The sequence below is a fragment of the Cupressus sempervirens genome, chromosome 1 (genome assembly GCF_028749045.1).
Source record: "Cupressus sempervirens isolate cs-2001-9-10 chromosome 1, ASM2874904v1, whole genome shotgun sequence".
Taxonomy (NCBI): domain Eukaryota; kingdom Viridiplantae; phylum Streptophyta; class Pinopsida; order Cupressales; family Cupressaceae; genus Cupressus; species Cupressus sempervirens.
The window spans coordinates 83467572-83755929 of record NC_143118.1 but is presented as its reverse complement, the minus strand read 5'-3'; the positions used below and the strand labels follow the sequence as shown (position 1 = coordinate 83755929).

The 288358-nt window shown below is 36.5% G+C and overlaps 1 protein-coding gene and 1 pseudogene across 2 annotated transcripts; one reads left to right on the top strand and one right to left on the bottom strand.

The window, feature by feature from the left end:
- Positions 1-67442: 67442 nt before the first annotated feature.
- Positions 67443-236736, bottom strand: LOC149576343 (S-adenosyl-L-methionine-dependent methyltransferases superfamily protein). 2 transcript variants are annotated; one of them, XM_089816917.1, is made up of 12 exons: positions 236599-236736; positions 235579-235766; positions 235402-235495; positions 228387-228436; positions 185918-185961; positions 136726-136834; positions 136413-136473; positions 136228-136280; positions 133998-134090; positions 129054-129117; positions 68202-68306; positions 67443-67905 (listed from the first exon to the last, which is right to left on the bottom strand). In XM_089816917.1, exons 2-12 carry the CDS (start codon positions 235603-235605, stop codon positions 67682-67684), a joined length of 924 nt encoding a protein of 307 aa, XP_089673043.1. In that variant the 5' UTR covers positions 235606-235766; positions 236599-236736; the 3' UTR covers positions 67443-67681. The 2 variants fall into 2 exon arrangements, with proteins under 2 accessions (XP_089673043.1, XP_089673046.1); XM_089816920.1 differs by having other exon boundaries at positions 236028-236627.
- LOC149576342 (O-fucosyltransferase 23-like) lies at positions 235730-280635 on the top strand (annotated as a pseudogene).
- The last annotated feature ends 7723 nt before the right edge of the window (positions 280636-288358 follow it).

Genomic DNA, 288358 nt, shown 5'->3' with positions numbered 1-288358 from the left:
ATATCATAAATCTGGGGATAAATTCTTCTCCCAGTACCTTCTCTCAAACTCCACTCCGAACTGCCTTTTACAATGCCAAAAATGTTCTTAAATAGACCTCGGAGGGTTAAGGATTAAGAATACATTCTAGAAAGTGTTAGTAGGCATCCACCGACCAAATAGAAGGCTCTAGAAGTCACATTAGAAGTTGGCGCAAAATTAGAAGAATCCAGAAATGGTAACCAAACTTTCGGGAGGCATAACTTTTGAACCGTAGCTTCGATTGACGAACCGTTTACATTTTCAAAAATCTCTTGAAGTGCTCCATAGCCCTATGGACAAGCTGTGCTCATCCCCCATTTTTTGGTCCTATTTGAGGTCATTTAATGCCCCTAACCTAACTTTGAAGAATTCTTAGAATGTCTCCAGAAATTGAAAAACTGCAATAACTTTCAAACCGTGGGGCCTTTTGACCTAATTCTTTTTCTAGAATTCTCTAAATTACAATGACAATCTTCCAACCAATTTACACATTCTAGTTCACCAAAATGATGGCTCAATTAAATACTCCTATTATTCTGACATTTACACGTATCCCAAGGTGTTGAAATACTTTATCCTAGAACACTGATAGTGGAACTGTGAGAGTTGGAACCTTTATTTGACCTAAATGGGTATCCAAAAATGAAAACACATGAAACAAAAACTAAGTCTAAGTACATTTTTTGGTTGACACAGGATCTCCCTTATACCTCTAAATGCTCCTGCATCAGACACCTAGGGTAGATTGAAAAGTGACCTTGTCACTTTATGAATGGTAGAGGAAATCTCAAATGGGAAACCTCAGCTGCTGATATCCAAGTTGAGTCCTCGATCGGCCATCCTTTCCACTTGATGAAATACTCTTCATACTGCCTACGTCTGGTACTCCTAGCCACACAATGATCTAAAATGTCTTCTATCTCCTCCTTTCTAGAAGCAAGAATTAGACATGGCTCTAACATCGACTCCTCATCTACACCATCATCATGATACTCTGTTAAGTCTTCAATGTTGAAAATAGGAGAAATGTGAATACCGTTTGGCAACTCCACCTCATATGCATTTCCTGAGTCATGTTTTTTCAGAATTTTGCAGGGGCCAAATTTCTTCATTTTCAGCTTGTTGTAAGTACCGGCTGGAAATATTTCTTTTCGTAAGTGTACCATGACTAGATCCCCTACTTGGAATTCCTTATGTCTTCTTCTTTGATCAGCCTTAGCTTTATACTCTTGATTCATCTTGGTAATGTGTGCCTGAAACTCCTCATGTAGATGCTTGATATGTTCAACAAATTCTTCAACTTCAGCACTTGTCCTCTCTCCTTGCTCTATCTTCCTCAATTCTAGTGCAGTCCTTGGGCTACTTCCATATACAATTTGGAATGGTGATCTACAATTACTCCTGTTTATAGAGTTATTGTAAGCAAACTCTGCTTGTGGTAGAATCAAATCCCACCCCTTGGGCTTATCCCCAACTAAACATCTCAGCAAATTGCCTAAACTTCTGTTTACCACTTTTGTTTGGCGAGTGATGTGTGGAACTGAATTTTAAGTCTGTTCTCAACTTTTTCCACAATGTTCTCTAGAAATACCCCACAAATTTAGTGTCTCTATCAAAAACTATACTCCTTGGGAGACCGTGTAGTCTTACCACCTCTTTGAAAAACAAGTCTGCAATATGAACAACATCATGAGTGTTGTGGCATGGAATGAAATGTGCCATTTTGGAGAACCTATCAACCACCACAAATACTAAGTCATTACCCATTTGTGTCATCGACAATCCAAGAACAAAATCCATACTTATGTCCTCCCATGGCTTTGATGGAACAGGCAATGGCTGATATAGTCCAGTATTGTGACTAAATCCCTTGGCAACTTGACAAATCTGACAACTCTGTAAAAAATTCTTCACATCCTGTGACATTTGAGGCCAAAAATAATGTTCTTTGAGAATGGAAATGGTCTTATCTCCACCAAAATATCCTACCATCCCTCGACTATGTTTCTCCTTAATCAAATTTTCCCTCATGAAAATCCTTGGAATGCATAATTGACTGCCCTTGAACAACATACCATCCTAAATCAAATAGTCTAGCCACTTGGTTCTATCTACAACAACAAGCTCTTTACAAGCTTTCCACGCTTTAGCAAAATTAGGATCCTCAGGATACAAATTCTTGAGTTCATCAAACCCAACTACTTCAACCTGCATTACTGTAAGCAACAACTATCTCCTACTTAGTGCATCTGCAACCCTATTAGATTTTCCACTTCTATGCTTCAACACAAATGTATAGCTCTCTAAGAACTCTACCCACTTCATATGCCTCTGATTCAATTTACCTTGGCTATTTAGGTACTGTAATGCCTAATGATCAGTATACAAAAAAAATTCCTTTGGCAATAAATAATGCCTCCATTTCTTTAAGGCCTAAACTATTGCATAGAACTCTTGATCATAAACATAATACTTCTTTTTTGCATCATTCAATTTTTCACTAAAATATGCAATAGGCTTACCTTCTTGGCTTAATACAACCCCAATAGCACTATCACTAGCATCACAATCCACCTGGAACACCTTTTTAAAATTTGAAAGTGCCAACATAGGTTGTTCTATCACCATCTTCTTCAACACTTCAAAACTTATCACAGCTGCTAGAGTCCATTTGAACTCTTTTCTATCCCCTCTTATTGTGTCAGTTAGGGGTGCACATATGCCACTGAAATTCTTAATGAACTTCCTGTAAAAACTAACCAGACCATGAAATGATCTTACCTCAATAGAAGACCTTGGACTAGGCCATTCCAAGATGGCTTTTACCTTCTCTGGATCCATTTTGAGACCTTCAGATGATATAATAAACCCCAAGTAGACTAACTCCCTTTTTGCAAAGATACACTTCTTCAGATTAATTAACAGTTTCTCTTTCCTTAACCTTTCAAGGACACTATGAATATGCAATAAATGTTCTTCCAAAGTCTTGCTGAAAATTAAAATATCATCCAAATAGACGATAACAAATTTTCCCAAGAACTTCTTAAGTACCTCATTCATAAGCCGCATGAAGGTGGTTGGGGCGTTCATCAATCCAAAGGGCATAACTAACCACTCATAAAGAACCTCCTTGGTCTTGAAGGTAGTTTTCCACTTATCTCCTTCTTCAATCCGTATTTGATGATAGCCACTCTTGAGATCTATCTTTGTGAAGTACTGAGCTCCACTCAAGCAATCCATAAGATCATCCATTCTTGGCAAAGGAAATCGATACTTGATGGTTATCCTATTTATTGCTCGAGAGTCTATACACATCCTCCACTCTCCATCCTTCTTTGGTGCTAGTACTACAGGTACTGCACATGGACTCAGGCTCTCTGAAATCAAGCCCTTCCTCAATAGCTCCTGAACCTGTCTATTTAGCTCCTCAGTTTTAGTAGGAGTCATCTTGTGAGCAGCCTTGTTAGGCAAACTAGCTCCTGGGATTAAATCGATCTGATGTCTGATTTGCCTTACCAATGGCAATCCTTTTGGAACATTATTAGAGATGAAATCTCCAAACTCACCTAGTAAATCTAAAACTTTAAGTGCTATTTCACTACTAACTTCTTTATCTTTCCTAGGAATCAAAGCATAGCACATACGCTGATGTTTCATGCCATCTAAAAACTTCCTTCCATCAATAATACAAATCCTAGCACTGCTACATACCTTTTTGCCTTCCTTTTTCATGGACTTCAGTTTGTGGCAAACTCCATCCTTTGTTAGAGAGTATGTGTTTGCATGACCATCATGTACTGCATGCCTATCAAACTGCCACGGTCTACCCAATAATAGATGGAAAACATCCATTGGAATAACATCACAGAGAACTTCATCATGGTAACTCTCAATTTTGAATTTCACTAAATTGTTCACTTACCAGGACCTTATGATCATCCTTCACCCAAGCAATCCGATAGGGCTGGGGGTGTTTCTCCCTCTTGAGCTTCAACTTAGAGACCATCTCCTCTAATACCAAGTTATCAGTGATCACATCACAACATTTATCCTCACACTTGCACCTGGTACAGAATAAACTCCTCCTTTGTCTTGGTTCAATCTCACCACTTAGTAGGACCCTTTCATTTACTAAAGTCTCTCCTCTTTCTGCATCCTCTAAATGTGATGATTGTGCATCCTCATCCACATGAGCAACCCTAGCTTGACCCTCAGCTCTCCTATCTGTCCTTCCTTGTCATTGAGGGCATTCAAAGGCACGATGACCTTCTTCATTGCAATGAAAAAAGGTACCATGGAAGCCTCCTCTTCCTTGTCCACATCCTCTACCTCTTCCTCTCTGATTTCTAAAGTCTTGATCACGGGAGCAGTTGAAACCCTCATTCCTCTGGTTCTTGCTAGTACCCACATCTTCATTTTTCTTTTGGGTTTCATTTTGGCGTCCAGATGACCTACCACTACCCCTTCCTCCTTGACCACTCCCTCTTTGTCTCCCTTCAAACCTCTTATTTATCTTCTCTTCAACTCGTAGGGAAAACTAGTATGCCTCTTCAACACTAGTCATTCTTACCAGGCTTAATTCCTCCTAGATGCTAGGTTGCAACCCACTGATATAACGAGAAACCTTCTCCTTATTTGCTTCTGCGTGCCCTGCTCTAATCAGAAGTCGATAAAAATCCTCTGTATATTCTTGGACTGATTTTTCCACTTGCTTTAACCCATGCATCTTCTTAAACAAATCAAGCTCATAATCAATAGGAATGAATTGCTTCTTCAATTTGTCCACCATACGATCCCACCTTGTGATCTTATCCTTTCCTCTTCTATTTCGTTCCAATTGAACCTCTTGCCACCAAATTTTGGCATGTCCTTTTAGTTTGGCCTTTGCAAACTTAACCCTATCTGGGTTCCTGATATCCTCATACTCAAAGTATTCTTCCAATTCATTGATCCAATCGATCAACTCATCTGGTTTCAAATTTCCTAAAAATACACCCACATCAATTGTAGGTCTTTTCCCAAACTTAGTAATGGCCCTAAAAAGCCTTTCCTCTACCTGATTCAGAACTTCCCCATCAAATTCCCCTTCTGGTCCAATTTTTTCTTCGTCCTTATCATCCTAACTTTTATCGCTTGCAGCAACATTTGTTCCTCTACGAAGCTCCTCTTGCAATGCTTGTACCTACCTTTGGAGGGCTCTAACCTCCTCAAGATTAATAGCTCTAGCCCTTCCACCACACTCTCTTCATGGAGGCATCTTCTTAACTCAAACCCACAACCACACAGTCCTGGTGCAAACTGCTTCACAGTCGGTGCTCTGTCTACACACTCAGGAAAACCAACTCTGATACCACTTGATGGGGACATGACCCAAGTACAGAATGGACACAACAAGAAAAGAAAAATTTGATTAACTATAAAAGTATGCTAGTACACTTAGTACAAATAAAATAGACTTCAAAACATGCCCTAAGGGCTTACAATATCATAAATTTGGGGATAAATTCTTCTCCCAGTACCTTCTCTCAAACTCCACTCTGAACTGCCTTTTACAATGCCAAAAATATTCTTAAATAGACCCCGGAGGGTTAAGGATTAGGAATACATTCTAGAAAGTGCTAGTAGGCATCCACTGACCAAATAGAAAGCTCTAGAAGTTGCATTAGAAGCTGACCCAAAATTAGAAGAATCCAAAAATGGTAACCAAACTTTCGGGAGGCATAACTTTTGAACCGTAGCTCCGATTGACGAACTGTTTACATTTTTGAAAAGCTCTCAAAGTGCTCTATAGCCTTATGGACCAGATTTTCTTGTCCCCCATTTTTTGGCCCTACTTGAGTTCATTTAATGCCCCTAACTTGACTTTGGAGCATTTTTAAGATGTCTCCAAAAATCAAAAAATTGCGATAACTTTCAAACCGTGGGGCCTTTTGACTTGATTCTTTTTCTGGAATGCTCTAAATTACAATGAAAATCTTCTGACCAATTCAAACCTTCTAGTTCACCAAAATTATGGCTCAATTACATACTCGTATTTTTCTAGCATTTACACATATCCCAAGCTGTTCAAATACTCTATCCTAGAACACTAATAGTGGAATTGTGAGAGTTGGAACCTTTATTTGACCCAAATGGGTATCCAGAAATGAAAACACATGAAACAAAAACTAAGTCTAAGACATTTTTTGGTTGACACGGGATTGCCTTTATACCTCTAGATGCTCTTACATCAGTGTGTGTGTGTGTGTCTGTAGGTCTTTATCATAGTCATTATCAGACCAAAGCTACATGCTTTAACACTCCCTCTTAGCTAGGGAAGACAACATGCATATATAAGTTCTCCTTATGAGAAAAGTGATGCCACCTAGATAATGATATACTTAAGAAAATTAAGTCTAATGATATTCTTTCTAGTTATGATGTGTACATAGATATCAAGTCTCATGATATCTACCATAAGAGATCATGGTATGTCCATAGATATTATAGTCAGAATAAAGTAACTATTGTACTTAGTACTTGTTAAATCTTAATCAAGCTAAGTAGTTAGGAGGTGAGGGAATGTGTCGATTGGTTTTCTCAACTAACTGACCCTTCTATAAGTACTTGTAATGTTGTTAATGTACTCATGATGTTTTTGGTATGAATAAATAAACCATTTCCTCACTAGTTGGTATTGTGGTATTGAGGCACATTTTATGTTTTTCTCTATGTATATATCAATTACATTATTATGTATCATTTGCATTAATCTGTGAACTTGAGTTGTATTTCCATTCTATATTTTTGGTTCCATTGCCTAAGTTCAAACCCAAAGGTCGATAGGATGGAGTAATGAGAAGGCCCTTTCTACTACTTATACAAGTAACAAATAGTGATGATGAAGAAGAGGAAATAACTAGGGAAGATTAGTTGACACATGATTTGGTGATGGCCTGGGAAGTTGTGGTCAATCGATAAGTACATAGCGAAGCTCATGAGAGAATGGTCCTTGAAGGTACAATATGTGACAAACTTTTGGTGCCACTAGTGGTGTATGATCTCCTAGGACATATTCATTTCTTGTTGGCATGCAATTTGTTACGGGTGGAAGAGGAAACAATCGAGACATAAAGGGAATAGAGGAGACAACAAGTACTCCAACAATTTGTTGAAAGGAGGACTAGGGAATGTGACTTGGAGGAATGTGAAAATTCCAAAAAGGGAAACAAGAACTAAAATGATTCATGCCCCTAATTCCAAACAAATAGATTAGGTGGGTACTAGTGGAAGAAACTAAGAAGGATGTCACCTTGAGGACACTACGTCTCCAAAAATAGGAGGAGAGATGTTGTAACTTAAGGGGAGGACAAGGGGATCCACCAAAATCCAAGAGGCATTGATTGAGCACACAATCGAAGGAATGGCCAATTTGGCCATCTCAAAGATACTAGGAAGGAAGTTAGGGTGAGAAACGTAGAGACACTTGCACAAAGAGAACTGTGGCAGGAGAAAAGTATGGGAGAAGAGGATACCTCTAGTAATCAAGAATCAAGTGTTGATGCAGAGCCACACCTTGGAAAACTCAGGAGGAATCAGTCACTCAACTAAGTTGCTTCAAGGGGCAACTACAACCTTCAGGATCACACACTAAAATCAGATTCAATAAACAAAACTTTGAAAATAAAATCCCCCAAAATAGCTTCTTGCTGCCTTCGGATAGACCCGCACTCAGACATGAATAAATTTTGAACCAAAAAAGATTTACTCAATCCAACCATTTATATTTTGCATAACTAGGTTTCAAACAACATATAAAACTTTGAGAGAAATCCAACGGTTCAAACTCGAGATATTGACCCCGCATCAGATTACATTTTTTTGCAATTGTTATTCCCTAAACTGATTGCCATGAGAAATATATGAAGCATAACAGTAGAACCATAATCTTGAAAAAAAATGCAGGAGACCAAAGGAGACATAAAACTTCCTATTCCTCCCCAAGTTCGAATCATTTTTTACATAAAAGATTGGCTTTTTAATAACCAAACTCTGACTAGCCTTGCTGTCCAGTAGTAATAAAAATGTTTTCTTTTCCATCTAAGAATAGGAATTTGAAAGACGTTTTACCATCAATACCATGCAGCAATCATGGATATTCTTGTAACTGCTAAGAATATGAATCATCAATACCATGCAGCAATCATGGATATTCTTGTAACTGCTAAGAATAGGATTGGCTTTTTAAAGAAAACCAACTTTCCTCCAAATAGAAGGAATATGAAATAGTTTCTTTTATTCCATAGCCATTTTTTCGTCATTATGAACACTCTTAAAATTGCCACCAAATTTATGATGAGATTCTTTTAATTATTGACCACATGGCATTTCTATTACTAATTTTATCCTTTCTAAAACCGACACTAACATCATTAACCCTTTCCTCTAACTCTCTAACATAGCCGACTAAAAACTATAACATTTATTTAATAAAACACCTAATTCTATCCACTAAGACATAATCCTAAATTATTAAAATTGACCATTTAAAATATATGGAGAATCTTGGACCTTTGAAATGATTTAGTAATGAGATGCGCCTGCATCATACTCTCGGGGACAGAAAAATTCAAGTCCCATTGAATTGCTGCAATCTTTTTTTGGAGTTTCCAATTGTATGTAAGCAATAATGTCACCATAAGAATGATGGAATTGATGTCGCTTGCCAAAACATTCTGATTCCAAACTGTAGAATGAATACCTTCCATGGTACCTATGTCGAATCTTGGAACAAATATATTTAACAGCCTCGTATCACCTGCATAAAAATACAAAATTATCATACCAACATTTGCTTCTCATTTGTATATCTCTAGAGCATCATAATGATCAACAAATACTTCATTCTTGTCATCAATGGTCTTCTCTTCAGCATTTGATCTTTGCACTACATCTTTTCCTTTCTGATCATTTGTGTCAACATCTCCATCATCTAGGCAAATATTGTCTGCAACCACACCTGTCCCCAACTCTTCTTCATCTGCAAGAACCTTTTCCTCACAAGATTCAACAACAACCTCCTGTTGTTGACTCTTAGTCTCTACACCAACATTCACCTGTTGTCTATGCCCTTCTAATGGATTGTTTTCCTCTTCTTGATGTAACTCTTCATCCTCTACCTGTGTGCTTTGAATCACTTCTTCCTTCTTATCCTCAGCCTCCAAAATCTTTTTCATAGGAGTACCTTCCAGCATTGTACTCTTCTCTATTTTCAAAGGACATGTTACTGTTCCAACCATAGATTGTTTGCATTCAAATCCAATAGGGCTTGTCTTGTTACTGCTCTCGTCAAGAGATACTTGCTGCACTTCTTGTTGCTGCACTTTGTGTTCTTGCTGCACTTCTTTCAACTTAGCTTTATTCTCTTTCAACTTAGCGTCATTCTCCTCAAGTCTCCTTCTCAAATTGTTTATCTCCTCTTCTAGCTTGCTTAGCTCTTCTCTTTGTTTTCTCCTTTCTTCTTTCTCTCTTTTCTTCTTTTCCTCTATCTCCTTCTGTTTAGAATCCTTTCTCTATCGATACCTTCTAAAAAGATACAATAAAGCTACTTCTTCTTGTCCCATCATTCCTCAGCTAGGTTATTTTCTTCTTATCTAGTCTCCTGGACTTCTTCTCAAACTATTTCTCTCAATCTTTCACAATCACACAAACATATACACAACTACTTTTTTCCAAACCTTTTGCTGGGCTCTGATACCAATTGTAGGGCCCATTTGTCATTGCACCAAAAGCCATGACTGTCAGTGAACATGGAACACCACATAATTAACCACCTGTGGGCAGGGGAGCGCATCGCATCACCCAACAATCTCCCCCTCGACGCGCATACCAGGTGCTTATGCGGGTCGGGAAGGCACCGGGGAGATTTGAACCCATGACCAAGCCAAAACCAAGCTCTGATACCAAAAATGATGCAGAGCCACACCTTGGAAAACTCAGGAGGAATCAGTCACTCAACTAAGTTGCTTGAAGGGGCAACTACAACCTTCAGGATCACACACTAAAATCAGATTCAATAAGCAAAACTTTGAAAATAAAATCCCCCAAAATATCTTCTTGCTATCTTCAGATAGACCCGCACTCAGACATGAATAACTTTCAAACCAGAAAATATTTACTCAATCCAACCATTGATATTTGGCATAACTAGGTTTCAAACAACATATAAAAATTTGAGAGAAATCCAATGGTTCAAACTCGAGATATTGACCCCGCATCAGAGTACATTTTTTTGCAATTGTTATTCCCTAAACTGATTGCCATGAGAAATATATGAAGCATAACAGTAGAACCATAATCTTGAAAAAAAAATGCAGGAGACCAAAGGAGACATAAAACTTCCTATTCCTCCCCAAGTTCAAATTATTTTTTACATAATAGTTTAGCTTTTTAATAACCAAAGTCTGACTGGCCTTGCTGTCTAGTAGTAATAAAAATGTTTTCTTTTCCATCTAAGAATAGGAATTTGAAAGACGTTTTACCATCAATACCATGCAAAAATCATGGATATTCTTGTAACTGCTAAGAATAGGATTGGCTTTTTAAAGAAAACCGACTTTCCTCCAAATAGAAGGAATATGAAATGGTTTCTTTTATTCCATAGCCATTTTTTCGTCATTATGAACACTCTTAAAATTGCCACCAACTTTCTGATGAGATTCTTTTAATTATTGACCACATGGCATTTCTATTACTAATTTTATCCTTTCTAAAACCGACACTAACATCATTAACCCTTTCCTCTAACTCTCTAACATATCCGACTAAAAACTATAACATTTATTTAATAAAACACCTAATTCTATCCACTAAGACATAATCCTAAATTATTAAAATTGACCATTTAAAATATATGGAGAATCTTGGACCTTTGAAATGATTTAGTAATGAGATGCGCCTGCATCAAGTGTTCCATCAAGAGAAAGTTGTCCATCAGGAAGTGTTCCATTGGGAGGCAGTGTTTCATCTAGAGGAAGAGTTCCAACAAGAATTTCAGGAGGAAGTATTCTATTAGGGGGAAAAAAGGCCAACATAATGGCAATAGACAAACAAAAATTGCCTAGGTTCATGGGGAATGGCTTCGAGGACCCCATATGCCATTGTAAAACATGCATAACCATATGGAAAGCCAAAAAAGAAAATGATGTAGCTAAGTGGCTAAAATATTTCTATGCCACACTAAGGGGTATCACCATAAATTGGTATACTAATCTTGAGATAGGAAAGAAAAACACATGGAATAATATCCACACAACCTTTGAGGAAGAATAAAGAGTCCTAAGGGACGATGATGAAATAGTAATGGAGATTTATAACACAAGGCAAGGGAAGACCGAGTCCATCAAAGCCTACAATAGAAGGCTAAAAGAGTTGATAGGAAAACTTTACAACAAGCCCACAAATGGACTAAAGAAAAGATGGTTCATTTAAGGATTAACACTGTCCCTTAGAAAAATGATGAGATAGTCTCACCATCAACCTTTGGGGATGTGTGCACTCATGCGATGGACATAGAAGTAGAGATCAAAAATTCCAAGGCAAGAAGGCATGGAAGTGCAAGTAAAAGTTTAGAAGAATCCAAAACCATCCAAGCCTCATGAAAAGACTTGAGGCAATTGATGAAGGAAGTGGCAGGGATTAAGGAAGAAAAAAAAGAAGGAAGGGAGCTCTGGTGCACTGACTATGAAAAAGAAGGTCATACAAAAGGAGCATGTCCAAAGAAAGCATTTTGTAAGATTTGTCAGGTACTAGGGCACACAATTAAAGATTGTCTCTATAATTTAAAAACATGTAGCACTCAAGTATTCTTCACCCAAGGAAAGAAATCTACACCACCCTCCACCCCTCCTAAGAATACAAATATGAAAGCTTCACCAAGAAGATATAGAAATAAAAGAAGGGAAAGTAATAATAATAGCAACAACAAAAGTAATAACCACACACCTTGCATGAAATCCAATATTATTCTAAGGGGAAGCTTATGATCCAATGTAGGAGGTGCAATGAATGGGGACATTTTGCATGAGATTGCCAAAATAGAGGTGGAAAAAATGGAGGCATGTTGTGTAAATGGTGTGGACCAGGAAATAATGAAGATGTGAATTGCCCAAGACAAAAGGGGGTAAATATATTAGACATCAAATATCCAAAAGGTGAAATTATCATGGTCATAAGGATGCAAGCCAGAAAATTAACCTATTCAGATGCCGCTACGGAGATGGAAAGATTTTGGGAAGAAAAGAAGGACATTCAATATAACATGGGAGAGGAAGGGAAGACAAGGCCATAAAAACTTACTTCTAGTAAGGGTATACCGAATATGGTGAGGCAAATATTGGAAACCACCATTCCAGTGAATTTTTTTGATTTATTAGAAACATTACCCCAATTGCAAGTAGTGCTAACATAGGGGTCAAGCCTAATAGGGACAACATCCAAAAAAGAAAAGGAATGAGAAGCATAGATATAAAACAATACCCTATTCACTATAGGAATGAGGAGAACACCAACAGTAGTAGAATGAAGATATTAGGGTGAAAACTTTCAAATACTATTGTTGATGGAGGTTCCAATGTAAATGTTTTATCCAGATTTGGGATTCCACTCTAGTTGACAAGTGAAAGAGGAGTGCATTTTTTGAATCACATCATTAGGATGATGACAAGTGAGTATACAATTTTTCATTATTTTTCCAGTCCCTACTATCCAAGGGCAAATGGCCAAGGAGAGATCATGAATAAAGTAATAGTGGAAATCCTATATAAAACTTGTGGAGCAGAAGGGAAAGATTGGAAGAAGAAATTCTAGCCATGGTATGGGTATACATAACTACTTATAGGGACACTACTAGACACACTCCCTTTCATCTCATGCACAAATAGGAAATAGTGATGCCAATGGAACATATAGCACCAAGTCTATGGGTAGCAATTCAAAATTGATTAGGCCATGAGGAGAGTCTCAAGGAAAGGCTATATAATTTAATCAAGTTAGAGTTGCCAAGTCAGCCCTAGCTGAGCACTCCTCAATCACTAAACACCACATTTTCTTAGAGAAGGTACAAGTCTTACATAAAGAAGATAATTTCTTCAGGTGGAAAATTAAAGAGGCCATTGAAATTGGCAACCGCCTATGGAACCTTAATCGAGATGAAGGGTTATTTCTTAGCCATTCATGGCAACCCTGATTATCCTCTATCAGAAACTATTTGTGTCACCCTTGAAGATCTCTCTCTCTCTATCTCTCTCTCCCCCAACGTCCCCCATCACTCTCCCTCTCTTTCTTTCTCATATCACCCCTTTCTTCATTTTTAGTTTTATATTTTCACTTGTTTACACACACACACACATACTTGTGTGTGTATGTGTGCACTTCTATTATTTACTTCCTCCTTTTTATTCTATTATATATATATATATATATATATATATTTTTTTTTTTTTTAAATTTTATTTTATTATTTATTATTTACTTTTAATTTTTTTCTTTGGTGTTTACATAGTGTGTCCTTATTAGGTACACACACACACACAAACACACTTAAGCACTTTTATTTAAAATCCATCATTATTGTTTAGTAGACCCATACTGGTGTCTTTATTATTATTACTACTATTATTATATATATAATAATAATAATAATTATTATTTTAATTAATTAATTATTTTATTTTATTTTATTTTAAAGTTTCCAACATTTCTAACTTATATTTACTTTTCAGGATACCTACATTATATATATATCATTCACATTGTTTCTATTAAAAAATTTGTTTCTTATTTCTTGCTTATATCTTCTCATATTTAGATATATCATTTTAACATATATTCTCCCTCTACTTGTTTTCCTTCCCCTTATTTACCTTATTTTTGAACTCTTCTCGACTGTTGTGCACCCGCCCCCCTTTCCTTCCCCCTTTATCCACACTAGGTCTGCAACGTTACCATATTATTCCTTTAGCTCTCTCATCCTGATGATGGATCACAGAGTGTGATCTGAAACTTTGATGCAAAAAATTGTAACACAATCTACCCAAAAAATACAGCAAAGAATTCTAATGGATTGTGGAAAACTACTATCTACTTCAATCAAACTAGACGAAAGGAGGATGATTACTCAATGGAGTACAGAGGTGGCCCAGCAAAGGTGAATATTTTGGCATGACAAACATTTGAAGAAGATAAATTTTAAACAAGGGCAACTAGTGCTCAGGTACAATGGAAAAAATAAAGTAAAGCCAGGAAAATGTAAAGTTCACTAGTTAGAACCATTTAAAATATAAGAAATAAAAGAGAATGGGGCAATAAAGTAATCCACTCTAGATAATAAACCTATTAAAGACCTAGTAAATGGGTCCAAGTTAAAAGTATACGAAGAAATGAATAAATGGGTAACCAACTATTTTATAAGTATGAAAGGAGGAAATGAACATATAAGAAAAGCAAAAAGCAACCTAACATAAAACTTTCACCCTACCTCATATAAAGGGGTTGCCATACAAACCATCAACATTATTGGAATACTTCACATAGCAACCATATGACAACATTCAAAGGGAAAATTGTGTATGGATGTTGTCGTACGAAGAAGAATAATAGTCATACGACCTAGAGACAAGGAGGAAAGGGCGACTATATGAGAACAATCAAGGGAAGTGTGGTGTACAAACATAGCCATACAAGGGGAAATGAGATTGATAGGGATTGCCATACATAAGGAAGTAGTAGTATGGGTGGTCATATAAAGGAAGACACCAAGAAAGTGAGGGTGTGTTTAGTTCATACAGAGACAATACTCCATACTAGGTCCGTATGAGGGAGCCGTACTCACCATCTCAAAAGTAGGTCCGTACAAAGGAAGGTGTAACTCAGGACTATATGGTAGAAGTTTCTCACAAGTCATATGAGCACATCCTATTGTTGTACAAAGACAATATCTAGGTTGTACCACACTATCATACATGGAAGAGGTCTATACGGAGGATTGTAGGAAGTCACATCACATGAATAGTTGGTATAGTTGGCATATATGAACAATGGTATAGTTGGTATAGTTGGAATTGAGGCATCACCACACAATGGTGAAATTAAGCATAGGAAACCCAAGAAGAGGGAAAATTATTAATTCCAAAAAGAAGAAACCAATGACATTGAAAGAAAAGAAGGAGATAAGGAAGATGACAAAGGGAAAGGGTAAAATGACACAAAAGATTACTACTAAGAATATCACATTTGAAAGTGTGATGCGAAGTGAATGCAAGACCTAGTGGAAGAAAGTAGAAGTGGATCATCCTCTAAAAAAGGCATTGAGCACCACAGAGGTAGATAAAATAATTTTCATGCTAATCTTTGAATTAAAGGAGTTTGAACCTATATTACAAAATTTGGTCATAGGTTATGATAGATCATGCCATAAATCTATAGTCCAGTATTTTCAGCAGTAGGTGATAGTTTTTTATTTAGTGGAGGAAATAAATAGGGTTTTCAAAATTCTCAACAGAGGGAAAGAACTAGAAAAAAAACCCTTATGTCCGTAGAGGACAAGAAGAAGTGGTCGAAATTAATGTGTTGAAAAGATCTTACAAATCTGGAATGGGAAGAAATTCAGAAGAATGGTAGGAGTTTCAAGAAAATCTTCATTGTAAATGATGAAAGGTGATGTATTGTAGATTTGGTGAAAAGTGTAAGGCCCCTTTCCTAGTACCCTATTATAAATATTAAATAACATGAATATGGTTAGAACTAGGAAGCGTAAGGAGGTGAGATGTCATATCTTTGTCTCTTGTGTATAGAATGTGAATTATAGACTGTTACCTTACACCTTATGATATTACTTATAGTCATAGATGAAAGTGATTATCAAAATTGGATAAGCGTATACATGGTAGAACTCAATATGATATAATTTAATAAGTTAATTATTGTGCAAGTAGTATTAGGTGGATATGTTGATACTCATGGGGATGGATTTTATGGCCCAATAAAATGTAATGGATTTATTCTATGATTGATTTTGAAACTATGTGACTATGCAAACATCTTGATTTCCTAACATAATTGATACACCTTATAATGTATTATCTCATAATGATAATGGGATAATGTTAGTAATCAAAAAATATTTAATTGAATCAAAGGATATTAGTTGTGATGTTTAAATTTTGGTGATTTTGAGGGAACTAATTTTCATGTTAGTTGATTTAGCAGTATAGATTCAACATTTCATCATTATGATAGGAAATGAATTATGATGTGGTTCATAATGTTAGTTGGATCATTTGATTAGATGTTAATGTTGATATGTAGATTTTGATATTTTAATGTTTTGAATGCTTTATATGAAAATGATTAGAAAAATAAAAATTGGTTATGATATTAAGGTGAACTATTTAATATGAAATTTTCATGCACCTATATACATGCATCTTATATGATTTTTCATTGGGCTAACGTTTGAGTTTAGTGTGCAAGAAATTGAACCATGAAAATTGGTCAAGGAAATAAGGCCCAAACTTATGTGGACACAGTTTAGCCAAGGCAAATCTTTGAAAGATTCAAAAGCCTCATTGTGATGTGTTTATTTTGTCAATGTAAATTTGCATGTGTGCGATAAATTTAACCTAATAAAAACATTAGGGACATGTCATTGGTGATGTGTAATGTATTTTAAATGTGTCACTTGACACTTGTAATTTTTTGTGTGTTAATGACATGTCACCTATGATTTTGGTCATGGCAACACTTAACCTTAAACTAATTGCCCTTCAAAAAATTTAAGCAAATCCATTTGGAGAAAGGATAGGATGGATCACCATCAAGGAGAATTTCGAATTCAAACTTGAAAAGGATTTAAGAGGATCAATATGTGGTCCCAAAGTGCCATTTTTGTGAAAATAAATCACTCATATGTTAGCATAATATGTTAGGAGCCTAAATTTGACCATTTTAGTGTTGAGATAGCCTAGGGGACCCCTTAACCAATGCATTCTTCCACCAATTCGAAATTTGAGTATTTCCATGAGTTTATTCCCATTTTTCCACTCAGTCAAAAGTAGCATGTTTGGTAGGGACAAAGGTGTAAAAGATATTGGCTTGATATTTTTTCCAAAATGAGATCGTGGGAGAGTCTTTTTAGGGGACTTGGACAAACTAGTGGGGTGTTCACCCACTCTCTAAGTTTAGAGACAACTAGGGTTTTGGAAGGAGAAAGACTAAGGAGAAGGAAGATCTTCATAAACTATCATTATCTTTAGCTTGGATCAAGGTTGGTACCCTTGCCATGGCCTTCATTGAATTTGCTTAATGGTGTTGAATTCTTGTTCATATAGTGGTGGAACATGTTATGTGTTTGGTGTTGAGTGGATTTTTATGTGTATTGTTGTGATGGATTTCTCTTGAAATTTTTCTTGTTTTTGTTGTATGAATATAATGGGTATGAAGGCTTCACTCACCCTTGGGAGGGAAGAGATGCCTTGGGTGAAGGGGTTAGTTGGTCTCAACATTGAAGTTGAGAGATTTTCCTCTTCGAGAGGGTTTTGTTGTTCATGGAGTATAGGTTCCTTTGAAGCCATATGCCTTGTTTGTTATTACGGGAGGTATAAGTGTATTGATGTGATGAGGAGGATGTATTTTGATAGCCTTGAAGAGGCATTATGAAATTGCAAATGTATATGTGTATATGGATATAGAATTTTCCTCTTTGGAGAGCCCACCTTCACCCCTTGTTTCATGATTCCAATGGGAATCATTGTGTTAAGCCTTGGAAGGAGTTTATATGTGTTGTAATGATATGTTCTATGCATTATTGGTGCTTGAGTGTAGCCTTTTTGGGCCTTGTTTCCCTAGCTCAGTAGGTGGCTTCTTAGAAGCCTAGGATGGGAGGTAAGCCTCCATGGTTCTTGGTTTGTTCTTTTGCAAGTTTGTGAGGATAGGATTTATGAATAAGTTAGGGTTTTACCCCTTGGAATTGTTGAACAATCAAGTTTTGTGTTGATGTATCATGTAGTTGAAGGAATCAATCCTTCCCATGTCATTTTGTAATTTGTTGAGATGGAAAAAAATCTCCATTATGGTTTTATGTATTATGAGAAGGATTTACATCCAATTGTATATTAATTTAAATGTGTAAACTGAGATTGAATGCTATGCATATAGTTGGCATTGTAAGAGTAATAGTGTATCATCTTCATAGTTGTGTAGGAAGGAAAGACATAGTTTCATGTAAAGGAGAAACCATTGTTATGAAGTCCACGTAGAAGTTATGTAAATGGAATAATTCTTCTCATGTAGTCTTATGAATCAAATAATAGATACATTTCATAGGTTGTGTGGAAGGGATTTGTTGTAATAGTTACCCAATTCAAAAACTAAAGTGATTGCATTGTAAGGTTATATGTTTTGTATTTTGATATAATGGTAAGAAAATTCATTGTATTTTAATAACCATACGATTGTAAGAGAGATATTTCCCTATATCAAAAATAATGAGCAATTCTATATAGAGATTATTCATCATTGGTAAACGTATATTTGATCTTGTGAAATTACATCTTGTGTGCTAAACTTTTGATTTTGTAATTCTAATTGATCCTATAGATTAGATGTATGCAAAAGAATAACATGACGTTTACAATTTAAAAGAATAGAGAAGCTATCATCAAATCCATAATCATGGTCTCTTAAATGAGAAAGGGGAGAAATGCATAAAAACCATAAAGAGAGCACATGTCTGTACATGCACATTTGCTCTCTGGATTTTGTATGGGAGATGAAAATAATCCCCTTCCCTAATATAGTCAAATATAATAATCCTCACCTATAACATGCATTAACTATAACATCATTTTCCTAGTGAATTGACCACCCAAGGAATACACTGTATATATAGATAAACTAATAACTAGTACTAACACTATCTTCTTCCTAATCCACTTACCCTTCTTGCCCAATAACTAACAACCCCATCTCATGTGTGAGAAACCAAGGTTGACATAGGGTCACGAGCCTTTTTCCTAATGTAGACCTTGGTATATGTGAAACTTGGGCATTTCTTTTGACTTGAGAAGGTGGGTGCTTGCATTTTAATAAGGAAAAGAGACCTTTCAAAAATTATTTTCTTCCCTCTCTAAGGAACCTTCCCCTAGGCACTCAAAATGGATGCCTATCCTCTACACACGTGCCAACCTAAGCACTTTACACTTTGGCCATTGATTTTTTGGGATAGGAAGTGTGTGAGGTGTTAGAAAAGGGTTAAGGGAGATAGGGTTGTTGGAAATTGACCATGGGAAGAGTGTGAGGTTAAGTCACATGGGAGACAAAAAAAAAAAGGGAAACCTAGGATAGTGTGAAGTGCTTAGGAATAGAAAGTAAGTGGTATGTGGGGATAGTTAGTAGAAATGCATTATTCCATTGTTTGGTTAGTTAGTATGATTAGTAGGATTTTATTTTCTGCTTTAGTGGTCAGCTATTATATTTGTTTTATAGTAGTAAGTATTAGTAATAGAAGATTTATTTATGTGAGTTTAGTTGAAATGATATTAGTAATCTAAATAGTAAATGTAATAATATAGTGTTTGTGTAAATATTTATTTACTTATTACACTTACTTAAGTTTACTTAGGTTAATGCATTATATTAATATTTATTTATTAGTCACCTAGGAGTATGTGCACTCTTGTGAGTTTTCATGATGACATCACAGGGGTCCACACCTCTTTTAAGCACATGTTGTCTACAACACATGAATCTTTGTCATTCTTATCCATTCATCTAGAATGTTGGATAAGGTGCTTAGTTGTCTTATCTCCTGGTTGTTTCTAGAGACATTCTAGGTGCTTCCTGAGAGGTCTTTATATACAAGCACTCCTAGTGTACTCTAAAGTTGGCATATTAAATGAATATCGTCATTTTGATCATACTCTATCTATTTTGGTCTACTATGTGCTTGTGTTGAGTTCTTTAGATGTTGGGTGAATTCTAGCCTAAGCCAAATTCTTACATGGTATCAGAGCTGGGGGAAATTCTCTACACATAGCCATTCGAGACCATTCATGCTTTAGCACCTCGACATGAATTTGGAGGATCTACAAAAATTGGGAGCATTTAGCTAGATCTGACCTCACTATTACATTCGGAGCATCAATTTGGTGAAGATCGACTATAAATTTGCCTATGTTGGGTGAAAGTTGATCATGAGGCAAAAAAATTTTGCAAATTGAAACTTAGAGGCCCCGATTTGTAGTTTGGGTATTTTCAATTTATTGATCTAATTATTAATTTTTCGGATCTAAATTCTGTGCTTTTTTGGGTATTTTTTGAATTTTATTTTTGACCAGTTACATAGTAAAGAATTTTTTTTTGGTTGAACTGGGTAGTGACACCCCGACTCAGCTCTCCATATTTTTGGTGGATTTTATATTATTTTGTAGGGGGGTTTTTATTAATCTCCACGACTCATATTGCATATTTGGCCTCACAAATCTAGCAATCACAATTTATAACCGACAACTCTCTCTTTCCAAAATCTGGCAAGAGTCTTCCAACCTATAGCCAAATTGCCCACCTCACTATAGTTTATTATTACTTGTAGCCAAGATCTAAACATCCTATGGTTTCTTTATTTCAAATTCCATAGTCTTGTGCATATAAAGTGCGGACTATTCCACATCCTACACAATGTTAGATTTTTTAAAATAATTCAGCGTTGGAAAGTCTGAATCATCGATGTATGCAAATATACCCGCGAACACAATTTTCAATTCGATGAGTGCTTTTAACTGTGCCATGTGGCAGAGCCTACAGTGGCCATACATTTAGATCCATACAGTCATATTATGCCAAACTGTCATCCCAGTTAGCGACATAGTCAGTAGGACAAATCTGAGACATGTCAGCACATGTGGACATGCCACATCATTGCCACGTAGGCCACCAAATCATCTGCTATCAAAGGACATGCATGCAGACACATCAACATTTTTTTTACCATTAGTACAATTTCATACTGCCACATAAGATGCTGATGTCATCTTTTGTACATGCTGACATCATCTTAGGGCTTGGAGTCACTGATGTCATCAATCAACGAGCCTAAAATTGACGGCCATCTGGATGTCAAAACAAGGCAAATTAGAACTATTGTGATGATCATATGATCGTCAAATTTAACCTTGTCTTTTGCTGATGCGACCCCTCTCTAGATTGATTTTCAATTTTGCAGTCTGACTTCGGGAGGCCATAACTCAGACATCCAAACTCCAAATCAGGTGTGATTTTTTTGAAATTGGGTAGAATTTTCTAAATTTTTTCTGGTTTTGGTGCAAGGATTGTTCAGAAATTGTGTTTTTTGGTGACTATACCTAGATAATCATGTATTTTGCAACTTCAAACTCTCTGTACAGGAACATCTTGAGTCGAAAATAGGTTCCATTTTTTTTTTGAAAGTGCATTATTTTTCATCTACTTTCCAGATTTGCTATCAGATTGTAGGGTTGTGTGGACAAAAGTGTCACTTTTAGCAATAGGGTCTTTCTTTGCTTTGTAATGCTTCAGTATTGTAGCACATTGCAAATTTCTAGATTTGTAATCTTTATAAAGGTTGTAACAAGAAAAATCAGAAGTCCATGAAGGCTAAAATTGGCAAGTGGCCCATTGTAATCGCACTACTGATAAAGTGCCCAAAGCATCTATTTTGGGGGGTTTCTTGATTTAGTGAAAGGGGGGGTGTTCTTGGTGTTGTGTTCTCTCTTTTCTGCTCTTTTCTTTCATTTTCTACATTATGGGCAACTTTAAGTTTCCTAAATTAACTCCTCATAACTATGCTACATGGTCAATCAAAATGTGGTATCACTTAATGCATAATGGAGTTTCACAATATGTAGATGGTACTCTTCCTAAACCAATAGGTGATAATGTTTCAGCAAGTGATATTTCAGCTTGGGTAGCAATGGATAAGAAAGCCCTAGGTGATATATGTTTGGGGTAGATGATAAGATCATGTATCAAATCAAGAAGTGTTCTACATCCAAGGAAGCTTGGGATACCCTCGAAAAACTTTATGGTAAAGTGTTTGAAGAGGATGTTTTCAAAATAGAAGATGAGCTTGTCTCCTTAAATCCTAAGTCATATGACTCCATATAGGATTTCATCATCAAGGTGAATGAACTAAGGACAAAGCTTATTGATTGTGGGAGTTCTATCAAAGATGACAGACTGATCTATCTCATTCATAACAAGCTCCATCAGAATATTCCACATTTGTATCTTCTTTTAACACCTCAAAGACTACCTACCCTAGGGTCTGCCTACAAGAAAGTCAATTTTGATGAATATCCTAAACTATTGGATGATGAAGAAAAGAAGTTGAAATCAATGGGGATTCTCAAATCACCTTAGTATAAAGCATTGGTGGCCAACAATGAGGGTTCTCAAAATTCAGCTAAACAGTCTTCAAATAAAGGAAAGGGTAAGAAGAAATGGAAGAACAAATCAAAGGATGTAGAAAAGACAACACCACAATCAAATGAACAAGGCAACTCCTCAAATTCCAACAAGAAAGGGGACAACAATAAGGAGAAGAAGAAGTGCACTTATTGCAAGAAATCAGGTCATGAAGAGCATGAGTGTTATCTCAAGAAGATTGATGAGTCAACCAACATCACGAAGAGACATAATGTTCCATTGCCTAATGCTTATAAGGATAAAGGGTCTTCTTCGGATTCAAATGGTAAAGGGCAAGCACTCATGGCTAATTCCAACTCTTCAAAGGAATGGATATTTGACTCAGGTGCCTCTTATCATATGGGTTCTTCAAAGGAGGATTTTTCTTCAATGAAGCTGTGTAGGGCACCACACATCTTCATGGGGAATGATAGCAAAATGGAAGTTGAAGGGAAAATAAATGTGGAGATGGAAAATGGAGAGTTTCAAGATGTTCTCTATGTTCCAAACCTAAGTTCAAATCTCCTTTCAATCTACCAAATCAATCACCTTGGAGATGGACATAGAGTTGAGTTCCTTCCAGACTCAATAAAGGTGCACAATCTTAAAGATGATTCCTTGGTTGCAATGGGGAAAGTGAATGATAACAAGAGGTTATACTCTTTCTCTCATTTTATGCCCAAGTCTCCTTCAAAGGCCTTGTTATCACAATCCAATTCAAACATGAAATTATGGCATCAACGATATGGTCATCTTGACTTCCACTACCTTCAGCAACTTTGCTCAAACCAAATGGTCAAAGGTCTACCTCAAATCAACTTTTCTAAGGGTAAATATTCAACAGATTCAGTGGATATGCATCCAGAGGGGAAGTTACAGAGAGGGAATTCTTCAAGAGCACTAGGTGTTCTACAAATGGTTCACATGGTATTAGTAGGTCCTTTTGTAGTCAGCTAGGGTCTATATATACTCACCTTTGTTGATGACTTTTCAAGGTTCACTTGGGTCTACTTTCTGCATAGTAAGGATGAAGTGTTGGACAAATTTCTAGCCTTCAAGACTCATGTAGAATGGAAATCTAGGAAAGCCATCAAAGTACTCCGAATGGACAATGGAAGCATGTATGTGAATAGAAGACTTATGGAATTTTGCAAACATGAGGGAATTGATCTTCAGACTCTGCCAGCATTCAGTTCACATAAGACAGATGTTGCAGCTTTGAGGATCTGCACTCTTAAGTCTATGGAAAGTTGCATGATACATGTCAAGTCTCTTAATCCATCATTAGAAGTCAAAGCAATCTCTAGTGCCACTCACATTCTTAATCGTTCTCCTCATCTAGCCTTAGATGAGAAGACTCCTTTTGAGGCATGGTGTGGTAGAAAACCTATTGTGACACACTTCAGAGTCTTTGGTTGTCCTCCATGGAAAAATATATCTTCCAAGGGATACAAGGCACAATCATCTCAACCTTGTACCTTCATTGGTTATGAAGACAATGTGAAGGCATACAAACTTCCAGATCCTGAGACACATCAAATTTTTGTGGAGAAGGATGTATACTTTGAGGAAAGTTCACCAAGCTTTTCCTCTACTCCTCTTCACACATCATACAGTGTGGAAACTGATAGTGACACCAACAATAGTGCTTCAATAGATTCTGACACATGGGGTTCTATTGATAGTCACAATGAGAGGTCACTTCATCAGTTCAGTCCACATGCATATATCACCACAGTGATAGGTCCATAACAGTAGGGTACATCTAGTCTTCTAGGTACAGGTTTAGTAATAGATTTGGGGGACAATATTGATGATCTGCCTCTTCTACTTGATGCAAAATTACCTTCTTCAGTTGTCACGAGGGCTCCATCCGATCCTCTTGTTCATCTCTACATGATCAATTGTCATAGGTTGAAGTGATTGTGGATACTTATGATCAGTAGTTGCAGTAGGGTTCTTCATCAGTTGCAAAGTCAAACAGTTCTTTGGGACAGGTTCTTCAGCCAGTTGAGCAAGTTTCAGGGACATCACTTATCTATGGGATTCTTTCCACACACAGTGAAATCATCTCATTTGTACCCTTGGCATTTTTTCTTCCTAAGGGGAGGAACACCATTATGTATTCTTGGATCAGCTTCTTCATCGAAGCAGTCACTGTTTGACATTCTTCTTTTGGTGGGGGGGGGAGCCTATCCTATCTCTCTTCCTCTTCTTATCATTCTCTTATGTATATACTAGATGTATGTTGTAATGGAGGGGTCTTGATTACTCCATCCATCCATGCATCCCTATTTATCTCTCTTTTTTGGGGGAGGGTTTTTCCCATGAGGTTTTCCCTCTTTCCCTGCTTTATGAGAGATTTCATATCATTATGTGCATGGGTACCTAAAATGGCCTAGTAGCCGGGATCTATCTTGCATTGCATCCTAGATTTCGTAAGCTTAAGGGAATTCCCCTAAATTTCACTTAAGGGGGGGTTTTGGTGTAAATAAGTATTTACTTATTACACTTACTTAAGTTTACTTAGGTTAATGCATTATATTAAGATTTATTTATTAGTCACCTAAGAGTATGTGCACTCTTGTGAGTTGTCATGATGACATCACATGGGTCCACACCTCTTTTAAGCACATGTTGTCTACAACACATGAATCTTTGTCATTCTTATCCATTCATCTAGAATGTTGGATAAGGTGCTTAGTTGTCTTATCTCCTAGTTGTTTCTAGAGACATTCTAGGTGCTTCCTAAGAGGCCTTTATATATAGGCACTCCTAGTGTACTCTCAAGTTGGCATATTTGAATGAATATCGTCATTATGATCATACTCTGTCTATTTTAGTCTATTGTGTGCTTATGTTGAGTTCTTTAGATCTTAGGTGAATTCTGGCCTAAGCCAAATTCTTACATATAGCAATATCGTTAAATTAATTAGTAGATAATATCTTAGATGATTAGTATGTTTAGTGTAGGAAATATTCATAAGTAAATAGAATTAGTTATTAAGATTTCATTTGTAAAGTAAGTAAATAAGTTAAGTTTAGAATGAAGAATAGGTTAGTAATTTTATAAATATCAATTAATGGTTGGCAACAAGTTGATAGATTTTTAGTGAGTGATAAATAGATTTAAGAAAAGAAACATGGTTTGTTATTAATAGATTTTCAATTTGTAATTATCAATAGTTTGAAAATTCTTGATTAGTTTATGGTAGTTTGAGTAATTGGCATAAGTATGGGTTAGTAATTATTTGCATTAACACAATTATAGTTATGAAATACATATTAATTCTATGCAATTTAATCATTCTATAATTAATGGTAAAGCATGGAATATAATAAACATTGTTATAGGGATGAAGTAAAATGTCATTATTAAATGAGTACCCTTAGAACATAATATTATTATATAACCCTAGCGATCTGTTGTTAGTAGTGATATGGCTTGTGATAGTAATGTCATCCATTGGTGATGGTAATTAGATTGAGAAGTTTAGTTAGTATAGTTTCTATTTAGTTTCTATTACATATATATATATATATATATATATATATATATATATATATATATATATATATATATATATATATATATATATATATATATATATATATATATATATATATATATATATATATATATATATATATATATATATATATATATATATATATATATATATATATATATATATATATATATATATATATATATATATATATATATATATATATATATATATATATATATAGTGGTTTTTTTTTGTTAACGAATAAGATAAGACCTTAGTATCATAAGTAGGCACAATATCTTGGAAGTTAGAAATGTTAGTAAGTAGACCAACTACTTCATAAATTGAGGGGAGGTAAGTTAGTCGAGATCATTATATTGATTTGGTGAATTAGCTACGTCACTTATGGTATATAGTATGGCTACATACACACTTATAACAAGGATCTCATATGTAGTAACCATAACCTAGATGCAATATTCTAGTTCATACCTAGTTGAATGCCCTAAAATGATGCTTAGTAGTCCTTAATGAAATCAAACATTCAGGACTTTAATGTTGAGTCCTTCCTATCTAAAACCATGTTGTTGTATCCACTAATCCCAAAGGTTGATTAAGATAGATCCTTCCACCAACCTAGTTAAGACCTTTTTGGTTAAGGTTTAAGGGTATGTTGTAACTATATAAACATAATCATTACCTATCTCAAACTCTTGACCATTAAGTAACCTAGCTAGCAATGTATAGTTCCTTCTTTTGAAAATCCTTAAATTATCTTTAAAAAAAAAAAATTTGTGGTTGTGTTTTTGCCTTGTAGATTTTTGGGCATGACAAAAAGTAAGCTCATAGTTGACAACCGAACTTCAAATATTTCCACTTGGATGTTGCCCATAGTTGATGGATTGTATAAGGGACAGGCATATAACTAAGCTCAATTTCCTTTTGAAAATTTTTGGGAATTCATGGAGTTGAAATACAAGGCCTTTTACATGCCCCAAATGTCATGGCTTTATTTTTAGAAGCATTATAGACTCAAGTGAGCAGCGGGCATTGAGGGACATTGGTACCAGTTGATAGGGTGGAACCCTACAAGCCTCCTATGACATACTAGCTCCATATGGACACCGTGAGTGTAGGATATCACAACTAGGATGAACCAAAGAAAAAGAAACCAAAACATGTAGTTGTGGTGGAGACACTCAAAGAAGATGAGGATGATGAAGAGAGTTCTAAAGAGGTGATCGATATGGATTCATCTTCCTCAGATTCCCAAGAGGCATAGATCTACTTAAGTCATCTGCAAGGAACCCCACGATAAGTTACTTTCTTACCACCTGTAGAGGGGCAACTTCCAATAGGAATATCAAAATCTTTAGAGATTTACCATGATCAGGGCATTGATACAGGAATTTGAATTGCTATAGAAGTAACATCTACAAATGTTCCTAACCCAAACCAAGAGAGAGCCAAAGAAGTAGTAAGGGATAGGAAACAAATTCCAAAATGGGGGGCTTCCAGATTATCACTCCCAAAGATGGCACAACTAATACCCCTAGAACAACACACCCATACCAAAGTAATAAATTTGAGATGTCAGACAAAGTGTGCACATAAGGTGAGGTTGTAAACACCTCTACGACCAAAAGTAGTGCACCTAGTTTCCCTCATGCTACAATTGACAAGGGCAATGGATAACTCGCAGGGAGAGATTCACACTAAGGAGAGTATGATGACTATAGCAGATACAGTCTTGGGAGAGGTTGAAAGATTACTTGAGGAAGAAGGGATGGTGTCTTCCCCTCTACTGGTAGTTTTTGAGGACCAAGTAGAGATACAAAGCGAACATGAAGAGCCTCCTGACATAGTCTCTTTTGCAGCCAAGGAAAAATTATTTCTCATTGAGTTGTACACCATGGAGCATTCTACCAGCGAGCTCATGCAACAAGCTATGTCTCAGACTCTAGAATTTTTCATAACAACAATGGAAGGATTGGTCATATTTACGCACATGGGTTACTATATAGACTAGGGACTATTAAAAAATAGTGGATATTCATAAGAGGACTCAAAGGCTACATGGACAAACATATCTATTATTCCATGTGGCTAGGAACAACCGTAGCCTCTCATGGAGACCCTTATAGCTATGGATGTTTCCTTTCAAAGAACCTTCTTTGAACTCCAACATGGAAAATTCTTGGCTAAAGAATGGGATTTGGAAAGGCAAACTCTTCAAGATCAATAGAAAGAAGAGAAATTTTTCGTGGAGGAGGCCTAAAGGATAGAGAAAACTGACTTGGAAAGCAAGATAACCACAATAGAAAAAAAAAGATGGATGCCCTGGGTACTACAAGGTGTTCGGACAAAATAGAGGATAACTGAATGCAACTTGCAATGGTTACGAGGTGCTTCAAGCATAGGGATTTCTTCCCATCCCTCTTCTTAAAATCAAAATTTTTTTGTTCAATGTTAAGCAATCGTTTGGAAGATTAATTCTCTTTTTTAAGGGGATTGATGTAGTCAGAATAAAGTAATTATTGTATGTAGTACTTCTTAAAGTTTAATTGGATTGAATAGTTAGGAGGTGAGGGAATGTGTCGGTTGGTTTTCCCAACCACCAACCCTTCTATAAGTAGTTGGTATTTTTTTAATGTACTCATGATGTTTTTGGTATGAATAAATAAACCATTTCCTTGCTAGTTGGTATTGAGGTACATTCTATTTTTTTCTCTATCTATATATCAATTAGATTATTTCGTATCATTTGTGTTACTTTGTGAACTTGAGTGGTATTTCCATTCTATAGATATTATGTCACATAATAGTCACCATGATAAAAATGAACATGCTAATCTTCTATAGATATCATGTCACATGATATCTATCAACATGTCCTTTTAACTATCATGGCTTGTCCATGAATATCAAGTCACATGATATTCATCATGATAGTAATCTAATAATTATAAAGTTACCACCTTATAATGTTAGAGTCAACATTTCATATAAAAGATTCTCACCTCTTAATAATGTACATAGATTAGGCCCATAAGTCATAGAGTCACACATGTGACAAAAGAGCTTAGACTTTAAACATCTTTATTAAAATAATACAAATTTAAAAAGTTGAGAATCAATCTCATAAATTTACATTTCAACCATACCAAGTTTCTTTCTGAAATGATCAACCTTCACCTTAGGAAGATCCTTGGTGAGAATGTAGTTCTTTGATCACCTATATTAATATATTCCAACCAAATAGATCTTCTTTCCACCATGTCTCTTATGTAGTGGTAAGGGATTTCTATATGCTTGGATCTACCATGAAGTACCAAATTCAAGGACAACTTGATACAACTTTGGTTATCATAGTGAATAGTGGTAGGTTTCAAAGGCTCACAAAATAAATTAGAAAGTAATTTTTGAAGCCACACTACTTCACTTGCTCCCATTATTGCTACAATATACTCTACCTAGTAGAAATTTGGGCAACTAAAGCTTGTTTTATGAAAATCCATGAGATCATAGCTAATCCTAATATGAAACAACATCTTGGTTTTCTCTTCTAGTATTTTACACTTCTAGCCCAATCAGAATCAATATATCCATGTAATCTAGGCTAGTATTCTCATATTTAAGTTCATACCCAATAGTGCCTTGAAGGTACCTTAATATATGCTTGAAAGAAACAAGATGTATTTCATGAGGTTCATAAATGAACTGACTTAATACATTCACAACACAGTAGATATCAACATGCGTATTCACAAGATACATCAGAGAGCCAATTATCTATTTGTATAAAGTGGGATCAACTAGTTTGGATTCAACACTTGCTTCCTTTAGCTTATGTAAGTTGGTTTCCATAGGAGTTGACATAGGTTGACACTTCCACATTCCAAATCTTTTTAGAATATCGATAGTATACTTTTTTTGATGTAGGAAGATATTCCTAGACTTCTAACAAACTTCCAATCCAAGGAAGTAATGAAGAATCCCTAAGTCCTTCATGTCAAATTCAAAAGTTAATTATTTATTACACTAATTAATGAGATGGTCTTCTCCTATAATTAGAAGGTCATCAACACAAAGAATTATAATCAACATATCACCTTTAGTTACTTTAAAGTAAAAATTTGGATCATCATCATTCTTGGTGAATCCAAGACTTATAAGATATTTATCAATCCTTTTATACCAGGCTTGGGGAGCCTATTTGAGTCCATATGGAGCCCTTTTCAATTTACATACGTAGGAGACAACATCATGACTCACAAATCCTTCTAGTTGTTCCAAGAATACTTCTTCCTCAATTGTTCCATTTCAAAAAGTAGTTTGCACATCCATTTGATGAATTTTCCATCCTTTAGTTGATGTAATGGCTATTATAGTTCTAACTAAGGTATACCTGTAAATTGGTGCAAAAGTTTCTTCAAAGTCGATTCCTTCCTTTTGAGAGAATCCTCTAGTCACAAAATGAGCTTTATGTTTTTCAAAGCTACCATCTGCAGCATACTTAACTTTGAAGAGCCATTTGGATGAAACAAAAGATTTTCCTTAAGGTCTAGGAACTATATCCCAAATGTCATTTTTTAGTATAGATTGATACTCTTCCACCATTGCATCTTTCCAAACTTAATGTTTAAGAGCTTCAGAAGCACTAGAAGGTTCCGAGTTTGGAATCTCACACATGAATGCATTATATGTTAATTTTTGAGGCCTTTTGCTTTCTCTGAATGTCCCTGAAGGTGTTGCAAATACATCTCCTTCCTCTATAATTTTTCTTTCTCAAAGTGGCCTTTTAGAATTATTGTCAAAACTCTCTTCTTGAGTCTTAGGATGAATTTTCTTTAGGGTACTCCCTCTAAATCTCAGGAGTGAGAACCTCTTCTAGGGATCAAGATAAGTCATCGATATCTAGTTCATCCAAAATTTTGGCTCTTTTGAAAGCAATGTCTTCTTCAAAGATGACATCTCTACTGAGTTCTATTTGTTTATGTCTAGGTATGTAGATTTTGCAGCCCTTTATTTTTTCACTAAAACCAATAAGAATTCCTTTCCTTCTAGTAGGCTCTAACTTAGTCCTTTTCTCCTTAGGTACATGAACATACACATGACATCCACATATCCTTAAAAGGCTAATGTCAGGTTTCATACTTGAAAATGCTTCTTCAGGAGTTATGTTGTCTAGATGTGAGTGAGGACATCTATTTTAAATGTAAAATGTTGTATTAGATGCTTTAGCCCAAAATGACATGCTCAAGTTTTGAATAAATATCATAGTCCTAGTAGCTTCTACAATGGTTCTATTTTTTCTGTTAGCAACTCCATTTTGTTGAGGGTTGTAGGGAATTGTAAACTCACTCTTAATCCCAATAATTATGTCTAATTATTTAAATATATTAGAAGTGTATTCTTTCCCCTTACCTATTCTTAGAATTTTAATTTTCTTTTCTGACAAGTTTTTAGTGATAGTTTTGAATTCTTTAAATTTAGAAAGAATTTCTTCAAATTCTTTAGACTTAAGGAAGTATATCCATGTCTTCCTTAAAAAATCATCAAAAAATATCACATAGTACACGAACCCTCGTATGAATGGTGTGGACATGGTTCCACATAGGTCAGAGTGCACCATCTAACACATTTTTAGTTTTGCTCAAACTATTAGGAAATTACTTTTTTGTATTTTTCTGCAAGGCACAACCTTTGCAGGATTCAATATGAATTTAACTTAATTTGGGCATACCAGTTACCGGCTTCCCCATAGATGTTAGAGCATGAAATTTGATATGGACTAATCTTCTATGCTAGATTTCATTTGAATCTTAACTCTCATGAACAAGTGAGAGATTAGTCTTAGTACAAAGCTCATATAATAGTCATTATCTTACTCCTATTGTTTGAGCCTTCTTTATGGTTGAATTATTTGACCATGCTAGCACTTTGCCTTCCATGAAAGCAATTATATAACCATCATCTTCAAGTGGTGATACAGGTATTAAATTCCTTTTAATACTTGGTACACATAGAACTCTAGAAAGATGAATAGATATTTCTAGATTTTAATTTGATAGTATAGGTCCCAATTCCTTTTACAGAATGTGCAGAATCATCCCCAATTACAATTTCTTCATTTGTTAGTATTTTCATGTTTCTAGGTTATCTTGATATCCAATTATGTGTCTTGAAGATCCACTATCAATTATCCAAGTGTTGGACTTGGTTGATATTTGACTAGACAAGGCTGAGTAGAAGGCATATTTCTCAAAATCTTGACCTTCGATTGATTTCTCAGTATTGGCAAATGATTCTTGAATTTTTGATTGATTAGAAAAATTTAGCGCATAATGTCCATATTTATCACATCTAAAACATTGAATTTTAGACAAGTATTTCTTCTATTTTGACTATCCCTTTCCACGAAAGTTTCTTTTCCTCTTTGTTTTCTTCTTCTTACCATTCTTATGAGAGTTGGTGTTAAGAACATGAATGTCTTCATCTAAGGTTTTATGTTTTCATTTAGTCATTAATCTCAACCCTTCCTGAAGACAATTAAACCTTAATCGATCTAGTTTTGGAATTTTAGATCTTGCACTTATACCTTGTACAAATTACTCCCAAGAATTTGGTAGTCCTCCTAATGCTATTAGGGATAACTCTTGGTTGTGAATCTCATAACCGACAGAAGATAATTGATCTCTCAATTATGTGATTCTAATGAAGAAGGAATTTATTGTTTCTCCTTTATTCATGCTAATGTTAGTCATTTATCTTTTAAGATCAAGTTTTCTACTTGTGTTATTTACTATGAATGCATTTTCAAGAGGTTTAAACATGCGATATGTTGTTGCATGTTTTTCCACAATAGGCACTATGTGATCTCAAACAACATCCACTATTATTTTCATGACCTTCTCATTATTCTTGATCCATAGATTTTTCTCTGGATCATCTTTAGGTTCTTCCTTTTCTTCTTTTACAAAGGAATCTAATTTTTTCTCTTTTAATATCATCATTATATGAAGTTTCCAAGATTCAAAATTGTCACCACTTGTAAGGTGGTGTTCAAATCTTAACATGTTTTTCATCTTGAAGAATACCGAGTGAATGCAACTTAATGTAAAATTTGGTCTCTTAAACTTAATGAGATCTCTCCTTAACAAGGTTCTGATACCATGTAAAGTTTCTTACCAGATTTCAATAAGAGGCTGACTAGTGCACAACTTTGATTGCGGGTTTGAACACTGATGTCAATGAATTTGATTTTCTCCAAAATCTTTATATGTTAGTACAAAAATAATAGAGATAACAAATATGTTCTTGAACTTGAGAAGCTAATGATCCTTTGATGTTCTTGCATTAATTGATTTTGATACCTTGCAATATTGGACATATATAATATATATAAAATAAGGCCGTGCGTGAGAGTGAATGGGCATGTCTCCAAATGGAGATATGACCATTCAATGTCACATCTATTTGGTGTTTGTTATCATACCCATTCAGGGTTAGTTAGACTTAACACAAGTCTAATCATATATTACTGATAACAATGAACTCAATTCATATGCAACTCGATAATGATATTTATTTAGATCGATTATGATCTTAAATCAAAGGGATCAAACAATGTTATGATCATGAAAAATCTATGATCTAATAGTACACACACACACACACACACACACACACATACATACATATGTATATATAGATCTTGATCACAGTCATTGTCAAACTGAAGCTACATGCTTTAACAAAAGTAATGAACTCATAACATAAACATTCACACATGTAACACATAACATGTAATTTATATCTTGAACAAAACCATTGGTCAAAGGGAAAAACTATGGTGGGGATGGTACCCAAAACTCATCATTGCAGTAATAAGGCTGCCTAATTAAGAGCTTACAATTTTGTCATCTTCTGTATAACTCACCCTACTAGGAGTGACTAATACCCAGTTAGAATGATCTTACAGATAACTTTGTTAATAGTTTTTATTCCAATTATATAGTGTTCACCTTGTTATAGGATGTACATTAAGTTCAGACTAGAATTTATAAGTCATGTTAAACACTACCAGAAGGGGTTTCACACTCTTCTTGCTAACCTATTAAGAATAAACCAACATGAGTTTGATGTGTGATTACCTTCTCTAAAATCTTGTCAGATCTTTTTAGCTCTTCCTCTACTTTGTAATTTCTCTACTATGTGATCACTCTTTAGTATTGTAACTCTTAGCCTTCTTTTCTATTCTTTGGCACCTTTTTATTCCTCCTCTTAATTTCCTATATATCCTTTGTCTTTCATGCTTTTCAAAACCTAATTAGGGTTCCATGAAACTTCCTCTCAAATCTTCCATAACATGTTTTGACAATAGGTCAACTCCATCAAATTTTTCTCTATCATTCTCGATAAAACATAACTTTTCCATTCACTAAAACTTCCTTGAATTCAACACTTAAATCTTAATGCATTATCTATTAACTATTTCCTCTTATTATTTGACTCATTAGTTGGTAGGCCAATACAATGAAGTTTGACTAGCAAATGTAATGTCTTACTCAGGAAATGATTTCCAATAATTTCTACAGAGATTATTTATGTTGTCTTTTTTGCATGTTTGATGGAGATTTTTTTGTAGATTATCGAATTTGTAGTTCTTTCGCTATCATACCAGATGTTTGTTCTTGATCCTCCTCGCAATTTGGCTCCTCTTGTTTACTATGTGTTATTTGTGCTTTACAATAGTATTCATGGGATTGGTAAATGGGTGTGGCTTCAAGGGTGAGAAAAGATTCTATCTTTTAGGGTTGTGGAGACTTTGATTTTCTTCATTTGTTCAAGATTTCAGGGACCAATGTCCATGGATTGGAGAATGTGTTGAGGGAATTTGAGCTTGTGCTCTTCAACTTCACAAACCATTGATTAAGCAACAATTTTTATACAAGGTCTTGCTTCGGTCTATGAATTGGGTAGATTTTTTTTGTAAGATCATGTTTGGAAACTCTCCACAACATGAATTTAAGAGAAATTTTTATACAAGTAGAAGTTATCCTGCAACATCAAATTTAAATTCCTAGATAAGACTAGGGAATTTTGGATATTTTTGGATCATTGTAAAGTTTTACAATGTATTTAATAAAAAATTGTCCCAAAGTTTGAATAGAAGCATAGAGTAGCTCTATTTTGGGTGATAGGGGCTCAATTTTGTTTAATATCATTTGCAGTCATCTAAATTTGGGAAACTTTAATGTTTAGCATTCAAATTGGTTGAGAATATTTGATGTTGGGTTTTTTCATAAGATAAGATGTATATTTTTATTTCCACGAATCTATGTTCTAGGTTATAATTTAGGGGGAATTGTTGTGAGGAGAATCTTTTAGAAAATACCAAGAGACACATTTTTAGATCAATTCAAGGTCTTTGTGTTCAATATGGGTTCTCTAAAAAGTCTAAATTGTACTTGAGCTATTGTTGTGAGGAAACTCTCCACAACATAAAATTAAATGGCATAAAGAAACAACCTTTTAAATTCAATACCAATTTCTTTCAATCAATAATTTTCAAACAAAAGAAACACAAAATGGGTTGTAAACAAATTATGCATACTAAATTCGCAATGTATTGGATAATTTCACCTCTTTTCTTCAATGTTTTCTCATGGGCTTGAGTGTTAAGTAGAACTCAAGGTGGCTACAGGCAGAACATTCCAAGTCACGAATTTTGGGATTCATTTTGTAAAATTAACTTTAGGTATTTTTAGCTACAAATTACTGGTCTTAGGGTTCTAAGGAAGTTATAAGACATAAATTTGTTGTTTCAAAGAAAATTATAACATATTTTTTATTTTCTACTTGATGGGCATATATTTTGCTTAATAATATTTACATTTCAAAATAAAATAAAATTTAAATAAGAATGATAAAGTTATATTTAATAATTTAATTTAAATGTTTATTAATATTAAAAATCATTAAAATTAAACTATATAATTATCAATTTAATCTTGCAACAAAAAATATAGTAATTATTCTTTTAATTGGTTAAGATATTTAATATAATTAACAAGTAAAATAATAAAATCAAAATAAATTTAATAGAATAAAATATGTTAGCATTCTAAATTATACAAATTCTAATATTACATAGAATCTAAATAAACAATATTAATTAAAAATATACAATTAAACATAAATTGTGCAATTATTTAGTTCTAAATTTAAGAAAAGTTTCTATATAAGTTTAATAATAGACATCTTTTGGATTATACTCATTGATCCATCATTACAAAAAATAAAAGGTATTAAAACTATTAGAATTGTATTTTTATTCATCTTCTTAAAAATCTTTAAAACATCCCACTTAGATCTAATCAAAATATTTAACTAAGGAAAAGACAATAATGATAAGTAATTGCAAAGTTAAGATTGTTTATGAAATATTTGATTCTAAATTTATAAATTTTTATCACTACTCCTATGTGTACCTCAATATATTACTATCGACCTAAGTATTGCATCTTCTTCAGATGCAAATGCCAATGTACTACATTTCATCTTTTCTCTAGATTCAATGAATCTCTCTCCTTGATGATTATGCATCTTATTTACCAAAATATTGTTTCTTTTACCTATTCACCCTGTACATTGCTTGTTGATAGTGCTTTTTCACTAATAGTGTTCCTTTGTATTGATAGTGTTAGGCATTTTGTTCACTGGCAGTGTTCTCCTTATTACATTTACCAATAGTGTCTTTTGTCTTTTGATAAGACTTGTCTTTTTACCCATTTGCTTTACTTGTTACCTATTGACTTAACTTCTCATTCATGATCTTCTACTTCTTCATGAGTTACCAACAACAACAATAATACAAAATTTTCATCAACCTATAAATAATTTTATCAATTAACAAAGGTTGCTTGGCCTAATGATGAGTTTTGGTAATGGTTAATAAAAAAATAACTACATATATTACAAGAAGATAATCAACAATCAAATTGTTTTTATTAGCGAACTTAGTAGGGTAAATATTATTGGCCATAATTTTGGACATGGTTATAATAATGTCTGAATATGATGTAAATATATTTGCCTATGTTAATATGAAAATTAGTATACGTTTTGCATAAAGAATATGAAGGTTGGTTAGCATCTTAAAGTAGAGGGCAAGTGACAATGATAGGGAAATTTGAGCTAAGGAATTGAATTTTCATGTCAATTCAATTACTTGGAAATGTAGAGATTGCATCCTAAATGTTAGAGTTCAATTAAAAAGTTTTAATATTTAGCAGAGGTGTGCTACACTTTTTGTGAAAGCAGTTTCGGTAATCTGACTGAGAAAGAAAATTAGAAAGATATATTGAGCAACTTATTTTAACATGTGAAATATAGAGATGGTATGGATATGGTATGTGAACTATTTGAATCACATTATGATGTTGTATTGATGATGGGGTGTGATATTTCAACATATGGTTAGAATGAGATGCAAGTTATTCAAATGATTCATATATTGGGATATCACTAAAGTCATTTTGGTATGTATATATTAAATATTGTGTTGACTGTAAATCATTATTGAGGAGTGATATCCCATTATAAAATAACTCCTAGCAGGGTTGAGACCTCTAACAAGGTCTAATCCTCTTGCAAGAACTAACATACACAATGTATGTAAATACTCCTAACAGGGTCTAAGCTCCTAAAATAGAACTTTTAGATTAGTACATAGTAGTAGGTACCATCTCCACTATGGTTTTTCCTTGGCCATGGTTTCTTTAAAAAAAAATCATGGTGTTATGAGTTTATCATTGCTATGTGCTTTAATTTTCAATATTCTTCTTTGTGGATGCATATTTCTAACAAAAATATGTATCAACGCTTGTATAGATTGAGATCATATGAACTCTCTAAGTTAGCTTTGAGTATCTCATAAAGGAGAGGTGACTAACGACTATATAGTAGCATATGAGCATATAATTCCAAGAGGTTTAATAAATCAAAAATACCCAAATTAGGTGGGAGTTTCACCTACTTTAAAACTATCAAACATGGGACTATTCCAACTCAGTTGAGAACAAGAAAATGGCAATGGGAAGGTGGCTAATAAATCAAAATTTGGGTGAGACGTTCAACTATATAAAGGGAGATGTGAATGAAAAACATAATTGTAAGATTTTACCATGTGTCCTAATTAATCTAATATAACCTAAGAAAGCTTCCTATATGTCTAGGAAAAATAAATATTCCCTAACATAAGGTTAAAATAATAACTTGCATCAACAGGGGGTGGTTGGGGGGCACTATATTGGGTCCTTCTAATCTCTTTTGTGAGAATATGGACCTCATTGATTTAATTAATCTTCAATTATCTAATGGGGTGTATACTTGGAGTAATAAATGATGTGGAAAATTTAGGTAGAATTAGGTCAAGGTGTGAGGGAGTTGGAGGAGTGGGAACTTAATGAGGAGATTTTTGGAAGCAAAAACATTGCATTAATTAGCTTCAAGAAGGTGATAGGAACACAATTTTTTCCATCAGAGTAAGAGTTATATTTCTTCATTAGTCAACTTGAAAGGAATTCAATTCTGATCTCTGTAGAACTTGTCTAATAAGGCCTCATAGTTCTAATTCACTCTCTTTACCAAATATTCACGTGCTCTTGAAGATGAGGAGAATTTGATTATAGCAATTGTTCACTCTTTGGTCACTTTGAGATGAGTGAATCTTTCACTCATCAAATGTCTTTGCCTAAATTAGAAGAGGTTTTTTTGGGACACATATAGGTAAAGATTGTAGTTTAGATGCATATTTTAGGATGCATCAGACCTTGAATTCTACTTTCCTTGTTTGTATTCCTATAAAGGAAGGAGTTAATTAGTTGTAATTCTTTAGGCCCATTGTTGTTTCTAATGTGTATACACAATCATTATTAAATTGATTGCATAGGGGCTCAAAATTTGGCTATTATATTTGATCTCGGATGATGAGTTTTTATCATAGGGAGATAATTTTTTGATGGGGTGGTGTTACTTTTGAATCCATTCACTCTATCACAGTGTCCAACAAGAAATATATGTTCATGAAACTAGCTTATCATAGCCTTTGGTTTTAGTCATGAGTGAGTAAGTTGGAGAATGAGATATGTTATTTATTCATCTTTCTATTTTATCATCAATGGTGATGAAATATCTATTTCCAAATCTACCATCAAAATATTTATTAGAGGTTGAAGGAATATTATCAAACACTTTGCATACAACCTCTTTGTTCATTGTTTCAATGATTCAGTTTGATAATAAATGCTTAAAATGAAGTCAATTGTGATTTAAATTATCCCAAATGGTTCTAAAGATGTCTAGGAAAAGAACCATAATGTAAACACAATTCTATTTGTCTTTTGAATGCATATAACTGATATACACAATGTAAATATCTACAACAACTAGACATGAACTCAAATATATGGGATGCAAAACAACCATGAGATAGACATCTCTTAACATTCAAACTCCATGTGAGTTGTCATAAATCATAAACAAATTGTAAATCCTTAATGGAAGTATTCACAATGTTTACAAATGCAAATTAGATATCATAAATTATAGTTCTAGAATTTAAAGAAATTTAGAGATGAGATGCAACCATGAATTATTGCCTAAAAATGAATCATAGTATATACTCGGTGCCAAAGACCCTTAGGCGCTAGAGTTTGAAACTTGAATGTTGCTAAATAACCCAACACCTTCTAACCATGAGGCCTTTTGTTACCCCCTAAGACTCACATGAGCTCTCTATAAAAGTGCATCTATCATAATATACTCCAAAAACTCGCCTTAATAGATGAAATTTGGTTCCTAGATGTCCCACTCGCCTTAATAGATGAAATTTGGTTCCTAGATGTCCCTTTGTTTCTCTGCAAGTAATTTCATAATAACCACTGTGAAAAGGCTCCAATTCTCAATTCATTTATTCTATTCATGGCTCCTAGATGAAGCCATGGTTAATTTCAAAATTTAATGGGTTTCACTATCTCTAGTTCATACTCAAGCTTCTAAAGGATTCATTCTTCTAAACATCAAACTTTGAAACCCTTGTCACCAAAATTCTCTTCACCAATTTTAATAATCACAAATGCGTAGAATGATTTAATTTTTGGCTTACATGTGTGTGTGTACATTTACAAATATATATCTATAAATACATATATATATGTATGTACATGTATATATATATATTTGTGTGTGTGACACACTTGCATATATATATATATATATGCATGCGTGTGTGTGTATATTTCCTAAGTAGAAATTGACCATGAGTCTTCAACCATAGACTTCCCCTAACTTAAACATCACTTAGCTTTTGAAACGTTTTCTTTTGTTTTTAATTTATTAAATGCATTTCAATTTTTTTCCATGTGCTCAAATTGACTTAGGAAAACATTTAAATAATTGGAATCTCATAATAAATTTTATTTAAAAGCCACAATTGAACTTCATTTGGCCTCTTTCATTAAAATGATTATAATTTCTCTTATTGTCAGCCACAGGTTTTAATGTGATAAAGGTACAATTTTTTATTATGTATAATGACCCACACTTAAAAGTCACTTTAGTAATAATTTTATAATATAACCATCAATAATTAATGCAATTAATATCATTATAAATGTTAACATATCCTTAATAACTCATTATCTCATTGTCTCATTTGAACCTACATGCCAATGATAGCTCCCACTACACATCTAATTGTCTTACTAAAAATAGTAAGGGTCAAGCTCAAACAAGCACTAACTTACTATAGATAGTAAGTACCTCAAAACATAGCTAAAAACCTCTCAATAACCTAGAATTAGAATATAAGAAATATTTGGAGATGTAAAGGCCAACGAATGTCATCTGAAAGGTGTTAAAATGTGAGTTTTATGGTTGTCATTCATGTCAACATCCTTATCTCAACCTTTGGTATGTCGGTAGCTATGTATTGGCATCTCAAATACCTATTTTTGAACAAGTTAAATGATTGAGGGGTGTGAATCATTTATTCCCACAAACTTATAAAAAACTCAAAATTCGTCGGTTAGCACTTACCAATTATTAACCCCCACTTAAGAACTATTGATTAAAGCACAATAAATCACCATGAGAAAGATAAGCATGAAAGTTCAGGAACAACAACATAATAAACACCAAAATTTGGATTAAAAATCTAAAATGAAGAAAACCATAGAGAAACTAATTCTCATGAAATAAAAATCACTTGTTAGGGTGACACTAGTTAAGGTAATTTTTTATAACAAGGCTAACAATGTGAAATGCTCGCTGCAATAAGGAGTATTATATGCAGGCCTCACTATCATAGTGGCTATGTCTGATAAATACAATAATGCTTAGTTTTGATAGAATTATAATCAATATATGATAAATGAAGTACAAACCATTACATGATACAGTTGTCAAGCTTTTTCAATTACAATTTTCTATTGTTTGCACATCCTCAAATCAACTTACTAAGAAAGTTTGTACTTGTATCACATAGAACTTCCATATAAGAGGACAAGACTACATAAATTTTCATATACATAGAATTGCATACATGCCCCACTAAATTTTATTTTATTTATACCTGATGTCTTTCTGAAAAGAAGATGGGTGTTCTACCCCTTCTTGGTTCTCATTAGTGTGCGTTGGTAAAGTGGTTTTTCACATCTTTATCTTTTTGGATCAATGTTGGTTGGCTTCCTCTGAAGGGGGAGATGAGTGTGTAAGGGGGGATAATATTTATTCTTAGCCCTTTATCATTATTGTCAAAGGGGGAGAGCTTTTGAGAGTTTTTTGGTGATGGTATTTATGTGCTTTGTTATTGACAAATGTTTCTAAATGATAAAGGGGAAGATTGTTATAATGTGAGCTTGATGGTTTTCATTAATATCAACATATTTTTCTCAACCTCTAGTGTATCAGTAGTTGTGTATTGGTAGCTTTGACACCAATTATTGAATAGGTTGAATAACTAAGAGGGGATGAATTAGTTATTCCTGCTCACTTATAAAATAAAATTGATCTATTTGTTAACTCTTAATAACCATCAACCACCACTTAAGATCTTTTGGTTAAATAAAATTAAATCTCCATATATAAGAAAGATAAGAAAGAAAGCACATGAACACTAATATAATCAACACCATAATTTACATAGAAAACCCAAAATGGGAAAAACCATATAAAAACTAATTCTCCTAAAATGAAAACAATTGTTAGGGTGACATTAGTTAAGGTGATTTTGTACAAGGCTAACTACTTGAAATGTTCTTTAAAATAAAAAAGGGTATTGTCGATAAGCCTCACTGTCAGAGTGGCTACACACCAAAATTAATTCATTTATCACATACTAGCTATAACCCTATTGGTAGTGAGCCCTATTTTATTTCTAGGGCATAGCCACTCAGGCAATGAGGCCTACGGATAATACCCCTTCTTATTGTAGCAAGTATTTCACATAGTTAACCTTGCACAAAATCACCTCAATCGGTGTCACTTTAACAAGTGTTTTCATTCCATGAGAATTAGTTTATTTTTGTTTTTCCCACTTTGAGTTTCTCCCATAAATCCTAATGTTGATTATGTAGGTTTTTCTATGCTTTCTTGCTTATCTTTCTTATAGTGATTTATTGAGCTTTAACCAAAATATCTTAAGTAGTGGGTGATGATTGTTAAGTGTTAACCGATAGATCATTTATTTTTTATAGATGTGTGGGAATAGTTGATTATCCCCCTCTTAATTATTCACATTTTCCAAAAAAAATCTTTGTAATGCCCAAATTGGACCCTTTGAACAACTTAATTAGCTTGAAAGTTGATGCTCGTTAAAATGGGGATATTATAGATGATCCTTCTAAGTTGTTTGAATCTTCTAGGGGTCTTCAACAAGGGGACCCTTTGTCTCTCTTTTTATTTCTTATTATTGTTTAGGGTCTGGGAAAACATATGGATTCTCAAATTTCCTAAGCCTTGATTCAAGGATTGAGCTTGGGTATTGGGTTTCCAGAGCATTCACACATACTCTTATCTTGGTCGCTTGTCTCCATGAAGTTGAAGTCTTCTAGATGAACATTGGATATTTATTTAGCTTCTTGGAATTAAAAAGACATTAACCAAAAATCTTCTATTTCCTTGCTCTATCTAGATATCCCTCTAGTTATTGGTAGACAACTTAGGTTGTACTAGCAAATATATTTGGATAACTTTGTTTTAACCACAAACAATCAAATTTCCCTCCCAACCATATACAAATGATTTTTGTCTCCTATGAGAATTACAAATTGACTTATTATTTTCTTAGTTACAATATTTTATACATCTCAATTTCCATGAGTGGGATATTATAATCTTCATTTATACCTATTAGTGGTGCCCCTTCACCAAGGGTTACCACTCTTCACATGTGAACCCATCAATTTAATAAAGGAAGGATTTGAGAAAATATGCAAATCAAATCCACAAAGCCCTCGAATACTTGCATGTAGAAAACTTGTCACAGAGAAACAAAAAAGACAAGAAGAGGTAAGGGTTTGCTATAAAAATGTGAAAATTGTATTCTCAGATAAAGAAAAGATGAATAAACTACAAAGAGATCAATCCTTATAAAATGAGATCAAAACCCGAAAAGGGTGACCTAAAAGTTACAAAGGGTAACCTAAAGGTAAAAGCTATTTAATAATTACTAATTAATTATTAAATAGACAAAGCAAAAAGTGCATAAAGAAAAATCTTAAGAAGGGAGAAAAGGTAATTTAATTAATGAAATTAAATTAATCTTTTTCTCTAACACCCCCCTTAAGATGAGCAACAATGTAGTTACAAACAATGCAGAATGAGCAAGGAAACTACAATGCAATGCTAAAAGCAAACTTGGGTCCCAACAACAAGGTTTGATGAGGTACCCAATCACAACAAAATCTCTATGAAACAAAGAAATAGAGAAAACCTAGTGGGAAAAACTCTACTCCAAAAAGAGATAGCTAAAAGCCTAGTGAAGGACTATAGAAGCCTCCAACTAGAGGAATGTTCCAGAAAAATAGGAACAAAAAGTGATCATGAAGAAAACCCACTAAAGCATGTAGAAGCTGCAAACTCTGTAAAAAAGAAACTGTTGATTTGTAGAACATCCTCTAAAATAGAACTTGACCATGTAGAGAAGACTATAATCTGCATCAAATTAGGAGGCAAACAAAGGAAATCAACTAAACTCAAAAATAAAGATGGCATAAAGCACCAAATCCTGAAGAGCTAATCAATTGAACCAAGGAAGGTTGCGACCCAAGTAGGAACAAAAAGAATAGTGTATATATGGTAAATGATCCATCTCACTAAAATGCATAGGTATCCAGCCACTGCAATCACCTATTACATAGGATCAAATAATAAATACATAGCTCACTCCAACGAAACAAGGAAGCATGAGAAATAGCAGAAGAGCCCCCCTAATGCAAACAAGGGTGAGATGATAGGAAACTGAGAAAGTGGGCCAAAAATATCTTACAAAATAGAAAGAACCAAGAACATCAAGAGTGAGGAAGAGGTATAGACACCTAAAAAGGCATGTGTCATCGATATATCATGGGGCTAATGTCATGGAAGGGACACTCAATTGACAAAGGAAGAGGGCACTAAAAGGAAAACAACTATCCCCCATGGCAATTTATAATGAAGTGTGAGTACAATAAGTCACAATGATGAAAAAGATTTCGAAAAGCAAGGAGTGACACTTTATCTCAATGTGTTTGCATTAATATGCTTACAAATGATATCAATAGTGATCAGAAAGGGAAAAGAGTTGATACAACAGATAATACAACCCAAAAGAAGAGATTTCATGCCACAAAAATGATCTTCGGCCCTGAAGCATCCAAGATATCCACCATAGAGAAATAAAGAAAAAAATATGATAGAAAGAGCATGGAGCAAAATATGGAAGAAAAACTATTATTTCTAAAAAGAGGAATGAACCAGCTTTCCAAACATATCACATTTTCAAAAAATGGTGTTGGGAGGCTCAAGATATGCCCTCCAAAGTAAAAAATAGAACATCCAGCTTTGACTACCCAAACAGGAAACCAAATAACATCAAAACCAAAAAACTCCTACACCATTGTCTCTGTCTTGAAACCACCTTTTCGACACTTCTTTCGAATTAAAAAAAGACCTCAATATGCTCAAGTTACAACCAAAAAATAATAGTAGGTCAAAAAAAGACCTGAAGGGCATGCAGGAGTCCTGATGTAGTGTTGACGCCATGCTAACGTTAGCATTTCACTGCTTTAAATTTGATAGCCTAGGGGCTCTCGAAGCAAAAAAAGACTGCCACGTAGTAGTGGGCCAAGAAAAGTGATGTGGCACCTGACATGTGGCAAGTGTCAACATGGCACCAGTGCCACGTGACAGTTGCCGAAAGACCCACATGGGTAGTGGAGTGCCAAAGATGATTAAGCCACGGGGACGACAGAGTGGTGGCCACAGGCAATAGAGCCATAATGGTAGAGGCTAGTGGAGTGGCAGAGAAGAGCCTAGGCAATGCTTGCGCAGAGTGGAGCGGGGATGAGCTGGCCGAGCAGGGTTGTGGTAGCACGATGGTTGCAGGCAAGCAACAACCTGGAAAACAAAACATCAATGCCAAAAATCGAATGGTGAATGTCGGTGTTGGGGATGGGGTCAGGACAGTGCTAGAAAAAGGTTTTTCAGTGCCAATAAGGGCCTACAGGCTGGAAAACCAAAATTTTCTCCTTTTAAATTTTTTTTTTTTATTTAAAAAAAAATTGCCTTGTAACGCATGCAGGAGGCAGTACGACCTTCCAAGCAAAAAATTTTTGCTTCCTAAATCAACGTTGTCCAAATTGAACAAACTTTATATGGAAACAGGGGTTTTGACACCTTGTGGATCCATCTATGATGTTCATTTAGCCTCAACCTGCTTTGAAAATCAGTGACCCCCTCTTTTCAAAAAAAAAACCCAAAAAACTCTAGATATGTTCTGTCAAACCCCCGTTCTCCTTTTTCTCCAAATAACAAACAAGCTACAACAGACATGGCTTTGATACCATGAATGATTTGAGAAAATATGCAAATTAAATCCACGAAACCCTCGAATACTTGCATGTAGAAAACCTATCATAGAGAAGAAAAAAATACAAGAAGAGGCAAGGGTTTGCTTTGAAAACATGCAATTGTATTCTCAGATAAAGAAAAGATGATTAAATTACAAAGAGATCAATCCTTATAAAAGAAGATCGAAACTTGAAAAGGGTAACCTAAAAGTTACAAGGGTAATCTAAAGGTAAAACCTAAAGAAAAATCTTAAGAAGAGAGAAAAGGTAATTTAATTAATCAAATTAAATTAACCTTTTTCTCTAACAATAAATGCCTCATATAATTAATAATATATTAGTTAATTATATAATTAATATATAGTTATGTTATAAATGTATTTATAATAACAATATTACTAATATAATTTTATTACTTGAATAATTACATTACTAATATAGTAATTATATCATCACAATATTTATGTTATCTATGTTGGCCTGAAGGAACTAGACCATAGCTTCAAAGAAAATAACACTCCCTCTTAGCTAGGAAGGAATCCTTCTCGATATCTATGTTATTTAGAGATATTGACCATGACTACTCCCATAAATGGAAATGTAAATGAACACAAGTGCCCATCACATAACTAATCAATGTGATGTTGTCATCTCATCATGACATTCACCAAGACTACTCTTAGAGGGTGAATGAACACACGTGCAAACTAATGGATTATCACACATGACATTCACCATGGCTACTCCTAGAGGGTGGATCCATCATGGTTACTCCCTTGTATGGAAATGCAAAGGAGCACAAGTCCTCATCATGGAATCACTCAACATGATGTCATCATCTCATCATGGTGGTCACCATGGCTACTCCAAAAGGGTAAATAAACACAAGTGCTAAGTCATGGATCCTCTCACATGAAATCCACCATGACTAGTCCTAGAGTCTGGATCCACTGTGGCTACTCCAAGAAGGTGGAAAATATGCTTTCACCTCAAACTTCTCTCTCGTAGAGAAGAGTGCATTAACAAAGGATTGCACCTCAAACTTCTCTCTAACATAGAAGAATACATTAACAAGGGCTTATACTTCAAAATTCTCCATTATAGTGAATAATGCATTAAAGTAAATCTTAAGAAATCACTGGTGTTAAAACTCCCTTTCACCAAGGGCTTCATTCTCCATGATTTCAAGCTTATCTTGAAAACACACAAACCTTACTCTAGAAATGGGCTTGGTTAGAATATCAATCATCTCATCAAACCAAATAGTACTTATTTGCACCATATCTCTAATATAGTTATATTTGATCTCTATGATCTTTGACCTATTATGAAATCAAGGTTGGAGTATGCATCACACTTGGTGAATCCCAAGTTCACCAAGTATCCATTTATCAAGGAATATTATAACCTAGGTGTCTACATAAAAGCCTTCCAGCCTACATACATGAGACTTTGTCCCATGAATCATAGTTATTTGACTGCTACAACTTCACAAAGAGGAAATTGATCATCATATCTCACTGATGCAACTTCCATTTCATGAAAAAATTGGGGAATTCATGGTCTAAATAGAAATATACATGATCACTAGAGAAACCATTTCAACATGATTCACACTCTCTAAATCAATATGACCAAGATTCCCAAATGTAAATCAATGCAAATCCTCTAGTTGGTCCCTCTAACACAAAAGCATACCCTACTCACATGGTCTCAATAATGGAGGATATCTTGCTCCAAAAGAATCTCATTATCTAGCATGATCCACATATGGCTGAAATTTCTAGATCCAAGACCACCTTAGACCTATTGTCATAAGATCAAGCCCTAAACTACATAAGAATATGATCATCCTAAGATTAATCCCCTTGCAGTTCACTCGCTTCCTCATTGTATGTGTTCTAATTCTCCTTAGTTACACTAAATAACCATGTCTATTAGAACTACTAAATTTGTGCTTGGATTAAATTAGTTACACATGATTCAATTATATCAAATGCTTTCTTCTCTCAGTATTATGATTAATTTTGTTAATGTTTTCTTGTATTTTTTCATAGCCATCCTAAGAAGATAAAACATTGAGCTCAACATGAAGAAAGTAACTAGTATTTGACATCAAATTTTATCGCAAGTCATTCTAATTTGTCAACGATGTCCATATGATGCAAATGAATACGTTAAAGTTTAATAATAATAAGGATACAAAGTGTCTTCTATTTTAATTGGTTCGTAAACTTGGGAGTCTCATAATTTCATTACAACATTTATGACATGAGGTGATGTCTCACATATATTTGGCCATACATTATTTAATGAGTGTAGCAAAGCATTGTCACAACCAAGCCCTATAACAACTAAAGCCATATGTTTAACCATGGAGGCTATTGTTTGCCTATGCACAAGATCTCAATGCATCTTCAAGAAATAATTTTCACAACATATATGTACTCCTCATCCATCTCTTTGATTTATCCAAAAGGAAGTGAAAGTGACATAAGAAATCCAACACCCAATTGGCAGAAGAGTAAATGAAGAACAAGTCTTGCCACTATAGTGATAATGAGGTTTTCTACTTGAGTACCTTGACACTTGGACTCCTACTTAGGCCTTCAATATAGCCTTCCTAGGGTTCTTTCTTGACCCTACCCTGAGGAGAATCCCCTCAAAACTCCCCTCCACCTCAAGACCTCACTACCAAAGAAAGAGTTCGCAATGCTCACTTGAACTCACAAGGGAAGTTCACACCAATTGCAACTTGACCATGACCAATTCATAGAAGAATGGACGGGTCTCTAGACCACCTTTTTTTACCATTATTAACATCAAAACGCTCAAACTTGCATTACCTTTCTTACTGATTTCAAGAATCCCTATATTTTAAGGCTAGTAGCCTTCTAGGCCTAATCAGGGCTTCAAATTAGGTTTTTTCTTAATAACTCAAAAGCTTCACAAAGGAGCCCAAAAAATAATTCTTGATTAGGAGACCGTTTTGGGAGAAATCAGAGATTTTTAGGGTTTGGGTCCCTCAAAGTGTCTATACACCTCTTTTACCAACTATGCCTATTACCTATTGCTTTCAAATTGGCTTCAATGAATTGAAAAAACTATTTTTAGGGGTCCACAACTTCTTAGGACCTCAACCAACTCTTTGAGAATCAACATTCATAATTACCAATCCATCCAAGAAAATTCCATGAATTTTATATGTTTTTGCTCTCAACCACACTATCACAACCTCGCCTAGGGAAAGTCATGAAAAATAGAAAATTTCTTCATACCAACTTCAAAAGAGTATAATACACTATACATAGAGTTCCCTTCCATATCCAAAATGGTCGTGAAGAACTCATAGTGGGAATTTAAGTAAGAGGCATTTTATTGACTCCAACCCTGGTTCTTATTTAGAAATTTATTTCGTGAAGAACTCATAGTGGGAATTTAAGACACATTTTATTGACTCCAACCCTGGTTCTTATTTAGAAATTTATTTCACTATGAAAAATTCTATATTAACTCCTACCAAAACTCACACAACAAGAAAACAGTGTAAACTATGTATAATGAAAAATTCATAGATTCAATCCATTTAATGTTAGTTGTTCAACTTGCAAGCTTGAATGTGGTAAAATTACAATAAAATGCTATTAGCTTGCTATTATTTTGAGAAAAATGCCAACCAACCTCTGTACCAAACCTTGGATGGCGTTATATAACCTCATATGTCATGTTTCAACTATTGGAACTAACCCATAACTGATTTTGGACATTTGCAACATTTTTCTCAAATGTTGTCAATGACAACTGCAACTTTTTGCATTTTGACCTTTCTCAGTGCACTAACACCTCTAAATGATGTAATGACTACTTATTCATTATTAGACCTTCCTAACAACATTCCTACCTTTGCTAAGAAATTTAGGGTCCTCTTACAAGTCATGTCTGATTTTGCCACACTTGGCAATTCCTTGTCATCATTGACAATGGCTTGCCATCCCTTGGTAACTTTTTCCCAAATAACATTAACACACCTATTAGACCCCACCCGCCCCCCCCCCCCCCCCTTGGAGTCCTTATTCTTCAATAATTTAGCTAGGATCATTTAGAAGCCAAAATGACTTGGCTTTTAGCCTAAACCCTAGGTGCTCCTACAACATTTAGCATAGCTATTGTTGTGCAAACATGATTATCATATTCCTAAACCTTAAAATTAACAAACTAGCAAGCACATATTGTGGCCCTATTACCTTGATAGTGCATCCAAATTTATTCCTAGTGCCCTTTGAATACCATCCTTATGTGCTTTCAACATCTTAAGGAGTTCAAAGAAAATTCTCATCCATTCTTGAGCCAGTACAAATTTAGCCCTTGTGTCAACAATTATGCCCATATGATTTATACAATTTTCCTATACTTTCCTACCCCTTTTTGTTACTTCAAATGGAGATCATTCTATGTAATTTGTAGGTACTCCAAACATCTTTTCAAATAACAATTTGGAAATTGTTATTTGTTGTTGTTAGAAATGGAAAAAGAAATACGTAAATAAGCAATACCAGGAAAGAATCTAAGCAAGTTAATGCATGAAAAGATATTACCATAAGATAGGAGAGAGAAAGCTTCAAGATCCAACACCATGAGACAAGATATTTGAAAAGAGGAAAGCAAAGAAAACCCCCTTGTGACATAATGAATGAGGCATGAAAAGCCTAAGAAGAGAGAGAGAGAGAGTGAGAGAGAGCAATCGCTCATACAATAATTGAGAAGAGGAAGAAACCTCATTCAAAATGAGAGAGGAGGGTCATATCTTAAATAGATATGAGAGAGAGGAGTTAGAATGTAACTCCCATGTCTATGAATGCCACCATTCATAAGTGTGTGAGGCCAAGTGTGAGATTCCTCTTAAGGAGGAATAATCTAAATTACAAATTACAATAAATATTTGTCCTCACATATTCCACTAGAGGACAAAATACAATGTAGTGGAAAAAGGACAAAAAAGAAATATATTAGGATACCTTGGCTTATATCCTAATATATTATAACAATAAAGAAAGGAGGTTTAACCTTGGTTTATAAACACACCAAGGAAAGATTACAACTTCTAACACCCCCCTTTAATCTTTACTTGGAGAAATTACATCAAAGGGTATTAAACCCATATTTTTACAATGAAATTCTAAATAGCAGCAACTTGATCTTTGATAATGTCGTCAATTATGCAAAAGGTCTCTGTGAGTGTAGGTAGATCTTCATAGATCCAAGACAGAAGTGGATAGGTCATGAAATGTACACCAAATAATATTGTCTTGTATGTGCCTGGATAGATTACTTGAAAAACATAGAGACAAGAAACGAGACAACTATCTACAAGAAGTATTTCATCTTATATTCAAATTAGAAATCCTTTTGAATAAGGATAATAAAACTCTCATAGAGAAACAATGAGGAAAATAAAACATGTTACCACAAAACAATGGAGATAACCTGATATCAAGATAAAGTATATGCTCAAATATTATCAATAAGTACAAAAAAGTTTGATCAATGATCTTATGAAAAGTATATTATACTAATGTATTAATGACCACAGACAAGGCCAACTAATGATACTTGCATCAACATTGCATCAATCACGTGGATATAGACAATCCACTTAATGAATCATCTCACTGCAAGTTAATGGGCTGCAACACCATAACTTACATGACTCATGATCTAAGCAATAAATTATGCAGAACATTATCACATTGTATATTTAACAAAGAAAAATAAGAGAGACAATAATAAATAAGTAGAACATGTGCCTCAAGCACCAAATAATTCAAGTGACGGTTTTTCCAAGAATGATTGCCGATGAGGACCAAAGGAAGGGTTTATGAGGAGTAACAACATATTGCCTTCAAATAAGAAATCCATCATGGACAAGCAACATCATTGCCACGAGGAAATATATCAACATGAGTCAAACAACTTTCTCAAATAGAGTCTCCAATATTGGAGTGCTCCAAGATATGGTAGCCTCGTCACCTATACACTAAAAAGTTAGCAAGGTGTAGGAAGTCACACCATGAATAAATCAAAACTAGGAGCATACACCAAGGAGACAAAGGGATTGGAATGGGAAATCCCCATAAAAATATCATCCTCACATTGAGGACAAATGGAGGGAAACTCCATTGAAGTAAGTGCACACCAATTATAGGTTGGAGGGATACTCCACGGCCAGATAAGACAACTATGAGTTAGTTAAAAAACTGTCGGGTCCACCATAGTTAACCTTGATAAATTGGCTCCCGATGCAACTTACAATATATATATATATATAATAAAAGAATGGTATTGAACCATGAAATGCTACTCTGAGCATAAAGAGATGCTATAAAAGCATAAAACTGCAACCATGTGCAGATAGATCAATTAGGTCAAATCATTAAATAATGAAGGCAATAGTGTAAGATAACTCATAAACCTGAATAATTTGAGATAAATAAGAAGAATTTGGAAGAGCAATTAGCATAAATTATTAGATATCAGGTAGAAAACTCTATTAAGGGTAAGCATGAGTACTTAAGAGATTTTATGCAGTGGAGTCTTGAGCATATGTATTTTAGAGAAGAAAAAAAAGACATTCTAAATTAATAAAATCACAATAGCTTGTATATTTATCTGGGTATATATGTGGGCCCCCATATATACTTGAATAAATATACTTAAAATATAAAATCCTACAACGAAACAAGGTCATATCTAGCTCACATGGAAGCCAAATTATTGATGGAACATAAATATGTGTTCTAAAAGAAATAGACTTGAGGTACTTACCTTGATGCTTGATCAAAAATTAAAATGAAAAATAATATAAATAATTATATTAAAAAAAAAAATGATAAAATTTCTATCATTTTCTCTCCAAATTCAAATTTATTAAATTGCATTGTAAGATTTTAAGAACATGGACTTGTCAAATAAGATCAAAAACTTTAGTAGGTCCCTATTTGAACACTGAGTCCAAAGTTGAAAAGAAGAGTATAATTCTTGCTGAAAGCATACTTAGCAACGACTGATGGAAAACTGTTGACATATAGGTAAGGTTGTCAATATAATTTGTGAAAATATTACTTTGCACACAAACACATTCGATTCTCCTTTACTAGTTTGCCAACTATTTAGAATTAAACACTTCAGAAAAATACAATATGAATTGACACAATCAAGAGCGCTACAAATTACCATTGCCTAACCTTGCAAAGCATATTTTTTTGAGACTAGAAAATTGTAGCAGTTACTACACAGCTAATGCAATTTTTTCCAACATAAACTAAGAATATGGTTGTTTAGAATATATGAAACAATATGCACTAAAGGTCTTAAAATAGAGAAGTTTATTCTTGCTATGAAGGTTGTTTATAGGTTGTATATGCAAATAAAATTTCACAATCAAATAACTGATTTATTCTAATCAATGTACAGATTGTTTACTATTAGAATAGTAACAAGCAATCCATTGACTATTCATTATTTAGAAAAGGACCTGCATCATATTCACAGAAAAGATTAGTAATGGCGGCTTTAATATCCAAAAAAAAGCTCAAAAATTGTAAAGAACTCCAACAGTAGTAAGTGACAGTCACAGCTAGAATGAAAGTTCAGAGATGTATAACACAGATACCCAGAAGATGTGCAGCCATGGCAGTAAGATTCCTAGCTAAAGTCATGTCATATTACAATATGCAAAACCCAGAACGAGGAATCATGACTCTTAGAAGCAAAAAAGGTAGAGAAATGTCACAGTATCAAGCAAAGGGGGGAAGATTTTATGAATAGCAGGAGTAAAGTTATATGTTTAAAAATTTTTGCAAATGAAAACATTTTTCAGACTACCTCCAGTCCATGAAGCCAACTCCATATCAGAAAAAGCAAGAAGGTCGAGTAAAATCAAACAGAAAATGTGTCCAGAATCATAGCTCACGTCAAAGCCTCCAAATGAAGAATAACATGGAATGTCCAACAAGTATAAAAGAAGCATTTTTCTTACTTATACAATTTGGAATAATTGCAAGTACACTACAGAAATTAGAAGCCTTCCAAATAATGCCAACAGAAAATTGGAAAAATTTTGAAAAATCCACAAGGAGTCATCTACAGTAAAGAGAAAAACATCAATAACAAGCTCCTGTCAAGCATCTTTCCAGAACTTTCAGATTTGTTTTCTTTAAGTGCCGAATCATGAGCTTAAATGGCATATGAGGAACCAGAATGAAGAATCACAACCCTAGCAACAACGACAGTAATGATATAAGAAAAGCAAAAACCCATTTCAAGCCACAAAAGGTTCCAACAGAAAATGGTGTCTTTAACATCATGAAACGAATTCAAAATGTAACAAGAAAACTTCACCTTTGAGTCAAATGGCAGAGGAAAATGTAATTTAATTTATATCACACTATATCATGGGTTATAATTTATATCTTAACACACTTTGTAACTAATCCACCCATTGGTAATTACTGTTGGATCAATTTTTACATGTAACAAACAATGGATTGATAGGTTTGTACAACTGATAAAATGTAATTAGTGCATTTATTAGTTGTCACAATAAATCAGTACTATCTGAGGGGATTGGAGGTTTTGCGTTGGGTCTAGAATTTGTCGCAGAGGTATCAGATTCTATATAGAGGTGTTAGTAACGATTCTGAGAAAAAATGGCAGCTGCTGGATTACAAACCAATTACATGGGAGGCATACTACACAAGTTCAATGTCAAAAATGCAATATCTCCTAAACGACAGTTCACAGAGTGAGCCAACAAAGCTGAGTCTTCAAATAAATCTATAGAAATAATGTGAAAGTTTTCTGAAATATATGCTTGTCGATCAGGCACATATATTTGAGTTGATAAAGGAGTTACGTCTATTAGTAACATCTCTGATTATACTTGGCAGAGCACCAAAAAAAAAAAATTAGATGCACCACTCTGCCCGTGTAGGCATTATGATGACAAAGCAGCGGTTAGTAACGACTCTAAGAACGCTTGATATGTATTACTAAAAAATAAACAGTGCAAACAAAAAAAAATTGAAAGCTCTATATAATCGATAAATTCCCTCTGCATCCAATGACCATAAACTAAACTAAAAACACTCTGATACGTCCAAGAATTAATGATAACATCTGTAGTCATAACTGCTGAGTCAGCTGAAGATGATATTATCATTGAAATGGAAAAAGAAAATTTGGAGCACACACAACTCACCTATACAACTTGAATCTGCCATTCAAAGAAGTAACAAAAGCATTTAGCATTTAACAGACATAAAAATGTATGTAACAACAATTTTTGCGACCTATATATTATGGATTTATAATTTAGTGATTGCTTATTTTAAAATATCCTAGATTTCACCAAGCTGTCTTTGCCTCTAACAAAAAGCATTCGGTATCAACTGAACTTTATTTAGAATAACAAAATAGTGAATTAATGAATAAAGGTTTGAAAATGTCGAAGCACAAACCATTAATACACTGTCAGTATCTCAATGATGTGGGAGAGCTTAAAAGAAGATACAAAACACCACAATTATCACATTAAAAATATTCCCACAATTTACCTGAATTCCTTCAAATAAAATATCACTTCACACTTATTAAATGATTCCAGCATATAGAACTCAACCATACAAATTTAATCATACCATAATCATTGGAGCCATATTAAAAAGGTCTACCCTTTGCAAAAGTCGAGTTAAAAGTAAGATTTATAAGTTGAAACCCTTCCAGTTTCAACAATAAGAATATCCAACTATCTAAAAAATTAAAACAGAGAGATACAAACCCGTAAATCATCACCTTTGAAAGCTATGAAATATTACAAGGATGAGGAGAAATCCACTGATGTATCTGAACCATGGGATGCAGTTGTAGGGCCTTGACTGTACATATAACCATCTGAATTTCCTACTGGTGGAGTTGAAGGAGTGAACGGCATAGAGTTATCTCAAGATGCATGCCAAATAGAATAGAGCGACAAAAATAATAACGTTACTTGGATAAAACAAATTCCAAGTTATAGATTAAGAAATGTGTTACTGAACAGCAAAAAAAAGTAATGGCAAACAAACAACAAATTTTTTTTTTATAGAGCTAGCCTATAATAAAAAAATGGTGCAGGATAGCCAGAGAACTAAACAACATGTATTGGGTGGTTATACTGGAGTGGAATGATGATGAAGATTCCAGATTGTTGTGAACTAGAATAAGAAGCAACCAAAGGCAACATTCAACTCAAGAATTGAAAGGGGTGACAAGACAGCCGTCTAGCTAAAGATAAGAGGTTTGAATAATGCATATAAAGCAATACTTCTCTTTGTTTTGGCGGTAAACCATCCAAAGAAAGAGAAAGCAAAAAACGTTAGATAATAAGAAAAGAGCATAAAGAAACCTACAAAAGGATTTTTAAAAAATTCAATTTCATCCAACTTAAGAAGATTAAAAAAGGAATTAGTGAAATCGCTCTCAAGAGTCTCCTTCGAATCATACCTTCATGCAAACACTCAAAACAAAGATTAAATCGCTCTGATACCATGTTAGAATTGGAAAAAGAAATATGCAAATAAGCAATACCAGGAAAGAATCTAAGCGAGTTAATGCATGAAAAGATATTACCATAAGATAGGAGAGAGAAAGCTTCAACATCCAACACCAAGAGACAAGATATTTGAAAAGGGGAAAGCAAAGAAAACCCCTTGTGACATAATGAATGAGGCATGAAAAGCCTAAGAAGAGAGAGAGAGTGAGAGAGAGAGCAATCGCTCATACAATAATTGAGAAGAGGAAGAAATCTCATTCGAAATGAGAGAGGAGGGTCATCTCTTAAATAGAGATGAGAGAGAGGAGTTAGAATGTAACTCCCATGTCTATGAATGCCACCATTCATAAGTGTGTAAGGCCAAGTGTGAGATTCCTCTTGAGGAATAATCTAAATTACAAATTACAATAAATATTTGTCCTCACATATTCCACTAGAGGACAAAATACAATATTGTGAAAAAAGGACAAAAAAGAAATATATTAGGATACCTTGGCTTATATCCTAATATATTATAACAATAAAGAAAGGAGGTTTAACCTTGGTTTATAAACACACCAAGGAGAGATTACAACTTCTAACAGTTGTGTTTATGGTGTTATGCATTGGAGCAGAGGTCAACAACCGTTCATCTGTGTGAAGGAATGAGATATGGGAGGTTATACACTAGAGTATGACACTACCTATAGAGATGCTATGTTGGAATCTCCAAATGCCATTTTCCAATTGGCCATCTTCAACACTACAACCAATGCATTCACATGTCACATCTGCATGGGGTACTATAGCTATGTTGAAACCATGTGTTTTGTCTAGACCCTAAGCAGTCATCATCTCATCTCTGAAAAAGTCAGTCAAATTCAAACACTCTTCGATGCCAATAGAATTCTAGTTTGGTCTATGAACACTTCCAACAAGGGTTCTGTGAGCATCAAACTCTAGTCCACAAGGAACATGGTGCTCTACAACAAAAAGAACAAAACTATGAGGCAAATCTTCGACTACCTGACATACACTCTCATGGTAGAACACTCATTATACATGTGTCTAAGTCAAAGTTGGTAAGTTGTAGTTCGAAGATATACAACTCAAAGGGGCCCTATAGTTTGGTAATGGAAGCCAATAATTTTGCACTCTACACGAGTTTCCCTAACCCTCTACTGTACTAGTTTAAGCTTCTACAACAATGAAAGAAAGAACTTGTTTTCCATAATGCATACTTGAAATGCCCAATTGCAAGTTTTTTCATAATGACCTATGTTGAGAATGTTAGCCTCATAGTAAATTGAAAAAAACTCTATAAGTAAATATAATATATGATAATATACATGATTGATAATAAATCTAATTAAGAAGGTCTAATTGTAATGCACACACACATATAACTATCATAAGCTTATATTATCAAAATGCCAAAGTGACCAATTATTTGTATTGGTTGTAATTTGATTAACAAACACTATATATCGATTACATTTAATATGCATCAAGTGTGTTTATCACCAATTATATTTGTTATGAAGCATTGCTATTATATCGAGCACTATAGATATGTATTGAGGCATGACCACGTAGGGTCATGCCCCTACATTATCATGTCTCAATGCATATATATGTGCATTGTTTACAAACTGCAGATCAATATCAATAACAAGGCATATAGATCTCAATCTAAAAATTCAGAACGCTATGTACACTTGAATAAAATTAAATTCACATCAATACTATAGAAGGAAGGTCTACACACATTAATTAAGAGTTATTATTGTCATTGTGTGTGTGTGTGTGTGTGTGTGTGTGTGTGTGTGTGGAGTAAATAAACTTGTATTCAAAAAAAAAAATTGAAGATTGCTCAAGATCTTTACATCAAATTGAAAATATAGTTAGTTAGTCTCCACCAATAACGATCAAATAAATCTACATGGTATCAGAGAAAAATTGGTAGAGAGATTGCTAAATTAAATTCTTAAAATAAAAGTGACACCATGACAAACAATGTTAGAGTCGAGGATAGACCTGAAGGAGCAACAAACTTCTTCTCATGGAAAATTTGAATTACAACAATCCTTGAAGAATTATAATTGGAATCATTCATTGAATCAGACATTTCAATACCTGAAGACGAGGCATAAAAGGCCACTTGGAAAAGACGAAATAATAGAGCCAAGAATATCATTATTGATTCAATAAAAGGTCATATTCTCCTTTCCATATCAAACCTCAAGAAAGCATTTGAAATATTTAAAACAATTAAGGATACATTTGAGATCAACAACTCAAATAGATTGCTTGCATTTAAAAATCAACTTATGAATATAAAAATGAATAAAGGAGAGTCAATCTCATCCTAGTTTGGAAGAATTTCTGAAATAATAAATCAACTATCTTCTATTGGAAACAAAGTAGAAGATCATGAATTATCCATAATAGCACTTAGAGGATTACCTATATCTTGGGAAGCAATCATCCAAGTCGTCAGCAGATCATCAATACCAAATTTTGATAAACTTAAAAATGATTGCACCTCTGAAGAATCAAGACAAATTTCTAAAGGGATCATTTCAAATCAAGAAGGTGAGAATATAACTCTTTTCTCAATCTCCAATAATAGAGGTAAGAAGATAAAATGCAAAGGAAAGAAAAATGATAAATGAAAAGGAAACAATAATTACAAAAGAAATGACTTCTCCAAAGTTCAATGTTACAAGTGTGAGAAATTTAGACATACCTTCAAACTTTATCTAGAAAGGGAAAAAATTCTAGCCTCCTTAGTTGAAACAAAAAAATGAAGAAAATATATTAATCTACTTAGCTCTATCAAGTGAGATGAAATTTCATGAAAATGTATGGATAATAGATAGTGGTGTATCTCGTCATATAACAGGATTCAGAGATAAGTTTGAAACTTTTGAAAGTTATACCAATGAAGGAGTCACCATTGGAGATAACTCCACCTATCCAGTAAAAGGAATTGGGACCTATTATATACATCAAAAAATTGGGGTTACTCTAAACTCGAAAGATGTTCTTTTTGTACCTGATATTAAAAGGAATCTAATATCTATCTCTAGACTTGCTGATGAAGGGTATCAAGTCAACTTTAATGGAGACAAAGTTTTGTACTAGCCTAAAAATACTAACCTCAAGAATGCTATCACCATAGGGACTAGAGATGGCACCCTATATAAACTATGTAACATTCAAAATTAAACCCTAAGCCACAAAGTAATAAATCATAATATAATCTGGCATAGAAGGCTCAAACATATTGGATTCATTACACTACCAAATATAGAAAATATCACCACTGGTACACCTAACTTAAATTCAAACCATATAGGCATTTTTAAAGGATGTGCTCTAGGAAATAATGTAAAAAGACCTTTTCCTCCTAGCGAACACAAGTATAAATCAGTTTTGGAACTAGTCCATACTGGTTTCTCTAGGAGGATTCTTATACTACATAATCCTTATTGATGATCTTTCTAGGAAAATCTAGATCTATTTTCTAAAACTCAAAGAATCAAATGAGGTTCTATTAAAGTTTAAAGAGTTCAAAGCAATTGTGGAAAATCAAACATCAAAAAGAATAAAAAATCTAAGATCAAACAAGGGGATGAATATACCTTTGAAAATTTCAAAGACTTATGCATGTCTATTGGGATTAAGAGGGAGTCTAATGTACCTTATAATCCTCAATAGAATGAGGTGGTAGAAAGAAAAAAATTGAACCATTGTTGAAGCAACAAAAGCCATGTTGCATGATCAAAATTTAGATTTCTCATTCTAGATGGAGGCCACTAATACTAATGTATATATTCAAATAACTCCTAAAGAAGCCTTTATAGGAATTAAATTTGACTTAAGTCATCTCAAAATATTTAGTTGCTCCATTTACATTCACATACCTAAAGAAAAAAGAACCAAGTTAGAACCATCCAAGATAAAAGGAATATTTGTTGGGTACAATGAAAACACCAAAAGGTATAGTCTATATACCTGGGCAGAGATCGGTTGAAATTAGAAGAGATATCAAATTTGAAGAAAGCATTGCTTTGAAACTATCCACTAATATGGAAGATAAGCCCATCACAAAATTAGATGAAACTCTACAAACTGAAAAATCAGAGGGAGAACATATCAGAAGAGAATAAACTATTACAAGACACGAAAATAGAGACATCTCTAATATCAAGAAAAGACCATTATGGGAAAGGAAGATGATTGAAGAAAATAATGTTGAACCAGATGAAATCTCTAGAGAGAGAAAGAAAACCATAAATAAATCTTGTTACTTTGCACTAGTAACCGAGCTTGCAAAATCTAAACCATCAACAGTTGAAGAAGCCTTATCTTGTCAAGCATGGAAAGATGCTATGGTTGAAGAATATCAATCCATATTACAAAATGATGTTTGGGATATTGTACCTAGGCCAAAAGACAAATAAGTTGCTTCATCAAATATGCTTCAAATGGTAGTATTGAAAAACATAAAGCAAGATTTTTTGCTTGAGGTTTCTCTCAAAAGGTAGGTATTGATTACGAAGAAACATTTGCTCTAGTTGCTCAATACACTTTAGTGAGGACAATTATTGCAATTACAACATCCAAAGGGTGGAAGATACATCAAATGGATGTCAAGACCGCATTTCTATGGTGTCATTCATGAAGAAGTATATATCGAATAACCCGAAGATTTTGTTATAAAAGATAAGAATCTATATGTATGTAAACTAAAAAAAGCTCTTTATGACCTCAAACAAGCACCATGAGCTTGGTATGAAATGATAAATAGCTACCTCTCCAAACTAGGATACTCTAAAAATGAAGTTGACCCTAACATATATTTCAAAATATCTAATGGTGACATGTTAATACTTGTTTGATATGTTGATGATCTATTGATAATAGGTGAAGATCACTTAATTGAAAGATGCAAACAAGATCTTATAACTGAATTTGAAATAAAGGATCTAGGCCCACTACACTATTTTTTGGGTTTAGAAGTATGTTAGAAGAAAGATCATATTTTTCTAAATCAAGGGAAGTACACCCATGACATCTTGACTAGATATGGAATGATGGACAGTAAATCTCTAGCAACTCTGATGGAAACAAATCCACACAAGCTAAAAGAAGAAGTGAATTTAGAGTCTATTGACCTCACTCTCTACAAACAGATTATTAGATCACTTATGTATCTAGTAATACTAGGCTTGATATCTGTTACGCCACCAATGTTTTATGTCATTTGACGTGTGAACCTAATAAGCTACATTTGATGGTTGCTAAACATATCTTGAGATATCTATGTGGCACTATTGGTCTTGGTTTGAAGTACAAAAATGTTGAGATTAAACTTGAAGGATATATTGATTATGATTGAGCTTGTTGTTCCATAAACCGCAAGAGTACTATAGGGTGTTGCTTCAGTCTTGAATCCACAATGATATCTTGGTTCAATAGAAAACAACCAATAGTTGCCTTGAGTTCCATCAAAGCTGAATATATGGCAGCCTCCATGGGAGCTTGCAAAGCAGTATGGTTGAGATAAGTATTATTTGGACTTTTTCGAAAGCGACTAAGTTCTACAGTGATTTGTTGTGATAACCAAAGCTACATCACAATCCTGCTAATCATATCTTCCATAAGGGCCCGTTTGGTTACAAGCATAGGAATAGGAAATTAGAATAGAAAATAGGAATGGGAATGGAAATGGAGAATGAGAATGGAAAATTGCAATCCCAATTGTGTTTGGTTCACTAAAATTTAATTATGAATTTGTTTCAACTTTCAAAAATTTGTTAAATTTTTCATATTTTATAAAACACTCTGAATCATTTGTTCTACATTATATATCTACCTGCTCATATTTGTTGCAGAGTTAGAGAAGAACCGTGAGCGAAAGTATTGTCCAGACGTGGAAATTTTGATGAAATCGGGACAAAAATGGTGGAAATTCAGTCTGTGGCAGTAAAGATCTTGTTTTTTATTTTGCACGATCAGACCATGGTTCGAATCCTCATGAGCCCCAAGATGCTCAACGCTTTGGCAAGGATTTTTGTTTTTCACATTATACATCTACCCAGCAGAAGAGTAGATTTGTCCTGACGTGGAACGGTACCCATGTTTCCCCCAAATTAATCACAGCTTCTCCATCTGCCAATGGTCATTTTAGGATCTTCTATTGCAAAGGGTAGCATCGTGTTTGTAGGCGATGGTTATTGGCTGCAAGTGGCAAATCTGGATATGGTGCCACGATGATATATCTACAGTTTGGAGCAACCTTGGATGCAAGATGAGAGGCAAAAGATAATGTATTCCTATTCTCCATTCCAATAACAGGTATTTTTGGGAATGGATCTATGCTCATTTGAGGCTAAAATGGGAATACATATTCCTATTCCTGATTCCCATTCCACACACCAAACAAAGAACATGACCACATATTCTAATTTTCAATGACTATTCTGGTTGTATTCCAGCAACCAAACAGGCCCTAATCGATCAAAGCACATCAAGACTCCATACCATTACATAAGAGACATGGTTGACAAAAATGTTATCAAGCTGATTTATATCAGCACTAATGAGCAAAATGTTGACATTTTCACCAAGCCTCTTACAAGCTTGAAAATAGAGTACTTCAAAGGTAACTTGCTATGACAAATTTGTAAATACATTTGTAATTTAATATATTCATCAATAATTGAAAATTAGATTGTTTGCAAACTTGTGTTATGAAAGGTGACGATCTTTTATGTGTGAGATCACTATTGTAGGGTGACGACCTTATCAATAGTTGATCTATCTCCTAACACCAAAATGTGTTGGAGCAAGTGTTATCATGGTTCTTTGGGCTAGATTTTGCCAGACACCATGAAATTAAATTGTTATGGTTTTTCATCTCGGATCTTGCTGGAAACCATAGCATAAATCTATCATAGACCACACTTAAGGTGGTTTTTAATCTTGTATTACATTTGCTTCACTTCCCTCCTTGCTAAAGAGGGAGTGTTGAGAATGTTAGCCTCATAGTAAATTGAAGCAAACTCTATCAGTAAATATAATATATGATAACATACATGATTGATAATAAACCTAATTATGGAGGCCTGATTGTAATACATGCATATATGTGGGTGTGTGTGTGTGTGTGTGTGTGTGTGTGTATAACCTATCACAAACTTATATTATCAAAATGCCAAAGTGACCGATTATTTGTATTGGTTGTAGTCTAATTAACAAGCACTATGTACCAATTACATTTAATATGTATCAAGTGTGTTTATCAGTGATTATATCAAGCACTATAGATATGTATTGAGGCATGGCCATGTAGGGTCATGCCCCTACGTGATCATGTGCATATATATGTGCAATGTTTACAAACTGCAGATCGATATCAATAACAAGGCCTATAGATCTCAGTCTGTAAATTCATAACAATATATATACTTAAAGAAATTAAATCCACATCACTACCATAGAAGGAAGGCCTACACACATCAATTAAGAGTTATTATTATCAGTGCAAAGATACTCATACGCATACTCAAAATTGAAGATTGCTAAAGATCTTTCTATCAAATTGAAAATACAGTTTAAATAAATGTGCGCACACACACACATGAAGTAACTAAACTTATATTCAAAATAAGAATTAAAGATTGCTCACAATCTTTACATCAAATTGAAAATACAGTTTAGTTAGTCTCTGCCAATAATGATCAAATAAATGTACAACATGGAGGCCAATAATGGGTTTTCCAAAGGATGTCAATAAGGCTCACCACTGTGAGTGCTTTTCCTCAATAAAGATAACTCGAGCTTTGTAATCTCACGTCCGATGAAACCTCCATCACTTTACTCATTCATCAACTTGTAGGCATCTAACAATCACCTATCTCTATAATCTTTGGGCTAGAATCAAGAATAAACAAGCTTGAGGTCTTTTGGGGCCTCTCCCAATCAAATTTCTTCTACTCCAACTTTAGGATGTGCTTGGTGTCTTTGATTTCATTCCATGAAACATCCCACTCTATGCTTGCCTTGACAATTTGATTATGAAAGCAACTAGTAAGATACCTAGGGTCGAGCTCCTCTAGTACCATGTTGTTTTCATGCTAGTATAATCATAGACAAAATTATATTACCCTCCCAACCATATACAAAGGACTATCTCCCCCAAGCATTTTAGATTAACTAATTATTTTCTCTATTGTAATATTTTACGTATCTCAATTTTCAAGATAGGGAAACTTAATCTTCCTTTATACCTATTGGCAACGCCCCTTCACCCAGGGTCACCACTCTTCACATATGGTTGTATTCATTTAATAAATGTCTCATATAATTAATTATATGATTATATTATAACAATAATTATTATTATTATTATTACATTATCAATATAGTCATAATAATTTTATTATCGATGTAATTATATTACCAATATAATAATTATATTATCAATAACATAATTACATTGTCAATATAATTATGTTATCAAAACCTTTATGTTATATGTATCAGCCTAAAGGAATCTGACCATAATAACAATGTTGTTAACATGTTGGCAATTCAAAATCAATGTCTTCCTTGGGATAAATTGTAGATGGGGCTTACATGGCCCTATTGTGTGTTGTATCATAATAGTTGAGTTGTTTTCTTTCAGTTCTTTTTCTCCAAAGAGATTTGCCATTTCTAGTGGGTAAATTGGAATTAGGGTTGCTAGCATGTCTCTACCTTGCGAAGTTTTGGGCCCACAGGAGAAAGCCCCAAGTTAAGACTTCTTCAAGTTACTTGGGTTTTTCAACCCATTTTCATTAGCTGGCACATTTTGTTGAAGAGAAATCTTATGATAAGGGTTCTTCAACTCACCATTATATGATTTATAAGGGCACTTTGGTTTTGGATGGGCAAGTTTAGTCCAATGGTTTGGAGCAGGCCAAGGATGGTGTTTTTCCCCAAAACTTGCTATGGGTTCTTCTACGAAGGTCATTCTTGGTTCAACTATTACAAGTGCTGCTGAGGGGAAGGTTGTCCTTGTCCTAGTTGATTCAACTTTTGTTGTTGTTACGTTAGTGCTTACGGTTGAGGTTTCTGCTAATGTTGGTGTCGTGCCAAAGGTGCATATTATCTTTGTTGTTGGGGAAAGTGTTATTTTGCCAAGTGTTGGTGTTTCTACTGCTCTTGTCTTGGTAGGGTATGGTTGTTCAGTGGATCCAAGGTAATTGAGGTTGAAGAAGGATGGCTTACGGTCAAAGGAAAACACTCAAAGAAGTCCTCTCCTTTCGACATGACCCTGAGATCCCATAAGAAGGGATCAAAGGGGAAATCTTAGTCTTTGATGTTTACTTGTTTGGGCAGTGAGTAAATTACTTATTTCATCTTTCTTGGACTGTCAAATCTATTCTAGGAAAGCAAGTATGCTTCTTGGCTCCCTCTTGCTCCGCTTTTCCCTATCTCATATGTGTCTTGTTTCTTTTTGTATCTTTTGTAGCAAGATTTCAGGCCCCTCTATTTAAAACCATATATGCAGAAGCTGAGCTCAATTCTCTCACAAGCAACATGTCGAAACTAAAACAAAGAATTTGAACACACTACCTTTGGTTACTTGATAAATTTTCAGTTTATATGAGTAGGTGAAGGGTTGCTAGTCAAGTTTGACCTCATCTAGAGTATCACACCATAAAATTGGCCCTAAAATTGTAGAACTCAATGCAACTCATGGAAAAGTGTATATAAATATGCCATGGCACCCACAGCCAATGACCTATGGTAATGATAAGGTAAGGCCAAAAAATGTGCAAATGTGCACCAACTTCCTCTCTTAATTTGAACCAAGAATGTAGGAAAATGCAAGATGCCAACTTCTAAAGCATCTCTTCAAATAAGTCAGTTCTTAACAAATGAAAAAAAAATCATGCAACACTTGCTAACTAGATTTAGATTTGATTGGGTGTCTTACAGAAAAGAAACAAAATTGCTAAAACATAATCCTTACTGAAATAAATGGACTTAGTAGAGATGGGATGACCCAAATGCACACATCATACAAAAACTTGAATGTTAAAGTAGATTACGTAAAGGTAGCAATATCTAAGAAGATATGTGAAGCTGTAACAAATTGACAAAAAACTATCACGATATGAAACTCATCTGAAACACATTCACTTTTAAAACCAGATGACCAGTAACGTACACACAAGCCTAAATGTCTACCATATCACTAGCAAGTATGTATCAACAAGCTCTAACCTTCCAAGAAAAACATAATTGAAGAGCATCAAAAGCATATGCTAAAATAAAATACTAGGATCGGATATTGAAAAACTATACAATTATATTCAGCGTAATAATAATAGTCCTTTTAGCCTGTATTTGCACTATGTTCACACTATAATCCACTTGAAGACAAACATTGTGCTAATAGCATATTTGAATATTAGTGCCATCAGGCCTCTACAAGAAAAATATATTCTGAAACAATTATGCCTTAAATTAATTTGCAAATTAGTAATGAAACAAAACTAAATCAGAGACACAGCTTATAAGAAAAATAACCTTTAAATGAAGCAGAAGAAATAGAGTATATCATATTATAAAATGCCAATGTCTTCTCTGATTTATTTTATCTTAACAATATTTAGCTACATGTATATAAACAGTAAATATGCATTTAAAGTATAAGAAACAACCAAAACTGAGCTTGTAAATCCAATGTATCATCAACCATCGATATCAGCCCATTGATTTTCTGAAACAAACAACTATTGTTTTATGACATTAAACATTGCACTTGATATTTATGCCCATAGTATATTGTACTACTTTCTCAGCTTCATTCTGACTGACTGAATAGGTAGTACATCATTTCCTCTAGCTCAAAAGAAGTACATTGGAAAAAAACCAATCAATAAATGGGAAACAACCAAACAAATCAAATAAATAGGATAAAGTCCTTAAACATCCTTCAAGCCATTCGAAGCTTTTTTCATTTCAATTGCAGTTTTATATGGTGGTGCAATAGGCGGTTGAACTGGCTCAAGGCTTTGATATGAAGTTCCACCAGCGTCAACTTTTGGAAGTGGATATGACTGATCGGCATCATATCCGCTTAAATCTCCACAGGCTAAAAATGGAATATAAATTTTATTTGGCCCTTCAAGCCAGGCACTGCAGCAATCTGAAAAAACATTCAAGTACTATTTAAGAAAACAACCTATAATCATATAAACGCTTCAGTGCTGATGAGCACATATCAAGAAAATGAAAAACAGCCATATAAAACATTTTTCTTGTTGGATTTTGCAGTACTATTCTTATAAGCAAAGCAGTCATGTCTAAGAGTTTGAAAGATGATGAAAACCAAAAATAACAGCAACTATAAGTAAAGATGCCATGTCTAAGAGTTTGAAAGATGACGAAACCAGAAAAACAGCAACAAAAGATATAAGCAGGAATTGCATATCTAGATGCTACCTGAATCATCATCATAAGGATTTCCAGCTTTTTCCAACAGCTTATGTAAGTCACTCGGATCAAATCCTTCTGGAGGGTTATAGTTTTCACACACAGCAAAAGCCTCTGCCCATGAACAACAAAAATGTAAATAAACTTGTTAAAATTACATATCAAGTGAGAATTAGATGCAAAACGACTCAAAGATACAGTACATGCATAACTTCAAATATTAAAATGTATCTTTTATTGAACGTGCACTCATTAAATTATAATCATACAAAGCATTTTTCAGCTCCATCCAGCTTCATTCATGTCTTTTAGAAATATCCAGTCTAGACTTGAGTATTTATAGGGCACACTTAACATAATATAGATAGTTGTCCCTTGTCAGTTCTTATTTGTGCCTATGGTGTAAGAGGTAGATGCCCTTCTAGTTCCTATTGCAAGAGACTTTATACCAAAGTATCATGATTCAGGCGATTTCGCAATCTGACTCAAAGCATGCGATTCATGGTGAGTCGGTGAATCAGCTTGCCGATTTTTGAGCCAAAAATCGCATGAATTGCCAAAATCCTGATTCATCCAAAAATTGCCAAAAATTGCTATGAATCGACGCGTGAAATTGGTCGTGGGTAGCATAGAGGGTCAACTCAAAAACATTTTTTAAAAAAGCACTTTTCTAATCTTTTATTTTGCCTTTCCTCTTTCTTATAACCCTAAAGGACCTTCTAATTGTTTAGTATGCGAAGAAGAGAGGAAAAGTGAGAGAAAAGAAGAGAAAAGAGAAACTGTAGGGTTGCAAACAGCAAGAAAGAAGAGCACCAAGGAGATCAAAAATCAGTTTGGTGAGGCCATGAGATTGCATTGGGAGCTTCAAGAAGCCAATAGCAACACTCAACTCATTTGCAAGAGGTAAGTGTTGATTTTTTTTTGTTAGTGTATTTTTCATTCTTTTGTCAATTTTTTTTAGTTTTCATTTATAAATCTTGAATGTGTTTTAGTTTCTACATATTTTTTTACTAAATTGCAAGGTGCAATCTTGCAAACCCTACGATGTTTTTATAACAAATTGCAAACATCTATTTGATTTTAAATTGTCCAATTTAGGGTTTGCTATTCTTTTTTTCAGTTTAAGTTTGTAATGGTTTTTTCTTATTGCAGCAGCCTTAGCTTTCATTTTCCATAATGCCTAAAAAGGATGAGGCTTGGATCTATACTGAAGAATTTGTTGGCAAAACAAAATATCAAACAAAATGTTTCTTTTGTAAAGAAATAAACTCAGGTGGCATCTATAAATTCAAATATCATATTGTAGGCATACCTGGACATGATATTACCCCGTGCACTAAACAAACCACTGAGGCAAAAAGAAGATGTTGTATGGCATTAGAGGCTTTGGAACAAGAAAAGTTAAATAAGAAAAGACAATTTGAACAGTTAGGTGTTATTGGCTCCGATGCTCCCTCATCCACATCCGCATCCATAGGTTGCATTGGAGAGGGTTCTTCTAGGCCTCCCTTTCGTCCTAGTGCTAGTGCTAGTGCTTGTCGTAGTGCTAGTCATTCTTATACCAAGTTGGGGCCTTATATTTCAGCCTAGAGTGTGGAAGTCTAGATTGAATAGTTACTTTGTGCCATGCACTAGTCCTAGCTCACAACCCTCTCTTGACAGCATGGGTAGTTTGAACAAGGAGATTCATGATGCTGCTAGAAAACAAATTTGCAAGTTTTCGTACTTTTGCAACATTCCATTTATTGCAGCAAAGTAATTAACTCTTTTTTATTTGTTCTCTTTTTTAATTATTTAATATTTCTATTTGTGTAATCGTAGATTTCTATTTGATATTACATAATGATTTGTTATTTGAATTTCTAATTATAATCTATTTGTGACAATGGTAAGGCATGATAGATGTCGTAAATATTTGTGGTCCGGTCTTTAAAGCCCCTACTAAGGCTAAGTTGAGTGGCTACCCCTTAGATGAAATGGTAGAGGATATGAAGTTTGAGCTAGCCGACCACCGAAAGGAATGGACCATAAAAGGTTGCACCATCATGACTGATGGTTGGACAGATAGGAGGAAGAACACTCCTCAATTTTCTTGTTTCCTGTGGAGGTGATTGATCATTCTAATTTCCTACATGCTAATTTTAATTTTTGATTTGTTGATGGTCCATGAATCATAATCACGATAATTAAATGTTTCACTTTATTTCAATTTTATAGGATCCACCATGTTCATCAAATCTATTGATGCTTCCTCTCAAGTCAAAAATGCCACATACTTGTGTGAGGTTACTGAGGAAGTCATAGCAGAGGTGGGGAAAGAACATGTGATGCAAATGGTGATAGATAATGCAACAAGTTATGTTGTTGCAGGTAAACTTTTAAGTTTAACTGTTCTAATTCTAAGTTTCTTAACATGTGTGAAATTCTAATTAATTTTAAAATTGCTATAGGCAAACTATTGATGGAGAGGCACCCCACAATATTTTAGACTCTTTGTGCCGCACATTGCCTTGACCTTATGTTGGAGGACATTGGTAAGATTGAGTGGATCAAATCATGTGTAGAGAAGGCCAATAATATATGCAAGTTTATATACAATCATGTACTTGTCCTCGCCACAATGAGGAAATACACGGAAAATAAGGAGTTAGCTCGTCCGAGCATCACAAGGTTTGCCTCGAATTTCATCACACTAAAGTCCTTGATGACATCAATGGAAGAATTGAGGCGCATGATTGTTAGGAAGGAGTTTGTTTCTTCTTCCTATGCTATGACCACCGCGGGGACAAATGTGGGGAATATCCTCTTTGATGATGATAGTTTTTGGGCACCTACTCAAGATATAATCAAGGTAATTTCTTTACAATTTATTAATTTAACATTTAGTATTGTTATTTATTATTTAATGATTTAGCTTTATAATTTAGTTTTGACTCAAATATCTTTTTACGTTATATGCAGATCAGTGAGCCCCTTGTATCTCTCCTACGAATTGTTGATGTGGAGAAGCCCTCTATAGGCTACATATATGAGGGCATGGATAGGGCCAAGGAGGCCATTAGAGCCTAGTATGTAAGAGTGTTGGAGAAGTATGGCCCCATTTGGGACATTATTGATAGGAGATGGCAAAATCAACTCCATAGGCCCATCCATGCAGCTGCCTATTACCTTAATCCAGCATATCGTTTCCTTCCTAACTTCAAGGCAGATGAGGAGGTTCTTATCGGCCTATACATAGTCATGCAAAGGTTGAGTCTGATGGTAGTGTTGCAACTACAACCATTGAGCTGGACAAATTCAATAATACGGGGTTGCTTTTCTCTGGCAGGATGGCCATAGAGGCTCACACATCATTACAACCAAGTAAGAACAATATATTCTTAAAGTTAATTCATAATTGCTAGGATTGATGCATTTTAGTTTTGATTTGATAATTTAGCCTTAAAGTTGTGCTTGTAAATGAGACTAATTGTTTTTCTTTTCCCTCATTTTAGATAGATGGTGGCAAAGGTTTGGGCAATCAACCCAAATCTTCAGAAGATTGCCATCTATATTTTGAGTCAACCTAGCAGCGCTTCTAGATGTGCGCACAGTTGGTCCATGTTCGAACATATCCACTTGAAGAGGCGAAACAGGTTGTCTGTGCAGAGGTTGAATTATCTTGTATATGTTCATTACAACCTCCATCTTAGGACCAGACAAAATTTGGCTACTGACTCTTCTCTGATCATTCTAGAGGAGATTGATCCAGACTCAAGAGTGGCTCACTGAGGCTACAGATGCAGCAGTCTTCACTAAGGAAGACCATGAGAGAGTTGACCAGGCAGATAGAGAGGATGAGGCTGTGGCCGCGGCAAAGGAGGCTAGAGCACTTTGGGGCATTGGTAGACGCACATGTGTACGCACAGAGCACGCCATAGACATAGGCCCTACTGATGTTCATGCACCCATCTCACATGCGGAGGCTATGGCTCATTGGTCCTCTAGGACCTACCTTAAATGCCTTTGTAGAAGGCATTCAGAGCTTGAGTCTGAGGCTATAGCTGAGCTTGAGGATGATAATGAGGCTTGACTATGGAGTTGAGCTAGAGCCTTGTTTTTTCCATTTTGTTTACACTTTGACTTTAAAGATAGACATGTGTTTCATCATCATGGATCTTCATCTTACATACATTATGATTTGGTTTTATCATTATGGATCTTCGTCTTACACACATTTATGATTTGACAACATTTATAATTCTATATCTATATATCTATGTCATGACTCATTATGATCTTACGATTTCTATTTACTTAAGCTACAATTTACATTTTACGTATGTGATGGATTTATCAATTAGGTTTCTTGTTTATGTGTGTTAACTTTTATTTGATGACACTAGTGTTTTTTTGTTATATTCAGTAAAGGGTGAATGAAACAAGTTTTAAATCATAAAAATCTTTAAATTTCAAGGGTTTTCCACTTTGTTGATTCATAGGCAATTCACGATTCAAGTAAGCCCTTGTAAAGTTTCTTATCAGATTTCAAATTCGTGGCTGACAAATGCACAATTTTTATTGCAGGTATGAACACTATTGACAAAGGATAGATTTGCTCCAGAATCTGTATAAGTTAGTACAAAATTAACATAGATAATATAATGTTCTTGAACTTGAAATGTCCTTTGATCCTTTGACATGCTTGCATTAATTGATTTTGATGATTGTTTATTCGAGCGGATCAAGTACACATATCATGCAGAAGGGTGTGAGGGTGAATGGTCATGTCTCTGAATGGAGACATGAACATTCATCATCACACCAGTTCGGTGTTAACTAAGCATGCCCAATTTGTTACAGACTTAAAACAAGTCTAATAATGTATTACCAATCATTATGAACTGCAGCCCGATATAAAGTATAGATTGATAGGTGATCTAAAATCAAAAGAATCAGAATAAGTTTCAATCATGCCTTAAATGATCTTAGAAAATATGAATATGATCATCGATTTCAACTGTGCATTGATTCACATACAACAATAATACATATCATATATATATAACAGAATGTGCATCATACTGTTGTAGATATATGCTAATCACATCTATTGTTAGACCAAAGCTACATGCTTTAACACTCCCTCTTAGCTAGGGAAGACAAAGTGCATATATATAAGTTCTTTTTTTTTTTTGAAAATGATATCTAGATATATTTAAGAAAATCAAGTATCATGGGATTCTTTTCAATTATGGTGTGTACACAGATATCAAGTCTCATGATATCTACCATAAAAGATCATGGTATATCCATAGATATTATGTCACATAATATCCACCATGAGTTTGAACATATTTATCTTCAATAGATATCAAGTCACATGATATCTATCAACATGCTCTTTTAACTATCATGATTTTTCCATGAATATCAAGTCACATGATATTCATCATGATAGTAATCTAATAATTATAAAGTCATCACCTTATATTATTAGAATCAACATTTTATTATAAAAGATTGTCACCTTTTAATAATGTACATAGGGTAGGCCAATAAGTCATAGAGTCACACATATGACAAAAGAGTTTACACTTTAAACATCTTTATTAATATAATACAAATTTACAAAGTTGAGACTCAATCTCATAAACTTACATTTCAACCATACCAAGTTTCTTTTTGAAATGATCAACCTTCACGTTAGGAAGAGCCTTGGTGAGAATGTCAGTTGTTTGATCACCTGTATTAATGTATTCCAACTAAATAGCTCTCCTTTCCACCATGTCTCTTAAGTAGTGGTAAGGAATTTCTATATGCTTGGATCTATCATGAAATATCGGATTCACAGATAACTTGATACAACTTTGGTTATCACAATGAATAGTGGTAGGTTTCATAGGCTCACAAAATAAGCTAGAAAGCAACTTTTGAAGCCACACTACTTCTCTAGCTCCCATTACTGCTGCAGTATACTCTGTCTCAGTAGAACTCTGAGCAACTGAAGCTTTATTTCTGCAGATCCAAGAGATCATGGCTGAACCTAAGCTGAAACAACATCCTAATGTGCTCTTCTAGTCTTTTACACTTTCGGCCCAATCAGAATCAGTATCTCCACGTAACTCCAAGCTAGTATTCTCATATTTAAGTTCATACCCAATAGTGCCTTGGAGATACCTTAATATATGCTTCAAAGCAACAAGGTGAATTTCACAAGGTTCACACATGAACTGACTTAATGCATTCATAGCATAGTAGATATCAGGTTGAGTATTTATACGAAAAATCAGAGACCCAGTTATCTGTCAGTATAAAGTGGGATCAACTAGTCTGGATTCAGTACTTGCTTCCTTTAGCTTGTGTAAGTTGGTTTCCATAGGTGTTGTCATAGGTCAACAGTTCCACCTTCCAAATCTTTTCAAAATATCAACAGTATATTTCTTTTGATGGAAGAAGATATTCCCAGACTTCTAACGAACTTCCAAACCAAGGAAGCAATAAAGAATTCCTAAGTCCTTCATTTCAAATTCAGAAGCCAAATCTTTCTTACTGTAATCAGAAGGTCATCAACATAAAGAATTAGAATCAACATATCACCTTTAGTTACCTTAAAGTAAAGATTTGGATCAAAAACGTTCTTGGTGAATCCAAGACTTAAAAGGTATTTATCAATCCTTTTATACCAGGCTCAAGGAGCCTGTTTGAGTCCATATAGAGCCCTCTTCAATTTACATACATAAGAGGCAACATCATGAGTCACAAATCTTTTAGGTTGTTCCAAGTATACTTCTCAATTGTTCCATTTAGAAAAGCAGTTTATATATCCATTTGGTGGACTTTCCAACCTTTAGCTGCTGCAATGGCTATTACAACTCTAACTGAGGTATGCCTGGCAACTGGTGCAAAAGTTTCTTTAAAGTTGATTCCTTTCTTTTTAGAAAACCCTCTAGCCACAAAACGAGCTTTATGTTTTTCAATGCTCCCATCTATAACATACTTAACTTTGAAGAGTCATTTGGAAGAAACAACAAATTTTCCTTTAGGTCTAGCAACTATATCCCAAACATCATTTTTTAGTATCGACTAATATTCTTCCACCATTGCATCTTTCCAAGCTTGATGTTTAAGTGCTTCTGAAGCATTTGAAGGTTCAGGGTTTGGACTCTCACACATGAATGCATTGTATGTTAATTTTTAAGGTCTTCTAATTTCTTTGAAAGTCCCTAAAGGTGCTGCAAATTCATCTCCTTACTGTATAATTTTCCTTGCCCAAAGTGGCCTTTTAGAATTATTAAGATTCTCTTCTTGCATCTCAAGAACTCCATTTCATTTGAAGTCTCTTCAAGGATTCCCTCTGAATCTCAGGAGCAGAAGCCTCTTCTCGGGAATAGGATAAGTCATCTAAATCTAGTTCATTTGAAGTTTTGGCTCTTTTGAAAGCAATATCTTCTTCAAAGATGACATCTCTGTTAAGTTCTATTTGTTTCTGTCTAGGTATGTAGATTATATACCTTTTTACTATTTCACTAAAATCAATAAGAATTCCTTTTCTTCCAGTAGATTCTAAATTTGTCTTTTTCTCCTTAGGTACATGAACATAAACAGTACATCCAAATATCCTTAAAGGACTAATGTCAGGTTTCATTCCTGAAAATGCTTCTTCAGGACTTTTGTTGTCCAAATATGAGGGAGGACATCTATTCTGAATATAGACTGCTATATTAGATGCTTCAGCCCAAAATGACATGCTCAAGTTTAGCAGCTTCTACAATAGTTTTGTTCTTCCTTTCAATAACTCCATTTTGTTAAAGGATTGTAAGGAATTTTTTACTCCCTATTAATCCCAACAAGTTTGCAGAATTCTTTAAATATTTCAGAAGTGTATTATTTCCCATTATCTATTCTCAGAACTTTAAATTTAATTTTGAATTATTTAAATTTAGAAAGAATCTGAACTTAAGGAAGTATATCCATGTCTTCCTTGAAAAATCAGCAACAAATATCACATAGTACAAGAACCCTCCTATGGATGGTGTAGAAATGGGTCCACATAGGTGAAAGTGCACTAGTTCTAATACATCTTTAGTTTTGCTCAAATTGTGAGGAAATGACTTTTTAGTGTTTTTCCCTAAGGCACAACCTTTGCAAGATTCATTGTGAATATGACTTAATTTGGGCATTCCAGTTACCAACTTCTCCATAGATGTTAGAGCACAAAAGTTGATATGACCTAATCTTCTATGCCATATTTCATTTGAATCTGAAGTCGCATGAACAAGTGCAAGATTTTTCTTAGTGCAAAGCTCATATAGTAGTCCTTGTCGTACTCCTATTGTTAGAGCCTTCTTTATAGTTGAATTGTTAAGCCATGCTAATACCTTACCTTCCATGAATGTAATTCTATAACCATCATCTTCAAGTGCAAATATAGATATTAAATTCCTTTTAATACCTGGTACGTAAAGAACTCCAAAAAGCTTAACAGAATTTCTGGATTTCAATATGATTGTGCAAGTCCCAATTCTTTTTACGAAATATGCAGAATCATCACCAATTGTAACTTCTTCATCCGTTTCTATTTGCATGCTTTCTAAGTTATCCTGATATGCAGTGATGTGTCTTGAAGATCCACTGTCAATTATCCAAGTGTTGGATTTGGTTGATATTTGACTAGACAATGCTGAATAGAAGGCATACTTCTCAGATTCATGATCTTCATTTGATTTATTCGTTTTGGCAAATGACACTTGATGTTTAGATCGATTAGGACAATTTAGTGCATAATGCCCATATTGATCACATCTTAAACATTGAGTTTTAGACAAGTCTTTCTTCTATTTTAACTGTCCTTTTCCATGAAAGTTTCTTTTCTTTTTGTTGTTCTTCTTCTTTCCAATGACACTTGATGTTTAGATCGATCAGGACAATTTAGTGCATAATGCCCATATTGATCACATCTTAAACATTGAATTTTAGACAAGTCTTTCTTCTATTTTAACTATCTTTTTCCATAAAAGTTTATTTTCCTTTTGTTGTTCTTCTTCTTTTCCTTTTTATGAGAGTTGGTGTTAAGAACTTGAATGTCTTCATCTAAGGTTTTATGTTTTCCTTTAATCATTAATCTCGATACTTCTTGAAGCCAATCAAATCTCAATCGATCTAGTTTTGGGATTTTAGATCTTGCACTTAGACCTTGTACAAAAGACTCCCAAGAATTTGGTAATCCTCCTAATGCTAGTAGTGATAACTCTTGATTGTCAATCTCATAACTAACAGAAGATAATTGATCTCTCAATTCTGTGGTTCTCATGAAGAAGGCATTCATTGTTTCTCTTGTATTCATGCTGATATTATTCATTTGTCTTTTAAGAGCAAGTTTTCTGTCAGTGTTATTTACTATGAATGCATTTTCAAGAACTTTAAACATGTGATATGTTGTAGCATGTTTTGCCACAATAGGCACTATGTGATCTCAAACTACATCCACGATTATCTTCATGGCTTTCTCATTATTTTCTATCCACTCAATTTTCTCTGGATCATCTTTAGGTTCTTCTTTTTCTTCTCTTACAAAAGACTCCAATTTGTTTTCTTTTAATAACATTATTATACGAAGTTTCCAAGATTCGAAGTTATCAACACTTGTAAGGTGGTGTTCGAATCTTAACATGTTTTTCATCTTGTAGAGAAATGAGAGACTACAATTTAATGTGAAATCTGATCTCTTAAACTTAATGAGATCTCTCCTTAACCTAGCTCTGATAATATGTAAAGTTTCTTACCAAATTTCAAATTCGTAGCTGACTGATGCACAAATTTTATTGCAGGTATGAACACTGTTGACAAAGGATAGATTTGCTCCAGAATCTGTATAAGTCAATATAGAAATAATAGAGATAATATAATGTTCTTGAACTTGAAATGCCCTTCGATCCTTTGATGTGCTTGCATTTATTGATTTCGATGATTGTTTATTCGGGCGGATCAAGTATACATATCATGCAGAAGGGTGTGAGGGTGAATGGCCATGTCTCCGAATGAAGACATGAACATTCATCATCACACCAATTCGGTGTTAACTAATCGTGCCCGATTTGTTACAAACTTAACACAAGTCTAATAATGTATTACCAATCATTATGAACTGCAGCCCGATATATAAAGTATAGATCGATAGTGATCTAAAATCAAAGAAATTAGAATAAGTTTCAATCATGCCTTAAATGATCTCAGAAAATATATATATGATCATCAGTTTCAACTGGGCATTGATTCACATACAACAATAATACATATGCATATATATAATAGAATGTGCATCATACTGTTGTACATATATACATATGTATATATATGTTGATCGTAGTTATTGTTAGACCGAAGCTACATGCTTTAACAACCTTGTTGATTCCGATTTGATTCCGATTTTTGGTTCTTTGCTTTATACACATTCAAAAACCAAAACAAGAAAATGGAAAAACCAAAAAATTAGATAGATCTTATGGACATTGAAAGAGAAGTGGAAAAAAATAAAACAAAAATCAAATAAAATGGATAAACAACTTACCTCTTTCAGCCAATAAAAGCTCAAAGGAGTAGGAATGAAGCTCAAACACTTAATCAACCTTCAAAAATTGATCTTTCAACTCCCTCTTGCTCAACCACATATGAAAACCAAATATTTGCTCCAACTCGAGAGGAAAAAATGGTTGTTTGCACAAATGTGACTAAAAAACCAACTTAGCTCTTTTAAAAACACCTGTTTAGGGTTGTGGACTTCAAAAAACAAAACAATTTGCAAAAAAAAGCATCGCCATCACTTTTTTGCCCAAGTTCACACTTTTGTCTGGCAAAATTAGTTGGGTTTGATTGGGGTTGAACTTGATGAGGATTGGATCGAATGGCCACACCGAGAACAGACCCTATCAAAACACATAGGTAGACTTGACCCAGATCTGATCAAACAAGGTTGGTAGTAGGGGTTGGGAGCTACGGATCAAGTAATGTAGCTAACAAGATATGGAGAATGCATGAGTTACCACATTAGTTTCTAGACTTTGGAATTCCTAAATCAGTTTGTCCAAAAGTCTAATCCTTGTCATATTCACCCAAAAGTCACCACAAAGCCGAAAATCCACCGGAAAGTCTTGCAGAAGGACCTTGGTGGAATTTTGGGCAGATTTGAGAGACTCTTGTTTTCAACGCGAAAAGATGGAAAGAATTTCAACAGTTTTTGAGAGAATTTGACCAAAAAACACTTTACCATTAACTTTTTTTGCCAAATTAGGTCTATTTGACCCTCCAACCCTAAAAGTGACCACTAAAAAGACCAAAAAGGTTAATATATGTGGTACTGATGCTAGGGGTGCTTTTTGTTCTTCTAATTTGGAATAGCAAAACGATGATGATTTGTTTGATCGTGTATGTGGTACTTGATTAGTGATGGCTGAATATTAATATTGAAATTTTGTTTTTGAATTGAAAAATTGGGTATTTTGGCATATTTTTAGGTCATTTGGACTAAAATATTAGTACACATGGTGGAGTATTTTGCTATGTTGCTTTAATATTAACTCTTGTATGGATGAACCCAGACCAAATCTGAACCCAACTCAAAAATAAATGGGCGAATTTCGAACCCGATTTCAAACCAGCAACTTAGGCAATGTCATTGCAATTCTAGGTCTTGGGTTCAAAGCCCACTCATATAAGACTTTGTGGGCAAACATGTTGATGCATGTACTAAAGGATGTAAGTGATGTCATGCCAAGCATCGCAAGGAGCAGGTAAAAAAAGTGTTGCACTATCATGGTAGTGTTGATGTGAGTTTTGTTCCACTATATCATTCAAAATCAAACACTTAATGTTTCAAGGTGAAACACCAAATATTTAATCCTCTCTTGATATAAGGTCATCTCTCATGCTAAGCATGCAAAATAAGATCATGAAATGACTACAAGGTCCCTTCAACTGTGGATACTCCCTCAGTGAAATTATGTGATTTGTTGCTAATCACTTGGGGACTTACACTTGTTCATTCAATGGATATCAACTATTTGCACTCCTAAAGATTTGTCTTCATAATGTGCAATGAAAATATACTTTTGATTTTCCAACCTCCACTTAAGCATGCTAACTTCAACTACCTTTACTCCTAACTATCAATGCAAGGAATCATGAATGGACTTGGACTCTCCTAGATATAGCTTAATTAGAGACCCCACCCACCTAGTGCAACCCTCTAAGGAATGCTCAAATAGTTTTCAAATCAATATCTCCTCTTCAATCCCATCAAATGGATGCAAACTAAAAATTCAGCAGCAACTGAAGTTAGGTACTTTCATTCATCGACTAACCACACAAGGCACGCTTACAATTAGCAAGAGGCTAGTGGCCCGAATTTGTTTGAGTCAAGCAAGTGAACATCCAGAATTACTGAATTACTTTCATTCAACTAAGCTACTCAACGAAAATTCTATTCTAAAAACTTAAACGAAATCCTAAGCTAAGTGAAGAAAATGTGGATCTCCATGCAATAATTCAAACTTGAACACAATAAATCACCATGCAAGACACAACAATGAAAAGTACAGCAAATTTGGCATTATCTTAGCAACGATTCTCCAACAAGTCTTGTTTCACAAATGAGAGGGGTGGGGTTTATATAAGAGCCCCAATTACATTGAACAACCAAGATTGATTTGAAATCAATGGACTAGATTAATCCATCACAAATCCTAATTAGGACAACCAAAAGTAGCCAATATAAAAGAAGCATCATAAAATTAGCCAATGAGAAAATTCAAAGGCCAGAGGAACAATAGGAAGCTAGGAAGCCACCTAATCATCATACAACTTATCACCATGGACATGCATGCCTCTTTTCTCTTGTAATCTTTATCTTAATATCACTTATCTTTAGAAATTCTTCATTGTTCTTAAACTTTTTTCTCTTAGATGTCTTGACTTAGTAATTTTTGAACCCTTTGTATTTCCACCTTCATTGTTTGGAATTCTTCTTTGTTTTCTTCATCTTCAAACTTGATCCTTGGGGCAATCGTTTGAACACATTAACATCTTCCTTGGATATTAAATCTTGCTCAATCCATTTCCTTGTATGACTCAATCATCATCAAGATCACTCCCTTGGTGGGAATCTTGTCTTTGAATTCTTTCTTGCTCTCAACATCATCAAAATCTATTTCCTTGTCCATGTCCCTATGTTAAAATTGGTGTTGGAATCATCCCCCAATATTACTTGATGTATTTGTTTGATCCTTATGGAAGATTGATACGAATAGGGACAAGTAGTCCTTATTCTTCAAGTATTTATTTAAGTGAAAGTTGACATGCATAAGGACTCATGAATATCCATGAATTGAAACCTTGAACTTGTCCATGGACTCTTCTAAATCCAGACTTGTCCCATATTCTTTCTTAATGAAGGCTTGATCTTAAGATAATTCCTTAAGCTTGATCCTTGAATTTTCTTTCCTTTCTCCCGGCTTTGAAGTGTATTATCCTGAAGTGTTGTCCTTTTGAACTTGATTGCTTTTAGGCTAGTCCTCATTCATTGCTATCCTAGGTTTTGAGCTTGAACATGTCTTCCAGCTTCCTTTATTCATTTGCTTACAACAATTCCTGTTTTTGATCTGGACGTGATTCCTGGTACAAAGCTCAAAGTCAATATCAAATAATAATATTCAGACCTTCAAACCCTTGATTCAATGCAATGAAAAAAAATTCTATCCGAAGAAGGTTGCAAATTGAATAAGCATTTGGAGGAGAATCTTAGGGCAACAAAACGATTAAACTTCGCCATCAGAATGATAAACTCAGACACTAAAGACTTCTGATTTTTTTTTGAGAACAGCTCATAGAAAGTGAGACAGCATTCCATTAAGTTCTTCACAATTCATGATCCATGGGTCTATATGTGAATTATGAACCAAACTGCCAACCAACCATGACCAAAATCCGTCTTTCGCCATAAAGACAAACTTAGAATTTCTGAGGACAAATCTGAAAATCACCCTCTCCAGATGAATTTAGTCCTTAATATCGTTGATCCTTGCACAAAAATACCTCCCAATGACTCAGCAACAGCCCCCATCAAGATAGGGTAAGTTAGTGAATTATGGTAAATTTCCCCAAAATCACCCATTTCAGACATTTTCAGATTTAAGTCTGAGGAAATATGCTGTATCAAACTCATGATGGCATCAAAATGGGCTCAGAACGATGCCCAAAAGTCTGCAATACATATAGGATCAGATTGTAATAAAAAAAGAAAACCCAGACTTAGGCTAAAAAAAAAAGATTTTCAGAAGTGCTCAAACATTTGTTCATAACTTGCTTACCTCATCCTCCCAATGACTGAAACTGGGTGCAAATGGTTGGAATTTAACCAAGGAAGACTTAGCAAACAAGTTTGAGCTTCTTTGACTTCCAAATTATTTTCTATAATATTTTGAAAAAATCACCCAGTCTGAGGAAAGCCTCAGATTTGCGCCTCCAAATGTGAAATTTTCAGACTTCCCATGGCTCAACATGAGTTCCAAGATGCTGCAAAAAGGCCTGCCATAGGAAGACAGCATACAAGTTTGAGCTTCTTTGACTTCCAAATTATTTTCTATAATTATTTTCATGATGAGTTCCAAGACGCTGCACAAAGGCCTGCATACAAAGACTCAGCAAACAAATTTGAGCTTCTTTGATTTCCAAATTATTTTCTATAACTATTTTCAAGATGAGTTCCAAGACGCTGCAAAAAGTCCTGCCATAGATAGACGAAACTCGGAATAAGTGAAAAAAATAGATTTTTCCTTTTGCATGTAACTCACTTACCTAGTCTTCCAATGTCTGAAATTGATTACAAATGATGAGTATTTAACCAAGGAAGACTCACAAAACAAGAGTTGGTGGCTTTCGGCAGCAAATTAATTTATATGATTTTTTCAAAAATTGCCCCTCCTGCTGCAAACCCTTAAAATTTCTTCTGCAAACTGATATTTTCAGCCTCTTCTTGACTTAGAGATGGTCTTGAAAACTCAGAAATTATCCCTCTTTAACCTACAATTACTTGGATCAAATTGGCGAATGATGGTAAATGCCCTCTTCAGCTTAATTTCCAGCTCCCTAGACTTTCCTCTATCTCCTTCAGCCACTTGCTTATTTTCTTTACTTTTTCTAATACCCTTAACTTCTTTTAAAGGGATTTTGGCTATGCTTTTCACCCACACAAGCAATGTGGGATAAAGGTGTTGGCAAGTAATCTGTTATGAAGGCATGAATGTTGTCATTAATGGTAACACAATATAATTGGAAGGTTGGCTGGACCAATGTTCAGTTTTGGTTTTGAATTGCTAAAAAAATTGACTAGGTACAGTTCAAAAAAATTGTCAGTATACATATTGTTTTGATCAGTGAGCTTAGCAGGTTAAGTATTATTGGCCACAATTTTGGATACTGATAAAATGGACTTTACACATGATGTCAGATTGTTCGCTTGAATTAAAATGTCAGATAGCATATGTTTTGGTTGAAGAATGTGAAGGCAGACTTATATCGCAGAGTACAGGATAAGAGACAGAGATTGGGTATTTTGGCCAAGGAATTGAATCGCCTTGTCAACCCAATTGCTTGGCAATGTAGGGCAACACTCCAGATGTTAACCCTTAGTTAGCGAGTTTTGGTTATTAATTTTGGAGAAGTGTAACACATTTCACCATTAAGGTCGACATGATAATATAGTGAAAGGGTATTAAAGATGACAGTTTACTCGTGCAAAGTATGGTAATGATATGCACAAGATATGCAAACTTGATGTATGATGACGTTTTGATGATCAGATGCAAACTACAGTCGTATGGGCAGAATCAGATTCCAGATATACAAAGGACTCAGATATTGCAGATATCAATATATTTAGTTTTGGTATTGTATCTATAACTCATTGTATGGATTTGATGCAAGAACATACTGGGTGTAAGGGCAATCTTGCATCACCCAAAGATATTTATGTTATGTTATTTTCAATAAGGGCTATTTCAGTTACTATTTGTAAAAACTTTCTATTTTTAGTAAGTGGGTTATATGAGCTCGGAATTTTCTGATTTCACAGGTGGAAGTTCATCTTAGTTATTTCAGCCTGTCAATGGTCGTACATTGTCATACCATATGTATTGCAGAAGTCATTGACATTTTTGGGTATGAAATCTGTGAGCTCAATTTTGAAGACCTTAGAGGCTCCAGAACAAGGTCGAACCCCGGCTGATGGAGCTTATGCAGCCAAGACGCTATAGATCACGAACTCATGATTCTGAAAAGTATATATAGGTGCAAATCGGAGCTATGGTTTGAATGTTATGGCTTCCGTGAGTTGGGCTACCTAAAAAATAATTTGTAATTGTTTTAGGCCAACCTTATGTAATAAATATGAAAATAATAACTATTTGGGGGTCGGTCAGCCTCGAGGGCTAGGGCTAAATGTCTACAACCTTCCCGGGTGGTGGAAAAATGCCTATCTAAGGAAAGCCTGTAGTAGTATCTAGGGCAGTTTTTGGGTGGTAATTCGTGGTTCTATCTTGAAGAATATTATAAGGAAAGTGCCCATGTGACTTTGCATATTGTATTTTTGAAAATCTGTATTCCAAACTTTTGGAGATAATTAGAAGCCCATTTTCGGTTCTTGCGAAATTTTGTTGTTTCTCTTTTTTTTGTGTGTTTGTGGTATTAAGGGGAGAACCATTTACCGACATTATGTACATTGCAGAGCAGTGAGCTCCCATTGTAATACTACTCTTGACAGTGTTGAGACCTCTAACAAGGTCCAGTCATCTCACAAGGACTAGTGTACTAAATAGATGTAATGACTCCTAACAGCATCAAATCTCCTAACAAAGAACTTTCAAATTAGTGCATTGTTGTGGGTAGTATCCCCACCAAGGTTTTTAGTTGGCCAAGTTTTGCTCAAAAACAAATCATGTTGTTATGAGTTTCTTATTGTTGTGTACTTTACTTTGAAATATATATTTATGAGTTTCCTTGAAAAAAAATCATGATGTTATGCGTTTCTTTTTATTGTTTTGAAATATATAGTTGGATAAAAGTGCTACAATACTGATTCATCCTCAAACCACGCCCCCCGCAAGGATTGTCTATTTCTAACAAAAGCCTTATTTCTTCTAGAAGCTTCCACCTTCTCTATGGTTATATCCCTCTGTTAATTTGTTTATTAATTCAATAAAACTTTATGGGGAAATCAACCCGTGTATGGACCTAAGAAATTTGGCTAAGTCCCCTTATAATTTACAACAATTTATCCATAGATCGGAAAGGGGTGTCTGTATCATATTTCTCCTCAACCCAAGTAGGGAAAGCAATCATTGCAAGGATATTGTTCATTTCCACACTTGGGATAAATAAAATATTTCTTTGCTTAAAAGGAAAATTTCTACCATGAGCGGATAGATAGATTTCCCATACTTAAAAAAAGTTCACATCTCCAATCAACCTTAAGGAGAAATATGACTTGGGTTTGGATAAATTCACATATCCCAATAGGCAATCCAAACTTAAAACTTCATTCCACACTTGAGAATTATTTTGTCCTTACTTGCTCACTAAGGGGCAAATTCAACCCATGTCCAGATTTTTTGACTTCTATACTTCGCAATAATTTCAATTTCCATAATTATTCTTGAGGGAAAAATGACCCATGTGTGGATGGATGAATTCAACACTTTGAAAAAATTCACTTTACAAATTCCTCCTAAGGGAAAAATAACTTGGCTCTACATATCTCCAACTTTGCCCTCCAAAATGTTGGATACTAATAAAATTGAATCTATACTTGATGTATGTATGTTTACTTGAGTTAATATGTTAGATAGCCTCTGTTTTGGTTGATGAGTGTGAAGGCAAGCTTGTATCGCAGAGTGCAAGTAGCATATGTTAATATGTCAAGCAAGCTTGTATCGCAGAGTGCAAGTAGCATATGTTAATATGTCAAGCAAGCTTGTATCGCTTGTAATAATATGTCAGACAACATATGTTAAGGTTGATGAATGTAAAGGCAAGCTTGTATAGCAGAGTACATGATAAGACACAAAGATCGAGCATTTTGGCCTAGGGAATTGAATTGCCTTGTCATTTCAATTACTTGGCAAAGTAGGGATGACATTCTAGATGTTAACCCTCAGTTAGCGAGTTTTGATTATTAATTTTGGAGAAGTGCTAGACATTTCATCATTAAGGTTGACATGATAGTATGATGGAAGAGTATTAAAGAGGACAACTTACTCGTGTGAAGTATGGTAATGATACGCACAAGATATGTAAACTTTTTGTATGATGTTATGATGTTGTTTTGATGATCAGATGTGAACTAAACTTGTATGGGCAGAATCAGATTCCAAATATACAAAAGACTACTCAAATAGTGCAGATATCAATATAGTTAGTTTTGGTATTGTATCTATAACTCATTGTATAAATTTGATGCAAGAGCATCCTGGGTGTGAGGGCAATCTTGCATCACCCAAAAGTATTTATGTTTTGTCATTTTCAATAAGGGTTATTTCAGTGAAGAGTTACTATTTGCGGAAACTATTTATTTTTAGTAAGTGGGTCAAACGAGCTCAAAATGTTTTGATTTCACAAGTGGAGGTTCATCTAAGTTGTTTCAACTTGCTAGTGGAGCTACATTATCATACCATATGTATTGCAGAAGTTATTAAGGTTTTTGGGTACAAAATCTTTGACCTAAATTTTGAAGGCCTTAGATGCTTTGCAAAAAGGTTGAACCCTAGCTGATGACGCTTACGCGGTCAAGTCAACCTAGATCAGGAGTTGATGACTCCAAGAAGTACTTATAGTTGCAAATCAGAGCTATGGTTTGAAAGCATACTAACGCGGGGACGCATCCCCCTTTTTTGCCCCATCCCTAGTGGCACCACTAGATTCCACCATCTCTGCCGAGAATGGGGGGATGTCTGACGTTAATTATTTATTGATTTGACTATTTATGTTAAATGTTCAATGTTCCAATTCAATGCAATGTTCAAGAATTTACTCTTTTACATCTTTATATCTTATATTGCAATACATTTTTTCATAATTAGCATTTTAAGTACCATATGTATAGTATATACAACACCCACCCCCCACCCCCCTCTCCCCTGGTCCCTCACCACTGTCCCTCCATTATCCCTCTGTCATCCCCAAATTAAGGCCCCTCTGTCCCCCATCCCAAAAACTTGTCCCCCCGCACCCAGGGCAGTGTAACTATGTTTGAAAGTTATGGCTTCCGGAAGTTGGGCTACCTAAAAATATATTGTCTAATTGTTTTAGGCCGACCTTATGTAACAAACATGAAAATAATAACTATTTGGGGGTTGGTCAGCCTTAGGGGTCAGGCTAAATGTCTACAACCTTCCTGGGCAATAGGAAAAATGCCACTATGAGGAAAGCCCATGGTGTTGTCTAGGACAGTTTCTAGGTAGCACTTCATTGTTCTATCTTGAGGAATATTGTAAATTATATGGCATTGCATATTGTATTTCAAAAAATCTATAATTCCATACTTTTGGAGACAATAAGAAGCTCATTTTATGTTCTTGCGAAATTATGTTGTTTCTCTATTTTTGTTGCGTGTTTGCAATATTAAGGGGAGCACCCTTTATTAAGATTATCTATCATTGTAGAGTAGTGAACTTCCATTTTCATACAACTCCTAATAGGGTTGAGACCTCTAACAAGGTATAGTTATCTCACAAGGACTAATGTACTAAATACATGTAATGACTCCTAACGGGGTCAAATCTCCTGAAAGAGAACTTTCAAATTAGTGCACCGTTGTAGGCACCATACCCACCAGGGTTTTCCCTTGGCTAGGATTTCCTCGAAAACAAATCATGATGTTATGAGTTTCTTGTTGTTGTGTACTTTACTTTGAAATATATAGTTATGAGTTTCCTTGAAATCAAATCAGTTATCAGCTAATTATTATTGCTTTTAAATATATAGTTGGAATAAAAGTGTTGCAATACTGATTCATCGCCCCCTCCCCCCAAGAATTGTATATTTCTAACAAAAGGTTTATTGTTTCTAGAAGCTTCCACCTTCTAGAAACTTCTACCTTTAAATTATTATTTCCCTTTGTTAATTTGTTTATTAATTCAAACAAACTTTATGGGGAAATCAACCCATGTATGGACCTAAGAAATTTGGCTAAGTCTCCTTATTTACAACAATTTATCCATAGATCAGAAGAGGTGTATGTACTATATTTCTCCTCATCCCAAGTAGGGAAAGCAATCATTGCAAGGATACTGTTCATTTCCACACTTGGGATAAATAAAATCTTTCTTTGCTTAAAAGGAAAATTTCTACCCATGAGCGGATAGATAGTTTTCCCATACTTAGAAAAAAATTCACATCTCCATCAACCTTAAGGAAAAAAATGACTTCGGTTTGGATAAATTCACATATCCCGATAGGCAATCCAAACTTAAAACCTCATTTCACACTTAGAATTATTTTGTCCTTACTTGCTCACTAAAGGGAAAATTCAACCCATGTCCATATTTTTTTTACTTCTATAGTTCAAAAAAAATATCAATTTCCATAATCATTCTTGAGAGGAAAATGAACCATGTGTGGATGGATAGATAGATAGATAGATAGATGTGTTTTTAACATCCACAAGGCTAAGAAAACCTATGGGACAACCTTCAAACTAAACCAGCTTTAGTAATTCGGTTCTTTTTTTGTGCAATCTGATGATGAGCCCACCTAACTTCTCACTGATCTCCTCACTGAATAAGTTGTGCCAAGAGCTGCCAGATATAATATCCACAAATTTGAACCTGGTGTCCTTGTACGCATCATGTTCTAACATAAAGTGTTGTTCAATTTCCACATTCCTAGAGTTGCAAAACATACAAATCCTCTCTTCCCAAGACTCTTTTGGCCTCTTCCAATGACTGGTATCACATCAGAGTTCATGAGAGTTGGTTTTGGGCTGTGCAATGAGACTTTTAGCTTTCCAAGAAATGTTGGCCGCTATGTATGCCTTTTGGAGTTGATCACATGTGGGGTTGAGCTCGTTGAGATAGTAAGCTTTTTTCCTTCCAAGTCCATTACCCCAAATTTTCTTAAAAGATTTCTCCATAACAAAGAGCTTTATTTCTTTCAAAAAAATTCAACTCTTCAAAAAAAATCACTTTCCAAATTCCTCCTAAGGGAAAAATAACTTGGATCCAGATAGCTTCGACTTTGCCATCCAAAATGTTGGATACTAATAAAAATTAGTCTATACATGATGTAAGTATGTTTTCTTGGGTTAATATGTTAGATAGCATATGTTTTGGTTGATGAATGTGAAGGCAAGCTCATATTGCAAAGTACAAGTAGCATATGTTAATATGTCAGGCAAGCTTGTATCGTAGAGTACAGGATAAGAGACTTATATCGGGCATTTTGGCCTATGGAATTGAACTGCCTTGTCAACTCAATTACTTGGCAATGTAGGGATAATTGTCTAGATGTTAACCCTCAATTAGCGAGTTGTGGTTTTTTTTTTTTTACTGTGTTATAAATTTCATCATTAAGGTTGACATGATAATATAATTAAAGGGTATTAAAGAGGACAATTTATTAATGCGAAGTATGATAATGATATGCAAAAGATATGCGAACATTATGTATGATGTTATGATGTTATTTAGATGATAAAATTTGAACTACGGTTGTACAGAAAATTCAGATTCTAGATATACAAAGGACTAATCAGATATTGTAGATATCAATATAGTAGATTTTGATATTGTATCTATAACTCATTGTATAGATTTGATGCAGGAGCATCCTAGGTGTAAGGGTAATCTTGCATACCCCAAACATGTTTATGTTTAGTCATTTTCAATAAGGGCTATTTTAGTGAAGAGTTACCAATTGTGAAAACTTTCTACTTTTGGTAAGTGCGTCAAATGAGATTAGAATGTTCTAATTTCACAAGTGGAGGTTCATCTTAGTTGTCTAAGCCTGCCAGTGGAGCTACATTATCATACCATATTATTACATAAGTTGTTGAGTTTTTTGGACACAAAATCTTTGAGCTATATTTTGAAGGCCTTAGAGGCTCCAAAACGAGGTTGAACCCCAGCTAGCGGTGCTTACGCGGTCTGTTGTAGATTAGGAGTTGACAATTCCAAGAAGTAGTTATAGTTGCAAATCAGGGCTACGGTCTGAAAGTTATGGCTTCCATAAGTTGGGCTACTTGTATATATAATTTGTAATTGTTTTAGGCTGATGTTAAGTAATAAATGTGAAAATAATAACTATTTGGGGGTCATTCGGCCTTAGGGGTTAGGGCTAAATGTTTACAACCTTTCCAATCAATGGAAAATGTCTATATAAGTAAAGTCGGTAGTCTTGTCTAGGGCAATTTCTTGGTGGGAGTTTGTTGTTCTATCTTGAAGAATATTGTAAAGAAAGTGTCCATGTGGCTTTGCATATTGTATTTCTGAAAATCTGTGCTTCCATACATTTGGAGACAATAAGAAGCTCATATTTGTTCTTGTGAAATTATGTTGTTTCTCTATTTTTGTTGCGTGTTTGTCATATTAAGGGGAGCACCCTTTATCAAGTTATATATCATTGTAAAGCAATGAGCTCCCATTCTAATACAACTCCTAACACTGTTGAGACCTCTAACAAGGTCCACTCATCTCACAAGGGACTAATGTACTAAATGCATGTACTGACTCCTAATAAGTTGAATTTCGTAACAGAGAACTTTCAGATTAGTACATTATTGTGGGTACCATCCCCACCAAGGTTTTCCCTTGGCCAAGATTTCCTCGAAAACAAATCATGATGTTATGAGTTTCTTATTGTTGTGTATTTTACTTTCATTTTATTCATTTGCGGATGCATATGGTTAAGTTTTGAAATATATAGTTAAAGTAAAAGTGTTGTAATAACTATTTGGGGGTCAGTCGGCCTTAGGGGTTAGGGCTAAATGTCTACGACCTTTCCAATCAATGGAAAATGCCTATATAAGTAAAGTCGATAGTCTTGTCTAGGGCAACTTTTGGGTGGGAGTTTGTTGTTCTATCTTGAAGAATATTGTAAAGAAAGTGCCCATGTGGCTTTGCATATTGTATTTCTGAAAATCTGTAATTCCATACATTTGGAGACAATAAGAAGCTCATATTTTGTTCTTGTGAAATTATGTTGTTTCTCTATTTTTGTTGTGTGTTTGTCATATTAAGGGGAGCACCCTTTATCAAGTTATATATCATTGTAGAGCAATGAGCTCCCATTCTAATACAACTCCTAACACTGTTGAGACCTCTAACAAGGTCCACTCATCTCACAAGGGACTAATGTACTAAATGCATGTACTGACTCCTAATAAGTTGAATTTCATAACAAAGAACTTTCAGATTAGTACATTATTGTGGGTACCATCCCCACCAGGGTTTTCCCTTGGCCAAGGTTTCCTCGAAAACAAATCATGATGTTATGAGTTTCTTATTGTTGTGTATTTTACTTTCATTTTATTCATTTGTGGATGCATATGGTTAAGTTTTGAAATATATAGATAAAGTGTTGTAATACGGATTCATCCGCCCCCCGCGCCAGTTTTGGCTATTTCTAACAAAAGGCTTATTTCTTCTAGAAGCTTCCACCTTCCATATGATTATCTCCCTTTGTTAATTTGTCTATTAATTCAAAAAAACTTTATTGGAAAATCAACGTGTATGGACCTAAGAAATTTGGCTAAGTCCCCTTATTATTTGCAACAATTTATCCGTAGATCGAAAAGGGTATTTGTACCATATTTCTCCTCATCTCAAGTAGGGAAAGCAATCATTGCAAGGATACTATTCATTTCCACACTTCAGAAAAATAAGATCTTTCTTTGCTTAAAAGGGGAATTTCGACCCATGAGTGGATAGATAGTTTTCCCATACTTCAAAAAAAATTCACATCTCCAATCAACCTTAAGGAGAAAAATGACTTGGGTGCGGATAAATTCACATATCCCAATAGGCAATCCAAACTTTAAACCTCATTCCACACTTAAATCTATTTTGTCCTTACTTGCTCACTAAAGGGGAAATTCAACCCATGTCCGGATTTTTTGGCTTGTATACTCCAAATAAAATTCAATTTCCACAATCATTCTTGAGAGAAAAATGATCCATGTGTGGATGGATGGATTCAACATTTCGAAAAAAATTCACTTTCCAAATTCCCCTTAAGGGAAAAACAAATTGGCTCCAAATAGCTCCAACTTTGCCCTCCAAAATGTTGGATACTGATAAAATGGAGTCTATACATGATGTAAGTATGTTTGCTTGAGTTAATATGTTAGATAGCATATGTTTTGGTTGATGAATGTGAAGGCAAGCTTGTATCGCACAAGTTAATATGTCAAATAGCATATGTTTTGGTTGATGAATGTGAAGGCAAACTTGTATTGCAGAGTTTAGGATAAGAGACAAACATTGGGCATTTTTACCTAAGGAATTGAATAACCTTGTCAATCCAATTACTTGGCAATGTATGGACGACATCCTAGATGTTAACCCTCAGTTAGTGAGATTTTGTTAATAACTTTAAAGAAGTGTTACACATTTCATCATTAAGGTCAACTTGATAATATAATTGAAAAGGTATATAAAGAGAACAATCTACTCATTCAAAGTATGGTAATGATAAAGAGGATAATTTATCCATAGATCTAAAAGGGGTGTCCATAACATAGGAAAAAATCATTGTAAGGAAAGCAATCATTGCAAGTAGGGAAAGCAATCATTGCAAGGATATTGTTCATTTCCACACATAGGAAAAAAAAAACATCTTTCTTTGCCTAAAAGGGAAATTTCTACCCATGTGTGGATGGATAGTCTCCATCCTAAGAAAAACATTCATATCTCCAATCAACCTTAAGGAGAAAAATGACTTGGGTTCAAATAAAATAACATATCCCAATACGTAATCCACACTTTAAACCTCATTCCACACAATTATTTTGTCCTTACTTGTTCAGTAAAGAAGAAATTGAACCCATGTCTAGATTATTGATTTCTATACTTTGAAACAAATTCAATTTCCATAATTGTTGATGTTTTGTAGCTTTAGTCAGAGAAATACTATAAGTCAAAGCTAGTGAAGATATATATATATATATATATATATATATATATATATATAATGTAAATATTAGAGAAATTAATATAGCAATCACTCAAGAGATATTATGTATTTACATACATATACAAACACATAATTATAATTGTCATTATATTAATCACATAATAATGAACAGACATTTCCCATGAAGGGGCATGTCTTTCTTTGGCTCATTGTCAATATAAATGAAAGAGATTGTTGCCTTTGGAAAACACATACATTATAGGCAATTTTATTACATTTGCAGTTTAACAATAATCACTCGAGTGAAAATAACCCATGTGTGGATGTATGAAATCAACACTTAGAAAACAATTCACTTCCCAAACTCCTCCTAAGGGAAAAACAACTTGGCTCTAGATAGCTCCAACTTTGCCCTCCAAAAATTGGTCGAGTATGAAACGAAAGGAGGAATTTGGCTCATGTCTAGACTCTTCATTTTTATCTTTGAACATTGGATTCCAATTGGGGGGAAATCAACCCATGTCTTGATAATTCCAACACTTCGAAATTTCAAGCAAATAGGGTTGAGGGCAAAGTGGGTTTAACCGTGGATGAAACTCCGTAGTTAAGCACGCTTGATCTAGACTAGTACAAGGATGGGTGACTTCCCAAGAAGTCTTGGTGCTTCACCTCTCTGAGTGTTATCTAGGTGCAATGAGTGCATGTGAACCACTACTCATGAAACATGGGTCAATGAGTTTAATTCAAAACTACATAGTTGAATACTAATATTAACATCATTATTTGACTTTAATTGGAAAACATCTCCTACTTATCAATTGATGAGCTTAAGGGGCTTTCTAATAAATGGTTCATATGGCATAACATTTGAAGGTTTTGCAAATGGGGTTGCAAGCAAAGTGAGTTTAACCATGGAGGAAACTTCGTAGATAAGAGCGCTCGAGCTGGAGTAAGACTAGGATGGCTGACCTCCCGGAAGTCCCAGTGCATCACCTTTGTGAGCATCACCTATATGCAATAATTGCTGAGTGTTACATTCATTCTCATGAGAGATGGGTTTGTGTGAACCACTACTCATGAAACATAGGTCAATGAGTTTGACTCAAAACTACACAGTTGAATCATAATCGCATATCACAATTTCATGATATGCTTGGATTTTCATCAAACTAAGTGTGGAAATTCATTATAGGTCCAGATTTTGATCAAAATAAGTGGCAAAATCACTTTAAGTCCAGATTTTGTGTATTTTTATATAGAAAAAATGTTTTTTCTTAGGATTTTGACTGTTTTAAGTGTGGAAAATCAATTTCTATAAGGTTTTTAAGGTCTTTATGCATGGAATATGCCTTTATATGGGATTTTGGACTAGTTGGCTAGCCAAAATTTAAATAGACTTAGAATATGGCATTCAACCCACTAAAACTTGACCCATAAAGATTTCAATTTTCATGTTCCCACTTGAGATGACAACTTGGCTACTTAATTTCTTTGCCACCACTAAGTCTTTGTAAGCTCTCAATTGCCAACTCTACTACCAAAACCTAACTAACCTAATAGTTATGAGAAAAAGGAGGGGCTCTCCACTTGCAATAGGGTGATGGTGTGAAAACCTCACAACATGTTGATGGCAGGACAACTTGGGGAACTATACAATCAATTTCTTTGTCAGATCCAAACTTTGCATAGTGTTCTTTGAATCCATAGATGTACCGGTTAGGATGAAAGAAAAGAAATCATCTTCATTCATTTTGATGAGGTGATCTTTAAGCTAGGGCCCTAATATATGGTCAAATTTATTACAAACAACATTTTTGGTTGTGCTTCTACAAGAAGACTTTCAATGGAGAATTATCCCACTATCTTTTGGAGCTCATGTGTGGCACATTGCCTTGATTTCATCCTAAAAGGCATTGGAAAACTTCCATATTTAATACTAGCATTGCTGAGGGCTACATCATCACAAATTTATTTACAATGACAAAAAGGTTCTCACCATTTGTGCACCTTCAAAAATCAAAAGTAATTTCTTTGGTTAGGAGCGATGAGATTGCTACCCATTTCCTCACATTGCAAATTGTTTGTCCATTGAATATAAATTTAATACAATTGTTCATTTAAGTGAGAGGATTGTTAGAAATATTGCTGTATGCGAACATATAAAGACTGGACACCTCTAATCTCCATACGAAGTAACTCACGAAAATAATGAAATCAAAAGATCAGAAAACAAACTTCTGAGGCATTAAAAGTGTGTATTAATGGAGAAAGTATTGAAAAAAAACAAATATTGGCCAATTTGCTTTAATGTTTATGAAGACATGATATTACTTGGCAGAAGATCGCCACATGTTTCAAGGACGTCTATATTGATCTATATTGAGTACCCAAGTTTATGTATTGGTTAGGGTGAGGCGTTTAATCTTAATGTGTGTTGAAGAGTAGAAATTAGTAAACAAAGACAATGATTAATAGAAGCAGCAATTATTAATGAAGGCCTATTAAAGTGTATTAAACTCGATTGAAATAAAAGGCTGACTCCTTCAACTTTAAGTGCTTATGTTGAGGAGAATATTAGTATGTAAAAGTCGCCTCCCTGTGTGATGGTTATGACATTTTATGAAGTCAACCCTTTACTAGAAAATCAACTCCCTTCATAAAAGCATATAATGGGGTATAAGAGGAGATAACTCAGCGATTAGAACAGCATAGGATAAGAAAATAAATCATTCGAATAACAACAGATCTTAAGAAGATCAAGTGTGGAAAGCAAGCATCTTGGAGAGAATATTTGAGCTGATTCAACGAGAATAGAGCAGAGTTAAGATTTATGAGCAGACTTATGAAGGATTTGTTATCGGACTTTTGAACGCCTCATTAGCAGGTTCGCCAAGATGTTATGAGTAGATTATGAGTATGAGATTTATTTGAGAGACTTGAAAGGGATTGCATCAGATTTGTGGGAGAGAAGATGTGTATAATCAGATTTTATTAAGGCATTGAAAGACGTTTCCATCCATTGAAGAAGATAGTTTGAAAACAAAAATACTTGTCTCATTTGGAAGTTGGTGCTTCCCAAAAGAAAAGACAAATGTCTCTTGCTAAATTCGTGCTCAATTATGGGGATGGGCATCTCTATTAGAAAGCATGTCATTCATGTCAAAATGATAAAAACAATACTGTTAACACAAAACTTTGCACCCATGTTTGCGCTTTAACCCACAAGCAACCTTGTGAAACATGGAAACAACATTCAAGTGTGGGACTTTCTCTTTGATGCTGAATCTCTAGAGAAGACCAGCTTCCTTACAATCAGGATGCACCTAACTACAACTTTGAGGAAAAGGGAAGAAGGACTACATGCGATTTAAATGCTGAAAGGGAAATGCGGTGATGCACCAAATTGAAACTATGATTCTTCCCTGCATGTTGATGCACATAGCACCATCAAGCACTTAAACTTATACAAATCTCACTTTGATCCCTTCTCTAATGACTCATATGAAGGTCAAAGCCAATGAAATATTACAAGGAAATAGGATTCACAATGCAACATTCATGGACTAGATTGACACAACCTATAAACTTAAAGATTATAAAAGAGACATTTAGCAATAGTTAAGAAATATGCATAAAAAACTAAATGGGAAAAAAGATAAAAAATAAAAATGAAATATTTATGCATGGCAAGACAAAGTTACAATTTGCTAATTAAGATTTCTGCAAAAGAACCAAAAGAAGAACCCATAAAAAATGTACAAGGTTGTCTTTTAAAGAGATTAGGCATAACTCAAATTACAACAGCTAAGTTTGAACTCCAACCACCCTGGAGTTAAGTTACTGAATTGCAAGTCAAGAATTATTAAATAAAATCTGATTCTTTTCAAACACTTGATTATAGAAGTAAATAAGAACAAATAGAAACGAAGGCACCCTCTGCAAAAAAGAAAGCACACACCAAGTAGAACAATCTGAAATTTATGGATATCTAATCCATGAAATGATAGGAAATGAGCAAATAAATGCCCCTGTAGTCAAGAAAATCATGCCCAAATTATTCACAAGTGGCAACAGAGGAAGGAAAAGTGTTTGATTCATATGTAGAGCCCAAAACTGTAGTTCAACAATAAATATTTTGTTCTTAGGTTGTACCTTTTTGGCCCCAAACACTTGCACACTTGACCTTTCCTACTCCTTATATTTAATCGCAGAAGTGTGATAAACTCTGAGACATCGGCATTTAAGTCCTTTGAGAATAAAGTAACTAGGACCTACAATGCAGAGAACACAATGTTTGCACCATGCGCCTGTGCACATATATCAGAGAAACAAGAAAATGTTACCCCTGATAAAAGTTATCAACATAACATTACCCATTGGGATGGGACTAAAACTTCCAATGATCAGCCAAATTACATCAATGGCAAAAACACACAATGTTTTTACCCGCATATGAAAATGAACAAAATGTAGTGCATCTCTCATGCTGAAAACATACAAAAATGTTGGCTATTTTTGCCACCCTTAACTCCACTACAAATACCCGATCTAAGATACCTTTATGGACTAAGTTCTATATGTTTTCGACACAGGAAGTGCACTGTATTTTCTTCATTTTCACAAGAAGGCAAAAACATTGTGTTGTTTTGTCATCGGTGTAACTTGGCTTACCATTGGAGGTTTTAGGCCCATCCTAATGAGTAATGTTACGCCAATAACTCCTATCGAGGTAACATTTTATTGTTTCTCCAATATATGTGCACAGCCACATGGTGGAAACATTGTGTGTTTAAATGTTAAGCATCTTTTTTGAGATCAATGGCTCATATTTTATCCCACTTTCGCGATTAAATATAAGGCCTGGGAAAGGTTGATAATGTAGAGCCAAAAAGGTTGTGTTATCGACCAGTTTGGCAAAACATTTGTGTATTCTCACATCAGGATTAATTTTTACTTGTAACTAAGATATGACCCAATGACAAAATATTTATTATCAAACTACATTTTTGGGGTTCTACACATGATGCAATCACTTTTCCTCCCTGTGTTGCCACTTGTAGAGGGTATGGGTATGATTTTCATGACTATAGGGGCATTTATTGGCCCATTTCCTATCATTTCATGGATCAAATATACACAACTTTCATATTTGCTCTAATTTGTTCTACTTGGTGTGTCCTTTCCTTCTTGTGGAGGGTGCCTTCACTTCTTGTTCTATATTACTTTTATAATCAAGTGTATACACAGAATCAGATTTTATCTTATAGCTCTTGACTTGTAATTTTGTAACTTAACTCAAGTGTTGTCAAAGTTCGAACCTAACTACAACAATCTAAGTTATGTCTGATCTTTTGAAAAGTTAGCGAGTGCAGGGTCACCTTGATAAAATGCATTAATAGGACTCTTTTGAAGTCTTTTCAATCCTTAGGATTGATTAGGATTAATGGCTATTCATATTGACCCATTTGTGAGACCTAGTTCCAAGATTGACATCCTATAAGCCCTTGGTCAACTATGGTCAAAGGCGTCAAATAGCCTAGAATATTAGGATATGTTAGTTTTTCATGTTTTAACATGTTATTACCCATGTTGGATCCCTTAAAACCAACTCTAGTTGTTATAGGCAAAAGTTGCACTGAAATTGCAAAGTTGCTAAAAAGTTGTCAAGCAACTTTTAGCAACTTTTTGCAAAAGTTGTATTATGAACTTCCAACGGCTATATTTGGTTCAAATGGTTGTTATAACTGTTGGGAAGGTCTACATAGCCCTTTCAGGCAGGTGGTAGACACACAATGTGTAATTTTGCCCTCAATCAAAAAAAAATACCAAGTTTTCTGTCAATTCTAATGTTTCAAGTTGTACAGACACCTTCTGACACAAGGGCACAAAATTCTATCATAATTGGATAGCCTGGTGAATGAACTTTCAAATGCACTTGGAATGAGTTCCTAACTCATCATACAACTCCAATTATTCCCATTTTACTGATTGTTATCATAGTATTGTGCAAACACCTAAGGTTTCATCAATTTCCTCTCATATATTGAGATTCCACCATGAGAATTTAACAGCCCTGGGTGGAATCTAAGTTGAGACAATGTATTTTAGGATTCTTTTGGTTTCATGTCAAAAGAGGCAGGTAGGAGAGAGAAACTTGATGCCCTAGGCATGCAAGATTCATGTGCATGCTAGGAATCCGTAGCAGCATCTCCCATAACTCGATGTAGAGAAGGTTTCAAGATTTGGGATTTGGTTTGTGATCATTTCATATGAACCCCTTCGTGCTCCAATTGTTGAATTGATCTTTTCTTCAGGGATTAGAGTACTTCCTTCGTTAATAGAGGCCTAATTGCCTAATCCTACCAAGTGAGATTTCAAGTTTTACTTGTTGCATTCTCATCTTGGGATTCTAGTGCCTTTGCATATTATAAACCCCAAAAAAGTATCTGAATCTATGATTCATTCCTTGGGTTATGTGGAGATTGCTGATTCTAAATCAAGTTTTCAGTTTTGAAGGGCTACAAGCCATTACTTGAGTTTGTGAAGCAACTATTCAATAAATGTTGCATAGTTTGAATCTAATGTTTGATTCATGTTATTTTGGACCTAAATAGACCATGTCTAGGCTTTAGGGTCACCCCTAGTCCTTTATGTGTTTGGGGAGTATTGTGTCAAAATACGCCTTGTGATGCCCTTAAGAGCAACTACTGATTAGTTGTCTTTGTTATATGTTTTCCTTGTGATTGGGGATTCCTAGGAGTGGTTTGGGTTGTGATAACCATTACCATCTTGTTAAACACTTGTGATAGGTGTTTGGGGTAGATTGGCTTTGAAAAGACACTTATTGTTTCATAACCTTCAATGAAGAGGATTCTAGAGACCAGGACCAAAAACATATTTGCAATACCTTGTTAAAAGGAAAGGACTACCTGATATAGATTTTACTTAGATGACTAAGGAACAGATCCTTCAACATGGCACTACAATTGCTTAACTTGACTCAAGTGGGAACTTGAGCTCTAAAGTTCATGGGGACTATGGTGCAGGGGCACCCTGATAAAATGCATTAATAGAACTCTTTTGAAGTCTTTTGAATCCTTAGGATTGATTAGGATTAATGGCTATTCATATTGACCCATTTGTGAGACCTAGTTCCAAGATCGGTGCCCTATAAGCCTTTGGTCAACTATGGTCAGCGGTGTCAAATAGCCTAGAATATTAGGATTTGTTAGTTTTTCATGTTTTAACATATTATTACCCATGTTGGATAGGTTAAAACTAACTTTAGTTGTTATAAGAAAAAGTTGCACTAAAATTGCAAAGTTGCTAAAAAGTTGTCAAAGCAACTTTTTGCAAAAGTTGTATTTTGAACTCCCAACGGCCATATTTTGTTCAAATGGTTGTTATAACCATTGGGAAGGTCTACATAGCTCTTTCAGGCGAGTGGTAGACACATAGTGTGTAATTTTTCTCTCAATCAATAAAATATACCAAGTTTTCTGCCAATTCTGATACTGTTTCAAGTTGTACAGACACCCTCTGACACATAGGTACGAAATTCAGTCATAGTTGGATAGCCTGGTGAATCAACTGTCAAATGCACTTGGAATGAGGTCCTAACTCATCATACAACTCCAGTTATTCCCATTTTACTGATTGCTATCACAGTTTTGTGCAAACACCTAGGGTTTCATCAATTTCCTCTCATATCTTGAGATTCCACCATGGGAATTTAACGGCCTCGAGTGGACTCCAAGTTGAGACAATGTATTCTAGGATTCTTTTGGTTTCATGTCAAAAGAGGCACGTAGGAGAGAGAAACTTGATGCCCTAGGCATGCAAGATCCATGTGCATGCTAGGAATCAATAGCAGCATCTCCCATAACTCGATGTAGAGAAGGTTTCAAGGCCTAGGATTTTGTTTGTGATCATTTCATATTAACCCGCTCATGTTCCAATTATTGAATTGATCTTTTGTTCAGGGATTAGAGTACTTCCTTTGTTAATGGAGGCCTAATTGCCTAATCCTACCAAGCGAGATTTCAAGTTTTACTTGTTGCACTCTCATCTTGGGATTCCAGTGCCTTGGCATATTATGTAAACCTTAAAAGGGTATCTGAATCTATGATTCATTCCTTGGGTTATGTGGAGGGTGCTGATTCTAAATCAAGTTTTCAGTTTTGAAGGGCTACAAGCCATTCCTTGAGTTTGCGAAGCAACTATTCAATAAATGTTGCATAGTTTGAATCATTTGATTCATGTTATTTTGGACCTAAATAGACCATGTCTAGGCTTTAGAGTCACCCCTGGTCCTTATATGTGTTTGGGGAGTATTGTGTCAAAATATGCCTTGCGATACCCTTAGAGCAACTAGTGATTAGTTGTATAGGTTTTCCTTGTGATTGGGGATTCCTAGGAGTGGTTTGGGTTGTGATAACCATTACCATCTTGTTAAACACTTGTGATAGGTGTTTGGGGTAGATTGGCTATGAAAAGACACTTATTGTTTCATACCCTTCAGTGAAGAGGATTCTAGGAACCTTGATCAAACCCACTACTAGTTTCATTGCATTAGTAGCCTTGTACTTTCTCGATTCTTTTGCAGAAATCTTAGTTTTGCAAACTGTAACTTTGTCTTGAAAAAATCTTTGTTTCTATCTCTTCTCCCATTCAGTTTTTTGTGCATATTTTTTGACTATTGCTAAATGTTTCTTTTAAATTCTCTAAGTTTATAGGTTGTATCAATCTGGTCCATGAATGTTGCATTGTGAATCCTATTTCCTTGTATCATCTTATTGGTTTTGACCTACATAAGAGTCCTTAGAGAATATATCAAAGTGAGATTCGTATTTTAAGAGCTTCTTGGTGTTATGTGCATCTACAAGGAGGGAGCAATAGTTTCAATCTGGGGCATCAACGCATTTCCCTTTCAGCATTTAAATTTCACACAATCCTTCTTCCCTTTTCCCTCAAAGTTGCACTAAGGTGCATCCTGATTGTAAGGAAGCCTACCTTCTTTGAAGATTCAACCTCAAAGCAAGTCTCACACTTGGAGGTTGTTCCATGTTTCACAAGGCTGCTTGGGTGTCAAAGCCCAAGCATGGGCACAAACCTTTGTGCTAACACTTTTCGGCATGCCCAACAAGACAAAACTCAAGCTTATTATAAAGCCTACTAGTTTGCTGCTATTCAATAAGGATTTCAACTTCTATGCTGAGATGGTAGTGCTTTCTTTAGCATTTCAACCTTCAAGAGGCTCATATTCAAGCACTTGGCAACTCTGTTTCTACATCTCGGTTTCCAAACCAGATTGCTATAATTGATGCCAAGAATTTAAAGAGGGGCATCTTCTAGAGGGCATATTCAGTTTACCCAACTTTCATTTTCAAGCTCTAGAAGAAGAGATAAAACTTTCTCTATCACCAGTTAGGAGTTTAGGAGCAACACATACACCATCTAGATCTCTTTCTATCCTCTGGTCGATAGATCACAACCTGGGGCACCATCCTCTCAATTAAATAGATCATTTCATATGATTGTCCGTAGAAATCAAGTTTTTGCTACCTTTAATGGTGGCAGTCCTCTTGTTTTGGCTCAAAGGAATGATAAACTTCCATTTCCTCAATAGAACATATTCAAGAAGTCTCAGTAATCTACAATATACATGGTATTACAAAGGATGATTTTCTGTTAGACTTCTAGCTTCATTATTAAAAGGAAATGCCTTGCAATAGTATAGGGAGCTACCCCATAATTCTATCCATAATTGGGATGAGCTAGGTGAAAGGCTTTCCAAGCACTTTGAGGATAAAAGTGATCATTTGTCTCTTTTAGAGCAACTAACTACAATTAAAAGAGCACCCCATGAGTTCATGACAGATTTCAACTATAGATTTCAAACGAGGATAGAATACCTGTTTCAACGAATCCTACTCTTGGTAATGCCTTCTTGCATTATCTTAGAACTTTTAATTGTGATATTTCTACCACATTGCAAACAATGAGTGAGAATACACTGTCAATTGCATATGATATTGCTACAAGAGCAGAGAACACTCTAATTCAAGGAGGAAACCTAGATCCAAAGCTGCCAATGCCCCTTTTCTTTTATACGCCTACACATCTACCTACGGTGGTTCTTGTTCCAACTACAACTACAAGTCAGCCTCTTGTTATTGCTCTATCAACTTCTACAACTTCCAATGGGATAGATATAATTGAAGCCATGATGTAGGTTATGATGCAAAATATATATATGAGGTTTCAGGGTGATAATTCGGTTAACAAGGTGGTTACTCTAGAGAGACAAAAAGCTCAAGGTAATAAGCCTTATCAGCCCCATCCTCAAAATTATTCATTTAATAGGCAGAAAAGTCAAAATCAAACTTCATGGAACCAAAATAGGCTCATGGGTAATGCTGCCCTTGCAAACGCAAACACAACATCCAATAAGGACTCTTGTTACTCAAAACAATTTTACTCAAGAACAAGAATATTGTGCTACTTGCAACTTTTCTTGTGAACAATGTGTACATCATAGAACACAATCTTCTCAGTCTTTAGCCATACAAGAGGAAACTGCAGGGCAACAATACGAGGCCAATTAGTACACTATAGGATTCCAACCACAAAACCAAAGGGATTGCACTCCTATGAATAGTTAGCCAGGGGAATACTGCAATGTCAATCATGAATATAATGATGCAATAGCTCATAACACTAGAAGCAAAAGGAGAGCAGTGGACATTGCCTCATCTTCTCCATCAAATCAGACAACTTTAGAGGCTGTTGCAAATGCTAGATTTGCAAGTGTACAACATGATGTTGCTGCTCCACTACAAAATCAGCTAAGGAGCCTCAGGCTACCCCAATTCATATATCAGACCCTACAGTTTCTAAAATTCCAGTCAAGTCAACATACATCCCCCTCAATATTGTAGATCATATGAAGAAGACTAATGTAAGTGTTCCTTTGTGGGATGTCCTCACAATGTCATCGCAATTGAATTACTGCAGGTTAACTTAAACACCATAAAGGAGAAACAAGGACCAGCTACCACAAATGGAGCAGCAAGCCTTGTACAACCTATAAGGGAAGAAGAACAAACCTCCCCCTTCTTATCTCTCTTTGATTATAGGAGATAAAATAGGTCACAAGTGTATGATAGGCTCTGGAGCTAGTAGCTCACTTATGCCAAAGAAGGTAGCTGATATTCTAGGCACTAAGTATGAGCTTGTGACTAATGGAGATGTCCAATTGGATGGCACTTATGTCCAGACAGTGGGAGTAGTAAAAGATATCACATTGGCCTTACATACATGCCAAACTTGCACTGTCATACAAGACGTATCAGTTATTGACCTTCCTACACATTTTGCCATTTACCTCTCTAGAGACTTTACTGCTCAAATAGGTGGTTACGTTGCATCTAATTGGTTCTACATGTTCTTTAGGACCAGATATGGGACAAAGGCTTCCATAAAGGCAAAGCCATTGGCTCATAATCACATAGAGCCCTATACATCTAGCCCCATAAATATGAATTGCACACTTAATGAGAAAAAGGAAGAATGCATAATCCATGAAGATGATACTCTCTTGATAGAGGTCCCTAATTATCTCTTGGATGAGTGGGATTATGCTTTCCAATTTGATCCAGTAAACGAGGTTGAGGATACAAACCTTGGAACTTATTATATACATGAGGAAGATACTCCTATTCCCAATCTTATGAAAGGACAGGAAAATACTAATGGATTGTAGAATATGTTCTATGATGGCCCAAGGAATAAGAATGGTTCAAGAGCTGGTATAATGCCTGTTTCTCCCAAGTTGGAAAAATATTACTTTTCATATAGACTTCAGTTTAGCTGCACTAATAGTGTGGCTGAGTATGAGGCCTTGGTCTAAGGCATCCAGCTTGCACAAAAAAGAAGTATAGAACTCTTACAAATGTTTGGGGATAGTGAGTTGGTTGTTAATCAAATCAGAAATCAGGACGTTACAAAGAACAACCACAGAGTTTGGGATTTACTTCAGGCCTTCCAAGCTTATAGCATTCTCAGTTTTCCAAGAAATCAGAAACAAGCATGCTGATAGACTTCCAGTGATTGGCGCTCATAAGGATATGCCAACATATGTTGCGGGTATAAAGGAACATGTCAAGCTTGTGGTGAGGCATGCTGTCCGAGATCACCAAACAAATTGGCCAGTGTTCGACTCAGATCTGCAGATTGTTAATTTTTTGCAAAGTGAAGCAGAATTTTTTGCTAAAAATCAGTCCATGCTGCAACGTCAATATGAGGATCAGATTATGCATCTAAATTCTAATAAGCTACCTAAAGGTTTAGTCACCTTAGAGGGCATATTCAACTTGATGATCAAGCAAGAAGCAAAGGTTTGAACCTGGCTGCAAAGAGGGATGACTACAAATCTGTCACCATTGCTGATGGAAAGAATCTTAACCTAGGAAAGGCATGCTCTGAGATTGAACAAGAAGTTTCAATTAATCTTTGTTAGGAATTCAATGATGTTATTGCTTGAGCATATGAGGACTTAAAGGGTTTTGTGTCATGTCCCCTTTTTGGAGGTAATTTGATTTAATTAATTTAATTAATTAAGTTGTCCAAAATAATGAATATTTTATGAAGATGACTAATTAAGTATTTTAATTAAATAAATAAGTGGTATTAAGTTAATTATTTATAAAGTTATCAAATAAATAAATATTAAAAGATAACTTTATATTTAATTAATTTAATAAAGTGACTTGAATTATAAAATATTTTATAGTCACTTAATAGATAAAATAAAATAATGTTCTAGAAGTTTCTAGAGAAAGTGGAGAAAAAGAATATATATAGGCATGGAGGGCTCATTGTCTATCATCCAAGTTTATTTTGTCTATTGTGTCTACTTGAGCATTTGTGGAGCTTGAAGGCCTGCAAGTATTCAGCTTAATCATTGGGAAGGATACTCCCAAGTGATTGCTTAACTGAGGCGGTGAAAAATCCTTTGAAGGGTTGCCCTTTGGAACTGGCACTCAGCCATTTTAAGTTGAGTTTAATTTGTATATTCAGACTTACTTGAGGGTTTGAGTTTTTGGTTGCAAGACAAAAAAAAAAAGCTGTCTGAAAAGGCAGATCTGAAAAAGCAGATCCGTAAAAAACAGATCCGAAAAAGCAAAGCGAAAAAGCAGATCCGAAAAAGCAAAGCGAAAAGGCAGCATTAGTAAAAATTATTACAGCCATCTACAATCAGGTTCCTTTGGATATTTCATGCATTTTTCTTATCATTTAGATGCATAATAGAAAGTAAGGCTATAGGTGAAAGTTTGTATCAGATTTAAGCATTATTTTTGCGGATGTAAGCCAAGAGGCTTGGCTATTTCATATTAGCATTATAGTTGACATTATATGTGCAATAGAGGAGACATAAGTTGCTGGTCTGACATAGTTGTAATTGAATATGTATTTATCATTCATAATCCGCTTATTAGTTTGCATGCCAATTGTTTGACAAAATGTCAATTGACTATAAGCTCTCTTTTTGGCATAAATAATGTTATAATTTTGCATACCAAGTGTTTGTATTAATGCCACTTGGCTATAAGTGCATTAACGCCATCATAGGTTGCATTCAAAGTGTTTGTCATAATTACTATTTGCTGTAACTGCATATTGCAAGTAGTTTTAGTCACATATATGCATTGAATATTGTCAAATTAAGTTGCACATTCATGTTAGGTCATTGTTTAGTCAATTTTGAGTCTTCTTGCAAAAAATTCTCATTGAAGAAAGAGTCATTAAAGCAAACTGAAATACTACATCAGTCATATGACCCTTGTATGTGAAATGTTTGACAAAATTTCTCAGTTCAGCATTAGAGGTTTTTAGTGGCCTATTGGTAGGGGTCATTACATTTTGACCCAAGCTTGTCCCACCATACTATAGAATTAAATCCTTATCCAAAGCCTGTTAGGCAAAAGCAAAGGCCAATCAACCTCAAGATTGAACCCTTAAGTAGAAAAGAGTTGTCCAAACTTATATAGGCTAATAATATTTTTCCTATTAAGCACTCCTCATGCGTAGCTAATCTTGTTTTGTTAGAAAGAAGAATGGATAAATCAAATGATGTGTAGAATTAAGTAGAAAAGAGTTGTCCAAACTTATAGAGGCTAATATTATTTTTCCTATTAAGCACTCCTCAAGGGGAGCTAATCTTGTTTTGTTAGAAAGAAGAATGGATAAATCAGATCATGTGTAGAATTAAGGGACCTTAATAAGGCTTCTCTTAAAGATCACCACCCCTCCCTTATATAGAACACACCTTGTCCAATGCTAGCGGCTCAAAAAGGTTTTTTTTCCGCTTTTCTAAGTGTGACTACTGCCTCTTCACCCTCCACCTCAAGGGACTTCTCCCCCCTTTCCAGTTCTCAGATTCCTCCCAGGCTTCGTCCTTGTTTGATCTCCTGGCTACTGATATTTGGAAATCTGCCCTCCTTTCCATCTCCCACCGCAACTCTCCCTCCCTGCTCACCCCTACTAGCTAGAAATCCTATCCCATCAACCAGTGGTATGATGATCATTGCAAGTCCTTCCATCGCTCCCTGCATGCTTCCTTTGTTGCCTAGTCTCAGTTGCGTTCCTCTTACCGTCGTTTTCTTCGTCACAAGAAACGGTTGTTCGTGGCTTTGCAATGTAGATCCCTTTCTGACATGCTTGCTCTCGATTTGAAAACATTCTGACGTACCTCATTCCCTCATCACCCCCCTCCACCCTCCACCCTCGACAGGCACTCTCTTGTGTCCCATGCCTCCACTCTCTATGATATCCCTGGCCAGCTACCCATTCACCCTACCCCACCCCACCACTACCATCTTTTCACCCCTTTCGACATTTGTGAGGCCATCAAGTTCATGAGATGCAACAAAGCCGTTGATGAGGAAGGTTCCCAGGCTAAGCTTTTCAAGCTCGGTATTCCAATTTTATGCTCCTTTCTTCCGGTGCTCTTTATCAAAGTGGTTTGCATTGGGTTCCCTGATTCATGGTCAAGACATGTGATCCATCTGATCTATAAGTCTAGGTTGGCTTTAGACCCCGGTGTTTACGACATAGGTTAATTAAAAAACGCACACAGATAATGAACACGAACACAAATAGCAGAACTCTTCTTATTATTCGCATATGCCAGAATATTACATTATGCTTCCATGATAAGATGATTACAATGCTTCCCGAAGAGGTTATAAATACTTTCCGAAGAACATTCCCGAAGGAGTCCGTCGGCCACATTGAACATGTCGCTATGTAACAAAAACCTTTCCGAAGGGACCCGTCGGCTACATAACAAGAACCTTTCCGAAGGAACCCGTGGGCTGATACACAATTTCCTTTTCGAAGGGACCCGTCGACTAATACACAATTTCTACCGACGACATCATCCCCCCCAAAAAGAAAAGTCGTCTCCTGACGACTATTACACAATCTCTAAGACAAATCAACAACCAAAATACATTGACTGACTAACTGGTCTTCAACACTGTCACCTTAGCTGATCTGACGTTTGACCTTAATAGTCACCTGTGTCGTTTTCTGCCTTCCAATTCCGAGTACACTGAACCAAGTGTCGCTGCACTGCCTCCAACTGGATGATCAACTCCTCCCGACCTCTCTACGCATCCACCAAGACAGCCTCACGGCCAACACCTACTCTCAGTGCCTCTAGTACACAGACACTCCATGCCTGCAGCAGCTCCAAGTCTTCTCAACTGGTCAGACTCCCACGACTGATATCCGCAACGACTGGGGGTCTAGGGGGCAACGCCCCCACGGGATCCTGGGGCACTCTGAAATCCACACAAAACTGCGCGGAATACACCATTTCTGTCATTTTCTGCCGATTCTACACTCTTTCTGGCAATCGCTGATGCTTCCCCTTCCATTTGGTATCCTCCGTTACTCATTCTAAGCATGCTTGATTTGTCGACGTTTTTTTCTTTTTTCTTTTTTTTATAGAAAACCTGTTGTCACTCTTCTATGCTACCAATGTATAGCTACACCATACATCCTCCACCGTATCGACTCCTTCCTCATGCAATATCCTCAAATGTTACTAAATTTGAATGTCATATCCTGCAGAAGTTGTACGCCCAGACACCAAATTTTGGAAGGCTCTTCCTCACGCCAAGCCCTGAGAATATTAAAACAGAACTGTAATCTTTCAATTCCGTACGCCAAGTCTTTCAATCTTCAACAATCTGTACACATCCCCTTCTGCAAAATCCGTACGCAACTGGAAGCTTTAAATTTGCAAATTCATATTGAAGCACACAGGAAACTTTTCTATTGAAATCCGTACTCTAGCAATATCCTTCCTCATCCTCAACTCTGTGAAAATTCGTACTTTGAATATGCTGAAAAATCCGTACAGTGACTTGGCTCTAAAATCCGTATTACGACTGATGAAAGAATCTGTACATTGCTTGCTAAAACTCGTGCACTGGAACCTCCAAAGTCACGGTAATCAGATTTTATAAAACCTGTGATGAATTCAGAAAATCGTACAATGGCTGGAACCCGAAATCTGTACACTACCCACTCACAAGAAATCCGTACGCTATTAAATCATTAGAAATCCGTACACTGTCTCTACAATCCATACAGCAACTGTGAAAATATCCGTACGGAAACTATCTTCAAAATTCGTACAGTATCTGCCCACTAGAAAACCGTACTGTAGCATTTAAAAACCGTACACTACTTTCTTATTATAAAATCCATACGGTGAACCAATAAATTCCGTACACAACCTCCAAAAACCGTACGATGAGCAGGTTAAGAATCCGTACAGTACCTTTTTTCAATTTTTCAATTTTTTTTCTTTTTTTCTTTTTTTTTTTTGAACTATGGACAATATTTACGTATGTACAGTACTTATAGTCTTTTTCTCTCAGTTCTTCCATGGAGGTGCGTTACTTCTTTCATGGAAGACATTCAACTTCGACCTATTCACTGTGTCAGCAACTTCCTTTCCATCTAGAATAGTTTTATTGCTCCGTTATCACCCACTTCCCGAAGCTGATACGGCCCGACCCATTTCATTTGAAACTTGCCTGGGTTGATCTCGTTCCATCCGTCATACCTCAACGCCAACTATCCTGGTTGAAACCTGCTACGCCTGTTCTGTGTCATCTCCATATCACCCAGTTTGTTTCCGAAGCTCCGTACCATGGACTCCGTCAGCTACCCCTTCTGGCTGTAAATAACTCGTCCACTCTGTACTGCTGCAACTTTTATCAAACCCTTCCGCTTTGTTTCCTGTGTGGACTGTATGATGTGTCTTCCTTGCTGCTAGCACCTTTCTACTATATCTGTGGTTTGACGTAATACTTTCTTCCTGCGCGGTCGTATAGTGGAATCTTTCCTCCTTTTGAGTTCGTACTGTATGTTTTTTCTTTCAGCTTCAGTCATACCCGCATTTCCTTCTTCGGCTTCTCTGTGTTGCTTCAAAAATTCATTTCCTCCTTCGGCTTCTCCATGTTCCTTCGGACATTCATTTCTTCCGTCGGCTTCTCTTTGTTCCTTCGGACATTCATTTCTTTCTTGGGCTTCTCTGTGTTCTTTCGGACATTCATTTCCTTCTTCGGCTTCTCTGTGTTCCTTCGGACATTCATTTCCTTCTTTTTTACCTTCATCAATCCTTAGCATATTACAACTCGGAAAGAGTTCGTAGTCCTCTATCTGCCAATGGTAAAGACCGTTCACTGAATCCAGATCGTCATCTGTCGATCCTCCTTCTAACCCCAGGACTCCCTCCTGATCTGGTTCCATATTCTACCTCCTTTCATCCTCTTCTGCTTCGGAATTTGACGATAGAGCTTCTTCCCCGACCATTTGAGTGTGTAGATCAATGATGTACCTCCGCCCTTTGCTTTCAAGTGATAAAGAATTTTTCTTCCAATCGCGCTTCGCCTTGGCTTGTATCAGCCACCCTCGGCCCAGAATGGCATCGTATCCTCTCCGCTTCAATGGGATCACGACAAAGTCCAACAGGAACGGTTGTGTTCCAATTGTCACTGGTTGCACTATGAGTATTCCCAATGGCTTGATTCCATGTTGATCGACCGTTAGCAGCTGGGATGTAGGTGGCCATAATGTCGGCTGTCCCAACTTTTTCCAGGTGTCTTCAGGCAACACATTAACACTGGACCCTTCGTCCACAATCGTTTCCGTCAATACAGTTCCGAGAATTCCCATTTCGACGACTGTCGGATGGCGTCCGGATGAGAGGGCTAATAGCATCGGATCTTCTGCACTTGCGCCACTTTCCTTCCCCTTTTTGTCCGCTGTACTTGCTCCACTCTCCTGCTCCCTTCCATGTTCTCCTAGTAGTTTAGCAGCGGGAACGATGTTTGTGAGTGCCGATCGGAGCTGAGGCGTAGTGAGCAACAGATCATTTATCCTGATGGGTATCTCGGCTTGCAATATTTGTTGTGCGATGTTCTGTTCTGCGCAGTTCCGTATAGAGGTACCAGGCGTGTCCTTCAGGTGTGCCATTTCTATCTGCGTTGCTCTCTGGATCTCTGCCCGTGCTTCCTCCAATCTCTTCTTTTCCTCCGTCGGATCGGGGTATAGCTTTGCCTGCTTCCGAGTGATTGCCAGAACTTCATCCTCGTTCGTCCCGACAGTAATCAAGTTTACTCCGGACTTCGGGCACTTAGCATCGTCATGATCGCCAGGTCCACACCATCGACATAGCAACTTCAGTGTGTTCGTCGTTGTGCACTCTCGGGCAAAGTGACCCCACAGATTGCATGCGCAGTATTTAACTATTGGCCGGCCATTCGCATCATACTGAATTCAACTCCTTCCGCCATTATTGTTGTTGCTGCTATTGTTGTTGTTTTGACCATGTCGGTTGTTTCTATATCCACCCGATGTGGCACCTTCCGTACTGGTGTTCCCATTCCCTCCTGACGGGGATGCCTCCTGCGCGAGGAACACTTGCTGTGGTGTTCTTGATTCCAAGTTGAAAGGACATTCCTTTACCAAGTGTCCCAGAATCTGGCAGATCTCACAAAATTGCTCTTTCGGGCAGGATCCCTTCGTATGGGCTTCTTTCTTGCACTCTATGCACCATAGGTCATTGCCCTTAGTCTCCTTATTCATGTTCTTGAACTCCTCCATCATCCGAATCATGTCCTTCTAGAGGGCACGGACCTTCTTGTTGCTTCCCTCATCATCACTGCTGTCTTCTCCTAAGGATGCATCGTCATCTGAATCGGACGAGCTGTTCTTCTTCTTCTTCTTTGTCTTCTGGTCACTTTTGAGGTTCATTGCCCAATTGTACACTTCAATGTATTTTGATGGTGGCACGATCTTCATCTTCTTTCGCAACTTCAGGTGAAGGCCTTCCATGAACCATCTTTTCTGAAGCCCATCTGCCGGCTTATTCTCCATTTTACTGATTAAGTCCTTCAACCTCCTGGTGAAGACCCATACTGTTTCATTCTTCTTTTGTTTGGTATTGAATATATCCGCTACAATTTCATTATCGTCGCGCAGGAGTTGAAATTCTGCGATGAACTCCTTAATGTTATCCCAACTGTTTAACTTTTGTGGATCAATATTAGTAAATCAATCAATCGCAACACTCCGTAGGGTAGCGGGAAATTGTCGGATCCATTCGTTTGTATCTGTTATGCCATTTGCCCTCCAGATCGTTTCACATGTTTTACAATGTAGAATGGGATCAGCTGCTTCATCACCATCAAATTTAGGCAACTTTTCTTTTGGACCTGCCATTATCACTGTATCTTGAGGGTTTTGTTGTGTACCTGCGCTGTTTTGCACTCCCACGCTGTTTTGAGCACCCGCGTTGTTCTGAGCACCCGCACTGTTCTGAGCTCCCGCGTTGTTTTGCACACTCGCGTTGTTTCTAACACCTGCGCTGTTCTGCACACCCGCGTTGTTTCCAACACCCGCATTGTTCAGGACACCCGTGCTGTTCTGCACACCCGCGCTATTTCCAACACCCGCACTGTTCTGCACACCCGCACTATTTCCAACACCCGCGTTGTTTTTGACTTACCATGCTGTTTGGTGAAGAAGAGGGTTCGTCAACCGAAGCTGTTCGTTCTGGAAGTGTATCTCGGACGAAGAGGTCACTCCACGCTCGTGCTCCTTCGACACTTCGAGCCGTGCGAGTCGATCTCCTTCCGTCAAGATTCTCTTCTCGTGGCATATGCAGGTTTAGAAACTCCTCCCTTACTTCTTCCACCAAATCGAGCCGCTGTGGAGTCTCTTCCAACAATTTTTCAGTGCTTTTGTGTCTGTCGGTAACTTGCTGAAATCTTCGTTCTGCGTTTAGCCTGTTGTGCCAAAATTAAATTTTTCTGTGCTACACGTAATTCATCCTTTTCCTTCAACTTATTCTTATTCTTGTTCAACTGATTCGGCATTTAATCTTCATTTGCTTGTCACCGTACCAGGTCCATCGGGCAACGGCGCCAAATGTTTACGACATAGGTTAATTAAAAAACGCACACAGATAATGAACACGAACACAAACAGCAGAACTCTTCTTATTATTCGTATATGCCAGAACATTACATTATGCTTCCATGATAAGATGATTACAATGCTTCCCGAAGGGGTTATAAATACTTCCCGAAGAACATTCCCGAAGGAGTCCGTCGGCCACATTGAACATGTCGCTACGTGACAAAAACCTTTCCGAAGGGACCCGTTGGCTACATAACAAGAACCTTTCCAAAAGAACCCGTCAGCTGATACACAATTTCCTTTCCGAAGGGACCCGTCGGTTGAGACACAATTTCTACCGACGACACCCGGCAACTACAAGACCATTATGATTGGGCATACCTTTGCCAAGGTCTACGCCACTGCTGTAAACACTACTCTTTCTAGATAGCTTGACAGGAAACAGTATCAAGCTAGAGGACAGGCTAGGTTCCATGCTAACTTCTAGACCATGGATCACATTCTAAAACTATGGACTATCATTGAGGAGGCTCGCCATCATTCTGAGAAAGTCTACTATTGTTTTGTAGACTTTTGTAGGGCTTTTGACTCTGTCCCAAGGGGGCCCTTTTCCAAAGGCTCAGAGATATTGGTATTTCAGATGTTCTTTTGATGGCGATTATGAGACTTTATGAGACAGTGGTTGACAGATTTAGGACTCTTGAGGGTTTTTTTGATCGATTATGAGCACCATTGGGGTAAAGCAAGGTTGTCCTCTCTCCCCCACCTTATTCGATATCTATATTGATGAGCTCAAGGCCGATGGTTGTTACTTACAACACGTCCTGATCTCCATTCTCCTCTTTGTTGATGATGTGGTTCTTGTTGCCTCCTTTTCAAAGGGGCTCCAGAGGTTATGGTTTTCAAATGTCTGAAGACCTAGCATCTTCACTTCAACTTCCAGGACTAGGCGATAGAAATGGTCTCTTCATACACTTATCTCGAGGTGAATTTCTCTGGTCCCCACTTCAATATGAGACCCACTCACCTACCCAAAGTTGCTAAGGGGCAGGGCTCCCTTGCCCTTCTAGAAAGGCAGTGTTTCCAACATCACTTTCAGGACACTAAGTCCAAGTTATCCCTCTTGGACTCATTGGTCAAACCTACTGCTCTATATGGTTTTGTGGTTTGGGGGTCATCCCTGCTGGATTCAGATTGGGCCTCAATCAAGAGGGTCCAAACCCTTCTCCTCTGTCAAATTATCAAATGTCACTGGTTCACTCACACAATATTATCTTGGCCAAGTTTGGGCCCCATCCTTTCAAATTTAGCACCATCTTTGATTTGATCTGGTTCATTTACTGCCTCAAAGGCTTTGTGGACTCCGTTGATGATCGCCAAACATACTCATACCACGCTTTTTGTTCCTCAGTAGAGATTGCCAGATCTGATTTGAGGGTTAGAGCTCATTGTTGGTATACCCTGGCCACTACTCTGCTAAGTTTGATAGGGGTCAACATCAATCAACTCCCGCCCTACCAGTTCTCATTGGATGCTTCCGCTCATCTCCTCCCCTCACAGTAGGAGTTGAATGGGCACGTCAGACTCGGCATCTACAAACACTACCACGACTTGGACTAACCCTCCTGGAGGCTTGCAACCGCGAATGGCCTTCTACTCCGAGCACTTCTTAGAGATCAGCGACTAGACTATTGTTTGTCCCTTTTACTTGAGTCGACATTGGTGTCATGCCCTTCGCATTTCTCTGGTGTCTTTCAAAGTCGATTCCCACCGGCTTCGCTGACAAACGAATCACCATTTGACTAGGGATGATTAGATCGGTCACTTTTGCACTATGTTTGAGGTTGAGACTGAGATCCATTTCATCTTTAGATGCCCCATTTATTATGAGATCAGAGGTTCCATTGCTTATTTAGAGACTGTAGATCCCTCTCGGCTTTTTTTAGCTATTCCGACCAGCGGTGTTTAGCATTGTACCTCTGTGATACTTCTCAACTTCGTGATCTCACTCTTCAACGCATGTTTCCTCAAAGTCAAGCCTCAAATCAGCTCATCACCACCTTTTTCCTGCTCATGTCCTCTAGGGGCATGAAGCGGTCACTGGACACACCTACCTCCAAGCATAACAGATCTATTAGAGCTCGCTGTGGTTTCACCATACAAGGACACCCTTTATCTAGGGTTACTCAGAGACGAGTCCAAACCTAGGATCGCTCTAGACCTTATCATTCAATGTTGGATTTATGTGTACTAAGAAAGGGTAGTCCTTTTCTTTTTGGTTGTTGTTCCCCTTTGCTTTCTTTTTCGCTCTTCTTTGGACACTATTTGGTACTCCTATTGGGTTAGTTTTATCCCTTGTTGTATCTTCCAGTCCCTCAGACCCTTGCTGGTCTCTTGTCAAATATTAATATCATCATCTTATCTTATCTCAGATGGATTTTCGAGGTATAATCAAGTTTTAGTCCAAGAATCAGACCAATACAAGACAACATTCGCTACTAAATGGGGTACTTATGCCTATTATGAAATGCCAATTGGACTAACTAATGCAGGTGCTACATTTCAAAAGGCAATGGAAATGGCTTTTAAGGGTGTATTAGAAAATTTTATGCTGATATATATCTTGTTAACATAACTGTCTATTCAAAGCATGCAACAGATCATTTTAGTCATTTGAAACAAGTGTTTATCAAATGTAGAGAATATGGTGTATCTTTAAATCCGAGCAAATGTGTATTTGCTACTAATCAAAGAAAACTATTGGGACACATCATGTCAAAAGATGGCCTAGCCATACATCTGGAAAGAGTAGAGGCAATTTTGTCTATTCAACTCCTCAACTGCAAGAAAGGATTGCAAAAGTTTCTTGGTAGGATCAACTTTGTGAGAAGATTCATTGCTAACCTTGTTACTAAGGTTAAACCTCTTACATCCCTGCTAAAGAAAAATATGATTTTTACTTGGATCAAGGAAGAAAAGGCCAACTTTGAAGAAATCAAGAAAGCAATTGCATCAGCTCCCCTTCTTATCAATCCTAACTTTGATAAGGGTTTTATTCTCTATTCTCTTGGAGGAGAGTCAAGCATATCAATTGTCTTGACACAGATAAATAAAGAAAATTTGGAGCAGCCTATTGCTTTCTTTAGTGAAGTCCTTAAAGATCATGAGAGAAGGTATAGTTATGTAGAAAGGCAAATCTTGCTATTGTAAGGGCTCTCGAAAAGTTTAGACATTTATTGTTCAGTAACAAGATCCAACTCTTGGTTCCGCATGCAAGTGTGAAAGAATTCCTTTTAAATAAGGATATCAGTGACTTAGTGGATCACCAAAGTCATGGAGTATGACATTGAAATCAAGATCACCAAGCTTGTGAGAGGGAAAGGACTATGTGAGCAAACGGTCTCATTTTTCAGATATCTAATGAGGCTGCCCTCATATTACAAGATGAAAAATCAGCTGAGAATGAAAATCATAATAATTGGTTGTATGACATGACTACCTTCTTGGTAAAAGGAAGATATCGACAAGGCCTAAACAAGGCTAAAACAAGATAGTTCAGATTACAATCTATTCTGTCTTGGTGGATGGCATACTATCCAGGAGGGTTCAAATGGAGTCCTGCTAAGATGTATCAATACAAATCAGACCAATAGGCTGTTAGAAGAATTTCATGATGGCGGTCATTTCTCAACTAGGGTCACAACTATGAAAGTAATGAGGGCTGGCGATTATTGGCCAACATTATCTAGAGATTCTCATGAATGGGTGGAAAAGTGTAAGAAGTGTGCCTTCTTCTCAAGAAAACAAAGATTGGTCACCCTTCCTCTTCATCCTATTCAATCAAATCAGCCTTTTACCCAATGAGGTTTGGATTCCGTTGGTCCAATAAACCCACACTCTAGTTCTGTCATAAATGGATCTTGACAGCCACAAATTACTTCACAAGATTGAGAAAGGCAGTAGCTTTTAGAGATGCCACAAAGGCTTCAGTGGTTGAATTCCTTGATGGAATTGTAGCCAAATTTGGTGTTCATTCAACTATCATATCAGTTAATGTAAAATCTTTTGTTTGAACTCATATCAGCTCTTGGGCAGTTGCGAAAGGACTATATTTGAAAACTTCTTCAAATTATTATCCTCAAAGTAATGGCCTAGCTAATTCCTCCAACAAGAACCTAATGAGAACAATAAAAAGGACAATTGAAGATAATAAGAGGTGTTGGCAAAGCAAGTTGAGGACAGTCATTTGGGCCGATAGAATTACACCTAAGAAAGTGATTGGTAATTCACCTTTCATATGCCTGACAAAAATTGACTTGCACTTAAAATGCAATTGTATCATGTTTGTTGATGTGAGCTCAAAATGCAACACTTTCCGCAGTCTTCATATACCAAATAAATACCAACACACTAGATACTTACCTAAGTTACCGGTTCGAGTTCAGTTCCAAGTTCAGAGTTCACGAGCCACTTCGCAAATTCATCAAAATTTTGGAAAGGGGTTTGGGTTTGTTTGTACAAATACATGTAAAATATTTGTGTGTGTGAAGCATGAGTTAAAATTAGAATGTAGCATACTAGCATAAACACATTTAAACAACAAAAACACCATAAACTTGTAAACATAGCGATGTAACATCATGTAGTTCAAGAAAAAAGTTCAACATCAAAGATTCAAAACATTAAATATAAATCATAGCATCAAGTTCAAGTATCATTGTTTCATGTTCATTGTTCAACTATTGAATAAAAATCTATTAATATTCTAGGTTCTTCAATCTTCATATTCATCTTCTTCTTCTTCTTCATCATCTTCTTCTCTGGCATTAGTTGACTCAGCAATAGAGCTAAGGCCAATAGGATCACCAACAACAACAATGGTGTTGGCATCAAATTCTTCAAAATCATCTAGTGTAAGCTAAGCAATGGAAGCATCCATGTCTGCAACCTCTGCACCTACATCCCACCTCTTTGTCTCCCCTTCTTTGTATTCTTTACTCTTGTGCAAAAGAAGGCACAAGTTCTAATGCACAAATACCAAGTTCTCTAATTTTTTTATTGCAATCTATTGTGCTTCACCAAGTGGAGAAAGAATATGTGCTCCAATTTCTTTCTGATACAGAAGAACTAGCAACCTATGAAGACAACACACGATAAACAATTAAAAAAGAATTAATTCAATCTTATAAAAAAATTAAAATTACTTTCTAGTCATGATTCTTTGAAGATAAAGTGAGCTTAATTTTTTTAAATAAAACTTACTTGAGATATAACTTTGATTGCAAGGGGCTGTAATGTTTGGAATCTTTGGTGTAATGTTTCCGAATAGAAATAGATGTATTTAATTATTTTTGTGTAACGGGCCGATTGTTTAATCTAACTCGGACCCAAATTTAATTTTTGTCATAGTAGAGTGTCGCTGTTGACTAATTTTGTACACCCTCGGAAAGCATTTTCCGATGGGTATTTAAGCACAACTCGTAGTAGTTGATAGGTATGCTTTTTGGAATTTGATCTCTCTGTACTATGGATTCCTGTTGGAGTTCGGCATTGTTCGCCATTTCGGAAGTGAAAGACCTTCCCTATTTGGCTTGCACAGTTTCGGTGAGAATCAGCCCTCACCCTATTCCATTCGGTTCGCCGCTTCTGTATTTGACAAATTGTGGATTTTAATTGCAAATTTTCTGTTCCTATTAAGTGAATCAGTGGTCTTTGTGTATGCAAATTGTGTTGTCTTTCGGAGTGGTATCTATTATCTTGAATTTCTATTTTGCATTTGGCACTGTTGGCAACTGTACGGCTATTCTAGTTTGCTTCCTCATCACTGTACGAACTCCATTCTCAAATCTTGGACCTATGTGTGATGAGACATATTTTTATCTAGCTTTCCGACACCAATCTCTATGGTTGTTTTCATTCTCAATCTGCCGATACCAATCTCTGTCACTACACGGCATTCTATACGGACTTCTCCATCACCTTACGGCATTTGTAACCCTACAGCCTTTTATCTTTCCCCACCCTCTGTACGGACCCACCATCACTTTATATATCATCGTACGGCTATGAAGTCCTTTCCCCCCTCACCGTATGGACTCTTGTGTATTAATTTCGTCCATGTCAAGTGAGGTCACTGTACGGCCATAACATTGTCGTACGTCCATCCTCTTTCACTGTACGCCATATCACATCCAACTGTACGGACTATCTTCGACCCCCAAGAACATCATACGAATCACCTGTCTCCTGGCAATTTTAGGGGCAGTTGACGTCTTTGGTCTCAGGAAGCACACAGGGGCTATTACAGTGGTATCAGAGCAATCGATCCTGCCAGCCTGTGATCGGTGAATGCGAGTTTATAGCCAGAAGAGGACACATTATGTTGATCGAATGGCTGAAGAACAAGAACGGGAACAGGAACTGACAGGTGCCGAACTCATTGCACTTCTGAGGGATCTTGCGCGGAACCAGGCACAGATCACTGATACTCAGCGGCTTATGAAAGAAACTCTCAAAAAGTTGGCGGAAAACAAAATTTCTGGAGAACCGAATGGACATAGCGTAGATTCGGTGGCAGGCAAATCACAACCTCACACTGCACACTCTCGACCATCCATGCCGACTTTCCCACCACGGAGAGAGACTTCCAACCTTCAAGGAAATACAGGAGGATTGGCAGAATGTAAATCTTGAAGAAGACATCTCCTACAAGGATTACGCAGATCTAAGAATGAGATACGCAGGAGGTGGAAACAAAGGAGGATATTTTAACGATGACCTAAGGAGAAAATTGAGTAAGGTGAACTTGTCTCCATTTGACGGTTTAGGCTCCATTTCAACGCAGGCATGGGTAATGAAAGATGACACCTACTTCCAGCTAAATCCTATGCCCGAAGAAGAAGCGATTAAATTTGCCGCGTTACACTTGGAGGGCGTTGCGCACGAATGGCGGCACCACGGCACTATCACTCTTGGGCATGATCAAATAAAGACTTATGCTGAGTTTACGGAGAGACTAATTGAACAATTTGATGGAAAAGACCCCGAGCTCAATTTCAAAGATCTGGCACAGCTGAGGCAAACGGGATCAGTAGATCAGTTCATCGCAAAGTTTCAGAGACTTTCTGTGTTGGTGACAGACATTTCTAAACGAAGGCGAGTCGTTCTCTTTATGGATGGACTGGCAGAACCACTGAAAGGTTGGGTGAAAGGATTCAACCCATCAACCTTGACAGAAGCAATCAGTAAGGCACGAAGCATGGCCTCGTCGTCAACATCATCCTCATCCTCTCGGATTCATTCACATCTGAAACCGCCGACATTCTCGAGGGTCAAACCTCCGCCCAAGAAGCCATCACTGGATGAAGCATCTCGACAAGAACTTCGAAGAAAGAAGTTATGTTTTAATTGCAAGGGGCCTTGGGAACCTGGCCACCAATGTCTCGGGAAAGGGAAAATTCATTACATCGAAGTGATGTCCGATGAAGAAGATGAGCAAGATCGAGAGGAAACGCCAGTGGAAGACATCCAACCTAGCGGTGACATTGACATGGCCAACTTCAACCATACGGAGAGGATTGCCGCTTTAATAAAACGTAGAGGATCCATTGCCTTGGCTGGCAGTCTGAGGTGCACAGTTTTCCGTGTGCGAGGTACCCTTTAGGGACAAAGGATCACAGTGATGCTAGATAGCAGAGCTACATTGAAGTTGTCGGAGGGACTTTCCTGCCCTGCACGCACCTAGTTCCTCAGCTGAGCATCACGATGGCAAATCACACAGTGACAGAGGACTTTTTCATAGTGGATCTGGCCGACATGGAGGTCATCCTCGACATACAGTGGATGGAGACGCTTGATAAATACACTCAGAGTTTCAAGCGAATGGACTTCACTTTCGTGGCTGATGGAAAGAAGGTGGTCCTCCGAGGGATGGCAAATGAAGGACCGAAGGAAGTGGTTGCGCATCGGATGGAGGCAATCCTACGGCATGATGATGTTGCGTGGGTTGCACAATGTTTCATCTCGACGAAACCTATTAAGGGGCACCGAACACCTCCACAGGATAAAGAGCTTCAGGATGTTTTAAGTAAGCATGAAAGGGTTTTCATAGATATTCCTCCTGGCATATAGCCGCATCAAGGATTTGAACATACAATAGAGTTGGAACCAAGAGCGAAACCTGTTATAACCACACCGTACCGCCACCCGAAGAAGTTCAAAGATGAAATCGAATGGACGATCCAAGAGTTACTTGATAAGGGATGGATCCATCCCAGTTCTAGCCCGTTCGCATCATCAGTGGTGTTGGTCAAGAAGAAGGACAGAACATTGCGTATGTGTGTGGACTATCGTGCACTGAACAAGAGGACAATAAAGAACAGGTACCCCATTCCGAGGATAGATGAGCTGCTGGATGAACTATATGGTGCGGTCTATTTCTCAAAAATAGATCTTCGTTTTGGATACCATCAGATCCAAATGAGGGAAGAGGATGTGGAGAAAACAGCCTTCCATTGCCATTACGGACACTATGAGTTCCTGGTCATGCCGTTCAAGCTAACCAACGCACCTGCTACATTCCAATCATGCATGAACTGCATCTTTAACAAGCAGTTGCGTAAGTATTTGTTGGTGTTCTTTGATGATCTTCTCATTTATAGCAAGACGTGGGAGGAGCACCTGAAACATCTGAACAAGGTTCTAAGTATCATGGAAGAACAGTCCTTGTTCGCCAAACAATCCAAATGTGAGTTTGGAATGACAGAGATATTGTACTTGGGGCATGTTGTCAGTCAATATGGGGTTCAAGTGCATCAGGAGAAGATCCAGGCTATCCTCGATTAGCCTCCCCCGAAATCACTCACGGATCTGCGAGGGTTCTTCGGATTGTGCAACTACTACAGGAGATTTGTCAAGGGTTTTTCTCAGCTCAGCGCACCTTTAACAAATCTGACGAAGAAAGGGGCTTTCCAGTGGAATGAAGAAGCGCAACTCACATTTGATAGGTTAAAAGAGGCCATGAGCACTTGTCCGGTGTTGGCATTGCCCGACTTCACCCGACCATTCATTTTGGAATGCGACGCGTCAGGGTAAGGCATTGGAGCAGTTTTGATGCAGGACAGACACCCCATTGCCTATGAGAGCAGGAAGCTTACACCAGTTGAGCGCCTGTATTCCATCTATGATAAGGAAATGTTGGCCATTGTTCACGCACTGACCAAGTTTTGGCAGTACCTGGTTGGTGCCAAGTTTGTTGTCCGTACGGATCACAACAGTCTAAAATATTTCTTGGAGCAACAGGATCTGAACGAACGGCAACAAAAATGGGTAAGCAAGGTTCAATCTTTTGATTTTGATATTGAATATGTAAAGGGGAAAAACAATGTTGTTGCAGATGCCTTGTCCCGAAGACCCACCATATGCTCACTAGAGCAGATCTCAGCCAACTGGAAGGCACAATTGCTGGTGGAATATTCCAAGAATACTTTTGCTTGTGAGATAATGGATGGTCACATCCACGATGATCATTATAAGGTGGTGAATGATATCATTTATTATAAGGATCAGATCTACCTAGTGCTTGAATCAAAGTTGAAGAAAAAGATCCTGAAGTATGTGCACGACTCCCCTCTGGCTGGTCATCCCGGCTTCCTAAAAACTTATAGAAGTATGAGGGAGAGGTTTTCATGGAAGGGATTGAAAGGGGATGTATTGCAGCATGCCAGAGCATGTACTATTTGCCAACAGAACAAATCCAAACACACTCTTCCTACTGGACTGCTACAGCCTCTGCCGATTCCCGAACATAAGTGAGAAAGTATATCCATGGATTTCATAACAGGTCTTCCCAAGGTGAACGGAAGGGATTGCATCTTCATGGTAGTTGACCGATTGACAAAGTACGCTCACTTCTTCACCATCCCTTCGAACCTTCAGCTGCACAGATCGCTGATCTATTTTTCAGAGAAGTCTTCCGCCTACACGGGTTACCCCGAAACATCGTCAACGACCGGGATAGACGCTTCATCAGTATCTTCTAGACAGATGTGTTTCGGATGGTAGGAACTGAACTATCACCGAGCACAAGTTACCACCCACAAACAGAGGGCCAAACTGAAATTGTGAACAAATGGCTCGCAGGTTATCTACGGAACTACGTCTCGGCACAACAACGTGCGTGGGTGAAATGGATCCACCTCGGAGAATACTGCTACAATACCACTTATCACATGTCGATCGGAATGACGCCGTTCAAGGCTCTATACAAGCACGAACCACTCTCCTTCCTTGATACAGTGTTGAGCGACAGTCGCTCCAAAGGCAAAGGATTGGCTTCAGGAAGGACAGGACATTCTGAAGAGTTTGAAAGAAAACTTGCAGCAGGCACAAAACCGACAAAAGGTATATGCCGACAGACATCGATTAGAGAGGAGTTTTGAAGTGGGGGATTTGGTCTATCTCCGACTATAGCCTTATCGACAATCCTCACTGAAGGGAACAAGGAAGGAGAAACTAAAGCCCTGGTTTTATGGTCCCTACCGCGTGATCCGTCGCATTGGTGAGGTAGCGTACGAACTGGAGCTTCTCGAAGGTAGTCGCATTCATAATGTCTTCCATGTTTCTTGTCTGAAGAAGGCTATCGGGCAAAACATCTCTGTCACTACAGATCTTCCACCACTCAATCAGGAGGGGAAACTCATCTTGGAACCTGTTGAGATTCTCGAAGTATGCAAAAAAGTCTTGTGTAACCGAACGGTGAGAGAATACCTGGTACGTTGACGACATCTATCGTTGGACGATGCAACGTGGGAAGGCGAACACATCCTTCAGCATCCGGCACTGCATTTGCTTGAGGACGAACAAATTCCGGGACGTGAGAACTGTAATGTTCCCGAACAGAAATAAATGTATTTAATTATTTTTGTGTAACGGGCAGATTGTTTAATCTAACTCGAACCCAAATTTAATTTTTGTCATAGTAGAGTGTCGCCGTCGGCTAATTTTGTACACCCTCGGAAAGCTTTTGCCGATGGGTATTTAAGCACGGCTCGTAGTAGTTGATAGGTATGCTTTTTGGAATTTGATCTCTCTGTAATGCGGATTCCTATTGGAGTTCGGCATTGTTCACCATTTCGGAAGTGAAAGACCTTTCCTATTTGGCTTGCATGGTTTCGATGAGAATCAGCCCTCACCCTATTCCGTTCGGTTCATTGCTTCTGTATTTGACAAATTGTGGATTTTAATTGCAAATTTTTTGTTCCTGTTAAGTGAATCAATGGTCTCTGTGTATGCAAATTGTGTTGTCTTTCGGAGTGGTATCTATTATCTTGAATTTCTATTTTGCATTTGGCACTGTTGGCAACTGTACGGCTATTCTAGTTTGCTTCCTCATCACTGTACGGACTCCATTCTCAAATCTTAGATCTACGTGCGATGAGATACATTTCTATCTAGCTTTCCGACACCAATCTCTGTGGTTGTTTTCATTCTCAATCTACCGATACCAATCTCTATCACTAACGGCATTCTGTACGGACTTCTCCATCACCTTACAGCATTTGTAACCCTACGGCCTTTTATCTTTCCCCACCCTCTGTACGGACCCACCTTCACTTTATATATCATCGTACGGCTGTGAAGTCCTTTCCCCCCTCACCGTACGGACTCGTGTATTAATTCCGTCCATATCAAGTGAGGTCACCGTATGGCCATAACATTGCCGTACGTCCATCCTCTTTCACCGTATGCCATATCACAGCCAACTTTACGGACTATCTTCGACCCTCAAGAACATCATACGAATCACCTGTCTCTTGGCAATTTTAGGGGCAGTTGACGTCTTTGGTCTCAGGAAGCACAAAGGGGCTATTACATTTGGCCATAGAGGTGCCACCAACTAAGCATCCTTCCTGAACCGATGACAAAAAGCATTGTTACTTACACATCTCCCATTCACAAGCTTTATAAACTCATCTGTGATTACATATCTCGTATCATCATCATCATCAAGAAAGAGTCTTCTAAATGCTACCTAGTACCCATCAAACACTTCTACATCTCTATAGGGTGGCAGCCTTCCTGGTAGATCACAAAATTGGGAGCTATAGTATTTGGGCGTCAAGGCATCGGCAAGAAAATGTAGTGGAGTGGTCATTTTGTTCCACCTTTCAACAATAATTACTTGCAATTATTTGAAAGTCTCTTACGGATCTTGCTCCTTGTCATTTAAAATTTGTTTAATCTTCCCAAGCATTGAGTCTATGCCATCATAGATCTCTCCAAGGCAAGGCCTATCCATGACAATGTACCTAAGCATGCTCACAATGGGCTCAATGAACTTAAGGAGATATTCCACACATTCCAACCATGAGTCATCCAATACCCTTTGCTTACATACAACCCAACTATGGCTGATTACCATACTTAAGAGTGCCTGTTTCACTTGCAGAAGTCGTCTCAAGACGATTATAATTGATGCAATACGGGTCTCAGCAACTAGTGACATAAATTAGAGAAAAAAATTACTATTAGATACATATTTTAGAAAATCATATACATTGCACAAGCAAATATGAAAAATCAGAAATTGTCAAATATTAAAAATTAAATTACTAACTTGAGTTCAAGTTCATTTACCTTCAGTAGCTCCAATTTTGAGTAGGTTCTGAAAAGGGATTGAGTCATGTGGATGTTTGTGACAAACATTTGGATGTCTTCAGCCTCTTCATACACTATGTTGACCCATTCAATTTTGTTCCCAATCTTTTGTAGCATAAGATTGAGTGGATGGACCGCACAAGGGTCCAAAAGATATGTTGATATCGTTTTTCAACCAACAAATTAGCAGCTCTACAATTCTTTACATTGGTTGTTATGACTCGGACAATGTTTCTAGCACCCACTTGTTCAATGGCCTCAATTAGGATATTAGCAAAAAATGGCCCATCTTTTACTTGACCCTCACAATCCACTGCTTTCAGAAATTGCCCCTTTAGGGAACACCACAAGGACATTGATCAAGGGACTGTTCCAAGAATCCTTCCACCCATCTGAAACAATTGTCACCCTTGTCTCAACCCATGAGTCCTTTATGGGCTTCGATTGTTTTCAATCAACTAGACCTCTTGACCCAACAAGGTACCGTACTCTCTCAAACTCGGGGCCACAATACCATCTAGGGGGGTTGCATTCTCGTTGATCTTTTCTTACTTTTATTGCTACTAAGTTCGGTTGCCCTATGCCCTTCTCTCTCTTATGTTGCCCCATGCTCTTCAATATATTATAACACGGTTGCATTTGGTATTGGGGCACCTTTTTTGCCAGGGCATTTCTTGACTCCTCTTCCACTGTATCAACACAAATGACCTATCACACGATATAAGAACTATTAATTTCTACACCACAACCCCGACACCTCCAACAAAATGCACCACCTCCTGGAAGGGGTTTTATAATATCTACAAACTTCCATAGAGGAGAATAAGAGTCTAATCTTCGTTCAGTATTTGCCTACTGATGAAGAGGTAGATGTCATTGCAATTCCTATTCTTATGGCAAGAAATTGTATACATGTTCATTTTATAATTTATATGCAAGAAAATGAAAAATCCTAAACAAAAAATGAAAAGATCTTATGAAGAATGAAAGAGAAATGGAAAAATACATAAAACTAGAACAAAAACAAAAGCAAATGGAACAAAAACTTACCTTTTCCAGCCATTGTAAGCTTGCAAATGTGTATGAATGAGGCACAAATACTTGAAGAACACCCACAAATCAATCTTCAAACTCCTTCTTGCACAACCAAACTCTTGCTCAACCACTTATTTGCTCTTGCTTAAGACAAAATTACATGTTTGGAAACAAAAAACGACAATGAGAGGCCATCAAAAGCATTTCATAACAACCTTTTAGGGTTGCAGACGCCAATAAGTTAATACATTTTGCAAATAGGACACTTGTTTTTGTCTGCAAGGCTCAGAGTTCAGGCGGTTCAAACTTGGTTCACCGGTTTTCTAGGTTCTAAGAAATTCAAACCAGCAGGGAAAAAACTGAACCCTGCCCAGGCCACTCAGGGAACCAGCCCCAAACCCCGAACCAGTTTGAACCTAGGCTGGTCTAGGGAGTCTAGGGTGAACCCTGGTAAATTAGGTACTTACTCTAATTGAGGCACAAAGCCCATCAATAGAAAATCAAGAAGTTACAAACAGTAAAACATACATACAAAACAAGTGCATCTATTATAATTTCATTCATTCCAATTAATGTTAGTTCTCAACCTCTATTCTTCTCTCTATTTTATACAATTCACGGTAAACAACATTTTTCAGCAAACATCCAGCAAGCTACAGTTAAAGACCATCAACTCTGAGCAAGGAAAGACTCTCAACTAGTAGACAGGGCACTTATCTTGATAGGTGACTATTTTGACATTACAGCCACCTCGTATTCTTGGGGTTCAGCATCTTATATATTCCTATGCCCTCACAGCCAATAAAGGTAGGAATACATCAAGTGCAAAACAAATGCCCAGATTTTATAAGTATATGAATGACTCGTGTACAGGGTAGCGTAGGTAGATCTTCTAGTTGCACCCGTCATACCTTACACAACTGATTACAAGATTAATGATTTATGTAGTACACCTAGGCACATATATTATAGAGAAGTGTATAAACAGAAATGGAACTTGATTTTCTCATTTAACAAGACATGTAATTATGACACATTCTTTTGAAAATGTAGCTAAAGACATTAGTACCAGATTTTAATCTAAGAACTTCACGATCACATAATTTCAATTCTAAAAATGCAACTATAATATGAACTAGATCTTTCTCAGACATAAGAACAAACATTCTTTAAACTAGATATTACTTATGTTCTGGGAAATTTACAGTTTACACTTGACTGGACCTTCAAATATGAACTTGATTTTCTCATTTAATAAGACAAATAATTGGGGCACAAATATATTTTTCAAAACGTAACTAAAGACTTTAGTAGTTTATATTACTCTAAGAACTTCATGCTCACATTATTTCAACTTCAAAAATGCAAATATAATTAGAACTAGATCTTTCCCAGACATAAGAACAAACATTTTTTTAACTAGATATCTCTTATGCTCTGGGAAATTTACAATTTACACTCTGTAATCTGGACTTTAGTTGACTGAGCCTTCAAATATGAAATACTTACCTATACTGGAATTGCGGCTGCTCTTTGGTTTTGCAAAAGTCACAGTAGAAAAAAAGAGTTTAAGCTGTGGGCCACAGATCAACCATAATTGCCTCAGTATCTGAATATATTTACTGAAATCAAATATACAAACAGACTATGGAATGCTTCATTTGTAGACCAGATCAAATGGAAATATAATTGATAATAGACACATCATTCTTAACTATCTGTAAATTAAGAAATGAAAACAGCTAAGGAATCATCAATAGATAAATATAATAAAGCTCCCTGGGAAAGAAATTATAAATTATAGAAGATAAAGGTCAAATGCTTCAAAGAGAAGTATATTTATCATAAACAATTTGTGCAATGTAGCCAATCTACAAGGAATACTTATAAGTTTTCATAATATTGTTTACCCGACTATGTATTAATTGTTTTCAAGTTCGGGTATCTATAAGCATTAGTTGGTTAACCACTATGTTCCACTTAGCAAACATTAGCTCCTTTGAATACATTGTATATTATCAAGGAAATAGTAAATCAAGTTGGATTCATTCAGATCCTTAACTGACTGTCTCTAGTTTTCTTCTGTAATGATTTCATATGCTAAAACAGCGAAAGTTTACTCCAATGTCCAGTATGCATTGTCATTTCTATTTATTTTATCAAATAGAGCACTAAACATTTTGTGGCATTGCATTAAAAGAAATCAGGTCAAATTCAGCAACTCGTGCCTTTAAATCCCAATGAAGAAGAGAAAAGGCCACGAGGTGGTCAAAACAATGAGATCAACCAATCTTTAAAGACCACCGAGCAAAGCAGACAAAGGAGAACATCATGAGAAACACAAGAGAAAAATACAATTGCACAATTCCCAAGTTGAAGCCCTTCCCCGGAATACAATTATGTTGGAAAGTCAAGACAACCTTCTCTGGCTGAGGGAAGTTGGAAGGCATCACATTTCTTCAGAAAATTGCACAAGTAGCCTTTGAGGTATTAAGAGGTTGTCAACCGAACGAGAAGAAGCCACCAAGCCAAGGGTGTAGTAGAAATATTTGGGGGCGAAACAAGCACACGTGTTGAAGTTTAAAGCAGATATAATACAATACATAATAGATAACACAACCAATGCACAATATACAGGGATGCCTTGGGCAACCCTCCTCAAGAGAAAACCCTAGCCACACCAAGAAATATATTTCTGCAATACATTATAGATAACACAACCAAAGCACAATATACAGGGATGCTTTGGGCAACCCTCCTCAAGAGAAAACCCTAGCCACACCAAGAAATATCACTTTATTAATGAAAGATAAGAAAATCTGATTGATAATATTGCCATGTGCTAGACTGCAGCAAGAAATATCACTTTATTAATGAAAGATAACTAAGTTGCACGGGTACCTCCCCCCCCCCCTCCGGACCACGTACCGATTCGAACCGGTTCGTGGTTCTGGTCCGGTTCGACTTGGGTTTGACCTGGGTTCGTTTTTGGAGGCCTGGTTCGATCTGGTTCGAACCAGGGTTCGAACCCAAGAGAACCACATATAAAATTTCGGACCAGGGTTCGAACCCAAGAGAACCACATATAAATTTTCCACATTACAGCATGTTTTAATTTAATTTATGTTGATACATCTTGGGTCTGGGTTGGTAGGCATTACAATGCCACAATTTTTTAGTGTTGAGTAATCCCTAGCTGTAAAACACTTTCTATTTGAATCAAAATGCTACTAAATTTGAGACACCCACAAGAGAAGATGCTCAACATGTGGCGACCACCATGACCAATTTCGAGGAATTTCAGGGCCTATTTGAGTAGCAATATGAATTTTTCAAACACTAAACAATAAACAACGTTTTATTGGGAAATGTTGCCCTACAAAAGAAAGTTACGGTCACATGAATATGGTCAGGTGGGGCAGCTACTTACCACATTGTCTATCACTGTTTGGCTGATTATTTCTCCTCTAGGTATATTAAAAATTGTATTAAAGAATATTGAATCTGGGACGTCAGACTGTGTTATCTAGAGGCCTCCATGAATGGTCTTTTTCCAGTTTACTGTTGTTGATCAGTGCTTGGGAGATTGTGCCCAAAGAGATTGAAGAATATTCAGCTGGTCAAAGGGATTTACCTTCTGCAAGCTAGATCTAATTAGTTTTTAACCACGTTCAATCGATTATGTTAATCATAATAAGAGTTTGGTAAATAAATTTATGAAAAGAAGAAATTTTTATTAAAACTTACTGTTGATCTGCATAAACTAATCAGATACAGTTATGAATTTTTTAAATGAAAGGGAAGAGATCTAGTCGCTAGGGGTTCCAATGATCGCTGTGGTTTGCTACTATATTGTTTATGCTGTTTTAAAGTTTTTTGTTGTTCAAATGTGTTTATGCTACTATGCTACATTCTAATTCTAACTCATGCTTCATAAAGATGTATATATATATATATATATATATATATATATATATATATATATATATATATATTTTTTTTTTAAATATTTTTTTTTACATGTTTTTGTACTAACGAACCCAAACGAACCCAAACCCCTTTTCAAAATTTTGTCGAACCAGCGAACCGGTTCTCGAACCCAAACCCGGAACCGAACCGCGAACCGGCAACTTAGAAAGATAAGAAAATCTGATTTACAATATTGCCGTGTGCTAGACTGAACTATGTTAAATAATCAACCACCAAGATGTATATATGCTTGTCTTGACCCTCCATCATCTTCGTAACGGTCAGGTAGTTAGGTATGTCGCAAGGTTCGAATTCGAGTTTGAGTTCGTCAACAATAAAATTCGGATGAAGTTCGACAAGGAGAAAATGTTCGGAAAAAAATCGGCATTCAATTCATCTTATATATATTTGAATTTTTTTAAAAATATATAAATACTAAATCCATTAATAAGTCCATTAAAATATTAAAATAATTTATCAATGCTATATTTAAGATTATATTATATTTTAAAATAAATTAGTTATATATCATTTATTAAAATAGAATAAAAATATATTAATCTATAATTAATATAAATACAAATATTTTCAATTATTAAAACTAAAACTATATTATTTAATTTGAATACATAAAAATAAATGTAGATAGATTCAAATTTTTAATTGAAATTTTATATGTTAATGTATAAATATATGATAAAGTTTATTAAAAAGAGACCTAATTCTATACGAGCTTTCGGTTCAGATGGACTTTTCTATCGTGCATCAAAGCAATTTTTTTAGAGAGCACGTTGTAATTTTTAGTGGAGGATTTCACTGCCGACAATCTGCTGAAGTTTGTTTTGGTGCAAAATTATTAAACCGTACCCTATTCTCTTGTCTCTATTTCAATGTTTCTAGCTCCCGAATTTTCCAATCTTGCTTCCATGTCTATTTCCTATCTTAGATACTTCATCAAAGCAACGTGCGGTGTGTTTTTTTATGATTTCTGAAGACAGAATTTATTACAGATGAATTTACAGACGAATTTCAACGATTTTCCTAAATTTTATTAGAATTCGCCGAACTTCAAATTTCATACATAATGTTCACTGAATCCTGTGACTGAACTTTCAACTATGTAGAGAATGTCACTTGCAAGGGTTTCCGTCCTAAAAAACCAGCAAGAAGCAACCTCATTCAAGAACAAAAGCATCAGCAATAACAATATTCAACATGCCCAGATGAGAGCACCAATCCTCCTTATGTAGTTTTTTGTTGCTTTCTTGAAAAGCACCTTTTTGCTAACAAAACTAAAATTGTAGATGACTCCAGGGTCCCAATTCACCCTCAAAGAGAAATGACGAACGAGATTAACAAAAATGGAGTTGTAGAAGTCTTGAAAACGACAGATGGGAGTCGATAATGGAGAGTTGCAGACAGTCATTGTCCGCGATTTGCAAAGTCCATGATTTGCGTAAGTCCAAAAACATTGAAGAGTTGCAGATGAATCTTGGGTGAATATTTACGATTTTTTTAATTTTTTATGGGTTCGCCGAATTTCAAACCTAAAGCCAAAAATTTGGTGAACCCTGTGACATAGCTCTTCACTAATTGCAAAAAATAGTAAGCATTGGCAAAAGTGTCTAAGAAAGCTCTAGAAAAGTGCATTCTGCTCTTTATACTTGTCTAAACAAGAAATTGCTTTTGTCAACTCCTCCAAAATTCCCTAAACCCACTAATTACCCTACAGAACTCATAAATGGGTTAACAGTCTCTCCATGTTCGACTGACTTGAGAAGCGGGCATTACAATCCACCCTACCTAAAATTGCTTGTCCTCAAGCTATTCCAACTTATTCCCAAGATAGTATGTTGACAAAACTAAAATTGTAGATGACCCCAGGGTCCCAATTCACCCTCAAAGATCTATTGCACCATTTACTCCAAGCACTGACATGTTGAACACCTATACAAGATACCTCTTGAAACCCACCAGAAAGAAGAGCAATCAAAAAATATCAAAATCATGTCAACTCCTCAAAGAACTACCCTTCCAAAATCTCAATTCAACCCACCAAGGAGGAAGCACATCCAGCTCTTAAAATTTATAATGAAAAACTAAATAGATACATAGATCGCAAATCATCATTTTTAGGAAGAAAAGTCATCTTACTCTAGTCCAATTGTTAAGAATGGTTTTAAAAGTGTGATCACTTATAAGTGATGAAGTACAGTATATGTCTTAAGCTAAAAGATTTCTCTTAGATATAAACATTACATAAGATTTATGTCTAACTGATTTCATTCTTTTCATATTTTTTGATATGTTGTTGAATACATATCTACAAAAAAAAATCTCTTAAATATGAACATCACATAAGATTTATGTCTAAATGATTCTATTCTTTTCCATATTTTTTGATATGTTGTTGAATACAGATCTACCAATCCATTAATTTGTTTCCAATAAATCGAATGAACATTAATGCATTAAATGGCATACCTGGCAATACAAAAGGCTAGTATCTTTACCGCGAAATATTTTAGCAATAAATTTTCCACCAACCCTCAACACGTGACTTACAATTGTCAGAGCCTGCATTAGGACAACACTTCCAAGTGGTGAAATGATGTAAAAAAATGAAGATTTTTTGGAGCCATGATACATTTTATATCCATATAAAGTAAATGAAATATAAAATACAGGTTGTGGATTTTGTTGACCAAGGGATGTAAGCACTTTGCTAACATAGAAGTAAAGTGCATTTAGGCACTTCTTATAGGAGATTGAGGCCCTTAAAGCCTCGATCCATTGGGTTGAATTTCTTCAGATGAATTGTCTACAATATCTATGGCATAGGTTTTCTTAGCTACATAAAGATAAAAGAAATATGTTAAGGTCAACCAATAACTCTCAATCAAACAGACAGGTCCAAAGCAAAAGTTTATAAGCAGAAAGACAAAAATTTAATTCCTTACACCAAAAAATATAGTATTTGGAACGAGGAAAATTAAACCCTCAAATATTAAACAAGAGACATGGGTTGATTTCCAAGCCTGCCATCATATACCTCGGCCATTGCTCCCATTTATATTAAGAAGAGGTATTTAAAGAATTAAACATTGACTCAATGAAAATATTCGTTCAACTATAATGCTGAATGGCTGAAATGATTAAAAGTAACAACAAATTTCACGTAAGATGATTGTAAAAACTGTGCATACAAGCAAGGAGAAATAATTCCCAACTCAACCCTGCCTGCTACTGACTACATGCAACCATTACAAAGAAACAAATATTGAAACTACCCATGGACCTTAGGAGTAAAAAACTGCCACAGCAACAAAAGCATTCCTCTTTTCAATTCAAAATATTACAAGGACTGTTAATGGCCCAAAAGCATCACCTGACCAAAACACCCACCACTGTACTAATTAAGACAGTTTATGTCCCATTCTCCATCTTGAGCAGGCCAACATTGAAGCAATTTGAAGCCTTGGTGGCTTTTGCCAAATGGAACCTCTATTGGTCAAATGATAGTAATTTTTCTTAACTATCAAAATATGAATGCAGATTGTCCTTCAACAAAACAACAGTCACTATAAGCTATAGCAATTATGATGTCCTAACAATTGGGAGTTTTTTGCAAATAGATCTATAGCCCTTGGCTAAAATTGAAGAAAAGTTCAATGGCCCTCAGAAGCAGGATCATTTTAAACAGGCTAACAACAATAAATTGCTCTCAATCATAGGCTTTCAGCTTTCAACAAGATCACAGATAACCTGGTTATCTTATCTTCCCAGTGATACACAAAAGCACAGAAGAAAATGACCACAGAATAAAAAACAGTCAACTTATCCTACATCAGCTATGACAGACTCTAGCAATTCATTGACCTCAATCTGAGAAGGATCATGGATAGAGATATGGAATTATTGGACAAATTCACTAAGGACAAAAGAGCAGAGAATTTTCCGCTGCAATCAAAGGCTAGATGTTCATCTATTTATACATGAATTCAAAAGCCTTCTACCTGATATCTCATCCATGCACCCTGACCACAGAAAACAAAAGCAGTTAACTTATCCTACATCATGCTTTCAACAAGATCTCTGATAACCTGGTTATCTTATCTTCCCAGGTGACACACAAATACACACAAGAAAATGACCACAGAATACAAAAACAGTCAACTTATCCTACATCAGCTATGACAGACTCTAGACAATTCATTGAGCTCAACTTGAGAAGGATCATGGATAGAGACATGGAGTTATTGGACAAAATCACTAAGGACGAACAAGCAGAGAGTTTTCCAAAGCAATCAAAGGCTAGATGTTCATCTACCTGATATCTCATCCATGCACCCTGACCTTCTTTGCGCATGAACCATAATTCTATGCATTATACCAAGAAACAAAACCATGCCACCAATCACACTTATTTTGGATCAATTTTCAAAAGTCACAACTCTTTAAAGTCATTACCATAATACCCAGCATGCTGAGCACTGCATCTACTTAAGTTCACCATTATCATCTGTGAATTGAAGGAAATTTGCATATAAGAATTTTGTATTGTCCAAATCTGCTAAAGACATTCTGGCATGGAACTCTCCCTCTTTACTGTATTCTTTGGTCAGTTGGAATGTACCTAGTTTCTAGATACATATTTAGTAGGGGATGCCAAATGTATGTGTCATAAATGTCATTTCTAGAGAACAATTCTTACCGATAAAATCAGTTGTGCTTGAACAAACTCATCCATGTCATGAAGTCCAGTAACTGTACATATAAAAGGAAACATGCGTTAAAGGAGAAACCAAATGTAGGTTAGTTTCTGATGGACAAATGGATAAATATTATAGTACTAGCTCTACTATAATAGCTAAGGAAAAGTTACAGCCTTATCTTTACCATCGGGAGCTCCATCACATACAACTAAATCTGCTTTGCATCCATCGAAGTGTTTGATGACCTGTAAAATTGTGTTAGTTTCCACTATAATGCATCACTACACATTGTGCCAACTACAATAACTCTGCTAAATATGCCAATTAAAAAGAGATAGATCTTAAGAAATTGATGAAATGTAAGGAAGATTTTGTTGCATAAGAAACCATGATATGATGAAACATACGAAATATCTTAAGAAACTAGTCTTCTAATGGTCTCATGTGTTAAATTCAAGCTATCTGCAAGTTATTGTTGACATTAAACTGTGGTTTACCACATCAGCTGTTCGAGCACTTGTAATGTCTCCTTGGACTTGAATCACACCTTCTATTGCAGCCATAGGCTGCAAATCAATAGCAACAATAAGGGGGAGCTCCTCATCCCTGCATGGAAATAAATATTTCAGAATATTAACTTCTGAATTTAAGCAAGGCGAACCAGGAGAATACAATCACTTGACACTTCCAAACTTATAAATATATTATACGTAAATGAATATTAATTAATCTGAGTTATCTTAGAGTTCTGAATAGTGAATAACACCATAGAAAAGCACAAGACCAACTGCGTGTCATTACCCCAAATATTCACTTGAATAATATGCTTTGAATGATAGAGGATCAAACAAAATAGTTTAAAGAAGTCTGTTACTACGCTCCTCTCTATGGAAGTTCAAAATACGATCTTGCAAATGGAATATAACTGGTCAATGCAGTTACTAGTATGAAAAACAAACAACAGTTAGAAGTTCACTAAAGAATTTTGCTTGAAAATTTAATTTAAAAATTTCAAGCCATATACAAATCCAAAATCGAATCAAATATTATAATGTATCAATTTGTACTTTGTAGGTGCACACTTTCCCATTACCATAGGATATATTTTCACAACTAGCAGTGCTTGATTGTAATGTCCCCTTTCGGAAATAGGATTTAATAAATAATAATAATTAAATTAAAATATAAAAATTAATAAAATATAATATAATTACAAGTTAATTAAGTTTTATGAAAGGTAGAGTGGCATGCAAGAAGAGTTGTGACTCACTCCCTCAAACATGAGATATAAAAGGGAGAAGATTTCACATAAAAGAATGGAGCTAGGAATAGGTTAAGCTTAATGGAACAAGAAAGGAATGGGAAGAAAATAAGGAAGTGACTCTTTCAAAGAGCAGAAATAACTTAGTGTGGTCTCTTTCGAACGTCGGTAATTATGAAAGGTTCTGACAGCAGATATGATAAAGGGTTGTGACTCTTCTGAAGGGTGGTCATTATGAAAAATTCTGACCATTGCAAAGGGCAGACATGAAAAGGTTTGACTCTCCTTCACAGTACAAGATATAAAGGGGAGATGGTTTCATTTGAGAAGGAAATCTACGGGAGATCAATTTGGGGAATAATTTATTTTTCTCAAATGCAACAATTAAAAGTGGTACAATACGGTGACCCTTTCACTGATAAAGGAAAATTCATTCCAAGCATTTGATGATCACTTATCAATCATCACTCATAAATCCATCAAAACAAGTCCTCCTTTCATCCATAAATCATTAATCCCTTAAGAAATCAAGCAAACAAACCATTCAGCAATCAAGCACCACTTTATCAAATCAACATTTATCCAATCATCATCCCACCAATATATCAAACTAGCATTTATTACTATTAATGTTATTGTAGCTATGCTTGAATTCCTTCACGTCGACATAGATAACATAAAGCTTGTGGTAATATAATTGTTGTATGATTATTATATTATAGTTATGTATTATAATATTTATTGAGATAATATAATTATATTATATTTATTGTGATCATAGTTGAGAAACTCGCTGAGTTTTCAAAACTTCCCGAGTTTTTTTGCTCGGCAAGTTTTTCCCCAAAAAAACTTGCTGCTTGGCTTGGCAAAAAATCGTCAAGTTTTTGCCAAAAACTCGCCGAGTAATTGTGAAATATTTGGCAAAAACTCAGCACATCTGCTTTCTAGTGTTTAAAGAGCAAAAACGACATTTTTTACCAGTTTATTTTGCAGCAATTTGAGGCTTGATTAGTGGAGAAAAAAAAGCTTCCAAGCCTTTGTTGAGTGATTGCCAGCTATTGAAGGCGGATTTGAGTGGATTTCAAGCGGATTTCAATAGGTTTTGGAAGAAAAATCTCTTTCCCTGGTAGGTTTGCTGAGTTTGTTTCTATACTTTAAAAAGCATTCTATTGTTTATTTGTTGCATGTAAATGAAATCAAATTCATTCCTAAGTAGATAGAAATGATTTTGAATCATTTAAAGGCATTTCAACAGTACGTTTGATAAAAACTTATGAATCTATGGCTGTTTTTTTGAAGAATAAATTAAAAAAATTTAAAAACAAACCCAAGTAGTTTATGTAGTTAATGTTTAATTTTGAATGAAGTCTAAAAATAAGCAAACTAATTTACCTCTAAGTTCTAACTTGTTTAATTAATTTTCTATAAATTTTAATTTATGTTTTAAATTTCTGTGTAGAGCAGCAATTAAGCATTAAATAAGCATGGCAAGTTCAGAGGAAGTGTGGCCACTAACACTATGCCCATCAGGATATATAAGCACTCAGCCTAGAAATACAAGAGTTAAGGCATAGAGGTATGCCTACGAAGCACCAAATGAACCAGGGAAGGTGATAAACCGCCTCAAATACCACCTTGCAAGCATAGGGAAACATGATTTCAATCCTTTTGACAAAGCAACCAAAGAAACAAATAGATTCATTAATGCCCTACTTGCAACTGTTCAAGAGAAAAAAGTGAATAGGGAGAGGGGAAGATTAGCTATGGGTGCAGCCATAGTTGAATGTCAAGGTGTTGCTATCGATATTGAAGAAAAAGAAGCACTTGTAAGCATAGTGGGATCTCTTCTTGACCCGAAGATCGGAAAACAAAGTGCCTCTTTTACCGCTTCCACTCCCTCTTCTAGAGCACCTAGTTCATCACCATCAGCATCAAGGATAGGCAATTATTTTGTGCCCATGAACACACGTGGAGAGCAACCATCATTAGAGGCCACTAGATGGAACAAGGAGGTGCATGATTTTTATTTTTTCAACAATATCTCAATGAATACGGCTGATAGTCCCTATTGGCAGAATTTGGTGACCACATTGACAATTTCAGGTAAAGCATACAAGGCCCCTTCTCGCAAGGATTTGAGTGAACAGTTAGTAAATAATTAAAATTCACTTGAGTCAATTTTTATATTTTATATTTTAATTGTTATTTCCTAATTATAAAATGAAAATTGTATACTAACATTTGATTTCACTTTAATTTTGTAGGTTGCTTGACAATGCGGTTGATAGGGCAAGAGCAATGATGGAAGAGCAAAAAGAAGGGTGGAAGAAATATGGCTGCACCATTCTATCTGATGAGTGGACAGGTGCAAAAAATACAACCATTATTAATTTTTTGGTTGCTTGCAAAGATGATGTAGCGTCCTCCAATAAGGTGAAAAATGCACACACGTTGGCATTTATGTTGGAGAATGTTCTCATGGAGGTGGGAATAGAGAATGTGGTGCAAATTGTCACAGATCATGCAACAGCATATGTGGCAGCAGGTAATTTAATTTTTTATGTTGCAAATGAATAATGAATCTAATTCTATGATATTATTTAATTTAGCTTTGATGTAAAAATGGAAAGTTAGCAACTACTTATTGATTTTTTACTAATATGCTAGGTAGAATCCTCCAAGAGAGGCACCCCACACTTTTTTGGTCACCTTGTGCAATACATGTCCTTCACCTTCTTTTGAAGGACATTGGAAAACTTGATTGGTGACTTCAATTGTGGAAGAAGCAAGGCGAGTCACCAAGTTTATCTATAATCACCCATGGGTTCTAAATTTGATGAGAAAGTTCATTGAAAACAAAGATTTGGGGAGACTCGTTATCGCAAGGTTTGCAACGATTTTCTTGATGTTGCAAAGGATTATCAACACAATATTGTCTTTGAAACAAATGTTTGTGTGTCATGTTTGGGTTGATTCACCTTACTCAAAGAAGGTTGAAGGAGAGGCTATGGCACGCATAATCTTTGACCAAATTTTTGTTGAAAAGGCTATTGAGATTGTGAAGGTAAACTTCAAAACATAATTTTTTAATTGTTCTTGAAAGTGATTCAAGTCTCATTATTAATTTGTACCATACTATGTTAGTAACTTCGATAAATAATCTTTTTGGAAACTAAATTGTATTTTGCAAATCAAATATAGATGTCTAAGCCCTTATTTAAACTGTTGCGCTTAGTTGATGGGCAACGATCCCAAATGGGATGTCTTTATGAGGCCATATATAGGGCCAAAGAGTTTGTTAGAAATTTCTACCATGGGGACAAGCTCATATTTAATCCTATTTGGGAAATAATTGATAGGAGGTGGAACAATATGCTCAACCAACCCATTCATGCAGCAGGCTACTTCCTCAACCCCCGTTTCAGGTACTATAATTCTTCTTCAAATTTTACTAAGATTTCATTTTACTTTGTTCTTACAGGTTGTGTACTAAGACTTAATTTCACTTTTTTGTTTGTTTTAGGCATGATGACTCCTTTTCAGATCCTAATGGAGAGCTCATGGAAGGCCTCTCTATATGCATTGAGAGGATTATATATGATATTGTGTAGAGAGACCTTGTTGTGACTGAACAACAAATCTATGCGGAATCAAAGGGTAATTTGATCTCTTTTAAGATAGCAAAGAGAGCAAGAGGCACACAAACCCTGTTAGAAAGTAAAGTCCACCTAGATAACTAAGACAAGGGGCAAGGGGGGAGTGAATCAATTATGTACTTAAAACAACTTGCAATATCTTTATTAATTCTAAAACATGTAAACAATCGATGCAACAACCATAGAAAGGTAATCATGCACAATAACACCAGATATGTTAACTAGGGAAACTCTTGATCAGAGGGAAACCCCTAGTGGGAATAATGCCCACAAAATGATGTACTAATATAAAAGTTCTTTCTGAAATTGTAATAAACCCAAAATAAGATAAGAGACGTGTACATAGATGTTTTTTATAAATAAAAACATTTTTCTTTCTTTCTTACTAAATTAAATTTGAGCAATTATCAAATTAATTTAATTTTCTAATACTTAACATAATTATCAAATTAATTTATTGTCATGTCCCCATTTTAACAAGATTTTAATAAATATTATAAGAAATGTTAATAAGTAATATCAATAACAAAACTATATATTAAACTATAACATAAAATATAATTATAATTATAATCAATTATAGACAATTAATGTAAACTATTCTATATAAGTCCGAAAATACATATGATATAAATATAATAATAAATAATAAATAAATAGTATTCCAATTTACTTATAACTTATATATAAATAATATGATTAACAATATAGTATTACATGCAAAATGAATAAAATATAACTAACAACATCAATATAATGATATGAGCCACCTATATATAATAATGATACGTAAATAAGTAATTATAATTCAAATAAATATATTAATAAATAATCTATTATTATCATTAGTGTAATCAATACTATATATAATAATATAGTACAAGGTAAAAACCTTTTATTAATAAGATATAATCAAAGGCTTTAAGCCGTTTATTGAGCAAAATAATAATAATATAGTATAAGTATTTTATTATACTTGTATTTATTTTAAGTATTTTATATTATATTTTAACTAAACTATAAATATATATTAGATCAAATAAATTACCAAAAGTGACTAAATGAATAGTCACAAAGCTTCATCCACACATATATTAGACGAAAACAATGTTTCCAAAAAGGCATGGGATAATTTTTGTTCTTCATCTAGAATGATCGGAATTGGGTCATTATAATTGGTATCAGAGCATGATCTTGCCATCCTGCTATGAAATTTTCAAGTCAAAAAAAGAAAAAGAAAAAAGAAAAAAAAAGACTCCAGAGTAGATAATTAAATTTCAATGGACCGTAATAATTTTAATTAAACATCCAAATCAAAAAAAAAAAAAAATACAATCATTACAGTTGAAATATTAAACAAAGTAATATCATTATCAAAGTTTGGAAGAAATGTTATGAAGAAAATAAGGAATACAGAAAAAAAATAAGCATCCAATTCGGACAAAGCACATAGATAAATTAGATATATGCAATCAAATTATCAACTAAATCAAACGAATGTATTTTGATGTTTCTCGATTTGTAGAATATGCACAGAAGGAATTTATTAAGGAGATCATATTAGCAATCCGGAAAACTAATAAGGAAAGCATGGAAAAAAAAAGAGTGAAAACCCATCAATCCTGTTAAAGGAATATATGCGCTCACACCAAAGAACATTATAGTGTATTTCTCAAGCTTTGTAGAGTGGCATTCAGCCTACTTGGAATGGTATCAGAGTTTTGGCGAACGATGACACCTATTAGTGAATGAGACTGTGCGAGAAGTTCATTGTTCTCATCCTACAAACAATCCATGACAGTATAAATTAATAATAATAAAGTACATATATAATATTTGTTTGGGAACTGCTTTCTGCATGCGGATCTATTTCCCACAAATCATAACTGGTCAAGCATTTGCCACCCGATAGAATAAGGGAACATGAGATTTATTTATACAACATAAGGGGTGTGGCAGATCAATTTATTTCCACTAAATAGAAGGGATCATCACAAGTTTTCTAATATCTAATCGGGAGATGTAAGGAACTATGTCCTCGGATGATATGCTTTCACAAGATTTTGTTCCTAATTCCTGTTAGCTAAATGTAATGTCTCTCCCTCTAAGGATTTAAAATCCAAGCATTGTGTCTCCCTCTAAGGATTTAAAATCCAATGTCCAAATGAAAGCTACTCCTACTTCTTTCTAGACTATCCTGATTGAGCACGGTAGTGGTGAGAAATATAAGGAGATTATTGTTGAAATTCCGCTGGATTTGGTGAAGGATCCCCCGATTGAAAAGGGTTTGTAATTTCCCTGTCATCAAAAAAATTCAGAATTTATTACAAAGTCTAGAAGCTCTTTTTTATTGGATTGTTTATGAGACTAATGCCTTCAAGATCAACTCAAGAAATTCAATGATACCCTCACTAGTACCCATACCATTGCAAAGGGAATCAATAATTTAAAGCAAGATCATGACCACAAAATTACTATTTTGGAGGAGTAAATCAGTCACATTGGGGGAAGAGAATCCCAACATGGATAAAGATTTGAGGGAGCCCCAAGCTTAGTGTGTCCAACCTCGAGAAGCAATAAATCTACCATCCACATCAAAATTAAACATGTTCCTAATGGATAGGGAGTGTGCATAAGGTGAGCAGTAAATCGGTCATGTTGGGGCAAGAGAATCCCAATACATGATAAAGATTTGAGGGAGCCCCAAGCTGAGCGTGTCCAACCTTAAGAAGCAGTAAATCTACCATCCACATCAAAATTAAAAATGGTCCTAATAGATAGGAAGTGTGCACAGGGTGAGGAGTAAATCAATCGCATTGGGGCAAGAGAATCCCAATATGGATCAAGATTTGAGGGAGCCCCAAATTGAGCGTGTCCATCCTCAAGAAGCGGTAAATCTACCATCCACATCAAACATGTTCCTAATGGATAGGGAGTGTGCACAGGGTGAGGAGTAAATCAGTCGCATTGGGGCAAGAGAATCCCAATATGGATCAAAATCTGAGGGAGCCCCAAGCTGAGTGTGTCCAAACTCGAGCAACAGTAAATCTACCATCCACCATGGTATTAAACATCTACCTAGTGGGTAGGGAGTGTGCACAGGGGGAGTAAATTGGTTGCGTTGGGGAAAGAGAACCCCAATATGGATAAAAATCTGAGGAAGCCCTAAGCTGAGCGTATCCAAATTCTAGCAGTAGTAAATCTACCATCCACTACGGAATTATGCACCCTATTATATTACTAGCTATAGAAAACTTGTTAAAATATGCATCTTAAAGAACTTTTGATTTTGAGACAGGGGAAAGGAGCAAGACATTCATGATCAAAGTGGTAAAATATTTCCTTACCTTTTGATGCAAGAGCATCTTGCATGGGAAAATTTTAAATTTTAAAAAAAAAAAAAATTTGGAGAGAGAAAGTGACGAAATTAGAGGAGAAATAATTAAAAAAATAGAAAATGGAATAAAAAAGGAGAAAAGAGGAATTTCTGTTTTTGAGGTGCATAGGTGGCGTAAATAGAAAAATAAAATAAAAATGGTTGTCATTTCATTTATCGAAGTGTGTAGGTGGCATCTTAGAAGTTTGTAGAAAGTTCCTTAAGTCATGCATTTAATATTTGTTGCGATCCACAAAAGAAATGTAATTTTCTAATTGGACCACATGTTGGTGTTTACCGTACAGGTAAAGTAAATGAACGCATACAGAAAGTAACAGCAGAACAGTAGCATAATATTCGCAATAGTAAGTGAATGATGATTTACAATGATCCCGAACGGGATATAAATACTACTGCCGAACCTTCCCGAAGGAGTCCGTCAGCCACAATTATTTTATCCATTACAAACTATTTACCGCCGGACCGTCGGCTACAGAAACACCGCCGGACCGTCGGCTACAGAACATCGCCGGACCGTCGGCTACAGAAACACCGCCAGACCATCGGCTACAAAAACATCGCCAGACTGTCGGCTACAAAATACAAGATACCACCGGAACCATCCAGTCGGCTAACACCATCCCCCCAAAAAGAAAAGTCGTCTCCTGACGACTGACAAAATATCTGAGACAAATTAACAACAAAATACATTAATAGAGTGACTACAACAAGAGAAATCTGCTTCTGTCATATCACTTCCACATTCATCCCGTTACATCTGTAGCCTCTACTAACACAATACTGTCTCCTCAAGCTGACCTTGATAGCCACCTGTGCTGCTTTCTCTGTTTTCAATTCCTCGGTACCCTAAGCCAAATGTCGCTGCACTGCCTCCAACCGGATGATCAGCTCCTCCCGAGCTCTCTACGCATCCACCCAGACAGCCTCATAGCCAAAACCTGCTCCCACTGCCTCTGGTACACAGAAAGTCCATGCCTGCAGCAACTTCAACTCTTCTCAACTGGTCAGACTTCCACGGCTGATATCCGCCACGACTGGGGGTCTAGGGGGCAACGCCCCCGGCAGGGTCGAGGGGCAGCGCCCCCGCGGGGTCCTGGGGGAGCGCACCCACACAGGAATGCACGGATCACACCATTTCTGTCATTATCTGCTGATTTTGCACTCTTTCTAGCAACCACGAATGCATCCCTTCCCTTTGGCATCATCTGTCACTCATTCTGAACAACTTGATTTTGTCGACGTTTTTTTTTTTTTTTTTTTTTTTTTTTTAAAGTACTGAACCTCTGACTCTGCATCACCCGCGGCCTTCCTGTTCTCCCTGCGGCCTTTTTGTTCTCTCCGCGGCCTTTCTTTTCTCCCCGCGGCCTTTCTTTTTCTTCCCGCGACCCATTCTTCTCCTACCCGCGGCCTTCCTGTCGTCGCCCGCAGTCTTTTCTCTTACCATCGGAGGCTGTTAAAGATTCTGGCGGAAATGATTGTAAGCCCGCGGCTATCATTGGCGGAGGATGCGAAAAAATTTTGTGCCCGCGGACCATTCTTCCACCGGTGGCTTTCTGGCGAGGATTTTCTAAAATGTTATGCCCGCGGCTTCACACTCCACGGGGGTCTCTTGCCCGTGGACCCGCGGAACTTTCAACTTCACTGGCCGCAGACAGCTGTTGCCCGTGGGGCCTCCAACTTCGACGCCCGCAGGGCCTTTCTTTCGGCCGCAAAAAATTGTTGCCCGCGGGGTCCTCCAACCGCTGTTGCCCGCGGGGTCTAACTTGCCCGCGGGGCCTCCGACGGATGTTGCCCGTGGGCCTCCGGTAGGTGCTGCCCGCGGGGCTTTTCCACAGCTCATTTTTTTTCCAATTTTTTTTTTTTTTTTTTTTTTTTCTTTTCTACACATCAAATGACAGAGGTACCTCCATTTTGCCTCCAGGCGTCATCATTCTGCAACGACAACGGAGTCAGCTGGCCATCTTGTGACAGCGATGGAGTCTTCCTAGCACCATATATTTTGAATTTGGATCTGTTGACTGTCGGAGGTACCTTCTGCCTGTCTAGGGTTGATAATCTGATCGCTCCATTGTCGCCGACCTTCCGAATCTGATATGGTCCAACCCAACTGCCCTTAAACTTTTCCACTTTGATTTCATTTTGACTGTCGTACGCCTTACATTTGTTCTGTGCCACCCCTGTCGCCCACTGTGCCTGCTGTCGTCGCACAACTGGATTATTTCCTTGCTGTCGGTGCCCTTCCACTAATTTTATGCTGCAGTGTGACCTTTTCTTTCCGCGCAGTCTATTCACCATGTACCGGACAGTGGAATCTTTCGTTTTTTTGTGTTCAAACTGTGTGTTCTTCCCCTCAGCTTCAGCCATAGCAGCTTTTCCTTCTTCCGCTTCCTTGCATTCCTGCGGACATTCATTTTCCTCCTTTTTCTCATCTTCGTCAACCCTTAGCATATTGCAACTCGGAAAGAGTTCGTAGTCTTCTATCTGCCAGTGGTAAAGGCCATTCACTGAGTCCAGGTCGTCATCATTCGATCCTCCGTCAAGTCTCAATACTCCTTCTTCATCCGGTTCCATTCTCCTCTTTCCTTCATCATCACTCTCGCCTTCACTGTCAGAATCTGACAATGCTGCCTCCTCGCCAACCATTTGCGTGTGCAAGTCAATTATGAATCTTTTGCCTCCGCGCTCCATTGATAGGGTATTGCATTTCCAATCATGTTTTACTTTTGCTTGCACCAACCAATCCCATCCCAGAATAGCATCATAGCCTTTTCTTTTTAATGGAATGACTACAAAATCCAATAAAAATGGTTGCGTACCAATTGTTACCAGTTGCGCTTTCAGAATTCCCAACGGTTTGATTCCATGTTGGTCTGCCGTGAGCAACTGAAATGCAGGTGGCCACAACGTCGGTTTTTCCAACTTCTTCCAAGTATCCTCCGGTAAGACATTCACGCCGGACCCTCCGTCAACAATTGTCTCTGTCAAAACATTTCCCAAAATCCCCATCTCAACGACCGCCGGATGCCGTCCGGAGGTGAGTGCCAGCAGCATTGGGTCTGTTGTCATTACTTCCCTACTATTCCTTCCTGTGTCCTCAGGTGCTTTTGAAAACGGTGTATGATTCAGAATAGCCGTCCGTAACTGGGGCATTGTGAGAAGGAGGTCACTTATCTTGACCGGTATCTCCGTTTGTAAGATCTGTCGTACAATGCTTTGTTCTGCGAAGTTCTTTGCCAAGGTGATGTCCTTCAACTGAGATGTTTCCGCCGACGATGCCTTTGCAATGTCCGCCTGCACTTCCCCCACTTTTCTCTTTTCCTCCGCTTGCCTCCGTGTAATTGCCAGAACCTCCTCTACATCCGTGCCGACAGTGATCAAGTTTACTCCAGCCTTTGGACACTTGGAATCTTCGTGATCGCCGGGTCCGCACCATCTGCATAATAATTTCAGTGTGTTTGCCGTTGTACAATCCCGCGCAAAATGACCCCACAAATTACATGCTCGGCATTGAACAATCGGCCGTCCGTTTGCATCATACTGGGTTCGACTTCGGCTTCCATTATTATTGTTATTATTGTTATTATTTTGCCCTCTGTTATTATTCCTGTATCCTCCGGATGTAGCACCGACAGTATTCGTGTTTCCGCTACTACCCGACAGGGAAGCCTCCTGTGTGAGAAACACCTGCGGCGATCCTCTTGTCTTCATGTTAAACGGGCAGTCTTTTGTCGAATGTCCCATGATCTGACAGATGTCACAGAATTGGTTTTTCGGACACGATCCTTTAGCATGCCCGTCTGTCTTACACTCCGTGCACCACAGCTCACTGCCTTTTGGCTCCTTCTGCATGTTTTTAAATTCCTTCATCATGCGAACCATATCCTTCTGTAGGGCACGAACCTTCTTGCTGCTGCCTTCGTCGTCGCTACTATCATCTCCGGCAGGCTCGTCGTCATCAGAATCAGATGAGCTAGTTTTCTTCTTCTTTGTCTTTTGTTCACTTTCAAGATCGAGGGCTCTGTTGTAAGCATCGGCATATGATGACGGTGGCACAATTTTCATTTTCCTGTGCAGTTTCGAGCGTAGGCCGTCCACAAACCACCTTTTCTGCAATCCGTCTGCTGGCTTGCTTTCCATTTTGTTTATTAAGTCTTTCAATCTCCTGGCATAGACACGAACAGTTTCGTGCTTCCCTTGCTTGGTATTGAAAATTTCCGCTACAATCTCATTATCATCCGCAAGAGTTTAAATTCCGCCAAGAACTCCTTTTTAATGTTATCCCATGTATCTAGCTTCTGCGGATCCATATCCGAAAACCAATCAATCGCGACACCCCCTAGGGTTGCCGAAAATTGCTTGGCCCATTCGTCGGCATCTGTGATCCCATTTGCCCGCCAGATCGTCTCACATGTCTTACAATGTCGGAGGGGGTCCACTGTACCATCGCCTTCAAATTTCGGTAATTTTTCTTTGGGTCCTGCCATAACTCTGGAGGTTTGCACTCCTACAGTAGTCGGCACTCCCACACCGGCAGGCTGAACTCCCACACCGGTGGTGTGCACTCCCACACCGGCAGTCGGCACTCCCACACCGAAGGTGTCGACAGCTGCAACCCTTGGTGAAGACGGAGGATCCTTCGAAATTGTTTCCCGCAGAAGTCTATCCTGGACGAAGAGGTCACTCCACGCTCATGCTCCGTCGGCACCACGAGCCGTGCGAGTTGATGCTCTTCCGTCTGAATTTTCTTCCCTCGGCGAACACAAATTCAAGAACTCCTCCCGTGCTTCTTCCACCAATTCTACCCGCTGCCGAGTCTCCTTCAACAATTCCTCCGTACTTCGGTTTCCGTCAGCAATCTTCTGGAATCTCCGTCGGCGTTCGGCTTGCTGTGCCAAAATCAAATTCTCTTGCGCAATACGGATTCCATCTTTTCCCTTTGCCTTATTCCGATCCTTGTTAAGCTGATTTGGCATTAATCTTCATTCTTCCCACCTTCCAGATTCATAAGGCAACGGTGCCAAATGTTTACCGTACAGGTAAAGTAAATGAACGCATACAGAAAGTAATAGCAGAACAGTAGCATAATATTCGCAATAGTAAGTGAATGATGATTTACAATGATCCCGGACGGGATATAAATACTACTGCCGAACCTTCCCGAAGGAGTCCGTCGGCCACAATTATTTTATCCGTTACAAACTATTTACCGCCGGACCGTCGGCTACAGAAACATCGCCGGACCGTCGACTACAGAAACACCGCCGGACCGTCGGCTACAGAACATCGCCGAACCGTCGGCTACAGAAACACCGCCGGACCGTCGGCTACAAAATACAAGATACCGCCGGAACCATCCAGTCGGCTAACAGTTGGTGCTTAGTTGTAATTCTAGAAGGTTGTGGATATTGTGTAGGAGGAATTCTAGAAGGTTGTGGATAAATCATGCATTAGGTGGTAAGTGCCTATTTAAGCAATGCATATGAGCATTTCTAATCAAGCTGGAAGGTGTGAAAGCTCTAAAGGGGTAGCTCTTCAAGTAGAAGTTCTTGGTGAAGCTCTTGGTGTGAAGACTCTTATTTGGGATTTCTCTTATCTTGAAGAATTTGTAAACTTCTTTTTGAAGAAGTCATATCTATGATATCACCTTGTGGGTGTTGTAAGGATTTTCAAGTGCAATAAAATTTCTTGGGAAGCATTTTATCTCTCTTGCCTCCATATTGTTGCATTCTTGGTTATGAGTTGGTAAGGGTGGTGTGGTCCTTCATCAAGTGGTATCAGAGCATAGCTTCATCAAGTGGTATCAAAGCTGGAGTTCCTGAATGTACAAGCAGATCGTCGAAGTGTGAGGCAGTTTGTACCAGGACCTTGGTTGGGTGAAGTTTATCAAAGCAGGAGTTCCTGAGTGTGTGGACAGATCGCCGAACATGAGGCAGTTTACACCAAGATTTGCAAAGAAGGTTGATCTTGTGGCTGATTGATCTTTTAGATTGGTGGATTTGTTGCAGAGGGTTTACGAAGATCTTGGAAGATGGCTCCGAGAGGATTGGACCCTGAGATGATTGCGAAACTCCATGATATAGTGGAAAGGAATTTTTCTAAGATGTCTACTCGGCTTGAAGCTAGCTTGGCTGATCAGGTTAAGGATATCCGAGAGAGAAGATGGCATCGCAAGGTTAAGGTGGAAGAAGTTGGTTTTGTTGATCAGATTGTGGAACCTGATACACAACCTGCAGAGCAACTTGAGGTTGTTGCTAAGGATATTCCTAACCTTGTTGATGTTGAGATTAAGATTGCTTTTCATGATCAATTGGTTGAGTCTGACAAGGAGATTGCAGAGCACCTAGTTGTGGATGATCCAGTTGTTGTTGGTGGTGGCTTGTATGTTGCAGAGCATCTTGTTGTGAGCAATGAGACTGTTGGTGTTGTGAGTTTGGAATGTGTTGATGGAGATCTACATGTTACTACTGATGCGAAGTTTGTTATTACTGGTATGGATTCACTAGTTGTTGATGTGAATGGGAGTTTGCTAATGAAGCATTATGTTCAGTTTGTTCCTAGGAGTGAGCATGATGATTGGATGGTTGAGATTCTGGCATTTGACAGAGTGATGCATATGTGGAAGATTTGCATGTTGATTTTTTTGTCCTTGTTGAGGTGGAAGCCTTTGGTGAAGAAGAAGATAGTTGTAGATCTTTCTTTTTGGCATCAAAGTGTGGGACACACTTTTCCATCTACCAAGGGAGTCTGATGCAGGAGCATCTTGCATGAAAAAAAAAATTTTAAAAAAAAAAATTTAAATTGTGGAGGAGAGAGAAAGTGACGAAATTAGAGGAGAAATAATTTAAAAAATAGAAAATGGAATAAAAAAGGAGAAAAGAGGAATTTCTATTTTCGAGGTGCATAGGTGGCGTAAATAGAAAAATAAAATAAAAATGGTTGTCATTTCATTTATCGAAGTGTGTAAGTGGCATCTTAGAAGTTTGTGGAAAGTTCCTTAAGTCATGCATTTAATATTTGTTGTGATCCACAAAAGAAATGTAATTTTCTAATTGGGCCACATGTTGGTGCTTAGTTGTAATTCTAGAAGGTTGTGGATATTGTGTAGGAGGAATTCTAAAAGGTTGTGGATAAATCATGCATTAGGTGGTAAGTGCCTATTTAAGCAATGCGTATGAGCATTTCTAATTAAGCTGAAAGGTGTGAAGACTTCAAGGTGTGAAAGCTCTAAAGGGGTAGCTCTTCAAGTAGAAGTTCTTGGTGAAGCTCTTGGTGTGAAGACTCTTATTTGGGATTTCTCTTATGTTGAAGAATTTGTAAACTTCTTTTTGAAGAAGTCATATCTATGATATCATCTTGTGGGTGTTGTAAGGATTTTCAAGTATAATAAAATTTCTTGGGAAGCATTTTATCTCTCTTGCTTCCATATTGTTGCATTCTTGGTTATGAGTTGGTAAGGGTGGTGTCCTTCATCAAGTGGTATCAGAGCATACCTTCATCACCTTTTCTTGTTTCAAATTGTTAGCAAAATTCTAACATGTATACTATGTGTCTACATCATGTCTTCATGCATTAATATGTTTGCTTCGTGTCTTTTTTGTGTCTTCGTGCATTTATGTGTCTACCTCGTATTTGCATTGTGTCTTCATGCATTAATGTGTCTACTTTTTGTCTTCATTTAAACTATCATATACTAACATGTATACAAGTGTTTAATGCGTATGCAAGGAAGCCAAGGAATCTAAGCTATAAATCAATTATGATCATATTTATTGCTTGAAGACAAGAAAATCGAGAGGGGCGGACTTGTCATGTCCCCATTTTAACAAGATTTTAGTAAATATTATAAGAAATATTAATAAGTAATATCAATAACAAAACTAAATATTAAACTATAACATAAAATATAATTATAATTATAATCAATTATAAACAATTAATGTACATTATTCTATATAAGTTCGATAATACATATGATAGTAAATATAATAATAAATAATAAATAAATAGTATTCCAATATATTATAACTTATATATAAATAATATGATTAACAATATAGTATTACATGCAAAATGAATAAAATATAACTAGCAATATCAATATAATGATATGAGCCACTTAAGTATAATAATGATAAGTTAATAAATAATTATAATTCAAATAAATATATTAATAAATAATCTATTATCATCATTAGTGTAATCAATATTATATATCATAATATAGTATAAGTATTTTATTACACTTGTATTTATTTTAAGTATTTTATATTATATTTTAACTAAACTATAAATATATATTAGATCAAATAAATTACCAAAAGTGACTAAATGAATAGTCACGAACCTTCATCCACTCACATATATTAGAGGAAAACAATGTTTCCAAGAAGGCATGGGATAAAAAAAAAATTCATCTGGAATGATCAAAATTGGGTCATTTCATTTATTTTAATATTTAACTATCAAACTTAATCGAATTGCTAACACTCAATATAATTATCAAACATATACCATTCGAAAAAGCCAAACCGACGCATGCAAAAGGCGTAGGTATTCACCAAAGCGATCATACGTGCATACAAATGGGTAATCGATACCTATCGAAGAAGACACAGAGATTTTCATTTCTATAGAAGGAAGCAGAGGTATTGGAATCGATTAAGTGATATCAAATAAGAAGAGAATCTTGTTTATAACTCCAATGGCATAACTAATTACATCCGAGGGTATTAAGAAGACTGAATGTCGTTACCATCTGCATCAACATACACAAGACGTCGTCTTGCAGTATATAGAAGTTTCAGACCAAGCGGAATTCATCAATTCAAGAATTATTATCATCGTTGGAGGAACGGGTGTAATAATGTGGCGTTTTAGACACATTCAAAGCCAGAGTTAAGATATATAGTGTGGACAAGCGCTAAGACTCAAGCAAGAGTAACTAACAGCAATCACGTGGTTATCACCAATATCCATAGACGCACATACGACCTAAAAGGAAGTAAACAACTTATAGATACCAACATCACAGTGAGATTCTAAAGATTAACACAGGTTCCAGAAATAATACTCAGTGACTCCCATCTAGTCAAGTAAGGTCTAGAATGACACCATACATGTAAGAAGGAGCCACCATCAGTTCAATAACAAATCAAACATTTAAGACTGATATTAGATGATTAAAGTTAAGCCTTGTAGACAAAGGTATGATGTATAGCTCTTTATTAGAGATCATATTCCTAGAGGCCAAGTGGGCCTTGGCAGAGGGTATCTATTAACCTATAGAGGGTTGTAGAGATCAGAGGACATTCATAATTAAATGTCAGGATCCAAAATGGATTCTAGAGAGGAATTTATAGAGAATTCCTTAGAGACAATATATATATTGTAGTGGTCAAACATATGCATATGTCAGAGACAAGAGACTTGGTTAGAGGTGGGATATCTACCAAGTAGTGTACCGAAGATCCCAAAAGAGGCCTGAGGAAGATGTTCCTTTCTATGAAAATCACCTAATCAAGCTATAGTTCTCATTAGGGTTAGGTAATTTGAGAAAGAGGCTCTTCTAAAAGATTAGGAAGGGGAGCATGGGTAGAATTTAATTTAACTTTTTTAGCTAATTCAATATTATGTATATGTTTGAATATATCTGATTTTCAATATTTCATTAACCAGTGGTTGCAGGATTACAGCATTCATACTCAAACCGAAGTTATAACCAGTAGGTGCCCATTACAGTGGTATCAGAGCCATAAGTCCTGCCATCCTGTGGAGATCTTATAGATAGTCGGATAGAGGGAAAAGTGTTTGACAAAATGTATATTAGTCCAGATCAAGAAAATGTAATATTCAAATTACTGGGTACATTAGAGGAGGGGCAGCGGATGCAACAAGAGCAGAATATGATGCAACGGGAGCAAAATAGGCAAATGGATATGATGCAACAGGAGCAGAATAGACAAATGGATATGATGTTGCAACTTATGGCTAGAAAGATGGGCATCAACATTGACGATTTGTATGTTGCTCCAGAGCAGAAGGTAGTTGATTCCTCAAGTGGGATCAAGACATGTATAGAGCCAGCCAGCTATGATGTTGGTGATGTGGGCATTTCAGCAGAGTCAATAGAGACATGTGTGCAAAGTCAGGAGACCACATATGAAGCTTTGTCGAGAGATGGTGCTACAATAATAGTGGGATTAGGAGAACATGAGGATACTATCATATCAGCAGCAACTTTTATGTCAGTTGAACCATCCAACAAGGAGTTTGGCAGTATGCATGCGGTTGTAGATGTGTGTTCTGATGATAGTACACTTGTTATTGCTAATGAGGTGAGCAATATAGTGACAGAGTCATATTATACTATTGATCAACAAAGTGTTAATGTTCACTCTTGGGATAGTACTATGTTCAACATGGATACAACATTGTCTTATGACAATCTGATGTTTGAGGCTGATGTTGCTCATTCACCTGAGTGGAGTTGGGCTCAGTTTTCGCCATCTACAAAGATTCAGTTTTGTGTTGCAGTAGTTGGGAGGAAGAGATTTCATAGATCTTCTATGGAGCCGCCTTTTGGTGACATCCAGACTTCTACTTCATTAGCACAAGTTTTGGGAGCTAACTTGCAGGACATGTGGTTGGTCTTAATGATGTTCATTTGCAGTTTGTTTAATGTCCATACGAATATCACACATTACTTCAATTGGGATCCAGGTGGAGGTTGGAATTCATTATGTTACTTAATTGCTTGAGGACAAGCAATTTCAAGGAGGACGGATTTGTAATGATCCCATCTTTTAGCTCTCACGTTCTCCAAAGTCTAAGTGGAGGATAAGAAGAAATTAAATTAATTTCTTATAAAGTCATTCAATTAAAAATTATAGGTGACTTTGTATTTAATTAATTTAAAGGGAGTAGCTTCTAGAGCATGTATTAATTATTGGAAGGATGAAAGCCTCTTGTGATTTAATTAATTATTGCCAGGGAGGCATTTCTGGGGTATGCATTAATTATTGAAAGGAGAAGCTTCTAGCTTTTGCAATTAATTAATGTTTTAGTTCCTTCCAGAAGGATGAAGAAAAGGATAAATAGGGCTGAAAGTCATATTGCTGATCATGGGATTATTGTATCGGATGATTATGACTTGCATTTGATAAGAGCTTAGATGTGTGAATCACACTCCCTTCTTTTGGCAATAGAGGACGTTCATTCTCTGTTGTAACATTCTAGACATCATTCCCCTAGGGTTTGGCCTTTGGAATACAACTCTTTCTAATTGATTACAGCATTCTCAGCATTAATATAATTTCAGCCTTGGTTCAGCTTTTGGGCATTCCTGGATGTCCATTACACCAGTGGTTGCAGGATTACAGCATTCGTACTCAAACCAAAGTAGAACATCACACAAGGAGCTAGTCAACATCAACTCTAGTAGTGGAGACATTACAGAAATGATGGACTCTGTTAGGAGCTAATGAAATACAATCAGTACATATGAGTCCCTGTTAGGAGACTTTGAATCCTTGTTAGAAGATTCCAACTCTGCTATGAGTTGTGCCAACACTGCTAGGAGTTGAAAGGACAACTGAACTCACTGTTCAAATAGCCTTAGATTGTCTTCACTAAATAATCTTCAAGATAACCTATCCAAGTTTTGAATTGACTAAACAACTTCTTTGAAAATACAGTTCCTTGGAAGCTCACAATACATCCTTCAACATCAATCTCTACTCTAACTATAGCCAAATTCACATTCAAGTTCGCACAATGATCTCACTGATCAAAACCAGACTATACCTCAACTGAATGATCTTTCCTTTATAGCAAGTGTTACATCCCAAAATTTTGACCTAATTTTAAACTTGTTCATAATCGTTGGATTTAACGAATTATTCCTTTCATGATCATGTGAAATAGGTAATTATTTATATACAATGTATAAATTGTTAATGAAGATGGTCGTTAACCATTAACTATTTTTAGAGGATTAGCATTTGCTTGATTTAAAATAATGATTAATATGTGTTGATGCGAGTTTTGTGTCACTACATAACATATTAGTAATTGGATGCTTGATACAGAATATCAAATACACAATTCCTCTCTTGAAAAGTTATCTCTCATGGGACATGAGTATAACTCCAATGTTCCTTACACCGTTGGATACTCGCTCAGTTTTATCAATGTGATTTGCTGGTAATCACGTAGGCGGCCTTACGTTTTCTTGTTTGAGAAAAATTTGGATCTTGGTGAGAAAATGGAGATGGTGGTTCGGTGTGAATGCTAGATGATGTTGATGGCGCGATGATGGCAATGTAGGGTGAATGGCTATGGAAGGTGAGAATGCCGATGTTTTGGTTTACTTCTCTAACTAACCTCTTCTAAGCATGAAATTTGGCTGCTCAACTACTCCTACTCCTAAGAATGGAAGGTTAGCAGATGGACGGGGATCGAATCTAATGAAGGCTAACCAGCGGCCCTACCTCCATAGATGCAACGCTTCAAAGGAAAGTAAACTAGATCACCACACAAAGCCTCCCAACCAGCCGCTAGGATGCTAGTGGCCTAGTGTTGACCCCTATCAAACATCTACCAAAGCTACCATGCAACAATCCATTTTATTTTACTCTTACTCTAACAACTTGAAATGAAATTGCTTCAACTTGAAAAGAAAATTTAACTATGTAGAAGTAGAAAACATGCAATAACACCCAATGTTCTTAGTCAACATGCAATGAAAAAGAGAGCACTTTGGTATTATTTTCGCAACAATTTCTCCAACCCCTTCCCTTTGCAAATGAGAGCCAATGGCCTTATATAGAGGTCCAAAATACAATGGACGGTAGAGATCAAAACAAGATCGACGATCCAGATTGGATCCAAAAACCCTAATTAGGGTTGCCACCCCATCGGCCAATGAGAAGATGCCACCTCATCAATGGACCAATGAAAAAAGTGCAAAAGTGGCAACCAATGAGAAGGCACCAAAATGGTGGCCAATCAGAAACAAACACTTGTCCTATTCTAGAAGAAAGAGAAAGTTGCCACTTGGGCTTACATAAGATGATCTTCTAATATAATTCTTCCTTTTTCTTTTGTTCTTTTAGCTAAGGCAATGAACTTAGCTAGCCTTTCGTTAACTTCTTCCATAGGAGGACAAGGTGTGCGCTTCGCTCGGAGTTCTGCTGACTTTGCCACGCTGTTTGCTGCTTGTAGTATCCTTTCGTGATCCTTCTCATATTCCTTTGCAAACCCAATAAAAGCATTGAGTGAGGAAAGGGTGTTCAGATGTTTCCTTTTGACGGCAGCCTTTCCTAACTCATCCAATCTCGATCCAAATCCTGTCTCACTGACATCCTCCTCTCTAATACCCTCAAAATCAAGCGCCACCCCAACGTCGCCCATCATGGTCAAAATGGAAGTGTCGACGCTTGGGCCGTGTTGTGCAATCTCATCATGAATTTCTTCAAGTGTTCTGAATCTGGTAGTCAATGCGACATACCAAGATTCAACTATGCTCAATCCTCTCTCATCAACCAACCGGGCTCTTTCCAAATATGCCTCCGGTAGCCTAATGAACGCCTGCAGCCTAGGAATAACCAAATCCTTGATGGGAAGAAAATTCTTCCATTCCTCTTCAAATAATCTGAATTTGTTTCTAACAGTCACCAATGACTGGAATGTTGAGATGAAGGAGGGCAAGAAATTTCGCCCATCTTGGATTGTATCATAGATCCAACCCCTTACTTCATGTAACTGAGCTGATACCTCTTCTGAATTGCTCCCGCTGTCTTGAGGAAGGGCTGCCTGATGCAGCTGTTGGATTGGCTGGCAATCTCTCCAATATTTGTTTTCGGCCTCCAACTTTACTATCTTTTCGTTTGCCTTCCTCAATCTTTCTCTGATTGATGCTATGCCTTCCTGAACCTCCTCACATTCCATATCATCTGTATTTCTTCCCAAATTATGTTCTACTATTTCGTACTCCTGGGCTGCAATCTCATCCGCTGCCTTATTGACTGTTGGTATAGCAATCTGAACCCTTCGGTGACCATCACTGTCGCTTCTGATTACCCTTGCCACCGTATTTGCCATCTGTTTTTGGTTCTCGCTATCATCCTTTTCTATTAGTCCTTGGATATCATCAACTGCGTGAGCCATTACCACCTCGCCTCTCGGCATAAGCAGTTTCCTTAACCATAGTGGTGCAGTGCATCTCCCCAAATCCGGATTCGGTTCGACCAACAAAGCATCACCAACGGCCTTAGACGCCTGACTTATCTCTTCAATATCAATCGGCCCATCTTCTTCTCTACTAGTTTTTGCCATATTTCCTTGCTGGTTCTCCGAGAGAGGGGAGTACTCCGTACTTTCACTGTAGCCACTTGATTCCGAATCAGAGCTCACCTCCACTGCGGCCCCTTTATCACTCAAATTGACCTCTTGGCTTCTAGCCTTAGTTATACTCTCCCTTGACGGCGCTACCCGCTGTCTCTTGGCTGGAGGTTCCGAACGTTCTTGGCTTTTCTCTACCTCCAAAGCCCTCTTCTTGCTATTTCTAACTGTCTCCGATTGCCGGCCACTTCCTTCACCCTTCTGTCCGATTGATTCTACTAGACCTTCCTTCGGTTTCATCATCTCATAAGTAAGGAGAACCTTTTGTCTTTGTAGCTTTCTCAACTTGGCATTATACCACGACTCGGTATGCAAATCTACTGTCCTTGTGACTGCCTCCAAGGAAGGATCCTGATGATCGTCCCAATCCACTGGATTCAACTCTGTTCCAACTACTGTCTCATAGTCTTCTCTCAACACACTACGATCATCCTCCAATTGATCGGGAATATCAAGGCCTCTCCATCTGATATCTCTCATCATATTCACCGACAATCTCGAGAAAGCTAGCTTTCTCACGTGAAAATCATCCTTTGCATTGGCCCAAAAGTCCTCTATAGTGGGAACATGCTTAAATTCGCTTCCATGAGATGCCTTGATAAGACCAACAGGGTCGAATCCTTGCCTTGCTTTGTACCATCCTAGATGATACCACTCCAATTCCTTTTCCGCAGCCTCAAAGGTGGCCCGATTTGGGCAACTATCATTGCCAATTATAATTGAGAAGGAAACGCCTGTTTTCCCCTCATTCCTCATTACTCTATCATAGTGCTCAAGCTGCCTAGCCAATTCCATCAAAACTACCTTGTCGGGCGGGTATCTTGGAAGCCTCTTGGGACAAACTGTACTTCCTGCCACTCTAATGTATGTGAATTGCGGGAATTGGATGAACCAACTCCCAAACTTCTTAATCCTTGCTTCTGCTTCCGATGAAAGTCTCTTAGCAGGCGCCCCTTGTAATACCCTTACTGTCTTCATGGCGAATGCATCGCAAAACATCTTGTAATCCTTGTTATTGTGCAAATGAAGCTGCGGATAGCATTCATGCACCAAATATTGCCCCGGCCCATTAGCAATCTCTCCTAAGGCCCTAAGTCCCGGACTCTCATACAATCTAGCAATTAAGTAAAACAGATAGGATCCCATGTAGAATTGCCTTTGGTTTTGAACTGTTCTAAGTTGCAATTCTAAATTTTCACTTATAATCCTAGCCCAATCAAATTTTCCTTTTCCCTTTTCAATTTCATCAATGAAGAAGTACATCCAGTTTTCGAATTGCATAGCTTGAGCTAGGCCCATGATCCGGCTGAGAAGAACAATGAGATCGCCATATTCCGGCTTGAAATCTGCCACTGTAAGCCTTGTTGATTTGTTAACTCCTTTCCTTCCTTCGTGTATCCAATTCCGCTTTAGATGTGAGAAGTAGGCCTCTTGGTTACCTTGAAATGATTTGGTCGCCTGATCCACCATTACAACTGTCATGCCCTTGCTCTGAGGAATATTAAATGTCTCTTCAATTGCTTGTTCGCCAATGTTGGCCAACACTCTCTTCCCTTCGCCAAAAATGATGGATTTACTGTCTAGATCAAATCTGGATGCACACTCCATAATCAATTCCGGACAAGGCAAAGTAGGAGGAAAAGCTGCTGCATGTACAATTCCGCTCTTTTATATCCTCTTTGCCAAGGGGGATTGTCCTTCCTTTAGTCTGTCCCTCATCCGTATCATGTCCACTGTAGCGATATTAGTATCGGTTATTTTCTTCATTTTCGAGAAGAAGGAAGTTTTGGGCGTCATATCCTCTTTGTCTTTCTTAGCGTTTGCCCGCTTGGGATTCTTACTTGCACTATCATCCTCCATGCTCGTCGCCCTATTACGGGATGGTAGAGTGGTGGACCAAAAGGCAAGAAGAACCAAGTAGTGCAATTCTTAGAAAAGAGCGAAAGAATGGATGTCAGCTTAAGCACTCCTTGCAACTCTAGATGATGACTTTCACCTTAACTAATAATCTTACAGCAACTTTTCGGAACCCGGGATATGACATCAAAGAATTACAATTCCCTTTGCAAATTAGAAAACAAAGCCTCTAAGCTTATCCAACACTTGCCTTCTATGCAAAAATCAAACTTTCATATGTATCTCTTCTCCCAACAAAATTGCCCAAATCTGATATAAAAATTGCAGCCCCTCTAGAAAATCAGAATTTTGTCTTCCACAAATTTCGGCTCCCACAAAATTCGGCTAAGCATGAAAAAAAAAATCTGCCCTTCCACCAAAATTCGCCCAAGCAAAGAAGGAGCAAAATCTGTAAAATCTGCCACCTAGGGCACAAATCGCAGCCCACAAAGTGGAGCAAAAATCCCCAAAAACGCATAAAATCTGGCCCTTAGACAAATCGCCCAACAATGGCAATGGAGAAATTGCCCAAAAATCGCCAAAAAACTGCCTTCCACCAATTTCGCCCAAGTCTGGAAATCTGCCCTTGCTTCAAATTCGCCCAAGCATGAGGAGCAAATGAATTGATGAAAATGAAATGGGAGGAGACTCCCTTTATAGCAGCTTTCACCTTCCTCCCAGGCTGGCCGACTTGGTCCTATAGAGGAAAAAAAAACCAAAATTAAAGCTAAGTTAGTGGCCCACTTTAAATACTTTGCCAAAATTTTAATTTTCTAAAATGAAAACTGCATTTTTAATTTACTAATTAACCACAAATTGCAAAACGAAATTAAATGGTGCCTTGGGGATGCTAAAAATTTCTATTTAATGAGGGTTTGCTAATTAATACATCCTTGAAGTTGAATTTTGACTAACCAAAAGCCATTTCTTAATATTAATTTACCAATTTCATTAAATACCAAAAGCTTTCAAGGCAAATTTAATCTATTAAAGCCAATTTTTTGCAATTTTCCTCTAAATCGATTTTGCTAAATAATTAAAATTTTATGACAAAAAATAAAATTGCCTCTAGAGTAAAAATCGATTTTGCAATTTAACTTCATCTTACAAAATTAAATTCTATTTCACCAAAAAAAATAAGATTTTCCAAGAACCTAAGTCTAACGAGAAATTTCCTTATTTGAAAATCATTCAAATTTACAATTAAATCCAAATTTTCAAAAGAAATCGTCTAAGTACAAAATTCACAATCTTATCCTGCCAAGTTGAAATCAATTTTGAACTTATTCGGCCTAAGGATAGAACTGATAGCTCTGGAAAATCAAGTTGAAACCGGGTGAAAAATACATCTAACCTTCTCCACCGGCCCTAAAGGCGATTAAAAAGGGGGTCCCCAAGATTTTGGGGCGATGTGTGAAAACCTCACAACATCTGGCGACTCCACGGGTGAAATGTTCCTGAACATTTCGAGAAACAAGTAACTTAGAACAAAATCTCAGGATGGCCTATCCGCAAATCACTTAAGGACGAGCACTCAACAAGGGAAAGGACTCTCAAGTTGAACCTAAGCACTCTGACCATAAGTTACTCACGTGTGTGCAAATGATTTATTCCCCGCTCGACAAGAAGTTGATAGTCTCTCAGATCCATTAAACTTAGCTATTATAAATATCCTTACTTCAAAAGCAACCCAGATAGAGCTCCGCAGCCAGTCAGGCGTCTATAGCCCCGACGGAGTTATCGCTGTGGCACCACAATCACGGTTCTGCCTTTAGTGATTATCTTTATAGCACCGGCAGAGATGACTGCACACCCTTTAACCAAATTTTATCTTTATTTTCACTTTAATATTGCCTTTTCTCTTTTCTCCTGATATTTTCTCTTTTTCTTCTCTCTTTCAATCTTTTGTTTGGTTTGCAGGCAATGAAGCTTGCGGAGGGTTTGGAAGACCACAGTGGCGCTGAAGCAGGTGTATGATTTTTACTAAGTCCAACTTCACTTTAAAACACCAAGAACTCAGAGCAATTAAGTGTGAGTAGAATGTTGTAACCATGTCAAAAGATAACTTAAGAACCTCTATAGAGTCTAACCCAAATTTAGTACAAGTCCTACCATAGACCAACGACTAAACACATCCTTTAATCTCTGAACCTTGTTAAATGCCTTCGAGAAATGAACAAGACAGACTCCGTTTTGTCCCAATATAATATAAAATCTACACACCTCGCCCATGAGTGATAACATGGAACCCTCCTTTGCACTTGCAAAGGTCCAAAACCAAAACTACTCTCCGACTGAGGGAAGCAAAAAGATCTCAAGTCAAATGACTTGATGCAAATCAAATTCAAGCTCCCTCAAAACACCTAACCTAAGCAACTAAAAGAAAACTACTCTAAACAATTGAAAGGGAAACTACTCTAACCCTTGGGCCAAATGGTCCAAGATAAACTCTATTCTAAAGAACTGAAAGCAAACCTAAACTAACAACTGAAAGCAAACCTAAACTAACTATGTACAAAGGGCTCCGGACAGAGTCCTAGGCTTGGAAATAATGCTTGAGGAATTGCCCATTGACGGGCAATGGGACATCTCCTCCAGTGAGTGTCTTGAGTCTAAATGCATTATCTCCGATGATCTCAGCAATTTGGAAAAGACCTTTCCAAAGTTTGTCGAATTTATTATGTTGTCCTTTCTTTTCATGGGCTTTGTCCCAATATAAGACCAAGTCAGAAATCCTGAAGGCCTTGTTTTGTGCTTTTCTGTCAAACCAACGTTTTACTACCCCTTGATGTTTTGCAAATTTTTCCAGGGCTTCGTCTCTTTTCTCATCTAACTGCATCAGTTGAGTCAACCTGACTTGGACTCTGTCTTCGTTCTCATCATAGTATTCCTGTATGAACCTTAAAGTTGGAATTTTCAATTGAATTGGGAATACAGGGTCTTGTCCATAAACCATATGAAAAGGAGTGATCCCTATGGACTCTTTAACTCTTGTTCTATCTGCCCACAAAGCGTATCTCAGTTGTGTGTGCCAATCTTTTGGGTTCCTGTCTAAAAGTTTTCCAATCACAGTCAAAAGGTTCTTGTTTGTGGATTCTGCTAGGCCATTTCCCTGGGGATAGTAACCTGATGAAAATTTTAAAATAATCCCGTGATCAAATGCCCATGTATGAAATTTCAAAGAAGTGAAAGCAGAACCATTATCACAAACAAAAGAAGGACACCCAAACCTGGTAGTGATTCTTTCCTCTAAAAATTTGATAACAATCTCAGCAGTGCAATTCTTGAAAGCTTGGGCTTCTGACCACCGAGTACAGTAGTCAGTTGCGGTTAGAATATACCTGTGTTGTGCTGAGGAAGGTGGATTGATAGGACCGATGAAGTCAAGTCCCCACATCGCTAAAGGTCTCACCTCGATGATTGGCCGCAGAGGCATTGCCGGATTCCTTTGTCGTTTTGCCAAAGTTTGGCAAACATGACAAATCTTTACGTGCTCGTGAGTATCCTTGAACAAAGTTGGCCAATAATATCCTGCTCTTAGTATCCAATGTGCTGTGGCCAAGTCTGATCCATGTCCTGTTCCCCATTTATCATGAAAATGTTCCAAAATATTTCTGGCTTCTTCCTTTCCGACACATCTCAAATATATCCCTTCATGATTTTGCTTGTATAATACTGCTCCTTGTAACATATATCTTCTGCTCTTGAATCTCAATGCTCGCTTCTGTACTGGATTCAAATGTGAAGGGCACCGATGATTTAACAAATAGTTGGTTATGTCCTAGTACCATTCATCGGGATGTACATCCTCCAATTCATAAACTTGTTGCACAAGTCCAGGCCCCTCTGATGCCATGGTCTGTGCCAATTGTTGTCCTCTAACCAATTTCATTGGTAGGATTTCTATGTCATATTCTTGGATAGTGGCGACCCACTTGCCTCTTCTTTCTCCAAGCTCACTCTGCATCAGTAGCGTCTTCACTGCTATATCAGGTACAATTGCACGTACTTTACTTCTCAAGATGTAGTGCCTGAATTTCTTCATTGCCTTCACCAAGGCATAAGCTTGCTTCTCCACATTTGGATAATTCAATTCAGCTTCTCTGAAAGGTGCACTCATGAAGGCTATCGGGTGCTCTTCATCTTCTTCATTCTTCTGTGTTAAAATAGCTGCGCATGCATGATCAGAGGCGAAAGAATATATATTGAATGGCCTCTCATAATCTGGAATCACTAGAACTGGTGCATTGATGATAGCATGTTTTATCTCTTCAAATGCCTTCTTAGCTACTGGAGTCCAATCCACTTTTGCATCCTTTTTCAACATGTCATTCATTGGCTTCACAATCTCAGCAAATGCAGATATGAACTTTCTCACAAAGTTGATCTTTCCAAAGAACGATTTGAGCTCCTTCTTACTTCCTGGCATGCCAAGTTTGGAAATTGCTTCCACCCGCTCTGGATCTATCATGATACCTCTTTCTGAAATTATATGTCCTAGCAATTTACCCTCGGTGACTCCAAACATACATTTCTTCGGGTTCAGAGAAATTCCATACCTACTACATTTCCTGAAAACTTTCCTCAAATCCAAAATGTGATCTTCTCTGTTCTTTGAAAATACGGTTATGTCATCCATGTAGATTATAATGCACTTGTCTTTTAAGTCCTTGAAAGCATAATCCATGGCTCTTTGAAATGTTGCGCCTGCATTGATCAAGCCAAAAGGCATCCTTCTGTATGCAAATGTTCCCCACTTCGTGGTGAAAGCCGTTTTTAACCTATCTTCTTCTTCGACTATCACTTGATTGTATCCCGAGTATCCATCCATAAATGACATCATTTGGGCTCCATTTACAATTTGCAAAACCTCGTCTAGTGATGGCAATGGATAATTGTCTTTTTCTGAGGCTCTGTTCAAATTTCTGAAATCTACACATAGTCTTATCTCTCCGTTCTTCTTCCTTACTGGGACAAGATTGGCGACCCACGTTGAATGTCTCACTGGGAAAATGATCCGCGCATCTAGCAACTTCTTTACTTCTTGATATATCAATGGTTCTAACAAAGGATTGACTGGCCTCTGCCGCTGCCTGAATGGCTTACTCCCTTCCTTCAGTGGAATTGTATGTGTGATGATAGAAGGATCATATGTTTTCAAATCTCCATATCCCCAAGCAATTACATCTGGGAATTCCTTCATCAAACTCAATATATCTGCCTTCTCCTTAGGTGTGCAAACTTTCCCAATGTGAACTATTTTGGGACAATCTTCTGTCCCCAAATTAACCTTTTCACACTCATCGCCCCCTGTGGGTTGATACTGCATTTTGTGGAACTGGTCCATGTCAAATATCCTTTCTAACTCAATAATCCCCTTTGGAATAGTATTTTCTTTTAAGCTCATAATTCCTTCTGCATCAATCTCTGCTTCTTCATCCACTTCACCATCTATGATTTGCGCTGTGAAAACATCTGAATTGGTCAAGAATTTGAGGATATGTCTATCATCTTCAAACACTTGGAAATTCTTGACATTGTCTGGTACTGATGGAACCGATGCCAACTCAACTCTGAATTTCTTCAAACCATCCAACTTAATTGGTGCCAGCGAGCTTGCAGTCTGTGCGAGGGCATTTGCCACCTGATTGTTTGCTCTATAGCTAAACTTGATATTGAAGGCATCGAAGTCCTCTATCAAATCCCAAACCCTGTTTCTATATCTCTTCAATCTCTTGTCATAGCAGGCGAACTTCTGTTTTATCTGCTCAATTATCAAATATGAGTCCCCAAGAACATGTAGTATTTTGGCACCTTTCTTGATAGCGCATAACAATCCTAAAATCAAAGCTTCATATTCTACCACATTGTTAGTGCATGAGAATTGCAATCTATGTGCCTCTAAATATGTTGTCCCTGTTGGGCTGACTAACTCAAATCCGGCTCCAGCTCCTTGTTTGGTTCTGGAACCATCGAATCTTAGAGTCCATACTCCATTTCTTTCTAGATGCTTCTCCTTTTGGAGACTCTCCGACTCGTCTATTTCATCATCTTCTTTTATTTCCGCACTGGGTGGTGTAATTTGGTTCTTTGTTTCACCCATCATGTTGCTTTCTGCTTCATCAACTTGTTGAATCTCAAACTTCTCAACTTGTTGAATCTCAACCTTCTGTTTACCATGTTGATCTTCTCGTTTTAGAGCCCTTGGTATTCTCTTTTCCACTTGTTCTAAGGCTACTGTACACAGAGAGCAAGATAACTCCGAGTGGAATGCATTGTGAATTCTGCACCTTCATGATTGTTGTTGATATCAATAACAAGTTATCAAGAGCAGAATGCTCATAACTACCAATACATCTGGGAATCACTGGCAAGGAAGCCATGGAATGGTGAAGAGATGTTAAAAAAGCAGAATGCTCATAAACTTTAAATACACCTAGGACTCACTGGCAAGGTAGCCATGTATGGTGAAGAGGTGAATAAATCTGCAAGAAAGCAAAAGAGAAATCAGACACGAATAACATATATGATAATATATTTAATAGCTCATGCTCATCCTTGAAGTGAAACCTGTTGTCAAGTCGAGCAGTGGTGATCAGGTCATTGAACCCATCGGAAATCCTTGGCCAAGATAGTTTATAGGCATGTTTGCCATCTAATGATCACTTGATGTCAGTAGTGCCAGTTATGTAAGCATGTTTGTTTCATAACTGAGCGGACATTCAAAACACCAAGATGCTAAGGTGGCTGAACTAAAGAACATCCCAAGCCCGATCCCGAGATAAGGAGGGCCTTTCTAATTTAATAGAATGTGTGGGGATAAGTATGGTTTGAGGTTGGGAGGTTAAGCCTATGTCAATGCTTCTCCTCTCACCAAAGTCGAGGCTTGCACAACTAGCTAAAGATCCTCCAAAGATTCTTATATGTTCCAATCCTTCTTTTTATGTTAAGCATTTACTTTACTTGAATCATTATTTTAGTTGAACATGAATACAGTTATGATCTGTTAGTTGTTAACCTAGTTATTTTAGTTGATCATGAATACAGTTATGATTTGCTAGTCGTTAATCTAGTTATTTCAGTTGATCATGAATATAGTTATGATTTGTTAGTCGTTGTTCTAGTTATTTTAGTTGATCATGAATACAGTTATGATTTGCTAGTCATTAATCTAATTATTTCAGTTGATTATGAATGCAGTTATGATTTGTTAGTCGTTAATCTAGTTATTTCAGTTGATCATGAATTCGGTTATTTTATGTTAAATGTTAATGGCTATTAAAGTCATGTGAAATGGATTCAGTTGTATAATTATGAACGTTGGAAATTCCTTGTTTAAACAATCTTTTTTATCGATGAGAAAATTCGTTTGCTACACCAAGTCCTAAAACAAGTATTAAGTCGACCTTGAGGCTTTCTCAATTTACAATGAACAATATAGGACATCCTTAAGAGATTACAATTACATGTTTCATCACAATTAAACTCTTTTCACAATGAATTTTCTACATATCTGATTTCGCCATCTGGAACATAGCATCTTCAACATGTCTCTAACCATCCTCTAAATGGGCTAAACCAATTTCCATCTCCGCCAAAAGATACAGATGATTTACCAGTACCCTCTATTCAAAAACACTTTGAAAGTTGCCTTTAAAAAACATTGCATAACTCTGTCATAACTGCATATTTCTTTCTACACAATTAATTGTAGCATCTATACACATCACTAAATATATGTCCAAGAGCACACAACTCAACTCATTGATCGTTGACCATGCCAAACGTATCTACCTCTACTACTCTGGAAATCTTCATAGAATAAGGTGTATGTTGACATCAATGACAAACTTTGTCATGAATGCAACTCAATCATGTCTCTAGCAATGCTATGATACTCCCCCACAGAAATACTATGAGCATTCATGCTAACAATCTCCCCCTTTGGCATTGATAGAAACATAGATGAAAAACATCTAAGTACCATGAATACCAAATATATCTCAACCTCATCTGCCTTTACTCCCCCATTCATGTTGCCCGTGAATGTAAAGATATAGCAACCAATATTGTAACATACGGATTTTTCCTAAACAAGTTTTAATCTTAAACTAAAACCGATTTCCTAACTCTATTCACATGACTATGAGTTCCAACAACTGTTTAAACTGAAATAAAATCTATTTACAATATATATTACATACTTTACTGATTTTCCGAGAATACAAAATGAGATGTTAACAATTAACTTCATACTCAGCTGAAAGTAAATATCAGATGTTCTGGAAATGAAATATATATAATTACAAATTGAAATATTATGTAACGTAATCATTTAACTACTTCTAAATTTTCAACTAAAATTAAATAACAAATTTTCTTGAAAAGAAATAAGAAATATCTATCAAATACAAATTGAGATGATTGTGAACATTTAACTTCTTTAACGTAATAGCTATTTGTAGAGTAAACGACTTTCATCTTGAAATGAAATAACTAAATATTCAAAGGTTTAAACATACAGTCTAATTTGTGAGACTTCTTTTACTTCTTGTCCAAGCCCTGGCATCGGTGAGAGGAGAAGCATTGACATAGGCTTAACTTTCCAACCACGGACCATTACTTATCCCCACTTATTCTAATTTAATAGAACAACCCTCCCTACCCCGAAGTCAGGCTTGGGATGTTCATATGTCCAGCCATCGAGTAATCAGGTGGGTTGAAGTCCCAACAGTTATTCGACAAAATAATTGAAGCGTCTGGACAATCAACAAAGATCACTTGTTCAGCAAATCAGCCTAATTCCACCCTGGCCAAGGATTTCAAAAATGTGGGTCGAAAAACCCGATCTCCACCACTCGGCTTGACAACATCCTTCATAAGTGGAACATGCATGAGCTAAAGTAATGTTTAATTTGTTATTTTCTTATTATTATTGATGTCAACCTTCTTTTGCAGATTCTCTACACCTCCTCACCTTATTCAAGCCTCCAAGCCGGTGATTCCCAGGTGTTATCATATTATATTTGCAGCAGAACATTTCACCCTCTTCACCATATTCTGGCATCATCGCCTGATGAATTCATTGGTATTCTGATTTGAGATATTCTAATCAGAATTATGGTATATAATTGAAAGTATTTGGATTCAAACATATTTGTCTGATTACACGGCATGGTTTCCGATGTATGAAGCAAAATACAAATGTGTATATACATCCATCCCTACCTATCATTCTTTGCAATTGAATGAAACTTTCAGATTTTCGTGACATGGAAACGATTTCACAATTTTCTTACTATTGTTGTTATAAAAATGAAAAGAGCTAAATTGAGAACCAGCGGACTTAACATATAAATAATCTTGGACTGTTGTGCATCAACTTGGCAAAATAAAGAAAGAAAACAGGGTGCGACATGTGCCTTACGTGACTCCTTAAGTGAATTTGGAAGGCTTGCGCTTGGAACGAATTCTTACTTTCAGAACTATTATCCGCGGCAAATGATAAGAAAAGTTCAGGCAAATACAAACTCAAATTTTTGAGCTCTCTTATTGGGATTATCAACGGTTATGGGTTTTTAAGGACTAAAGGAAAAGAAATCAAATACATGAAACGATTATGGAAGTCTAAGAAATAAACAAAAACCTGACTCTACGGCTTCCATCTGTTACAAAAAACCATTCGAAAACCTTTCAAATTGATTTTGAAAAGAAAAAGAAAAGAGAAGGAAAGGTAGAAAGAAAAGTTTTTAAATTATTATTATTATTTTATTTTCTCATCTATGCTTATGTGTACGTAATGATAGGGTGGCATCATTGGATTATTATTTATAATGTAATGGTGTCATTTTATTATTATTTACATATGATCATATTTGAGAATGTAAAATAATAATTAAATAATATTAATATTTGATAATTCTTTAAAGGTAAGAATTTATGTTTATTTTACATTGTTTTATTATAATGTTCTACTTTATAGCTCATGCGGTTCCACCATGAAATATGTTGCCAAGTCCTAGTAACCTTGCCAAGATAGTTTTAGGTCAAACCTGTCGATTCTAATGACTAAACTACTCGACCATCCCCTTCCAATGACCCTGTTTAGCAATGCTTCCCCTCTCTCTTCAGTCTTCTTCCTACTATCACTCAAAACAACATTCTCACCAAGACATCAATTCAAGATTTATAAATTGCTAATTTCAAAATCATCAAGTGACCAATTAGGGATTTCATCAATGTCAGAATAACTAGCTCTACATGTTCATCATATATACAACCGCTATAATTAACTAACTCAATTTCACATGATCATGAAGAAATATACAACAGTTATAATTAACTAACTCAATTTCACATGATATGAAGAAATAAACAACGGCTACAATTAACTAACTCAATTTCACTTGATATTGTTTCGTTAAACTAACGGCTATGTTCAATCTTAAAATTTAGGGCAAAATTTGGGATGTAACAAATATGCACAAGGAAGGTGTTAATCTCCCTCATACAACAATCAATGCATTACTCTCCCTCATAAGGAATATGTCAAGATAATGTTTTTCATGTACACATCTCTCCCATAAGAATGTTTTTCATGTGTTACTCTCTCCCTCATTGACATTAATGACAAAGGTATCATTATTTTGATTCTCTAAGTTCAATCATTTCCAAAACAATGTGCAAAAAGCTCAAGTGTCCAAAGATAATGCTAAATACCAGTACCAATACCAAAGGTCCTTAATGACTCAACTCAAACAAAAACACTCCCCCATAGGAGAAGCATCGAGCATCTAGTCTAGATAAAAGAAATAGTGCTTTGCTACCTACTAGACTAATGCATCTCTACATCAACTACTCTGAAGTAGGTTGGGGCATGACCCCAAGCATACCTCTCAAATACTCAAATGTGTCATTGGCCAAAGGTTTTGTAAATATGTCTGCTATTTGCTCCTTTGTGCTAACATATTCCAATCTAATTTCTTTCTCTGCAACTCTCACTCTCAAAAAGTGATACTTAATAGAATAATGCTTTGTCTTTGAGTGTAAAAATGGATTCTTTGACATACTCATTGTACTTGTGTTATCACAATGTATGATAATAGGCTCACTAAACTCAATTCCAATGTCTTTCAACATTTGCTTCATCCAAATAATCTGATTACAATTATCTATTGTTGTTGCATACTCAGCTTCTACTCTACTTTGTGAAATGCTCATGTTTCTTGCTCAACTAAGAAACCAATCTTCCTCCTATGGAGAATGCTCCACCACTGGTGCTCCTTCTATCATCTACATTTAACCTGCCCAATCAGCATCAATGTATGCACATAATGTGAAATCATGTGATCTGTCATATCATAAACCATAATCAAGCATTGCTTTCAACTATCTGAAAATTCTTTTTACTGCTGCAAGGTGTATCTCTTTAGGATCTGCTTGAAATTTCACCACAATTCCAACTGCATTTTCTATATCAGGTCTTGTATGTGTCAAATATTGCATTCCACCAATCATAGATCTATACTTTGTTTGTTCTACACTAGGGATTCGTCTTTGCTAGATACCTTGCATCCAATTACCATAGGTGTTCCAATAGGTTTACAATTCTCCAATCCAAATCTTTTCAACAAATCTCTAAGATACTTAGCTTGTGATATGAAACTTTCATCTTTGTTCTGTACAATATGTAATCCCAAGAAGTTTTCATCTTTGCAATCATACTCATCACAAATTCTTTCTTCATGTCTTCTAAAAATGTCTTACTAGCTTCATCATTTCCTCCAAAAAGTATGTCATTCACAAATACTACAATAATGAGCAAGCCATCTTCATTCTTTCTCAGGTACAAATTACTATCAACATTACCTTTTACAAATCCCAAGATTGTCAAGTGTTTGTCCAATCTTGCATACTAGGTTCTCAATGCTTGTTTTAGTCTATACAGTACCTTCTTCAATCTACAAACTATATCTTTTTCTTTTGTCAAAAGAAAGTCATCAAGTTGTTCATTGTATACCTCCTTTTCAAATTCTCCATTCAAAAAAGTTGAATTAACATCCATTTGATAAACATTAAAGTTCTTGTTAGCTAGATATGCCAAAACATTCTTATTGCCTCTAATCTAGCAATAGGTGCAAACATTTCTTCAAAATCAATTCCTTCTTGTTGTGAATATCCTTTACAAACTAGTCTTGGTTTGTTTCTCACAACTTCACCTTGTTCGTTCATCTTGTTTCTAAATACCCATTTAATTCCAATAATATTCTTATCTTTACGTCTAGGAACCAATTCTCATGTCTTGTTCTTTTCAAATCTGCTCTAATTCCTCTTTCATAGCTTTAATCCAAAAGTCATCTTTACAAGCTTCATCAGCATTTTTAGGTTCAACTTGAAAAATCAAACACAATTCTTAACTAACCTTGTTTCTTATCTAACGGTACTCATTCATTCTCCATTGCTATTCAAGATCAAGGAATCTACATCGAGCATTATTGTTCAAGTTTGAAAGATCGACATCAAAACTGCAAATTATTAATACTGTCAAATTGTAAGCAACTCTGAACCTGTTCAATTAGTAATAGTAGTTTATGTCTATGTCTCTATCAGAGATCCTGCTTTTACATGGTATCCGAGCCATCCTGATAGGGAATTCTATTATTCATAATTAAAATCAAAAATCTCAAATTTATCAATATTAGAATTTCATTCTCAAATTCAAAATGGTTAATCATGTAAGATTCGAGGATAGACTTGAGGAAGCATCAAAATTTTTGTCATGGAAAATTCAAGTCATGATAGTACTAAGAGAAATGGAGTTAGAAGAATATATAGAAACAAACAAATCTATACCTAAAAATGAACAAAATAAAACAACATGGAAAAGGCACAACAAGGCCATGAAAATTATTATAGTCTGTGAAGGATCATATTCTTCCCTCCATATCCAATCTTATAATTGTTTTTGAAATGTTTTCCACTATAAAGAATACTTTTGAAATTAATAACACAAGTAGATTGCTAACATTGAAGCAAGATCTACTATACGTCAAGATGAGTAATGGAGAAACAGTTACATCCTATTTCCTAAGAATCTCATAATTGAAAGATCAACTTGCGACCATTGGAAATGACGTAGATGACAAAGAGCTTAGCATCATAGCTCTAAAAGGACTACTACTATCTTGGGAGACATTTATTCGTGGACTAAGTTCTCGACCAAAACTTCCTAAGTTTGAACTACTCAAAAAATGAATGCACTCAAGGAGAGTCAAGATTAATTATGAGAGGAATCATTTCAAATCCATAGGGAGAATTTCAAGCTCTCAAATCAATACCTATAATAAGGGAAAAAGAAAGGAATTCATCAAAACAAGGAATTCAACAAACCATACAAGAAAAGAGATTGGTCCAAAGTGCAATGCTTCAAATGTGAAGAATTCGGTCACACTCAGAACATTTGTCAGGAACAGGAGAAAATTCAAGCAGCCCTAGCGGAAGTTATGTAAGAAAATGATAAAAATCTTGCATTTTAAGTTGTTGAACAAAGAGATAAAGTGAATAGATTTAAAAGAGAATCCCAAAGTGAGGAATCAGGGGGAGAGTGATACATTTCCAAAGTTTGAATACATAAATGACATGCAATGTTGTACTTAGCTCTAAAGATAAATCAGTTATCTGTAAATTCAGTTTTTCTCATCAATATAAGCATATTGAATCAGAGATATGGTACATCGAGATGTTCTCAAGTTGGTTTACATAATTACAAATGAGAAAACAGCAGATATTCTTACCAAACCTCTTGCCAATGTTAAATTGGAATATTATAGAGGTAAGCTTGGTATGATCAAATTGTAAATTTGAATATTGAATTTGATTTTTTCAATTTAATGTGTGTTTATGTTTCTACTTAAATAGTTGCATCAAATATGTAATTAAAGATGACAATCTTTCAGAGATACATATATTCAGAAGGCAATCATTGTAAGGTGACAATCTTACAAATGATAGACCTATTATCATGATAAATTATGGTTTTGTTCCGGATACGCTAGAAGCCATTGATAACGAAAACATTATGATTACTCTAGATATTGTTTTGGACAATTAGCGATCATAATATATGTTATGATAGTGTTCATAACATTGTGATTGTAGTTATTTGGCAAGTCACTATTTCATAGTGTTAAAGTTAGATAATACGTTGTGTATAGATATCCTTGATGCTAATATCTCATAAAAAAATTGTCCCTTCTCCCTTGCTAAGAGGGAGTATTGAAGTATAGCATTAATCGAAGTGATATACTCATTATATTGAGTATTTGTATTCATGATTTATATGAACATTCTTTATGTCTTATATTATTGATAAGAATAATATATATGTCTATTTATTTATAAATTACTTAACTAATCGGGCTCTTATAATTACAAGAGACTATTATGTTATCGAGTTCCTAAATGTAATTGTTATACCACCGCATGATTGTCGATTGAGAAGCAAACTAAATGTGTTTGCTTATACAACATATGATGATCAGTTATGTCCATGTAAGGAATGACCCTACGTGGCCTTTGGCCATACAATCGTGTCTCTATGGGGACATGACTTTGCACATATTTAACCTAATACTCAGCCATCGATCTCGTACAAACAAGTATATTTATCTAACAGTACTCATTCATTCTCCATCGCTATTCAAGATCAAGGAATTTGCACCGTGCATTATTATTCAAGTTTGAAAGATCGACATCAAAACTGCAGATTATATATACTGTTAGATTGTAAGTAAATCTGAACCTATTCAATTAGTAATAGTAGTTTGTATCTCTATCAGAGATCCTACTTTTACAAAATCTCCTTAAGTTGTTAAACTTTTCTTTCAAGGACCTGATGCTTTAATACCAATTGTTAGAGAGTAAAGTCCACCAAGGTAACTGAGAAGGGGGGATGAATCAATTATGTACTTAATACAACTCTTAATATCTTTAATTCTGAGACATGTAAACAATAAATGCAACAACCAAAGAAAGATAAGCATGCACAATAACACCAAATATGTTAACCAAGGAAACCTTTGATCAGAGGAAAAACCCCAATGAGAATGATGCCCACAACATGATGTACTAATATAAAAGTTCCTCGTGAAAGGATGGATTCTGTTAGGAGCCAAAGAAATACAATCAGTACATATGAGTCCCTGTTAGGAGAATTTGAATCCTTGTTAGAAGATTCCAGCTTTGTTAGGAGTTGTGCCAACCCTGTTAGGAGTTAAAGGACAAATGAACCCACTATTCAAATAGCCTCAAACTGTCTTCACTAAGCAATCTTTAGGATAATCTATCCAAGTTCTAAACTGACTCAATAACTTCTTTGCCAATACAATTCCTTTTAAGCTCACAGTACACCCTTCAACATCAATCTCTACTCTAACTTTAGCCAAAGTTGCATTCAAGTTTGCACAACGATCTCACTGATCAAAACCACACTCTACTTCAAGGAAATGACCTTTCCTTTATACCAAGTCCTAAAACAAGTATTGAGTCGGCTTTGAAGCTTTCTCAATTTACAATAAATAATATAGGACATCCTTAAGATATTACATTACACGTTTCATTATGATTAAACTCTTTTCACAATGATTTTTACAATAGTTGGCTCACAAGAAAAAACACATTGAACAATCTTCATAAGTCAGCTCAAAATGCATATATAATTTTGCAATCTGGAACATAGCAATTTCAACATGTCTCTGACCATCCTCTAAACACACTTAACCAATTTCCATCTCAGCCAAAAGATACAACTGATTTAACAGTACTATAACATCCCCTTTTTCCAGGTCTTAACTAACAACTTGCATATCATAAAATTACAATTACTACTTCATATTCATGAGAAGGCCGTTATAACAATTATGTTCATATGAATGAGATTAATGGTTACAATCAGTTTAACGGAAATTTCATAACTAACCATTGATAGCATCATCAATAAATCTAAATTAAGAATTTAAGTTTTACATACCATAAATTCAAAACTAGAATGCGCCTAGGGAAACATCTGCAAAACCTAAGTTAATCCACATATACCACTTAGGGCACGAATAGTTATACCACTATATTGTAAAGATAAATACCATTTAGGGCATCAAATACCATTGTATCATGACGACATATACCATTTAGGGGATCAAATACCATTGTATCATCCTTTTTCTTTCTGTTGCTGTAACTATGGCAATACCATATAGTTAGAAGATATGTTCATATTCATTATTCACATAAATGAAAAAAAAAATGACAACAACCAGATAAACCTATCTCATGCATACAAATATATTTCATGTTCAATTGGAAATCAACTAATTTTTACTACTTATCATTTACATTGACGAGAAAGTTGACTTCATTAAAGGGATTAATTGATTCAACAATATAAATCAATCTATCATATCTTCAACTTGTAAATTCAAATATCATAAAAGTAAGATACTTGTTACCAACAGATGTTGAATGCATAACTTATCTCTGTCTTGTGCATGTCTTGGTATCTGGTGGAGAGGGTAAACATTGTCAAGGGCTTAACCTCCCAATCATTGGACCCTTAATTATCCCCACACAATCTCATCCGAGAAAGGCCCTCCCTACCCGGAATAAACATGAAAAACCTTGCCCAACCACTAAGCATCCTAGTACTTAATTCCACCACTTGACTTGACAACTAAGTATACTTGGACAATCATGAGCTAACTTAGATGATCTTAATGATTTCTTTTTAAGATGATCATGCATTTGAATTTTGATCATAGTTTGTTTTTCCCTTGCAGGATTCCTCTCCTCTTCACCCTTTCACACTGGCTTCACTAGCCTTGGGTGCATCCCAGGAGACTACTATTAATAATGAGATGTTTTATCCAATGGTTTCCTTTGAATACCTTTCTGATTCTTACCTCAGCTGGTATACAACAAATACCAGTGAGTAAATCAGAATATCATAACATAAGATTCAGATTTATACAAGATTACTTCATACATAATATAGCAAAGAACGTGTTATGGAGACTATGATCCGTCCCTATGTAGTTATCATGCAGAGATCGAAATTAAAAGAAAAGAACAGAGCTTATACTTTTCGAGTTCAATTACTATGGAGACCAGTGGTTCCAGACCATGGTATTTGCAGATTACATTAATGAATCATCATTCGTTTGATAGCAACAAAACTTGGTAATTATGGGAATCATAACTATGCTGAACCATGGTTGTGTTGTAGACTATAAATAGGACTATCCTCTACCAAAAGCAATAGATAATTATCTATACTGAAAAGAAGTAAAGTATGGAAAAAATAATAATTGTGATCAATCCATGACCTGTAAAACAATATCGATCAGCCTTTGCAGAAATAGATCCTGGGATATGCTTTACCCACGTTACTTGATGCTCAGTCCAAGGTACCGATAGATAGAAGAAAGAATAGGGAAGAAGACAGAAAGGAAAATATTGAACTCTTGGTTCAAAGATGTCGCTCGATGATAAGATGATTGTGCTATACTCAAGCTACTTGTAGTCGTGGGTGATTTATGATTCTCATGCTTTCTTACAAAGAACATTGGTTACAAGAAGGTTTCGAAAATTCAAATATTTAGAAGGTGAATGCCAACTTGAAGGTGGTCAAACACTAATCGATAAGGAGTTATAAAGATTATATTTCCATGGTTTAAAAATAGAAAGAAACACACACACACACACACACACACACACACACACACATATATATTAAGCCATCATGCTATTGTGTTATATCTATAATTGTACCTATATATATACATCATAGTTCCAAGAATCACGGCGATTCATGCGATTCACGCGATTCGGCGATTCGATTCAAGCCAAACGATCTTTTGTGAATCGGTGAATCGAATCAGCGATAAAGGTTTTATGAAATAAGTTACTCGCTAAATTTCAAGGGTTTTTTAAATTTTCCGATTCATGGCCGATTCGATTCCGATTCATGGCCGATTCACGATTTGATTCGGCCTTGCCGATTTCGATCCGATTCCGATTCTTGTTACTTTGATATACATATAAGGATAACTCATAGATATCATTAGAGTATCATGGTGACAATATATATTTATGTGTATGTATGTGTGTGTGTGTGTGTGTGAATTTATAATATTGATCACTTCCTTGGTCTCAAAATAAGAGAGAGGTAATAGTTATTTTCATAATATTAAATGTTTAGTATTTATCTTGTTATAAAAATTGACCACGTAGCTCATGGTATTGTCCAATGTAGACTCTTGTTTGCCTAGTTGTTTACCCTTAGCCATGATGGTTCAAAATACCCATTTGCCTAGTGATGATGGTGCCCCTGTGCCCAATTCATTTCTGATAATGCTTCCACCCCTTGACACACTCTTGCAAGGAATTTCTCCACAATTATATCATATTCCTCAATATAATAACAATTACCATAATACGTTATTAATCATAAACTATCATAACGGTTAACCGCCATTTCACTTCCCATGAATTCATGATGAATAACCAACCTTCCAAGATAACATTAAAATATCATCATAACGGTTAACTAGCATGCCAACTTCATATGAAATTATAATGACTAACCATCTTACCATTTCACATGATTGTAACTAATTTTACCTGTCAACTGACTTCATAGGAAACCTCAGCGACTATATGAACAATTTTAAATTGAGCCAAAAAATGAGATGTAACAAGTACCCTCTTTCTAGAAACTCTCTCTAAAAGCTGCCTTCAAAAAACATTGCATAACTCTGTCATAATTGGATCTTTCTTTCTACACAATTTACTGTAGCATCTATACACATCACTAAATTTATGTCCAAGAGCGCACAACTCTACTTGTTGATCGTTGACCGTGCCAATCTGCCCCTGTTACTCTGGAAATCTTCATAGAATAAAGTGTATGTTGACATCAATGAGAAACTTTGTCATGAATGCAACTCAACCATGTCTCCAGCAATGCTATGATACTCCCCCACAAAAATACCATCAACATTCATGCTAATAAACCCCTGGTAAACCATAAAAGTTTGAACTTAAAAAAATTTGCAATTTGATAAGTTATGTTTTCTCTTTTGAATTGCTTTATAGCTTATTATATTTTATCTTGTAGATGCCTAGTGGCAAACTTGGGGTGGCAATACCCCAATTTAAAGCAATTTGCTCTCAGAATCTTGTATTAGCCTTGTAGCACATCCCATTGTGAGCGCAATTAGAGCTTATTTGAGTACATCTAGACAAAGAAAAGAAACAAAATGACTCAAAAACAGCTCAATGACCTTGTTTATGTGCAATATAATATTAAGTTGTTCATGAAAAAGGCACAGTGTTCAATACCCAGTCCACTTGATCTGGGTGATATAGATCTCTATTTTGATTGGACAGCATAGAAGTCAGTTTCATTGTTTTCAACAAATGACATCATTGATTTGGAGAGGCAGGCCATGGAGGAGGAAGGGGTTGGATTGGATTTCACATTGGATGACATTGAGGAAGACAACAATGAGGAGTCAAACGAGAAGTCATTAAGATAAATCCAGAATAGAGAGCAAGTCAATAGGGATGTTGAGCGAAGAGTCACAACCATAGAACTCACAGTCACGCCTAGTGCAAGGTTCCTCTTTTAGGCCTAGACCCTCTCCCTTTTGTGCTAGTAGAGCTAGGAAGAGGAAGATGTGATTGTAATGATGTATTTACTTCTAGTTTGACATAAATTATTTACTATTTTGCTTCCTAGTCAACATTTTGCATGAGAATGCAATTTTGTATCCACTATGCATATATATATATATATATATATATATATATATATATATATATATATATATATATTTACTTCAATGATGTATCAATGATGTATTTGCTCTATAGAGCATGCAATATATATTTACTTCTACAGAGCATGCGATGCAAATTGCAAAGAAAACCACAACCATGGATAACTGGTGTGATCCTTTAGTGACCCGGGGGATAGATGTGATCAGGGATAGCTTCCAGATACTCAGACATGGAAGAGAATTTTCAGCAAGATTAAAGGAACTTCTTGGTTCATTTCATCAACAACTTAAGTCTCTTAATGTGGACCTGAATGTGTGGAAGACTATGAGTGAAGTTGACTTAGATGCTTTGTATGATAACGGTAATTTCTCTTCAATAGAGATTTACTACAACGCCTTACATCTAACGGACAACGGGGAGAAAGTGTTGCAAAGGCTAGTGGTTGAAGGTGAACCAGTAGTGAAAAGTCTACAAGACCAAGAGCATGTAATCAGCAATGGTTTTTAGTAGCTGACATGTGCAATCATCATCATTGATGAGGGAGTTCTAGTAACAGAGTTTGAAGAACTTTGGGTGAAAGACTTTAATTTTCGAGAGATTGATACTCTCACAAGCTATGGATTTTGATTTTGATTTTGACTTCGATTGTTATTGCAGAGAACGCAAATGGCATCTGCAAGTTATTGTTGTTGCACGAAGCATAAGAGAACCAGATGTTACAATTCTACAAGAATCATTGCAGAAATTCGATGAATGCATGGCACATTGTGATGATCTTCCTAAGCGATTAAGGGCACTTCTCTTCTTTCTCATGCTTTTCAGAAGTAGGAATATTGTTGACAAATTGCATGTAGAAGCAACTGAACTTCGTAAATACAAGAAACATACACCTGTTTACATGCTTCATGTAACCAAGTTCCAATAGCATTAGGCATGCAACTTAGAATAAGTCAAAGTTAGGAATTTGTTTGAAGAATAAGTCAAGGTGGTTAAGGGTCTCTCCTTTCTTCTCCACCTCTCTCTCTCTCTTCTTTTCCTATATAAAGGAGAGAGCTCATTATAAATATTCATCATTTGCTTTTCTATTTTGGATACAAATTCTTGAATTGAATAAAGAAGCAAGTTTTCTCAAACTTTGTGTTGTGAGGCTTCGAATTGATCATTGTTTTCTTAAGTTGCACTGATTGATTTATCTTTGTTCCATTTTATAATATATCTTTGTGAAGTGTTTGAACATTCAGTTTTATTTCTTGAAGACTTTGAGCTTCTCCAAACGGGATCGCTATAGTTTATTAGCGGCTGCAAGTACTAGGGATTAAAGACTTTCAACTTTAATTTCTGGTATATTATTTCAATTTGGATAGTTGGCAAGAGACTTTATGCCTTGTTAGCTGTTCACTTTATTCTTCAAAAAGGATTGATCATAAGAGACTTTGTGCTCTTATTATCAATCAAACAAATTAAGTTATAACTGCCGTCTTAAAGTTGTTCTTATGTCAACTACTAAGCCACCAGTATTATCATAGCAGTAGATTACTTTTGTTAATTTGTATGTAGTAGTTGTTACCATAAAATCATTCTTGAAAAAATAGGAATTGATCCAGATAACAGCCCATTTGTCAAATTCAGGCAGATTTCTGTTGTAGCAACCCACAGTAAGAAGGGAGCCTCCCCTATTGCTGAAAGAAGAGATTTATCTCACTACACCGTTGTCCAAAGTTTCCATTTTTTAAGTTGTACTCTTAGTAACTTACAAAAAAAATTGGCCAACACAGTCATTTGGGGCAGGGTTTTTCAAGTTTGGTAGGAGTTGTGAAGATTGATAGTGTTGTTTTGTGCCATTGGCAGTAAACAGCAGACCAAGAACATAATCTTCTATTGTCACAGAACTGTAAAGCTGCTTTTTGCTGGATTTGTTTCAGTCATACTATTGGTTGGTTGAAACTCGTAGCTGGAGGCTAAGTGAAGGTCTACCCTGACTGTTATGATGCTACAGCAATTCAACAAACTCTCTTCCTCTCAACTTCATAGCATTCTGAGTCTGATTGTAGTCATTATAGAAGTGCATCTTGCTGGTGAAAACAAGTATCATGTTCTGAGCTTTGTTGTTGTACACTACTGAAGACCTTTCTAGACCTGCTCATGCAATTTAAGGTTAGTGTTTGTCCATCTGTTATGTAATCTGATTTGCATCAACAGTAAACGACTTTGAATGCATATATTAATTATTTGGACATCGCTAGTATGTGACATCTGTGAATACAAACAATATGAATGATAATGAAGTGGTATGAACCATTGCACCAAAACCCCGAGGTGCTAGTGAAGGCCGCCCACCAGGATCATAACATCCCACCACGCTCCACAGTCCAGACTCTAGGCTGGATGTGCGCCCATACGGTGGGCCCTACCTTGGCCGTATGAGCCCCGGACGAACACTGCAATGCCGGCGTTGCCACCCGCTTTGAGAATTGAACCTAGGTGGAGGCTCTAATACCAAATGGTACAAACCATTGCATCAAAACCCTGAGGTGCTAGTGAGGGCCACCCACCAAGATCATAACAAAAGTTAATACAAACACACCTTGAACATGCAAATTGTTTGTGTAAATGCCTATGCGCGATCATTGGGGAGGAAAGATTGGAAATATTTGGTATTAACTGAGCTGGGATTCTAATATTTGCAAGTGAACCTTTCATATGAATTATAAACACAACATTCACTTAGAAAAGGAGAGCGAAAAAATGGTTCCGATTTGGGGTGGAATTCTACACCGGACTTCAAATTTTCAATCAGGTTTGATTAACGGTGAAATTTCAATTGGACTGCATGTATTCAAGCAATAATCAGGAGTTCCATAAGGGTGAAATTTGTAAATCATTTGCAAGGATCCTCACAAGTAGATTTCTTTAGAAATCTTGATAAAAAATGTCAACGATAATCTTCTAAGGAAAATGTTTCCTCTTGTTTTATATGGACTCATAAATGGTGATTTACAAGTGATGATGACAAGCAAGGAGAATGGGGCTGACTATTTCATGTGCATTTCAAGAACAAAGTTATGCGCAACATCAGTATCAACCTAAATGAAACCTTGTAAGGAAGGCATTATTGATATGAGGATCAAAGTTGTATATCCAAATTTGTTGGGAACCTCAACAAAAGGTGATGATCAAATTGCAAATATACACATTTCATGGAATAAGGAAAATCTAGATAAAAATCAAGTTCAAAGACAAGATGATTTCATGAACGATGATGGTGAACAAACAATGCAAGTGACAGCATCATGGTCAAGCCCAAGAAAGAAAAGATTAAAGTCTACAAGTTCAAGTCATAACGAAGGATCAAGGCCATGGTATCAGGACAAGCACAACTTCAAGAGCTTTTCAATGAGAAGATTATCAGAGTGAGGAGGATGAATAAGTGGAGTTGAAAAGCGGAGATCACAAGATAAACATGTTGAGGTGGCACTCACTCATCTTCAATCAATCAAAGGATTCCAACTTCACATGTCCAAGTTCATCCAATCAAGTTATTCCAAGTGGACATGTGGAATGCATTTAATCTTTTAACCCGTTGGATTCCCATTGATCAATCCTTTAGAGTTGTATTCAATGCAATGTAATTTTCTCGTTGGTCGGCATTTAATGCTTGTAAGTGGTACTTGTAACTAATCCTAATTAGGGTTATTTAGAATAATCTAAGTCATTGGTTTTGGATCAATTCGAACCTTCCATTGTAATTGAGGCCTCTGTATAAAGCTTGCCCAAATAATTTGTAAAAGGGGATTTTGGAGAAATTGTTGTTAAAATGTTGGTAAAGTGATTGAAGAATCATTGTTGCTTTCATAGTGAATACTTGTGTTATTTTGGAGTGTTGCATGGTTTCCTACTTCTCAATTAGACAAAATATTCTTATGTTGAATAGAAGTTTTTAAGAAGTTGACTAGATGATGAAAGATATTATTGTTGATGATTCATGGTAAAACTCTTGCTCATGCCTTATGGTATCTGTTGATTGCAAGTGACAGTGTAAGGTTAGATTGAGCTTCACTGCAAGTTCTTAACTTCAATTGTTCCATGCTCATTGATTTGTATATCTTATGGTTTTGATGTGTATGACCAATTTGAATATCATCCACGCACCTTAGAAGATAGCACCCTCCTTTGCATAGTTGTTTTAATTGGTGAAGCAAGAACTGGTTTAGTTTCACATCTTCAATAAATTTTTGCATAGATAGTGCAGAGATAGAGTTAGCTTAGATTTCTAAACTCATATCATTCTTATTTTCAAGTCATTGTAAGGATTAATTGAAGAGCTACAATTGCCAAATCATTCGTCATAAGAAATTTGATAGATTCTCCACAAAAGAATAACGTAAGTCCCTTTGTGATTACTAGCAAATCACATCATAAAACTGAGTTGTTTACAACAGACAGTTGCAAGTATGCATTATAACCCTAGGGGTCACTTCACTGGATCAAACAATATTCTACAACGTTCATCATTTTGGGTCTCCTTGTGCAAGAGAGGATTAAACACCCAGTATTCTATCCAGCACACTGGATGGTCATAAACTCACATCAACACGCTAGAAGGCATACACTAGGCAATAAAAGAAATTTCAACAGTGACAACAGAACCTACAATTAACCATAAAATATTTGCTTCTCCAAAAGATCTATGTATCTAGCAGACTCGGATATAACAAATATGCATGCCATCTGTCACAGGAAAATATTACAAGACTAGTTCAAATAATTTGTCAAAGGTTTCCAGTAAACTGAAACATTTCTTCCAAGTTGACCTGCAAAAAGATGAATCAAATAAAGAAAAACTGACTCCATCATATCAAACACATTAAGCAAAAATGCAAGGAGAATATATCTTTTCTTTCTGGATATCAATTAAAACATGCCAATGATGTTGATCATAGAAGACAAGTATGTGGAAGGCATATCAATCTTCCAAAAGAAAATTCTGTAACAGTAATTAAGTGCAAGGGTGATACGTTTTTTGCATTTTATATGCACATACATGCTAAAAAAATCTTGAGCATAACGACTCTTACTATTAAGATGTTTATAAAAGAAATAGATTTACACTTAATTTGTAATACAAAATTACAGCCATAATATAATAAGAAAATAGACAAAAACAAAAATACTTTTATGTTCTTCTTGTCATTATCGGAAGACCTATTTTATGACTAGTCAAGCCAAGGCTTTAGGCAAAACTTAACTGTGCTGCAGCTTTAGCTGGTAGATATAGCTTTCTGCTTAGCACCTGTCAACATTGAACTCAGTAAGTTAATATATGAATACTTTTCTAAATAATTGGTTAAGTTAATAACGAAAAACAGTACAAAAGCTCTGAAAGATGAACAAAAAAGGTTCAAAAACCTCCTTAGAATTAAGATATTCTCAGTTTCTAGCTCAGAATCATCCTAGAGTCAGCTTGCAAAGAAACACAACATAGAAAACAAGTTAAGAGCTTCTTAGAAATGGTTATTCATGCCTCCATGAGTCCATACTATAAATGAAAAAGAAAGGTCACACCATGAAAAAATCCATAAACCATGTCTCCCTTAAGTCTCGACAGTATCACAAATAAAGACAAATAATTACTCTCAAGAAAAAAAGACGTAGTCTGTACTCTTCATGAATTATTTTTCCTGAAAACAATATTGTAAGTGGGCATATATTCTGGATGAGGAAGAATATGAGAATCAGATGTGGCATCGACACAGTTTATCATAAGAAACAAATATGCTGAATCCCTAGTTGTTCCCATTATTAATTGGATGGCCTGTAGTTCATCTTTTCTCTCTTGTTAGATGGCCTTAGTTTAGCTCTGTGTTGTGTGAACATTCAACAGCTTCCATGAACCTTTTCTAATAAAATTCAACTTCACAAATCTAACTGTAGAAGACTCCATATTAGCTTTGTTGGTGTAAGATGGTAAAATCTGTTTGGCTTGAGCACTACTTCATTATCTGTGTAATATCCCCTCTCTGAGTTGGGATTTGATAACAAATTAAGAATTAAGGAAATTAAAATATAAATAAATAACAATAAACTATAATTACAAGTTAGTTAAGTTTAATTAAGGGTCAAGGGGAATGTAGTGAATAGTTATGACTCACTCAACATAGGATATAAAAGAGAGGATTTTATTTGAAAAGGGACATGAATGGACCAAGGAAATTGGAAAATGAAATATGGAATGCTAGATCTGTTAGAAAGTAAAGTCCACCAAGATAACTAAGAGGGGGGTGAATTAGTTATGCAATTAAAACAACTCTCAATATCATTATTAATTCCAAAACATGTAAACAATACATGCAACAACCATAGCAAGATCATCATACACAATAATGCCAGATTTGTTAACTAGGGAAACCCTTGATCAAAGGGAAAACCCCGATGGAGATGGTACCCACAAAATGATGTACTAATATATAAGTTCATTGTAAGAGGATGGACCCTATCAGGAGTCAATGAAATGCAATCAGCCTCAGGGCAAGATCACTGAACTCACTGTCCAACTGACCTTAGTATTATCCTTCTTAGAATAATACAAGTATACAACTATCCAACTGGCCTTAGTATTATCCTTCTCAGAATAATGCAAGTATACAACTATCCAACTGGCCTTAGTATTATCCTTCTCAGAATAATACAAGCATACAATTGTCCACAACAACTTCTTTGCCAAATACAATCTCTTTGTTTGCTCATTGTGCCTCAATTGCACCAAATACTTCTCTAATCAAAAGATATTCAATATCATGTTCACTGGATCTCACATACAAGTTTGCATACTCGCATTACACAAATACTTCACTTAATCACATTCTACCTCAAGAAAAACATCTTTCCTTTATACCAAGTCCTAAGACAAATGATTGAGTCGGCCTTGGGGCTTTCTCAATTTACAATAATAATATAGGACCATCTTAAGATGTTACATTTAAGCGGTACGTTACAACTTTACATTTTTCATAATTACAAAGAACTATCGACTCACAGTCTTCATTACTCTTTACTAGATGCAAATCAAGATGTGCGCATTTGACCACCACATCTTCGTCGTGTTTTCTACCTTTATGCAAGTCGACATTATCATATTCTATCTTTGTTAGAAGCTATAATCCAAACATCGATAACTGCTACACAGGAACTCTGTATGACTATGTACATTGTCTTCAATAAGTCTCGAATAACTCTGCACTATCTTCATATTTATGTATGCGCTCTTAACCATAGCATCAAAATACTCTGTAGAACATATCCTCAAGTCCGCATAGCTCAACTTCATTCCTCGATCCTCGCGAAACCAATCTTTGTCTGTTGCTTTGTCAATCTTACAGAATAACCAGTATGTTATGTGGATATTTTGCAACCAACAATTTTGGGTAAAATCCAATCACAAAATAGGATGACCAGCTACAGCGTGTGAGACAAAGTCTCTCCTACCTTAAAGAGAAGGCTCCCCCTTCTCACCATTCCTTAGATCAACTCAAGGTAAGCAAGAAGTCGAGAGATTTTTGTAAAAAGGGTGTTACTAATATCCTTTCTTCTTATCTTTCAAGAAAGAATCCTCTTATTCGTGGAGCAAGTAATGGGCAAAGTGAATGTCTAACTACACTTCTATCTAAAGTTGGAAACAGTGATACCAATAAACTAACTCAAAGGCTAGCTGAAAGTGTACCAGTTTGGCTCTAAGTCTGGTCATACTTCTATATAAAAAAGCTTTACAATTATAGCACAAAGACTCCTAAAAGTAAAAATAACTTAACTATTTTGTGAATTAAGAAAGAAGTATAAGCTACAGACAAAGCTTCTAGCTATATATTTCCACAATTGCTCCTAGTCAATGCTCCAGCTCCAATTGCTTCTTAACTCTTTTATAATCAATTCACAAGATACAATTACCAAGAACACAAGATAACATGAATCAAAGATAACTTAGATGAATTATAGACAAAGCTTATAATTCACACAAGTAACAATCTCACTTAATCAAAGTTAAGTCTCAAATGCTCCTTTGTATTCACTTTTCTCTCAAAATAGTGCTTACACAAACAAAATTCTACCAACACAATTTTTCCAAAGCTCTCTTGCATAACGCTAGAGATGATTTTTACAATGAGGAAGTACTCCTTTACAGAGGCACCGGGGTTGAGAAAAAGATGGAGGAAAAAGTGGGCGCAACTCAACCAAATTTGACCTAGTCTAACTAAAAAAGAAATTATAGGGTTACATGCAACTCGCATTACATCTTTTCATACGCATGCTACTCGCATTACATGTAATTACATTTTTTATGTAATGCATTCTCTTAGACCTATAAACAGAAATAAAAACAAAAACAATAATCTTAAAGATTGTTTCTCAATGAATTGAACTTGACGATGACATCATGCACTATGGGAAGATCAACAATTTCCATTGTCTTTGATATGGCTTCAATCCTCACTGCATCTGCATATGCTGATTGTTTAACCTTGGAATTTGTTGCCAGAGAATCTAACAAGTGTTTTGTCAAGGATTTATACAAGACAAACTTGTTCATTAAATCTACATCAGCATTGATCTTGATTGTATATTTTGAGCTTACCCTTTCAACTACAATGAGATTACTATGTTTATCAATAACTTAGCATCCCATTTGTTACAAATCACAAGTAACACCTATTTCAACTGCTTGATAGTCTCCAAGGGCTGCCTGCAACTTTGTAATCAGCTTCCTCAATGTTTCCTCTTTGTCTTTGAAACCTGAAGACCATTTCACATGCCGGAAGAATGTCACATGAGACCAAAACAACCAACTCCAAAGTTCCCAAAGAAATAATCAAGAGAATAATTACCCAAATCAAGGTGGAGGTTATCAAGGAGGCTATCACAGAAATTATCAAGACAGAGATTACCAAAGGAATAACCAAGGTGGTAGCTATCAAAGGAACTACCAAAACAATAACTATCAAGGTAATAACCAGTCACAAGACCAAGGATACAACAATCAGTCCAACTAGAGAAGAACTTGGAATACAGGTCCAAACAATGGAAATGTGGTGTCGCCACTCGATAATCAAGCTTTAGCAGATAATAGACTAGTGGACCAAATATTCTTGGCTGAGTCCGCCATGTCCAAATATTGCAGATTCCATGAGACGGATCAACATTCGGAGTTAGCATGTGCAGAATTCAAGAGAGCATCTAACCTGTTCCAAAACATAATAGATGAATCAAGTAACCAGCAAGATGTTAAGGTTACAGGGTATGAGATTGTCCCTTCCCCAGGATATGATCAATGTCTGACTTTCGAGGAGTTTTCATTCCCACCAAAATTTGAGGCTTATGAAGAACCCCAAGGGAGATTTCCTCCTGAGTCAGCAAACGAGCCAGTTGATGAGGTAGTAGGTCAGAAAGGATATGACAATGGGTCGGATTTTTCTTTCCCACCTTTGGAAGATACTGTTTTAGTTCAAGGAACAAGAGGGAACCAAACATTTCAACAACCTATTAGCAATGCTAGGTTTTATCAGAGGAACAACAAGAGAAATGACGAACCCTTCACATCTTCCATACCCCCAAACAATTTCAATATGCCTCAACACCCAGATGTGAGTAATATACCGAATCCTTCGAGGGATGCACCTGAATATAGACAAGGCAACCTTGGCAATGGGAATGGACAACCAAACTTTCAACAAAACACACAGCAGAACAATCAAGGTACTCAAAGAATGCAAAATGTCCAGTCGACACAAGAAGCAAGTAAAGGAAGGACTGGAAACAACGTCGTGAACAATGAAGAGTTGAAGAGATTAGGACAAAGCGTGACAGAAGAGATGAAGAAGGTTAAAATCAATCTCCCTTTGTTCGAATTATTGAAGGTAGCGGAGATTAGAGACACGTTCCTTGATAGTTTGAATGATAATAAATCACAAGGATTCCGCACTCAAGGTGCAACAACACAGACTCAAGGGAGGTCTCCTCCTAATTCGGTGCATGTGATCCAGGACGCTCTAGGGGAGAATATGACAAATTCGTCTCAAGACATCCCATCTGGAGAAATAGGAATTTCTACACAGGAAATTGCATATGGTGATATCAGTGAATTCAACAGACAGTCGGGACCTCAACCAGTTTATGTGGCTCAAGGATCAACACCTGTAGAACAAAAAACTCAAAGGTATCAAGACTCGATAAACAATAAAGAAAAAGTGAAGAAAGAAGAGGTTGCTCAACCAACAGATTTCGGAGTGAAGCCACAGCAAGTACATAAGACACCCATAGTGTATTACCAAGGAAAAGATGAGCTAGCCCCATTTTTGCTATCAGTAAGGATGTTCGGGAAATTGCTTCACAATTGCTTAACAGATTCAGGAGCATCAAGTAACGTTATGCCTTTGAACATTTGCAAAAGATTAGGAGTTATGCCTTTGGGCTCCAACTCAAGAGTTACTCAATTGGATAAGACGGAAGTACTAGTAGTGGGTGAGCTACATAACATACATATGCAGTTGGCATCTGATCCAAGAATGGAACACATGGTAGACATTTCCGTGGTAGATGTGGCCGATACCTATGGATTGATCCTAGGTAGAGATTGGGCTAGAAGATTGAATGGATATATGGAAATGGACTTTTCTCACATGTGGCTCCCATGTAAGGGACTAGCCAATCAAATCAGAATCGACAGCACCCCAAGGTTGAGATTGACAGTCACAGAAAAGGACGAACCAAATTAAATATTGTTTGTGGAAACAAATATGAGCACCTACAGACCAAAGAAAGTAGAAGTATCGACTATGAACATCATGAGCGAAGGAAAGGATTCCACCGAGATCCTGATTGAGTCAGATCCAAATGCTTTGTCCGATGAGGGTGAAGGCATGTTTGAAAACTTCAAGAATTTCGTGACTAGAACTGTGCAACAAGGGATGGAGTTGGGTAACCAAATGCCAGTAAGAGACTTATTATTACCCAACTGGTGCAGAATTCACAATGCATTCCACTCGGAATTATCTTTCTCTTTGTGTACAGTGGCCTTAGAACAAGTGGAAAAGAGGATCCCAGGGGCCCTAAAACATGAGAATCAACATGGCAAACAGAAAGTTGAGATTCAACGAGTTGAAGAAGCTGAAAGTAGCATGATGGGAGAAACAAAGACCCAAATTACACCACCAGATGAAGAAATGAAAGAAGATGATGAATCAAATAAGTCGAAGAATTTACAAGAGGAAAAGTATTTAGAAAGAAATGGAATGTGGACTCTAAGGTTCGATGGCTCTAAAACCAAGGAAGGAGCCGAAGCCGGGTTCAAGTTAGTCAGCCCAACAAGGGCAACATATTTGGAGGCACACAGATTGCAATTCCCATGCACCAACAACATGGCAGAATATGAAGCATTGATTCTAGGCTGCTTGTGTGCTATTAAGAAGGGTGTCAAAATACTTCATGTACTAGGGGACTCATATCTAATAATTGAACAGATAAAGAAAAAATTTGCTTGCCATGACAGAAGGTTAAAAAATTATAGAAACCGAATCTGGGATTTGATAGAAAGCTTTGATGCCTTCAACATCAAGTTCAGCTATAGAGCAAACAATTAGGTGGCAAATGCCCTCACGCAGACTGCAAGCTCGCTAGCACCAATAAAGTTGGATGGCTTGAAGAAGTTTAGAGTGGAATTGGCATCGGTTCCATCAATACCAGACAACGTCAAGAATTTCCAAGTGTTCGAAGATGATAGGCATATTCTTAAATTCTTGACCAATTCAAATATCTTCAAAGCACAAATCATAGATGGGGAGGTGGATGAAGAAGCGGAGATTGACACCGAAGGAATTATGAGCCTAAAGACCAACACTATTCCAAAAGGAATGATTGAACTAGAAAGAATATTTGACATGGACCAATTCCACAAAACGCAGTATCAACCTACAGGAGGTGATGGGTGTGAAAAGGTTAATTTGGGAACAGAGGATTGTCCACATTGGAAAAGTTTGTACACCCAAGGACAAAGCAAACATATTGAATTTGATGAGGGAATTCCCTGACGTGATTGCTTGGGGGTATGAGAATTTGAAGGCATATGACCCCACCATCATTACACACACGATTCCACTGAAGGAAGGGAGTAAGCCATTCAGGCAGCAACAAAGGCAGGTCAACCCTTTGTTAGAACCATTGATATATCAAGAAGTGAAGAAGTTGCTCGATGCACGAATCATCTTCGCAATGAGACACTCAACGTGGGTCACCAATCTTGTCCCAATTAAGAAGAAGAACGGAGAGATAAGGTTGTGTGTGGATTTCAGAAACCTGAATAGAGCATCAGAAAAGGACAGATGAGGTTTTGCAAATTGTGAACGGAGCTAAAATGATGTCATTTATGGATGGATACTCAGGATACAATCAAGTGATAGTTGAAGAAGAAGACAGATTGAAAACGGCTTTCACCACGAAATGGGGAACATTTGCATATAGAAGGATGCCTTTTGGCTTGATCAATGCCGGCGCAACATTTCAAAGAGCTATGGACTATGCCTTCAAGGACTTAAAAGATAAATGCATTATCATTTACATGGATGACATAATGGTATTTTCAAAGAACAGAGAGGATCACATAATGGACTTAAGGAAAGTTTTCACAAGATGTAAAAGGTTTGGGATGTCTTTGAATCCGAAGAAATGTATGTTTGGAGTTACCGAAGGGAAGCTTCTAGGACATGTGATTTCAAAAAAGGGTATAATGATAGATCCAGAGAGGGTGGAAGCAATTTCCAAACTTGGTGTGCCAGGTAGCAAGAAAGAGCTCAAATCTTTCTTTGGAAAGATCAATTTCGTGAGGAAGTTCATATCTGCGTTTGTTGAGATTGTGAAACCAATGAATGACATGTTGAAGAAGGATGCAAAAGTAGATTGGACTCCAGCAGTGAAAAGGGCATTTGAGGAAATAAAGCATGCTATTATCAATGCACCAGTCCTGGTAAGCCTGAATTATGAGAGGCCATTCAACATATATTATTTTGCCTCTAATCACGCATGTGCGGCCATTCTAACACAGAAGAATAAGGAAGGTGAAGAGCATCTGATTGCGTTCATGAGTGCACCTTTCAGGGAGGCCGAATTGAACTACCCAAATGTGGAGAAATAGGCCTATGCCTTGGTGAAAGCGGTAAAGAAATTCAAGCATTACATCTTGAGAAGCAAAGTACACGCAATCGTGCCAGACATAGCAGTAAAGACTTTGTTAATGCAAAGCGAACTCGGAGAAAGAAGAGGCAAGTGGGTCACCACTATTCAGGAATATGACATAGAGATCCAACCAATGAAACTAGTCAGAGGACAACAATTAGCGCAGACCATGGCATCTAAAGGACCTGGACTTGTACAGCAAATTTATGAGTTAGAGGAGGTACATCCCGATGAATGGTACCAAGACATAATCAACTATCTTTTAAATCATCGATGTCCTTCACATTTGAACCCAATGCAAAAACGGGTGCGAAGATTTAAGAGCAGAAAATATATGCTACAAGGAACAATGTTGTACAAGAAGAATCATGAAAGGGTATATTTGAGATGCATTGGAAAGGAAGAAGCAAGGAACATTTTAGAACATTTTCATGACAAATGGGGAACAGGACATGGATCAGATTTGGCCACAGCACATTGGATACTAAGAGTCGGATACTATTGGCCAACTTTGTTCAAAGACACTCACGAGCATGTGAAGACTTCTCATGTTTGCCAAACTGCGGCGAAGAGACAGAGGAACCCAGCAATGCCTTTGCGGCCTATCATCAAGGTGAGACCTTTCGCAATGTGGGGACTTGATTTCATTGGTCCCATCAATCCACCTTCCTCAGCACAACACAAGTATATTCTAACCGCAACTGACTACTGTACTCGGTGGTCAAAAGCCCAAGCTTTCAAGAATTGTACTGCTGAGATTGTCATTAAATTCTTAGAGGAAAAGATCACCACCAGGTTTGGTTGTCATTCTGCTTTTGTATGTGATAATGGTTCTACTTTTACTTCTTTGAAATTTCATACTTGGGCATTTGACCATGGGGTTATTTTAAAATTTTCATCAGGATATTATCCCCAGGGTAATGGCCTAGCAGAATCTACAAATAAGAACCTTTTGACCGTAATTGGAAAACTCTTAGATAGGAATCCAAAAGATTGGCACACGCAACTGAGATACGCCTTGTGGGCGAATAGAACTAGAGTGAAAGAGTCCATAGGAAACACACCTTATCATTTGGTTTATGGACAAGATCCTGTATTCCCGATCCAATTGAAAATTTCAACTTTGAGGTTTATACAGGAACACTATGATGAGAATGAAGACCGATTCCAGGCTAGGTTGACTCAACTGATGCAATTGGATGAGAAGAGAGATGAAGCCCTAGATAAATTTGCAAAACATCAAGGGGTAGTGAAACGTTGGTTCAATAGAAGAGCGCAAAATAAGGCCTTTAGGATTTCAAACTTGGTCTTATATTGGGACAAAGCCCATGAAAGGAAGGGACAACATGAAAGATTCGACAAACTATGGAAGGGTCCTTTCCAGTTATCTGAAATCATCGGAGATAATGCGTTTAGACTAAAGACACTCACTGGCGAGGATGTCTCATTGCCCGTCAATGGACAATTCCTCAAGCATTATTTCCAAGCCTAGGACTCCACCCGGAGCCCTTTTGTAAATAGTTAGAATAGGTTTGCTTTCAGTTAGTAGAGTAGTTTCCCTTTCAGTTCTTTAGGGTAGTTTTCTTTCAGTTGTTTAGTTTAGATGTTGCGAGGAAGCTCGAGTTTGATTTGCATCAAGTCATTTGACTTGAGATCTTTTAGCTTCCCTTAGTTAGAGAGAATTTTGGTTTTGGGCCTTTGCAAGCGCAAAAGGGGGGTCCATGTTATCACTCGTGGGCGAGATGTGTAGATTTTACATTTTTGGTAACAAAACGGAGTCCGTCTTGTTCATTTCTCGAATACATTTAACAAGGTTCAGAGATTTAAGGATGTATTTAGTCGTTGGTCTATGGTAGGACTTGTACTAAATTTGGGTTAGACTTGATGGATGTTCCTAAGCTATCTTTGGCATGGTTACAACATTCTACTCACATTTAATTGCTCTGAGTTCTTGATGTTTCAAAGTGAAATTGACTTAGTAAAAATCATACACTTGCTTCAGTGCCACTGTGGTCTTCCAAACCCTTCGCAAGCTTCATTGCCTGCAAACCAAACAAAAGATTGAAAAGAAAAAAAAAACCAAGAGAAATTATGTCATGAGAAAAGAGAAAAAAGCATTATGAAGGTGAAAATAAAAATGAAATTTGGTTCAAGGGTGTGCAATCATCTTTGTCGATGCTATAAAAATAATCACTAAAGGTACAATCATGATTGTGGTGCCACAGCGATAACTCCGTCGGGGCTATAGACACCTGACTAGCAGTGGGGCTCTATCCAGGTTGCTTTTGAAGTAAGGATATTATAATAGCTAAGTTCAAAAGATCTAAGAGCTTATTGAGTTCTTGTCAAGCGGGGCGTAAATCATTTGCACACACGTGAGTAACTTATGGTCAGGATGCTTAAGTTCAACTTGAGAGTTCTTTTCCTCGTTGAGTGCTTGTCCTTAAGTAGGTTTTCGGATAAACCATCCTGAGATTTTTGTTCTAAGTTGTTTTATTCTTGAAACATTCAGGAACATTTCACCCGTGGAATCGCTAGATGTTGTGAGGTTTTCACACATCGCCCCAAATCTTGGGAAACCCCCCTTTTTTTTAATCACCTTGGCAAATTTTTGGATTGCCCTAAAAAAAATTGAGCTTTGAATTTCATGCCTTGGCACCTTCAGGACAAATATGGGGAGGCTTAGCTTATTTTCACCCGGTTTCAACTTGGTTTTCCAAAGCTATCTGTTAAATTGTAGCTTCTGTCAGATTGAACTGTCTTAGAGTTAATCCTTTCTATGGTTATTGTTAATCATTAATTATAAATACTCTAATAAATCTATATATATTGTATGCTATATATATTATATATAATATATTGTATGCTATATATTATATATAATATATTTCTATATAATATAGATATGTTATAATTAATAATGTTTTAATTAATGATTAATTAATATATATAACCATAGAGACATGTCTCTTTACAAGACATGCCTCTTGAAGATATATTTATATATCTTGGAAATCTGCAATTGAAACACATAGAATTACAACAATGTTATTACATTTGCAGAGATCCTAAAATTAACATGGTATCAGAGCTGCAGGCTGCAAAGGAATAAAGTTTCAGAAATAGACTGATCAGATGGTTCCAAAGAGGATGTTAAGGGAAGAAAAGATGTCAAACCTACATCCTGCGTTGAATCCACGATGTAAATGACCTGGTATGAGGAAAGGACATCAAATGAGAGAAAATGTAAATCGATTCGTACACAGGACAGGATGAAAAAGTGGAATAAATAGGTGCCACAATATCTGACACAATATGAATGTAAATATCCATTATTGCCCATTTATTTGGGAAATGAAAATAATGAACACAAGTCGTTCATTCATTCCTATTCAAACTAGACTGATCAATATCGATGGGCATTAATAGTGAGTTATTTGACAACTCATGAGGAACACAACAAATATGAATTTTGTCCTATTTGAAATAAGCATTCAAAGGTTTACAATAAGCATTCTTTTATTCGAAATTGGTTGTCACTGATTCATAGCTACAACAGGAACATCGGTCAAAGGACATGCATCAGCTATTATAAGACGTGACCTAAACCCAAGGATAATGAACAACCCCGTGGTTTGAGCAATGAATATTAAAGTACTGCCACCATGGAAGTGTTGTAGACTACGCGGAGTACAATCCCACATACGATGAAGATATCTTGAATCAAATATTACGTGGAAGAAAGAAACATTCACATGTAAAGTAAGGGATGGAATATAAAGGAATTACCAAGCATCTACACAAAAAAGAAGAAGAAGAAATGAATGATGATTTGTGGTTCAATTTTAGAACTGCACAGTCAACCCCAATTTAAATAGACATATCAAAACCTATTGTCGTGAATTTGGTAGTCCAAAGGAGATTCTTCATATATATTTTGAAGCATCTCAATGGCTCATTCTCTACATACGTGACACCTCTATTTTCCTAAGAGGCTACTTGATCGGATGACTATGTAGAATGGTGATTCTGGAACACAATAACTTTGCATGATTATGAAGACAAGCCTATTGAGAAATCTGTTATGCCACCATGGAGATGCCTGAAGAGAATCATTGAGAGCATGATAATGACTCCTATAGATGTTTGGAGGCCACTTTAAATATTTTAGAATCACATGGACTGGCGATGAATCCAAACTCCAACCTGAAGACAATGCGATGTTCATGCACAACATGAGATACATGCAGTCAGAGACAGATGGACCCTAGACATATCAGAATATTGTGATAATCAGACATCGAATGAGTAATGATGACTATATTGGTGAACATGTAAGTGACAGTCAATGACAGGTAATACTGACAGTCACTCATAGTCACTGACATTAGCGGACAGGTAAGTAATAAAGTACACAAGGTGCATATATATATATATATATATATATTTTTTTTTTTTTAATAAGGGTTATTGATTTAAATTAATTTGGGATCATTAACATCATTATATTATTTCTAAAAATATATGAACTTGGATATAATGTTAAATAGAGTTAATGATAATTAAGGATGTCATGTTTAATATTACTAATAGAACAATTATGTTATATCAAAGATAGAGGAAATATTGTGTAAATTATATTATCATTATGATGATTAATTAAATATTCAATTATGTAAATAATTAACTGTGTGTAATTCTTATTATTTGAGATGAACTTTTCCGAGTATGAAACTCCCTGGGAAGTAGACTAAGTAGCTTGTGAGCTTGATCTAGCTATTTTATGAAAAGGGATCTCATAATAAATACGAAAAATACATGTTCTCTTCCATTACAATCTGATCTATGTTGGCTACATGTGAAGAAGCCCAATTAGATTGGGAACAACAGGAGTTGTTTCATTGCCTATATTTAATGGATATTCTTTTCCTCCCACTATACATCTTTCATTATCATACAGATCAATTGAGGATCATGGTTGTCCTGTGTAATATTGGCGGTAAATGCAGTGTGTGTAAAATCACCGATAAAATAAAAAGAGAATCCCCTGCATTTGAAAATACTGTTAAAAGGTGAAAGTAGCCACGTGGAAAGGGCATCACAGCAAACGTGGTAAATCCATTAAATTGGAAGGCGATCAGCAATAATACATTTGGTAGAAGGTTTATTCAACTAAAGCAGACAGAGAGGAAGTGTGGACTCCACGCCTTGGGTAAAAGTATGGTAAGATGAAATAATTGATTATATCTGAATAATGCATTATTATCTATAGTAAATATTTGGTTATGATTATTTGAATGTGAATCTGAACATTTGAATATAATATTTGAATATTATTTGAATATCATAATAATATTATATGAATTTATATGATTGTCAATTATAATGTGATATATATATATATATATATATATATAATACATGAAGTCATATATTTTAAATAATTTGAATATAAGTGAAATTGGTTACTATATATTAGTATGTAGCATTAATAAAATAATAAGATGAAAATATAGTTTAAAGTGAGATCTATATCTTATTGAATGATCTTATTGTGTAGAACTATTATCCGTGTGTAATATATTAGTCTCCTTCTTACTTATATTTCCATACGAACTATATACCTTGATCTTTTCCTCCAAGAATGTTCTTGCAGGAGAAAGAGGGAGGTTAGATTCACTAGGAGCCTGACATCTCATTTGAGACAACCTTGAAAGAGAGGGAGTAAACCACATTGTGTTGGATTCACAAATGATAGGAATACATAGACTGTAAGATATTCATTCATGTGGCACAACCATACTAAATCAAGATATTGGTATATTGTAAACAAGCTTGAGAAAATGGAAGGACGTGCTTGATTCTAATGTTAAGCTAAATGAATGTTTGAGCCTTAAATAATCAAAAGAGAAAGTTGGAAAGGAATTGTCATATTTAATTCAAAATTGTTCAAACAATATAAGAATGAATGGAAATTTTACATTGAAGGGGGAATAAATAATAAACAATGTTTCATTCCCATCTTGAACCTTCTTCAGAGGAGAGAAGAGATATGAAGTAATGAACCATCTTTTGATTTGATGCATATGGACCTATGTTGATGTGCAGATAAGTATTCTTTTTTTACATTTATCTACTCATTATAGTCTCTCTCTTATTTGTATATGTACTATATGAACTATTTTTTCCTTGATTTTTTCTTTTGTATCTAAAGATGATCTTACAGGAAAAGAAGAATGGTACATTAGGCACATTGTGCAGACTAAATCTTATGAAGTAGCTCCAAAGAAATTGTGATCTAGAATTCATTAGTATTATGATGATCAAGTTGAATAACACAACATTGGAGCTCAGATTATTTAAAATTAGAGAAAGTCTAGAAATACATGGGTGTGACTTCATGATTTTGATGGGCCTACCTCCATGTACATAATAAGGAAGTATTGACTTATCAACTGAAGGTTGAAAAGATTAAGATATTCAAAGGGAGTTCAAAAGTTGTTATGAGTAACAAAATGATTTTAATGGGTCACACCTTGTGAACATTACAAGAAAATGAAAAGATCCTTAAATAACTTGCATGATCATACACTAAGTACTGAGTATGTAAAATTGTTCGATGATATAAAAGTTGGAATTTCACATTGTGGGGGGTAAATTTAATAAACAATGTTCAAATTCCTACTTGAAACCATCTTTAGAGAGGAGATTTAATGATTTGACATTTAGTGGATTGTCATAAAAAGAAAAGTAATTCGTACTCTTGAGTATTACAGTTATCTACTTACTATAGTCTCTCTCTTTCTTGGTTATAAACCTATACGTACTATATGAGTTAAATTGCATTGATCTTTTCCTTTATATCTACAGATGTTCTTGCAGAAAAAGTAAGTTGGTATGTTTGCTACCAGGATTATTGTGCAGGCTCTAGAAGTGAACATCTTTTATGATTAAGATTATGAAGAGGAAATCCTGACATTGCTTTAGATTAAGAGGGAGCAAATAAGAACATGATTCTGTCAAATTTTTTATTCAGAGGGAGTAGATCATATCACTTTAGAGGTAAACTTGACATGATTAATGGTTATTGTTTCTTATGCACTTATTAACTAACATTATATGGTTGATGATTATATGCATACAGTGATAAATCTACTCTAATTGAAAATGCTCCATGACCTAATGTCATGTGACCTTGAGATATCGGTGCATTTATCACAAGGATGAGTTATATTAGTACAGATGAGCAAAGTGTTGATATTTTTACCTAGCCTCTTGCAAAGTTGAAATTATGTACTTCAGAGGCAAAATTGATATGACCTTGTTGTAAATGCATTTATTAAACTATATATTCATGAATATAAAATTATTTTTTCTTGCAAGCTTGTATTGTGAAAAGTGACAACTTTTCTTATGAAAGGTGACGACCTTTCGTGTGTTCTGATCCTATTATAAAGTGACGACTTTATTTTAGTTGATCTGTTTTCAAACAATGGTTGAATTTGGTGTTATCTTTCAGGGCGGATTTTTCCTGGCACATTGATAACCTTCATGGGTCTTTTGGGCGATAGCCAAACACCATGAAAACCCATTGTTTTGAAAGTTTGTGTTATCTTTGTTCTTTGGGCCGGATTTTGCCAGACACATTGATAACCTTCATGGGTCTTTTGGGCGATAGCTGGACACCATGAAAACCCATTGTTTTGAAAGTTTGGGTTATCTTTTTGGGCTGGATTTTGCCGGACACATTGATAACCTTCATGGGTCTTTTGGGCGATAGCCGGACACCATGAAAATCCATTATGTTTTCTTTCTCTCTCTTAGTTTAAAACATAATGATGATTACACCTTATTGTGCAAGTTAAACTTATTTCAATTTCCCTTTGCTTAAGAGGGAGTATTGAGGATTCTAGCCTCTTAGTGTGTTGAAGTAAATTCCATATGTTAATTTACATATGCGTGTTGATGAATTCATATTGATATGCCATTTTAGGGATATCATAGTGAGATGATATCTCCTTATACTCAAGAACATAGTCTGTTATATATCAATCTTCCCAAATAAAGAGGGAGTGTTGAGATAGCTTCGATTGTATCTAAGTCATAGCTATGGTAGAAAACAATTGATATACATATCATTGTTAGAATTAGATATTGTTGGCATGTTTGTTCTAACACATTTCATGAAGCAATGCCTACTATAAAAAGATCTCACCTATGATATAGACTTCTTGTTGAGACTTATATTATCAAAGGACAATGTATCTGGTGTGATATATATATTAAGGTCTTTAATATGACATTCTAAGATTATTGTGATAATGTATTCTATTACAATCCTCCTAAGCTAAGAGAGAGTGTTAAATTGTAGCTTATGTCGGATTGAACTGTCTTAGAGTTAATCCTTTCTATGGTTATTGTTAATCATTAATTATACATACTCTAATAGATATATATATATATATATATATTGTATGCTATATATTATATATAATATATTTCTATATAATATAGATATGTTATAATTAATAATGTTTTAATTAATGATTAATTAATATATATAACCATAGAGACATGTCTCTTCACAAGACATGCCTCTTGAAGATATATTTATATATCTTGGAAATCTGCAATTGAAACACATAGAATTACAACAATGTTATTACATTTGCAGAGATCCTAAAATTAACACTATCAATTCTATCCCTAGGCCGAATTTTTCTAAGTTAATTTCAACTTGGCAGGATAAAATTGTGAATTTTGTACTTAGACATTTTCTTTTGAAAATTTGGTTTTAATTGTGTAAATTTGGATGATTTTCAAAAGGGAAATTTTAATTAGACTTAAGTTTTTGGAAAATCTCAAATTTTTATTTGGTAAAAATTTTAATTTTGTTGAAATGAGGCTAAATTGCAAAAAATCGATTTTTGGTTCTCGATGCAATTTTATTTTATTTTTATTTTAGCTTGGCAAAATCGATTTGGTAGAAAATTGCAAAAAATTGGCTTTAATTGGATTAATTTGACTTGAAAGCTTTCAGTTTTTAATGAATTTGGCAATTTAATATTGAAAAAATGGCTTTTGGTTAGCCAAAATCCAAATTTAATGACACCCTCATTAAATGGAAATATTTAACACCCTCAAGGCCATTTAATTTCGTTTTGCAATTTGGAGCTAATTGGCAAATTTAAAAGTGCAATTTTCTTTTGGCAAAATTTATTTTTTTGAGCTAAGTATTTAATTGTGGGCCTTAACTTGGATTTAATTTTTGTTTATTTTCCTCCTCCAAGACCAGGTCGGCCAGCTTAGAGGGAAAGGAAATTGGGTATAAAGGAGACCCCAACTCCCATTTCTTCTTCATAATTCATTTCTTCCTCTCTATCCTTGGGCGAATTTCCTTGGGAGCAGATTTTTCTAGACTTGGCGAGTTTGTGGAAGGCAGATTCCTTTCCACTGTTGAGCGAATTTCCTTGAGGAGCAGATTTCAGGCCTTGGCGATTTTCCTTGTGGACAGATTCTTGCAGATTTTTGGTGATTTGTTCTCCTTCTAAGTGTTGCGATTTGTGCCCTAGGTAATATTTTTCGGCAAATTGAGGACTTCCATGCTTGGGCAAATTAAGGCAAGGGCAGAACTTTCACTCTTGACATTTTCTTGAGGCAGATCTGATTTGGTGACATAGGCAATTCATGGTGAAGGTCTGATTTTTCCTATTTAGGACTGCATTTTTTATATCAGACTTGGCGATTTTGTTGAGACAAGGGATGCATATGGAAGTCTGAATTTTGTTTGTTGAGCAAGTGTTTGATAGTTTTAGAAGTTTAAATTTCTAATTTGCAAAGGGATTTGAAATTCTTGAAAGTCATATCCTAGGTTCCGAAAAGTCGCTGTAAGATTATTGTTTAAGGTGAATTTTCATCATCTAGAGTTGCAAGGGGTGCTTAAGCTGACATCCATCTTTCGTTCTAGTCTAAGGATTGCTCCGCTTGGTTCTTCTTGCCTTCTAGTCCACCACTCTACCATCCCGTAATAGGGCGACGAGCATGAAGAATGGTAGTGCAAGTAAGAATCCCAGGTGGGTGAACACTAAGAAAGACAAAGAGGATATGATGCCCAAAACTTCCTTCTCGAAAATGAAGAGAATAACCGACACCAATATCGGTACAGTGGACATGATATGGATGAGGGACAGACTGAAGGAAGGGCAATCCCCCTTGGCAAAAAGGATATAAAAGAGCGCAATTGTACACGCAGCAGCTTTTCCTCCCACATTGCCCTATCCAAAATTGATTATGGAATGTGCATTCAGATTTGATCTAAACAGTAATTCCATCATTTTGATGAAGGGAAGAGAGTGTCGGCCAGCATTGGCGAACAAGCAACCAAAGAAACATTCAACATTCCCCGGTACAAGGGCATGACGGTTGTGATGATGGACCAAGCAACTAAATCATTTCAAGATAGCCAAGAGGCCTATTACACGCATCTAAAGCAGACATCCATCTTTCGTTCTAGTCTAAGGATTGCTCCGCTTGGTTCTTCTTGCCCTCTAGTCCACCACTCTACCATCCCATAATAGGGCGACGAGCATGGAGAATGGTAGTGCAAGTAAGAATCCCAAGTGGGTGAACACTAAGAAAGACAAAGAGGATATGATGCCCAAAACTTCCTTCTCGAAAATGAAGAGAATAACCGACACCAATATCGGTACAGTGGACATGATACGGATGAGGGACAGACTGAAGGAAGGACAATCCCCCTTGGCAAAAAGGATATAAAAGAGCACAATTGTACACGCAGCAGCTTTTCCTCCCACATTGCCCTATTCAAAATTGATTATGGAATGTGCATTCAGATTTGATCTAAACAGTAATTCCATCATTTTGATGAAGGGAAGAGAGTGTCAGCCAGCATTGGCGAACAAGCAACCAAAGAAACATTCAACATTCCCCGGTACAAGGGCATGACGGTTGTGATGATGGACCAAGCAACTAAATCATTTCAAGATAGCCAAGAGGCCTATTACATGCATCTAAAGCAGAATTGGATACGCGAGGGAAGGAAAGGAGTTAAAAGATCATCGAGGCTCACAATGGTAGATTTCAAACCAGAATACGGTGATCTCATTGTCCTGCTCAGTCGAATCATGGACCTAGCTCAAGGGATGCAATTTGAAAACTGAGTGTACTTCTTCATTGTTGAGATTGAGAGAGGGAAAAGAAGGTTTGATTGGGCCAAGATCATAAGTGAGAACTTAGAATTGAAACTCAAAACCGTGCAAAACCAAAGGCAATTCTACATGGGCTGCTATATGTTCTACCTAATTACTAGATTGTACAAGAGTCCGAGACTTAAGGCCTTAGGAGAAGTTGGTAGCAGACCGGGACAATATTTGGTACATGAATGCTATCCGCAGCTCCATTTGCACAATAACAAGGACTACAAGATATTTTGCGATGCCTTCACCATGAAGATAGTAAGGGTATTACAAGGGACACCTACTAAGAGACTTTCATCGGAAGTAGAAGCAAGAATTAAGAAGTTTGGGAGTTGGTTCATCCAATTTCCGCAGTTTACATACATTAGAGTGGCAGGAAGTATAGTTTGTCCCAAGAGGCTTCCAAGGTACCCACCTGACAAGGTAGTTTTGTTAGAATTGGAAAGGCAACTTGAGCACTATGATAGAATAATGAAAAATGAAGAGAAAACGGGCATTTCATTCTCAATCGTAATTGGTAATGATAGTTGCCGAAATCGGGCCTCCTTTCAAGCCACAGAGAAGGAATTGGAATGGTATCATCTAGGATAGTACAGAGCAACGCAAGGGTTTGACCATAATGGTCTTATCAAGGCATTTCATGGAAACGCATTTGAGCATGTTCCCACCATAGAAGACTTTTGGGCCAATAACAAAGATGACTTTCATGTGAGAAAGCTAGCTTTCTCAAGGCTGACGATGAACATGATGAGGGCTATTAGATGGAGAGGCCTTTATATTCCGGATCAACTCGAGGATGATGGAAATGTGTTGAGAGAAGACTATGATACAGTAGAAGGAACAGAATTGAATCCAATGGATTGGGATGACCATCAGGATCCTTCCTTGGAAGCAGTCTGTTAGTACCCAATATGATCACAGTTTTAAAACTTCAAGTGCAGCGTTTGAACCACTGTTCGAAGTAGTTCAAAGTAGTTCAATGGTTCAGGTAACCCGTTCTGCAGGTTCAATACAAGCGAAGTTCAGATTCTGAGTTTGAAATGCAGAATTTTCAGTTCATAAAAGTTCAGAGTCCATGTTTAGTTTAATACCCGGATTCAATCTCAATTCATGTTTCAAGCTCAGACTTCGTCGGCTTAATCAGATTCCACCAGCTCAACAGTTTCAAAGATTCAATGAGTTCGATGATTCAAAGGCTCAATCAAAGTTTGAAATGCAAATCCATTAATTCAAGAAAGTTCAGGATACATGATTAGTTTTCGAGCTCGGTCTTGATTGAATGGTTCATGTTCAAAGGCTTATTTCTGACTCACTTGAGTTCAGCAATTCACAATTCAAGTCACAGTTCATTGTCTTAGAGGGACATTTTCAAATTGGATCCAGAACGGCTTGATAAACTCCTCTCATGTCCAGACCAGTTCAGATATTTACATCTAGAGTTAATCATGGTCTTCGTAGGTTTAGAATTCAGTTCAAATGTTTGGTAATCTCAGTGAGTTCATGAGCTCAGAATTTGAAGGCTTCAAATCAATGAGGTGAATCTAGAAGTTAGATTTCAGAATTGTCACATTATGTGAGGTGTGCATATCATGATTGAATAGTTTCAAATCGGGTATTCATTAGCAGGATGTTTAAAGGGACATCAGGGCCGATGAGAATTGAGATTGCAGATATAAAATAATGATCAAAGCTATTGCTTGGCAAATCCTCACCATTCAAAGGGCGGAAGAAATAAACGCAACCCAACCCATCAAAATATAATACATATGAGTCATCCCAAAACTCACATAAACGTTGTCGGTGTCTATATCTTTGACATGAATCTTCAACTGTCTCCACTAAAAGAAAAAGTAAGTTCGCATCTGCAATTGTTCAAACTCTCGAAAATGAGAAGTGGCGTCAACAAAGCATATAAAGTAAGGAATAGATTGCATGCTCGAGCTCTAATGAACTTGCATCCTCTTGAAAACCCGATGCATAGGATATGCTCGGCAACACTTGTGGAAGTCGTGGATGATGAAGGAACGGGTGTGAATCTCACCATGCCCGATATATATAAAGACTTCACGAGGGAATATAAACTGTTTGGTCAGATACTCGAGCATTCATTCAAAATGGTCATAATCTATTCTTCACCTTATTCTCTAACGGCCCAACTGCATAGAAGAGAATGTGCATAATACACATTGCTAATAGAGATGTGTTATTATCAGAGGGACGCGCATTTGACTACACATAGCATAAAGGTTCATGTCACCATCGACAATGTATCTAAACTGTGTGCAAAAATGTCTTTGATCACACCTAAGCGACAGAGGAACGTATGTGATTACTTCCGTAGAACGCATGCACGCGGTGGCATTGAAACCCGATCCCTCTTCACTGAAATCAGAGCTTCGACCCAGGTACCTCCAGTTTGAGAAGCCACAAATATGAGATGCTCGTGCCGAAGTGAACACACCAACCATCGAAAGCAATTACCGAGAGGATCATTGAGCCCCACGATGAAACCCGAAGACTTTGGCTTGGCATCTAAACTAAAAGAATGGATGTTAGACCCGCACTCTGATCAGCCCAGGCACAGGATATGTGAGGTGATCTCTGCTAATATGGGATCGGGTTTTGTAAATTCATTTTGCTATAATGTTGATGAGATTAAAGGTATGGATGACTCACTCAATCATGGTCATGAACACCAAAGTTGAGATTCAATTTGGATACCAGAAAATGGATCCCTCATTTGGGTATGTGAAGCCGTGGGCTAGTACATAGCTTCAGTGCATTGGGTTAAGGTAGATGGAATGATGAAATGTTTGTATTCCTTTACGGGCATGCTACACAAAGCCGACAGTTCTAATCCGCATGCAACGAGTATATAATGCATAGCATTTATTTGACCGAAAGCCACACAGAATATAAGGCAGGCAGTCAATACAAGCATAGGTGGCAATAATAAACCCTTATTTTAATGACAAATCAGCATGTTAGTAACAGGTGTCGATGAGTGAAAAATACCTTAATGACATGGAGCTTTGTTATATCGGTTTGAAACTCAACTAAGTTTCATCCAAGGAGATTGTTCGAAAGTCATAATTAGTATTTGTAAAATCACATCCTAAGTTAAAAGAAGGGAATATCAAGAGTCAGTTTTCATAACTGAAAATGGAGGTAGGCCGAGAAAGGAAGAAGGAGAAACCTCTCGAGGAAGTGAAAGGACTGGACATTCGAGAAGTAGTTCAAGAATCAGTTACCTAAACTGAAACAGCCACCGACAGGAGGAGAGGATAAATAAGCTAGCAACAGAAATGAAAGGGGTTCCAATTTTTTTGAGTCTTGGCTGAGAGACTTTGGGCTACAGCAAAACAGAGGCTGTGAATACAGTGATAGGGGGAAGATTGAATTTCTCTGAGACTTTGTGCTACAGGGGGTCCCATTCTATTTCCTGTTCCATTCGGGCTTCTTCCAGGCTGCAAACTTTGGGCTTCAGGCAGGGAGGAGATCTTCCAAAAAACCATTCTATTTCCTTGGGAGACAGGGAAAGGCAGAGTAGGAGAAATTTTCTTTCTTTTCAGAACTGTGTGTTTGAAATGAAGATTAAATTTTGGTGTTTAAAGTAATATTGTAGGAAAAGTTTATGTTTCCTTTGAATAATGACCAGATTGTAATGCGTGAAGGAGGCTTTGTAATCTTTTACAGTCAGGGAAGGGAGGCTGAAGGTTAAACATATTATACTTTGGTGATAATGTATTTTTCCTTCCACTGAATTTGGACTTTGAGTCAATTCCAGTTTTCTCTGAAATTGCAGTCTGTTGTCATTGTTTCTTTATTACATTGACATTCCAAATATTCTGCAAGGTTCTGATTTTAATTCTCTCAGGGAGATAAATGACACTGTTTCATCCTTATCACATAATGCAATGACCAGCAAATGAACTTTGCGTCATCTGCTGTTCTTTGCTTTCTTTTCATGTTGTAGTATAGATTTCCGCATCTACGTTGTTTTTACAAGTAGATGTTTGATATTCTTTTGTGCTTTCTAGTTAAAAGCATCCACATTTGATTCATTGAATATCTTATATGGGGAGCTGTACCCGATAAAAATTCAGAGGAAGGTTATCAATCCCATGATAACCTATCCAACTGTTGGTGTTAGCTTGTCCTTCCACTTGGGCATTCAGGGTTAGATTTGCACATATTCTCTCGAAGGACAATCTGTTCACTAACAGATTTTTGGCGACTCTGCTGGGAAATGGAAAAATAGATCATTGCCTAACATTGTTTCCTCAGTTTTATGGTTATCTCTTCATGTAGGAGATTGGCGGCTCTATGGAAGAAGAATACCCAGTAGCCTTCATTATATATGAAGAAATCTTGAAAGATTGGATTCCAGCAAAGGATGGAGATACCTGTGAAACCTTCATCTTTATCCCACCTTTTAAAGATAATCCCATCAGGGAAGTTACGAAATAAGTAGCAAAGCAATTAAGCTGGCTGAAATCTTTTTATGGTGCCATCCTCATAAAGAAGAGACCCCAAGTGCAAGATCTAGAAAAAGAAGGACATGCATGTCAAAAAGAGGAAATAGCTGAAGTGGAACACAAGCAAGGGAAAGATCTTGAAGGAGAACAAACTGGAAGCCGACAAGATGATGAATATCTAGATGCTCTTCAGCCGCACGTGATTCCCATCTCCACATCACATCTAGTGAGTCGTGAGGTTGAGGTAGAGACTTCAGATTGCCCATCCTTATTTTCTTTTGATGAAAATTTTAATTGTACACAGAAAGAGGATGATGCCTCTTTTTAGTTTGTTCCTATGACTATGGAGACTTGTATAAAATCTTTGCCTATGACTGCATGCCATGAGGATAATTCATCTTTTGATACCCAAGAAGTGAATAAAAGTTTTGATTTCCATCTTATGTGCCAAAATGAAAGTATGGACAACATTGCAGTGGTAGGGAATCAATTAGAGGAGGTAAATGATGAAGGTATGCAAGACAGCGAGAGTATATTATGCTCGCCTACAGAAATCATGGAAGATTTCAGCAAAGAACCATGTTCAAAGAATGACAGTCCATTGAAGATAGTTATGCATGGAGAAAATTTTCAGCCAAGGGTCATGTTGATCGTTGTTCGCCTGGAGATTTGGTTGGAACATTTTCTAGTCATGCCATGTTTGAAAATAAGTCTTTTAATGTCATGATGGATTGTGAGCTTATTAGCTTTGTGGATGTGAATGCTGAGCACAAACCTTCCCCAAAATCTTTTCATTTTAGAAATAATGCAGCAACAAATCCTATTAATACTGCTGATGTTAAAGAAGGTGCCTCTAGATTTTTCTCTGCATGTTCTGAAAGTTTCAGTTTTAAGAGTGACAATGGTCACCTTGTTTCAGAGGCTTTTAGTTACAAGGAATTAGACAATTTGCCACTGGAATTTCAGTCTTTCACCTTTGATATTGATCACCTCTCTTTGAAAAGCCTCCTTGATAAAAGGACTCAAGATAAGATGCAGCCTAAAGATGAACTTTCCATTTCCATGAAAGATGAAGGTGCTGAAATCAATAATCAGTTTGTAGATTTACCAACTGAAGCATGGAGAAGAACATTACTTAATCAAGAAAAAGAAACCATAAACACACTCCTGTCAGCACTCAAGCCGGACCTTTTCTTTGATGATGCCTCATGTACTTGTTTAAATCAATTTGAGGATGAAGTATTCATTGATAATTTTCCTTTTCATCCATCTATACATGGCTTTGCTGATTTGGACTACGGAAGCAATGCTGGGACGTGCTGGCATTTTGGAAAAAGAAAGAGATGGAGTTTGTGGCATATTGGATGACAATTTAGTTCTTGAAAGAGATCAAGAGAATAGATACTCAAAGGCTAATCCTATGTTGGATAAGGCATCACTATGGCTGCAAGTTGATCATGACCATGTGCAAGAGCTGAATCTTCATGGCAGCATTTCCAAGTGTTGCATATCATCTTTCAGTGAGCTTCCTAAACTTTATGCTTTTCAGCCTAGAGTGGAATCTACACTTGGAGATGTGAAGGATCAAATCTCAAGTGAAGGAGAGTATTATGATTAGATATGGCTATTTGGAAAGGAATGTTGGATCAGCATGTGTATTTACATTGCCAGTTCAAAGTTTGGCATTGAAAGGGTCATCAACAAGCAATGGTTTGAAGTAGTTCCCTTAAGGTATGATTTTCTAATCCAAAAGGGCTCCTACTTCTCCCAACTTGTAAATGGATTTGCATAGCTTATTCTTTCTTTTGGTTCTCTTGGTAGGTTTTCTTCCTACCTTTGTAAATATTGTAAATAAGTTTTTTGTTGTGCGTAGAGGTAGTTCGAATAATGTGCAAACTTCGTGTTTGCTGGTAGTTTAGGTGTTGGCTGTTGGTTTTGTTTGGTGGTTTTGCCCTCCTCCCCTCCACCCCCTCTGCAAGCAGCTCCCGGTCTTCTTCTCTTGCTGACTCTATTTGCCCAATGGATAAGGCATTATTCTTTTCTCAGAGATTGCTGGAGTTCTCTGATTTTGCATCAAAATCAGTCCCACAGTTAGAGCCCCTGTTAGTACCCAATATGATCACAGTTTTAAAACTTCAAGTGCAGCGTTTGAATGTAATGTCCCCTTTTTAGCATTCATAACAAGATGTTGTCGTTAGCCTATTTCCTCACGGTCCCGTAGGCTAACCAGGACATTAAAGGGGCTTAGAGGCCATTTTGCCTAGATAGTTTCAGTTACAAGTCTTTCTGAGGGGTTTTGAGGCAACTTTGGGCATACTTACTATTTATAGTAAGTCATCTTGGGCATGGGTGGACATCCAGTGGCAGCGGTATGTCGATGGTAATTGTTTAAAATCGGCAAGAAGACTTGTTTATCATTGATAAGATTTGTTATGCATTGATAAAGCTATTTTATAAAGTTAAATTTAAATATTTAACTTTATTAATACATAGACTATAGTTTGTGGAAAATATTTAAATTAAAAGAGTCCCCTTTATTTTATAACACATTGGAGACATAAGTTACATAAAGGGAGTTATGTTTTATCTCACATTGAGAAAACGAAGGATGGAGCTCTTGTGAGAACACTATAAAAGAAATGGAAGAGCTTCTTTTATGCATACTTGGAAATATCAAAGAAATTGGAAAATTTTCTACAGATTATGTCTCAATAGTTTGGAGGACGAAATCCCTTCAAGCTGGAAATCTTGACGCCATTGAAAGATATGGTCTTGAGATTCAACATAATAGTAGTCCGAAAAAGCGAAACCGAAAAAGCAAGCTGAAAAAGCGGATACAAAAAAGCAGAACCGAAAAAGCAGTCCGAAAAACCAGAACCGAAAAAGCAGGCTGAAAAAGCAGGTACAAAAAAGCAGGCAGAAAAAGCGGAACTGAAAAAGCAGTCCGAAAAAGTAGAACCAAAAAAAAAGCAGGCCGAAAAAGCAAATCGGAAAAGCAAAGTAGAAGGGGCAGTATTGAAGGAAATTATTACAGTCATCTACAACCAGGTTCTTTTGTTAGTATTGTTTTTTAGGGTGTTATAAGCTTTCAGCTGTAAGTGTGCATCATACCAGCATTATCATTTTGTAATCCATGTAAATGCCAAAGTCTTGGCCATATTTCATGAGCATTGTAATTTTCATTGCAATTAAGAAGATAATAGTTGTTGGTGTCATTTAAGCAATTTAATATCATTATTTATCAACTAGTTAGTTTGCATACCAACTGTTTGTAAAAATGTCAGTTGGCTGTAGGTGTTCATTTCTCATGCTTAGATCATATATATGCACTAAATATTGTCAAAAATTGTAACACACTCATGTCAGGTCATTGTGTAGTCCATTGTAGTCTTCTAGCACAAGATTTTCATTGATGCAAATTGTAAAAAAGTCATTTGAAGCTAGCTGAAATACTATATCAGTCATACGTCCCTTGCATGTGAATTGTTTGATGAAATTCCTTGAGCTTTCATCAGCATTTTTGAGGGCAGATTTGAGGAGGGTTATTACAGTGGTGGTATCAGAGCTTGCTTGCAAAGTGTTTGACGAAATGTCAAACAACTGAAGTATAAAGATTTTTTGGTGTTTGAAGAAGTTATAACCTATTGGGGTTATTACAGTGGTATCAGAGCTTGCTTACAAAGTGTTTGACGAAATGTCAAACAACTGAAGTATAAAGATTTTTTGGTGTTTGAAGAAGTTATAACCTATTGGGGTTATTACAGTGGTATCAGAGCGGTTTCCTGCCATCCTGTGGAGGTCTAATTGGAAATTTAGATTAGCCAGATAGAGAGAAAAATGTTTGACAAAATGAATGCCGATCCAGATCAAGGAAAGGAAAGATTCGTACAGTTATTAGACACCTTAGCACAGGGACAGCGATTAGCAGAGCAGAGAGCACAAGAACAGAGTCAAAGATTGGAGCTTATGATGCAGATGATGGCTCGTCAAATCGGGTTGAATGGTAATGTGGGTGGAGGAAATAATCAGAATGGTAATAACCAGAGTGGTAATAATCAAGATGGGACACATAATGGATGCGAACAAGTTGCGAACAATTTCGGTCATGCACCCCAGCAAACTAGGACAGTGAGTTTGAGACCCATTATTCCCACATTTCCTCCTAGAGCTCTAAAGCAGCCCGTACCAAAGCCCCAGATCATTGATATACAAGACCAACTGAGGAGAGATTGGGAAGCCGGAGGTCCAAATTTTATTGCTGCAATCACCTTTAGGGAGTATATAGATGTGCGGATGAAGCATATGCCACATGGACATGACAAGAACCAGAGCTATGAGCTACAGAAGACAGTAGGGAAACTTCAGTTACCATATTATGATGGCTCGAGGAAGTCTACAGCAAGAGCTTGGGTTCAAAAGCTTGACACATACTTTCAAATGAACCCTATGCCTAAAGAAGAAACTATTAAGTATGCAGCAATTCACTTGGATGGGTTAGCACACGAGTGGTGGCATCATGGTATGGTCACTATGGGTCATGCACACATTACCTCATATGTGGAGTTTACGGAGAGACTGATTGAACGCTTTGATAGGCCTAACGATCATACTTTCCCTATGACAGGCGGAAACTTGTATGAGGAGTTTAACAGACATGCTGATTCAATACAGGGAGACATTAGCACATCTTCACGTAATGGTTTATCTGCATCATCTTCACAGGCAGAAGGGGTTACAGATGTTGTGCAGGTTGAGCCAGTTGCATCAGAAGGTGATATCATAGACACACCGGATTGCATGATTGACACAGATAGTGATTCCAGTACAGTTGGGCTGGATGAAGTTACAGCAGTTGAGGATACTGTCATGTTTGAAGATAGTACAGTTGATCAGAAAGTGAGAATTCAGGACTTTGCAGAAAATGAGTATCAAGCACAGTTGGATGCTTCTTCACATGAGATAGAGGCTAGTAGCTCTTCACTTGGTTTGGCGAGCCAGCTGAAGACAAGGGACAAGGATATTGTCACGGCTTTATCTCATCATGACAAGATACATGGATTGATTGAGAATCACATTTGGATGATTCAACTGCAGGAGAGACAGAAAGGAGTCACAACAGGTTCTTCTTGTGACGACTTACAACAGATCAAGGAAGATGCAGTGAAGAAGGAGGAGAAGGAGGTTGACCGGCTTTTTCATGAGCTGGAGGATACTCGAAATTGCTTGGTGTGTACTCGGTTGGCTCTCCAGGATTCTGAGAGACACGTGGACGAGCTTTTTCTTGAGATGAGTTCAGTTCGGAAGTTAGCGCGTATAGCAGGGACTCAGTTTTCTTTTACAGTCAGGTCACATGATGATGATATGAGTATGTCTAGCATTCACACTCCGGATTCAAAGATTGTAGACAGGTGCGTGAAGTCAGTTGGTATTGTTCACATTACTCAGGTGAGAAGTTTACTTGAATTGCCAGCTGATTTCCGTTCATGGATTAGATGTTGGGATCCTTATCTTAGTACTTGGGATTGTTTTGACCAGAGATATCTATCATTCCTTGGTAGTAGTATCTATTGCATCATCATGGACTTGATTAGTAGTTTGCAAGGTGTAGTTCTCATCCATGCCAGCAACTTTGTTGATGCTGGAATTAGTTTTTACACACCTGTGTTGGGCATTTTTCATATATTCAGTCGACCATTCTTGTTGGAATGGGTTCATGATCTCTCAAATATGACAGAGTTTACAGAAAAGTCCCAGGATCTGAGTACTACAGATGATAGCTATTTCGAGGTTACTCCTTTGGGCAGTGTACCAGGGATAGAGTATAGGAGTTCGACCAGTCGGCACAATCATGTGTCTAGTCAGCTGAGAGTTGGCGAGCGAGACATTTCTATCGCTTGCGAGCATTTCGATGTTGCTCGTCAGTTGTTAGCCATTTATGGATGGGGTTCTCCTACTAGTGATGAGCAGGGAGGCAATTATCTTTTCTTGACAAAGATCCACTCTTTATGGGAGGCTATCCGGATTCTGAGACAAAATTATATGCAGTTGGTAGCCGACAAAGATTATCTTATGGAGTGGGGGAGTACAGCATACGATGCATTATTGGCTAAGGAAGATGAGGTGAGTGAGCTTACTCAGCAGCTCGAGGTGACTTCTGAGATTCTTGAGAGTACACAGTTGGCTTTCGAGGAGTCACAGTTTCATTTGGCTAAGGAGACCATGGAGTTAGAGCGACTTCAGTCTTTACCAGATTCTGTACAATCATAGACCATGGTGTCTGGTGATCCGTGGATGTCCACGGTTGAGGTTGATAGAGGTAGTGGAGATGATGATATATTTGTCCACGACACTACTATTGGCATATTTGGTCCATTTCCACTGGAGGCAGGTTCAACTGAGTTGGGCGCTGCAGCTGAGCATTGTGATATGTTTGACTTGGAGGGCACAGAGACTAGTGATGTTGTTGTTGATTCTGCACTCTTGGCTATATCATCCTCTGACTTAGCTGATGATCAGTCATAGTTGGTCATATCATGTCTGCAGGATGAGTCTTTGACTGAGATTGGTTCTTTTTACCGACATTATACTAAAGGATATGTTCATCGGTTTGCTTTTGATCCATGTGTTGAGGAGTTGATGGCAGACAAGTTTGGACTGGGCTCTCATTTTTGCTATCTACCGTGTAATGACTATTCACCATCAGCAGTGCATGGGTGTTATGGTTATGAGACAATGGTCGGTAATCTGCAAAGTTGTGTTAAGTGCAGCAGATGTATAGTGTGTGGATTCTCTGTATTTGGTGCAGTTTCATGTGGGAGTGGTCACTATTGTAGTAGAGTTGGAGTGTGCATTCCACATAACACGGTAGGTTGTGTGGATGGTGTTTATTATGTTGACAGTTTGGGTGATCTACTCTACTTGGGGTCTAATATTTTGAGAGTTTGTGCCTCGTGGGTTCCTGACTGTGGCAGTAGTGGATTTGGAGTTCAGTTGCACCGTGATTCACTATTCATTTATGGATTCCTCTTGGTTAATTTTCACAGGTTGTTGCAGGAGCCTATGTTGACTGACAGCAATATAGTTCATGACTACATTTGGGATCCAAGTGGATTGATTGGGTTGTTGTTCGGCCATTGCTTGGGGACAAGCAATTTTGGGAAGGGCGGACTGTAATGTCCCCTTTTTAGCATTCATAGCATGATGTTGTCGTTAGCCTATTTCCTCACGGTCCCGTAGGCTAACCAGGACATTAAAGGGGCTTAGAGGCCATTTTGCCAAGATAGTTTCAGTTACAGGTCTTTCTGAGGGGTTTTGAGGCAACTTTGGGCATACTTACTATTTATAGTAAGTCATCTTGGGCATGGGTGGACATCCAGTGGCAGCGGTATGTCGATGGTAATTGTTTAAAATCGGCAAGAAGACTTGTTTATCATTGATAAGATTTGTTATGCATTGATAAAGCTATTTTATAAAGTTAAATTTAAATATTTAACTTTATTAATGCATAGACTATAGTTTGTGGGAAATATTTAAATTAAAAGAGTCCCCTTTATTTTATAACACATTGGAGACATAAGTTACATAAAGGGAGTTATGTTTTATCCCACATTGAGAAAACGAAGGATGGAGCTCTTGTGAGAACACAATAAAAAAAATGGAATAGCTTCTTTTATGCATGCTTGGAAATATCAAAGAAATTGAAAAATTTTCTACAGATTATGTCTCAATAGTTTGGAGGACGAAATCCCTTCAAGCTGGAAATCTTGACGCCATTGAAAGATATGGTCTTGAGATTCAACATAGTAGCAGTCCGAAAAAGCGGAACCGAAAAAGCAGGCTGAAAAAGTGGATACGAAAAAGCAGAACCGAAAAAGCAGTCCAAAAAAGCAGTCCGAAAAAGCAGTCCGAAAAAGCAGGCTGAAAAAGCAGGTACGAAAAAGCAGGCCGAAAAAGCGAAACCGAAAAAGCAGGCGGAAAAAACAGAACCGAAAAAGCAGTCCGAAAAAGCAGAACCAAAAAAAAGCAGGACGAAAAAGCAAAGTAGAAGGGGCAGCATTGAAGGAAATTATTACAGCCATCTACAACCAGGTTCTTTTGTTAGTATTGTTTTTTAGGGTGTTATAAGCTTCTAGCTGTAAGTGTGCATTATACCAGCATTATCATTTTGTAATCCATGTAAATGCCAAAGTCTTGGCCATATTTCATGAGCATTGTAATTTTCATTGCAATTAAGAAGATAATAGTTGCTGGTGTCATTTAAGCAATTTAATATCATTATTTATCAGCTAGTTAGTTTGCATACCAACTGTTTGTAAAAATGTCAGTTGGCTGTAGGTGTTCATTTCTCATGCTTAGATCATATATATGCACTGAATATTGTCAAAAATTGTAGCACACTCATGTTAGGTCATTGTGTAGTCTATTGTAGTCTTCTAGCACAAGATTTTCATTGATGCAAATTGTAAAAAAGTCATTTGACGCTAGCTGAAATACTATATCAGTCATACGTCCCTTGCATGTGAATTGTTTGATGAAATTCCTTGAGCTTTTATCAGCATTTTTGAGGGCAGATTTGAGGAGGGTTATTATAGTGGTGGTATCAGAGCTTGCTTGCAAAGTGTTTGATGAAATATCAAACAACTGAAGTATAAAGATTTTTTAGTGTTTGAAGAAGTTATAACCTATTGGGGTTATTACAGTGGTATCAGAGCTTGCTTGCAAAGTGTTTGACGAAATGTCAAACAACTGAAGTATAAAGATTTTTTGGTGTTTGAAGAAGTTATAACCTATTGGGGTTATTACATTGAACCACTTCGAACTTCAGTTCGAAGTAGTTCAAAGTAGTTCAATGGTTCAAATAACCCGTTCTGCAGGTTCAATACAAGCGAAGTTCATATTCTGGGTTTGAAATGCAGAATTTTTAGTTCATAAAACTTCAGAGCCCATGTTCAGTTTAGTACCCAGATTCAATCTCAATTCATGTTTCAAGCTCAGACTTCGTTGGCTTAACCAGATTCCACCAGCTCAACAGTTTCAAAGATTCAATGAGTCCGATGATTCAAAGGCTCAATCAAAGTTCGAAATGCAAATCCATTAATTCAAAAAAGTTCAGGATACATGATTAGTTTTCGAGCTCCGTCTTGATTGAATGGTTCATGTTCAAAGGCTTATTTCTGACTCACTTGAGTTCAGCAATTCACAATTCAAGTCACAGTTCATTGTCTTAGAGGGACATTTTCAAATTGGATCCAGAACGGCTTGATAAACTCCTCAAATGTCCAGAGCAGTTCAGATATTTACATCTAGAGTTAATCATGGTCTTCCTAGGTTTAGAATTTAGTTCAAATGTTTGGTAATCTCAGTGAGTTCATGAGCTCAGAATTTGAAGGCTTCAAATCAATGAGGTGAATCCAGAAGTTAGATTTCAGAATTGTCACATTATGTGAGGTGTGCATATCATGATTGAACAGTTTCAAATCGGGTATTCATCAGCAGGATGTTTAAAGGGACATCAGGCCCGATGGCAATTGAGATTGCAAATATAAAATAATGATCAAAGCTATTGCTTGGCAAATCCTCACCATTCAAAGGGCGGAAGAAATAAACGCAACCCAGCCCATCAAAATTTAATGCATACGAGTCATCCCAAAAACTCACATAAACGTTGTCACGTGTCCATATCTTTGACATGGATCTTCAACTATGTCTCCTATAAATAAATAAAGTAGGTTTGTATCTACAGTTGTTCAAACTCTCGAAAATGAGAAGTGGCGTCAGCAAATCATATGAAGTAAGGAATAGATTGCATGCCCGAGCCCTAATAAACTTGCATTCTCTTGACAACCCGATGCATAGGATATGCTCGGCAACACTTGTGGAAGTCATGAAATGATGAAGGAACGGGTGTGAATCTCACCATGCCCGATATATATAAAGACTTCACGGGAGAATATAAACTGTTTGGTCAGATACCCGAGCATTCATTCAAAATGGTCATAATCTATTCTTCACCTTATTCTCTTACGGCCCGACTGCATAGAAGAGAATGTGCATAATACACATTGCTGATAAAGATGTGTTATTATCAGAGGGACGCGCATTTGACTACACATAGCATAAAGGTTCATGTCACCATCGACAATGTATCTAAACTGTGTGCAGAAATATCTCCGATCACACCTAAGCGACAGAGGAACGTATGTGATTACTTCCATAGAACGCATGCAAACGGTGGCATTGAAACCCGATCCCTCTTCACTGAAATCAGAGCTTCGACCCAAGTACCTCCAGTTTGAGAAGCCACAAATATGAGATGCTCGTGCCGAAGTGAACACACCAACCATCGAGAGCAATTACCGAGAGGATCATTGAGCCCCGCGATGAAACCCGAAGACTTTGGCTTGGATTCTGAACTAAAAGAATGGATGTTAGACCCGGACTCTAGTCATCCCAGGCACAGGATATGTGAGGTGATCTCTGCTAATATGGGATCGGGTTTTGTAAATTCATTTTGCTATAATGTTGATGAGATTAAAGGCATGGATGACTCACTCAGTCATGGTCATGAACACCAAAGTTGAGATTCAATTTGGATACCAGAAAATGGATCCCTCATTTGGGTATGTGAAGCCGTGGGCCAGTACACAGCTTCAGTGCATTGGATTAAGGTAGGTGGAATGATGAAATGTTTGTATTCCTTTACGGGCATGCTGCACAAAGCCGACAGTTCTAATCCGCATGCTATGAGTATTTAATGCATAGCATTTATTTGACCGAAAGCCACACAGAATATAAGGCGGGCAGTACCTGCACACAATAGAAGCATAGGTGCCAATACTAAACCCTTATTTTAATGACAAATCAGCATGTTAGTAACAGGTGTCGATGAGTGAAAAATACCTTAATGACATGGAGCTTTGTTATATCAGTTTGAAACTCAACTAAGTTTCATCCAAGGAGATTGTTCGAAAGTCATAATTAGTATTTGTAAAATCACATCCTAAGTTAAAAGAAGGGAATATCAAGAGTCAGTTTTCATAACTGAAAATGGAGGTAGGCCGAGAAAGGAAGAAGGAGAAACCTCTCGAGGAAGTGAAAGGACTAGACATTCGAGAAGTAGTTCAAGAATCAATTACCTAAACTGAAACAGCCATCGACAGGAGGAGAGGATAAATAAGCTAGCAACAGAAATGAAAGGGGTTCCAGTTTTTCTGAGTCTTCGCTGAGAGACTTTGGGCTACAGCAGAACAGAGGCTGTGAATACAGTGATAGGGGGAAGATTGGATTTCTCTAAGACTTTGTGCTACAGGGGGTCCCATTCTTTTTCCTGTTCCATTCGGGCTTCTTCCAGGCTGTAGACTTTGGGCTTCAGGCAGGGAGGAGATCTTCCAAAAAACCATTCTATTTCCTTGGGAGACAGGGAAAGGCAGAGTAGGAGAAATTTTCTTTCTTTTCAGAACTGTGTGTTTGAAATGAAGATTAAATTTTGGTGTTTAAAGTAATATTGTAGGAAAAGTTTCTGTTTCCTTTGAATAATGACCAGATTGTAATGCGTGAAGGAGGCTTTGTAATCTTTTACAATCAGGGAAGGGAGGCTGAAGGTTAAACATATTATACTTTGGTGATAATGTATTTTTCCTTCCACTGAATTTGGACTTTGAGTCAATTCCAGTTTTTTCTGAAATTGCAGTCTGTTGTCATTGTTTCTTTATTACATTGACATTCCAAATATTCTGCAAGGTTCTGATTTTAATTCTCTCAGGGAGATAAATGACACTGTTTCATCCTTATCACATAATGCAATGACCAGCAAATGAACTTTGCGTCATCTGCTGTTCTTTGCTTTCTTTTCATGCTGTAGTATAGATTTTCGCATCTACGTTGTTTTTACAGGTAGATGTTTGATATTCTTTTGTGCTTTCTGGTTAAAAGCATCCACATTTGATTCATTGAATATCTTATACGGGGAGTTGTACTCGATAAAAATTCAGAGGAAGGTTATCAATCCCATGACAATCTATCCAATTGTTGGTGTTAGCTTGTCCTTTCACTTGGGCATTCAGGGTTAGATTTGCACATATTCTCTCGAAGGACAATCTGTTCACTAACACAGTCACAAGGGTAGTGGATTTACATATCGAGTCGTGGTATAATGAAGGACTAAGGAAGCTACAAAGACAAAGGACTCCCCTTACCTATGAGATGATGAAACCAAAAGAGAGACAAGCAGAATCAGTCGGACAAAGGAATGAAGGAAATAGCCGACAACAGGAAATAATTAGAAATAGCAAGAAGAAAGTTTTGGAGGTAGAGAAGGGCAAAGAACATCCAGAGCCTCCAGCGAAGAGACAGCATGCAGCGCCATCAAGAGAGAGTATAATTGAGGCTAGAAGCCAAAAGGTCAATTCAAATGATAAAGGGGCTGCAGTGGAGGTGAGCTCTAATTTGGAATCAAGTGGCTATAGTGAAAGCACCGAGTACTCCCCTCTCTCAAAGAACAAGCAAGGAAATGATATGGAAGAAACTAGTAGAGAAGAAGATGGACCAATCGACATCGAGGCAATAAGTCAGGAACTCGAGGCCGTTGGTGATGCTTTGTTAATTGAACCAAATCCAGATTTGGGGAGATGCACTACACCACTATGGTTAAGACAAATGCTTATGCCAAGAGGCGTGGTGGTAATAGCCCATACAGCTAAGGACATCCAAGGGTTAATGGAAAAGAGTGATAGCAAGAACCAAAAACAAATGGCAAAAATGGTGGCAAGGGTAATCAGGAGCGACAATGATGATCACCGAAAGGTTCAAATTGCTATTCCAACAGTCACCAAGGCAGTGAATGAGATTGCAGCCCAAGAATATGAGATAGTGGAACATAACTTGGGAAGGAATACAAATGATATGGAGTGTGAGGAGGTCCAGGAAGGTATAGCATCAATCCGAGAAAGGTTAAGGAAGGCAAATGAAAGGATAGTAAAGTTGGAGGCCAAGAACAAATATTGGAGAGATAGCCAGCCCATCCAACAGCTGCACCAGGCAGCCCTTCCTCAAGACAGCGGGAGCAATTTAGGAGAGATATTAGCTCAGCTACATGAAGTCAGGGATTGGATCCATGATACAATCTAAGATGGGCGAAATTTCTTGCCTTCCTTCATCTCGACATTCAAGTCATTAGTAGCCATTAGAGACAAGTTCAGGTTATTCGAAGAGGAGTGGAAAGGTTTCCTTCCCATCAGAGATTTGGCTATTCCTAGGCTACAAGCATTCATTGGGCTACCAGAGGCATATTTGCAAAGGGCCAAATTGGTTGATGAGAGAGGATTGAGTATAGTTGAATCTTGGTTTGTTGCATTGACTACCAGATTTAGAACACTTGAGGAGATACATAATGAGATTGCATGACACAGTCCAAGCATCGACACTTCTATTTCAACGATGATGAGCGACGTTGGGGTGGCACTTGATTTTGAGGATATTAGAGAAGAAGATATCAATGAGACAGATTTTGGATCAAGACTAGATGAGTTAGGAAAGGTTGCTATTAAGAAAAAACATTTGGGCACCCTTTCTTCTCTCAGCGCTTTTATTGGATTTGCAAAGGAATATGAGAAGGATGACGAAAAGATACTACAAACAACGAACAGCGTGGCGAAGTCAGCAGAACTCAAGAGGAAGCACACACCTTGTCCTCCTATGGAAGAAGTTAACGAAAGGCTAGCTAAGTTCATTGCCTTAGCTAAGAAAATGAAAGAAAAGGGAAGATTTATATTAGAAGATCATTTGATGTAAGCCCAAGTGGCAAATTTCCCCTTTCTTCTAGAATAGGACAAGTGTCTATTTCTGATTGGCCACCATTTTGGTGTCTTCTCATTGGTTGCCACTTTTTTCATTGGTCCATTGATGAGGTGGCATCTTCTCATTGGCCGATGGGGTGGCAACCCTAATTAGGGTTTTGAGGATCCAATCTGGATCGTTGATCTTGTTTTGATCTCCACCGTTCGTTGTATTTTTGGCCCCTATAAAAGGCCATTTGCTCTCATTTGTAAAGTGTTGGAGAAATTGTTGCGAAGATAATACCAAAATTGCTCTCTTTTTCCTTGTTGCGATTTGCATGTTGATTAAGAACATTGGGTATTATTGCATGTTTTCTACTCCCACTTACTTAGATTTCCTTTCAAGTTGTTAAAGTTGGTTTCATTTCAAGTTGTTTAAATAGGAGTGAAGTAGATGGATAGTTGCATGGTAGCTTTGGTAAATGTTTGATAGGGGTCAATACTAGACCACTAGCATCCTAGCAGCTGGTTGGGAAGCTTTGTGTGGCAAACTAGTTTATTATTCCTTCGAATCATTGCACCTGTGGAAGTGAGGGCGCTGGTCAGCTCTCATTAGGTTCAATCCCAGTCCATTTGCTAACCTTCCATTCATAGGAGTAGGAGTAGAATAGTGAATAGCTGGGTACTCGAAGTTTAGAGAGAAGGAAGTTAGAGTAGGTCGAGTATTAGAACATATCCATTCACCTTCCACCACCATTACTTTCCCATCAACATCACCATTGGCAGACACATCCTCCATCATCGCCACCATCAACATTATTTGCCTCCGCACATTTCACAAACCGAGCCACCATCACCTTCATCCCACCAAAGTCCAAGTCATCCTCAACAATTTACATAAGGCCGCCTACATGATTATCAGCGAATCACATCGATAAAACTAAGCGAGTATCCAACGATGTAAGGAACATTGGAACTATTGCTTATGTCTTCATGAGTAATAACTTTTCAAGAGAGGAGTTGCATGTTTGATATCCCATATTGAATATTCAAATCCTAATATGTTATGTAAGTATACAAAACTCGCATCAACAATAAGTTCTTCAACGGGTTTGTCCACCAAGGTCTCAAAAATTTGAACAAATATGGTTTTATCTGAATCAACTAGAATCTTTGAAACAATCTTATCTTTCAAAGATTTGGATTTGGTCTTCTTGACAGAGAGATTATCCGGAGGTACAACCACTTTTCTTCTTTTTGTTGTTATTCTGCTCAACCATGCAGGCAAGCTGAAACTTTCATCCACGGAAGCAGGTACAGTGGAGACCATTGGCATTGATCCAGATTATATCTCTGTCAAGATTCAGTCTGCACATCTGAATTCATTGGTGCATGATGAGAGGACTCTGTCATGAAAAGCTCAAAACCTATCAAAGATGCATCAAGTTGGGAAACTTGACCACTTATAAGAGTTGGAAAATCCTCAAACACATTTGCCAAATGCTCATATTGTTCATTTGCGAGGATGAGAGGAGTAATAGAAGAAATAGGAAGACTCATTGTGTTGACTTCCGAAATTGGAATGGAAAGTGTGAAAACAATGGATTCGCAGGAACTATTTGAGAGTCTGGACAGATTCAAGAACACTTTGAAGAGTCCACACTCTGAGCATTGCAAATTCCGAAGAGGGCTAAATCAAGGATGGGTCATGTTTGAAAGACTTTCTCCTTTGACCCCAATTGAATGCCAAACCAAAGGGAGTAGGTGCAATTCAATGGTGGAGGTTTTATGTTGAATGTTTGGAATCAGCTCATGGCAATTGATTTGGAGGGGATTACAAAGCAATGTTTTCCAAATGCAAGAAGTTTGCCTGAAGCCGTCCAAGGGATGGAGGTGTTTTGGAGAGTCTTGTTACGAGTGGTGCTCCTCAGGTTGCAAGAAGACACTTGGGTGCGGCTTTTCTGCTATAACAGAGTATTTCCCTCACCTTGGATAGTTATGGATGTCAACAATCGGAGTTAGGCAGACATACAGACCATATCAAATTCATACAGTGGTGTGCAAATTGAAAACTTCTGCTAACCCCTACAAGTCTACATTATTCAGAGCAAATCATGGAGTTGGACAAGTAGCCTTCAAGCATTTGAAGCAATGGAAGCGCTCACGCAAGAGGAGCTTGATCAATCTTTTTTGACTCTTCATATCAATTAAGTGCATACCAAAGGGTCATCAATTTATAGTGGATACTAGTTTTGTTTTAGGCATCTATGTTGAATCATCCCCACGGCAAGAGAGGGAAGCATTTAAAATGTAAGCTTTCTACATTATCCCACATTGGGTAGGCAGAAGCTCATTTTGCTCTTTTTATGTCCAAACGCACTATAGTAACTTGTCTTAAAGGCATGAGCCTTTTGAGACATAAGGCCCATGCGTGTGGGCCCTAGTTAGATGGTGACCAATGAATAAATTTTGAACACAAGTATAGACGAGTTGATGATGAGGTGGACCCGAGCAACGAATGAGCAACCGCCATGTGGCACAGATTTTGAGGCAGGCAGACGAATGAGAGCGCAGCATGTGGCACACATCCCGAGGCAAACCCGTTGGTCGCGCAGTCGCTGGTTAAGTAGGCAGTTTAGAGCTGGCAGTTTCAACCATGCGACTAGCGGTTTCGCGCGACCAACGTTTAAGTGGGCAGTTTCAAGCTGGTCGTTTCAACCATGCGACTAGTGATTTAGCGCGATCGACGATTAAGTGGGCGGTTTCGAGCTTGCCATTTCGACCATGTGACGCAGTTAATCGCATGGTCATTGCAGTTAGCATGTAGTTAGTGTTAAGAGTTGCGAAGGCACAAAATGACGACACATGGCATCAAGGCCGCGAGCAGATGACGTGGCAAATTCATGGGTGAATCAGATGGCGACATGTGGCAATGACGTGACAGAGGTGCCAAGTGGATGCTGACGTCATTGGTGATTGAGCAGAAGTCAACCAATTAGAGAGCGCCATGTGTCAAGTGGTTGGTTAACCAAGTTTGACCCAAAGTGAAATTGAAGGAAAAAGTGCTTTTTTATTCATTTCCTCAGTTTGCACATATAAGCATTTAAAATAAAATTGGATTATGTTATATAGTTTCAAGTTGAGCCTAAAATTAAATATTTGCAAGAAATTAGGGTCTGATAACCAATTCTCAACCTGCAACTTCAAATGGCTGCCCTAGGCATTTTTCTTAAGCAAGTATAGGACTATTATATATCGTCGGAAAGCTCTTGACTTCTACTTTCCATATATGCTATCAAATTATGCACAGGTGTCGGTGTGAAGCAGCTATAACCAGTTTTGTTTGAGGTACTCTTTTTCAACTGCATTCTGGTATGTTCAGTTTCAATTTGTGGCTAAATGGCTAAATGGGTATGCGCCAAACTTGGAGAGATTCATTCTACCAGTATTATTTTGCCTCCAAATCAGTTTGGTAGGGGTTTTGGCAACTTTTGTCAACAAATCAAATATTTTATCAGAAAGGGGTTTTTCCCATCATTCTTGGAGATATTTTTAGAGTTCTCAGTTGAAAAGAGATGAGAGAGACTTGGCTACAATAGATGGAAGAATTTCAAGTGGACAAATGGCATCATCAAATGAGATCCGAGAATTCTTCTTCGTCTACTTATTCTCCTTTCTTTTCTTTCTCTAGGGTTGGATGTTGTTGGTTCCAGACTATTGAGCAGAGCTCTAGCTGTGATTCCACCATTCTCCTCAACGTTTTCTCTATATGAACAACAACAATGAAAATCTATTGATAATTTTGTTTATTGTCTGTTTTATGGGTCTTTCATGCATCTTGAATGTACTTGTTTCAAAGGAATGAATACAAAGAGTAGTAAATTACTTAGTTTCATTCTGATTCTTGTCTCCTTTCTCTGTTGTTTACAATCTTTTGTGGTTTATGGACAAAGAACATAGATCCAATTGCATCTCATTTCAGGTTGTATGCCTTGCTGGGATTTGCCTTTGATTTAAAGAATCATGTAAATGCTTGACACATTTTGACAAGGTTGTGAGTTACATGAGAAGGATGTTTGATAAGTATGAGGTTCAGTATGAACATTGATGTCCGATTCACAAAGTGATAGACTAGATCTAATATCTTGATATATGTGACAGATCACTGACATCCTGGATGTATGTTGTGATTTATAGAATACCCAATGGATAGGGCGCTGGTCAGCTACAGGATCAATTTAGTTTGTTGAAGCATATGTGGGGTTTTGCTAATTCAAAATCAAATATCAATCATCCATTTTCCCTTTTTGTTTAGGAGTTGAAAAGATACACTCACTCAGCTTGTGGATTTCATAGGTTTTGTAACTTGCTATTGCATATCTTTGTTATTGCATAATTATAGGAGAAATAAGGGTTTAATCTGCTTTGTATAGATTCAGATGTATGCTTTGAACTGGTAACATATGAACGAACCTAAAGGTCTACTCGCCTAGGTTTTGCAGATCCTGAAGTAGGAGTTCAGCCTTATAGTTGGCCCCGGTCCTTGACAAATTGTGTCCATCATAGGAGATAACTGCCCTTAGATGCAATCCTGTCTTAGCTACTTGGTAGTTAAAATCACTGTTAAATCAAGAGCCAACAAAGAGAATACTATGAGAAAGAGAAAACCATTCGTCAACAAAATGTGAGCTTCAAGAAAGAAAGGGGAACTGTAAAACTACAGGCAGTAAACATGGTATCAGAAATGAAACAAACTTAGAATATATTATATCAGCAATTGAAGCTCCTTCCAATTCCTTAAAGATTACCAGAATAAGCCATATATCACCTCTAATTTAATTTTTTCTAGTAGTTTGGGGTCCCTATTCATATATTATGTACACATTATAAACAATAATCCAATATAAAGCAAGACATTCAGAAAGACCTTAGGAGGTAAGACGTAAAGTACCCAAAAAATTACAATGGTTTATACTACAAATTTCTGTGTGACAAAAATTCCCGTAAAAAGAATATATGACATAATCTACTTACTTGACTCCAACTACCAGGGGCTGCACACAAATCAACCACACGTTTCACACCTGCTCCAGAGCTATCAGTTATTATTTGGAATGATAAGCATATTTATAATCTAAAATACTAGTATCAAAATGATACTAAATTGAAGATCTAATATATGTCCATTTGTAAACAAATAAGGATGCTACTGCTCATACTTTAACAAAATAGAAGCGAAATGTTTACACTGCATTCAAAATCAACAAAACAGCAATTATTGATTTTGAAGTTAGTGAAGGGTCTAATTAAATGATCAAATAGCACATAAATACATGACCCCATCACAATGTAGGTAGTAACCAAGTGAAATGCAGCCTTACAGCTTTTAATTGTAGAATAAAGTGATTTTGTCTATGAAATGTAAAACTGTCATAGTGTAGCTTACTAACAATGCCCTGGAAACAGATTTAGACAGAAAATGGTTGAACACAAACAAAAACAACAAAAAGAAAAGTTGCTTCTCCAAAATTACTGGCTCACAGTAAAACTTGATATTTTGCCACTCTTGATGAGTCTGTCACATAAACAAGCAACAAACACACAAAACACCTTGGCAAACTCGTTAATTGACACAGCCAACAGCTGACCACCCAGTGAATTCGCTGGAAGCAGCAAATTATATTTCTAAGAACCAGTGAATTTGTCTGTGAGTGTGGTGACGATGAACTTTGAAGAGCTAAAACAATTCATTTCCACTCATTAAGCACTGTTTTACATGCTGCCAGCCTGGGGAATGTATGGACACTTAATTATGCATGTTTTGATGCCTGCACAAGGATTGGCACTCATGTTTAACCACAATGCAAGTGGATTTTGCATTCTTGGTCATGTTTATCCAAGGTTTTGGTACAGAACAGCCTTGTGTGTAATTGAACTCTTATAACCAGTTGATGAGCTGTATTGGTTATGTTTGGATTTACATATATCAGATCTGATTGTACTTGACTGATTATAGTGGAGTTGGAGTCTTTTTCTCTTCCAAACTGGAGTTTTATCCCTTCTATGGTTTCTGCAGACCAGAATGATGTGTTTATCACAGACTATGATCCGAAATGTTGATGCAAAAACTCTAACAAAATCAATTCCAGAAATTACAGCTAACTGTATGATGGATAGTAGAAAATTGATAACTTTGATGATGTGTTTAGTCATTGTCACTTTGTCAATTGTTGTTGTTTTATGTTATCTAATACTTTGCTATGGTGTTTGAGTGTTTTTTTATGTGGATGTCCTGCTGATTTCAGGAACAGTTAACAGTTGTTTTTATACATTTGTGGAGCATGTTTGAGTTGTGTTGTGAGGTTTGCACATCATTGTCCCAAAAGTTTTGGGGACCCCCTTTTTCGGTTGCCTTGCCAAAAAAAAAAATCAGAGTTGTCCAGAGTTTTTCAATTTGAAAATTTTACACCTTGGATACCTTCGGACCAGGAGGGATGTGATTAGATTTGGTTTATTTTTCACCCGGTACGGAACTTGATTTTTTTTTTTTTTTTCAGAACATGTAATTTTATCCTTAGGCTAAACAGAATTCAAAGAACGACATTTTTCGATGGTTAAAATAATACTTGGTAGGATAAAATTGCAAATTTTGGACTTTGGATGGAATTTTGAAAATTTGAAATAATTGTAGAAGCTTGAGCATTTTCAAAATGAATTTGTTAGATTTGGTCATTTCGGAAAATTTTGAATTTTTTCGGTGAAAAAGAAATTTTTGATAGTGAAATTGGAATCGGAGTTTGAATTTTTTGTTGCTAGGAAAAGGATTAATTTTGTGAAAATAAATAAAAATAAAAAAATTATAATTGCATTGCAAAATTGAAATTGGATTAAATTGCAATATCGCATTAAATTGGTTGAAATATTGCACGGAAGATTTTTAAATGTTAAAAGAAATTGGTAAATTGGAATTGAAGATTGATTTTAGCTTGTTAAATTCAATTTTAATGATATTTTAATTGTCAAAACGTTATTAAATGCAAATTTTGACATCTCTTAGGCTTACCTTGTTTCTATTTTGCTTGTTAGGGAATCATTATTTGCAAGGAAGGTTGAAATTTCTAAAATCTGATCCGAATTTGAAGAGGGCCCAGTTATTGGTAAAAGCAGATTTAAGGTAAAATTCTATTCATTTTTAGAGGTGAAAATTGGTTTTAAAGGTAGATTTTATTCCTTGTTCTTGCTTGGTTCATTTCCTTTATTTTCTCTTTGGACTCGTCATCCACCACTTCATCATCCCACCCCTAGGCTGAAGTTGGGAGATATAAGTATAGTCCATCCTAAGGTAACGAAGAGGCAGAAATAAGTGTTAGTCACACCCCTAGGTTGAAGTTTGGAGATTGATAAGTGTAGAGATAGGACTTGGAGAGGCAGAAATAAGTTAGATTCCATCAATAGAAAGAAAGTTGGAGATCGATAAGTGTAGTCCATATCATTTAGAACGAAGGGGCAAAAATAAATGTTTAGGATGGTAGATGTTAGTGCAAGCAAGAACCCAAAGGGAACAAATACCAAAAAGGACAAGGAAGACATGATGCCTAAGACCACCTTCTTCTCAAAGTGAGGCGAATAAGTGATACCAATATCGGCACAGTAAACATGGCACAATTGAAAGACAGATTGAAGGAAGGGCAATCCCCCATGGCAAAGAAGCTCTACAAGAGCAGAATTGTACACGCGGCGGCCTTCACGCCTACCATGCCTTGTCCAGAATTGGTAATGGAATGTGCATCCCGGTTTGATATTGTTACCAAGTCCATCATTTTCTATAAAGGGAACATAGTGTTAGCCCACATCGACGGACAAGTGGTTGAAGAAGCATTTAATATCCCCTAGTATAAGGGCATGACAGTGGTGATGATGGATCAGGTAGCTAAGTTATTTCAGGATAATCAAGAGGCTTATTTCATTCATTTAAAGCAAAATTGGTTACACGAAGGCAAGGAGTTACCAGATCATCAAGGCTCACCATGTCAGATTTCAAATCAGAGTACGGCAATCTTATTGTGCTTCTTAGTCAAACCATGGGCGTAGCTCAAGGTATGCAATTTGAGAACTAGATGTATTACTTTATTGATGAAATTGAAAATGGAAAGAGAAAGTTTGATTGGGCTGGAATTATAAGTGAAAATTTAGAATTGCAACTTAGGACATAGTAAAATCAAATGCAATTCTATATAGGGTCCTATCTTTTCTATCTAATTGCGAGACTATATGAAAATCCTAGAGTTAAGTCCTTAGGAGTGATTGGCAATGGTTTGGGTAATGTTTGGTGCATGAGTGCTATCCACAGCTTCATTTGCACAACACCAAAGATTATAAGATGTTTTGTGACGCCTTTGCCATGAAGACAGTAAGGATATTACAAGGGACACCTGCTAAGAGGCTCTCATCGGAAGCAGAAGTAAAACTTAAGAAGTATGGGAGTTGGTTCGTCCAATTTCCACAATTCACATACATTAGAGTAGCAGGAAGTATAGTTTTTCCCAAGAGACTTCCAAGGTACCCATCCAACAAGATAGTTTTGATGAAGTTGGCTAGGCAACTTGAGCATTATGACAAAATGATGAAACTTAAGGGTGAGACAAGGATTACCTTCTCATTCGGAATAGGCAATGATACTTACCCCAACCCTGTCGCCTTTGCAGCTGCAAAGAAAGAGTTGGAATGGTATCATCTAGGATGGTATAGAGCAAGGCAAGGATTCGGTCCTCATGGTCTTATCAAGGCATCTCATGGAAATACATTTAAACATGTTCCTACTATAGAAAATTTTTGGGCCAATGCACAGGATGACTTTCATGTGAGAAAGCTAGCTTTCTAAAGATTGTCAGTGGGCATGATGAGGGCAATTAGATGAAAAACCCTTGATATTCCCAATTAATTGGAAGATGATAAAAATGTGCTAAGAGAAGATTATGATACAATTGATGGAACGGAGTTGAGTCCAGTGGATTGGGATGATCATCAGTATCCTTCCTTAGAGGCAGTTACAAGGACAATTGATCTACACACTGAAAAATTGTACAATGAGAAGTTAAGGCAATTACAAAGTCGAAAGGTGCGCCTTGTGAGAAAATGAAACCAAGGGAAGGTCCAGCAGAGTCAATCGGACAAAAAGGTGAAGGCAGTAGCCAACAACAAAGAATAGTTAAGAGCAAGAAGAGAAATCTGGAGGTTGAGAAAAGTAAAGAACATCAAGAACCTCCAACAAAGATATAGAACGCAGCACCGTCAAGGGAGAGCATAATCGAGGCTAGAACCCAAGAGGATAATACAAGTGGACAAGGGGTCGCGGTAGAGGTGAGCTCTGATTCATAATCAAGCGGTTATAGCAACAGTACTGAGTACTCTCCTCTCTCGGAGAACCAATATGAAGATGATATGACAATCACTAGTGAAAAAGAGGACAGGCCAATTGAAATTGAGGAAATAAGCTGAGCGCCCAAAGCCATTGGTGATGCTTTGCGAGTCGAACCGAATCCAGATTTAGGGAGATGTACAGCACCACTATGGTTAAGGCAAATGCTTATGCCAAGAGGCGAGATGGTAACTGCCTAAACAGTTGAAGACATCGAAGGTTTAGTGGAAAAGGGTGATACCAAGAAGCAGAAGCAAATAGCAAAAACGGTGGCAAAGGTAATCAAGAGTGATGATGATAGTCACCGAAAAATTTAGATTGTTGTACCAACGATTAGCAAAGCATTGGATGAGATTGTAGCTCAGGAATACGATATAGTTGAGCATAACTTGGAAAGAATCACAAATGACATGGAATGTGAGGAGATCCAGGAAGGCATGGTTTCAATATTAGAGTTTTTCTAGAATTTGATTGTGTCTATATTTTTTTTAGCATCAACATTTCGGATCACACACAGTGATCCATCATTTTCTATTCTCTTGCTCTTCATCCTGATGATGGATCACTGTGTTTAATCCGAAACGTTGATGCTAAAAAAATATATACACAATCAAATTCTAGAAAAACTCTGATATTGCTAATGGATTTTGGAAATCAAATGACACTGGGCATGGTTTCAATCAGAGAAAGGTTGAGGCCAAGAACAAGTATTGGAGAGATTGCCAGCCTATCCAACAGCTGCACCAGGCAACCCTTCTTCAAGACAGTGGGAGCAACATAGAAGAGATATCAGCTCAGTTGTGTGAAGTTAAGGATTGGATCCATGCTACAATCCAAGATGGGTGAAATTTCTTGCCTTCCTTTATCTCGACATTCAAGTCATTAGTGGCTATTAGAGATAAATTCAGAACATTTGAAGGGGAGTGGAAGGATTTCCTTCCAGTCAAGGACTTAGCCATTCCCAGGCTACAGGCATTTATCGAGCTACCGAAGAAATATTTGCAGAAAACCAAGTTGGTAGATGAAGGAGGAATGAGTACGATGGAGTCTTGGTTTGTTGCCTTGACCATCAAATTAAGGATACTTGAGGAAATACGGAATGAGATTGCACAGCACAACCCAGGCGTTGACACTTCCATTTCAACCATGATGAGCGATGTTGGGGTTGCACTTGATTTTGAAGATATCAAAGAGGAGAACGTCAATGAGACAGAATTTGGATCGAGATTTGATGAGTTGGGGAAGGTTGTCATCAAGAAGAAACATTTGGGCACCCTTGCCTCCCTCAATGCCTTTATCGGATATGCGAAAGAATATGAGAAGGATCATGAGAAGACATTGCAAGCAGCAAACAACATGATGAATTCAACTGAGCTCAAGATGAAGCACATGCTTTACCCTCCCATGAAGGAAGTCAACGACAAGCTAGCCAAGTTCATTGCCTTGGCTAAAAAGATGAAAGAAAAGGGTAGATTTATATTAGAAGATCATTTGATGTAAGCCCAAATGGCAATTTCTCCTTCTTCTTGGGTAGGATAGGTGTCTGATTCTGATTGGCTACCATTTTGGTACCTTCTCATTGATTGCCACTTTTCCTTTTTTTTCATTGGTCCATTGATGAGGTGGCATTTTCTCATTGGCCGATGCAGTGGCAACCCTAATTAGGGTTTCTAGGATTCAATCTGGATCATTGATTTTGCCTCTTAATCTCTACTGTTGGTTGTAATTTTGGCCTCTATATAAGGCCATTGGCTCTCATTTGTAAAGGGTTGAAGAAAATTGTTGCTAAGATAATACCAAAATCACTTCTCTTTATCATTGTTGTGACTTGCATGGTGATCAAGAACATTTGGTGTTATTGCATGGTTTCTATTTCCAATAGTTAAAATTAGATTTCATTAAAGTTACTAAAGTAGATTTTATTTCAAGGTTGCTAAGTAAGAGTAAGAGTAGATGGATAGTTGCATGGTGATATTAGTGGATGTTTGATAGGGATCTATAACTAGGTCAATAGCATCCTAGCGGCTTGTTAGGAAGCCTTGCATGGTAATATAGTCTTTTTCCCTTGAATCATTGCATCTATGGAGGTAGAGCCACTGGTAAGCTTTCATCAAATTCAATCCCTGTCCATTTGCTAATATTTCCATTCATAGGAGTAGGAGTAGAATAGCAAGTAGTTGAGTAGTTGGAGTTTTGAAGAAGAAGATTAGGAAGGCATTGGTCATTCGAACACACACCCTCCATCACCATTACCATCACCATCAACATCATTTGGCACTCATACAAAACCATCATCATCACCACCACAACAAGAACCCAACAATCCTTGAATGAACAACGTAAAGCCGCCTACGTGATTAACCAACAAATCACATTGATGTAACTAAGTTAGTATCCACAGGTGTAAGGAACATTGGAGTTTTTCTCATGTATTCATGAGTATTTACTTTTCAAGAGAGGGATTGAGTGTTTGATATTCCATATCAAGTATTCAATCGCTATATCTTATGTAGTGGTACAAAACTGACATCAACAAGTTGTAGTACATGGAATAGGTGACCAGAGAATATCTGGGTCAGTATATGGATTAGTAACATTAAATATGAACTTGCTATGACCAAGAAAACATACCTTCGAATATATTGAATTCTTCATCAATTTGGAGGAGCTTGAAGGCACTGCGTGCACGCCACCCTTCTTCCTTGGCTTTGCGATAATAGATATCCTGTGCAAACCTCAAAAATAAGAGGAAGAAAACTACAGAAAATATTTTGAAAATAAAACTTAAGGATAGGAAAAAGTACCTACCCTCTTATCCTTTGATGCTTTCCCCATGGGTTGTTGCCACCAAGACTTACAGAGCCACCACGCTAGTTTCTTTGATTTGTTTTAAAGAATTATCCAATTTTCATAAACATCACATGCATGTACAAATTTTCCACCTCCAAAAACCAAGGCAATGGCAGTGCACTGGCTACCGGGATTGGAGCAAAGAGCTGCCACAGAAGGTGAGTTGTCAATTGTAGTTATCGCATTTTTAATGAAATTGTTCAGTCGAATTACTACTACACACCCCGAATATATGTGCCTCTCTCAAGGAATCAACAACTTAATAAAGCATATTCTGTCTAATAACGTATATCACATGACACTGTGAGTTGTCCCTGTTTCATTTAAAATTTGAACATGTCGAACAATATTATATTGTCCGAAGATTTTAAAGCGAAACAAACTATGCATCTTAGAATACAACGTACTTTCATGCTATATCTGGATTGGCTGTAATTGATGTTTCCTTGCCTTGTTGTCCATGCGAAACAAATCAAAACTATTTATGTAAAGCGTCTAAAGCCAAATCAGCTTGAATTCCAGAAAACCTTGCTAGAAGAACAATCTGATTAAAATGGTATATTCAAGAATACTGGCCCCAGCTAGCAGTTCAGCCATTAACGCGAGGTCCCCAGTTCAGACTCTTCAACGACTCCTCACTAGGGAACATTTGGGAAGGCATTGGATACATTGCGAGCGACCAGCAGAAAAAGAAAGGGTTTCAGAGGTAACAGAAGTACACATTCTTATTTTCGAAAGTAAGAAAAACATTTCTGCCAAGTTTATTTTTCAAAGAAAGATTTGATTCAATCTGTCCAGAGCATTATGATGGAAGAGTTCGGCCCAACATAGCAGAGCTTTAATCATAACAGTAGCCAACTAAAAGCTCTGCTATGAAATTCAAAATTAATAACTTCGCATGAATCCTGTCTTTTTAGACAAAAAAAAACAAAGAGATTGCAAATGCAAAGAAAGCAAACAAAAAATCATGCTACTCACAAAAAGGCTTGGGGCACTCTGCTGTTCGCAGTGCCTTCTTAAATACTGGTTTTCTTTTGTTTCCCTTCGTATGGTGCCTGCGTACGAAAGGCAAATTAAGAATTTCAGCCGTTGGCTTTCGGGGGTTCTATTGGTTTGCTTTTTTCACATTATTAATTATGTCATATTATTTTGTTTTTATTTATTGTAATAGAAATATTTGTAATTTAGTATTATAATTGAGATCTGATATAGTGATTTATTGGTAGAAAGGAAATTAGATGAAAATTGATATATTTTTGAATGTCAAGTTATTTTGTGATTTTATGGAGTTTTGAAAAATATAGTTGTGATGGATATTTTTATTGAAATTTTGATTTCTAGTAGGTATAGTTGATAAAATTGAATGAGTTATGAAATAGTAATTCAGTGGAAGGGTGTAAAATAGAAGAAGATTGATACATTTTTAAATGTTGATTTTATTGTAATGTTATGAGTTATTAGAAATATCATATTTGTTATGGCTAATCTAGAAGGGCTAACCTTTATTTTTCAAGTTTGAAATTGTCATAAGCACAACTCTATTGAAGTTGGTTTGAAAATAGAAATATTTGTAATTTGGTATAAGTGAGTTATCACATAGTAATTTAGAGATGGATGAAAAATAGACAAAAGTTCGTACATTTTTAAATGTTGATTTTATTGTGATTTTATAGGGTTTATGAACAATATAGTTATTAGGGTTTATCTTGATTCGAGATGATGTTATGGCTATTCTTCATCTAAAGTTTGATTTGTGCTAGGTACACTCTCACTAATATAATTGACGTTGAGTTTGCTTCTTCTTTTTGTGTGTGTGTGTGTGTGTGTGTGTCTATTTGAAGTTAAGTTTAACTATATTCTTCATATAACCTATAAAATCACAATAAAATGAACATTTAAAAATGTACCAAGTTTTGTCCACTTTCCATCTGTCTCTAAATTACTATGCAATAACTCACTTATACCAAATTTTATATATATATAGAAAAAGTGTACCTACCACAAATCAAACTTTAGATGAAGAATAGTCATAACAATGTTATATGTGTGTGTACATATATACATTATATACATGTATATATGTATATATATACCTGTATATATATATGTATATATGTATACACACACACATATATATGTATATATATCTATGTGTGTGTATATATATAGACACACACACACACACACACACACACACACACACACATATATAGTTTTTATTATACTATATTTTTATTTTGTAAACTTCTTATATATCTTTAAATTAAATTCATTGTTTATAATTTAGTTCCATTTTATTGAGAAAAATTATCATAGAATATTCTATCATATTTTTATTGCATTTTGGAACCTTATTATAGACTATTTACTAGTAATAAAAGATCCACGATACAAATTGATAACAATTAATAAATTCTTACATACACTTGCATACATATATCTAATTTTTAGTAAATGAAAATTATGTCATTTTAACATATTCAATTATTTCTCATATTAATAATTAAGAGTCACCTCAATCGAGCATTCTCTCACGTTGAAAGGTTGTTGTGTGTGTGTGTGCGCGCACACGTACATATAATGAGAGTGTACCTACCACAAATCAAACTTTAAACAAAGAATAGCATAACAATGTCATATGTGTGTGTGTGTGTGTGTGTGTGTGTGTGTGTGTGTGTGTGTGTGTACATGTATATATGTATATATCTACTTGTATAGATATGTACATATGTATATACACACATATATCTATGTGTATATATATCTATGTGTGTGTCTATATATATAGACACACACACACACACACACACACACATGTATATATGTATGTGTCTATATATATGTATATGTATGTGTGTGTGTGTGTGTATATATACACACACACACACACACATACACACACACACACATATATATATATATACATATACATACATATATATATCTGTGTGTGTGTGTTTGTGTATGTGTAAACTTCTTATATATCTTTAAATTAAATTCATTGTTTTTTAGTTCTATTTTATTCAGAAAAATATGATAGAATATTCTATCATATTTTTATTGCATTTTGGAACCTTATTATAGACTATTTACTAGTAATACGAGATCCACGATACAAATTGATAACAATTAATGAATTCTTACATACACTTACATAATGTATCGAATTTATAGTAAACAAAAATTATGTCATTTTAACATATTCAGTTATTTCTCATATTAATAATTCTAATTGTTTTCATTTTCTATTCAATTCTATTCTTAATACTACTATTGTGTGTGTGTGTGTGTGTGAGAGAGAGAGAGAGAGTGAGTTATTAGTGAAGAACCTTTGTAAATTAATTAGCCGATAGGCTTTCCTTCTGGAGTCGCCTCCTGTCGGGCATTCTCTCACATCAAAAGGTTGTTATCGATAAATGGTTTCTGACTCAAGCAAGGCAAGAAATAATAGTAAGAGGTAGCATGGATGTTGGTATATTTTAATAGTAATACTTGTTTGAGTATTAACAAAATCAAAACATTTATGAAACCCTATCAGATAAATTTTGTGGTTTACATATGCCTTGTTATATTGTTCTGGGTGATGCTTTTCAAAGTTATTCTGTAAAATGTCAGGAGCTTTAATGGTGTTTGATTTTTTTCAATGGAGAAGATGAAATGGACATCACAATAGATGTTTGAAGCAATAAATTTGTGGAGGTGTCATAGATTTTATGGGGGTTGAACAATCAGAAGATTACCCTAGCCAGGGTTGCTCTAATAGAAAGGAAATTGAATAGGACACTTCTCATTCCTAATCTTACCACTTCTTTGTTTTGCAAGAACCCAGATTTGCTCCAGCCATTTCCTTTTGACAAAATATTTTAGTCCAAACACTTCAATTCTTGTTGTCAAGGATTTGCTCAAATTGCTCATTATTTGAAACTACGGGAGGCTTTTGTTGTGTGGAAGGGCAATGGCCCACTGTGGACTACTGCTAAAGATTTGGCTCATCTTGATGAAGGTGTTCAAACCTCTAATATTGATTGACATGAGGTTATCAAGTTAGAGGGAAAACATCCTTATCTTTGGCAATATGACCACTGGTCTATATATGACTGTGCTTCTATTTTATAATATCTCAATTTAGTGGATGAATTGTCAACCGAAGCTTCAAGAGTTGTGGCAATGATCAAAACGATTCAAAATTTGACAAAATATGTGGTTGTACATATGAGAATTTAGAAGGATTGGATGATTCACTACAAGAAACTAGAAAATAGGGTGAAAATCAAAGGGAAAGAGTTTAAGAATTTGTAGCAGCAAGAAAGAGATTAGACTTAGGGTTTCAAAAATCCTTGGGTTCGAGAAGCCCTTTGTTGTTTATTTGGTCATGGTGGATGATCTTTTACAAGATAGGACTTTGCTAGAGGGATGGAGCAAGAGTTTTCTCTCCTAGTAGAAGAAAAGGCTTGGAGAAGTTAGTACCCTTATTTGATAAAGTTTGTCATTGATTATGAAATGTGCCTGCAAGCTGGCATTTTTGTTGGAAATAGTTTTTCTACTTTTTCTAGTTTGGTAGTGTTATAGAGAATAGTAAGAAGAAAGAGGGAAAATGTTAATAATGGCTCTAAAGATACATATGTTGGAAGTCTTATGGGGAAGAAAGATACTGAGAGGGGGGGTGAATCAGGATCTATAAAACTTTTCACTACTTGAACAAACTAACAAATTAATTGCATTCACTCTTAATCCATCTCATATCTTAGATCATATATCGTATAATAATAAACTGTAAAACTAAAATGAATCTAACTATGCATGACATCCATCAACATGAAAATGTAAACATGTAACACGAAGATTTTGGTAACCCATAAACCCTCCAAGGTGAAGGTAAAACTAGGGTGGGGATGACACCCACAAATATTCATTGCTGCAACAACAAAGTTCGCCTGTTAGGGCTACAACTTTGATCACTTATGATGATCTACCCTATGAGTGGTCTGCTCGGTTAAAAGCATTACAAGATTGTTAAGTCTACCTTGACTAAAGGATTTAAACTTGCAATGAATTAAGCACTTTGTTAAGAGATTTAACTAGGTTTGTCAAAACCACTCTATTAAGGTATTTGCCCTGATACATTGGTTATAGTGTCTCAGTACCTGATCCTTTTTTTTTCTCTAATGAAGTTGATTACATATCTTCTCTCTTCAATGTCTAAAAGTGATCTCCTTATCTGATTTACTATGTTCTATCCATTACTACTAGGTTGCTCTATTTGATCTCTCTATCAAAATTAGTCAAACTTGCTTTGTCCTTAGCCTTTTTGTGCATTCACCATCTTCCTTCGCATTCCATAATGATTTAGGGTTGGATCCCTTCTTAAATAGATAATCATGGAAGGTTCTAGATCATAATCAATGATCCAAAAAAAAAAAAATTTCACTTAGTCCTATTTTTCTGATTGGTTACCCTACCTTCCTTGGGATTGATGTCCTCTAAAAAAACTTGCAATTAGCTCCTTAGTTGTCTCTAAAATCCGTAAATATCATATACAAGTCATCCAAAATGATTTACATAAGTGTTTGTTCCATTACAAACACATATGCCAAAACTGATTTACTCAGCAATTGAATGTCTTGATGCTTGATCATAACTAACATTCATGTTGTCCCTGGACTTCTATTGGCTTGGCATATACTAACTCACTTGGCATAAATTAACTTTACATCTCTCGGTCTCCATTTGTTTCACTCAGAATGTCTTGTGACTTGGTCTATACTGGGGTGGTCAACAACCTTTGACTTGTTTGACATGCAGTGAAATATAAACAAGTCCATTTAGCTTGGCCTCCTTTGGATGGCTCGATCACAGTGATGACTGACCAATGTTGCCTAGGAAATGACTAAGTATTGGACACTAATATGCAACAAGGCTTAGAGATCAACAATCTCCCCCTTTGACATTAGTGGCAAAAACACTTTGTCATAACTTAGTAATTCATTAAAATTCCAAAATATCAAAAAAAAAATTAGCACTCCCCCTTAGACTGTGATTTGGTTTTCAAAAACTTGATTCTACTAGGCACAATATATGTACATGCCTCAACATACCTATGATCTCTGATGCTGATACACCTAATTTTCCTTTTTCTGATTTTGATATGATTTCCCCAATGAATGATGTCATGAATTATTTTCCCCTTGTTTTTGACTCTCTATAGCTTGGGATTTGTAGGGGTCAGTTGATACTTGTCCAAAAAAAATTTGTGATTTGATATAATCACCTCTAATCCTTGATTCCATCTCGATCTAGCTAATTCCTGGACCTAAATCTGGATTTTTAGCTAGGCAGCTAGATCAACTAAAATATCTACAGTTGAGAGATGAGGATCTCTCTTAACTAAATCATGTGCAGTTGATAGTTCCTTAGTTCTGTATAATCTCCAGATGAGGTAGCAACATGCTTTCTATTAAGATCAATTTATATCTAATGTTTTTATCTTTAGCCATTAGCTCAGCTAATTTGCCTTGACCATATGTCAATTTTTATATGAATGAGAGCTTGAACTTGCATTCTTGCTCAATGAATTAGCACAAGCCTTCAAATCTACTTGTATTTGATCAATGGAGTGTTGATTCTCCATAGTGAAGAAATCAACATCAAAAAGTTTTATATACAATGAATGAATAATTGTCAAAATCCCTTCCAAACTAGTTGTAAAGCTATAAATCTCAACTTGCCTAATTGCAAGTTCTATTGAGACTTTCTCCAAAACTTTGTGCTCAAACTTTTACTTAGATCATGGCATCATTTTCTCATTGGCCTATATATCCTCATTATTCACTTTATCAACTATATACACTAACTAATCCAAAATTGGTTTATGCACATCCACATTATGAATATCAAAAGTATCTACAAAAAAATCTTTAATATCATGGAGTACCTTCTTTTGCTTGAATTCCCTCCTTAGTTGTTTTTACTTTGTCTTACGACTCAACAAAGCTTGTAGATCTTGCATTTGCTCCAATATCATATTGTCAAGATCATACTTGGGCAATGTGATAAACTCATCTAAACTTACTGGAGTCTCTAGTATGTTAAACTTATGTGCCATCATTTGTAACCGAGGGATGTCGTCACTAGGTAGTGATATTTGCAATTGTTTCACCTTTGTACTCAGTTCAGATGTACATTGTTCAATGGAAGTATTCTCTCGTTGAGTTGATGTAACTTGTTGAATAGGTGTAATAACTAATGCATCAATATGAACAACACTTGACAACTAAATAAGAGCTTGGATAGCCTCTTGCTTCTTGGACTTCTTAGTCTCAGTCAGCTTAGATGTGTCTACCTTTTTTTCTCCCTCTATCGCATCTTGAGCATATTGATTTGCTTCACCTATCTCTTCTACATGGCTATCAATAGCATGTGTAGACTTTGGTAGCACAATGATGGCCTTTCCCTATTGCTTGACACTTGGTTCTAGAACAATTGTTACTGATGTAACTTGTGTAGTAGTAGTTCATGCATTATCAATCTGTGGATACTCTTGGATTTGTAACAAAACTAGATTGGTGCATGGGAGAGAGGTGTGTGAGGCATTTGTTTCAACATTTTTCAAGTTTTCCTCAGTTTATATGTTCTTATTATGTGGTAATGAATAAGGAACATCCTCTATAGTGACAACATCTTGTTATTCACTCCCCTCTACTAACTTCTCTACTTGTTCTTCTAGGCTCTCAAGCTCATCATCGTCTTCTTGATTAACTAACTCTATAGCATCTCTTCCCTCTTCCTCATTTTCTTCTTCTACCGATGGAAGTAGCAAACCAAATACTTTCTTTCTCAACTTCATCTTCCTTATTCTTCAAAATTTTATATGCCTTTACTTTTGGCATAAATTTTTTGGCAAAATATCTTAGGGCAATAGACATTTGTATCTTCCCTAAATCAGGCATTATTTGTGCTAGTGTAGTCTCCCTTATTTGTCTTTCAATGGATAATGCCCACTTCCATTTTGCATCTAATTTATTATACAAATCCTCAGGAATACCTTTTTCTTAATTCTCTAGGTGTATATTTGAATTTTTCCATCATATCTATCATGGCCTTTTCAACCTTTTCCTAATCTTCCTTATTTAAAGAATCGTATTTAATATGTTTGAAACATACTATGCTAGTTGAGCTCCTAATATTTTTACATACCTGATCAATTGTAATGGGAGGTCATCTAGGTACAATTTCAAGCTTGCTCAAATCATCAGACTCAATTTCCTCTTCTTCATCCTCCTCCTCATGTGGTGTGACAGTTAGCTTTCTTCTTGTCCTCTTTGGTGGACTTTGCCTGATCCCTTTTGTTTGTTTCCTCATTGTTGGGCTTTTCTTTCTTTTAGCAGCTAGGGGTTGAGCTTCCTTGGGTCTTATTAATATCCTCATCTTTGCCTTAGGTTCAAGAGGTGTAACTCCCTTCTTTACATTCTTCTTTAAATCCTCCTTTACCTTAGGATCAACAATTGCAATTTTCTTTTGTTTGGTTACCTTGGGCTCCGCAACAACTAGCTTTTTACCCTTTGATTCTTTATCTTCTTCTTCTTCATCATTAGAATCTTCATCTTCACCTTTTCCCTATGTTATATGAAGTGGTCCTTTTCCAAGATTTCCCTCAAGATTTGCTATCATCTTCTTCTATTTCTTCTCCATTTTGGGCACTTTGGTTTGCATAAGCCTTCTAATCCTGGCTGACTCATAGTTGTTGAAGGGCTCGATGTTCTTATTTATTTCTTTAGATAACAATGTAGTAATTATTGTAGTGATTTCATCCATGTTCACTTCATATTGCATTGGTCATAACCATGCAACCCTTGGTAACACTACCTATGCATATGTGAAATTTGTATCTACCATCAAATAAATATCTTCATACTAGTGATCCACCACCAATTGTGGGATACTCATCCTATTCTTCATTTCACCCTTAAACTTGTCAAAATAGTTATACATAACTGTCTCAATAATTTCACCTAATTGTTCAATGAAAACATTGATCTGCTCCGTCTTGTCCTATCCCATACAATTGTGCCTACTATAGGAAATGAATTTTGTACATAGAAAATATACAAACTAGCAAAGATCCAAACTTGCAAAAAGTATTCTTGACCTTCCAAATTGCTCCAAGATTTTCTTATAATTGTTGTAGTTGCAACTCGGCTAGGTCATAAATGTGATCTTTATTTACAATTTTGTAACCTAGGTCCACTGCAATGCACAGAACAATGTTCAGTTGGCTTGACTGATATAGCTTGTGTGCAATTATACGTATTGCAAAGTCAATAACTAGATCTTTAATTCCATCAATGGACATTCCTTGGTCGTTCCACTTGACCTTCGTCTGATCCTCAATAATGTTCTTTGTTGCAAATTCCATCATCTTTGCTATGTCCAAGGTGGGATAACTAGTAACTCGGTGAACAATTTCTTTGTTGATCTTTACTAGTCCACCTTTCAACCACAATTTCATGTCGTGTACTCAACTTAGTACAATTTCTATTCATTCTACTTTGAACACCTTAGGAAATGTTAGGGCACGAGTAATCCCTTTCTTGACAACAATCTTATTTTCATCTTCCAAAACTCCATTATCACATAGCTTGTCATAAGCAACTCGTAATTCATAATCTCTAATTTATGCAACCTTGCACATGTAGCATGATCAAACATCATGAACTATTAAGATTCTAGGTGAAATTGATGATAGGGCATTAGATGCATCTCTAGTTATCGCAATGTTAGGGTATGCGATGAATTTGGGTGGAGGAAATTGGTCATTCCACACAATCTATGCATTGCTTTCCTTCAGCATCTCTTTTCTAGATAAAAATGTAGTGAATGCCATTTTGAAACTAGGGACATTTAAACAATTTCACTTCAACAATTTCAAAATCTACTTGACACTTTAAATCTTACTTACTTCTTCAAATCCTGTCAATGACACACTGTGATTCACTCATTCTTTCACTAAAATTGCCTTTAATCACCTTTGAATTGCCTGTGTGAACTAAAATTGCTTGGTAAATAAAAATGAACATCAAAATTTGATATATACCTTCAATTTGTCAAACTAGGTCTGCTATAAATGTATTATACTAAAGTAGGTGCATTACAAATGTCTCAACCTTCACATAGCATTGTATCGCACTTCTTTCCTTCAAATGTTTGCTTTCCATTACTTAGCTCGATCATCATGAATGCTTTGCTCATATGACATTATTCAGCCACTATAGGCTATAATATTGATACTCGACATTGATTTTGCATTGAATCATTTTGCTCAATTCTTTCCTCACATATGTCCTAGTGCATCTTTATTAATGCATATATGGACTTTCAGTCACATTTCTTATTAGAAACTAGTGTGTAATATATCATTCAAGTGTATAGTTCCTCACATGCCTCTTTTTCTTAGTTGGATGTGGTGTGATCACCTGATCCATTGGATTGGGTGATCTTAGCTTCGCTTGATCCACTACCTCTAGCTTCTACTTTATTTTTCTAGGTTTGATTTATCTCCTTCTTTGTTTGGTCTATGTCAACCTTACCTTTTCCTATGATGTGTTCATTTATTGGTGTTGTGCTCAGGTCCTGCAGTTCTTATTGACATGTCCAACCTGGTGACAACTAAAGCAAACTAACCTTCCATTCTATCATTTCTTGTAATTACCTCTAAAATTTGTTCTAATGCATTTTTTTGGAATGTGACCATACTCTCCACATTAATGAAAACTATACTATATCTTATAATCCTAATTGTAATAGTTAGCTTACTTAGGTGCATGTATTTATTTCTTAGATGTCCTATTGGATTTTTCTTTGGATCTACATTCTTGAGCTCTATGTCCATATTTCTGGAAAATGTAGCAATGTCCTTCAAATCTAGGTGTAGTAGATAGATCACTTGCTTTTAACCTGCACTCATGTGCTTAGCATCCTTGCTTCTTGCAGTTAAAGCAGTTACCAATAAACTTAGGCTTAGGATTTTGCTTACCATTCTTGTTTTTGCAAATGTTTGTTGTGTGTCCTACTTTGCCACAATAATGACATATAGGTTTACCTTTAGGTTTTACATTTATTTTCTCTCCACTCTTGGATGACTCTCCTTCTTCATTAGATGAAGAGTGCTTGATATGTCCTAGACCAAAAGTATCACTAGATGACCTTGGCAATCTCATCAATTATTCAAAGTACCTTATACCTTCATTGGGTTTTTTCAATCTTTCTAGAATTTCTTTCTCATATCTTAACTTATTCCTCAATTGGTCACTTTGTGATTTCAAATTTTTAATCTTCATGTCCTTTATGTTCAGCTCTTGATTTGTAAGTAACAATTGATTCATCACATCCAACTGATTGTTTGTAAGCTTCTACACATCATATGGCCTTTTTTCAAGTCTGGCAGCAATTTGTCTCTTGTCTTCTTCAATCATGGCTTTATCCTCTTCATCTTTATTCTTTTGTTTAGTCACTACACACAGTCTTACTAATTGGATTTCATGTTCTCTCTCAAATCCTCTAACTTCTTCCCTCAAAATGTATTTTTTCTCCAATGGATTTGCTATTGTTGCATCACTTCCATTGGAATTCCCATTGTTAAGCAATCCTTTGGTATCTACTTCTTTATAAAGTGTATCATTCTACTAAATGTCCATATCTTTCCTTTTCTTTAAGTATTTCCTTAACTCCTCTTTTGCTGCTTCAAGTTGCTATAGTATGATCTGGATGTCAATCATCTAATTCTAAATAATCTTTCCCAATTTGTAAGCCTCCATCTCCAAGATCTGTACTCTCAATTTGTTAGAATTATTTCAAGAGAACTTAGCTCTGATAGCAATTGTTGGAAGTCTTATTGGGAAATAATATACTAAGAGGGGGGGAGTAAATTAGGATCTATAAAAAAATTCACTATTTGAACAAAATTATAGATTAACTACATTCACTCATAATCCATCTCATAGCTTAGATCATAAACCATATAATCATGACCTATACAACTAAAATTAATCTAACTATGCATGACATCCATCAACATGAAAATGTAAACACATAACACAAAGATTTTGGTAACCCATAAACCCTCCAAGGCGAAGGTAAAATCGAGGTGGGGATGACACCCATAAATCTTCACTCCTACAACAACAAAGTTCACCTATTGGGGCTACAATTTCGATCACTTATGATGATCTTCCTTGTGAGGGGTCTACTTAGTTAAAAGAATTACAAGAATATTAAGTGTACCTTGATTAAAGGATTTAAACTTACAACAAGGTAAGCACTTTGTTAGGAGATTTAACTAGGTTTGTTAAAACCACTCTATTAAGAGATTTGCACTGATATACTAGTTATAATGTCTCAGTACGTGATCCTTCAATTTTCTCTCATGAAGCTAATTATAGATATTATCTCTTCAATGTCTAAATCTGATCTCCTTATCTGATTTTCTCTATTTGACCCCTCACTGCTAGGTTGCTCTGTTTGATCTCTCTATCAAACTTAGCTTTCCTTGCTATGTCCTTATCCTATTCGTGCATTCATGATCTTTCTTCACATTCCATAATGATTTAGGGTTTGATCCCTTCTTAAATAAACAATCATGGAAGATTCTAGATCATAATCAACGATCTAGAATTCATTCTTTTTCCGCTTGGGATCCAAAATTCATTCTTTTGTTGCTTAGTCCTTATAATTTTTTGATTGGTTACTATACCTTCCTTGGGATTGATGTCCTCTAAAATAATGTGTATTTAGCTCCTTAACTATCTCTATAATCCATAAATATTGTATAGAAGTTGGCCAAATGATTTGCATAAGTGTTTGTGACATTACAAACACATATGCCAAAATTGGTTTACTCAACAATTGAGTGTCTTAATGCTCAGTCATAACTAACACTCATGTTATCCCTCAACTTCTATAGGCTTGACATGTACTAACTCACTGGACATAAATTAACTTTACATCGCTCAGTCTCCATATGTTTCACTCGGCATGTATTGTGACTCAGTATATTCTGGAGTGCTCAACAACCTTTGACTTGTTCAACAAGTAGTGAAATATAAACAAGTCCATGTAGCCCAACCTCCTTTGGATGGCTTGGCCATAGTGATGACCAACCAACACTACCTAGGAAATGACTAAGTGTTGGAAATTAATAGACAACAATGCTTAGAGATCAACAACATATGCTTATAATTTAGAGGGTCCTAGAGGAGGGCCTCAGAAATGGATGACTAACTTGTCATATTTGATCCTAGAAGCTATTAGCTATGGATAACATATAATTTTTTAATTTAAAAGTGAATGATTTTGGATTCCCTTGTGCATTCATCGAGTTGTAATCTAAAAGGATATTCTCATTGCTTTACCTATACTGAGTAGATACATGTGTATGTGTCAATCCTATTTTAATTTGCAATGCATATATATTCAGTCCCTTCCACCTCTATATCATGATTTGTAATTGTGTCTTATTGACTATTGGAAGATGGGATCATTTGTCACAAGGTTGGAAAATTTGATTTAACAAAGATTTCAAACTTCCTTTTAGTCTTTTAATGCAACCTGTTGTTTGTAATCAAGTTTGTCTTCAGCTAGGTGAAGAAGATGGGGTTGGTATCTACGATTGTTTCATTTGGTTTTGACATTTAATTGGGTATCAACAAAATTGATACATTCTTGAAATTTGACCTAAGCGAAAGAAACTTGGTATCTTGATTGGTTTTCCTAATTGAATAAAAGCTCAAAATTTGTTGTGTTGAGGATAAGAATAAATCAACATAAGAGCAAAATGTGAGTTAATTTTGTGAGGAGTTTTTGTAACAGAGTACAATTGTATTCTATAGATTGATTGTAGAATCCTATATCTATTCCAAGAAATGTAGGATTCTAAGAAACTTAAATTCAATTTTGTTTTTGTTCAAACCTTTGACACGAGATTTATTGCTAACGATATATTGGATGTTGAAGAACTTAAAATAGCTATCACAAAGTGGGTAGCTTTTTTTATTGAGGAAACATGTTTGCTGCAAAGTTTGGAAATTGGGATTACATTAGCCTATTTTACAATCTAAATTTAGCAATATTTGTATATGTGAGAATCTAAGTTTAGAAAATATGAGGTAAAACACTCCCGATATGATTCAACTTTTCAACGAGTATAAGTAGATGGGAAAAATATTGGGGAGTACACATTTTACATTGGTTTTCTATAAATTAAGCTATTTACATTGGTTTTTAATAAATTAAGCTTTTTAAAATTTGATCTTGATAAATAGATTTTAAACAAACATTAATTATAAATGTGATCATATTGACATATAGAATGTTGATATATCATATGAGTTTTGATAATAAGTTACATTGTTTCATATATTTTCATTGTATTTGAAATAAATTTAATTTTGACGATTATTTTATATGATAAGATATTGATTATTGAGTTATAATGTTAATTTAATATTGATGTAATGATTTTTATTTTGTTGGTTAATTAATAAGTTAAGCTAAAAAAATTTATTACAAGTTTTGTTTATAAATATTTATGGAGAATTGAATAAGATATTTGTTAATACCAATCAAACTTCTTTGTCAATATATTAAATACTAATGAAATTAAGTTCTTTGTAAACTTTTTGTACTAGAAATTAATCATTCTAAGTGACTTCGAATGTTGTTGATAAATACATGTGAGACTTTAAGGGTGAAAAATAATAATATAATTAACACTTTTTAAAGAAAGTTTGCCTAAAATTTGGAAAAATAAAATTTCAACTATGTAGAAGGACGAGTCGCATGATGCAACAAAATCCAATGTGAAAATGATCAATAACAAAAACTTACTTAGATATCATCAATAAGTTTTGATGGAGATATGTAAAAACCCTTCTTATATACCAAATAATCAATATTAAAATCTAAAACTAATGAAGGGTGTGGAATTATCAAAATTTCTCATATCCAAAATGAGAATTATAATACATTAATAAATTGATTCCTAAAATTTTGAACAATACAACTCATTATAAGTAAATAAATTGACCATTTTTTTGTTGTAATTTTAAAATCAATCTTCTTTTATATCAAACTAATTAGTTATTTGTTTAATTGATCTTAAATAAATTATATAAATTATTGTTTCTAGGTACTACTGTGTAATATTTTTTCACCATCTAAAAAGTTGATGGTAAAACATTATTACATAATAGAACCCTACAAACAAGGATTCAGGATCTTAAATATTTATGTAAATATTTTTTTTTAAATAATACCAAAAAGTTAACATATGGGTAAGTGCACCAAGTTGTGGTGCCAAAAGGGGGGTATAAATGGCCACATTTTTTTTGAAATCAACAATTTTTGAACTTCAACAAGAATTTGAAGATAGTTACGCTCAAAATTTTAAGATATGACAAAAGCAAAAGTAGTGGTAATTTGAATCTAGTTTTTAAACTACTAATTTTTTTTCAAAATGGTTTAGTTTTAGGTCCTCAAAAAAGGGGGCCACAGAAAGTGGTACTGTTTATTGAGAAAAAACATAACACAATACAAAGTGTGAACCCCCTAAAATTTTAACTTTTTTTTAAAAAATTCTTTAATCGCTCTGGTCAAAAGTTACCTAACACTATGTAGTTTATCCCAGATTTTTCAGGGTAATTTTATAATGTGTATTTTTTTAATGAATTTTTTAATTGGACAAATCCCAAAAACGTGAAATATCTATGTGCTCCCCCTAGCAATGATTGAAAACTAATCTAAAATCAAAACTTCTTTTTTTCAAAGTGTGTAGAATGGAGTCTAGTTTCTAAAAAACTAAGTTGTTGCAAAATTCAATGAACAAGCTAAAACCTACAACCCAATTAGTACACGTTGGTTTTTGACAGAAAATGGACATACATTCAAAAGAAACTATAGTTGAATGGGTTGAAATAGTTCAAATAAAAATAAAATTACATAGTTATATAGCTAACACAAAGACCTACAATGTCATGTAACCTGATTTTATCGATGCTCAACCACGAAGAAACTTGAAGGAGAGCACACAAGAAAAATCAATCATTTTTTGTATGTTTGCAATAAAACATGTATCAGACCAGTTTAGAGACTCCAAACCTTTGGGTTGGATCCCCAAGGCAAAACTAAGCCTTAGGCTTGGTAGAATCCAAAGCTTTAAATAACGTGTGCACACTATTTAAAGCATTTTTAAATTTAGGCCATAATAGAGTGTACGAGCTTTAGTGTGCACACACTCTTAAAGCCTAAATTTCAATAGAGAGGGAAGGAGAGAGACAGAGAGGGTAGAGAATGAGAGAGATTAGAAGATGGGGAGAGAGTAGGAGGTGGGATAAGGAGAGAGGGAGGGAGAAATAGAGAGAGAGAGAGAGAGAGAGAGAGAGAGTAGGGGATCGAAGAAGGTGGAAGAGGGACAGAGGGACGAAGAGAGAGAGAGAGAGCAGGGGATGGGAGTGTGTCTGTGTGTGAGAGAGAGAGTACGAGATGGGAGAGAGAAGGGGATGACTTTGTATGTGAGAGAGAGAGTAGGGGATGAGAGAGAGAGAGAGGGATGGGAGAGAGTGAGTGTGTGAGAGAGAGTAGGGGGTGGCAGATAGAGAGTAGGGGATGAGAGAGAGTGCGAGTAGGGTATGGGAGAGAGAGTAGAGAGGGAGAGAGAGTAGGGGGTAGGAGAGAGAGAGATGGAGAGAGTAGGGTATGGGGGAGAGAGAGAGAGTAGGGGATGTGAGAGAGAGAGTAGGCAATGGGAGAGGGAGTGGGAGAGGGAGAGGGAGAGAGAGAGGGGATGGGAGAGAGAGAGTAGGAGATGGGAGAGAGAGAGTAGGGGGTGGGAGAGAGAGTAGGGGATGAGAGAGAGAGAGAGAGTGAGAGAGAGTATGGGGTGGGATAATGAGATAGAGAATAGGGGATGGGGGGGAGAGAGTGAGAGAGAGAATAGGCGATGGGAAAGCGAGAGCAAGAGAGAGTGAGAAAGTGAGGGCAGATGGGAGTGTGTATGAGAGAGAGTAGGTGGTGGGAGAGGGGAGAGGGAGAGCAAGATAGAGAGAGAGAGAGAGAGATGGAGAGAGAGAGAGAGAGCGAGGGGATGGGAGTGTGTGTGTGTGTGAGAGAGAGAGAGAGTAGGGGGTGGGAGGGAGAGAGAGAGAGAGAGAGAGAGAGAGAGAGTAGTAGATGGGAGAGAGAGTGAGAGAGAGTAGGGGGTGGGAGAATGGGGGAGAGAGAGAGAGAGAGAGAGAGAGTGTAGAGAGGGAGAGAGAGATAGAGAGAGTAGGTGGTGGGAGAGGGAGATGGAGAGGGGGGATGGGAGTGTGTGTGTGTGTGAGAGAGAGAGAGAGAGAGAGAGTAGGGTATAGGAGAGGGGAGAGAGTGAGAGAGTAGCTCAAGAGAGAGAGAGAGAGAGTAGGGGATGGGAGAGAGAGAGAGTGAGAAAGAGAGAGTAGGCAGTGGGAGAGGGAGTGGGAGAGGAAGAGAGAGAGAGGAGGGATGGGTGTGTGTGTGAGAAAGAGAGAGTAGGGGATGGGAGAGAGAGAGAGAGAGAGAGAGAGAGAGTAAGGGGTGGGAGAATGAGAGAGAGAGGGGGGATGAGAGTGTATGTGATAGAGAGAGAGTAGGGAATGGGAGATAGAGAAAGTGAGAGAGAGCATAGAGAGGGGGAGAGAGAGAGAGTAGGCGGTGGGAGAGGGAGATGGAGAGAGGGGGGATGGGAGTGTGTGTGTGTGTGTGTGAGAGAGAGAGAGAGTAGGGGATGGGAGAAGAGAGAGAGTGAGAGAGTAGCCCGAGAGAGAGAGTAGGGAATGGGAGAGAGAGTAGTCAGTGGGAGATAGAGAGAGAGTAGGTGGTGAGAGTGAGAGAGAGAGAGAGAGTAGGGGATGGGGGATAGAGAGAGTGAGAGAGAGCGTAGAGAGGGAGAGAGAGAGAGTAAGCAGTGAGAGAGGGAGATGGAGAGAGGGTGGATGGGAGTGTGTGTGTGCGTGAGAGAGAGAGTAGGGGATGGGAGAGGAGAGAGAGCGAGAGAGTAGCCTGAGAGAGAGAGAGTAGGAGATGGGAGAGAGAGTGTGTGAGAGAGAGTAGGCAGTGGGAGAGGGAGTGGGAGAGGAAGAGAGAGGGGGATGAGAGTGTGTGTAAGAGAGAGAGAGGAGGGGATGGGAGAGAGAGAGTGAGAGAGAGAGTAGGGGGTGGGAGAATGAGAGAGAGAGTAGGGGATGGGAGAGAGAGTATAGGCGATGGGAGAGGGAGTGGGAGAGGAAGAGTGAGAGAGAGGGAGAGCAAGAGAGAGGGGGGATGAGTGTGTGTGTGTGTGTGTGTGTGTGTGAGAGAGAGAGAGAGAGAGAGAGAGAGAGAGTAGACCGAGAGAGTAGGGGATGGGGGAGAGAGAGAGTAGGTAGTGGGAGAGGGAGTGGGAGTGGGAGATAGAGAGAGGGGGGATGGGAGAGTGTGTGAGAGAGAGATAGAGTAGGGGATGGGAGAGAGAGTGAGAAAGAGTATGCGGTGGGAGAGGGAGTGGGAGAGGGAGAGAGAGAGAGGGGATGGGAGTTTGTGTAAGAGAGAGTAGGGGATGGGAGATGAGAGAGAGAGTAGGGAGAGAGAGAGAGAGAGAGAGAGAGAGAGAGAGAGAGAGAGAGAGAGAGGGGATGAGAAAGAGAGTAAGAGAGAGTAGGTAGTGGGGGAGAGAGAGTAGGGGGTGGGAGAGAGAGAGTAGGGGATGGGAGAAAGAGAGTGAGAGTGAGAGAGAGAGAGTAGGTGGTACAAGAGGGAGTGGGAGAGGGAGGGAGAGAGAGAGAGAGTGAGAGAGAGAGAGAGAGAGAGTAGAGGGATGGGAGTGTGAGAGAGAGAGAGAGTAGGGAATGGGAGAGGAGAGAGAGTAGGGGATGGGAGAGAGAGGGTAGGTGGGGAGTGGGAGAGGGAGAGAGAGAGGGGGGATGGGAGTGTGTATAAGAGAGAGAGTAGGAGATGGGAGAGGACAGAGAGTGAGTGAGAGAGAGAGTAGGGAGAAAGAGAGAGAGAGAGTAGGGGATGGGAGAGAGAGAGTAGGCAGTGGGAGAGAGAGAGAGAGAGAGAGAGAGAGAGAGAGAGTAGGGGTGGGAGAAAGAGAGCAAGGGTATGGGAGTGTGTGAGAGAGAGAGTAGGGGATGGGAGAGTAGAGAGAGAATAGGGGATGGCAGAGAGAGAGAGAGAGTGAGAGAGAGAAAGTATGCAGTGGGAGAGGGAGATATAGAGAGAGGGGGGATGGGAGTGTGAGAGAGAGAGAGTAGGGGATGGGAGAGGAGAGAGAGAGAGAGTAGCCCGAGAGAGAGAGAGAGAGAGAGTAAGGGATGGGAAAGAGAGTGAAAGAGAGTAGGTGGTGGGAGAGGGAGAGGGAGAAAGAGAGGAGGGGATGGGAGGGTGTGTGTGTGTGTGTGTGTGTGAGAGAGAGAGAGAGAGAGTAGGGGATGGGGGAGAGAGTGTGAGTGTGTGTGTGTGTGTGTGAGAGAGAGAGTAGGTGGTGGGAGAGGGAGTGGGAGAGGGAGAGGGAGATAGAGAGAGAGCAGGGGGATGGGAGTGTGTGTGAGAGAGAGATAGAGAGAGTAGGGGTGGGAGAGAGAGAGTAGGGGATGGAAGAGAGAGTGAGAAAGAGTAGGGGGTGAGAAAATGAGAGAGAGTATGGGATGGGAGAGAGAGTGTGTGTGAGTGAGAAAGAGGGAGAGTAGGTGGTGGGAGAGGGAGTGGGAGAGGGAGAGGGGGGATGGGAGTGTGTGTGTGTGAGAGAGTAGGGGATGGGAGAGGAGAGAAAGAGTGAGAGAGAGAATAGCGAGAGAGAGAGAGAGAGAGAGAGTAGGGGATGGGAGAGAGAGAGTAGGTTGTGGGAGAGGGAGAGAGGGGGGATGGGAGTGTGTGTAAGAGAGAGAGAGTAGGGGATGGGAGAGGAGAGAGAGTGAGAGAGAGAGAGAGTAGGGAGAAAGAGAGAGAGTAGGGGATGGGAGAGAGAGTGAGAGAGATAGTAGGCAGTAGGAGAGAGAGAGTGAGAGAGAGAGAGAGAGTAGGGGTGGGAGAGAGAGAGAGAGAGAGCAGGGGATGGGAGAGAGATAGTGTGAGTGAGAGAGAGAGAGTACGCGGTGGGAGAGGGAATAGGAGAGGGAGAGCAAGATAGAGAGAGAGAGAGAGAGCAGGGGGATGGGAGAGTGTGTGTGTGTGTGTGTGTGTGTGTGTGAGAGAGAGAGAGAGAGAGAGAGTAGGGGATGGGGGAGAGAGTGTGTGAGAGAGTAGGGGGTGGGAGAGTGAGAGAGAGTAGGGGATGGGAGAGACAGAGAGTGAGAGAGAGAGAGAGAGAGTAGGCGGTGGGAGAGGGAGTGAGAGAGGGAGAGGGAGAGAGTGTGAGTGAGAGTGAGAGAGAGTAGGGGATGGGAGAGGGGGGAGGAGAGAGAGAGAGAGAGAGAGAGAGAGAGAGAGAGAGAGAGAGTAGGGGGTGTGAGAGAGAGGGAGAGAAAGAGTGAGGAGGATAGGAGTGTGAGAGAGAGAGTAGGGGGTGGGAGAGAGAGAGAGGGATGGGAGTGTGAGAGAGAGAGAGGGGGGGCAAGAGAGAGAGAGAGAGAGAGGGGGGGGAATGGGAGTGTGTATGAGAGAGAGAGAGTAGGGGTGGGAGAGAGAGAGTAGGGGATGGGAGAAAGAGATTAAGAGAGAGAGAGAGAGAGTAGGGGGTGGGAGAATGAGAGAGAGAGAATAGGGGATGGGGAAGAGAGAGAGTAGGCTATGGGAGAGGAATAGTGAGAGAGAGAGTAGGAGATGGGAGTGGAGAGAGAGAGAGTGAGAGAGAGTAGGTGATAGGAGAGAGAGAGAGAGAGAGAGAGAGAGAGAGAGAGAGAGAGAGAGAGAGAGAGAATGGAATGGGAGTGTGTGTGTGTGAGAGAGATAGAGAGAGGGAGAGTAGGGGATGCAAAAGAGAGAGTAGGGGGTGGGAGAGGGAGAGAGAGTAGGGGATGGGAGAGGGTGGGAGAGGGAGAGATATTTTTTCACATAGTGCATACACACTATAGTGCGCATGCGCTTTAAGTGCATATGCACTATACAAAAACACCAAAAAATGGTTATAATGAAAGTTTGGGTCCCTACTAATCCATATTCTGTTGTTTATCTATTGTGTGTTATGTTGTTCTAACATATAACATAGGTTTCATGTTGTTGGAAGTTAGCAAACACCATATTCAATCATTGGATACACTATTTGAAGGCTTTTTGAACATTCCTTCATTCTATTTGAAACTAGCAAACACCAAATTCAATCATTGGATACATTATTTGAAGGATTTTTTAATATTCTTTCTATAGAAAAGGTTAGTGCAGTCCTTTTTAAATATTCCTTGTTACTATATAAAGACAAATTTGATTATAATTTGACAAGTTGTTTAATATATAGTGAATTCATTAAAATTTGTATGTTTGAATGAATTGTTATTTGGAAATGGTTAGAAATTTGACACGTTGTTTAATATATATTGTGTATTCATTGAAATAATTGTAATTTGTATATGTATTTGAATGATTTGTAGTTTACAAATTGTAAGTAATTTAGATGTTTGAATAATTTGACATATAGAAATCATCATCATGCCAAAGAAGAAACCAAAAACTCAAACAATGGAAGAGAGGGAGACAGATTTGGCAATTAGAAAAGATAAAATGAAACTACTATGTCAACAAAAAAAATTGCAAAGCAATAATGAAGAATTGTCTTTCCAAGAGGAACAAGAACCACTAATACAAAGAAACAAAGAGAAAGAATTGGAAAGACAAAGAAAACGAATGAGACTGTTATGCTCAAGAAGATAATTGAATTGTAAAACTACAACGTCTTCCAATGTTGGAGTCATATAATCATCTCATGTTGAAGAGATGCTAATTTGTACATCCAACGATGTACACACTACATCATGTCATGTTGAAAGCACAACATCAACATATCAAGTAGGTGATATTCCATCTTTTGCATCTTATTGCCAAGGCACATCATCTTTGGTTCAAGGTATACAAAACACTCAACCTTATGTTGATGTTCAAAATTTAGAGGGAATGGAAGAGATTATAGCACCTTCTAGAATTCATTTTAGAAGACCAAAATATTTGATTGATATTGATACTAACATTTTGAAATCAATGTCTGACAAGATTAGCAAGCGTACTTGTCAAATAAAAGTTAATCTATGTGGAGATTATTCTTTGAAGAATTAAATATTATAGGTCAATGCCAATTATTTGTTGAAATGATGAGAAATTTTAAATTTAGGACTATCACGAAGATTCTTGGGCTAAGAACGATGGACGATTGAAATGAAAAAAGTACTGTAAAGAATATAATGAGTGCTTATGATAAAGTGGGTTCTAAATAATGCACCAAAGATAGTAATATCACAAGACAAGTACTTACATCAACAATAGTAAATACCCAAATGAAAAAAGCTTGACTCGTGAGAAAGAGAAGCAAAACATTGAAAATCGGTAGAGGTACTCTAAGGAGAGTCATGCTAAGGCATGAGAGATTGGAAGATCCAACAAAAAATGAGTTATGGACATTTAGCGGTAGACTATTGTGAAAGGATAAAGAAATTAGTGAAGCTTTGAAATCATTAATCAAAGATTTTTGGACAAATAACACATGTGTTTCCCCTAATCAAAGAGATGTTGTAAGAAGGAGAATTGGTAGCCAGAATCGCAACTCACATGCAAACATTTTTTGGACTCAACTCAGACACAATTTATTGCTATGTATCCTCAAATTCAAATAAGTCAAAGATTATTTGAGATGGATAAACCTTTTAATGTGAAGATAAATCAACACACACACAACTTTTTGTAGGGTACATATTGAATTTTCTAACCATTTTCATGTTTTTAGGCATATATTTGTGTTTTTGCATTCTAAGTTTGTTTGTTAGGATTGTGACATGAATGAGGAACCTAGATCTTCAAGGGATTTCATATCCAACATTTTATGTGAAATAGGGGATAGCCAAAATTTTTACAAGGCATCATGCTTGGATGGTACATGCTTATTTTGTGGTTCTTTGCAACTTTTATCAACATATGAATATATGGATAGTACACATGCAATTGGAAATGAAATAGTAGATTACAGAAAATATAAGACAATGACATATGCTCTAAAAGATGGGAAACATGGTAAAAGATGTGATTTAATCATTGAAAAGATTCCAATGTATGAGTTTATGAAAAAAAATTCATGAAAATATTATTTACGAGTATGCAAGGCATACACATAGAGCTTGATGGTTGGATTTGCAATTCAAGTTGTTTAAGGATATGTTTCCACTAGATATCATTGTTTTAGTTGTAGCCTTCACAGAGAACTACACACTACAACCACAAAATGAGGTGCAAGAAAAGTATTATACTTCTCAATAGGTTTCCATATTTGTTCACATAACATTCATGCATTCACCTACAAGTACAGAGGATGACAGGAAGATTTTGAGGGAATGCCATTTTTACATTGGCGATGATCGATCACATTCAATGGAGTTTGTACATGGTTGTTTTCAACTATTTTATGGAGATTTGGCTAATAGGGGCATACCATATCGTCAACACATTATTTAGTCAGACAATTGTGCATCTCAATTCAAGAATGCATGGATGTTCTATTGGTTGAGCATGATGCATAGGTTGTGTAGAATTCAATATATGTGGAATTCACAGAGGCTGATCATGGAAAGGGAGAGCATGATGGTGCAGGCACATATATCAAAAGAGCCTTAGCTCGTGAAGAACTCAAGTACAAAGATGGAGCAATATTAACAGATGAAAAATCCATAGTCCAGTGGTGTAACACTACAATGGGTCTAGGTAAGGAAGGTGAGTCTATGGTTTGTAGATTCTTTTGGTTGATAGATAATACTAACATTGCACCATATGAGGATTGTTGCACAATAATAGGATCAAGTGAGTTGCACTCTTTTAGAATCTTTGATGCAGGTTCATGGAGTATCCACACATGAAAAATGGTATGCTATTGTCCATCATGTGCAAAAAAAATTGGGATGAGTGTGAGTCGATTGAATGGGTGGACAAATGGGATATATGGGTTTTGGACCCAACTGACACATATCGTCCCCCACAAGTATTGGAAATGGTAGAGATAGATTCATCCATTGAATTTGACCGCTTGTTTGATCTAGTGCAACTTGGTTATGAAATTATATATATATATATATATATATATAATATTTCAATATGTAACTTTATAACTTTTACCTAAGTATTTTTTGAATTAATGACCACATTTTGTACATTTATCACTATAGGCCATGTTTTCTTTGTTATTGCACCTGAAGACAATGAAGAAGGGACATATTATTATTTGTGTTATTGTGTCCAAGCTAAACAAAAGTTGGATCACTCAGTTATAGATGGTGAAGGTTTAGAGTACCATATCGGTACAGTGGTTGTAACCGACACATTTCTTAGAGGATATTTTATGAAGAACCCTAATTTTTGGTTATTCAAGGATTGGTAAACAAAGAGGAATTTTCTTCATTATTCGAACCTTGTTGTCACATCAAATGTCCACTTGATAAAATATGGTAAAACCACATAATAAGACTCTTTGAAAAGTTTTCGAGTTAGACCATGAGGCAATAATTGAGACATTAAAATGTAGAGCAGATCTAGTTGGTTCATTAGATTGAATAGGGAGGGAGGGAGAGAGGGAGGGAGGGAGGCAGGGGGGAGAGAGAGAGAGAGAGAGAGAGAGAGTAGGGGATGCATGTAAGAGATGCTAGTCTTGACGAGATGTCAAAGAGACACAACCATCAAATAAGTAATAAACAATCGTTCTCAGAATTTGAAGCAAGTGCATCTCTCTGATCAATTTCTCTATTAAGCAGGTTTTCTATATCTTCCCTTGTATATTTAATAGATGTAGTTGTAATTCTTCTGTATATATTCCTCTGTATATTAAGCTTTCCTCTGTAGGAATGAGAAGGCATGGGGAGTGAGGCCAACTATTGGTCACTATATTAAAAAGGTAATCCTTGGCCATGCCACTGGTGGGAATCATTTAAATCTTATTTTTAGAATGGGTACCTCATTTGTCTTGAAAGAATAATATATATTGTTTTCAATGTCTTTGAAATATTTGTAGCTAGCAGCCAATTGCCTATTCATCTCCTTTGAATATTCATGGGAAACCAAGGTATTTCATTACCTAATAGGTCCTAGGAATCTTAACTAGGGTCCTAGAATAGTCCTAGATAGATCCATTTGACCTAAATATGTAAAGAACAAAAATTTCTCAAAAGTTGCAATGTTGTGCAAAAAGTTGCTTGAGCAACTTTTGCAATTTTTGCAAAAAGTTGCAAATGGAAGTCTGGGAAGTTTTTACTATCCATGCTTGGGTATATGAGCATGGGGAACATATTTCAAAGGTTAGAATGTTTCTAATCATATTTGCATTTTTACGCAACTTTTGCAATTTTTCACAAAAAGTGCAACTTTTGCATAGTTCACTAGATTTCACTTCTAAGACTTGGAAAAGGTTCCAAACTATTTTGAAATAACTAAAAACACCTAATCTTAGGCTGTCTTGACCAAAAACTCAAAAAGACGTAATTTTGCCTAATTAGCAACTTTTGCTTATATCTTGCACAAAGTGGCCTAAGCATACATATCTTGTTCATATCTCTCTCACCGTTCGTCGTAGGATTGAATTGTATATTCTATTAGCTTTAGGTGGCTGGGTAAACCCTAGCCCCAAGCACCTCCCTTCCTATTGAGTGCTCAAACATTCTTGGGCACGTTGAACCAATTCACCCCTAAGAGTCACTAAATGCCATAGGGCAACAATCTTTGATGAGGCATATCTCGGAGGTCATGTGAGGTATGGATGCAATTATGGGTGCTATAGGACCATTCTGTAGAGACCTACAATAACCTCTCTCTTTTTGGAGATCTTATTCCATTTGGATTTTTCAACCCCATCTAAGATGATGTTGAAAATTGTAGTGTTTGTTAGTACAAAGTTGCCAACTATTGAATCTTTCTCATCGTTCGTTGTGGGATCAAACTATCTATTTCATTAGCTCTAGCTAGCTGGGCAAACCCTAGGCCCAAGCTCTTCCCATCCCATTGAGCACTCAAACATTTTTGGGCACACCAAACCAAATCGTCCCAAAGAGTCATTGAATGCCATAGGGTAGCAATCTTTAACAGGGCATATCCCAAAGCTCGTGCAAGGTATGGATGCGATTCTAGGTTCTATAGGACCATATTGTAGAAACCTATAATAAACTCTCTCTTTTTGGAGATCATATTTTGTTTAGATTTTGCAAGCCCATCTCGGGTGATGCTGAAACTTGTAGTGTTGGCCAGTACAAAGTTACCAACTGTCGAATCTCTCTCACCATTCATCGTGGGATCAAACTGTTTATTCTGTTAGCTTCGAGTGGCTAGGTAAACCCTAGCCCCAAGATCCTCCCATCCCATTGAGCACTCAAACATTCTCGGACACACTGAACCAAATCGTCCCTAAGAGTCACTAAATGTGATAGGGTAGTGATCTTTGACGGGGCATATCTCAGAGCTCGTGTGAGGTATGAATGCAAATTTGGATGCTAAAGGACCATGTTGCAAAGACCTACAATAATCTCTCTCTTTTTAGAGATCTTATTCTGTTTAGATTTTGCGGCCCCATCTCGGGTGATGCTAAAACTTGTAGTATTGGCCAGTACAAAATTGCCAACTACCGAATCTCTCTCACCATTCGTCGTGGGTTCAAACTATCTATTCTATTAGTTCCATGTGGCTGGGTAAACCCTGGCCCCAAGCTCCTCCTATCTCATTGAGTGCTCGAACGTTCTTAGGCACGTCGAACTCAATCGTCCTTAAGAGTCATTAAATGCCATAGGGCAACAATCTTTGATGGCGCATATCCAAAGCTCGTGCAAGGTATGGATGCAATTTTGGGTGCTATAGGAATGTGTTACAAAGACCTACAATAACCTCTCTTTCTTTTTGGAGATCTCATTTCGTTTAGATTTTGCGGCCCCATCTCAGGTGATGTTGAAACTTGTAGTGTTAGCTAGTACAAAGTTGCCAACTGTCAAATCTCTCTCATCGTTCGTCACAGGATCAAACTGTCTATTCTATTAGCTCTTGGTGGCTGTGTAAACCCTACCCCCAAGCTCTTGTCCTATTGAGTGCTCAAACATTCTTGGGCATGCCAAACCGAATCGTCACTAAGAGTCGCTAAATGCCATAGGACAGTGATCTTTGACAAGGGATATCTCAGAGCTTGTGCAAGGTATGGATGCAATTCTAGGTGCTACAGGACCATGTTATGGAGACCTACAATAAACTCTCTCACTTTTTTGAGATCTTATTCCATTTAGATTTTGCAGTCCCATCTTAGGTGATGCTGAAATTTGTAGTGTTGGCTAGTACAAAGTTGCCAATTGTCGAATCTCTCTCACTATTTATTGTGGGATCAAACTATTTGTTCTATTAGCTCTAGGTGGCTGAGTAAACCCTAGCCCCAAGCTCCTCCCATCCTGCTAAGCACTCTAATGTTCTCAGGCATGCCAAATCAAATCATTCCTAAGAGTCACTAAATACCACAGGGCAGCGACCTTTGATGGGGCATATCTTGGAGCTCATGCAAGGTATGGATGTGATTCTGAGTGCTACAAGACCTTATTGCAAAGAACTACAAGAACCTTTCTCACTTTTTGAAGATTGGATTCTATTTTGATTTTGCGACCCCATCTTAGGTGATGCTGAAACTTATAGTGGTGGCCAGTACAAAGTTGCCAACTACTGAATCTCTTTCGCCGTTCGTCATGGGATTGAATTGTCTATTCTATTAGCTTTGGGTGGACAAGTAAACCCAAGCCCCAAGCTCCTCTCATCTCATTGAGCGCTCAAAAATTCTCAGGCATGCTGAAACAAATCATCCCTAAGAGTCACTAAATGCCATAGGGTAGCGATCTTTGACGGGGCATATCTCAGAGTTCGTGCGAGGTACGGATGTGATTTTAGGTACTACAAGACCATGTTGTGGAGACCTAAAATAATCTCTCTATCTTTTTGGAGATTGGATTATTTTTTATTTTGTGTCCCCATCTTAGGTGATGCTAAAACTTGTAGTGTTGGCCAGTATAAAGTTGCCAACTATGAAATCTCTCTCACCATTCGTCGTGGGATCAAACTATCTATTTTGTTAGCTTTGGGTGGTTGGATAAGCCCTAGCCCCAAGCTCCTCTCATCCCTTTGAGCACTCAAACATTCTCGGGCATGCCAAACTGAATCGTCCCTAAGAATCACTAAATGTCATAGGGCAACGATCTTTGACAGTGGCAACTGGATATGACATCTCATCCAATAATGAAGACTTGTGATAGAAGGTAAAGGGGTGATCATACACCTCATTTTGAACATGTTATCTTTTTATGGTAATAAGGTAATCCTTGTTTGTAAGGTCAAGGAACTTGAAGTCGCCTATAAACCCAATCCTAAGGATTGTTCTTTTTGTTGTTGTTTTTGTTAATAAGTTGACTCAATAAGTGTTTTGAGAGTCATTACACTTTATATAGGTCCTATGTGTTACCAAAAATCACTTGGTTAAGTTCTAGGAAAAGTTAGTGCAAAAATTGCATTTTGCAATAAAAGTTGCCAACAACTTTTTGACAATTTTAGCATTTTTTTGGAAAACGTTGAAATTAACCTTGTAACCAATCAAACCAACTAGTAATCGATTGGAATGGATGTCAAATGATGAAAATAACCTCTATGAATTTAAAGGAGGCATAAGATGTTGGTGATTATTACGTTTTTTTTTATATGGCAAGGAATCACTACTGATGTTAAACTTGTATATAGGATCATTGAGTTATTATCAAATATCATTACTTCTTGTATAGAACAAAAAACTCATACTTTGTCAAAATGAAACACCACTTTAGCTGCATGTTATCACTAAATGGAGTTAGTGGAAGATGTTAAGGATCTTCTTGGTTGTCTTAATACCCATTTCATGGGTTTGAAACATAATCACTTCCCTTTGTGAAGAGTTGTCTGAAAATCAACAAATTACATGTTGTTGCAAAAAAAATACAATCATGGGATGTTAGAAGATTGTTTTCACTCATAGGATTTTGAAGAATCTCTTGGAAGGATGAAATAGATGACAGGCTGAAGTTTGTGAGATAGTTATTATGTGTTCCTTGAAGTGTCTAAGGTGTTAGTTTGAAGCAAGAAGTTGATTATGATCCATTTCTCAAATTTGCTCATTTTCCTGTTATTGCTTCCCAAGTCTTGAATAGGGAAAGTGATCAAGTAGTTTTGTGAAGTTGAGTAGAAGTTTGTTCAATGTTGTAACCAAGTTGGAAAGAGTCTTTGAAGACACTTAAGAACGTGGGAAAGGTAGTTTTCCTTAAAAGTGTTCTTGCTGGGAATCCACTAGCTTTTGGTGTGAGCACTATGCATCATTTTAGATGCAAATTACATCAAAATGAAATATATGAAATGTACTTAAAATGTAAACAATAAAAATAAGATATATATTATGATAACTAATAATGTCATACATGAACGAACATATAATATATTATGATAACCAATAATGTCATACATGAACGAACATATAATATATTATGATAACCAATAATGTCATACATTAACAAACATATAATATATTATGATAACCAATAATGTCATACATGAACAAACATAACATATATTAACCACTAATTTCATAAGTCTAATAATGTCATGCATCAAATATATGTCATACATCAAATATAAAATGTCATATATACATCAAATGTATATTGAATATGTCCACTAACATAAAATCCAACATATATGTCCACTAATGCCTATACATGTGTGTCTATATCTATATCTTCTCCTTCCCACGAGGGGAAGGAAACAAATCCCTAGAGGTTTTCGATCGTTGTGTGGAGGGAGATAATGGGGATGATGGGGTCTTCCTCACATGCTCACTCGTCCCCTTGTTTAGGCTCTTCTCTAACTAGAGCTAATACAAAAAAAAAGTAGATATGAATAAATAATTATGATATATTGAAATCAAATATATGTACACGCAAAATTAATTATTTTCTTACCGCCATCAAATAGTCACTCTGTACATCCACCTCAAAGGCTCGTGGACGATCAGGTGTAATAAGGCCCTACAACAATTCAATCAATATAATCACTTATAAATAACATTTGAAATTTCAATACTAACTATTATGAACAACAACTAAAACTAACAAAATTATTTCATACCTTGATCAATGGCTCTAAACTAGCCATCGCTGCAGCAACTCCATGATCGATGGACTGGCGAAGATGATGAGGAGTCTCAGACATCAACAACTGTATGTCATATAATACAATTTACATGTAACATGAAACATGAAACAAATATAATCAAATGAATTAAATTAACATGAAATAAATGTACCTCTACGAAGCTTGTATCATGCCTAGGCTCAGAGTCCCTTGTGAATGTCGATGGTCCAGTAGAGAACTGATGCACATGGATTAAAAAAAAAATTTCAATCTTTCATATGATTACTTTATATATATATATATATATATATTTAAATGATTAAATCGATACATACCTCTTGACTCGTCAACGGGACGTAAAATAGGGCTGGGGAATCTGTACTAAGACCATCAACATTCTTACCCTAAATTTTAAACAATGTCAATACATGCTAATTAATTAGTCATTCACTATACATACAAAATGTGATCAAATTAGTTTATTATAATTGTAATTTACCTGTGTGTCAATGCCAAATGTGTCATTTAGAAACTCGTCAGTGACTAGCCCATCATCCATACTGTCTCCAACATGCCTGCCAAATGTACATAAGGATCCACATGATGTGCACATGTGATCACAACACACAGAAGGCTCCTCCTCAACTAATGGATTGGCAAAATGAATGAGGGTCTACATCAAAGCAATGATAGTCCCTAGAGTGCTACTCTCTACATGTTCCTTCACAACTGAAGAAATAAACACATGCTTACCTTGTGGCTTGACAACAAATGCCCTAACTACATTAGGGTCACAATGTGCCCCCAACCTCTCAAATGATGACCCCCCACCTCTACTTTGAAATTTTAATATATCAAAATAATTGGGGATCTCCCGAAGGACAAATTCACAATTCAATTTCTTTAAGAAATACATTGGAACCTCATGATTATTGAAGGGAGGGGCATCAAAGACCTATCCCAAAAGTTATTTCTAGTATCATCATGTATGCACCAATGGATGGGGAACCTTTTAGTTGTATGTTTAACAATGTCTTGTTCTCTAGGCTTTTTAGACAATGCACAAACACTAACTTTTGCTATTTCATTTTATTTTACATCTTTATAGGATAATTTGTTTGCATAATATCTTCTTTGTTCATCCCTCTTAACACACCAAATATCTAACTGCCCACTAATAGAAGCTACATGGATCATAATGGACTCAAGGGAGGATGCCAATTGTGCTCTCATAGGATTGGTTTTTCCACAAGCTTTCAACCTACCAATGAGTGCTTATAATTCAATTTTCTCTCTTTCTATTTCATTCATTATGTTGTCTTGGGTGCCAAGAGGAGGTCTTTCAATTGGTGGAGGTTACAGAATTTCTCGCTCTTCTTGTGGAGGGTTTTGATTTTGGATCTTGTGAAGGGTTTTCATTTTTATTTTGTTGATTCAACTACGGATTTGGCGATTCATTATTCACATTTCCTAATAAGAAACCAATTGCATTCCAAATAAATAAACAAATTTAAAGCAAAATTGAAAAAACCTACAAAATAATTTAAAAACTTACAAAACAATGCAAAAACAAGAGTAGAAAACATACTACATGATCCTGATCTTGATCTTTAGCAATGAGGAGGCATTTTGAGGAGGCAAATGAGAAAATTCTTCAAGTTTTGCAACTCATGTGCATGTTGTTGAGGAGAAAGATTGCAACAACAAAACAAAATGAAATGGGCCGCAAGTTTGCAGCCCATATATAAAAAGTTGGGATTTTAAAAAGCGTGTCCACGCTATAGCGTGCACACACTTTTAGATTTTAAAAAATTCATTTTGTGTGTCATGTTTTTGGCACCACAACTTGATGCACTTACCCATATATTAATTGAATACTAAGGTTATAAAATAATTTTAAAATAAAGATACTAGCTAGCTCACAACCCAATAAAAAAGTAATTATGAAGTAACAAAAATAATGTAAAAGAAGAGCTCCATAGAGCTATCAAAAAAAGGTTGGATTTAGCATAGATAAATAAAACATCAAAGAAACTCTATGTAATTTAATTTTAATAAGCAACACAAAGGATCATCTAATGTTGCACAATATAATGAACTTTTAAAAAATCTGAATAAGACACAGTGAAATTTCAAGAATTAGTGTAAAGGAATTTAATAATTCTTATATAATTTCAAAGGAAAATCTGAAATTTGGAGTTTGTACTTCCAAGCTTCCTTAGTTTTACCTAATTCTAAGTAGGAAAATCGTTACTTGCCCATTCTTACATTAAATTAATCAATATGATAATCACCTGTGACTAAACAATTGGCGTGTATTTTTGTACACAACATGGAGGATACTAAATAATAGAAGTTATATTCTATCTCTAATAAAATTTACAAATGAAGCAAAATTTTATTTATATCGTAATTAAAAAATAAAAATAAAAATTCACGTCATAACTTTTTCATTTTGTTTTTTTGCTCAAAACTTTTTCATTTTATTAATAATTATAAAAAATTATAAAAAAATAAAAAAATTATGTGTGACATTTAATATAATCAAGTTAAAATTTTTGATTCAATGAAATATTTCAACATCAATTTAATATTACATTATTTATACTTAGATTCAAAATATAATTCACATTTTTTTACTTTTTTTGGTCCTATAAAAAAATGTGAAACAAATCGATCCTCCTAAACAATTGGTCCTATAAAATATTTTCATGTAAGTTACAAAAAGTGAATGTAATAGGAAGTAATATAGTTGTATTTTTTAAACCAAAAAAATCAATTAAACCACTAGCTAAAATAAGGATGGCCAATCACAAATTAAGACAATAAGTAAAAATATATATTAATACAATAAAACTATTAGAAATCATAGATTAAGAGAAATTTATACTATTGTCAAGCATATATTAATTAATGTAAAACGACATGAAAACATAAGTCCTATAGGCGGGACTAATAAATATTTATTATAAAATAATATTTATAAAATACAATAAATTGAATTGAATAAAATGAAGAAAGTATTATTGTACTTTGTAAGTCCTTATGTTTATCATTTTAATCAAATGTACATTAGGAATTCATAATTCATGAGATATTTAATATTCTTAGTGATATTTAAAGTAGAAAAGCTATATTTTAAAACTATACAGACTACATATAATTTTATCTATTTTCAAATGATTGAATCTTTCTTCCTCTACCTTTGTATCTTCATCTTTTTTATAACAATCATAAGAAAAAGTTTGTAACCAATCCTAAACACATAAAATATGATGTTGTTTCCACTAGTTTTTGTTTTAACATGCCACGAATTGAAGATAGTCATATCTCCAAAGGCCCTTCTTTACATATATGCAATTCATTTTATTTCCAATGTAATTCTACCCATCTAGCTTTAAATCTCATGGCTGGTGGTTTAGATGACTACTCTTTCTATTTCTTAATCATTTTGTGCGATTAAGCCTTAGACAAACCTTAATTTTACAATCATCTTGTTACAATCATATTTGTAATTTAATTAACCAATATTCTTTGCCTCATTTTTCTCATACTTATGGCATGTCATCCCGCTTCATTTTTTCATAATATGACACATTTTCAACATGTTTGACCTATTGACAATTGGCTATATGTAGATATGTAAATGTTGTCATTAATGGCAACACATGATGTACATGCTTGTAGAAAACCTCGGTATAAAGATACTTAGCTTTTTGGTACTTAGAAAATTGTCTAAGTATGAAAATGGTTTACAATAGTGTATTATTTTGTATGAACTTGTTTTCAACATCATACTATGACTAGCAAGGTTACATGAAGGAAGAATTAAGTGAGTTGAACATGTGGTTAACACTGCTTGCAGGAATACTAACTCTGACACTTGTTATTCAAGTCCTAGTGAATGCAATTATGTGTTTATCAGACAGGAACAAAGAACAACATTTGAAGTATAACTTGTTTATACGATGTTATTTTTGAGAGAGAAGTTATATCGAAACAATATACATGTTGTTGATGATGTGTATCACCACAGACAATACGGAAAAGAGATATTTAAGATTTACAGAACAATAGAATGAAAGGTAAAGGAATTATTTTGTTTACAAAATAATTACTTAACGAATTAGGGACAACATCCTAGATGTTGTGATATCCCTAATCTCAAAGGTCAAAATAATTAAAACAATGGCACAATGATCAATATAATATTTAAATAATAAATAATATAACCAATTGTTATTATGATATTTAAATCTTAATAAATAAATATAATTGTTGAATGAATAAATAAAAATATTGCCTCATAATTATATAATATAATATGTGTTAAATATAATACAATACAATATATTATTAATATTATATTATATTGAACCTTTTTCTCTTCTAAGAAAGAAACTATCTAACATTCTTAGCTATCAAGTATATGCCAAATGAAATATTATTGGGTCAAGAAATATCAAAACTTCATATTAGGGACCTCGAGAGAGAATGTCTTAATATATCAATAAAGGTGAACATCTAAAATTGATTCAACAACACGAATATGGAGCTTGAGCGGGAATCAATATCTCTTAGACTTCATATAATAGTGTTTGAACATCTGATAATTACCATCAGGAAACTGCAACCACAACTACATGGTCTGTGATGTATAGCCATACATATCGTGTTTGACCAAAACTTAAACACTCAACAGTGCAAGGAATATTTCCTTACAAAGAAACTATGGCCACAAAATCTATTGCACAGGTTTATTAACAAAGTAACTAATATCAATTAAGGAAGTAATCAACAGGCACATCTCTTCAAGAATGAAGTATTCATAATTGTAAGAATCTACCTTAGGGCACCCAAGACCAAGGAACTCAAAACACAAGCACAAATTAGACCAAAGTATGATCAAAATAACTGTATAGTATTCAATACAATGTACAAGTACACTAGGAGTGCCTCAATATAAAGACATTTGAGATGCATCTAGAATGCCTTGGAATCAGCATCATGATAAGTCCAACAACCAGGCACATGTCCACCAAATATGGGTTATCCTCCATTAAGCACGGAAGTAAGTGTGATGATGAGAGGATAAGCCTACAAAGGTGAGACATGCACAACAGTGTTGTAGACAACATGTGCTAAATTAGGAGTGTGAAAAATTGTGTTGTCTACATGACAACTCAGTGAATGATGCAAACTCATGTGTTGTAGACACCATCTGCACAATTAGAGTTGCATACTTCTGTGTTGTCTACATGACAACTCAAGAAGGTGTGCAAACTCTTAAGTGTCTCATAAAGAGAAATGATAAAATAATAAAATAATGCAAAATAATAAAATAATGCACTAACCTAAGTAAACTTAAGTAAAGTGTAAATAGTAAATACCTATTTACACCAACACCCCCCCCCCTTTAAGTGTAACTTAGGGGAGTGCACTTAAGGAGTACACTTAAGCTCACTAATGCATAATGGGTCCCGGCTACTAGGCCATGTTAGGTACCCATGTACAAAAGCAATGCTTGAATGATGCAATGCAATCTCTCACAGAGCAGAGAAAGAGGGAAAACCTCATGGGAAAAACCCTCCTCCAAAAAGAGAGATGAGTACAATAAAGAAGAAGAGAGAGAAGAAGACCTCAAAAGAGGAAAAAATCCCTCCTAGAAGAAGAAGAAGAGAGATGCATTGACAACTCCTTGATACTCAGCCTCTGTGGAAGAAAGAGCAACATTGTTTTGCTTCTTACTTTGCTAACAAATAGGGCTAGAACCAAGGTGAAATATGTACCCTAAAGTAGACTTCCAATAATCTAAGTCTCTTGCATAGTCTGAGTCTATGTATCTAATCAACTAAAGCCCTGTACCTATTGCATAATGTATCCCATGTGTATATGTACCCTTGATGTAGTGCAAAATGTGCTTGGCAGCCTTTCAATGAAGCTCATGAGATTCTTGCATAAAGCATGAAACCATAACAACTACAAAAGCAATATCAGGGCATGTGTGTGTCAAGTAGATAAGGCTCCCAACCAATTGTCTGTATAATGTTGCATCAACAAGTGGAGTTGTGCACTTAGCCTCTAGCTTGACACCTAATTGAAAGGGAGTAGGAGCAGGCTTGCAGTCACTCATGTGAAATCGAGAAAACAAGTCCAAAGCATACTTGGGCTGTGAAAGTGTGATCCCTGCTGAAGATTGTGTGATCTCTATGCCAAGGAAGTAATGTAGCAAACCCAAGTCTGTCATGGAAAATCTATCTTGTAGAGAGGTCTTGACACTAGCTATGATGGATGAAGTGCTCCCTGTAATGATCAAGTCATCAAAATAAAGCACTAAGATCAAGTGTGAGTCATATTTCTAAAGAATGTAAACATTCAAATTAGAGTGACATCTGCTGAAACCTACTGAGAGGAGGAAGGAATCTATTTTTGCATACCAAGCTTGAGGAGCCTACTTTAGACCATAAATAGACTTCTTCAATCTACAAACCATAGTAGAATCCTATATGAACCCCTATGGATGCTCCAAATAAATTTTCCTTATGAAGGTCACCATTCAAAAATGTTCTCTTAACATCCATCTGGTGTACAACCCATCCTTGAGTTGCAACAATTGCTAGTGTCAGGCGAATGGAATTCATCTTGGCAACTAGTGCAAAAGTCTTTGTATAGTCAATACCTGGAACCTGCAAGAAACCTTTGGCAACTAGTCTAGGCTTATGTTTATCAACACTTCCATCCACTGCAAATTTGGTTCAATAGATCCACTTGCATCGAACCACTTTTCTTCCCTTAGAAAGGGGAACTAAGTCCCATGTGTTGTTTTTTATCAATGAATTGTATTCTTCCTCCATAGCCTTATCCCATTCTGGAATCCCTGATGCTTCCTTAAAAGATTGTGGATCTGAAGCAATGGTTATATATGCATGTGGAAATGACTTGTGTTGTGACCTAGTCCTGCAAGTGTCTGAAGGATTTTCCACCAATGAACCTATTGCATCGAGAGTTTGTTGTGCCTAATGAGGTTTAGTGGAAGAGGAAGAAGGAATGTCCTCAACTGTTTGTTGACCCTGCAAAGGTGGTGTCCTGCGAGTCAAAGTTGGAGGAATCTCATCTTCTGAGTCACTTTCATCACTTTGATCACTATCCACAAAGGAGGAAAAAGGAGGAGTTGAAGAAGCCAAGCTCAGACATGTCTCTTCAAAATGAACACTCCTCTCATAAATGATTTCATGCATCTCTGGATCCATTACTTTGTATGCCTCAAGATGATCAGGATATCCAACAAATATGCATGGTTTTCTTTGGGGTTCTAATTCCTTACACTTTTGTGGAGGTATCCTAACCCATGTTGGACAACCAAACACTTTGAAGTGCTTGACACTTGGTTTTCTTCCACACCAAGCCTTAAAAGGTGTTATTCCATCTAAGGCCTTATGCAGACTTTTGTTTTGGATGTAGTTGGCATAGCACATGGCTTCAGCCCAAAACACTTGATCTAGAGACTTGTGTTGAAGCATGCAAGTAGTCATTTCCTTAAGGATTATGTTCTTTCTTTTGGCTACATCGTTCTACTATGGCATGTATGCAACTGAATGTTGAAGATCTATCAGGTCATGTGTGCAAAAATCTATAAGTCTTGAGTTGACATATTCTCTGCCATTATTTGTTCTTAGGATCTTGATGGCTTTCCCATATTTTTCTCAACTTTAGCTTTGAACGTGATAAAGTTGTCAAAGACTTCACTCTTATGACCAAGAAAAAAGACCCAAGTGTACCTTGAAAAGTCATCAATAAATGTGAGAACATAGCAGGCCTTACCAAAGGATGGTATAGGAAAAGGGCCAGCCACATCACTATGAACCAATTCTAGAGCAGCAGTTGACTTCCAAGACTTCCCCTTGTCATATTTCTCTTTGTGATGTTTACCTGCTTCACAACATGGACATACACCCTCTAAAAACTTGACTTGAGGTAGACCAATGACCATTTCCTTGCTGCTTAATTGCTAAAGGTAGTGATAATTAAGGTGTCCAAATATTTCATGCCATAATTTACTTTGTGTGTTTGAATGATTCAACAAGGCAAGATAAGTGGACTTAGGCACAAAATGTGAGAAAGAATAAAATCTTGTCTCATGGTTTGCCTTTCCAACCACCACCATTGAATCATCTTTGAGATTTTTCACCACTACTGTGTCGGGTAGGAACTCTACTATGTTGCCACATCCATAGTGAGTGATTTGATAGATGGAGAGAAGGTTGGTGCTAAGGTTAGGAACATGAAGTACATCCTTGAAGATGCCATTCTCTAACTCAACCTTCCCTTTACCTTCTACTTCAACTTGAGTATCATTGCCCATGTAGATGTATGGTACATTTGAAGGTTTTAAAGAGGAAAATTGCTCCCTTGAAGCACCCATATGATGAGTTGCTCCTGAATCTAGAACCCATTCCTCAGCATTGTTTGTACTTGCAACTAAAGCTTGTCCCTTGCCCTTTGAAGTGGACGAAGAACCTTTGTCCTGGTATGCATTTGGAACATCAATTTTGCGTTTCCTCATAATGTTGACCAATTCATCAATCTATTTATCTTTGTATTCATGTTCATCATGACCATTCCTCTTATAATAGGAACATGTTTTCTTCTCCTTCTTGTTGGAATTGTTCCCCTTTTGATTATTTTTCGAAGAAGACTTCCCTTGTTGTGAAGAAGAATGTTGAGTGGAAGAAGATTGATTTGAGGAAGATTGTTGTTTTGAGGAGGACTATTGTGTGTCATCTTGTGCCTTAGCCTTCCATTGCTTCTACTTCTTGTTTGAGTTTTTGCCACTTGAATTACCTTCATTTGCTACCAAGGCTTTATTTTTGGAAGACTTGAGAATTCCCATTCCCACTAGATTGTCATTTTTGAAGATCAACATTTCTAAGAATTTCTCAAATGAAGGCTTAACATAGGCACTACTCATTGTCAATTTGTGTGTATTAAAGCTAGAAACAAAAGTAGCATATTCAGGTGGAAGATGAGTCATAATGTGTTTGATCATCTTTCCATCCTTGATGGGTTCACCACAATCCTTTAGTTGTGTCCTATACATTTCTACTTGGGTAAGATAGTCTTTAATTGTGTCAATTTTTCTAGGATCCAATTTGAGAAGTTTATCCTCTATAGTGTAAGTTATGTCTTCATCTATTGTCCCATACAAAGCTTCAAGTTTAGCCCAAACCTCTATTGGATCTGTAAGCTGCCTAATGTGAAATTTGACAGGATCAGAGATATTTTTCAACAAGGTTCCTAAGGCCATCTCTTGTTTGGATTCCCAGTCTTCTTTTCAAGCTTCATCAGCATCAGCAGGAGGTTTCTTTGTTGCACCAGTGACATAATGCCATAAACCTTTTTCTACCAATGGCTCTTTAATGTTTTCTTTCCAACTAGCATAATTATGTGGAGTTAACTTTGAAAAAGAACCCATAATGCAAGAACACAAGATTAAGGAGACATAGTACACAATACGCACCCCCCCCCCCCCCTTTTCACTCAATCAAAAAATCTCCCCCCCAAATAAATGATTCTAGCACTTTATATATAGTTCGATTACAATGGGCCACTTGCCAAAATGGAAAAGGTGGGCTTTTTGATCCTCCATCCTCCTATCAGCCATCATAAAAATCCTATTCCATCCATTTCTATGCAAGATCAACAAAGGCACATATCAGGGCACATCATCCATCATCATCCCCCTACATGCTCTTTCATATCCTCTCCATCTCACAAAGCTTCTCCTAACCATCTTCCCAAAGCTTACCACAGAAATGTGAATGCCAACTTCAAAATGCATAAAGCTAAAAATCCACATCCTAGGCAATCATATGTCTATTCTAAAAGACATACTCCAAAAAGGCAAAATCCAATCAAAGAATGCAAAACAATGCAAAAGCCTATGAAAAGAAAATCCAAAACCATGTGGATCCCCAAGAAAAAAGTTGAAACCCAATGCATAATGGCATCCACCATTGCTAATCCCCCATCTAGTGACTCATGTCCCCCATCTCCTAACTCCATCTTGGGTGCCTATATCCCCAAGCACGCTTCCACAAATCCTCCATCACGCCCGCATCTACCATCTATCCCCCATATGCTCTTTTCACACCCATTCCAACATGTGCCAATGTTGCTCTTGTAAGCATCCCCATCTCATGCTCCTTTCCAGCATTTTCATCCCTCCATCTCCTACCATCAATCCCATCTAATCCGATCTATTGCATAAATCACACATCCGGTGTACCAACAGCTAGCAACAAAATTGAACATTCCAACAGCCAGTGAAAAATCCAAAAAAAGCCAAAATAGTTGAAGAAAGCCAAAATCATTCTAGCTAAGTCCAAAGTCAAAAAGTCAAAAAATAAAAGAAAAATAAAGCGTCCACTAGTGAAAACTTGGCAATTCAAGCACCTTGGACAAGTACCATGATGAAAACTTGGCAAACAAGCGTCATGCGTAATCCTGCCATCCCCAGCTTAGCCTATCACCCTCATGCTTTTGGTCATCTCTTGACATCCACCTCCATTTTCCAATCTATCCACCTATCCTTCATCCTCCAGCTTCCATCTCACACCATCCACTAATCTTATGCAGCTTCAGCCAATCATCTCAGCTATCATCCATCTCCCTAGCCCCTTCAGCTTTTTCCATCCAAGCTTCAATCCTATCACATCCATCATAAGACCTCCTTCTGCATGTTATCTTCTGATTGGGGGCACTATATTCCTTGGAGATCTTGTCTTGTCCATCCTCCCTTGTCATTGGTATCTAGCTCTAGGCTATCCTCATGCAAACCCAATGTCATCTCTTTGTATCCATCATAATCCTAGCTATCTACCATCCTATCCAGCCATCTCATCCTGCTCCTCTAGCTATCCTTGGTCACAAAATCTCTCATCATCATTGGATGCATCCTGCCAAATCCATATCTTTCGCTATCACCCCACCCTTAGCTTTCGCATCTTGCACAACATCGAACCATCCCGCTATCCTATCATCCTGAGCTTTTGCCTACTTGTAACTATCTTGGTCAGCTTCAGCTTGTAAATATCTTGGTCCGTCAGCTTGTACATCCTCTTTAGCTTAGTACCATTGTATCTATCCAGTGTTCGTGTCAGTTCATCCTTGATCAGCATCTTGCACCCATCGCACATCTTGGTTAGCTATTCCAATGCATCCTTTAGCTATATTTCCTGTCACCAAAGTGTTATCTTTCTTAGTTCAGCTTGCCAAACGCATCACTCATCCAAATCCACCAGCTTAGGTGCTCTCCGATAGGTCCTTGCAGGATATAGCTTTCCTCATGTCTAATCTTGGTTCGTTAGTACCTCGTCCTACCCATCTCGTTGGCAAACGGTTCTCTTTTGAATTTTCACTTTCTTTTGATTTGGGATCTTCCCTTTTGGGTCTTGAAGTATCTTTTCCAAGCAATCTCCTTGTTCCCTCCTCAAGGTTGCCACGATCTTCCATATCATGGTATGCTGCGAATGGGGCAATTAGAGCGTAAGGTCTTGATCAGGTCTTTCGTTTGTTTTTCTTTTTTGCTTGTGGGTTCTCCAATGTCGTTTCCACACTGCTTCCTCTAGGATTCATGTGTGATGTTGGGGCAATCCTTGCGTGTTTCTTTTGAGTTAGTTTGTCAATCCTTTGGACGGTTGGTGAAAAGGCCTTGATGTTCTTGGTAACCTTGGCAATTAACCAACAGTCCTATAGCAAATCTAGTGCTCAACTACGTGGTGGTACTTCTCTTTGAAGTATCCCCCCGCTCAAAAAGCTTCAATGGTTTTCCTTCATCTCCATTATCCCCCATCCATATCCAGCATCCGTCTCTCCTAACCCAGCTTATGCATCAGTATCTCTTTGAATCACTCATCACTCTTAGCTTTAGGGATCCACAATCCTAGTCTTAGGGATCCACCAATCCAAATCAATCCACCAAGCCTCATCTTTTGAGATCCACAATCCCAGTCCTAAGGATCTCCGAAACCCATCTTCCACCAATCTAACTCTTTGAAATCCTGTTGCATCAGCTTTTTAATCCCCTCATCCATCTCCCCATCCTGGATTCCTTTTATAGCGCTCCACTCCTTCATCCTCTGCAATCCCTGAGAACTTAAGCTTGCTTCCTCTTGTGCCTCTGATTCTTCCTTTATCATTCTCCTGTAGTGAGAGTATGAGCTAACTAAACCTCTTCTTTTAAGCCAATCTGAGTCTCCTTGCTCATCCGAGATTCTTGTACTTTTCAAGAAGCCATCGAGCCTCGCTTTCTCTCCCCGCTACCTTCTTGAGGGGGCATCTCACAGTCCATTCTCTCCTCTTCTGCTCTAGCCTTGGGCATCTTATTTTCTTATCTTTGATGCCATGCCACTTGCGGCATCACATCAAAGAGGGGCAAAATGTAGACACCTAAAAACCTTTAGAAAATAAAGTATTTTTATTTTCTGAAAAAGTCCTGATGACATCATCATTTATTAATTAATTAATTATTTAATTAATTAATTAATTTTTATGCCATTAAATCCCTTTATCTTAATTAAAAATATTTAATTAAGGAATCCCTCCCAAAAATGTTTAAATCTTATTTAAACATTATTTCCTTATTTATTAATTATTTAATTAATAAATTGACCAAAAATCCTAAAATAAATAAAAAATTTATTTTTTTCCCAAAAGTTGGCCAATTTCCTTATGACCAATAACCTCTTCCAAAATCTTCCAATCCTTCTTTAATTTTGATTAAAGGCTAATCCCATCATTTCCTACCCCTAATCCCAACTCAAAATATTTAATTAAAATTAAATATTAATCCTCATGTTTATTAAAAAAGTTTTAATAAATATCTCCTCAACCCAAACCCTTGAAATAAATAAAACTTTATTTATTTCCTAAAAATCTAATTTATCCTCCTCCTAAGAAGTTTTAGACTCTTCTAGAAAGTCTTCATCCTCATCCTAGGAAATTCTAGACTATTCTAGAAAGTCTTTATCCTCATCCAAAGTCTAGACTCTTCTAGAAGATGTCTTTAAACCTAATCCTAATCCCCTCCTAACCTTGTCACATTCCCTAAACATGGGTTAAAACTTACTAACCCAAGCCAAAGTTAACAAATATCTCCTCCTTCACCCACCCTCATTAAATGCCATCCACTTGCCTATCCCTAAGCTAATCCTAAACCATCCTAATCCATCCTCTAATCATTTGCACAAGCCTAACCAAGCTTAAAACCTTCCTAATCAAGTCCAAGTCGAATTTGCTCTCATCACCCTCAAAATATCTCAACCATAAAACTTTATGAAGTCCACTAGGTCATAAATGACTCTTACAAGCCCTTTTATTGCTCTTACAAGTCATTATGAGGGTCTTTATGAAGATTTTATCTCTTGAGCCTCCTTTGTTGACTCATCCTTCCCCTTTCCTCCATCCTCTCACCATGTGACATGTGTCACTCCTTGATTGGCTATAAGGAAGCACAATTCATGTGCTCTCCTCTCATGCAATCTGAGCCCTCCATAAGCTTTTTCCCATCCTTGCATCCTAGCCCTTGATCCCTCAAGCCCTTTGCCTATAAATTGGATCCTTCCCCTTTGCAAAAAAACACAATACATGAAGTAAAGTTATAATGCTATTTTGAGAGCCAAATCCATACTAAATCCATCTATCCACACCAAAAATCCACAATCATCCATTTGAAGCCCTTTTTGAAGCATAAGTTTGAGCATACATCCTATCCATTTAGATAAAGTTACTCAACAAGAGAGCTTCTTATTGAGAGAGTCCATTAATGGCTCATATTCTCAATTGAGAGCTCATCTTAGTCTATCTTGAAGTTTATGAATTTTGTTTAGTTTGTAGAAGCTTTATTTAAATTTGGTTTCTATTAGCATACTAACATTGCTCATATACAATACTAACCAATCCATGCACCAAAAGTAGATACTAGATACACCACTAAAAAATCTAAAAAAATTTACCCAAAATAAAAAAAATTGCACCTGATTTGGAGTCTCTATGACTAATTTATAGCCATTTGAAGTCGGGCTGCCAAATCAAAACTACATCTAAAGAGGGGTCTGTAGAGGAAAATAGTGTGTTAAATTTGACAGTCAAACAACTGTTATAGCATTTCAAAAATGCCCTAGAATGACGATCAGATGGTCATCAAATTTAGGCTCATGATTTGCTAATGTCATCATTCGTGCAGGACTATGATGATGTCACCTTGTATGGCTGCTGACATGGCATGTATGTGATAGTACAAATTCGTATGAAAAAATTGGCATGTAGTGCTGAGTCAGCATATGGTAGATGACTCAACGAGCTGACGTGGCTGTCGGACATGTACGGTGATGATGTGTTTGCAACTTAGGTGGCTCTGTTGACTTGTCTACGTGGCAAGAAGTCAGCGGGTCGCGTGTCTTCTCGAAAGTCAACGTGGCTCTACCCACGTGGTGGCTCGGTGGCATAGACGTGGTAAGTTGGACGCTGTGCTACAGTGGGCGCAGACATGGACTTTTGCTTATGTGGTTACAAGGTCATGTGGACAAATTGCTTTTCATTGCGTGTTTACTGGAAAGATCGCTGTGTGGGGGTAATCAGCATGTAATGTGTGTCCTTGCACAGGTTGAGTCAGTAGATGCGGCATTGTAGAATGGGATGGGGGAAACACTATTTGGCCAGAGCACTTTTGCGAGTGCTGGACTTTCTCAAAAAATGACGAGAGTTTAATCCCACATTCTTTAGAATGGGGATTGTGTGTGTTTATAAAATACACACTACGCTCATAAGAAGGCAAAAGGGCATCCACCAGAAGGGTGGAAATGAATCTGCCACCGATGGCTGTTGGTTGCTCAGTCGAGCTTTGTCACCTGTATTTAGGGAATCTACGTCGCCGATCTCAAACAAATATTCGTTTGATGTTGAGTGATGCCTGCCAAACAATTAACCCTGTAATTAATAAAACATTTTGCAGACTGTGGATTGTTTCGCACTGCTCAGGGCTGAGGTGTGACTGCCCAGTGCCTGGGAAAAAAAATATTTTCTCTGCCTGGATGCCCGACTAAGCTATTAATCCAACAATAAATTTTGAAAAAATAGAGAATAATGCAGAATTAAACTAATCTAAAAATAAATTGCAGATCAAATAAAGATCATACCCAGATTTGCAAATCGGGCCTTCGGGTTTCGATTTCGAAAAAAAATTTGCCTCCCGGTTGACTATAGCCTAAAATAAGCAATTTATAATCAATCTTCACCAAAACATCACTTTGGACGCAATGGCGAGGTTTGCTTTGACTCTAGACACTCCCAATTGTTGCTAATGCTCTGGATTTGAATCGGGCCCCTTAGAGAGATGAAGCAACGAGGTCTCCAATGACTATGTGACGAGTATCTCCCTCAGCTCTGATACCATGTAAGAATCTGCCTTAGGGTAGGATTTACCCAAGACCAAGGAACTCAAAACATAAGCACAAATTAGACCAGAGTATGATCAAAATAACTATATAGTATTCAATATAATGTACAAGTACACTAGGAGTGCCTCAATATAAAGGCCTCTGAGATGCATCTAGAGTGCCTTGGAATCAGCATCATGATAAGTCCAACAATCAGACACATGTCCACCAGATATGGGTTATCCTCCATTAAGCATGGAAGTAAGTGCGATGATGAGAGGATAAGCCTACAAAAGTGAAACACGCACATCAATGTTGTAGACAACATGTGCTAAATTAGGAGTGTGAAAAATTGTGTTGTCTACATGACAACTTAGTGAATGATGCAAACTCCTATGTTGTAGACACCATGTGCACAATTAGAGTTGTGTACTTTTGTGTTGTCTATATGACAACTCAAGAATGTGTGCAAACTCTTAAGTGTCTCATAAAGAGAAATAATAAAATAATGCAAATTAATAAAATAATGCACTAACCTAAGTAAACTCAAGTAAAGTGTAAATAGTAAATACCTATTTACACCAATAAGAATATTACAACCATTGGAGGATGAAGCATGGGGATCACTTGCATGAATAGGTATATAAAAGGGAGGGGAGAGCAGATACAATCAAAGGCATGGAACAGAGGGAAAGAAGGATATCAAGAACCAATACAGAAGTCAAAATTCTATCAACTCAAATCGGGACAAAATATCATTCGTCATGGGCCTTGGCTCATAACAAGTAATAGACATAAATTATATACGGCAAGCATCCATTCGTATTAAAGAAGAAAACCTTCAAACACTAGCAAGCTCGAACGCAACAAAGACACGATACAAATACAAACAAATTATTCACACTAAAGCCAGATGGAAGAATATCAGTGGAGATAAACAATGTAACCAAGCCAAAAATAATAAAAGTAATCATAGGAACTCAACATATAAGTAATTCGGTAGACAGAGATTTTTAGGCCATATTGGATATCCAAGGAACAATCACATAAGTCGGAAGTCCATACAAATTTCAAGGGTCTAATTTTAGAGGCATTCAAGCTACATCAGGCATAATTTTGTAATCTCCTAAACTAAGGGCAAGCAAACTAATAAGTGTTAAGACTTGGATACGTAAATATTGTAAGAGTCAACATACAATCAACAGATATCAAACTCAAATCATAGCAGGCCAAGAAGTCTTCTCAGATCATAGACAAGTCCCAACACCTCACTCATATAAATAAAAAAAGGATTGATATATATACTGATATAAATATACTTCTCCCATTTTTTATATAAAATATTTATATAGATAGATCCCTCATTTTCTTATATATTGGACTCCATTGCATACCTCTCTAAATTACATTTGAGTTCCCCAAATTGCAAATATTTCTCTAGGAAGAAGATTCTTGCCATTGAAGATATAGTAGATAGTTCTCACTTGAAGAGATTTAAGTAAGGGGACATTATAGATGTTTACTCTAAGTTGGAAAGTTTATTTTGGTCCTAGCCAACCTAGCAACAATTTGTGAAAAGGTATGGTATTTATGTAAAAACATCTTGTGAGATTATTTGAAAAAGATATGCGAAAGTTATGAATACGAAGTTTTGTATCATATGCAAAAATGAGTTGTTGTAACCTGATTTTGTGATCCAAAATTGAGTTGAACTCAGAGATTAGTTGGAAAGAAGTTAAAACATCTACCTTTGTATTTGAGGAGCTTAGAGGATAAATTACTTGTTTGGGCAATGAGCTCTTCTTCCATACAGTGTACCACAACTCCTTACAAGGATTCAAAGTCTCCTAACAAGGACTCTCATGTACTAAATATGTTTATAGACTCCTAACAGGGTCCATCCTCTAACAAGGAATATATATATATATATATATATATATATATATATATATATATATATATATCCTTGTGGGCATCATTCCCGTCAGGGTTTTCACTTGGCCAGGATTTTCTTAGTTAACAAAATATGGTGTTATGAGTTCTATTTGTGCATGGTTACTCTAATTATTCAACATTACTTGTTTACTTTCTTATGCATGGTTCAAATAATAAATAATATCCAAATAGTAAAAAAAGTTTGTAGAATATTGATTCAACCCCCACCCCCCCCCCCCCCCCCGCCCCGCCCCTCTTAATATTCCCTATTTCTAACAATTAAGGCTTGACAACTTGAGTAAGATCCCTATGGATATGGAAAAACTGATGAAGAATCTTGAAGAGGCACTTGAACAAATTGATCTCCTTACTAAAGAAAGAGATAAATTGAGAAACAGATATGAAGACTCCAAAGTGAACATTAGACAACTGAAGGACAAGATTGAACATCTCAAATCCAAACCTGATTCTACTAAATCTGAAATTGGTGATGATGAATATTCAAAGTTGAAGATAAAGTACAAGATCTTGAAGCATGAATTGAAGATTACCAATCTAAAGTTGAGTTTGAAGAATGATCTTAGCAAAGTTTAATCTAATTTGAAGACTGAAAATTCAGATCATAGAGCCAATTTAGCAAAGAAGACATTTGAACTTGAATCACTAAAATCAAATCATGAAGAACTTCAAAAGTACAACACTATTGTGAAAGGTGAACTAACTTAAAGAAAGCAACAACTTGAAAAGCTTTATTCTAGCAGAGAAAAGATTGATGAATAAATGTTAGTACAAAGACCTGCCTATGATACGACTAGTCTTGGTTACCTATTTAATGTGTCTACAAAGAAATCTGAAAGTGGATCATATCCAAAAGAAAAAGAAAAATCTAATTATAAGATTGAATTCAGTCAATCTTTTGATAAACCTAAAGTTGGACAAGACAAGGAAATTGAGAAATTGAATGAACCTAAGCAAGTTGAATCTCCTAAAGAAACCAAGTATGAATTTCAAGGTAAGTATTTTTTATGTAATGAAATAGGTCATATGAAAAGAGTTTGTACAAATAAGTCATTTAATCATGTTACAAATTTTTATTGTCATAATTTTCATGGTATTGGTCATAAAACAATTGATTGTAAGAAACCTAAATATGACAATGATAAAAGGAATAGTAGAATGTTTGGAAATACTAACCCTGTAGATAGAAGAAGATCTAATGAGATGACATCAAGAGAAAGAAGACCTTATGAAGAAAGAAAGTAGATGGTGTGTTATAAGTGTACCAACTCTGGACACATAGCCTAGAATTTTCACCCACCTATTGATCAATAGAGTTCTAGAAGTAGAACTCTAGTATGTCAGTTATGCAACAACTTCAGACATATAGCCAAGTATTGTAGTTTGGACAGAAGGAAGAATGGAAGAAATTTTAGAAACAGAAGGAACAATGAAAGAAACTTCAGAAATGACATGAGGAATCATGAAAGGAACTTCAAAACTAACAAATATAATGAAGATCAAAGAAATGAAGTTAGTGAACTTCAAGAAGAACTTGATGAGACATTTTTAAAGGGATTAAATATTGAATCTGAAGAAAAGTTAGATGATGTAGAGAAAGGAAGATTGAAGTCAGTAATTGAGTTTAATTCAACCAAGTTGAATTAGGCTTGTTCATAGCACCAAAAATTGAAACTTTATTGAGAGATCGAACTATGAGTAGTGAGGTTGGAAAAAGATGTATCTAGATGCATTTAGACTATAGCTAAGCTCACTTACAGTTTGGAGCTTATTGGAACAAGTTATGAAGGTAACAAGAGTTAACATTACAACAGAGAAAGTTTATTCTATGATAGAAGATAAAATCTATGTTTTCACAACAAATTTCATGGAGTGAAGTTTTGTGGATCATTTTCATGATGAAAGGAAGCTATGGTTAACCTTGAGTAGCATTTGAAGGTTGGACAAATGATTTTGAGCAGATATTTGATTTCAGAATGAAATTAACATCTTTTGCGATTTAGCAAATTGTGCAATTAATGCAATCTCAAGTTGGATAAGTAATAGATTACAAACTTAATTATTTCCACATTGCGATCATCTCATAAGTTTAGAGCACCCAGAAGCAATTTGTCAAAGCAATTTTGAGCAAAACCCTTACTTTGAAAAAAAGGTATTTTATCATTTTTCGTGCAGAATTTCTTTGATAAATTTCTATTTGGTGAAATCATGGATATAATAGTAGTTCACAATGTTGAGAATATTGAGAGACCCAAATTGAAGGTTGTCCTTGTGAAACCCTTAGAAGGAAACCTTAATTTGGCTCTATCAACAACTCCGAACAATGCAATTTACTTGGAAGGCATAGGAAGTAACTTGTCTAGCAAGTTTGAAACTGTTGCAAGTGAACTTATGAACAAGGATATGGAAATTGTTTTCAACCATGATATGACTATAAAGCTTGGATTTGAACATCTAAAAGATTTAGATCTATTCAGATATTACTTCTGCCATGAACTTGTTAATAAAGAATGGACTCGAATTATATTAAGTAGAATTCATAATGAGAAGTTTTGGATGGAAGAAAATGTAGTTGACATATCTTTCGACCTTATTCATGAGGTTACTGGTCTTAGCAAACAAGGCAGCGTACCCATTGGTGAGAAATTAGTCAAGAAGAAAGTTGAACTCAATACTAAAGTAGTTTATGATGGTAAGGCAATGGTGATCAACACCATTAGACAACATGATGTGAGATTCTTGAGCAAAATCATTGCATATTATATTTGTGCAAGTTCTAAGAGTGATGAGTTGTTAGTGGGCTTTATCTATGCAGCCTATAAGATTTGTATTCAGAAGTGAGATTTTGAGAGTACAAGTCCTTGAAAATATGGAGAAGATTAAGAGAAATAAGAATGTTATATTCAGATTTCAATCACTAATCAATCATATTTTCTTTCATGTACTTAAAAGATTTATATTTCTATCAATTACAGAGATCATGAGTAGTTACAAATGTACTATGGATAAGATAACAAATGTATGCAAAAGGCATCCTGCAGATAAAATCTTGGATAGTGGCTATTTGATTATGAGAACATTCCAGAATGAAATGAAACAAAGATATAGAATTGCACCAGCAACTGTTCATAGATTTAAGGATGTCATATGCTTTATGGTAGATACAGACCTAACTTATGTTGAAGCAGTAGAACCAAGGGAAACTTTTCTTGAGCCCTTAGGTTATGAATTGAGTGATTATGTAGCTATTGGTTACATTGATCTATTGTTGAACTCCCGAAAGGAAAAAGCCTCATACAGATTTGGAACATATGAAAAAATAACTCAGTTAGCTTACTAGACATCTCTAGAAAAAGCATGGTACGAACCATTGCACCAAAACCCCAAGGTGCTAGTGAAGGCCGCCCACCAGGATCATAACATCCCACCACGCTCCATAGTCCAGACTCTGGGCTAGATGTGCACCCATATGGTGGGCCCTACCTTGGTCGTATGAGATGAACACTAAAATGTCAGCGTTGCCACCCGCTTTGAAACTCGAACCTAGGTGGAGGCTCTGATACCACATGATGAAGATATATATGTGAAAGTTATGAATGTGAAGTTTTGTATCATATGCAAAAGCGAGTTTTTGATAACATGATTTTGTGATCCGAAATTGAGTTGAAGTCAGAGATCAACTGGAAAGAAGTTACAACATCTACCTTCATGTTTAAGGAACTTAGAGGATAAATTACTTGTTTGGGAAGTGAGCTCTTCTTGTAATTGAAAGTGCATGTTTGGGTAGTGAGGTCTTCTTGCATACAGTGAACCACAACTCCTAACAGGGATTCACAGCCTCCTAACAGGGACTCTCATGTACTGAATGTGTTTATAGACTCCTAATAGGGTTCATCCTCTAGCAAAGAATGTATCTATCAATATATCTTTGTGGGCATCATTCCCACCGGGGTTTTCCCTTGGCTAGGGTTTTCCTAGTTAACAAAATATGGTGTTATGAGTCTTACTTGTGCATGGTTACTCTTATTGTTCAACATTACTTGTTTACTTTCTTATGCATGGTTCAAAGTATTAAATAATATTTAGTTGGTAACAAAAGTTTGTAGAATATTGATTTCCCCACCCCCTCTCAGTATTCCCTATTTCTAACATGACCATGACATGTTTGATACTAGTAGGGTGAAACATTTGGACCAGCAGGTATGTGTGTTTAAAAAACCCTACAAGATGGATTGTTCATCTATCTAGTTTAGGGTGTCAGAAAAATGTGCATGGTTCTTGATTAGAGGGGAAACAATTGTTGCCAATATTTTAACTAGGTGGCCTAAAAAGAATTCATTAATCATTATACAAAGAAAGAAGAAACTCACCTACAATTAATTTTAAACCCACCTTTTAATTATGACACTTTAAATTGTACCCTTTCTTCAATTTATGATCATTTTTTCTTGTCAATTAGAAATTAGTATCTGCTAAAAGTTCACATTTGCCAATAAAAAATAGGAAACACAAAATTTTGTAATTTCAAATACTACATTCTTTGTGTGTCTCAATACATTTGATTTCAATGATTTTTTTGAAAGGGACATTGAAAAATCACAGGAAGGATTAATTCAAAAATGGATACTACTATGTACAAGCCTACTTTTTACAATAATACAGATTTGCAAGCCTACACTTATTTTTATTCTGTAAAGATTCATTGATTTCAAATTTGATAGTCCAAATCTTCAAAAAATATTTTTAGTTGAGTTTTCATAATGAAAATTGTAATATTTTTATATAGTCAGTGCTATAGTGTATTGTGCTAATTAATATGTTTATTAAATCATATGTCTATGGTATTATTATACTTATTAAACTATAATATAAATATAATTGGTAATCAGAGATATACAATTATAATCTTGGCAATAAAAGTGTAGAGAATCAAATAAGCTTCAGACGCCTCCTATAGAGCGGCCACGACAAAGCTGTGAAAGCATTGATCGGTGTTAACATCCTGAGAAGGGAAAGAAACAGTA

Bases quoted from the DNA above. Each gene is read 5' to 3' on its own strand.
- LOC149576343 (XM_089816917.1), bottom strand. From the start codon at position 235,605: ATGGGGAAAGCATCAAAGGATAAGAGG. The intron at 228,437-235,401 runs GTATGTTTTCTT...GCTCTGGAGCAG, and splicing joins AGAATTCAATATATTCGAAG to GTGTGAAACGTGTGGTTGAT. The intron at 68,307-129,053 runs GTAAGTATTTCA...GTTCATGGGCAG, and splicing joins CAGCCGCAATTCCAGTATAG to AGGCTTTTGCTGTGTGTGAA.